The sequence below is a fragment of the Zosterops lateralis genome, assembly GCF_965231275.1.
Source record: "Zosterops lateralis genome assembly, chromosome: 11".
NCBI classification, from domain to species: domain Eukaryota; kingdom Metazoa; phylum Chordata; class Aves; order Passeriformes; family Zosteropidae; genus Zosterops; species Zosterops lateralis.
In genome coordinates, this window is record NC_139771.1 from 18,777,987 (window position 1) to 19,066,344 (window position 288,358).

Genomic DNA, 288,358 nt, shown 5'->3' on the forward strand with positions numbered 1-288,358 from the left:
TCAAACTATTCTTGTCACTAACCAAACTTCTTCCACAACATTTCCTTTCTTTGAGCGTGATGAAAGAATGATGATTTTTTTTTATTTTAAAGATCTGCTAACTAATTTTTGAGTAAATAATTTGATCTTGCAGAATTGCCACGGTTCTAGAGAGATTTTTTCTTGCTGAACATAGAGCAAGCAGTGAGTGCTCAGCAAGGTTCAGCAGGGCTGTTTAATGAGGGGTGAAGACAATACAAATGCAAATCCAGGGAACAGTTGCTTTTTCACAGTTGGTAGGTTGTGTTGCAGGTGCATTTTCTTAATGAAGGTTAATTTGTCTCATATTTTAACCTGACAATACTTGGCATTGTTAGACTTACTTAAAGAGGCAAAGGGAAGCTTTTCTTAGGTGAGATTGGGTATTCAATTTCAAGTGTGCTGAATATTAGCTGGAGTTATGCAGAAAAGCCCTGTTAGGTTTTTATGAGAGAAAAGGGCCTTTTGATTATTTTGGCAGATTGGCACAAGCCCAAAATCAGCTCTTTTCCTTGGATATAAATCCTGGAAAGCTGAGATAAAATGGAATAGATTGGTGCTGATCAAGATTTACTGAGGGAGAACCAGAGGGAGGCTTGGGCACCACAGCAAGCAATAAAAAGGCCTTGGACACCTTCTGTCACATTAAACCCAGAGTAAAAACCACTGGCCTGGCTCAGATTGGTCAAAATCACCTTATAAAGTTTACTGTGTAACTGTGAAAAAAAAAAAAAAAAAAAGAGAAGAATTACCCTGGGCATAGGCAGAAGAAAAAGCTTTTCTGCAGTTGCTTATTAAGCATCATGTGTAAATTATCCATTGTTATCCTACTGTACCTCAAAGCCTTTTAAATCTCTCATGCCTCTTGTATCGACTTGTTTTCATCCAATATGAGCTCTCATGAATGCTGGATGCTGAAGGACTGCCTCAGAAATCAATTCCAGCTTCTGAAATATTACCTCTATGCCAGTGACTTCTGCTTCAGGGAATCTAGTTCAATATCCTATCTCACACCCATATGGATGGCTCCCTCAGCCTCCTTATTTCTGGAACATGCAAAGGGGTATTTCTACCATTGTAAAGGAAATAACAGCAGAAATCAATGTGTGGAAAGGGGCTGTGGTGTCTGTGGCAATGGGGAAAAGGGATTTGGAGCTTTTCCCCCTCTCACCTGAGATGTGATCCCAGTGGATAATAACAGAAAGCACAATTTCCATGGTATTTATACAATAAACCAATGGTTTTAATCTGGTCCTTTATAGATTCTCATGGAAGGAAAAGCAGCATAATCTGGCAGCTGAGCTGGAAGTCTCAGTGAGATGTTGCATCCACTGGCATTTTCATCTCTCTTCTCTGACACAGATACAGAATTGGTGAAAGGATTTCTGTGTCAAACAGATGCTTATCTCATTAAACTGCTGAGCTCACTTTAGGAGTAGGCTTTAATAAGAAATTGCCTGTATAGTAGAATAAAGTCAGATTAGAATCATAGGGGATGCTGTTGAGGGGTACTTTGCTACATGTTGCTCAGGGTGAGGTGCAGTATTTTATCCTTTATGGCAGGATAAAATTGTGGAATATAGAAAAATTTATTTGCCAAGGGTAGTAGTTAATTCATGTGACAGATTTTTTTTTTTTTTTTTTTTTTTTTTTTTTTTTTTTTTTTTTTTTTTTTACTTCTCAGAAGCACTTTTGAAAATGATCTCAGTTATATCAAGAGTTTGGTTTGAGCAGTACCTTTGGCATTTATTCCTGCATCTGCACTGTGTGTGTGTGTTCCATCAGTGGGAATTACAGTCAGCCTTACTCGAGGAATCCTTTGGAAAAGAAGATGTTTAAATGTTTAAATTAACAAGCCAGGGCCTCAGTTATGCAGAAAGAACCAAGACAGTTCCTTGGCAGAGTCAGAGCTTCTATGAAAATTGAGGATAAAGGGAGTTTTGATCAGTTGCAGGGATTAAGGCAAAGGAAGAAGTTTAACAAGGTGAGACTTCAAAAATGTAGATATTTCAGAGCCTCTGTTTTTAAAAGAAATCTCTGCTTTTCCAGAGTTAGAGCTTCTCTCTCACCTCACAGACTCAGTTCCTGCAGCATCCTCACGGCCACACAAAACTGAAGATTTAAAATGTTTTGAGACATTTTACACCACATTGAGTGGAGTACGAAGCCGATTTGCTTTGCAACAACAATTTCTGATCAATCCCAATTTAACTTCAGGAGCAGAATAAAGCAGAGCAGCCAGGGAGCAGCAATGTTTGCAGGGAGGTGAGAACAGTGACTGCAGCTCTGGTGTGCAGGGCTGGGCTCTCAGGGCTGCAGGGGACACAGGGATGGCCAAAGGGTGGCCTCAGAGGGGCACTGGAGCTGGGCTGGACACACAGAAAGGAAGAGAATTCCTCATGTTTACCTGAGGAATCAGCAGCTTTACACAAGCTGGATTTGCACTCCTGAGTGCTGTGTTAGGTTAATTTATTTCTGTCTAGTCAGGGCAATGATAGACACAAATCTCACTTCTGACCGAATCCAAATAAAATCATTAGTTCCCTACAGCAGCTGGGGTGCTGACAATACTTTAAAGAAGCATATCCATCAAGAGTGGAGCTCTAAAATCAGCTTAGGATGAAGTCCTGAGCAGGATGGGGCTGGATTTCCAAATTGAATACAAATACTTCTGATTTTAAACAATTGTGTAACAAGTAGGGTGATTCTTCTTTAAGTTCTGGCTTTGAGAAAAGACATTTGTTTCCTTTTTCCTTTACTTTGCAGGTGGAAAATTTCACTTTGATGTACCATATCTGTGTTCTTGAAAGGTGTGCTCTTACTGTATCTTGTTTTTGGTGCTTCAGGTGCTGCTCACAATCTTAATGATTTGTGTAACACATTAAGCTGCAAATTTCTTTTGATTTTGATTAAATTTCCAATAAACTCACTGGTGAATAGAGATTACTTTTTTTAGAACATATTTGATGTGTGGTTAATAGCACATACTCCACACTAGACTGCCCTACTGCTCATAACCTGGCATATTTTGGTTAAATGCAGAATCAGGATTTCTCATTGAGCAAAGTTCTGTCTGAATGATGCTCTGTGTGGTTTCCTTCTCCTCTCTGTGGGGAGCTCAGGTGTGCCCTGGCAGGCAGTGAGGGTGTTATCTGTGATCAGACACCTGCCTGTGGCTGTTCTCCTGGCTCCAGCCCTTACAGAAACCTCCAAAGCTTCCATTAACCCTTTGGGGGAAGGTTGGATAGCTCAAAATGATGAGCATTGGGAGCTCTCATAAGCATTAGACCACAGAGGAAATTGTGCATCTGGACATGAAAGTTGCATTTAGAAATAAAGGTTGGATGGGGCTTGGAGCACCCTGGGATGGTGGAAGGTGTCCCTGCCCGTGGGATCAGATTTACGGTTCCTTTCCAGAGCATTCCAGGATTCTGTGACTCTGAAGCTCTTGGGAAGCAGACTCTGATTTTATTCTCAGCATGGCAGTTGATGTTTTGGTGGGAAGCTCCTGACCAGCTCTTCTCAGAGTGGTGGCCACTGTAATGTGCTTCTTGTTTGCCTGCTGAACTTACAGAAACCCACAAAAAAACCTTAAAGAATTAGAAATAATATTTCCTTGCACATGTACTTGTGTATGAAGGGAATGTGAGAGCTAGAAGGAAAGCAAACCAGAGGAGTATCTGGCTGATGCTTTTCAGGGTGTGATGCTCTGCATTTTCACACCTTGCAAAAGGACACCCCTGACACAGCTTCACCTCACTGAATGCAGTGGGTGAGACTAAGGCTGTAAATCTCCTGGATGACAAAACATAAAATCTGCATGGATCATCTAATCTCTCCTGTTCTGACTGATAAAAAAAGAAGAGTTGCTGGTGGATGGTAAATCAGGATGCAGCACAAAAGTTTTACCTGGAGGTGCTAAATCATTTCACTGTATCAGACTTGTAGGACTGTCTCTGTTAATAACTACAGAGGGGATTATCTGCATTGGGGTGGGGAGGAACTCAAGGGAAGATCAGCATCTCCCCAGCCTTTCCTGTATAAATAATGACCTCTGCAGATCCCTGTGGATTACTTTTGTCATTTTTGGGATGACACAGTTTTTCATCAGGATATTGGGAAAGAGTTGGGCAGAATTGCACACCTTGAACAACATGTGAGGGGATAAAGAAGGGTTGGTTTCACTGGCTGGGGGAGCAGTGTATTTTTGTTTAGATTTCCTAAATAGACAACTAAAATCATGAGCTGTTTAAATGGATACTTTATTCATACATCTGAGCCTTTGTGATGAAGCTTATTCTGTACATTCTGCTGGATGTCCTTTATATATATAATATATATAATTTAATCTTCTCTAACTCTGGTTGCAGAATTAAGTTGAAATATGCTGGTATCTCTGTTATAACCAGTGCCACAAGTCAAGTCCCTGAGCTCTTGCTGTGCCTGCAAATGCACAGGTGCCTGTACATGCAACACTCTGTTAAAAGTTGCAGACCTGACTCTTGGTAGATTTTGTTTGGAATTCTCCCTCTTGGCTCTAAAATGGAGCTGTAGGAGCTGCCCTTGGAATTGCATGGAAATCCTTGCTGCAGCAGACTGTTCCCTGCTGGGCCCAGGCTGCAGGAGGGAAAGCAAAGCAGGTGGTGAGCGTGCTGGAGGATTTAGCCAAAAGATGGATTATGTATTTCATTGAAATTTTAAGCTCTTCCTCCCTTCTCTTCTTTCAGAAGCTGGAAAGATCAGATGGATGCTAAAACTAAAATCTTGAAGTGTACAGCTGAAAATCTCTGCTTCAGATCCACCAGTGTACTTTTTTTTTGTGTGTGTGTTTTACAAAGGACTCTGTTAAAACCAGAAATTCAGCTTTAGGAGCGCCGAGGAGGAAATGTGTTCTTTGTAAAACAAATAAATGTGTACAGAGGTTTGTTTGTTCAAGACACAGTGTTTTGGTATGCAATTGAGGAGGAGTAACACAAGCATTTTCCAAAATCTGATAGAGATTGACCTGTACAGACTGAAAGAGTTCCTCTGCCTGCTGGGACTTTGTGACTGGGAGAAGCTGCAACAGGTTAATGGTTTTCAAGACCCTTCTGAGTTTGCCACTACTGTGTGAGTTAATTTAGGCCTTGATTATCAAAATTGCATCACAGTGCTGACCTGACTCTGCTCCTGCTGAACTTGGAAGGGTTTGGGGTGAGGGCAGAGCCAGGTGGCTTTTGGAAACACTGCTGGACTCTGGGTGCTCCATCCAGCCTGGGAAAGGGGAATTGTGCTCTCTGAGAGGCAGAAAACTTGGAATTTTTTTGGTAAAGTATTAGAGAACACCATTGCTGAGAAGTGATGGGTAAGTTCTCTTTAGCCATCAGAGCACAGAAAATATTCCTGTTTATTCCAGTGCTGGTGTGCATTGGAGTTCCCAAGATAATTTTTGTGAGTTATTTTAATTGACTCTGGGAGCAGGGGAGTAAATATTATCAGGCCTTTTGATTTGTTTGCTTGCTGAAATAAAGGCAGGCAGAAATTGTGGAAAAAGCTGGGCTTGCTCACAGGTGTTGCCTCTTCCAAACCCCCCAAAAAATGTAAATAACCAGCCTGGGAGTAGAGAATGAGACTCTGGACAGCAATATTGCAACGTAGCAATGGAATTGCAGCCGTGCAGAGCCCCAGGTCTGTGGGTTTGTGAGTGGTTTGTGGTGAGGGATCAGGCAGGCAGAGCCTTCTGACATTTCTTTGTTCCTGCAGAGGGAGAGAAGAAGGGAACTGCTGCCCAGTGAGGGTGAGGGATGCTGGAACTCTGCCTGGGAGGTGTCAAGGATGGAGCAGAAGGGTCATCCCCTGGGAACTGTGGCTTGGGCCACGTCCAGACAGGCTCAGTGAGACAGACAGAGTTTGTCCAAAGTATGGCTGAGGTTCTTGTGCACAAATCTCAGCTCAATTTGGGGTTGGCAGCAGTGTCCCAGCAGGAGGGTTTCACTTGGGATCAGTAGGAAAGGCTCAGATTGCTTTGGGGGCATCTTGCTGCAGAGGAAGTTAAAAGTTGTGTCTGTCAACAAAGCTGCTTGAGAGAATCACAGAAAGTGGGATTTTATATATTCAAAGCAGTGTGTTTGTTCCAATTCTTTCAGGTATTTCTGATACTCATTTTTTAAATAAAAAAATTAATAAAATTTTGAAATTAGAAGTAATCCATATATTTTTTTGCAAGTGTAGATGCTTAGAAAGGAAATGTGAGAGCTTAGAAGAAAAGCAAAATTACTTCAGGCTCCCATATCATATCTCCCCCTTCTGAGTCCCCTTTGTTTTCCCATTAGTTTTGGAATGGGAGATGCCTCATCTCTATTGCTGAATGAGGGGAAATAAATGATCACCTCCAAAATAATCAGTGTCTGGCCAGGATGATCCTGTCACTTCTTGTTGAAATCATCCCTGAAAACGCAGAGCAGTGGAAGTGAGGCTGTCCCTGGCAGATGGGTTTGTCTGTGCCCCCAGCTGAATCCTGACTCTCCTTGCCCAGCAGGCACCAGTCCCACTGCCAGGACAGGGATTGTTCCAGCTGGAGGGTTCTTGACCCTCCTTTGGCACTTGAGTTGCCCCAGGGAGGTTTTAGGGGGCTGCTCTGGGGTGATGTTGCCCCCAGAGTTTTTCTTTCTGCTTTAAATGAAGCTTTGGTGCTGTAGCTGTGCTCTCTGTGCCTCCTGGCGTTATTACCATGGAAGATCTGTCAGCGTTTTCAGGAGAAGGTGTTAATTCCAGGCACTTAAAACTCAGCAATAAAAGTTGCTTCAAGCAGGAATACAAAACACAAGTGCTTAGCAGTGGCGTTAATATTTATGCCCAGGCTTTCAGAGCAGCAGTTTAACAATTTAAAGGAGATTTCAGCTGAACTCTCCTCTCTGACTGCACTTCAGGAGGTGGATTTCCTTATTTCCAGGTATGTTTTACACTGAGGATGACAATTTACCTGCAGAGGACAGTCATTCCTGGGGCAGATGAGAACCCAAAATTCTGGGTGCCAGCAGCAATAACCAAAAAATTCAATGTTAAAACTCCTCACAGCTCCCAGCACCACAGGATCTCCCCTTGTGGCTGAGTGAGGATCCTTTGGGGAAAAAAAAAAAAAACAAACTAAAACCACCAACCAACACATGCTGCATGGAATAAATCCCTTGCTATTCCCTTTTTTAACTCCAGCGAGAGTTTGGCTGAGGCTTCCAACACATTTGCTTTCTTTGGGGGTTTGCCAAAGGTTTCTGTGCTTATCCTTTAGTTTGCATCACATTCTCCAAGTTGTAATGCTGATTGGGTGTCTTTTCATGTCAAAACTCTAGTCTTTTATACTTTAAAAAAAGAAATTTAATTTTTTTAAAAAATCTCTTGCCATTTTGAAACAAATGGCAGCAGTCAATCTCTGAGGCTGGGTTTGCTGGGCAGAAGCTCAGCTGTTCTCCAGCACAGCAATTGAGGTTTAACCCAGCAAAGGAGCTCTGGGTTAAATGAGCTCTGATGAAGAAGCTCTGACACCTTAAAATTTAAGGCATTATTTGGGAGATGCCTTTTCCATCCAAGAGTCTTACAGGCATAAGGGATCTTTCAGCTTGACCATTATTTTGAATTAATAGCAGCAGCTCCTGAATTTCAAACATCGCAAGATTTGGGTGAGCTGATGCTCAGTTACTTCTCACAGTATCACTGTGGTCAAAGCTGAGATTTTGATGCAGAGAAAGTGCTCACAAAGGGTGTCACTGACCCATTCCCTGTGATGGTTCTGGCTTCTTTTTCTCTGCCAAGGTTGGGATTGATACACGGGAATTGTAGTTCATGTTTGGACTGGGATGTTCATTATTTCTCACCTATTTACAGACTCAGGTGAGCTCTAACTAGCAAGTTAGAGAAATGAGGTAAAATGGAGCACCTCTCTATCTCTACAAAGTCTTTTCAAGGACAATCTGTCCAATTATGAAATGCCACCTAATTTTTTTTTACTTTAAACCCAATAACTAACTACTTGAAGCCTGCAATGCTGACTCCATCAACCAGTTACAGAAAACCACCCAAACCCACGAAGAAGAAGGACTCAGAAGACACCCAAAGTTTTCCATCTTGACTCACATGTATTACTATATACTAAAACCTTAGATCTAAGTTTTTCACCCTGGGACATCTCACAGTTCCATTCAAACCCCACACCCACAACCCCAGTGCTGTCACTCAATTTTGGGAGCCTGTTCTAAGACCTCAGATCAAATGTGCTGCTTCCTTGAGTGTCAGTGCCTTTTAGCACAGAAAGCCTGAATTTTTCAGCCTCCAGGATTCCAATAATCCCCAGCCAGAATTCCAGAACCAAGGATGCTCTGGAAGGTTTCCCTTGGGCACTAACTGGATAAGAGCTCCCTGCTCATGTTCTGCTTTGCCTGGACCATCTGGGTGTGTCTTGGCTCTGATTTTCCATTACAGCTTCCAGCTTTGCAGGTGGATATTTGGGATAACCTCAGGACCACACAGGAATGTGTGTCTGTAGTCCCATATCTTGTTTTAGGGTGTGTTCTGGTTTTGGTGGCATCACCTGCACAAAGACCTGTGGGGTGTTTGGGATTTTGGAGCTTGCTCTTACAGCTACATGTCCTCTACCAAAATTTGGGCTGAAAAAACATCCTGCAAGCCTTTCTCTTTCAATATTTTCCTGAACTGCTTGGCACACTCCTTTCTCTTTACCCTTTCCATGCAGTAAATCTTGCTGTTGCTGACAGGCCTGGTAATTGCCTTATGTAGAATGAAAGTCTTCCATTCTCTTTGTTTTTATAGTATGCAGCCTTCCCCAACCAAGTTTAAAAGGACAGAAAAATTCATGGTGTTTGCAGTAAGAGCATGTTTTATGCTTCCCTGCTGCTGCAGCAGAGACAATACTGCCCTGATATGGAGATGTCAGGGGCACAGGCCTGTGTCTAAGGCAGTAAATGTTTCTTTTATTTCTTATTCCCCTTTATTCTGGTTGCTGTTAATTTTAAACTTTTCTTGGTATTTGCAGCGATAAAAAGGATAAAATCTTGAGGCTTTGTTCTTCTGCTCCTGAACCAAGACTTAAAAGAGACTCAAACAGAGTTTGGGCTTATTCTGCTTCCAGAGACAGCTGGGAACCCTTACAAATCCATGTGAGCATTGGAACAGCCCTGCCTTGGGGCTGCAGGCATTATCTGTTCCTGATGAGCTGCACTCAGAACATGTGCAGTGGGGATGGATGGAGACAAATGTCTAAAATCATCATCTCAAACATTAAAATCTATCTTCCAAGCCTTTGTGACTGTGGCCAGCCGTGGTGCTAAGGCTGCTTTGTGGGTTTTAGCTGCACCCTCTGATGTGCAGCAGCTGAAGGATGTGCCTTTGGCTCAGCCCTCAGTGCACAGGAGGTGACCTGGATGTGCCTGGTGCTGTCCCCACCATTCCCCCTCTCTGTGTTCCATGGGATGGAGGGCATGAGGTTCAACTCTTTGTTCTGTAATGATTCATTTAAAACTTGTTCTGGGCACCCAGGGGAAACAATGACACCTTTGCTGCTCCTGTGCATATTCCAAAGGCTTTTACAAGCTGAGCTCAGATGAGGGAATATGATGTGGTGCTTGGCAATGGTGTGCAGGGCTGGAAGATAAACTGAATTGTAGGTAACTGCCAGCTGAATTTCCACAGCTTTTGATTTAATCTCTGGGGTATTGACAGGAGGGTTTGGCTGTGTTATTTGGGTCCTAGACTGGAACAGGTATTGTCATGTTCATGGAAGGCATTTCACAGCAAGCTCTGCCCTGGCTCACAGTCTGAGCAGCCAAGAAATGACAGTTCCTTGCTTGACCCAGACTGGTCATGAAATTGGGCTTGCTGGAACAGGACAGGATCTCTGTTTAGTTTTTGTGGGGATGTGAGAGGCTGTGAGGATCCTACCCTTTGTGGTGTTAATCCCACACCATTGTACTCAGTTCAGCCCTGTAAATAAATATTTGTTATTTAATTATGTAGTGCTGACAAATATGAGCAGCTTGGGCTAGTGGAAGCTTCCCTGCCCATGATGAGATGATCTTTAATGTCCCTTCCAGCCCAAACCATTTGGTGATTCTGTGATTTTACTGTCAAAGTTTTCAGATCTTTAACCAAGATGCTGCTCCATTATGTCAGGGGAAGGAAGATTCCTTCAGAGCATTCCTCCTTAGTGAGATTTCCCTTCCATTCTGTATAAATAAGCAAGGAAATGCTCATCCTTTTTTTTTTTTTTTTTTTTCCTCTGATATTACAACAAAGGGGATTTATATGTGAAATAAATCTTTGTAAATCTTTGCAAGGGTGCCTAAATTATTTATGGGGGTTTTAGTTTGGTTTGCATGCCATATTGCTCTCTTGTGTTAAACACTTTATTCACCACCCAGCTTTTCCCATTAATCACTGCAGGATGTGCTCAGTTATCCCTGCTCAAGAGCCATCTATTACATCCCAGTGGCCACAGCCAAATGGTCTAATTTTTCTGTTAGTTGTTCTATCCAATGGTTCATAAACTCATGGCTGTTATTACAGTGGCAGAGATGTTTTGTTATATCACATTGATTCATTTGTTGTTTTCATGAATTTGTAATCTTCTCTCCTTTTGTGGAAGAAATCATGGTTGAAATGGAGGTTTGTTCATTGAGCTCTGTTCAGCGGATCCTGTCCTGAATTTCTTTGTCTCTTTATGTGTAAATAGGCCCCTGGTATTTCATCTTGGGCTGTTTTCCAAACCAGGTGATGACTGCTTTCTTGGGAGCACATCCAAAACCTTACAGACATTGCAACCTTTCCTCAGTTTGATTGGGAAAAAGAAAAATAACCTTGACAGAGTCACGTCTTTTATGGTGCTCTTGGCACAGAGGGTGAGGCTGATGCAGGTGACCTCAGCTGGCTGGGATGAGCTGCATTAGAATTGGCCCCAGTCCCTAAATGTGGCCTCTGTCACTGTGTCATTGAAATGTTCACTGTCTGTGCAGCTCTCTCAGTTTTAGTGTCTGTAAATGCCTTGTCCAGCATTTAGGTGAGTCCTTCTTTTGGTCTCAGTGCTATGACATGTCCCATTGCTTTGTTACAAACAATAATTAGTGCATTAATTTGTATGTGCACACACAAAATAAGGATTTATTGTGCTTGTGGATATGAATAGGAACTCCTAGAGATGATTAACAGGATGAAGATGTGCAAATGATCAGATTTTAACAGGATGAAGATGTGCAAATGGTCAGGTTTTGGAGCTGTGCTTTCCTCATGTGCAATAATTTGTGTGTGCACACACAAAATAAGGTTTATTGTGCTTGTGGATATGAATGGGAGCTCTTAGAGAAGATTAATAGGATGAAGATGTGCAAATGATCAGATTTTGGAGTTGTGCTTTCCTCATGTGCAGCTGACAATATCTTTGAGTCTATTTTGATAATTCCTTGGGAGATTGAATTCCTGATCTTTGTGACTCTGAGCTGTGGGACCTCAGGGATAACACAGCCTTGTCCTGGTGCTCCTCCTCACCTGCCACACCTGCTTCAGACCTGCTGTAGCAAAGCTCATGTCAGGTCCCCTCCCAGCAGTGCAGGGCCTGTCTGATAACCACAAACACAAATCAAACACAATTTTGGTGGGAACAGCCAAAATGATGCATTAAAAATCCATGAGTACAGATGGCTGTGGAGTAAGACAGCCACAGCTGTTTGCTCTCTTATGATTCTTGGGAACAGGTTTTTTATCCAAGGTGCCTGAACCACCCAAAAACAGGGGAAGGGGAGGCCAGGAAAGCTCCAGCCTTGAGGAGAAAAGCACAACAGGAGCCTTGTTCTGCTGTAATTCATGGGGGTGTTGCTCTAATCCGTAAAGCACAGCCATGTGTTCCCATCCCAAAGGGGCATAATTATTTCATGATAACAGCTCTCCCCAGAGTGGCCTTACTGGTATTTTGAAAAGCAATTATTGTGGAGAAAAACCTATATTTTTAGTGCTGACAGTTTTAAGAATATCGAACAGTAGCTGCAGCTGAGATAGTGGTTCACAGAGATTAATGCAGCTCCTCAGACTTCCCTCTTCCTAAGCCAGGGGGAAGGAAGGAAAGAAAGAAAGAAAGAAAGAAAGAAAGAAAGAAAGAAAGAAAGAAAGAAAGAAAGAAAGAAAGAAAGAAAGAAAGAAAGAAAGAAAGAAAGAAAGAAAGAAAGAAAGAAAGAAAGAAAGAAAGAAAGAAAGAAAGAAAGAAAGAAAGAAAGAAAGAAAGAAAGAAAGAAAGAAAGAAAGAAAGAAAGAAAGAAAGAAAGAAAGAAAGAAAGAAAGAAAGAAAGAAAGAAAGAAAGAAAGAAAGAAAGAATTCTTTACATAAACAGCTGTAAAGGTTTAGAACTTTTAGCAAACACCAGCAGCTGTCAGGTCCAAAAGAAGAATTATTCATATTTTTCTTTTAATAGGCCAAACTGTGGAGTTGTTTGATCCAAATCTCTGCCCTGGTGCTGGCTCAGGTTTTTCCAGGTGCTCTGGGAGGGTCCTGAGCAGAGTGTGAGTGACATTTGCTTTGTGAAGGAGGGCTGGTGCTGCAAGGCTGAATGTTGTGGGAGGAGATCTTGCCACTTCCTAAACACTCCACAAAAAAATTGCGGCTTTGGAGTTTGGCTTTGTTCATCCCCTTCTACAGATCCCCATCCTCAGGTGGTCCCAGTGCCCCACACAGAACTGGTTCAGCTCTTGTTGTGATGCTACAGGAGAGTTTTGCTTTGACAGGCTTTCAGAAGCACATTTCAGAGCTCAGAATTCATTATTTTCCAAAGGTTCCAGTGGAAAAAAAAAAAAAAAAAGAGTGCCCATTTCCTGAGGTTGCTCTATGTTAATTCTCCAGCAATGCACCTTTCTCCAGTGCCAGCAGTGCCCCCAAGAACTGTGTGAGTGAGTGGGATTCTCCTTACCTGGGCACTCTCCACTTTTCCTCTCTCCCAGAGAAGTTGGGATACAAAAGCCCACGGTGAGTTTGGCTGGAATCTCTCCAAAGGACTCCTGAAGCCTGGATGTCTTTCACCACTAAATTTCTGTTCTGTTCTGGGGGAGGTGGAACACAGGGTGGTGCAGCAATTGTTTTTGTTTGTTTTTAATAACAAGCTTTAAGGCAATAACAGGCAGGCAGTGTCAGCCTGATGTATTCTGCTTTGATTTCAGGCATTACACAAGGGACCAAACTATTTTCACATCTCCCCCTAGAGCTCTTTAGCAACAACAGCAGCAATAATAACATCCAGGTTATTAAAAAAAAAAAAAAAAAAAAGAAAAGAAAGGAGAAAGCATCAGCCAGTTCCCTTAAGGAGCAGCACAAAGCCATGGTGAAGGTGCACAGGACTGGGCATCTTTGCTCCCAGGGTGAGAAAAGTGCACATAAATAACAATTTCCAGCAGCGTTGCACACTTTGAGCATTTATGATGTTCAGGAAAAATACCCTTCCTTTCAGCAAAGGAAAAAATATGAGTCTTTTCACAAAAAAATGTTGCCTTTTCAACCTTTGCCTGTGTAGGGAAATGAAATAATTTTAAAAAATCTCTTTAAAACAACCATAGAGAGAACTTATGGGATTGCAATGAGTCAGGGTGATGCCTGGGAATGAGTTTTGTCATGGGGGCTTTGCCTCACCTGGAGTGAGAGAGGCTTGGAGAAAGGGAATGGCAATAGAGGGAAGAGCTGATGCCTTTTTAATGCCCCTGAAGGGTCAGTGGGTTGGCAGGAGGATTGATGAGCTGCCCCCAGAACGTGCTGTGTGTAACACTGAGCTGGTGCCAGGTCTGTATTTTTCCTGTCCCAGGAAATGGCACAGACTCACCTTTGCACTGGGTGAGTCTCAGACTTTCCATCTTCCACAGCTCCAGTTAAGTCTTTCCATTCTCTGCCCTGTTTTTTAATCTAAAATGATTAAAAAAGAGAACCTCTAGGCTCTTCTGTGCCAGAACTCTCCAGAGGATGCAGTTCTGGATTTCCTGTGTGGTTATCAGGTGTGTTTGATGCCAAAGCCAGGAGGTTATGAGAGGAGCTGAGGAGAGGGGGAGCAGTGCTGGAGGGGGAGAATTGTGCAAATGTTTGGGATGAACATTTCATCAGAGCAGGAGCAGCAGAAATGAAACTTCTTTTGTCAGCTTGGAGGAGGTTGGGAGCATTGCAGAAACGTTCAGAGCCTGTGACCTTATTTTTTCCATTCAGAACCATCTGTGGGGATAAACAGAATCCCAGAGCCAGGTGGGGGAACAATACCCTGGATGGAGCCAGGTGCAGAGCCATTGTCTTCTGGGCTGTGCCAGACATGGAAGATTCTTCTAAGTTTTGAGCCATCATCTGCATCCCTGATGTCCTTATGGGCAGAAGTTTTCTTTTGCATCAGTAATTATCAGGATTAATTACATTAATTACAAAGTTCTGGCATTGATTTGGCTGGGCTGACCCTCCTGGAAATCTTTGAGCTGTTGAAGAGTTAAAAGAAATGCTGTTTTGCAGTGAGGGGAGGCTTTGGCTGCCCTGTCAGTGAGAGTTATGCTAATGGAGAGGGCCCAAGAACAAATGGGGAACGTGCACATTAGTGAGCAGCACACTCCTTGTTAATTAGTGCTTTACCATGTGCATTGTGCTGTGATTCAAAGGGCCTGAAAGATGTCTCTGAGTGCATTTCCACTGCAGGGCGTTTTGCCTTCTGTGAAAATGTTTCAGGAATGCAGGTTCACCGAAAATAGCCAATTTTTCAGGTTGAGAGAAGCAAAAAAAAAAAAGAGCTCTCTTTGTTTCTTTCTTGGTTTAACCTTCTCCTTGTTCTTCAAAACAAGGCATTAATCAATGACAATAGAAACTGCTACTCTTAGGGCTGTCAATGTTTATGGCTTTGGGTTTAATAGCGAGGACATAAATATATACTTTTCATTACATTTTTGCTGTTATTTGCTCATCATCCACAGTGTCTGATATTATCATAACTCTTTGGTTGAAGCTATTAAAGTTATGGTTTGTAGCTCACACTGGCGCGAAGCAGACAGAGAGCTATAAAAGCAAAAAAAAAAAAAAAAAAAAAGGAGGACCCCTCATATTCTGAGATCAGCTATTAGGAAGAACTGGTCATTTTCTCCCTGTTCAAATAATAGCAGCTCTAATCTTGGTAGAGAATGTTTCCTCCTTGTCTTGTCTTCCTCCTTGTCTTGTCTTCCTCCTTCTCTTCCTCCTTCTCTTCCTCCTTTTCCTCCCACCCCAGTTCTGACAGTAAAGATCTCCTGGGTCACACACTTAGGATGACAATGGAATTTTTTCTCCAGTGGAAAATCTTTGTAGAGAAGCTTTTTATTTTTCCTCCTCTGTGTTCAGTTTTGCCTGGCAAATTCCCCCAGTGGGAATTTGAGCTTCTCCTCTGCCCTGGGAGGTGCAGATCCCCTTTCCTGTCAATACTTTGGCCAGTTTCCAAGTGAGTGGGCAGCAAGACAATGAACTGATGGAACCAGCTCATTCATTAAAGATGGCCAATAAGCAAATAAAGCCTTGGTTGAGACTTGTCAGGATGGGAATGATTGAGATGGTGACTTCATGGATATAAATCATTCCTCTTCTGGTAGAGGATGTCTGGCTTCCTTCAGTTTGAAACAACCAGCAGGACTTTCTAGATCAAATTCTGGTCTGGTCTGAGCTGATTTCTTGTGGTGTAGCCATGGTGGGAATGATCTTCATTCACAGAGACCCGATCAAAACCTCACTGCCTCTGGTGAGTTTTGAACCAACTTCTGAGGATTCTCAAGCACTTTATACCCTGTAGTAGTTTAAATTTCTGTTTACACACTGTATTTCAGATTATAAATTTACAAAGAGTACCAATGCTCTTTCATATCTCCCCCTTCAGGACCAGTTCAGCTGTTGGCAGAGACTTAATTTTGCTGGGTTTTCCCAGCTTTCTGCAAATCATCCAGGCTAATCCTTAAATAGCATAATTCTGTGGCAGAGAATTTTAGGATTTATTTCAGCCTCTAATATTTCATGTGACTACCAAATAAAATAAAACATCCTTACAAAAAAAAAAAAAAAAAAAAAAAAAAAAAAAGGTCTTTATACAAATCTAATTGTATTTATCTCCTAAGCAGCAGCAGCACATTTAGCAGCTTCAGGACAAGTTTGATTTCTATTTCCAGCAAGACATTATTCTTTGTAAGCTGTTAAATGCTCATAGTAACTCACAGAGAGGAGCCAGGAGTGATTGGCACTTCCCATCTCCCTTTCTGTGTGCATTTGCTGCTTCCTCACCTGGACCAGCACCTGAAGACTCTCTGACTGTGGGGACCTTTAGTGTTTGTCCCCTTTGCAAGTGGACAACACATTCCCTGGTGTGATGACTCAATTCTAGGACAAACCTCAAATCCACAAAACCAGATTTCCTCTAACAATGCAGTTTAGGAGATGCTTCTGGAACCATCTACAAAAGAGTAGCCTGGGCTAACCCTCATGAATTCTGGCAAATAATAATTTAATAGTGAGAGGAGGTCTGTGTGAGTGTTGGAACTCTGGGACTGAGAATTTTAGATTTTCTGTGCTAACAGGCACTGACCCCCAAGAAAACACAGCATTGACCTGAGGCCTTGGATAAGGCTTCCAAAATTGAGTGACAGCACTGGGATTGTGGGTGTGGAGTTTGAATAGAAGTGTGTGATATCACAGGGTGCAAAACTTAGTTTAAGGTTTTAGACTACAGCAATATATATATAAAGCAAGATGGAGGTTTTAGGGTGCAGGCTAGTCATTCTTTCTCACCTACTTCTTCATGGGTTTAGGTGGTATTTTGTAATTGGATAAAAAAATCCACCTTGCAGGCCATGGGTGGTTGGTTATTGGGTTAAAAGTAAAAATAATTTAGGTCTTATTTCTTAATTGGACAGTTTATCCTTAAAAGGCCTTGTAGAGATAGGGCTCCTTTTTTAGTTTATCAGCTTCAAGTGCTGTAGAACTCACAGTTTGTGAGACCGTAATATAGAATTAATAAACGTCTAATTTAAACATCTAATTAATAAACATCTAATAAACAAGAAATACTGTCTCTTCAGCCACATGTGCACAGGGAGGAGCAAACAGTGGCCAGAGCTGCCATCACTGGCTGATGGCACAGCTACAGCTGCTTTATTTAATGCTGGTGTTTTCTCAGCTGGGCACCTCCTGTCCTGCCTGAATTCCTCTCAGTCCTGAGGATTTGCCCTTCTGGGTGGGACCTCCCAGAGGACAAACTCCAAGGCAAGGAAGGTTCACACCCCAAAATCCAGGGCCTGTGAAAGCCTTGCAGTTACTGCTCCTTGCTAGGTCTCTTCTCACTCTGGGTGCTAAATTCCAATTCTCTTTAGCTCTACACTGTGGGGCAGCTTCACTGGGCATGAACTGCTTTAGAGAAGTTTTTCCACCTCTGTAGAGAGGGACAGGGTGCCTCTCCCTGAGAACAGAGCATTCCTTTTACTTTCCTCAACCTTTTATATGTCTGAAGACCTCAGGACCATGAGTTCTACCTGATGTCTGTCTCCAAAGAGAATGGGCTTTGCTAACAAGGAAAAGTGCTGCCTGTGTTTGTTGTTGGAATGAAAATTTATAATTTGATCCAAATAGATTAAAAAAAAAAAAAATAGTACTTTTTCAGACAAGTGATATGCTTGGTCTCTGAGTTGTGACTCTGTTGTTCCTGTTTTTTTAACAAATGGTTGTTGTTACCTGAGCTGATCAGCCAGGACAGGGAGAGAGGAGGAGAGATGTTTGAGGGGCTGCTGCAGAGTTTCAGGGGAATATTCTGAGTTCTTTGCTGGGGTCCATTGCTGCTCTTTGTGGGGTGGCACAAGGTTGGCCTCAGTCAGAAGCAGGTCCCCTCCTCCATCTCTGGAGAAGATAAAAAACCTGAACTGCATTGTTAAGGCACCCTTGGTGCCTCAGATGTTGGTGATGACTTGAGGTTTAGGGCCGTGCTGGGAATACACAATCTCTTTGGCAGGCACTTGTTATTTAGCAGAATTACTGCAGTTTGGGCTCGTGTGCCCCTGCTGATGGCACTAATCTCCATGTTAGGAGACAAAGTACCAGCTGTGCCTGGCCCTATTTGTACTGCTTTAGCCACATGGATGTTCACCCATTTAATCTGGAAATATTTCTCCACGCTCATCAACAGCCACATGCAGGCAAATGAAATTGCCACATTTGTTCTGACTGAGTTTTGCAAACGACAGATGCTGCATTACTGTAAAACAGGGTGAGAGGGTTTGCTGGCTTTGGTTTTGTTCCTTACTTGTGAGTGTTTGATAGATGAGATATTAATGCTGATGAGTGAAGCTACTTTTCTTCAAGGCTGGCTCCTTCTCTCAGAGCATCAAGCAAAGCTCCCACTGCAGGACTGGTGTCATTTATGCTCAGATAAAGGACTTAGAAACTGCCCTGGGACTCAGGAAGGAGAAGAGCTGGCACATATGTGGCTTGCAAACACAGGCAGATGTGTTATGTGGTAGTTATTACTTTTTCTTAATAATGTGACTTTTTCCTCCCAGTCTGAATAATTCAAAGGATGTTGTTGTGCACATGCCTGAAGGATCATAACCTTCTGCATCCTCTGGGTGTGTGTGGAGTGTGTGCTGCTCCCAGTGCAGGGCTTTCAAGGGGGCAAATACAAAACCATCTGATAAATCTGGTGCATCAAGTGTGAGCCTGGTACAGCTGCTTCCCTTCTCACACCTGACCACTTTTAGGGCTGTGTTACAACGACTCTGCAGGGTGAGGTTAGAGCCTTGTCCCCATTGCTGACCCTGTGAAGCAGCTGTGCTTGTGTCACCGGTGGGGACAGGACTGTCACCAAAGGACTCTGCTCATACAGGCACTGCCCTGTCCCACTCAGGTCACTGCCTAAAACCTCAGCCTGTGTCAGCATTCAGGAAAACTGGCACTGCGGGTCCTAAATGAAATCATGCAGAAGCAGGTAATGAAGGACATGCTGTAGTGTCTGGCAGAAAATGCTTGTGGAGGAGAGAGAGCCTGTGCTGAAACTATTAAATCCCCTTTTAGTGTCTGGTTCATTGTCCCTTTGGGATTGGCCTGGAAGCTGCAGCCTGCAGCACCTTGTTTGTTTATACTGTGTTTAGCAATCCTCCCTAATGCCATGTCTGAGTGGGGAATGGGGCCAGAGGATCTCCAGAGGTCCCTCCCAACCTCAATTGCTCTGTAATGCAGATGTGCAGGGATGCCTGCAAAGACTCCTGGAAAGAATAAATGGATCAGAACCTCTCAGCCTCATTGGAAAGCACTGACACAGGAGAAAGCTCTGGGTTTGTAGCTGTAGAAAGGATCAGTATTTCCTCACTTGGGACAGTTCCTCATGATTTTGGAATGGAAATACTAAAAAAGGCTCATCAGTTCATTACCAAACCATCACGCAGTGCTTGAGTTCAGTTTGTGAGTTCAAACACAGCAGAGGTGTTTCTGGAATAGCTTTGTCAGTTTGCTTTTGTGTTTTGTTACATTTTGTATCTGTGTTTGCTGGATCTCACGGTGTAAACAAGTCATATTTCTTGTGGAAATTATTTGGATGTGACCTTACTGCTTTTATTTGGGCTGATACCTTGAGCCTAAGGAATATAAATGTTGGGTGCTTACACAGAACTGGAGCAAAGCAGCAATTTGATCAACCTTCAGTTCCTTCAATTTGCAGCCTTTTCCTTTACTTTTATTCAACAATTATAGCTGGATTTGCCTTTTTGGGTGGGGGGAGCCTTTGTTTATGGCATTCAAAGCTAACAAAGCCCAGCTAAGCCCGAGGATGGATTATGGAAAATCAAAGCCAGCTCTCCCAGTCAGGACAATGGAGCCTCCCCATGACACCTGGGAGGCCCACACTCCAATATGATAAAGTATTTTCTTTGAGAGAAGGTCACCAGAAGTTCACTTTTACAGAGAAGTTCTTACTCTCTGCTAATGGGGCTCCCCGTAGCACGGTCCTGCAGTTGCTTCACATAAAAAGGATGGATTGTCAAAGAAATTACCTTTAAAGCTCCTCCCTGGCAAACTGATTGGAAAGGACAGCCCAAGTGTTGTGTCCTGGCTGGAGGAGCAGTCCCTGCCCCAGCCACACAAGCTGTGCTGCCTCTTTGCCCTTGTGCAGTTCAGGATTTGTCAGCAGTTTGAGCCCAGCCCTTGTTGCTGGGCAAGTGCCATTCTTTAGGCTTGTGCTGTATAATAGAATCTCCTGCCTGGCTTTGCAGAACAAGCCATTTAATCTTTTCATGCTGTGGAAATGAAGACATTTCCAGTCCTTTGGGGATATTATGTGCTTCTCATATGGCGAGTGAGATGGACTAAGTCCTTTTTTGGTCCTGAAGAACTAAACCCAAAATCAAAACACATAAGCAGAGCCAGGCTTGGCACTTGTTCTGTGTGTTATGTATGTAATTTCCTGCACATGTAATTGATCCCCAGTCATAGCTGGGCCCACACCCAACTCTGGAAGACTGTGGGGATTATTCCTTCTGATCCCTTTCTGGCTTAGCTGGCTCAGTTTTCCCAGAAGGGGGAGAGAGATGTGAGTAGGGTGCAAGAAGTGTGACCTAAAGCCAACATCATCTGCTGGAAGAATTACGAATAGGCTGTTTGGGCTTGCTTTAACTTGATTATTCTTAGAGGTGATTGAAGAAGACTTTGGAAAAATGTAGTTATCTTTTTAAAATGACTTTGATTTTGCATTGAAGGGAGAAATAATATCAGCCCAGATGTTTACTTGGGCACTGGCTCCACGGATTTGGCTCCACTGATTTTTTAATGCTATTGGCATTATACTTCTATAAATTAAAACCCTAATTGGAGCATTGTTGCCAAGTCATTATTAATTGATTTGATTAAATCTCCTCTAAGAAACATTCTGCGTCAGAAAGATGAGAGGTTTTTCACAGGAAACTGGTAGAACTTTGTTCTCATTTTGATCAGTAAAAAAACATTGCAATTATGCCTTTAGATCCATGATGCTGATGTAAAAGTCTAAGTAAAAGAAATCAGGTAAAGTTTTCATTCCCAGCATTCAAAACTGGCAGATTGACTCCAGCAGAACAGACGTGTGGCTTTTAAATTAATTTCAGATTTTGCTCTTTACCTAGTTCTCAGAGTAGGCAATGGCATTTCTTATGCTGTAGAAATGAGGATGTTTCCAGTGTTTTGGGGTATCTTAGGATTCCAGCAAGAACCTTTAGATCCAAGCACACTGAGCAGTGCTTGCTGACTGTGAACCTGCTCATGGTCAGTCCTGCAGCAGCTGCACAATTCACTCTGCAGCAGAGCTGGGACACAGATCCCCTGGAGGAGGGCACAGGTTGGGGTGGCAGTGTGTTTGCAGGGCTGCAGGATGGGGTTTGTTAAAGCTGTGACCATTAGGAGGTCCATGGGAGGTGTGGTGAGCAGCAGGAAATGCAGTTGGTGCTGAGATGGCCTGTCCCTTCAGATACTTCACTGCTACAGTGCAGGGTAATTAACTGTGTAAGTTAATAGAGTGCTTTAAATCCTCTGGGGCTGCTTGGAGTCGTTCAGCTCACATAAGTGGGCTTTGTGGCAGGCCTGTGCATTAAAGCCCTCATGCTTCAGCATGAAATCAGCCCAGCTACCCTTTATATGTGACCCCTTATATTCTGTAATGTTAAATACACACCACTGTCTCCACCACCCTCAGGTGCTCCAGCAGCCCATCCTGTGCTCATGCAGGTGTGATCTGATGGTGAGATCTCCCTACAGAACCCTCTGAATCTGGTGCTGCTTTGTGCCCATGGCAGACACCTGGAGAAAAGGGAGGTTAATTCTGCACGTTTGCATTCAAAGACAGAGCACAAAGGCTGCATGGCTGAGGTGCTGCACTCCTGCAGAAACCAGCACTCTCCCAGCTGAGCTCTGCCTGAGCTGCTCTGATGAAACCCCAAGCAGAATCTCTGCTGTTTTGCCACATCAAACAATTTACATCCAATAAAACCGAGGGCCCTGGGATGGAGGTGCAGCATCTGCTGTGTCAGTCTCTTGTCTCACTTTTGGTTTTTTTGAGTTTTCTAATTAGTTTATGTTCCAATAAATCCTTAACACAAAAACTGCTTTAAAACAATTGAAAATAAAACAAAGAGAGGAATTTAAATTGCTTATGGCTTGCTTTGTATGGCTTCCAGGCATTTGAGCAATTTTGCTAACAAGTATCCGGTAACCTATTTCCAAAGGCCACTAGCAGATAATTATATTTGGTTAATTTACATACTTTCAGTTTATAATCCTAATTAGTTCTCCAACCAGTAGTCCCTAGGCAATATGTAGTCTTACCTCATTTTATTTGCCATCCCTACTGTGCAAGTTCTCTTAATTTACAAAAAAATGCTGTTAGGTTTGGTTCAGGGCTTTCCCATCTCAGTGCACATCTAAACCGGGCGATGCCATGCAGCTTTAAACCCTATTTGCAAAGAAGTATTTTACATTTTTATAGGTTTTTTTTTTGGGTTTTTTTACATGTGCAATTCTCAGGGAGGCTGACCTCAGTTTGACACAGGGGAGGGCCTGTTTGCAGTGCAGAGAACCAGCCAAATTCTGCATGGACCTGTATCCAGGGTGTCCCCTTGTCACCTCTGATGGGATGGATGGAGTTGTCAGGGGATGGGACTGAGGTGTTGCCATGGCAGGAGCAGGGGCAGAGTGTGGAGCAGCAGGAATGTGCAAGGGCTGTGGGACAATCTCCAGGAGCTGCACATGCAAATTCTGGTTAAATCTCTCAGCCTGGCAATATCTTGTTCCTTCTTTGTGTATTTAGGGTCACTGCTTGCTTACTATTATTAATAATAATATTTATTATTCTGGGATTGCTTTTGCACCCAAGCTTGAGATTATGCTCTGCAAAATGGCTGAGGAGGAAACTGGATATGAAGTTTTATACTTCCAGGTTTAAATGAACTTCAAAAACCACTTGGAATGAGCATCCCCAGTGGAAGGAGCACATCTCCCAGTGCTGATCCCTGCAGGACTCTGAGGAGCTGAAGGTGTGTCTAGCCAGGAAAAATCCACCACGCTGTCCTACAGGAGTGTGGCTGTGTTGGGTTTTGGGTACAACCTATAGTAACCCAGAGGAGAAAACCTCTGCTGCTCTCTGGAGATTTCCCTTATAGGATGTCCTTTAGATAACAGCACAATTTCCAGTGTTATCTTTTATGTACTACAAGGTCATTTTTAGAAAAACTGTTGGATGAAATATTTCCTCTTAGGTATCCAAGGCTACTTTTAGTTGGATTCATTACTCTGTAATGTCAGGTTTGGATTCATATTATGGTAATTTCCAATGTTTTCTTGCAAGAAATAAAAAGACCCCAAATCTCTCTTTTCAACACCTCATTAAGTACTTTGATAGGGCAATGAGAAGTGGGATGACAACTGAAAAAGGAAAATCTGCAGTTTGCAAAGCTTTTGTTCAGATTTCCAGGATAACTGATGGATTCTGTGAACTGATGCTAATTAATAAATCCTAGTGCTGAAGGAGAGAGGTGATTTTTAACTGTCCAAAATAACAAGTGTTTAGTGAGGAAAAGCTCAAGAGTGTGAGAGTAATTCTTGGCCAATAATTTTATTTCAGCATCTTAATGAATGCAAATTTTATGCTGTGGATGCCTTGTTGTAATTCCTGCACACCACACTGAATTCCCAAACATATTCCTGCTGCTACCCAATGCACAAAATGCTCAGCATTGATATCACTGCTGCCCAAAGGAACCACTGCCTGTGAGGTTATTCCAAAGGAGTCTGTTTTTTATGAGGAGCAGCTTGATAATAATTATTCCTCATTAGAACTTTTCAAATCTTACTCTTAATATTTCCAGGCAGACTAAAGGTGGCTTGGCTGTCTTTTCATGCCTGGTTTGTGAGGATTGTTCCTCCACACTAATCACAGCTCTGATCATCTGAGTGTGTGGGCTTGAGGAGGGGCAGTGCTTTGCTGTGGTTCTCACACCTGCAGCTGGGATGAACAGAACACTGACCTCAGGGTGAGGCAGATTTGAGACAGAGATGGCAAATGTCTTACATTGAAAGCAACGTGTGAAAATCTGATGTTTTTCCCACTGTACCACTGGTGGTGGTAACAGCTGGTGCACGTCAGGTGAAATCCCAGCTCTGACAGAGTCAATAGAGAAACCTTTCACAGACTACAGCAGGACTAGTTCTTTATCCCGAAGGAAAATACAGTTTGAAGATAAATTTGCAGAGGCTTATTGACAAGAGAGTCAGATTACACGGGCTGAAGGGGCATTTCCAGGTATATAGAAGTTCACTGTGGAGTGTGGCAGACACATTCAGTGCTAGTCCACAGGGGGAGCAGAAAAAAACCTGGACAAATCTGTTGTTTGCTTCTCGATGACAGACAAAATAGGCACAAGAAGCTGTTAATCTCTCTCCTTCCAACTCTGCACTTCTGTCACTATGATTGCAATTTTTGCTCACTTGAGTTATGACAGAAAGTCCAGAACAAAACCTTGGAAGACTTGGGAGTGAGCTTTCAAGGAAAATGGGACAGGGGATGGAGAATCTGGGAGCTACTCATAATGAGTCTACATCACTTAATCCAGCAGAATAATCCAATTTATATCTGAATTCTTAATCAGAAATAGAAAGCACAAAAAGGACTGTGATACCTCATTGACACCTCTGTTATTTTTGCACCATCTCCTTTAATTTGTGTATTTATTTGCTTGAGTTTTTATGTCCTTTAATTTATATATTGTCTGGTTTTAATGCAAATCCCTCACTGAAGGCTGTAAGTGAGGTTTATTCATCACTAAGAAACCACAAACCAAAGCAAAGCAGGAGAGCAGAAGTTCTATTTCTTTCTTACAAGTCACCTTAAATACCTTGTGAGCTGAAGATCAGCATTGCTTGATTTTACTCTTGATTTTCCTTGTGCATCTCCCTTGCCTCTTCCCTCAAGAAAACCTCAATCCAAATTCCCCCCCAAAGTGAGGACACCAATTATTCCCTCAGGTTTGGCCCCTGTGGCTGTCCAGGCATTTCTGCAGCACAGGAGCTACACTCCATAAAATTTATATTCTAGGTGGTGAAACCAGAAGGGAATAAAAAGGATTTAAAGGAGTTTGAAATATAAAACAATAATTTATTTTACTTCATTTTACTTGTTAACGTTTGTAGCTAATGATGATTTCATGAAACTGCTTTTATAATTCAATGCATTCAAATCTATAAAGCAAACAGTTACTACCATGGGCTTTTCAAATTCCACAAACTGTCTTATATAAACAAATTAGCTGTACATGCACGTTTCTTCAATAGGTTGCAACATTTGCAAACATGCTTTAAAATCCTTTAAAGCTGCATAATAGTGTACTTTGCCTCAGGCTTTTCAGATGAAACCTCTATACTTTCTTCAGAAACCTTAAAGAGAAAAATGTTTAAACGTTGAGCATAACTCTAAAAACTGCTGTTTGATAAATGTTAAGTATTAGAAGAGAATGATTCTAATTCTGAGTTTAAACCTTGAGCTAAGTATTGATAAACAGCACTCTGTGTAGAAGTGAACGACAGCAAAAATAATATCACAAAATATGGTTTCACAAAAAAAAATACATATATGGAGTTGCTCTTGTGGGTTTCTTGCAAATTTTTTTTTTTAGGTAAACAAAAGCACGGGTACCTTTTAATATGAATATAGTTTAAGCAAATTACCTGTGTAAGTATGGTTAATACATTTCTGATATTTAAACACTTCATGTAAAAGGTAGCAAGTAAAAAAGTACAATCAGTATTCCAAAAAGCACTGCTAATATTGCCTTTGAAGGAGATGGGCAAAACTTCCTCTCCAGTGCAGAACAGAGATCCTGGCACCCACGGCTGTGCAGAGTTCAGTATTTGAACTATAAACTCGGTGACTGTATCTTATATACAAAAACCTTGCCACATTGAACGAGGCATTGATTCCTACCCCACTGGTAGTGTTTTATGTACATAATTTAGCACTGGGGATTGATTATACAGTAGTCACTGACAGGAAGGAATTGTACACCCGCGTGCCGTCCGGTGACTTTGTTCCGTGGGTTAGCAGTTCTTGGATTGTCATCCAATTGTCAAATATTTTTTTATTTCTCTTCTTCATCATCTTTTTGTGGCTCAGTTCGATGATGTTCATCTCCTTCTTCTCCTCGGCGCCTTGCTGCTCCTTTAAACACTCCAACCTGCTCTGCATCATGAACTCCCGCCGCCTCCTCTGCTCCTTGGCTTTCACCAAGTGCTGCTTCCTCTCCTCTTTGCTCCAGTACCGGCCCATCTTCATCTCACTGATGGCATCGTCATCCGTGGTCATCCCACTGCGCTCCTCCTTGATCTTTATGGCCCTTTCCCTCAGCAGCCTGTCCCTCACCGGCCTCTTGGTGATGTAGCGCGTCCCGTCGCTCCTGACCTTGACCTTCCACTCCATCCTGGGCTCGCTCTGGCCCGAGGCCAAGTCCTTGCACATGCTCACCAGGCTCATCTGGCTCTGGGCGTACTCCACGGCGGATTTCTGCTGGATCAGCTGCATGTAGCTCTGGTAGTGCTGGGCGTGGGCAGGGATGTGGGCGTGTTTGTACGGGGAGTGGTGGTAGGGGGACACGTAGGAGCCTGAGGCTTTCTGGCCATGAGTGGGGCTTTTGCTGCCATCGCTGCTGCTGCCTTTCCTCTCCTTGCTCTCCAGCTGCTTGCCAAGGTCAGGATCTTTAGCAGAGGCGTGGCATTTGGCAGAGCTGGATTCATGGCTCTCCGAGCTGGCGCACGGATTCTTTTGGGAGACATTATACGCCACTGCCCCCTCGTTTCCTTGACAGCTAATGCCTTCTGCAGTTCTGCGCAGGGAATTGTCGGGGGAGATCTCCAGCGTGAGGGGAGTGCTCCGGCAGCTCTCGCCCGTGTTGTAGGCACTCGAGCTGTCCTTGTCAGACTTCTCGGGCAGCTCGGTGATGTCCGAGAGCTCGTGCCTGCGGACGTCGATGCTGGTGTTGTAGTTCCTGAAGCCGCTGTTGTGCAGCATCCAGGGCTCCCTGTACTGCTCCTTCAGCTGCTGCATCTTGTGGGCCCTCACGATGTTCAGGCACTCCAGCTCGATGTTGTGCAGCTCCTCGTTGAGCATCTCCAGCTCTCTGTCGACGCTCTCTTGGTCGCTCTTGCTCATCTCCAGGGTGCTGTTGTGGTAATAGAGGCCATAGGGGTTGGCAGACTTCACCTGGCACTTCAGCTCCAGCAGCTCCCGGAACCGCTCGCACTCGTCCACGGGGATGCCGAGGAAGTCGACGTCGGTGCAGTCGGCTGAGATGAAGGACTCGTTGCTGAACTGCATGTCCCCGCTGCCCAGGGTGTCGTGGCTGTAGGTCAGCTTCTTCTGGCTCCCCAAAGTGTTGGAGGAGGTGGTGTGATCGTCCCCGTTGTTCTCCTGCTCGGAGCTCTCGTCGTTGCGAGTGCTGTCGTCCGTGCGCCCCACGCCGCTGTCCTTCTCGTGCTGGTTGGACAAAATAGTGGCTGTGTCTGTGGTGCCTCCATCCTCCTCGTGCTTTTTCTAGCAACAGAAACAGCAAGGCACAAAGGAAAATTATTGTGAGCACAGGAAATATTTCAAGGTGTTTATTTTTAAATAGTTCTCCTGATCCGTCACTTTTCACACTTTCTGCATCTTAGATGGAAAGAGTATTATTAAGAACTCAGAGAAAAGGTGACCAAGCCCACAGCCTGCTGTGGATATTCAGAAGAACCTAAGGTCTGAGTTTTACCTACACAGCAAATAGTTTCACCTATCACATTTTCAAAATGTTTCTTCTCCCATTTAGGTGCACAACGATATCCAATGTTGTCCTGCAGTGCCAAAGTGAGACAATGTCTCCTCACAACAAGGGGATGCCACCGAGGATGCAGAGTTCTAGAAAAGTTTAGAAAAAGAATCTAGGCAAAAAATTGAGAAACCCCTTTAATCATAGCAGAATGATGGAGAATTGGCCTGTGTATGCGGCCCTGCATAAAAATTGTAATGTAAAAACTTTTTCTTTGCCTTTTCCCCCTTGTATAGATCTTATTTCACTCATTTTCCTGAGTTGTCCATTTGGGTTTCCAGGTTTTGGGAGGCTGTTTCCCGTCTGTGCATGCACATCAAATAGGAGACTCTGTGAATCAGCTCTCTGCCTGCTCCATCCACCACACACCCAGTACTCATCTCAGTGACCACAGTGACAGGGGAGTTCCAAGAATTGTGATTATGTTGTTGTAAGGGGCAAAACACAAAAGGTACTATTTTAAAACATCTTGGACCCTGAGACGAAGTTGTGGACAGTCATGTAATACCTTGATTTTACAGAAAGTCCTTTTGCCTTGATCCCAGTGTCACTTGAGACACCAAGTGTATTCAGCCAAGCTCAATATTGAATATTGAGTGCAGTGGGAAGTTTGACAGCCCTGCACCCCACAAGGGCAGTACCTGCTGAAGCATGCTGGCAGTAAATTGCATTGCCTGGTGGTGCTGTTCCTCCAACATGTCCATGTGCAAGTCATCCAGAAAATCGTTTCTGTCATCATCCATCCATCCTTCATCCAGCTGTGTGGAAAGGGAGGGAAAAAACAAACCAATCGTTGTCAAAAGAATGAAGACTGACATAAATTACGGCTTTTCTTTGTGGACAGTGGTTGGGAAGTCTCAGGAGATTCCTTCCTGTGACAGTGCTGCCGTGTCTTGGGAAGGAGCCTGTCCTTGTGCTAAGTGTGGGTATTGACCCTGCTACCTCCTCCCACAGCTGCCTCCTTCTCCAGCAGCAGGGTTTTATCTCCAACAGCCCTCTACAGATGAAAAAACTCAGCCTTTTGATCCATGGAAATACTTGAAAGGGTTGGGGCAGTTTTGGTTTGTGCACAACTTGATTAGAACGTATAAAACACTCCAGACCCCAAAGCTCGAAAACACTTCTTGTGAGGCAGCATCAAACTCCAGAAGGAAAATCTTGCTTGGGGTCTGCAGGACATTTTTACTCCCATTCCCAATTATCCCCACGGGAAAGAGCAGGAATATCCAGGCTAAGAGGACAGTGATGGTCCTGACCCCGTGTCTCCAGGAGCACTGGCAAGGGCTGCTCTCCCAGCATCGGGAGCAGAGACAGATCAAACAATGGTGCTCCCGGCTGTTTGTTCAACACCTTTGTTGTGCTAATCCCTGCTCTACAAAGGGATCTGCTTCAACCTTTTATTACAGCTGAGGAGGCTTCTTGACAGTTTTCAAGTACTTTAAGAGACGGTGTATGAAGGGCTAAATAATAGGTGTTTTAATGAATGAATAATCAATAGCTATAGGAATTAGAGTTCAGCATGTTCTTCAAAACTGTGGCTCAAAACCATTCATAATACCTTGCACTGATGTTTGTAATAGCATTGCAGCACATATAAATCAGCAAATGCCTTAGAAATTGAATTTTAATATAAAATATATATGTTAGTACCACGACTGCTGAATTCTATTATTTTAGATCACATATATATATGTGCAGTCAATGTGTATAGTATGGTTTTAGGTAGATCTGGTAGAAAAGATTTGAAAGAACTGCTTCCTACAAAACAGCAACTGTTTTAATTAAGACTCAAGTGAGCCTTTTTTGTTGCCACTGTACCTGAATTTCTGGTCTTGCCACGAGTAAGGAGATATTCTTGCTCTCCTCACTGGAGAGAAGTGCCACAGCTTCCTCTCGGTTCTGCACCTCGATGCCATTGATCTTTAAAGAAAAAAACAACACCATGAAGTGTTTCCGCAGGGACACCTGGACCCTGTGCCCAGCTCCATGGAAATGCTTGGCTGGATGTATCCACCCGCACATCCCCAGCCTCGTGCAGAGAAGTGCTGGCCAAATGTGATGGTTTGGACGTGTGATGCTGTTCCATCCCCACTGCATGGCAAGTGCAGAGCCCTGTTATGAGGGCAGAAGTGGAATTTTGGGGTTTGGGACACTTGGAGCCCTTCTCACACGTACCTGGATGATGCGATCCCCTTCGCGGAGCCGCCCGTCCTTTGCGGCGATGCTGTTGGGGTCAATCTGCAAAATGAGAGAGCTCTGAGTGCTCTGCAGGTTTGGGAGCTCAGGATTTACTTCTCCTTATTTCCTGAGTGGTGCATTTTAATGGAAAGTCATGGATTTAATGATGAGTTTCTTTCCTCAAACTGGTGTGATTAATTTAAAATGGCTCTGCACAGTGAAAAAATGTTGCTGCATAAAATGCTGCTTTTTTTAATGGAGAGGGACAAAGAGAGGAAAATGGGCCCCAGATGTTTGCAAATAAAAGCTTGTGGGGTTTTTTATAATTTATGTTGTTTCAGGAATAATCAAGAATAAAAATTAAAGGGGGAATATATGAAAATACTCTGAAGGCATCATTGTTAATATAATGAAATTTGAGTTGAGTGGGAGCAGGACTGCACTAAGTTTGGAGAAAAGGAAAATAATTAGATTTCTTCCAATTACTGCATTTTGGCTGTTTATCCAACATGGTACAAACAGAGGATGAATGGTCTTAACTGCCCAATAATGCAGCTGAAAAGACAAATGGTATCTTATGGAAAGCAGCTCAATCTTACCTCACTCACATAAATACCCATGTCATCTTCATCATCCGTTCTATAACAGACAGTGAGGCCAAGCTTGTCCTGGCTGTTCACTCTGTGTAAATCCACTTCCTGAAGTTTAAAAAAAAAAAAAAAAAAAAGGAAAATACATTGTCAGTGAGACACCGGTGACTGATGGAAGCAATTTTTCAAATGCAATGAAAATATTTTGCTTAAGTGATATACTGGATGTCTTTTCATTTCACTTGTAGACGAGGTTAACTTACTGAGCAAAACGTGATTATATACAGACAATCAATACCTGGGACATTTCTGACCCTTCAATCAATAGGAAGTCATTTTGAAAATAGACCTTTTATTGATCTCAAGGAAGAAAAATTACCTATATTTCATGTAGAGGTAAGACTTCAAAGGATAAAATACTTATAAAGTATGATTTCAATATCTGTCACAGCTGATACATATTTCCTAATAAGCAGGGTAATTCTCTGGCTTTTCAGAAAAAAACCCTATAATACCCTATTACTTTAAATAGTATAATTTTCATTAAGTCATCTAATAAATTTCTCAAAATTGTGACTGAAGATCAATATATTGTCAGCAAAGCATTTGGTATTGGTAATAGAAACATAATAAGCATTTCAGTATCTTGCAAGTGTTTGGTTTCAGCAGGTCACGGTGGTCTTGTTAATCTCAGAGACATTTAACCCATCTTAAAAATGTATGTTCTTCCCTTGTGCTTTTTTTTTTCCACGAGGAATTCCTGAGGGTTATTTATTTTTTTTTTTTTTTCTTCTGTGTTTGCCTCTGCTGTGTGACACTGGTTGGTAGGAAGGGCTGTAAAATCCATGGAGATGCCCCCAGGCTGTGGGATGTTCCTGGCTGTGACCATCCCTGTGGCATCTTTCAGTCCTGCCCTTTTTGCCTCTGAGGGATATCCCAGGGGTTTATTTAATGTCTTTAACCAACTTATTGTGACTGCTGTGCTGCTCCTGAGGCTGCTGCCATGGGGAGGGGAAGGGTTTTGCTGCACAGACAAAGGTGTAAAAGCACCTGGAGTTGTGTTTTTACCTCCTCAGGTGAGGGGAGTGAGTGAGGCTTGGCAAAGTCCTGCTTTTCCTCAGGAGAGACACGACAGAGGCAGATCTGGGCTGTGCTGCAAAGGGAAAAGTGGGACCAGGCAAAGGGACACGGTGGGATCCCAGGGCAGACCCTGCACCCTCTAGTTGTGCTTGGACCTGCCACTCCAGAGGAAAAGTCCTGATAACACAGCTCTCTCTTCTGACATCTCTGTTCTGTGCCATTTGGAAGGGGCAAGACAATAAAACAAGCTGATATGAATAATTTATTGGTGTGTCTAGCTGACAGCTGCCAAGATCAGCAATCTCATGTTATTTACTTGTCAACATGTGTAATTTCTTTTTTTTTCCCCCTAAAGAAGCGTAGCTGTAAATGTCAGTGACATTTCAGCTGGTATTTAAGTGGTTTCAATCAATAGTATCCATGGTGAGCTGCTGTGCTTTTCCCCCCCTCTTTTGTTACTTAAAGGTTTGAACACAATGCTTTAATAGAGGGGTTTTCTTCAGATTTCTAAAGCTTTGGGGCTTTCTAGAGAGGAGATGGAGATTCTTCAGAAGAAAGATGAGACAAAGTGGATTCAGTTCTGATCTCAGCTGATCCTCCAGAATGCCACTGCAGGCAATGGGCTCATGCTGCATTTCCCCTGGAGTGAACTGGAGGTGAGGTGGGAATTTGTGGATTGAGCCCAATTCAGGCCTAGAACAATTCCCATATTCCCTGTGTACTTTAACAAAAAAAAAGTTTCATTATCTTCAGGAATGCTTTTATATCCTTTACTGATTTGAAAACGTGGCAGGAAATTTGTGCTGTGGCTCGTTCTACTGCTTGCCATACTGGCAGTGAAAAAAAAAATTAATACATATAATTATAATTTCTTTATATATATATACACATACATATACACACACATATATATATACATATATATACATATATATACACACACACACAAACACACACACGTATATATATATATACACACATATACACACACACACACACACACACACACACATATATATATATATATATATATATATATATATATATGTATAAACCCCCACAAAACCAAACAGAAGTATATGGTGATTTTGGCCATTGCTTAAATAAATCCTGTGTAACTACAAAAACTTGGAGTGGAAGGAAAAGAAGGGAACAAGCTGTTATTTTCATTCTTACTTGCCACAGGTTTTGAGTAACAATAGATGTTTGGCCAACAGTGCACAACTATAAAGGGTATCATAATTAAAAATAAAATATGGGTTTCTATTTAAATTCTACCACCTGAGACATCACCTGTGATATACTGGAAGGTGATAAATCATCTGGTAAATTAAATAATATATATTTTGGAAGGAAAAGGACTATTTGTTGTTTAAAACACTCAGAAATAAAGCAGAGAAAACAAAGCTGGAGCAGAAAAAAAACTTATAGAGCAGGTGTTTAGAACCTGAATTTTTATGAGTAATTAGTTGACAGACTCACTCTTGGGTACAATCCCTCTAGTGTTTGGTAGAAAGAGAGAAAGTGGATTTGATGCTACCCAAATATGATAATTTTATGAACTTAAACATAGGAACAGCTGCTTTCTGTGGGTCTTTGCGTCAGTGAAGTTTTAATATAATCATAAAAGTTTGAAATATTTGAAAGATAAAAGTGTGCAATTCCAGTTGGAGTTGAAGAATCAACACCAGAGTCTTCAAAGCAAAGGTTATTTTCCATATTCAGAGGCAAGTCTGTGTAATGCAGAGCTACATGAAAGGGGAAAATAGAAAACTGATACCTGCAAGTACAGGTATTATGGCAGCTCGAGTAATTGAACCAGGAATTAATTAAACAGAGAAGATTAATATGGACCTGGAGAACTTTAAAGGTGTGAGTTCCTGTGTTTGCAGCGCCATAGGACTTGCCATTCCTTACAGTTTTGTCTCAGGGGCTGCATTCCTGGGCAGTGGAAGGGACACACTGAGGTTATTCCACACCTGCCCTGCATCCACAGAAAACAGCTGGCAGACAGAGGTGCTGCCCACAGAGTGTGGGAATGTTGGGCCTGGGTTAAAATGATAAATGTGCAAATTCCATCGATGAGAATGTTCACACTCGCAGATAACTCCAATCTGCTTCTTCAGATCAGGTAAAAGTGACATTTTGAGAGATGTTCAAAGGAGGATTTGGATGCTCTTTCAAAATAGTCTGTGCAAGAGAAGTGTCTGAAAGATTATTGGCTCCTCGTCAAATGCAGAGCCAAGGAGGGCTCGCAGAGCTGGTTGCTGAAATCCATCTGGCATTTGCAGCAAGACAAGAAGAAATGAACATGCCCTGTGACATTATACCTGCAACCACTCATCATAATGAATTAGGAGGCAAGTGATAATAGTAAATTAACCTCTATAAGCTCAGAAGATCCTTCATTTGCAGAGGATTATTGAATTATTGTACTGCTGATTTAGAATTATGGCCTGCCTGCGAATTTATAAAAAATCAGAGTCCTTTCTCTAACAAGACAGAAATGAGCAGTAGAGATCTGAAATGACAGCCATGGGTAAAAATAGTTCAGTCACTCGGAAAGCCTCATCCACAGCTTGCATGGTAAGTGCTCTGTCCTCCCTCCCTCTGTAAGATGTGGTGGGGATTTTTCTGTGCTGACTTCTGCCATACCTGACCAGCAGGGTCCCCTTTTTTTGCTATTCCATTAATAGGTTTCACGCAGAAAAGAAAGGGAAATAAATACAAAGAACTATTTCCTTTTATACTGTACAGGGCCTTCTTGCTGCTTTTTTGGCAACTGGCCCTGCTATAGCAGGAGGAAAAATCCTGTCCATGCTTTCTTGAACCTCAGAAAGTAATCTTTGTATTTGTATTTTCATATCAAAGTGGTTTTCAGCACAGGTAAATGGAAAAAAAGCCTCACTCCTTCCCTTTTCAAAGGAGAAAATGCTATAAACCAGATTTTCTTACCAAAATTCTTTGCCCTAGAGAAGCAGAAATCTGCTTGGAGGTTTCTGTGGCAGCCCAGTTCAGCGATGGGAATTCTCTGTCTCACCACAGAGGCTGGACCAGCTTTAGTCACCAGTGCTGCTGGGGAAGGCTGAAGAAAAGTGTTTCTCACCCTGATGAAAAGAGGTTTGGGATGCCTCAATGAGATAACTTGGAGGATGCCCAGGCTCTGTGCCAGGCAGATGGGCAGAGCTCCACGATTCAGACCTTTCTCACACAGCACGAGGTGTTGAGGCCAGGCTGAAAAACCTCCAGAGAGCAGAGGGAGGACAACCTTTCAGTGCTGCCTCGTGAGCCAGATGAAACGTTTTACCACTTCTGCGTTTGTTCCAAACAAAGAACATACAAATATTTGTGTTAGAAAGTACAGCTGTGAAGCTTTTTAAACCTTTCCATATTCAATCACTGCCTGAAGCAGCCCTGCTCTGGCTGCAGCTCTTTGTATTCTGAGACACAGCAATGCCTTGAGAGGCTCCTGATCAGTGCAACTCCCTGCAGAGCTGGAGTTTTCATAGAGAAGAAATATATTCACATGAAAGATGCTTTGAAACCCTTTGCAAACCAGGATGGAATAAAAATTGCAGAGTGCCTGTGATGGAGCCTTCCAATTTGCATGTTCAGAGAGTCGCCTCTCGCCTCCCTTGCAAACAGATTATTGGAGAAGGAAAAGAAAAGTTTCTGCAGAAGTAGCAAAGTACAGCAAAGGGGAGAGCTTGAAACCCTGGTACTCAGCTTTTACTCATGGTTTCCTAAAAGCAGTGGAGTATTAATTTCAGATCTTGAAGCACATTTTTTTTTTTTTGTGCTCAGTGTGTTCATCCTTTGCTGATCAGCTGCTGTGGTTTCATGCTGGGAACACTGGGAGCTGTGCACTGGGTGGCCAAAAAACTCTTTGAACAAATTTGGTGTCCTCCTTCAGTCTTTTGACAAGAATGCTTCATTTCTGTCCAAGACTGAGTGAGAGTATCAGAGGGAAATTTCTCAGCAGTAGCAAACATTTCATGCAATTTTCATCTCTGAGCTTCACTGACTCTCAACTAACCATTCAGTTGAGTTCAGTTCTTTTCTTGGAAAGAAAGACCTACATACAAGTTGCATATTGGGAAGGGTGAAGACAGAAAGTCAAATGGGAGGGAACAGGCCCCTTTTTGATGTAGAATGTTCTCCTTTGTAATGTGAGAAAGTTCCACTGAGAGAGCCCTCGCTTGGGCTGTGTCTGACAGCTGGACAGACTTGTTTGAATAAACATATTAATGCATAACACTGCTGGGGAGTCCTGGAGTGACATTATTCTTCCTTTATGAGCCTGAAATGACTTCTAGCTGGGCCTCCGAGAAGAATGAATGTACTTTTAATTTATAATAAAATAGGAGTTCACGATTTAGTTCCTCTTTACTTGTGGCATGGCAACTTCAAAAGGAAAGAAATGGTATTTATTTATTTTTGTAGTAGAGAATATATGGCAGTTACCTCCAAGTCATCAATTTTAAGACAAATGTTGAGATAAAACCGAGAATACAATTTTGGCACCTCAGCAATCCTGCCAGCATAAATTCCTTCCTATGGATATTTACATTGGAGGTTTGTTGCGAACTTGGCTATTTCACCTTTTTTTTGTCTTGTTTGCTTGTTACAAATCACTAACCAGTCAGTTATAGACCATAAAAGTTTAGATGAGGAGCTTCTGATTTAAATTCAAAGCACATTTTATAGACATAGAAACCCAGAAGGCTGACTTGATGGCTTTCTTACTTTCGACATTCCTGCTGCAGTCAATGAAACAGTGCCTTTGTGGTCTTTTAAAACATATCTATCAAAAGGCAAACAAAAAAGCAACCAGCCAGTTGAGTCCCTGTTAGCACTTTGACCTTACCATTGATCATAGTCTTTACAATTTGAACAGGAATCTTTAGTGGTTTTTAAGAAATACTATTAGGCTACAGAGACTTTCCTAATGTTCATCTGCCTGTGTTACTGAGCTGATCACCTTTTGCCATCAAGTACTATATCAATGTCAAAATTATTAATGTTGTGGTTTAAGGCATATTAAGGTTTGGCTACTGGAGTGCGTGTGTTTAAACTGTTTTCAGCTCAACTGGTTGACCTTCTAATGGAAGCATTATAATTTATCCGCAATATTAGATTTCCTAAAAAGTAGATTTTGGAAAGATGCTGGCAGAAAACACTGTTTTGTTCTACATTTTCCTTTGAGACTGAAATCTAGATTGTATTTGTTTTTATTTAAGAGAGAGAAAAAAAAAAAAAAAAGAAAAAAAGGTCCTTGTTTGAAAAGTAAGGCCTTGAAGTCTGCTAAGTAGCATTTGTTTTACTGGCACTTTGAATTTATCCTGCCTTTGATTTACGTTTGTATACAGAGATGAATTGCTACCAGATCCGCAAAATCTGAGAACAGCTTGCAAACTTTTTATGGGGTTTTAGTCCTTGATCCTGCAAACACTTTTATAGAAGGAAACAACCTGGTGCTCACAGAATGACTGAACTCTGCTCCCACTGAAGCTGCTGATAAATCTCCACTGATTTCAGCAGAGCTTCAGGCAGGTCAGCACTGCTTGCTTTGACAAATAGGAGTTAGCAGGACCAGGATCCAAGAAATCAGAAGTGCAAGCCAGATAAGGGTATAAAATATTCTCTTACTGATAATCTTGGATGGAGCAGCTGGGTCAGATATTGCTGGCAGTATTTAGAACTATTGGGATACTTTGCAACTATTTATTACAAATAATTAAAAACACTTTACTGGGTCAGTACTGCTTCAGTATCTTGCAGAACCCCACAGTTTCTGTGCTGCACCTTGAATGGTTGGGAGCAGGTTATTAAAATCAGGAATGAGAAAACTCAATATGAACTTCTGATGGGATATACGAGCACTAAAACGAAAAGATTTCTAAAGATTTGGCAGGGAAAAGGGCTTGCATACCTTCATGACTGGTTCAACTTTTATTATCTGTAATTTTGTATGTATACATATGTCACTTAAGTAATGAAAAAGGGAGGAACAGCTTAGTATAGTGGCAAATCTATCCTGGCCTTGTCTTGTAAAGTTAACATACTTGAAAATTATATGATCAAGAACATCTGTTTCTCAGCCAGGAAATATTTAAGGGAAACTCACACATTTTTACTGTGGTTATGTGGAACAGGTCCTGCCACTCAGCAGAGCCTTTCAGAAAGCCTAAATCAGCACAGCTTACACAGAGTTTAATTAAAGGAATCAATGACTTCACTATTTATGTTAATTCATTACCTGAAGATCATCAGTGCCTGGCTCACAGTTCAATGGAGTGATAAAGGAATCAGCAACTAGTGAACAATGTTATCACAAACATCTGCTCTGAAAAGTCTGTTCACTTCATACAATTCAAAGACCTCGAGGTGCACATGGAAATGAAATAGTTAGTCAGATAAAGTACCTCTAATTCCAACTCATCCCGGTCCATTTCTTGATGAATTCCTCCCATGTAGTCATTTGGGTCATAGTACTCATGCACGGATGGATGGCTGGGAAAAAAAGAAAGGTATTTTTTAGGACAGCACTCAGGACTTCAGCAGAACTTGTTAATGCACTCCAAGCTTGTAGGCGAGATGATGGACAAACCCCCACACCGAGGAGCTGCGTGTGGTTAATTCTATAAGCTACACCACTTACCCCAGTAAGTGTTTTAAATGAAAATTCCATGTATTGTAGGCGGACAGCCTGCTGCTTTTTACTGCTTGAGCTCTCCCACACTTCCACTGCCTTTACACTTTGGAAGTTGTAAGCAGTGTAATGCTCTTGTGATCACTGTTTTCTGTGCTGGATTGTTTTATCTGCAGTGAAAGTAAACTCCCTTTAATTCTCTGTTAACTAGATACATGTCTGAGGCTATTTATGGAACAGCATCTGCTAATTGGCTGGGATAGTCAAGTTGTTAGAGATTAATCTGAATGGGATTGGGAGAAGTGAGAGGAAACACCAGGAAAAAATGACTCTACTTTCACATGCTGGGTGACAGCACACCCAGAGGGTCTTGCACGAGAAGGGCTGTGAGGGAACTCCAACAGCTCCAGCTCAGAGGAAGGGCACTGCTGATCCAGCAGCTGGGATCTGTCTAATGATTAAGGAACAATATGAAGTTGAGAGGGCAAAGCTGGAATAATGCAGGCATGTTGCAACCTAAATTATAGAATGGCAAAATCATGGAATAGTTTGGGGTGGAAGGCACCTTAAGGAAAATCTCATTACACCCCTGCCATGGGCAGGGACACCTTCCACTAGTCCAGGTTGCTCCAACCTGACCTTGGACACTTCCAGGGATCCAGGGGCAGCCACAACTTCTCTGGGCAGCTGTGCCAGGGTCTCACTACTCTCACAGGGAAGAATTTTTTCCTAAATGATTCATCAGGAATTAATCCTTGCCATTTTTTAAGTGTAACTGGTTTTGCAGTTGGCAAGTCAGAGGTACTAAAAGCCCCTGGTGCAGATGAAGTTGGGAGGTGCAGTGTCGAGGCCCCAGGAATAATCATGTCCTCTCCACAGGCTCCAAGCCCTGCTGTCTGTGCACTGCAAGCTCAAAGCTCCAGCCTTTGGTCAAGTATTTCCACTAAATTGTGCTGCTGTGCTTGAATTTTCAATGGGCTGGGAATAGGTGCTGGAATATTGGCTGGAATCATTCCACAAGTATCAGCAGAGAGAGTCATGAGAGGAACAGACACTGCACATGGAATGGTCCTGGCTCACTGTGTGAAAGTTAATGTGCTGTGAAAGTCGCTCAGGGGCAGTGCAGGACCAGTGCCTGTTTGCAGCCAAACCCTGTTTCATTCCCCAGGAGTGCTGGCAGGGATGTCTGAGAGGTGCACAGGGAGGGTGGGTGCACACCAGCCCTGCCTCTCACCAAGTGCAGGATCAAAAAACCAGGAATTGCTGTGCCTTGACCAGATCAGCCTCTCACAAACAGCAACTGAGAGGGTCAGAATCCTTTCCATTCCCTGTGGAGATGCGTGGCAGGATGACAGGCAATCTGCAGGGGCTCCTTGGGGAGCTGTTTTCCTCTCCAACAGCATGTGAGGGCGGGGGGCGTGTGCGCCAGGAGATAACTGTCATTTGTATTTGTAAGTACAAAAGCATCAAATTACCATTAACAATAATTAAAATTTGATTCGAAAACATCCATGACAACACTGGTAAGTAATTTTAGTCCCAGAAAATAACTTATTCGAGTAACAGCGCTGCAGGGTTATAATAAAGTAATTAATACACTGGAACAGAATGCAGCGGCTCTTAGCATTACACAATTTATGGCAGCCATAAAAAATAAAGTTAAAACATAAGCAACCCAAAGAGGCAGTGAGAGGAATTACAAAATGCAATAACTTTATCCATCAAATGCCAGCAAAAAAAATGAGCTTTATGAGGGCACGTTGTGACTCAGTGGCATTACTCATGTGAGTAATGTCTCGCTAATGCGCAGGAAAAACAAAAATGCCGTGAGTTATGGCTCAGTGGTGGATGAGTCCTGGCCACTTCTGGGAGTACATGTTTACCAGCAAGTGAGGTGAGGTTGTGAACCCCTTCTAATACACCACGTTCACACAATCACAGGATCACCAGGTTAGAAGAGACCTAAAAGATCATCGAGTCCAACCCAGCCCCAACAGCTCAACTAAACCCTGGCACCGAGTGCCACATCCAGTCTGTCCTTAAACACATCCAGGGATGGTGACTCCCCTATGGCCTCAGGCAGACTTTATTATCCTTCCAGTGAAAATCTTTTTCCTAATATCCAACCTGTATTTCCCTTGGTGCAGGTTGAGGCTGTGTCCTCTCCTTCTGTCAGTGCTGCCTGGAGAAGGAGACCAACCCCACCTGAGCACAGGCACCTTTCAGGGAGTTGTAGAGAGTGATCAGGTCACCCCTGAGTCTCCTTTTCTCCAGGATAAACACCCCCAGCTCCCTCAGCTGTTCCTCACAGGGTTTGTGTTCCCAGCCCCTCACCAGCCTCGTTCCCTCCTCTGGACGTGCTCAAGTGTCTCAATGTCCTTCCTGAACTGAGGGGCCAGAGCTGGACACAGCACTCAATGTCCATCCTGAACTGGACACAGCCCTCAATGTCCATCCTGGACTGGACACAGCACTCAATGTCCATCCTGAACTGGACACAGCACTCAAGGTGTGGCCTCACCAGTGCCCAGTCCAGGGGCAGAATGACCTCCCTGCTCCTGCTGGCCACACCATTCCTGAACCAGGCCAGGAGCCATTGGCCTTTTTGACCACCAGAGAAAACACAAGTATTTTTTAGGCTCAGAAAAGCAGGGCTTACTCTTCAGGCAGCAGGTAGGGGTCCAGCACAGGGACGGGTGGGCTGGGGGAGCCCATCTTGCTGAGGGCCATGATGTGCTCGAAGGTGATGTCGGTCTGGGTGCCCACATCCACCAGCTGTGGCTCGTGGGCTGCACCAAAGGCTTTGGTGCGCGGGGCCCTCCTCAGCACCTGCACCACGATGGGCTCCTTGGCTGTCTTGAACGCCTCCACCGCCTGCTCGTGGGTGGCTTTGGATAAATCCTTCCCATTGACCTGCGGGGAGAAAGGAGCAAAACCGTCAGATGCAGTGGTGTGGTTTTGGTGTTATCAGTTTTATGTATGTATTTGTTCCTTGTTTTGTGTTATTTTTTATAAGTTGTAATGGTTTTTGCCCCATGTCACCCATGTTTCACTCTTATTGGTTTCACCCCAATCCTAGCTGTATGTCAGTCATAAGTTATACAGCCCCTGGGTCTTGTCTGTCACTTTGGGGTCTCTCCCAAAAGTCTGCAAAGTTCCAGTAAGGACCCCAAGTGATTAGGGTCAGCTGTTTCCCCACCTGAGTTATTGATTTGTTACAATGTGTGTCATTTACCTGGAGAGCCATACTCCCTTAGTCCCTGATTTGTCCCCAGTTAAACCCAAACCTGAGTTCCTCCCCCCAATAAAAGGTGTTGCACTGGGGGGTTTCCCGCTTTTTTCCCTCCCCTTTCTTCCCTTCTTCTGCTTCTGCTGAGGGGTGTCTGCTGGGGCAGATCCCCTGATGAATAAAGCCAGCAGTTAACCCTGAACAGACTCCCTCTTTCTTTCCTCCTGTGGTTGCTTCACTCCTTTGGGCAAACAAGAGCTCACAGGGATGGGTGATGTTCATCCTGCTACCAAACCCTTCACTGTGGAGGTGTCAGGGCTGGCCAAGGCAGAGACAAGACACCTCTTCAGTCAGGGACCCCCAGTTTGGCTTCCAGACACCCCATGGTGTGTGCAGCTAGTGCCAGGAATGATCCCGCAGCCTCGTGCATCTCTCATTTTCCCTTTTCACTACAGTAACTTTACAAATCCTCTCTGCTCTGCCTTTGATTTTGATAGATTTCACTGGGCTCGCTCTTTGAGGTGAAGTACAAACCCACACCCTGTTTATTTCTTGCAGATTAGAAATCTCTCAGCCCTTGTTCGAGTTATTGATTCTCCTGTAGTTTTTCTAGTTTGGGTTTGTTTTTCAGACTCTTCGCCTTATTGCTGAACAAAAGCAAAACTACAAAACTATGTGTTTGTGTCTGATAAACAATTTTTCAGATGAAACATGACGGTAGTGCTCAGTCACTGCAATAAAAAATTCCATTTTAGAGCAGTGGATAGAAATAACAGGAGACACACCAGGCCATGGAACTGGGGAGGCTGAGAAGAGAATTCACACACTGCACTAAGTACACACTGTAATGTTTGATCACATTAAAGTGGGACACCTAAATGAGAACATTACTCAGCAAAATAACTAAATTTACCCCATATTTAACATATTGCCCAGAGCCAAAAGCTGGCTGATATGAAGAGGGTTAACTTGAGTGCAGAATAGATTGAAAAGGTTAAATTCCTGCTGAATTACCTCGTGCAACTAACACTTCTTCCCCCCTCGTGTCATCTTAGGTTTGCCTGAGAGAGGTGATGACTCCAGGATTTTTGTGAAGCCAGCTGAGAGGGGAAGGTGTTAGCATGACATTTACATCACACAAAACACTTGCACTGCACACGATTGCTCCCACTAATGTAAAGTTTGGCCTGGTCAAATTAAATATCATTAACTTGCCCAATTGAGCAGATTACTTTAAAACAGTTTGTACAGCTGTAAAATTAGGTTCGGCGTAATGTTTTCTCTGGAAAAAGGAAATGCTGATTATGGTTTGAGTTTTATTATTTGCTGCAAATTAAACGTTGCACATTTTACTGTGTGCATCCTATTTTTTTTTTATTATTTTCTTGGTACAACTAAACCCAACAAGCAATCAAAAGAAAAGAATCTAAATTGCAGTGTATAATGTTTTTTCAGAAATGTGCTCAGAATAACTCTTGAGCAGGAAACTATTCATGAAGATCCTTTCTCTGTCTTTATAATAAAACCTGGTAAAGGACAGATTTCCAGTCCATCCCCAATTGCTGTAATGAACCTGGATTACAGACAGTTTAGTACAGGCCCACATTTTAATTTAGGTTCCTTAGGACACTTTTATTTCTGCAAATCCATGGACTGGCATCCTCTTTGTGCTCTCCTATGCAATTGTTACATATATAATCATAACTTCAAGGACAGGTTGATGTCACGCAGGGAACAGGCAGTGGTAGCTGGACTGTGTCATAAATTGTTACTACAGGAATCATTTCCAAGTAGTTTCCTGACTATGTTGTCTGCAAGCTGATAATGCCATGAAAAAGAAAAGATGCTGCACAGCCAGGGAGAAGGACATGGCACCAGATTTTAGAACTGGGGGTGATGAGCCAGCTAAATTTTAATCTAAACCCTCTCCTGCTGCAGAGAGACCTTGTGTAATAAAGGTTTGTGACTTTCTGGCATTCAGCTTTCAGCTGGTAAATTGATAACTCTACAAGCAGAACTAGATTTGATGTGTATATGATTTTAAAGTATGGGTTTGATAAGATGGCAATGATTTCAGTGAAATGAAAGCATAAGTCACCACACTGCTGTTATTATGGGGTTCTTAACCCACTTCAAAGATATGGTTGGGGATTTTTGTCTTTAAAAGTTAATATTTTTATGAACTGTGGCAGCACCCATGTCATGTCAGGCAAGCAGTCCTCTGGACAGTGGCTGTCCATGTGATGAATGGTTTTGGGGTCAGCCTGTGGATCCTTTACAAGGGACTGGTTCCTAAACCCCAGCTGAGTGGGATCCTTTCAGCTCTGCAGGTTCCTGCTCTGCTCAGCAGCCTTGGCCACTGTGGTGGATGCTGATCTATGAGACCTGCTCAGAACTGCCCTAACAAATGGTGAAAGAATACACAGTGATGCAAAAATATGCTTAAAAGTGCTTTACAGCAGGGAATTACATTTCTGAATCTGGTTCCTAAAACACCTGCAGTAAGTGCCATAATACGTGGTAAATACTGAGCAGTGAATAGTTTGTAATTACTTTCTTTTAAAGCATTTCCCATCTCAGCACACCAATAACACCATTTTCCATTAAAGGGGAATGAGGATGGCAGTGCTAAATATCTGGATTATAAAAAGCAGTAATTCCCAAGTCTGCTTATGCATAACAGAGATAAATTGCTTTCTAGTCTAGAAAAAAATAGCAGGTATTGATAATTTATTCTTAGTAGCACAAAAATGATGCAGAAGAAAAATATACTGGTATGATCTCAATGGCCTGATTTCTATTGCCTGTGTAGAGTCAGTACTTGCGGCTAATCCTGAGTCTAGCAAATAGATGACACTAATATGCTCAGTTTCTATCTGGAAAAATTGTTACGATTGACAAATAATTATTCTCAGTGCTTAAAAGCCATTAAATACATAGTAAATAAATTAAATAAATAAATCTGTACAGCTTTGCTAAAGAAAAAAAAAAGGGGCTTTATATTCCTAGGCTTTATTCCTAATGCTGCTGAATTGTGCTCAGCAATTTTTCTCCTTATAAACAGTTACATCTGAAATAACACAGGAAAAAGAAATAAAATCCATGCACATGAATGCTTCAGAAGACTGCCAAAAACGACAAATATGCATCATTTCTGAGGAACATCCCATGTGACAGAGACAATGGGATCTTTCATGGCACAAAAGATGGATAAATTAACTTGTCTGAAAGGGTGAGATGCTTAGCTTTTGGGCCTTCTTAGCATTGGAAATACACTGAATATGGAGAAAGCTGTAGATAAAGTGCAGTGACTGGAGTTAAACTGAGCTGAATGGACTTGGGTGAAATTCATGGTGCAGCCAGATAATGGGTTTAGCCACTGCATGAGGCAGGGACACAAATACTCTGTATTAAGACCAGACAGTAAATAAGAAAGGGATGCCTGAATTATTATTTTTTTTTAATAGAAGCTATGCAATGATCATGAAATAGAATAGAATTTACAGTATTTTATTTTAGAGTACGTACTGCATGTTCTTCTGCACTAAAGTAGGCCAGATAGATGACCAAGAATCTCTAAGAGGCAGCAAGAAATCTACAGATAAAGATGGCATAATCCTGTCTGGGAGGTTTGTGTCTCCTGGAAGTTTTAATACATGGAATGAAAATGAAATAGTCACTTGAGCTTGATTTGATGCTCATTGGAGTCAAGAGGTGTTTTGCTCTTGCAGTGCCTCAGCTCAGGCTCTGACTGAGAGAGGACATTAACAGCAAATCAAGAAGTTATGGAGCCCAGTGTGCCATCAGCATTCCATGGCCAAACTGAGATAATGGAAAGGAAAATGCTGCCATGGTCAATTAAGGTAGAAGTGATGTGTATTTGTAATTGGGAAAAAGAGAGATGATGCCCAAAGGCAGAACTGGGGAAGCCATGGCACAAATCCAAAGGGGTGATCCCAGCAAACAAATAGAAGGAAATGATGTCTTAAACTCTCATTTTGATCATGGATTAATTAATCCATTATCACTCTCATTAATTCCTATAGCCAAGAAGTAAATGGTCAGAAAAATAAACAGGAATTAATGAAAAGAAGAATGAAAGAAAATCTAATATGCTGTATCTGGCCCCAAATGGAAGCAGCAGAACTTCACTGAGGAACCCTAAACATCAGCTGGAATTGCTGAGGAACATCCCATGACACCTTAGGAGGTGTGAATACAGCAAATGTGTGGGTACAGTTTGAGATCTGACCCTTAAGAGCCATGAAAAAGGCTGGAAACATTTGACTGCTACCTTGGAGATAAAAGGGTATAAACAGGCAGTAGGATCCTGGGGGCTGAAGGGTTGGTAAGACTCAAGTGCCTTCCTGAGCCTGTTTTCCAATCTCTCTCAATTGGTAGCTACATATGAATTAGAAAAACCAAATAAATCAGTGGTGATTTGTGATCAGTGATGTTCTCAACAAGGGGAAAAGGAAATAAACCCAGGAAAAACTCTCATATCTCTTTAGGCTTGTGAAGAATTTACCTCTCTAGATGGCTTTCCACATAATTTTCCAGTGCTGTGAGTGTGTAAGGGATTGGATATACAATGGCTTCTCTCTGCTGGAGCTGTGCAGGGCATTTGGCATCTCTCCTGCTGAAATCTCCTTCTTCTATTAATTCTGGATATGTCACAGTGAAATACCTTTTGCAGGGACAGATTTTCTCACGTTTTTATATTTATATATGTGCTTTTCCTTTAACAATTATTCTACTGAGAAGTTTGGGATCCTCCAGCAGTTCCTTTGCCAAGTGCCACTGTTTAGATGGTAATTTCCTGAGGTCAGAATTGGCACAGGGTCCAGAGGCTGGAGCCTTCCAGCCTTCCCACTGTGAGGACAAGGCTGCACCTCCTGTACAAGGCAATGGGATTTGCAGCCAAGAATTGTTCTCTGTTACTAGAAAACACATTCTTATTTTTGTTTGAGGTATGAGGCAGGTTTGTGCTGTTACATAAATGTCATTTTATCAATAGCTGCTATTTAATTATTGAGCAAGGTAAGGGATTTACATGCTTTATTCCTCTGGGGTGGGAAGAGAAGGCTAATTAATTGCCACTTTTTAATGGCAGACATAAATTAGAGGCTTTCAGGTGTATCAAAATAAGTCACTTGTTTACAAGTGGACAAAATTTCCTTCTGGTTGCCACCAATTCTGATTTTCCTTTCCTTCTGATCCAGTGCTTATGGAAACCCCAGTAGTGGTGGTTTCTCTTTTCCTGTGAGAGCAGAATCAACACAAATGGGTTCTCCACACAGGGATGTTCCTGGAGCTGATTCCCAGTTTCCCATTTGCAGGAGCACAGGCAGGAGCCCCTGGGAGGGGACACTGGGACAGGGCTGTGACAGGAAAGGGCTGCCAGAAGAGAAATGGGGAGGATGCTCAGGGAATGGAGGAGTTGAGCACTCAGCCATGAGCAAACATCACCTGCAATAGCACAGATGAAGTGACCTTAGGCTCTGGTTGGAAGTAGTTACTGAAAGGTTGAGAAAACCACAAAACCCCTGTGCAGAACAGTTTAGTTATAATTATTTTGTATTTTATTTTTGCAGCAATAGGGTATAACGTTGTTTTCTTGGAGCACACACCATAAACCAGACGGGTTTCTCAGTAAATTATTCGTTTCCATTAATTTAGACTGATTTCTGTGGGTTTAATGCCATGAATGATAAACATTTGTATGCATTGTACAGCTTGTTGGCTCTTCTATGCCTCACAAATGTCACAGAGAGAAAAACTTTTTTTGCCTAAGAATGAGTAAGCAGCTTTTCTTTGTAGAAATTCATGCAAATCCTTGGGAAGTGCACTATAAAAATGCTAGTTCTGTTAGACTACAGACGTCTGTGCTCCATTTAAAATGCTCTTTATGGTCTGATTCACTTCTTTAGCAAGTTCTTAAGGCGTCTGCATACTAAGAAAAAGCAGCACAACTTTAAAGATTTTTACAGAAGCAAGAGCTGCAAAAAGCCTATTTTATAACCCCCCTTTTCCTCAGGAATTGGAGAAAAAAAAAGGTTCAAAATACAGGTTAATTCTTCTTGCAGCTCCATCTAATCCCTCTTTTATTTCCCTCATATGTACAGTCTCCCTCTTTTTCAAAACCCCAGAATTACATTGTTTAGTAATAGACTGTTTCCATGTGTGTGCATTTCCCTTCTGCCTTGTGAGCCATCCATGACAAAACAGTTCAGAGCAAGGAAAAATTCTTTTCCTTAAGAGCACAGAATACATTTTGTTCTCCAAACCGTTAAACTTGCAAATGGAAAATCTTGGGAGAAAGACCCTGGCAATAAAGGAATTTTTATTTTGCTGGTAATTAGCACATTTACGTATTACCAGGGCAGTGCCAGGACTGTCTGTGGCATACTAAGCTGCTCTTGGTTGGGTTCTCAGGCTCTCCTCCTCAAAATAAAACCACAGGGAATTTTATCATTTGCTTCAATGAAAACACAGAGCAATGATGGGGACTTTCACTAGAAGCAAAGTTTACTTGGTTCCTTTTTTTCCTTAAATATGCATTAATCATGTTAAATGACTTTATATCAAGGCAGAAATGCTCTTCCTTATATTTTAAAGTGATCTTTTGTGTATCTTTTCATGGCTTAGTAACCCAGGGCCATCCAGAACACAGCCAGAAGTTTACAGGCCTCCCCTTTTAATGCCCCTCTCTGCCATTTCTGCAGAGTGACCCAGAGGGGGCCAATCAATGGGATCTCTGAGCGAGGTACAAATGAGCCATAAATAACCATGAATTACTAATGACTGGGATTCAGCAAGTGCAATTACCCGTTTTCTCACATCCTCTGCTTTGTCCACCTCCAGCACTGGCACCTCCAGTGTGGCTCCTTGGGAAATGCTCTTGCCCTTCCCACATGGGCTTTTCCCAAGAGGCAAAACTGTTCTCTCTGTGTTCATCTAGTCCAGCAAAGAACAGATTTTTACGAATGACAACTTTCAAAAAGCTGTGTATTCTATATCTATATTTAAAATAACACACCATGAGAGTGAACAGCATGAAAAAATTAAAACCCTTTTAGTTGAGGGTGCATTCAAGCTGAATTTGAGTAGCATAAGGAACATTTTTTTGTACTGAATGAGACCAAAGGTCCCTGTAGAGCAGCACATTTCTCCTACAGAAAAAGGGAATGGTCAAAGACTAAGATTTGGAGTGAGCTTTCCCCTGTTATGGTGTTCCAGCACACTCAGTTTGGTAGGGCAATATTCAACACCATACCTCAATTAAAACCAGAGTTTCTGGTGTACACACCAGCACTTCAAACAACACTGATACCATTTTAGCAGCATATCAGACTATGCAAGTACACAGCAAAATCTGCCTCTGGAGAGCTGCTCCAGGCAAACAGACAAAAGGAATCTCGTAGAGATGCGAAGATGAAACACAGAACAAGTGAGTGATCTGCCTGGGGTCACAGGAGGGTACAGCACAACTGAAACATCCCATCCCATCTCCCAGGCACTGTGTTTAAGATCATTCTAATTCCCAGCACCCTGTTTTCACACTGTTGTTCATTGTTTGTAGCTTTTAAGTTCATCTTCCCACTCTCTCCCTCCTTCCTCAAATGCCTCAGTGCTGCAGGACAGGGAAAGAGCAATTTTGGACAGCTCCGAAGATCAGCTGTGCTGAAGAGGGTTATTGAAGCTGGTTCCAAGAAAAGATGGAAAGAACACCCAGTGCTGCTCTGTGGGAGCCCAGTGAGATCCCAGTGGGATCCCAGTGAGAGGAATTGGTGCTCCAGGAGCTTTGTCCCCTTGGCTCTTTCATAAGCAGAGCTGAAGAAGAACCTCAGAAGGTGCCACCACCAGCACCTCCCTCCATAGCCATGAGTTCTCATAGTGTGACATTGATAAACACCTTCATTTTCCTTTTGTTTTGGCTAAACCTGATGGCAGTCACATCACACATCACACAGATGCACTGGGTCAGACACAAGAACTTCTGCTGAACTCTAAAGCACCTTGCCCAAATTTAATAATTCTTGTCAGCTGTGATCTTCCAACCTATGAATGATTGTTTTCTCTAAAATGCTGCTCAGTTTTCACTTCGCAGGAATGGACAGAATATTGGTTTGAAGCTGCAAAAAAACCTCTTGTTGCACTTCTGTGTTTAGTTTTTTATTTGGGATAATTTTGATATATTAGTGCCCAGCTCCTATGCCAGGGGACAGCATGTCTAATCACCTCTGTGTCCCTACCCAGGATAATCCCTGTATGGACACAAGGAAGAAAACAGTGCCCTGATTCTGACCACTTGTGTTTTGGATGTTGACATCTGGCTTTTTGCTTAAAGATGTTCCATATTAATAGGAAGTTTTTCTTCAGTTGTCACTGCTTAAATTAGCAAGTATTGTAATATTTAATGTTTATGTATATTTGATATTATTTATCTGCCCTTCTCCTGTCAAATCCCTGACTTGTGACCAAGTTCCAGGGGGGCCACTTGGATCTGCTCCCCTTTACCCACCAAATCTCTGAAAGGACCAATCCCAGTGTCCATGTAACTGCAGAGTTGTCCTGTCCCAGTGAAAATGAAGCCTGACCTTTTGTTCCATTATTAACGAACACAACAAAACACATTTATCGAATCTGCACTTTCTCATGACTCCATATGTTTCCTTTTGTCCCAGCCCATGTCTGACATGTGACAGTAAAGCACAGAGTGATTGTCCCTGGTGCCTTCTCCCTTGTGGCTTCTTGCCACCTGCTTCCTAACATTAAACAGATGTGTAAGTGTAAAGCATCACAAAACTCATCCCTTCAATCATTCATCATTTAAAAAAACCCCTAATAAATCCATGTTATGGCTGAGAATTTTATCTGTCCATTGTAAAGATGAAAGGCACTGTAGATTTTAGGAAGATTATGCAGCAGTGAGACATTTCATGAGCAAAGTAGGTCAAATTATGCATTTATATCACAGGTGACCATTAGGCATTTGTTTATTTCGTATCAAATCTTGTTTATGTTCCTTTAATGGCCAAAATATTCCTGTAACTTTACAATATCTTCCAGAGACATCCTAACAGAGGCATTGCATTATTCATCATCAAGTGAAGAGGAAAATTTCAATTGCCAGTTTCTGGTAAATGTCTAATTAGGAAAGGGGACTTGTGAGCCACAGACAGGCGCCACGATCATTAAAGGGCAGTTTTCTGAAGATTATGAGTCTCCAGTCTGTCAGGCAGAGTTTTTCTGCAGCAGAACTAATTCTGCAGTAGAAAACCCCATCTAGAACAAAGCCCTTGGAATTAACATCTTGTTTAAGCAAACACATGCCCACTTTGAAGTAAGTGTGATAGGTTCACAATTGTTATTGAGGTCAAGTTTAATGGTAGTGAAGCGACAGAATCGAACTTCAGCTCTAGTTTTAATTTCAGCTGCAGCACAGGCTGCACATACAGAGCACTCAAAGCCATACACTGTATTGCAAGTAGAGCAGTTCCCTATAATTGGCACCACCACTTTGGTCTTAACATGGAAAACTACTGAAATGTAGAGCAACTAATTCTCTGGCTGCCCAATTAAATTTGAGGGTGTGAAAAGCATATGTACAGAGGCAATTATTTCTGTTTTCCAAATCTTACAGTTTTGATTAGGCTTTTTTTTTTTTTTTTTTTTTTTTTTTTTTTTTTTTTTTGAGCTGAATATTTATTTTGGCAAGCTTCACTCTGGCCCTGCTTTAGGATAACATCATTGCTCAGTAGGTTTAAGTCTAGTTAGACTGTTTCCTTGAATTAGGCTTTCTTACTGATTGATTACTTTGGTCTCATTTTTTTCAAGTCAGAACGTGTGAATGGAATTCTGATGGCAAAGGGCCCTGCACTGGTGATTAGCTCAGTGCAGCAGGTTTGTGTGGGAGTTCTGCTGGAGAACAGTGCCCTGCAAGCAACGCCACTGGAACCTGCCAATGGAAAACAGGGTTGGCTTGTTCCTCATCACTGCCGACCTCTCATTAGCACAGAATTTGTATCTGCCCTTGGTGCTTATATAACCTTGGCCACAGAGCATCTCAGCCTGGTTTAAAACACAAATCCAGCTTGGCCACTATTGTTTTTTACCAATAATATCATTTTTCCATGTCTCAGGGACATGCCAGGCCAGGAGCATGTGAGTGAGGCTTTCAAGTTTCCGACACGCTGGGAGATCATGGCAACAACTGTTTATTTATACATGAACTTTAGTATTTGTGAGGGGTGCCAGCTCAACAATCACGGAGCAGAATCTTCTGACCTCGACTCAGCTGAACCAAGGGCAGTGGCAACATGAGCTTGTTTCCTGCCAGCCTGTCCTTACCCTGCAGGGACAGCCTGGAGGAAGGGGCTGGGCTCTGTCCTCACTCATCTCAGGGTTTCTCAGCTGCAAGGGCCAGTTTTGATGGGCTGTTCTTACGGTATCTTCTCCCTGGGTCAAATCCATCATCTTAAATCCCAGAAAAGAGTTTCGAGCATTGTCCATGTTTAGAGTCCTGTCTGTGATTTAAAATGCTATACTGATATCCTTGGAAATTCTTCCAGTGAAAGGTGTCCCCGCCCATGGCAGTGGAGTTGAATTACAAGATCTTTAGGGTTCCTTCCAATCCAAACCACTCTGTGATGCTGTGAGGATTCTGTAAAGCACTGTGTCCATTTAGGAAATTATTTCACTGTGTGTTTACCTCCCATACTACGGGCAATGTGTGCTCAGTGTGAAGCAGGTACTGAGAAAGTTCCTTAAATTGCAGATTTAAACTCCTTTTACTCTATTTTGCATGCTCAAAAGCCCTATCTCAGATGACTCTTCTGTAACTCTCCTCCAATGGAGTTTACTTTTTGGTCCCTCAGGAATTTTCATACAATGGGAGAAGCTCTTATTTCTGTTATTGTTTATGCAGGAGTTGATGACATTGAGAAAAGCACATAAAAACCTGGCATTAAACACCCTCCCAGTTTTCTGTTATTCTTTCTTCCCCCTTCTCCCTCCATTTTCACAACTTTTAGTATCTTCTGAAGAAGATTTCCATTCAACCCAGACACCCAAAAATCTAACAGTGTATATTACTTCATTTAATGTGCTGTTTTCAGATGGGAAGTAAACTTTGGGCTCCATCTAAGGCTGCCACACTCATCAGTGGTGACACTGCTCTGCATCAAGGCTCCAAGCTGCCACAATCCCCTTTGTACTTGTAGCACAAAGCATTGATATGCACAGCTACAACAGACTCTAATGACGAGGTGTCTTAATTTGGTTTTTATTATGTGATTAAAGGTACAATAAGGTAAGTGCTCAACAAGAGGGAAGACCATTGTTCTGCATCATTAAGCTCACAGCGGCCCAAAAAGAAATTGTAGGCAATGTGCCAAAGCCCTTAATGAAGAGGATCTCTTTGAATTATCTATGGATGAGGAAGGGATAAAGCCTGAGCCCTGGTATATTTGATCCTCTTTGTGCTCACTGTTAGAGGGCTTACAGAGCCAGCCGTACCGGACCTTCTGGAATTGTAATTTATGGAAGCATTAATTTCCCAGCCACACTAAAGCTCTTGGCCTAATAGAGAAAGTGCAGTTATGTACTATTATTAATTCCTTCAAGTGTTTTCTGAATTCCTACATCTCGGAGTCATGAACTTTTAAAAAATGAGGGTAAGGAGATTTATTTGCAACGATGCTCAGTATTCCTTTAAATCAAGTTATGCAAATTTTGTCTAACTCAGATTTCTTGAATAGCAATGCTTCTTATCATATGAAATTAGGGTTACATGGATGACACAAAAAACCACTCTAAGAAACATTTCCTACTGTTGGCAGATTTTGAAACTTTTATCTTCTATATTCTGTAATTTTAAATGGCAGTGATCCTTCATCTCCCTCACCATTAAATTTTAAGTGATTGCTCTTGTGTGTAGGTTACATGAGAACGTATTTTTATAGTTGTGGTGACATACAATTATCTGGATGTGCTCCATAAGCTATAGAATTCCCTCCCTCCTATCTTGCAAAAGAGAGAAATCAAAGTAGACTCCTGTTAAAATAATTTTGCACAGTTATTTATATTCTAGAATAATCAGGGATTATAGTCTTAAATAATTCAGGGTTTATGTTAGAAATCCCAGTTTTACAGGATTACATGCACCTTTCACTTCTGTGGAAACTGAGGGTATTTCCAACAGAGTTTCCCAAAAGACTTCCACACTTACTGAGGAGTATTACTGGGCACTCACACATGGCTGAAGCCAGGCTGCAGCACTCTGCAGCTTGACAGAATTCTAAACCCAAACTCCTGCCAGGGATCTGCACCTGCAGCCAGCACTGGATAGTTCAGTCAGCTCACATATCAGCAGGAACTGTTCCTGGGACTGATTTCAGGACGTGTATTTAAAGAATGTTGTCCTGCATCTGTTGGGAGATGTCAGTAAGTTGCAAAGCTTCTCTGCCATCTTCCCTTCACGACAAATATTGAGCAAACTTCCTGAGCAATCACATAATTTGTGATTGGGTGCTGTCTCAGTCTGTCCTGTTGGTGCACTCTGACTGGGACTCACTGACAGTCCCCAAACCCAGACTGCACAAAAACTTGGCAGGATAAGGAATTATTCCCACAGCCAGTGCTGTATCTGAGTGGGGCATTCACACAAACCACACCTGGCCCCAGGTGAGCTGCTGCTGCAGGCAGCACCTGCTTCTCAGTGCTGAACACTGCCTGAAAAATCTGATTACCCCCCTCTAAAATTCCTCCCCCCATCACATGCACAGCAGCTTAGCAAGTGGAAGTGTGCTGGTATAAATAGAAATGACAGTCAACATGTCTTTCTATTTGCTCCCACAGGTTTTTTTTTATTCCTCAAAGCGTCAGTGTCCTTTGGGTGAGCGAGCGAGAATTAGATCACAACTACGTGGTTAAAATTTAATCACTTCCCTACTAGCATAACATACAGACCACATCTTTTATTCACTTTGTTGTCAGTGACATCAGGATCTGGGATCAGCTGCAGGTGGGAAGGCGGCAGGACACAGGATTGCTGAGCAATTCCCTCTGCTGGCAGCACAGAGCAGCGCTGGGAATGTCACCCAGCAATTGTCACTTGTCCTAAACCACCTCAGGAATGGCAAGGAGGGGGGAAAAGTGCAGCTCGAAGGATCTGGGTACTGTCTGTCCATCCAGAGTTTTTGTACAGACAACACAATCCACCTTTCCAGTACTGACTATGAATATTTCCAGGGAGATCTGCAGGAATACATCCTGAACCCCCTGGCCAGCACTCTGCAGGCTCCATCCCACTGCCCCAGTCCAAACTGTACTCTAACCTGACAGAGTAAGGAATTTCTAAGGCAGGCAGAAGGAAAAGCAGAAACAGGAAATAAAATCTTTGCAATAGAGGTGGATGTGTTAAAACATCCACAGAAAACTTCTCAGAAGGTTCATATGAGTGATTTGGTATCTAAAGATCTGTAGGGCAGTAGTTTTAATCTGCTGTCAAATCTGTTTGTTAGCTGGTGTTTTTACACATCAAGGTGCAACACCTACAACAACAAGATCCAAACTGTCAGTGACAGGCACTCACAGAGCTGACTGAGCACAGTGAACACACTGCACACAAACAAGTGGCTCTAGGAACTTGTAAACAGCTACAAAACCTTCCCCATGCATCTGTTCCACTTGTGCAAGGAGTGTGTGACCAAGCCGTAATCCTTAAAAAGAAATTTAACCTAATACACACCAGATAAATGAGCATTTTGTGATGAAAGTTTTGTGCAAAGTTTGATGTACAATAGCTACATTTAAATATCTGACACTCTGCACATGTGAATGGGAAAATACAGGCTAAAAACATAATCATTATCACACAGATTTCAAACAAGGCAAACCCAAATTCATTTCTAGTTCCTGGTATTCCATCCTCCCTGCCCTTAACAGTGGTCACAAACCCAAAAGAGAACACTTGCTTTTAGAAACAAAACCCAACCCTTTACCTGACAAACTTCATACAGCAACTTGTACTGCTCTTCTGGCTTCTGCAGAGTGCACAAACTGCATCCCATGTTTAAACTGGAGCGGCAGAAAAGATCCTCCTTTTCCCCAGGAGCAGCCAGAGCGATGCCCTTGGCCAGGGCACATCCAGGTGGGGCTGGAGCCGCAGGTGAGGGGCTGGAGGAGGCGGTGGAAGCACAGCAGAGCTCTGCCTGTCCCCAGCACAGATCACAGCTCACTCTGCTCTGCCTCTCCCGGCTCCCAGGCAGGGCTATATACCGCCACTCATGCATATTAATCAGCCTCTCATTGCCTATTCATACCAGACAGCGATACACGGGCTATAATTGCCAGCTATGACAGCTGAAATTTCTCTAATTAACAGGCGAGCGCTTCAGTAGCAGGCGTAATAAAGGACACTAACAATTTTGTAAACCATTTTGTAGCAATTACAAATAAACACGGCTGCGTTTTACTGCGGTCCCCCAGGATAATTCTTGCCACATTTCAGCGGGAAGGGTTTGAATGTGAGGCACAAAGAAATGAATGTGGTGGCACAGAACTCAGCCCTGCTGAAGTTGAATATGCTCAGTGGCGTTTATTTCCCTCCTGGACTGTGGTGCTGTTTGAGAGGCTCAGTTTTTACAGCAGCAGCTGATTGAACTGGGGGTTTAACAAGCACAACAGAGAAAAGCATCTCTGTCCCTGAAAGCCTCCATAGCCCATGCTCCAAAGCAAAAATTATATATATATATATATATATATATATATGTGTGGATTTAGGATTTAAAAACCCCAACAAAAAAAAGAGTACTGTATTAATATAGATTATCTTTAGATTAATATTGTATTCCAAGTGAAAAATGGTCATTTATGCTGCCGACTCCCATTGTGTATTTCAGAGGTGTAAATGGCAGGTTCACATATTATCTGTGATATTAAAAATATAAACTTTATGACATTATAAAAACACCTACAATAAAACCAGCGTGGCATTTATGAGTACTCAGCATTTGAGTGTGTAGATCTGCATTAAACCTGTAGCACAGATGTAAAGGATAAGACAGCAGTGAACTGCCCAATGAGCTAGAAAAGTACTCGTAACTCACAGGCTTTATGGATATTTTCCAGTCTGTGAGAAGCACTACCTTGCGCTGGGAGTGTGGATTGACCATAATTTTCCCAGTTGTTTGAGCATTCAGAAGGGGGTGCCTTTTTATAACCTCACTGCAACTCATCCTGCCATAAAGAGGAGAAGATGACAGAGCAGCCAGGAGAGAGACCAAGGGTGCCATTCCTACAGGCACTGCATGGAGAGCCTGGACAGACCCTGGTTCTCTAACTGGTTTTGAGTGTTTGCTGAGTGAATTTCTGTGGATCACAAGGGAAATGCAGTTTATCTGTCCAAACTCTGTACACAGGTGCTTGCTGTAGGGTTCTTGTAAAATACTCAGCTCTTGCTACAATGGCACTGACTCACAGTCTGCATTAAAATGTTCAGTTACTGCAATGCAGTTCATGCTTTAGTGCAACTTTAGTTAACAGAGGCTGACAAGAAGGGGTCCCTTGACTCTGAGGCTTTATTTTGGTAGCAAAATTTGCCTGCCTACAGAAAGAAACAAAGAACAGAAAGAAAGGAGACCTCGTTTCAGTAGTGTCCAGCAACAGGACAAGGGACAATGGGCACAAATTGAAACACAGGAAGTTCTATCTGAATATGAGAAAAAAAACTTCCTTATTTTGGGGGTGGCAGAGCCCTGGAGCAGCTCTCCAGAGACTCTGTGAAGTCTCCTTCTCTGGGGTTATTCAAAATCCACCTGGACATCATCCTGTGCAGCCTGGTCTGCATGACCCTGCTGTGGCAGGTGGGTTGGACTGGGTGGACTCCAGGGGTCCCTTCAAATCCCACCTGTGACTCAAATCCCTGCCAAACACCCAGAATCAAGTAGGAACTTTATCCCTGAGTTGCTTCCCCATTAAGAGAATTGCTGCCATGGTGGCAGAAGTGTCAAGGTTGGGGCAAGGCAGAGGAAGCCTGGATGTTACTGCTGCTCTCAAGGAATGACTCAGACTATCCCATGTCAGATATATCATTCATATATCACAGCTTTTCCAAAGCTGGTTGACAGCCAGTGACTGTGGATCTTGAACAACTGGAAAACTCTTGCATGATGGTACTAGCATTCCCTAAAAGCAGAAAAAAGATGATGATGATGATAAGTGAATTCAATAAAAAACCCCTCTGACTCTATGGAAATTATAAAAAAGTTTATGGCTTTGATTACACCATTTTTTTGGTTATGTAATTTGATTAGGCAACTCAAGGTGAAGCTTCCAAAAATGTTGTCTGTGATTTTGGTTTTCTTCTTAAATGCAATTAAGTTTCTTCTCAAATACTTGATGCCATGTAAATAAATGCTAGTGTTCTGTTCAGGTGGCTGAGGTCAGTCTGGAATTTTCTTTTTTTAGGAATAGCACGCAGCTGGATCTGCTTAGAAATAAACCAGAAACATGCGGGATATTTAATTTCCAGTTTCAACGGAAACACACCTATTTGTTATTTCCCTATAGCAACGTGATAGACTGCAGGAGATAATGTTTCATCTGATTCAGAGAGATAATCCCTAAGTCAGGCCAGGAGAATAAGCCCAGCAGAAGACTCGTTTTGATGTGGGAGTGGAGGGTCCCATAAATGTGATGTTTGGGATTCTCCAGCTGCCATGGCCCCAGTAGCAAAGAGCTCACCCTGGTAAATGAGCTGCTCCTGGGCCAGGAGATGTTTCCATTATTCAACTATAACTTGTATCTCTCCTATTCACCTCACAGGCAAAAATGGTAGCATTCCCTCGGGTCAATATTGACTGGTTTTTACAGCACTTTGCCAAAGTTTAAACATTTGGGCTGCAAACTTTTGTTCTGGGCTTTGTCTAGTGCTGATTTCTGCCTTTAATGGTGCACTTGAGCTGAAGTTTCTGTCATTTCCAAGAGTAAGATTACAGGGAGAAAAAAAAAAAAAAAAAAAAAAAAGTTTTCCTATATTCTGAAATTCTGGATGCTTCCTTTAAGAGGGTTTTAGTGTCAACATAATTTGAAAGAAGAATCTGAAGTTTGGCACCGGGATGGTTTGCGTTGTCCCTGTGAAATCTGCTAAATTTGGTCAGCTCCTCCTAAGCTGTTGCAATTTGTGTGCTCTCAGCACAAAGTTGCTGCAAGCTTCCAGTTTAATTCCTGTGAGATTTAAACGAGTTCAGTGAGTGATGCCAGGTCTGAGGAGGCCAGTTCTGTTTCCTACAGGCTCTTTGTGAGGATGGAAGAACAAAGGGATGCTCCTCACTGCTGGACCCATCCAGGCAGGGAGAGCTGCTGGCATGGGCTGGATGTTAATTACGTGGTTTGTTTTATAAAATATTATCCAAGGATGCTTGGGGCATTACAGGAACCTCATCACCACCTGCTGTACCTGGGGCAGGTAAATCCCAGCCTTCCCTTGGCTGTCCAGAGCTCGTTATGGGATCTGTCACTGGCCATGTGTGGTCTGGCCAGGGCACAGATAATGAGCTTAACCCAATGGACGGGCAGTGGAGGGCTCACATCCCGTGTAATGGCAATGTCAGAGTGGTCCCAGCTGAGTCTGAGCAATCCAGGCTGAATGGGAAGTCAGCGAGCCAGCTGACTGGGAACAATAGGAAATGGCCTTTGAATACACAAGGTGCCAGCAAGAGCTTTCATTAGCATTTATCTAGATTACTCACTGCCTGCCTGCCTGCCTGTGACCGTGGCTGCAAAACCCCCTTCTCCACAATACCTGGCTCCCGCTTGCAGACATTTCCCTTTGTGTCCAAAAGCTAATTCCCAGGGAACAGGAGAAGGTGGGAAGCAGCCAGACTGTCACCACAAAGGGGAGGGTGGTGCTGGAGGTCCTGGATGGACAAGGAGGGGATGCTGCCACAGACCACAGCCTGGTTTGGCTTTTTGCACTTGTCTTAGTCTCAATTTGCAACCTCTCAGCTCGCAACTACAAACCTAATATAAATTTTGCTGTTTAAATGTTTGATTTATTCCCCGATTAAGCCTGCCAATTGCTGGCAGGTAAGGGGAATCCACAGGAGACTGATGCACTTCAGGTGTCCCGCCTGTCTGCACGGGATGGTGGATCAGGATAAAGAGGGAAATGAAGCACTCATGAGGGACCTGCACCCTGGAGAGGATCATTATTAGGGAACTCAAAGGCTAAAAAGCACCCTCTGCCAGCTTTTCAAGGGTAGGCACTGGCGCTGCCAAGGGTTGGCTCTTGGACAGCAGTTCCCACCAGCAAGAATAGACTGGTGTCCTTTGTGTGAGGAGCAGATGGCACAGAGCTCCTGCACAGAGCTGGCCACACACCAAACCCAGCTCGGGGCTGGGGCTTCCTAATGCTGGAGTGGCTCTGCCTGCCATATCAGTGATGGGTTGGCATTGTTTATTTTGTTTCTTTAAATGCAACTCGGCTTTTCTACTCTGCAGTAACTATTTAACGTTGTATTTCTGTACATTTACTTAGCAAGTTCTGTTTAAACAAGTGATTCCTATTTAAGCAGCGTGATTAGGGAAGCGTTTGCTTAACGTATCAATACTTTAATTACTTTTCTTGTTTTTACAAATATTTAAAGACTTGTGAGAAACAAAAGCTAGGAAAAAGAACAGCTGTGACTTTATAAATAATTCTTGCTTTGGTGTGTTAAATAAACAGAAGTCATGGAAGTGTACAGATGATGGTTACCCAGAGAACTGTGTTACACAACCATGCTTCAAAGTTCAGTATCTGGGATTTTTCAAAGTGTGAGAAGGTGTTTTTTAATTATAACCATTGGGTTACCTTTATTAAAGCTCGAGTGCCTCTGCTGGGAATGTGTTCAGACCGAGTTCTGCTTCCCTGTGTTTATTTGAAAATGTTCAATAACACAACCCACTGATAGCTGTGAAGCGTTGGGTTCTCAATAATACACGTAATTAGTGTGAATCTAATTTAAAAATACCCTTCTTAAAATTTCTTTGTTGAATATGTGAAAGCAAACCAGGATTTTCTATGGCAGCGTGCAGGCACAATAATTAAATACATACTCTAAATATAACAGCAAAAAGATCTCAATTCTGGTGGTTTTTTTTTTTTTTTGCTTTTGGGCATAGCAATCTGCCTATGCATTGGAAGCTTCAAGACTGAGCCAAAATATTTAAACTAAAACATACCACAAGAGAGGATGTGAAAGCAAATGTAAAACTTTGGCTTTATTCCCATCAGTTAATGCTGAAGCCTTGAGATCCTTATTTGCTCCACTTAGCATCTCTGAAAGAGTTCCAATCCTCAGAAGTAACTTAAATGAAATGATACTTATTGTTAAACTGCTGAAGGAACTGTTCTGTCCCCTTGAAGCTCTTTAAAAGTCCAATATCTCTGTAATTTATGCCACTTGAGGAAGGCAGTGATGCTCCAGGAGCATCCCTGTAAGCACTGCAGGGACACAGCAGATAAAACCCTTTTGGGTTAATTCAGCCTTCCATGAAGCAGAACGATGAGGTCAGAATAGGGTAAATAACTGTTTAATATGCCACTGAGACCTTTTGTGATGGGGAGAACCAGGAGAGCTGACCTATGGAGCAAGGAACTCCTCCTCCCCTGGGCTGCCTCTCTGGGTGTTGATTACTGCAGAGCCAAGAGGTCTTGGTCAAAGCTGAAGGCAGAAGGTGATCCCTGAACCTGAGGATGTTCCAGCTGGATTTACAGTGATTACAGTGATGGGAGTGGGTGAAACGGGGTTTGAGCTGCCGAGGCCAGAGAATGAACTCATCAAACAGGGAGTGCTCTTTCACCTAAGCATAACCAGCTCCAAAATCACCATCTGCCACCTGAGACACCTCCAGCCTAGCAATGCCCAGCTGAGGGAAGGACCTGGAGGCAGATCACACTCCTCATCCTCTATCTCAAATCCCTCATCCCTTTTCCATTTGTGACACAATGGAAGCAGCCACTGCAAGCCACAAAACCAAAAGTGCGGAAGGCTGGCAAGGAAATGAGAAAATCTGATTATAGGCTGGATTTGTGTTCTAAAAGCTTCTTCCCTGTTAGCTGAAACCTCAGCTTCCTCACAAAAAAGCATCTTTGATTTCCTGGTTTTGATGCTGCGACAGCCAAACTAATCTCTGTAATTTTTTATGGGTTATTTAACTATTTAAGAAGAATGAAAAATTTAGGCTTGTACAAATTGTCACTTTTTACATGGCGAAAGTGCTCTGGTTATTGTTAGCAGTTGCAACAATATGCAATAGCAAATTAGGAAGATTTGAAGGAAGAAAGTGGATAATGAAAGAACAGGAGTGTGGAGTCAAATGTTAGTTCTACACTTGTGTTTATAAGGTTCACATGCTCTCAAATCTGAAATTACTTACAGAGCATCAATCCTCATTTTGATTTTGCTGTGAAATATCACTTTAGAGAGACGGTATTGGTAAGCACAGGCTGCTCTGAGTGATGGTTATTTCAAAATAAGAACGTTTTCTGTAAAAGTGATAACGCACTTTTAATAATCTCAGAGCATGCAAAATGATTCGGTGGATGTGAATGCTGCATAAAAACTATTGACATAGTACTTCATCTTTAAAACTGATAGACACGTGCCCCAAAAGCTAATAAAGCTCATTCTAATACAAACCAGGAAGTAAAATAGTATATCATAGCCTGTGATAGCTTTGGCTCCTGATCATATAACTGTAGCCCAGGGACAAAGAAAATTGAAGTGATTTAGAAAGGTACCCAGTAGGATATATCTGATATTAGGCAGTTTGCTGAAGCAAAACAGTAATGTCAGAGAGATACAAAGGTGTAAAATCCATTTGACTGTGTCCAAGTGCTTCTACTCTCTGACCTTAATGTCTCCAGATGAACTCCCCTTAGGGTCAGCTGAATAATGCTTAATAACCTATAGCCAGGAACTGCCAAGACCTGCTAAGGATCACAGTCTTCACTTTGGTGTTTTAGCTCCTGTGTTCATATTAAGGATTTTATGCCATTTCTGTTTGAAAAGATATTATCTTTCATTTCTCAGTTTTTACTGCTCCACACTTAATATGAAACAGAGCAAAACAGGAATGCCATCTATGGTTCATTAGGTTTTATATTAACCACCCGATGAAGAGAATATGTGGGAATATTAAGTATTAATGGTAAATGGCAGTCAGAATGAAAAGGACTTGCTTATATGTTTGCCTTTGTTTTCATTTTTAGGTTCAGGTGGACAGTGAGGGGTTTGATTGCTAATTCTCAGCCAGAGCTCCTGTGCAGGGAGGACCCAGGAGATGAGCAGACCTTCAATGAGACAGGATTTGAGTCTTTTAGGAACAAAGGAAATGTAAGTGTTCATTTCTGTCTTTGAAGTTGGGAAAGATGTGTTTTCACTGAAGGAGATTGGCATTAGCTCCAGAGCTGGTGTGTGTGATTAATTCCACTGTGGGCTCTCAGAGGGGACAGCAGGGACTCTGCTGGAGATGTGAGGCAGCAGCAGAGTTGGTGCTGCAGCAAAAGTGGAGCAACAGCAGATAGGTGTGGGGTAAGAGGAGGGGGACAGAGGGAAATGGGGACTCTGGGTGGCTGCAATCCCAGAGCCAGGCTGTGTCTGTGCTGGGAATTCACCTGTGCTCACCCAGCACCACCAATCTTCAAACTACAGGAGGATACAGGAGGTGGCTCAGGTCCTACCCAGTGCAGATTTCCATTGTTTAGCTCTGAAATGCACCAACAATACACAACAGTATTTGCTTCCCATTTATCCTCTTTACAATGTAATCTCACCAGCCCATGGAATTGCAGCGGTGCTGGTTCATGTCTCATTTCATTATAAAATCAATCCTATTGCAAAAATTTTGACTGGATAAAAGACACTCTAAGTATTAATGCCTTCCCTGACATAAGAAGGACACTTTTTATGCTTAACTTGGCTGGTCATGACCAAGGAATTTTGGTTCAATGAGGAAAGTCATAGAAGCATTTAGGCTGGAGAAGACCTCTGAGCTCATCAAGTCCAAGCATTAATCCCTGTTGGATGGCACATAACTCCCAGTTTTGTTCCTTCTCCAGGTCACATCATCTTCAGTGGCAATGGAAGTGATTTCCACCTGTTATTAGCACTGTATTTCTGGGAAGCCCCGTGAATCAATGTTTACCTTAATGAAAGACATAAATTACCCACATTGGCTCTTGTATTGGCCAACTGCATGGAGTTACCCCACAGCTGTACTTCCTCTGCCATTTCTTCCTTTAAAATACACATTCTGATCAGCAGTATTGATCAGGCAGTATTGAAATGAATACACATATATAAATATTTGATAAAAGAAAAGGCAGAGTACACAGGGAATCATAACCCAGAAATTATCATTCCTGATAGAAGACACATTCACCCACTAATCTTGTTATTTCTAGTGAAGCCTCAGAGCTGCTGGTTTTCCCTAATCCAAAAACTGCATTCCAATTTTCCTGCAGACTGGTGTTTCTCTGCATTCCTCTGCAGAAACAGACCAATGTCCTTGATAAGAATTTTACCTACAGAATGGAAGCTAGAACACAAATATTAATTAATGAGATTATCCAGTAACAAACAAAATAAGTGGTTGTATTTCTTTCAAAGTTGTATTATGTGTCCAGAATTTTCATCCTGGTGGCTGAGTGCAGCATGAACCTGGGATGCAGAACTTGAAAGTCTGTGTGATTTATGGTGTGACTGTATTTATTTTAAATATTTTTATGGTTTGGGTTGCAGTCTGACTGGTTTGGGCTATCAGGTATAGATGGGAAATAAGATTTCAATGACATTTCTTATCTCCTGCCTGTCTTTGCTCTCCTCTGTTGTTTCCCCAAACGAAAGGGTTCTGCAGAGTTCTGTGCTTTCTTTTCAAATATTTGTGTCTGTTCTGACCATGACAATGACAGAAAACTCAGACTCTGTTTTGGACACAAATGTACTGGGCTGCACACACATATCTAGAGGCACAATCACAAGGCTGGAAGGGAAGAGACTCCGCATTTCTGAGAAATACACCTATGAAAACATTAATTAAGTGACAGATGAAGCCCAGATGATGGGGCTGCCTACTTAAAACACTACAGTAGTTTCCAGTATGATGATCAACACAATTTTCTGTGCTATTTAATTTTCTTTCCTGTTTCTTGGCTGTAGTTAGGAGGTTATAAGCTGCCAGGCATGTATTCCTAAGTCTTTGAAATCCAAGTTGCTCTCTGCTTTCTTTGAGTTTCATGTTCCTGGCGGAGGAGAGAAATCACAATAATTACAGCTTAAAATAGTCTCATTTCATGGTGTGGCTAACAAGTGAAACTACAAGTAATGATGTAATCTAACATGTCAAAAAAGAAAATGAAAAGAGGAGACAGAAGGCAGGATGGAGCCAAGGGATGCGATGTGCCATGTCATCTTCTAATTAACTAACTGATCCTTTAAACTGTCAAAATCAGCCAGGAACTCCATGGCCCAGTGTCTTATTAATATTCATACTGGGCCACGAGAAGCTCTTGATTCCAGTCCCAGTGGTTATAGTTAAACACTGAAAAAAAAAAATAAAATAAAAAAAGCCTGGCTACCCAGGGCTGCAGGAACTTCACATTGATAGGGAAATGAAGGGAGCCCACCCAGCTCCCCAAGCCTCTGCTGGGGGAACCCTCCCAGGCTGCAAATTGATTCCTGGATTATTAGGGGGGTTGTATAGTAAAAAAAAAAACAAACCCTCAATGATTATTTTTCCTCTTGCTATGAGCTGCCACGTTGTTAATCACATTAAGCTCCACGTTGTCAAAGGAAAGAAAGATGCATGGAATGTTTTGCAATATAAGCCCATTTTTAATTTTGCCCACACCAAAGGAACATGTCGTTAATAAACCCCGGTTGTTTGGAGGAATGGGGGGGATTCATTTTGCCATGTAGGATGCAATTGAGGATTGTTTCTGCAGAAATCTGGGGCCCGCAAGAAAAATAATCTTCCATAATCTTCTTATAATGCAATTATTCTCTTACATTTCAGCCTGCCAGTCTCTTCCTACTCCCACTAAGCAGTTTCCTGAACCTTGAAGTCTAAGGGAGCAGCTGACATTTGGTTTCTCCATTCATTTTCTGTTTAATTCTTCATGGCAGGACAATGCTTTAAAAAAAAATAATAAAAATCCTCTCTGCTCTGAATTACATGGGCTATTTTGGGGCCCAGTCTGCCATAGACAGGGATGTGCCTGTGTGAAGTAGTAGATGGGGATGAGGAGGTAATTCAGCACCTTCTGAAGTCAAAAGGAGTTTTGACATCAGCCTTTTACAATTAATTTCAAGCCCAGACTATTTTGAGGGCAGTTAATCCCGTTTTATACTTGCCATTTCTGGCTGTGCATGGCATAGTAGAAAGCAATATATTATGTGGCCCTTTATAGCAGCATGATCAGTAAAGGAGTAGCTGAGCCATAAATCACATGCTGCACCTCTCAATGAAAAATAATTAAATCGTTGGAATCTCATTAATTGATATCCTTTATTTAATTGATACACTAAAAGAAAAATATCTTGGTTTACCCCCTATTTCTTCTGTTCTTTTCCCTGCCCTTGCCAGTTTCCTCTGATATAACTTTTTGCAGTTTGACATAGCATGTAGAGGAAATAAAGGCCGTATTTCCCAGCCACTGCAGAGCCTGTGTGGGTCCCTGTTCCCAGGAATCAGCTGGTGAGGAGTGACATTCCCTGGGAATTCCTTTCCTGATGCTTTGGTGATGCTCAGCACCTCCTGCATCCCACCAGCCCCATCCCAGGAGATGGATTTGGGGTTCTCACCACGAAGCCCTGGGTCACAGCAGCTCAGTTTTTGACTTTCCCTGGTTTTCCATCAGCTGTGGAGTCTGGAGCAATGTCAGAGTATTCTGGGATAGACACCAGAACTGGTGTTGTGGAGTTCTTGTCTTCTTCCCTGGCCATGAACACACAAACCCTGGGGCAAGATCTGCATCAAAACATCCCCTCTGTGCCTGCAGAGAGCTGGGATTTGTCTGAGAACCCCTCAGTGCTTCCTCACCCCCCAAAAAATATTTATCTTCAAGCAAAGCTATCAACCCAAATATTTAACATCAAATATTTAACTCTGTTGTTTAAGCTCTATTATGGATGAAAGGCAGGCTCCATTAAAGAAAAAAAAAATAAAATTAAATACTCCAAAGTGTCTATCAGCCGGGTTAACATCAGGCACTGAACTGCCAGACCACAAATCTCGAAGATGTTGACGCTAAATGTCTACGAGGAGCGTATGTTATGGATCAAAGAACACACTGATTAATCCAGCAGAGACAAAAGTCTGTCACTTTGGTCATGGTGCCACGATACCACAGAAGACAGGACGAAGGAAGCACATGAATAGAAAACAAATGCCAACGAAAGAAAGGAAGGAGAGAAAAGGAGTTCGCAATCTAAAATAACAATCAAATGGTTTCACCCATGGATGCGGTTTCTTAATGCATTTCCTGCTTTTTAAAAAATAAATTCTCAAGTTTTGGGACAGATATGAATTTCTATTTCCCTGCTATCATTTTATTAATATAATTTTATATCAGTCCAAGCAGTTCCATAATTTTTCTTGTGGAAGTTGTCCACATGAGGCTGCCTATTTACATTGGTACATCAGGATGGAACAGGAACCTGGAATCACAGCAATGCTTTCCCAAGGCAGACTGTTTTTCTCCAGTAGTTTGTTGGTTTATTTTGCATTTCTGCCAAGCAATTTAGCAGAGCAGTGTCTCCTTCACGTGCAGTTTTACAGCAATCCTTCAACTGAGGTGTTAAAGTAGAACACACTCTTCTTAAAATCTACTTGAAAGCAGAGGAAAACTTCTTCTTTTTTAGTATTTTAAAGTAGTTTTGTATTCAGCATCACAGGCATGAGCACATCCCTGTATCTGGTCTTCCTTCAAGAATGCTTCAGAAAACCTTTCCCATAACTTACAAAGGGAACACTTATTTCAAACATTTTCCATTTAGTTTCAGTGTTTGTTTGAAAGTGTTTCAAACATTTGCTTTCTCTGCATTCATATATCTTCTCCCTCACCGCAGCATTTAGTTTTTAATTAGAAAGGGGGAAAAGAAACAACTTAGCAAAATGAGACTTTCCTGAAATTCAAGGAAAATATTTCTTGTGCAGGAGGTTGCAAAGCCAAATGTCTGTGAGAATTCCCAGCTTGTAAACTGGGGGGTTCTGTACATAGATTACATTCATAGGAACCTGATTTTCTTATGAGAATGGGATTTCCAGCACCCTTTTCTGGTTCCAGGAGAGTCTGTGGCTGAGCTCAGCCACAGGGCTCCCAGTCCTGGTGTCATTCAGAGTTGTGTTAATGCTGCTCCTACGTTTTGACAAGGTGGCCACCTCCATCACCATAATATCCTGTCCATGCCTGTGCAGTTGGCTAAATTAATGTATAATGCATGGACTGGGTTCCTCAAAAGTAGTGTGTGAGGGGCTGTATTAACTATAGATGTTTTGTCAATTTTCCATCTCATTTGGGCACAGATAAGTTATCAGCAATCTCAGACGAGAGGTATTTGTGTGTGAGCAGCTGTGCATATTTTATGTTGTCAGGAAGCACAGGCACCCTCAATTTTACCTGATTTTATTGCAGAGTGATGCCAGGGGTTTTCTGAAGGAATAAAATAACCATGATTGTATCCAGGAGATTCCTTTAACAAGCCACTGCTCAGTTGTATTTGTCCTCAGCTCGTTTTTCTGCCTAATTTAAAAGACAGCTGTCACAGCTACCTGCTGTCCTGCCTGAAACCTGGACAGTGTTAAATAAACCTGACACTTGTTCAGTGCTAAAGGAACCCCAGCCCTCTCCCTGATCCCATTCCCAGCAGCCAGGCTGGGATACATGGAAAAACAACAGCGACAACTCATCACATCACGTTACACTGCCACAATGAGCAGCCCTGCCCTCAGAGAAAGAGTTAAAGTTAATTGCACGGTAAAGACCATGAGATCAGAATCCTGGGACTCAAGAACTGATTTATGCACTGCAAATGTGTATATCCTTTGCAGAAAGGGCCATTTCCTGTTTAAAAATGTAAAAAATACTTGATTAAACTCTGCGGTTCCCAAACCAAACACATTACACTCTTTAGTCCATTAAAACTCCGCGAGCCCGTTACTTATCGTGCTGTGATGGATTGATTGTATTTAATCTCTCCTCCTTCTGAAGTTGTTTTCATTTCCTGCAGCCCTGTGCCCTCCCAGCCCCAACACACCAGCGGCGCATTCACTGGCCGCCAGCAGAGCTGATTATAAAAATCTATTGTCACTTGGACAATGTTTATATGAAAACAGCTAGGTTTTATGAGTCATTATTATTATTGTTATTATTGTCACAAACCCAGATGGAAGCTGGAGCGGGATGGCAATAAGGACACCTGAGCAGGCACCACTGACAATTCTTATCTTCTACCATTAAATTAAGTCAGTGTCAGAAGGGGTGATACATTCAAATGATGCTGCCACTACATTACTCTAAAAAAAGCAGTTTTTTAGCTGAACCTAAATACAGAGTAAACATGTTTCTTAAACGGGGGAAAAAGAGTGGATCTTGACCTTTAGTCTAATTATCCAATAATAGTTTGCTATTTACCAAGAAACAAAGGTAAATACTGCCAGCAGACCAACCTTCCCTGCTGTATTAAGAAATGCACAGGGGCAATGGTGCAGTCAGACCTTTTCCTTCTCACACCTACTCAGGGACTTTTGGTACAGCTAAGACTCTCTTAGAAGTGTTAATCAAGGAATTTACCAAATAGAAACTCTCACCAAGTTGGAGCACAGTGCAAAAGCCCTGGTGTACAATATTAGTGTCATAGATAATTAATTTCCTTAAAGATCAAGTTCAGGACCCTTTTGCTGTGGAGTTTCTGAGTCATTGCTCATTTCATGGTTTCTGTTTATCCTGAGATTGGTGAACACATACAAGCTTCTTAAAGCTGTTTTCCAGGTCTGTGCTTCTAAATTATTTCCTTTCTCTCTGCCACTCCACATTTAAACATATAAAGTGTAACATTAAAAAAAAATTGCTAAATTGCAGTATTCATAAGTTCATCTAATTTCAAAATAATGGAGTAATTTTTCAAAACCAATGTGTGTTCTTGAAAAGGTCCAATACAGATCAATTCTACTGCAGACTACTTTATATTGAGAAGAGAAACTGTCTGCTTGGTGTTTGTTTTCACTTAAAGAGCTCTCCTGAGCAGTGTCCACCCCAATTTTCCTCATACCCCTTGTGTATGAATCCTATTGTGAACCTTCTCTAACAAACTCGGGAAAACGGTGATGGAGAGTTGCAGACTTCATCATTCATGGACCACTAAGGTTGGTGCTTTGTCATTTCTCTTAAGCACAGGGATCTAGCTAAAACTCAGGATTTGCATTAGTGCCTTTTCAACTCTGTGTGGTGATCAGGAGGCAGAATTAATGGGAAGGCTTCTGAATTATTGCATGTAATCTGAATATGTGGTTCAGAACAGTAGTAAAGAAGTACAGAAGAACAGCAGTAAAGAAGAAGGGAAGAATTACTGTTCTGCCAACAAACACATGGCTTCTGAGTGGTGGGAGGCAAGAATTGCTGTTATAAAATACAATGCAGCCAGAAATTTCCAAAAGGTGTCACGTTGGGATTTTTAAATGCCTAACATCAATTTAATTCAAAATGATGCCCCAATGGAAAATGGGATTATTTTATCTGTTAACTTATCTCCAGGAATCTAAAAAGCTTTGACTCATCAGTCAGGTAGAGTTAATGTTACACCTTTCAGCTCTTCAATAAGTCATTTTTCAGCTCAGTCTGACTGTGTGGCTTTTAAAATTGACCATTTGCTGGAGAAAGTGAATCAACAGGAAGAAATAATGTGAATTTTTTCCTGCTGCTGTGGATATAGCCTTTTGGTTGCTCTGGTAATTACTTGGATCAGACAACAAGACTTGTGTGATTAGCCTGCAAACTTTGCTCTGACCTGGAAGAGAAAAGATTAATCTTTTAAATCTTTCCAACTGCCACAGCACACCCTGGCATTGTGCTCTTGGTCAGGGGGGTAATTTCTTAAGTCGCGTGTTTGGGGTTAAAGTCATGCTCTTGAGTTGCAATATGTGACTGGGGTTTAAGTAACTGTTATGTGTGATTAAGAGTAATTCTGAGCAATTAAAGAAAACAGTTCATTTGTGGCAGGTGGCAGAGACTTAAAGAAGATAATTACTCTTTGTAGCCATCTGCGTTAAGTGCCATTAGCAGAATTAAACTGGGATTCACCACTTTGAAATTTGAGGCAAAGTTTTTTTTTCCCTTAACTGCATAATATAATATTGTCTGAAGTCTAATTACCAAAAAAGAGTAATTTCACCCTGCTTGCCATGAGGTGCCTATTTGTTAATTTTGTTAAAAATGCTGGCACTCCAAGATATGATAAATTGGACAACTGCTTCTACTAAATGTCTTTGAATGATGTGCTGGCTCTGAAATGCTGTTCAACTTTGAGTGAGTTTATCCTGAAAAGCCCTGAACTGCAGTGACAAACTTCTGCTGAAGAGAATAAACATTTTTACCCTTCTGTCAGGGGTCTGAAATATCCCAGGTGTGCTAAGGGTCTGAGCACTTCCAGCACTGCTGGTGCAGGGATCAGGCAGGGAGCAGTTCCAGGAACATGAGCTGAGATATGGAAAATACACATCACCAAAGCAAAAAAAGCGAGCAGGGGAAACCTTTCCTGGAGGAATGAACACACAGTGTAGGAATTCCAGCCTTCTGGAAGCACTGGGAGCCTGCAGGGAGTACAAACCAGTCCTTTGTCTCTCCAGCTGTGTGATAGCACCAAGCACTGCTGGAAATGAAAAGTACAATTCTGGAAAAGCAGTCGCATCTCTGAAAGTCTGGAATTTTTTCCAATTCCTTTGTTTCCTGGTAATTATAAGGAAGTAGAGTTTCATGGCTATAGGACCTGGCTCATGTTTTACCTTCTGGTATTTATCAGTTGTGTCTGCTCTGTACTTTCACTTTGGGTTTTAAGATTCTGGTAAAATTCAGACACAGTCTCACTCACTGTATTAAGGTTACTGTGGAAAATTTGCAATTTTTTTAAAATGCTAATGGAGCTTTTGATTATAGAAGTACTTGGGCTTGGGATTTCTTACAGTAAACTTTAATCACCAGTAGGAGTTTTCATGTTCACAGGATGATCCCAGCTAATTAATGAATCTTTCTTACTGATTAATACCAACTACTTTTTCATTTAAGAATGGGTGGATTAGGTTAAGGGAATTTTATCAGACTTTAATGACTGTAATGACCAATTATAAATTTAAGGGTATGTTAAAATTCCTCTCATGTGTGAAACACTTTACAATAGCATTTTTCATAACCCGAGTCTGTATTTATTGGCAGTACTTGTGTAATTCTGTGCAAAATTAGTCTTTAGCAAGGACAGGAGCAGGACACCCACAAGGACACACAACAGGGCTGGGTTCAGGAGGTGCTGCTCTCTGAAGGCAGCACAGGACAGGGATCTGAGATGGGCTTTAAATAAGGAAGAGGTTCACAACCTGAACCTCAGTGATGTAACAAATGTATAAGAAATGAAGGACTGAGGAGAGGATCCCTAAACCCTTATTTATCTCCTAAGAGCACTAAGAGAAAGCATCAGGGCCTTCTGATGCTTCTGGAGCAGCATCTCCAGCTCTGCCAGAGGTTTTGATCTTTTCCTTTTTCAGCAGACTTGATATGAAAAGAGTTCTGGGTGATTTATGTTGGCAAACTTGGATTAACAAAGCTGCTTTTTGTTGTCAAGAAATACAACATTTCCCTTAGCATAGTATTAAAATGGAAATGTAAATACAGACACCCAGAGTCAGCCAAGATTCCTGGCAGGTGCGATGCAGGGCTCAGGAGGACCTGCCGTATCTGGAGGCCACTCCTGACATTCCACAGTGCCTAAAATGCCACTAAACTTGGATGTTGAGGCAGCAAAACCCCAGTTCTGGCATGGCATGAATGCTACTGCCAAGCTGATCAGGCTGTTGGAGCAAAGCTGAGTTGTAGCTACATCCAGATGAATTAAACAGACATTTACACAGATTAGATGTTATTCTGTACAAGGTTTCTCACTCTGTTTATTGTGCTTTGGTCTGTAAGACATTGCACTGCTCTTTTAGCTGGTGAGATGTCTTTGTTTGAAATAAAAACAATGTTTGCTATGGAGGCAATGTAAGCATGCTGAATTCTAATGAATAGGTTTATGTTAAATATACAGGACAGTTATTCAAATCTCCTCTGTGAACCAGACATTCTGGGAGTGATGCTGCTAAGCCAGCTCTGCTGTGGAGCTGTGTGTCCTTCCCAGATACTTCTCCCTTCATTATTTCCTTCCTGAGCTGTATTCTGGGACCGGTACAAAAGAAAGGAGTGGGAGGCAGAGATTGTGCAGGAGAACAAAAGCCCTTCAAATAACTCTTTTAGACACTTTTCACACTTTAATTGAATAAATTGTACAGAAAATCCTGTGTCTGTGGTATACAACTCCCCAGGTGCTCTCAGCTACCACATCCACAGCTGCTTATATTCAAACTAGGTAATTTAATACACTTTTATCTGTATATATTGTACAGCGTCTTTTAAAAATCAAATGGCTGCGAGTTTTGACTTGGAACAAAACAAACACCCTGTGAGGGGACACTGCCTCCCTCCTTGGATGTTGCTGCTCATCTCTGAGCGTTTGAGCACCGTTTAAAAAAAGCCCTTTATGCTGATGTACCAACCCTGTTTTCCACCACTGCGTAATGTCACTAACATGACATCCATGCACAAAAAAAGAATGTATGGCTCGTGGCAGTTGGCAAATCAGCTCCTGCCTGGTGCTCCCCAAGGGGAGGGATTCATGCATGAGGCTGCCAAAAGAAGGGTCATGATTCAGTTTGGCAGGGGCATAGCCTGGACACATTTTCCTTTAATTGCTCCTTGTCATGTGAGATGTGGTCCTGGGTGACACCGTGGCTGGAATAATACAGAAAATAAAGGCTCACTATCTCGTCCACGCCAGAGTCTCTAAATGCTCTGTTTATTTGGCCAGTGATCTCTAAAGAAAAAAATAATTAGTGTTTCATTTTCTCCCACCTTTTTTTTCCACACATCTGAGGGATGCAGGAGTGAATATAAAGGAATGGCAGTACCTGAAACCATTTTTCTGGCTGATCTCTAATTTACAGTCAAACTGCTCGTGCCTCGCTTTGTAACTTCATCAGCACAGGGAGAAGAGAGGCTAAAGATACTTCTTAAGTGTCCCTGTAAAGCCTGATGGCCAGGAATGTCCTACAGGTCCTTCACAGCAGGAAATGCTGTAATTGTCAGCTCCATGTCCCTCCCCTGAAGAGCTGCTCTCTGCTGAAGAGAGGGAAAGAAATGTGAACAAGATTTTACAAATCTGGCATATGGCAGAGCAAGTGCAGAGGCTGGAAGTGGCTCAGCAGCTACAAACTACAGGGAAGAACATCACTCTGAACATAATGAGACTCCTCCTGCACCTGGGCACCCTGCACACCAGGCTGGGTTATTGGAGGGGCAGTTTTAGAACTGGGAAAGGAAGGAACTGCCTCTGCTCCAGAGTGAATCTGCTGGAGATGAGGAACATTACAGGGTGGGATGGGAATGTTGTTTTTTTCTATTAACACATGACTGGAGATACCTTCCTTGGTATGACATTGTGCCTCCAGCAGGCAATCTCATGGTCTGCATATTATTTTAAGTAAGTAATTGTAGTAAGTCTTCTTATTATCCCTTTACTGGGCTCAGATCTCACAAAATGATACAAACTGACCATGAGGGACTGCAGAGATTCCACTGTCATCACTGAACCTCCGGGTACAGAAGTGTCCTGGCCTGTTTGATGTGTCCCTGACACAGGGCTGAGCTCTGCCAGGGAACACTGGCCTGGCCTTGGGGCAGCTCCAGCCCAGGGCAGAACTGAGGGTGGCTGAGGGACAGGACCCTGCAGAGGGGAAACTTCAGACAGAGCACGAGCAGTGACCCAAAAACTCATCCAGAAGAGCCAGACCACCCTGGCTTTCCATGCACCAGCAGAAAGGTCTTTGTCTCACTTGTCCCCAGTAAGCTCCTTGTGCAATTATCATTAAGAGTGTGTCGAGTGTTTGAAGGAATCGGCCCTTTAATTGTATGAAAGCAAAGGTTTAACCACAAAAGCTGCCAGGCACTCCCACTATTATCATTTATCAGCCAAACAGAATGTCCTCGGGTTATGTATTCATCAAATGGTTATTGATTTAAGCTTTGGGCATTTTACAAGATTAGAAATTATTACTTGTGATTTAAATAGTGTTTAGAGGAGAGAAATCAAATACAAACCAGTGCGTTTATAAAATGACAGCCTTTTATAAAATTGCACAACAGAAATATTGTAGAACAGGAGACTCCTTCCAGTGCTTTGAAACTAAAGAATGGTCTCCATACACAATTAGCCAAGTATTAAAAATACAGTGGGCTCATTTTTCATGTCAAGGGTGCTCTTCCCTGTGACTCTGTTCTGAGTATTAGAGAACACCAGGTACTCTAAAAATCTCTGGAATTAATGTGAGAACACAGAAACATGAAAGGCTTCTCGTGCTTCTCCCTCTTCTCTTGTTCTAACAGTCCAATTAGTCAGAAACGCCTGAAAATTGCCAAAACTCCTTTGGTTTTCATTTGAAATGCAGACAGCAGTCACAGGTTGGGTGTTTGGACTCTGCTGGAACTGTGGCTGGTCACTCAGGAGAGGTGCTGGCCAGTGGTGGTCACACACAGAAATGCTGAGCTCCTTGGAGGGACAAAGCCAAGGAAAGCTCTGTCCAGGATGGAGATCTAAACAAATTATCTTCTGAACTAGGTCTCTGAAACAGCTCCATCACATCAAAGTAATCACACCCTGAAGGTGGGCAAGGTACAATGAGGACATCCCAGGGGCTGAGGATGAACTCACCCAGCTCAGGGTGTCCCTGCCCCAAACTCCAGCCCAGAGGGGCAGCCTGGGCACATTCCCCGTGTCCCAGCCCTTATGGAAGCTCATTGAAGGCCGTGTTTATATCCACAAAACCCATCACCATTTAATGTTTTCCCCTGGCCTTTGTAGGCTTGGCCTCTCAGTGTGACATTTGTTTACAGGTAAACGTGTTTTAAGTGAAGGACATTTCTCAGAGCCATTTGTCTGTGCCTAAAGAGCCCGGGGCAGGGGGTAGACATTTACTTAAAGAATCTTTAGACTATTTTAACCAGGCCTTTGGGACCTCCCTAGTGACCAGCCTATAACATGGCCTTCTGTAGCATTTCTCTGTGCTATTTCCTTTAATTGACTAACCTCAACTCTGGCTGTTCAAAATCACTTTAACCCAAACATGCCCCCGGTCTGAAGCGCCTAATGACCTTCCCCTGGCCCTAAACACATATGCTGAGACAATGCAAACATCATTTGGAAGATGAGTAAATTCAATAACCCAATTACCACTGCACCAAAATACCATTTATCAAAGCCTGGCCACAGCAGTTCAGATCTTTAGCTCTCTCTGTTTCGATGGCCCGGCATTTGGGTGAAAGTAACTAATCGATTTAGGAATGATTAAATAGAAATTTGTAACACTTGGCATTATTAAACCTTCAATCTTCATTACAACTGCTTAACAATTACATCATGGGCTGTGTAAAATGCATTAACAGTAGCTGGAAACAATCTCCTCATAAATAAAGACAGCAAAGGTATTAGACTAGTGTTCAATAGGAAGTCTAATAAAAATACATATATTGTGGTGTTATTAGTAGGTTGTAAATTCTGAACTTTGGGGGCACTTCAAGACTGAAATTTTAAAATAATTTAAAAAGCCCAATGAGAATCTCCCAGCTGGTATTTAGCATTGAACTCATTTATTTTAAAAGGTCTAATTTAGTGGCAGAGCCAGCAGCCTGAGGGCTAGAGCTGAACAACAGGTCACCCCTCCATCCTCCTCAAACAGGAGAAACAATTCTTCACAGCCAGCCCAAATCCCAGGTTTTCTCATGGGCTCCTCACTCTCATCCTTTGCCTGAAGTTCAGGGAGTTTCTAGTTCCACCTGCTCCTTTAGACATGCAGGAGAGGGTCCCCTTTTTCTCTTTCAGTACCAAAACATTCAATGTTTTATATATTTTTTAAATTTATAAAATAATTTCTAAAGTCCTTTAAAATTCTCTTACTGAATTTTCCTACCACCTTTGTCAAAGCCTGACCTTCCCAGGAACATCCAAACTGGGCAAATTATTTTACTCATTTTGAAAGCTCCACTTCTTGCTAAAAGAAATCACAGCATTTAAAAAAAAGTCACCCAGGCTGGCTGTTACACAGATACATTTGGTCTGTTCACTCATCTAGAATATGTTTATGTCCTAACACTTGGATGTTAATACAGCAGATCTCAAAGTGAAATATTTGCCTCATTGAAATTCAGTATTTACATTAAATTTTGTGTGTACGGAATTAGCCCTAGACCAGCTCCTTCCATCATCTGACAGACATGTTATTCCAGTAAAATGTTTGGATTTAGAATATTTCCAAAGAGTATTTAGAAAAAAAAAAAAAGAAAAAAAACCAGCATATTTTGAGCAGCTAAAGTGAAGTTTTGTATGAATTGTCACTAAATGCATCTCAATCATTGATGTGAAATACATAAAGCACTTTTCCCAGGCAGAGCAACGTGTGTTCCAGGGATGTTTAGTGCACAACAGGGCTGTTATTAAACTTCCACAAATCTGATTTTGGGAAGTCCTGCTCCTCTTACCAGCCAGTTCTGATAATCAGCAGTGAAGTCACACATGTTAACTGTAACAATATTAAACCCTGGATTGATTGTGGGCTGGGAACTGGCAAAGGTGTTTTATCTCAAGGCTACTGTGGTTCGATTTATCCCAGGTCAGTGGCTGCCGAAATTTGTTCCAGCTGAGTGAGCGTCACTGTCCCATGGGAAGGAGCTGGGTGGGCCTGGACCAGGATCTGGGGAATCTCATTAAAATCCTACAACAATCAGTATCCCTAAAACACAGCCAAGATGCTAAAAAATAAAGTATTATCCTATTGCTCCAAATCAACAGGCTTACAAGTCATACTGGAGTGATGGGGGAGGAAGTTTGTTTTGTTTCTGGCTCTCATATCCCACAGTGTTTCTCTAAAAACAGAGCTTGTCCTTAAAAGGGAAGGAAAGCTGATGACACTGATCCAGAGGGATGAAGCACATTTCTACACCCACAGCTTGAGAAGCCAAGTCCCAAAGTGTCTGAAGTCAACAGAAGGAACTCCGTAGACTTCAAACGCCTTCACATCAGGCTCTGGGGACCACACGTGCCCCATGGGAACCTGAATAAAGTATCAAAGAGACTCGAAATTCATATGCTTCCAGTTAAGTTTATTTTATGACCACACCACACTGCATCAGAGATTATCTCTGTGACTGATATAGATGTAATTTGTGTAGGGCAGGGATAACATCACCAGTGCCCCAGCCCAGGCAGATCACGTCCCAGGGCTGGCATCCCAAACTCTGGTGTGACAGTCTGTTTTCATTATTTTTCAAAATAAGATCTAACCAGAAAATGTAAAATATGCCTCAACTTTTGATAGTCTAACGAGGTGTATTTGAATTAACAGACTTGAATATAAATTTAGGAATCTGTTGGTCTGAGCTAATTCCCACATCACTGTCTCTAGTCCAGAGGTTTTGAATCCTGTTGATGCAAACAGGTATTTCTAGGTTAATTATCTAAGACTGATCCTGTATTCCATGCACAAATAAACTATTTAGGTCATACACCTGTGCTCTGCATCAGCTTCATACACGAGGCTTGTATTTGAAATTCTGAATTTTTATTTTGACCATAATATTTAGCAGATGTTATAAATCCCAGAATATCATGGCATCAGTAATTCAGGCACTGAAAACAGCCAGTGAGGAGCAGACAACTCCTTTTAAATTAAGATTACAAAGGTGCTGCAGCCAGGACTGAGGAATTAAAGCTGAGCCCAGTCCCAAACTCTGTGATAACGTGTGTTAATTAACCCCTGACTGAACGTTCTCTAACACTGAGTCTACTCGGACTTTTCCTTCAGTCCCAGGATGTCTGAAGCTTGGACAGACAGCTGAGCTTGGTTAGGAGTGACAATGACTGGGCGTCTTTTCAAATGTTTAACTTTGCTGAGCTTTGTTTAGCTTTTGCAGACAGTTTTAAGAGCCGCTACTGACGTAGATCCCGCCAAGCTCTGCAGGGTAATGGGCAGCAGATGGGGAAATCCTGCACCAAGCATGGCCAGGGTGTTATCAGCTCACAGGACATGGTCCTTCCTGCCTCCTTGCAAGAAAGACACTTTGAAATGGTTCCTAAAACAACCACATATCCCTGGTGGTATGGCTGTAGGGACCAACTGCCAGAGGGCAAAGACCGCGGTCTTGGGGATATTGGAACAGTCAGAACTCAAACAAGTAAAGTTGTTTGAGTTCAGCTCTCTACGTTTCCCCCTGGTAGTTCTTCTGGTTTTGTTTATTTACAGAGAAATAAAGAGTATAATGGGGAACAGTAAAGCTAATCGAAAGCATTTCAGCTGGGTGTGTTTGAGTTGGCAGCACAATAATAACTGTAATAATCTCACAACAGCACTGGGTGTCTCAGAGAGCGAATCCAGCCCTCACTCATAAATGTCCAAATGTTTATGGAAGAGGATAAATCCACTGCCTGAGTTCACCAGCTGCTACTGAGCAAGTTATCAGCACTGTGTTTGAGATTTTCTGGGGGTGTTGCTGGGGGAGCTGTGCCTCGTCAGACACTTCAATCATCCGGGCACAGCGCTGGGAGTAACACCCTGTGCTGGCTGCAAACACCATCCAAGTGTCGCCTGAATACCTGACACTGCTTTTATTTGGTCAAAAAGCACACACCCACTGGTGTAAGCCTGGTGTCTGGGAGATGTTGGCACGGATACCCTGATGATGTTGTCATCAGGTGTCACCTCTGTGCTGCTGTGGTTCTCTGGATCGAGAGGGAGGTTTGAGGATACAGCAGGTGGTGGATTAAGAGACCCACTGCCATGGGATACCCCAATCAGTTCTACAGTAAAATTAACAAACTGATAAGAACATTGGAGAATTAATTGCTTTTCCTTGAATTTCTGCCTTCCCTGTTCTTCCCTTCTGAATTTGTAAAGTTGGCTCTCCAAAGAAACCACAGAGAGAAGGGCATCAGTCTCAATGTCCATCTCATCCATTTGCTAGAGCCATACACTGATTGTCTTTACAGAAAATACAGCTCAAATGCACTCTTTAATTCACACTTAAAGTTCTGAGAACCTCATCTAAAGTTGTAACTAAATGAAGAAAATCCCAGTGTAACCAGGTGATTTTTTTTAAAGAGCAATTTCAGTTCTCAAATGTAATTTTTGTGTTGGTACCTTTGGCATTCTCAAAGAAACTCAAATTTCTAAAGCTGAATTACAACCTATGAAAAATGCAGTTAGTGATGAGGTATCAAACCAGGAATACTTGTATTGGTGCAAATGATACCACTCCAACACAATAATCAAATGAGTTTCTCATAAACTCTCCTGTAATCCAATAAAGTAACAGCCTTTGTTATAAAACCTTTATCAATCTCCATCTGTAATATTTACATACATATCACAGGGCATGAAAGGGACCTGGAAGAACTGACAAGCAAACTGAGATAAATGACAAATAACCATCATTATAAAAAAAAAAAAAAAAACAAACAACAAAACCCAAAAGGCAGCATTATGTAGAAACCTTATCAAGTAATTAATGATCTATCTGGGAATAATTACATGTGACTCACCACTCCCATTTTCTTAAATGAATTTCAGAGCTATTAAATATCCCCTCAACAATAACCAGCACGTGAGACGCAGCTTTGCCTCTTTTGTCCACAAAATTTTATCTTAATCAGGGGATATGGAGAGTCCTGGGGAGGAGTGGGTGAGCGGATACAGCTGTCAGGTAGTGAGGGATGTGTGTGCCTGGAAGGACAGGGCTGGAAAATGGATGGAGATATGGGATGAACTCGTGGGCTGCATCTTTTTATGGCTGGTACAAGATGGGCCCAGTGAAGGCCTGTGGGAACTGAAAAAGCAGAGGACTTTTACAGCATTGCAATGAGCTTACATAGATGGAGGTTTGAAACAGATGAATTTCAGGCCTTTATTTGGAGCACAGAAAATTTCTGAGTTGCAAAACACATAAAACAAGCAACTCTTGTGTGCTGTAAGGTGTACGTGCAGTGTTTATTGGCTTAAGTAGATTCTTGTAAGCTTTTAGCATTAATCTATTAGCTAAAAAACTTTTAAAAGGCCTTGTAACAAAGAGAACTTTGGCTTCTGTTGTTATGGTGTGAGATTTCCCATCTTTTATGGCTCCACCTTCACTGACATTAATAATGAAATAAAAAACTTGTAGAATCCCTCTCAGTTGCCCCGTGCCATTATTACATATTAAATCCAACACAAACTCTCTGGCATTTCTGCAGTGCAAAGCCAGGCTGGGAGCAGGATGTTCCCTGATCAGGGATCCCAGAAAGGTCTGAGGGGGATTTAAGTGCAGAAGATGTTTTATGCACAAGTAGCACTTGCTCCCCTAAAAGTCTCAGTGTCACACTGTGATGCCTTCTTGTTAGGAGAATAAACAGAATTGATGATGAGTGCAACCAAGAGGACCTAAACTGGGGTGAATCAAACCCAGTAAGGGTCACAAGCTCAGCGGGAGAGACATAAAATGTATTTTCAGTCCTTTTCCTTGTGTTACTCAAGGCTGTGGACAGAGTGGGTTTGAGGGCAGCACTGCACAGAGGTTTCTTACCAAGTACCCAGAAGACTCTGAGATTATTATGGAAGTCATTTGCTGCACTATTTTAAAAATAAAGCAATTCAATGACTTTTTTTGCTGTTTTGGGGATAAGGATGGAAAGAGCCTCCCCACCAGACTGAACTGCTCAGGTTGGGTGACTCAGGCAAGGAGTGTTTTGGCTTTCCAGCTTGGCTTAGGGAGAAGGAAAGTGCTGAAATTCTCTTAGTGGTGATGGCTTTGTGAAAAAGGAGAATTTAGGGCTCCTGGGAATTTTTAAACTGATCTAAACAAATGAAGCATTTCTATTGGACCAAATTTTGGATCAAGTCTTGTGTCAGTTTTACTTCTTCACCGTGTTTTAGGATGAGATTATTTTGCCTTTGTATTACAATTTTATCCCATTTATCTACCTAGACTGTAACTTCTCTGGGCAAAGTCTGTGTTGATGAAGGCATGCATGAAAAAGTCAGTGCTTCAGCTGCTCATTCTCTCCTCATGCACAAAGAATGCAGCAAAACTCACATGCACAGACACCAAAGTTTTGCTCCTCACCTAACAAAACACCCTCTTACACTATGCAGCTGTTTCACTTCATGCTAACAGCTGGATTTTCTTCTAAAGCTAAAATTTGCTTTAAAATTGTACAGAAATTTCACTTATGAGTCTACTTTAATGCATTTCACGTACAAAGCTAAATACCCCAGAAAAAAAAAATCATCAAAACCTCAGCAACCTTTAAATCCTATTTCAAAAGACACAGTCTCTGCCATTAAATCTTTTTCTTTTCACCAACAAAAAACTATATTATGCAAACTTGGTATGTATATGAGCTAGTTTATTGTCATTATTGGTGTTCTGTATGAGTGCTAACGACCTTGCATAAAGCAGACATAAATTATTTTCACATATCATCCCTCGAGTAGCTTTATGGAAATGCACAGAGTGATTGTGTACTGAGCTCTTCAATTAAATGCCAGAAGAAAAAGTGACTTTGGTATGGTTTTGCCATTTGATTTCATGGGATGAGCCCATTCCCCAAAGTGACAGTAACCTACTTTTATGCTAAAGGGCAGAGGTTTGAAGGACCATATCAAAAATCTGTGCCTGTTGTAGCCAGCATTTAATTTCAACTCAATTAAATTGCAACTTGACTGGGGAGATATATATTTTAAATATTCAAATGCAAGTATTCCAAGACAACATTTTCATCTGAAAGAAAAACGAATGCTTTTTGTGCAAAATTTTAAAATTCTATATCAAACCACAGGCCACATTCACGTTGGATTTTCACAGCACACAGGATGTGTATGAGATGTGCAGGAAATAGATGTTTAGAAATGTGAGTTGGTTTGATCTGGACAAATGTGGTACACACACACACCTACTCACTTTAGTAGTTATTCCCAAGGCAATGTAGATAATGAAGGAAAGACAGTTTTAACAGGCACTCTGTATGCTACAATTAAAAGAGATAAATTTCTAAATGTGTCTGTTTGTGGAAGGATCAGGTTTTGTTGCAACTTTTGGATCCAGATGTGAATTTCGGAGCTGGAACATCCCCAGCTGCCGTCCTGGCTTTGACCATTTGCTGTCCTCTCACTCGAGTGCTTGATTTAAAGCTGGCTTCAACAGCACACCTGATGTTCCCAGAGAAGCCTTCTGGAACCAACACATGCTGTGCTTAAAGGATTCTCAAACAACTCCACGAAATGCAGCACAATGGAGGAACAATGTGTGTATCCTGTTTGTGTAACTTCAGCTTCTCCAGGTGCTCCTGCATTAAATTCTCCCACCTTCAGCAGTTTTTCTGAAAAAAATGCCAAAAAACAACAACCAAACCCCCTCAGATATTCTATACTGACTAATAAATATGTAACAACTGGATATATAGTATTTTAATTGTTTTATATCTCCGGATCAAAAAGAAACATAAGAAAATAGTTGCATTTTTTGTTTGCAACCGATTTTTTTTTTGGTGCACTAGGCAACATATCCTGGCATCTCCTCACAGGAAAGTCAGTTTTTCTTAAAGAACTCCTCTTTTGTCCTCTTGGTTTGAAGGAGAGCAGCCCTCCTCTGGGAAATAACACCTGAGCTGACAAAAAGGATTGTGCAAGCAGCCTGTGAGCCTCAGCAGCTCAAGCTGCTGCTTGTGACAACACGGAATTAAAGCCAGTGCTCCTCTTGGCCTGGGAATTGGTGCATGGACGGGCTCCAAGCAGGGCAGCACTTCATTCAAACCCCATTTCACAGAGATAGCCGAGCTCCAGAAGACAGACACACCGTGTGGGGTTTGGAGCAATTCCCCCACCCAGCCAAGCCTGGCCAAGGTTTTCCACTCCAGCCTGACACAATGGCTCGCTGTGTTCCCCCTGCCAGCTCCCACCAGCCAAGAAATGCACACTGAATTGCATCATAAGGAAAATAAAAAACTGGGATTATTTAATTTGACATCGATTCCTCCTGAATTCTGGAGCTTGGCAAATTGTACAGTTGTGCAGTGACTGAGCACCTCCTCCAAGCCTGGGCTTTTTGGTTTTTTTTTTCTGTGTATAAGGAATAAAATCACAAGCTTGGAAGAGTTTCTTGTTGCCCAGCACAGAGGGAAAATATGGGGAATTGTTATCTTTGGCCTCCGTATGACGCTATGAAAGTGATGCATATAAAATACGTGTTGACAGAAAGCTGAAGTGCCCTGCTCCTTTCTTTTTGATCATCTCCACTTTAAATAGCTTCGACTCGATGTAATTCTTCCTTTCCATCTAATTTGCGGGTTGAAGAAGTGAAAACAACTGTTTCCAAAGATAAACTCGAGGAATTAAAAATTATATTGTTTTTTAGTTCCTTGCTCCTATGCTGGTAAATTAATTCATAAATGGAAATATTAATACTTATGATGAAAATGCATCCTATAATTGCCCCGCTTAATAGATAAAGAACCATGAGAAAGACAAAGCAAAAAAAAAAAAGAATTAAGGAAAATTAGTGTTTTCATTTTGGGGCACGAAGTTTTGAGTTGCAAATGAAGATAAGAAAATGAACCACATTTCCTGTTTATGTTACTGAGACTCTCATTAAGGTGTCTCCTCTTTGACCTATGTTGTTATGAGGAAGAAGCTAAGGCAAGCAAGCTTATCCTAATGAGAGGCAAGAATATCCCTGCTTTTTCACAATTAGAATAAATGTACTGGGGAGCCAGATGGGGCCTTGAAAATTTTCCACAATTATATGCCTGCTGCAGATAATGGCAAAAACCTCACTGGCTACGTTAAGGCAAAACTTAAATGAACAGATTAGCAAATTTTTTGGTTTTAGCTTCATTTTTCCTCCTTTTGTTGTGTTTTGATGTTTGGTGAGTTCTGGGGAAGAGGGAAGAGGAGGGAAAGAGGTGATTTACTGGAATGTTTTAATTTCAAATGATAAATTTCACAAAGCATAACTAAAACCAGTTTTTTACTTGATAAAAGGCAAGCTGAATGAATTACAAAAAAAAGGCAAGCTTTTGTGCCTATGGTGGCTTTCATAAGCATCAAATAATTCTGTCATTTTTATCTAACTAAAACACCAGTGTCCTTGATACTTCCACAACCTTCAGTGTTGCTTCTCTGCTTATAATCCCCCTGCCCTCCTCAAGTCCCACATCCCTGGCTCTGCCACAGCAGCTCCTCCAAACCAAATCATTCCTGGGTTTCATGTCCTTCTCTGTACTGAGAGCCTTTTGCCTGCCTGTGGTTCTGCAAATCTGTTTCTGGCTGATTTAAAAATACCCTTTTTTCTTCAAAATACACTTTTCCTGGGTTGGTTTAGTTGTGATGTTTCTAAATGTTCTGGGACAGAGTGACAACAGGAGTCAGAGATGTGCTCAAATACAACATTGGGGTTCAGTGGCGTCAGAAGGACCTGTGCACGAGATATTGGTCATCTCCAAAAATCAGATCACTTCATGACACCTGAAACTGGATGTTGTCAATGAAGTGAACAGATTTTTGTGCTGTTTAGTGTATTTCAAACATTTTTTTCCAAACCCTTCAGTTGCCCTTTCCCGGGAAAGCCCCCGGCAAGAACAGGAGTGAATTTGAGTGAGTTTGGATGACCATAAGGAGGAGAAAACTCCACACAAAGAACCTGTCTCAATACAAGTACAGTGAAAGGTAGTGAAAAGCTGCTCCAAAATTTAAACCCAGTTGTGCTTCACTTGATTTAAATAATCAGGAAGCAAATAACCAATACCCGCCTTAAATCTCCCTGTGGTATTGGGACCGTGGGTTTATTTAACTGCACTGACTGCTGAAAACAGTCATTCAGGAAAGTGTATTTTGGCACCATAAACAAAGTCCAATTATTTCATCTTTACCGTGGCACTCAACAAAATTACCAATAAATAAAACAACTGGGAAGGCTTTAAGATCCATGAGAGCATCCAGCAGTGCGACAAACAAAACCATCGAGTTACAACTGTTATAAAGTGGGTAATAGACACAGTGGGCCCAATTTTCCCAACTTTACAATAATTTGAAAAGCCCTGCAGAGCTCTTTTCACTTGTTCATCTTACTTCCTTCACTGGGGCTCATAATTAATTTAAACCGTGCAATTCACGAACAGTTGTTCCATTGTACTGTCAACTTTGTGGAGTTTTAAAATTGCAGGAGCATTTATTGGAAATAATGATGGAAAAAACTGAAAATGCAGTTGCATCTACCTTGGCTGCTTGCATTGAATTAGCATTGCTCAAGGTCTGTCTGAGGGGCTGCCTAGAAAAGAGGCTAGACAGTGTTAAAGGAATAAAATAAGTATTTATTAAAAAGCCTTAAAGGATACACCTTGAGCAGTACAAGAGCCTGGCCGTGGCTCCACCCAAGATGGGCTCTGAGTCACGAGTTTTCACACTTTTATAAGTTTTGGTCCATTTGCATATTTGGGTTAATTGTCCAATTACAGCTTCAGCTTATGAAGTCACATCCTCCCAAATTGCTCCCATCAATTTGCTGTTGTTTGCACTTTCTGGGCTTGAAGCTGTAACGATGTCCGTGGTTCTCAGGCTGGAAAAGGATTGTTTAGTCTACTAAGCTGTGAAGAGAATTTGCTAATACTTTATATGAAATTCACTTATATACTAATGCAGTACAGAATCTGGAAAATATGGAAGTTAAAACTTGAGGCATCATGTCTGCTCTGCACTTGGGGCATTGAGAGATTGCTGGGTCAGTTTTCCACCAACTTTTTTACTCCTGGGCAGGAGCTTCTGGATGAGCACAGAGCACAGCTGGAGCTCAGCCTCTGTGATGCTCAGGATGGTAAATCAGCTCATAGAAATCACCTTGGCTAATTACCTGTATAGGTGCACCCCTGTACCAACCAAATTCTGGCCAAAAATGGCACGAGAGCATGCTGGCTTTCCATGGAGTACTGCAAGGAAATGATCACAATCATTTCAGGATCACAGGATGTCCTGAATTGAAGGGATCCTAAAGATTGTCCAGTTTCAACTTCTCTGCCATGGGCAGGGACACCTTCCACTATCCCAGGTTGCTCCAAACCCCGTCCAACCTGGCCTTGGACACTTCCAGGGATGGGGCAGCCACAGCTGCTCTGGGAACCTGTGTCAGCACCTCATCACCCTCAAAATAAGGAATTTTTTTCTAAAATCTAATCTAACCCTGCCCTCCATCAGTGTCAAACTATTCTCCCTGCCCTGTCAGTCCAGTCCCTTGTGAATAGTCTCTCTCCATGTTTCTCTACTGGAAGGGATAACTGGGTCACCCCAAAGCTTCTCCAGGCTGAATAAAACTGATACAGCCACAGCCCCTTTAGCCTGTAGCCTTGTCCTGTGACACAGACTGTGTGAGCTTCACTCTAAATTGACACAAAAAGAGGTTTTTTCCTTCTCCTGCAAGGGGTGCACTCAAACACAGCTTCCTGTGGTGGGCTTGAATGTTAGAAAAATCTGTTTGCACAAAGTCCACTTTGTGCAATCACTCAACAAATGTCTAAACTTCGAAAGGATGGGAAGATGCAAAGATTACAGCCTGTCATGGCCCTGAGCAGTGCAGGCTGTCAGCCCCTCTCAGGGACAGGGAAACTGGGCTGGATGGGAGTTTATAGACAAGGAGTTATTGACAGTCAGCTGATGAATGGTAACTCATTAAAGCTGGGGGAATATTATTGCTTGCAATGCTCTGTCCATACAGGTAATCAATTTTCTAAGTGAATGAAACTGCATTAGGGTCACTTTAATTTCCAATGAGAATGTCGACACAAGCACTTAGTGGAGTTTGACTAATCTATTTAAAACAAACTTAGATTTGTTTCCCTCAGTAGCTCTATGTAGGCAACTCTTGGACAGGATCAACACAGCTACTTCAAGGATTAACGTGCCAAGGAATTCTGCCATTTCTCATTTCTCAAAGTGTGTTTCACCTCAGCATGTTCCAGATACAGCTTCAAGCACCTGCCTTTCAAGCTGAGGTTGAAGATTTACTTCAATAGGACAAAAGACTTACTTTGTCTTCATGGTAAATGTTTTATTTTTTCATTATAGGGCTATATCAAAGCAACACGAAAGTGAAATTTAAAAAAAAAAAATGGAAAAAGAAGAAGGTTTAATAAAGAGCAGTAGTTGTCATATCAAGCAATCCACAGAAACGTGGGAAAAGCAAAGCATTAGCATGGCACGCCACACAGAAGAAATTTCACACTGAGCCCAGAGAGTTGAAAAGGAACCCTCATCTCCTTGAAGCTGATGGGAATTTGGCCACTGACTCAGTGGAGACGGGTTTACACCCACACTGTCTAAGGGGAATGCTTTGCTGCTGAGCACACCGTGGCAGCCACCCCAGAAAAACAGCAGCCTGCTGCACCACGACAGATGCTGACTCCATCCAAAACCTGTTCTTAGCTCAGTGACTGAGTTCTTGGCACGGCTTTGTACCTGCTCTTGTTTTATTTGCTACAGCCTTATGTGGGGATGGGACAAAGCTCGGAGAATCTTCTAACAAACATGAAATGGAGATCACAGGATCCCAGGATAACCAAGACATTGAACAGGATGGCAGGACAAGATGACTGGAAGCAAATGCTAAAGGAAATCAAGATTTATTTCTTGCCCTGAAATATTCGGAACAAAATTAGATGATTAAACTTTATTTTGTTCCATGAAAAGATAAACGTTTTGAAATGCATCTCCTGTGTTCAAAACATTTTGTACATAAAAGCAATCTTTTCTTTTTTTTTTTCATCTAGTTCCTTTCTATGGAAGCAATTCTGCCACTGCCCTGGATGTTCTGGCAGGCAGAAAACTTGGTCAGTGTTAAAAAAAAGTTCATCATACTGACTGTTAAGGGAGCCTCAAAACATGATGTGGCCACTGTCCTATTTTTGACTTATGCCTCAAATTACCTGTCCTGTTGGTTTAACATGGATTTGTCTAACAAAAGTGTCAGATTATTTTAAATATTAACCAGCCTCCAAGGAGTAATTACAGCAACAAAAGAAGCAATCAGCTGAACACAACTGGCTATCCGTCATCTCTTATGGTCACCCCAAATAAACCACAGCAAAGGCCCTGATTAGCTCTGAGCACTGATGGTTCAGCTCACAATAAAGCCTTTACCCCTCAACAACAGAGTTGGTGAAACACTGTGAAGAATTCTTCATACTTGTTCAAGAAATTCGTGTACCCAGGAACAGCTGAGTGCAGAAAGCTCAGAGTTTTGAAGTGATTCTCAGCCAGTTGCAGACTTTCTGCAATCCAAGAGGGCACTGTCCTGTATGGACTGCGAATCATGGGCACAGGAAGGGTTTTCCTGGGAATTATCCCTTTGCAAAGGGATAGAATGAAACTCTGGTGAGTGCCCTTCCCCTTTTCCTCCAGAGCTGTCTCCATGGAATCCATTTCAACAACCTTGTCATGGCTCAGTGTGAGACAGGCCAAGAGGTGAAGGCTGGGGAACCTCTTCTGTCCAGTGGGATTGTCAACCACGTACAAAGAGTATTCAAATGATCTCATTAGACAACAATCTGACTTCCAAAGATCCTTCCAGATGCCCACAGAAAGACAATTCCTGTTAGCCTGGCATAATTTCCATCTGATATTTTTTTCTTAGAAAGAACTGTGCACAGTTGGCCACAAGCTTTTCATGCTTATCTGGGAGTAAATACCACAAATTTGGGGCTCAGCAATGTTTTTACTTCTATTAATGTTTCTTTTGATTATTACTCACATGATAAAATATATCTAATTCTAGAAAATAGCTGCAATATATTTCATACCGTGCAAGAAATCAGCTCTCACCTAACCCAACACAGACATAAGAGGCAGTCAGATATTAGGGAAGGAAAAAAAAAATTGCTTTTAAAGTACTCCAACTCCATTTCCTTCTTGCTGTTTTGGATGCTGAAGAGCCATCCATCTCTGCATGTCTACAGCCAGAGCTCATCCCTTTCCCAGGGAAGCCAATGCCATTGATTAGGAGGAGAAGTGCCTAGTTAGGCACCTATCCATTCTGGAGAGGGGAGAGACCTGCCCATGTGTTACATCCCAATCTCCAGCCCTTACAGGCAGGCCCTGCTTTGCCTGGAATTGATGGCTGCAGACACATCGATCCCATGGCAGAAAGGTCACTCTCCCCAAAGCCAGACACATAAAAGAGAAAAATGGAGATGAAAAGCCTGAACTCTTCCAAGTGAGTGTTCTGCCTGCAGAGCTGCTCAGCATCTCTCCAGAACTGTCTGTCTGCATCCAGGCCTGGGATGGGGAGCTCAGATCTGCAATATCCCAGTTTACAACAGCCCAGCCTGCAACATCCCAATCCTGTACAAAGATTACAACAAAGCCACGTTTTAATCACAAAGAATGTCACCTTCGTGTTAAAACCATCCAGACAGTTTTCAGTGGATGTGGTTCAGCAGGGTCCTCTGAGGCTGCAGTGTGCCAGTGGTATTATCATTGTTTTATACTGAATGAAGAGAGAAACTAATTCACTGTCCTTTTGTACCAGGGAGAGAATAATGCATGTGATTTTCCACTTTGAAAAGATATTTAATAATCCCATTTAATGTTGAGTTAAACATTTCATTGTTTGCCATGACTAATCCACAGATTTGAAAGGAAAATTCCACTTTAAAGTGTAATGGAGCTTCTCTGCTCCTTCACTTTTGAATTAGTACTAACACAATTTTAAAAATAAGTACCAATTTGTGGAGATATTTTGCAGCACGTGTCCTAACACACTTATCCTAAGTGCAGTTAAATAGAGGGTGCTTTGGATAACAAATGCAAATTCGGTCAGACTGGTAAAACCAGTGCAATCTTCACACAGAGAAACCTTCTAATTAAATGAATAAACTTATTCTGAAAGATGTTCAATGAAGGATGCAGAATAGGATTATTCTACTCCATCAAGCACCCTTTTGATGTTTAATGAAACTACAACACCAGGTAAATTATGGGTTTGTGTTCACTGCACACTTTTTAATGAGATTATAAAGAGAAATCCAATATATTACAAGTGGGTTAAATATATTTTTATATCTCTGTCTGGAGAGCAACCTCCACAATGATCATTTAGAAATATGCAGCTGACTACTGGAAAATATTAAAAGAAACACACTGTTATTAAAACACAGAAACCACAGAACTGTTGCTATTTTCAATCTGTCACGGCCAGTGAATACAATATAAAAATATGTAAATATTTATGGGTGCACAGTAATGACTTATAATAACAAATTCCATTATTTTTAAAGGAATACAACTGCTGTAGCCATTTTTTTTGATATTTCTATATTTATTTCTTTTTAAAAAGCACTGTAGGTGTCAGGATTAAGAGGCAAGAGGCACTGAAGCCTCAGGGGCCATGAGGCATGTGCCACTGCAGCACGGGGTTACAGCCCTGTTAACATTTCTGAGGAAATGAGCCTTATTATTCAAATACTTCAATTATACAAGCTCTCTGCCAATTTGAAGCAATTGAAAATGTCACACCTCAGCGCATGAGGGTGATACTGGTACCAAATGGTTTCTGTGAAACCAGCCCTGCTGCCTGGTGACAGCAGTGATCAAACTCCCTGTGACACACAGGGGCACACAGCCAGGCTGGGGCAGCTCCCACCTGGAGTAACCCATGGCCCTGGACACCAGAGCAGCTCCCACCTGGAGTAACCCATGGCCCTGGACACCAGAGCAGCTCCCACCTGGAGTAACCCATGGCCCTGGACACCAGAGCAGCTCCCACCTGGAGTAACCCATGGCCCTGAACACCAGAGCAGCTCCCAAAAACCCACTGAGCTTCCTCAGAGAGGTTTGTTATCATCACTCCCCTCTCCTGAGCAGAATAACCCATGGCCATGATCACCAGAGTAGCTCCCAAAGCCACCCAAACCCACTGATCTTCCTTAGAGAGGTTTGGTATCATCACTGCCTTCTCCTGAGCAGAATCACCTATGGTCCTGGTCACCAGAGTAGCTCCCCAGGCCACCTAAAAAACCTGCTGAGCTTCCTCAGAGAGGTTTGCTATCATCCCTGCCCTCTCCTGAGCACAATAACCCATGGCCATGATCACCAGAACAGCTCCTAAAACCCACTGAGCTTCCTCTGAGAGTTTTTTTATCATCACTGCTTTCTCTTGAGCAGAATAACCCATGTTCCTGATCACCAGAGCAGCTCCCAAACCCCACTGAGCTTCCTTAGAGAGGTTTGCTATCATCACTGCCCTCTCCTGAGCAGAATAACCTATGGCCATGACCACCAGAGCAGCTCCCAAAACCTGCTGAGCTTTCTCAGAGAGGTTTGCTATCATCACTGCCTTCTCCTGAGCACAATAACCTATGGCTATGATCACCAGAGCAGCTCCCAAACCCCACTGAGCTTCCTTAGAGAGGTTTGCTATCATCACTGCCTTCTCCTGAGCAGAATAACTCATGGTCCTGATCACCAGAGTAGCTCCCAAAACCTGCTGAGCTTCCTCAGAGAGGTTTGCTATCATCACTGCCCTCTCCTGAGCAGAATAACCCATGGCCATGATCACCAGAGCAGCTCCCAAAACCCCACTGAGCTTCCTCAGAGAGGTTTGCTATCATCACTGCCTTCTCCTGAGCACAATAACCTATGGCCCTGAACACCAGAGCAGCTCCCAAAACCCACTGAGCTTCCTCAGAGAGGTCTGCTATCATCCCTGCCTTCTCCTGAGCAGAATAACCCATGGTCCTGACCACCAGAGCAGTTCCCAAACCCCGCTGAGCTTCCTAAGAGAGGTTTGCTATCATCACTCCCCTCTCCTGAGCAGAATAACTCATGGTCCTGATCACCAGAGCAGTTCTCAAAGCCACCTAAACCCACTGAGCTTCTTCAGAGAGGTTTCCTACTGTCAGTCATCTACTGACAGTAGATGCCACTGTAAGTCAGTCATCACCGCCTTCTCCTGAGCAGAATAACCCATAGCCATGATCACCAGAGTAGCTCCCAAAACCTGCTGAGCTTCCTCAGAGAGGTTTGCTATCATCACTGCCTTCTCCTGAGCAAAAGCTACACCAGCCTGTTGTCCCAAGTGGTTCAGCACCCACCTCAGCTCTAAAGCAAACAGGAATATTTCATCAGCCCTCATTCTGCCCACTCCGTGTGTGTGGGAGCAGGACCCATTCATCTGGCACCTCCTGCAAGCCAGGCACTCTGCCTGCGAGACAAAGTCTTTAAATCCTGGCCAAATGGCTAAATCACTCCTCCCCTGCCTGTCAATGCTTGCTTTTTGTGGAAAGACAAGTTGTCTGGGGAAGGCTGGATGCACATCTCAGCAGTCTGGACTGGACACAAACAAATTGGAAACTTCAGGGCAAGATGAACTACTGTCAGCCCTGCTCTGCCAGCAGCTCCAGCAGCTCTGCAGCACCAATCAAAGGAGGGCCAGATGATAAAGAAGGATTTGGACACCACAGAATTCATTCATCTTGCAGTTTCTCCTGAGATTGTGGTGTTTGATGGCTCCAAGGCATCACAGATTCCTGGAGCTGTGACTGGAGACAGACAAATGGACATACTCAGGCACAGATTTGTGAAGTTTGGGGAAAATTTAAGTTCACTTGCTTCTAAAGCCTCCACAGATAAAATCAGTATTTGTCTGATGGCCAGGTGACATAAATTGAGTTCCTGTATTCAGCAGTTACAATTCTGATAAAGCTTTTTCTTTTACTCAGAGACTTTGAGTCACTGCTAACACCAGTTCCAATGCTAAAAGCATCTCATACAATAAAACTCAGACCTCAGGGAGAAGAATAACTCTTTTTCACTAAATTGACAGGAAAGCTGTGGTTACCAGGCTTGGAAATACAGGGAAAGAATATATTTTTTCTAAAAATAACAAGGTTATGCTTCAGCCTCACTCACTGCTCACCCATGGACTTGCTGCTGACTCTGAAGGAGGAGACCCTGCACAAAACAGGTCTAGAGCCTCACCTCGTGTAAAGTACTATTGGAAAATGGAACATGAAACACTAGAATAAAGTCAGAAAACACAAAACTGCAAGTAATTTTAATTTTAATCATGAAATGGAAGCTCCTCACTTTGACTCCTTGCTCAGAACTGACTGGAAGCTGGTGAGTTTTGGTAGGTGGGCTTTGGCTGAGGCATTAACACCTGTGAAGGGGATGAGATGGAGAAGGTGCTCAGTGTTTTGTTGGTAGGGCTGGACTCACACACACACACACACTCACACACACACACACACACACACACACACACACACACACTCACACACACACTGCTGCAGGTCTGGTGACACCTTTGGCTCTCACTGTCACTCTCAGCCTTGGCTGTGGCCGTTGTTCCAGCCCAGCTGCTGGCTGTGTGTCCGTGCCCAGCACAGAGCAGGGTGTGTGTCCATCCCTCAGCCTGGCTCACTGCTGTCTTTCACAGCCCTCACCAGTGCTGCCAGCTCAAACTGGGGCCACTCCAAGTGCTGGGACCTGTCCCACTCTGTCCCCCTCCCCAGAGGAGGCTGATGCTGGCAGGGAGAGGGGCATTAGGGGAACAGCTGGAGGTGCTCATGTCTTAGCCCACTGCAGCTAAACCTGCCAAACCCCAGCAGTCAGAGCACACAGTCCACACATTCAGCTTCACCTGTGTGCAACCTGAGGATCACCAAACTGCTACCTTAGATACAACGCATTAGCCTGGATGAGCTCGATTAAAGAAGAATGCAAGTAACAACCGGAACATCTTCAATAAAAACCACACTGTGAACACCATTTAGGGGAAATACAGGATGCCTAAACTTTGCACGTAATTTAATAACATCCTTCGGGATAAAGAAAAGGAAAAAAAAGATGTTATCTGCTCTCTTGATAAATGCTTCAAACTTACAGAGATCTGATCTTCATCTGGTTTAACTCAGAGTGACTTCACTTAAAATCAGAGAAGCCATGAAAGTCAACAGCAGATGAAGAGCTGGCCCTGGTTTGCTGTTCACTAATCTACAGGGAAATAGTAAGATTGTGGACAGAATACTTTCTTTCTCCAAGATAAGGAAATATAATATCCCTAGAATACCTCTTATCTGCCCTCCAATTCAATCTGGAAAGTCTTTCCTCTTTTCCAAGCTTTCTGCAGAATTTCTGTTCCACGAGCACAGCCCTTCCAAGTTTATTGGCATTTTTAATGTGTTAAAGCTGTCGCTCCATTTTTGGCCACAGCTCTTTCTTTTCCTGAGTCCTGTCAGAAAATGAAAAACCTGTTCTTTTCCTGCTCCGTCCACTCCTCAGAGAAGTTTCTTCTGTTGTTTGTGGACAGAAATATTTGCTCCAGTTACAATCCCCTTGAGCCTCTCTGTTGTGTTCCAGGTTCTGACCCCCTCAGTGCAGAGTGGGGGACAAACCAGTGTGTGTGAGTTGAGATCTCAGCACTGTGTGCTCCATGGAAATTCTCATCATCACCACCACATCTCATTTATGGTATAAAGGCAAACTGGAGTCCAGATAAACTCAGGAACTGAGCGTGTCCTTCCCACGTTCCTGGGGCTGTGGTGCCATCTAGTGAGTTAGTTACAGTACTCTGTGTGTCCATTTTGGCATAAAAAATCAAATTTATTTTTAAATATAATACTAAGTAAATATACTGCTGTCCTCTGGCAAAACTCCACAAACAGAGTAATCAAATCAAATAAAAACTGTTCCCCAAACACTGCCCTGAAGCATTGCATTCCCAAGGCACTGGGGTTGCACATGATTTAACATTCCACTGAAGTATAAAACTCGAATCTTTGATAAAGTCATTCCAAGCAGAAACAAAGGTGCTTCAGTTAGTGGTATCCAGCGTGTAGACTAAACACATCACTTGTATAATCGGCCTTAAAAAGCTGTTTACACTATTTGCCACACTGGCAAAGGGATGTGTAAGGGCCTGTTATCTGCCTCCAGTGTTTTCTTGAAATCTAAAGTCCTGCAGAGATTCTTTGTAGCAGATGCTCAAAACCACCAAGAAAAGCGGCTCAGTTCGAAGCCAGAGGCTTCAAATTGGAAATTTTCCATTTAACCCTTCCTGCACCTCCAGGTGGGACACAGGATTTCAGATGAGTTCACTCTGAGCCACAACTGGTTCCATGGAGGGGACCCCAAGACATTTCTAGAGAGCCCCAAAGAGTTTTTAATGTTACCCTGCAGCCACTGCCCACCCCTCACAGCCCAGCAGCTCCATGTCCAGCTCCTGGCCAGCCCAGCTCTCTGCACTGCACAGAACTGTAAAAACAGCATCCACCTGGTCCTGTCTGATCCTGGATATCTTCAGCCTCCAGCTCAAACAGTTTGGAAGAGTCAGTGACATCACACAGATTGTTCAAAGCTCCATCTTTGTGTCATCTTTGTCTCAAAACTCCCATAAAAAATACCACACAATCCAAAGCTTTTTTTTTTTTTTTTTTTTTTTTTTTTTTTTTTTTTGTCTTATGCTTCCATCTCACCTCTACTATTGCTGCTCTTTGTGACAGTGTAAAAATCAGCCCAGACCTACAAACCAGCTGTCCTGTGTGATGGCTGTGACAGCTGGAGACAGCTTCCACCCAAGAGACTGAAAATCAGTCAATGAATATCTTCTCACCCACCTCAGAGGGCTCTGGAGCAGCCTAACACCAAAGATGTTGTCTATTAAGTTAAATTCTGCTTTGGAACTGTTGGCATAGTTCACATTTCAGTTTCCATTGTCTGCAAACAGATGAGCTTAACACTTTACGACAGTTTTACGTAGAGATTGGAAATCTGATTTAAGTTATTCCTACTTCTGCTTTACTTCATTGAAGGAAATTTGTATTAAATGGTTGGATATATTTATGTGTCCACATTTGTTACTACTTCAGTCTGTCTGAAGTACCTGCAACCTCCAGCACTTCATTCTCACCATTAATTAAAACTTCTCCAAGATTAACACACCCAGGAAGGAGGATTGGAGAGCAAGTGTTGTGTAACAGATGAAATCATATAAAATCTCAATGTGATTTAATTAGTTGATAATGGATCATTAATTACGAAGCCAGCGAAATGAAACACATTGTTGTGGAGACACATAATGGAACAATTGAGAAAGAAGAGATTTGTTTTTACTAAGTACTTGTCTGCTAAGAAAACCACCTGTGCAAATAACCAGCTCAAATCAGATGACAAGCAGATTTTTTATTGCTCAAGAAAGATTTGAGTTTCCACGACAACGCGCCCAGGTCAAAACCAGCAAATTATATATTTTTTCTTCAATAAACATCTCATTGACTCTAAAAGGTTTAACATGAGGGTTTATAATGTGTCTAAAATATATTTATTAGCTAGCAATTATTTAATACAGCAGCTTCTGCCCAGAAATGGCTGTCCAGTGACTGGGGATTCAGCTCCAAGTGTATGGGATCTATCCTAAGCCTTCTGGCATTTTAAACAAATGCTGTAATGCTGTTTGGCTCATAGTAACCTACTGTGAGCTCTGGGGAGAACTAAGCAAACAGTTTAAACGTTCTACAAAAATTTTTATTTAATTGAATTCAAGCATTTATGAAATTATATTAAATTAGGTCATATTCATAGGTTATCCAGCATTTAACATTTTCGCCAGTAATTGCCTATCCATCTAATTTAAAATTTAATGACATTATTTAAGAAAAACGGCAAATATGCTTTATTTATAGGCCCTTTCTTAGAGGGAGAATGGAAAGTAGAAATGTGTTACTCATTAAGGGCACATTGTTATGGGGCTCCATGACTGAATCACTGCACCAAAAACCACTGGAGTCAGCACCAGCAGGAAAAGAAGTGCTCTCATTTCCAGCCTTCTCAGTCGAGAAAATGATGAGTAAATCTCCCAAATAATGAGGGGCTCCATCCAGCAGAGCTGCCTGGAAGTGGCTCTGGACTCAAACCCTGAGATCTCATGGAGTTTTACAAAAAACAGGGGACAGGTCACAAGCTGGAGCCCACCTTTGCTTCAGGTGTGACACTGTGCCTTAGAAATGCTGTTACGATAAATCAGAATACGCCACATCCCACAAGGAGGAGGAGGAGGAGGAACATCCTCAGTGTCCAGCAAATGTCTCCAGGTCCCTTTCAGCCTGACCTGGCAGGAAAATGCAGCTTGGACAAAGGTGCTCTCTGATCTTGCGGTAACTCCTGCCCCAGCTGTCCTGAGAGCTCGTGGGGGCACGAGCCAAGGGGATGAGGAGCACATCTTCCTCTGGGAAATCCACAGCACATCCAAGCACTGCCCAGTGGATGGGTCACAGAGATACGGGGCTGAGGCTCGTGTGGGAGAGGGGAACAAAGGCAAATCCTCGAGGAAAAATGGCTTTAATTTATAGAGAAACTGCTTGATTAGCATTTCTGGGCACAGAACAACTTATTTTCTTTGATGGCATCAGCCCAGGCTACATGGTGGAACACATCTTCTGCTGCCTGGAGTGATCACAGTGACAATATTGAATCCTTAAACAGGATTGATTAATTAATCCAGGATTAATTAAGACCACTTCTTGGGACAGCAACATTTCTTTCAGGAAGATTTTCTTGTTGTTTGAGTCTGATCTGTGAGTGGCATCTGCAGTGGGCAGCTGATCTCTAGTGGCACATCCTGTGTGGAGTGACACAAGGGGCTGTTTCCTGCACAATCCAAGCTGGATCTAAGGCTGGGGTAGCTCAAAGGAGAATTACAGCAGCAGCAGCAGGAAAAGCAGGGACTGGACTCCAGCCACGGCTCTGGAGAGCCTGGGCTGGGCTGGAGCAATATGAAGGTGCTTAACAGTGTTTTATGGTCACTTTGGAAAATAAAGTGCAATAATCACCTTCGAGTCTGGAATTCAAAGGTAGATTGTTGTGTTGTGAGTGAAAATAGGCAGCTGGATCAAACACTTTTTAATGCATGAATTTTTTGTGAAAAGACTCTCTGAAGATAGCCTGGGTCAGCTCTGTTCCTTTTTTCCTAAACTTTCAACTAAAAGAAAGACTTTTTTTCCTGTTTCAGTAAGAGTACATAAATACAAGTCACACCTCCCCCTGAGACTTCTTTAGAACAAAACCCGAATATAAAATTCTTGATAAAAGGAGTTTGCTTTACATAATTCTGCTCCCAATATCCACAGCTCCCAAGTGGCTAAAAAAATAACAAAGCAAAGCTTAAAAGGTGAGACTGAGAAAGAAGCAGTGAAAAACAAGGGCTGGTGGAAGTTGGGAAAATCCCAGCATGTTCAAACATCAGACACGCAGCTTCCCATCCTTTAATGTGAGCAGCCCTTGCAGCAGTGAATGGGAAGTGTGGCAGGAGTTTATGGGATTAGCTGTGCCCTGCCCACACCTCCTGTCCCACCTATAGGAACATTGCACAAACCAAAGCAGGGAGCATTTCCTCACCCTCTTGCCTTTGATTAATATCTGATTATTATATTTTATAATTATCATATTATATGATTAATATCTGTAGCCAATGTGCTAATTACTATTCAAACTAAAGGTTACAGTCTGTGAGCACTGACATGCAAAATAATAAGAACCAAAACTTTTTTATGCATTTGGGCTTCCAGGACTGGACATAAATTATTGGGACAGTGGATTTGACATATTCCCTGTGTCCCTGTGCCTTGATTAGGTTTGGGGTGTGTCTGGGCACTCTGTGGTCACTCTCCCCATGCAGGGACCAGGCAGGCACTAGATGGCTCCCGAGTGACAGGCTTGGTTTGTTTAGAAAAAAAACTTTCTAATGAGATCTTCCCTCTCTGGCTTAGCAATCTGTCCAAAACCTCCGTTCCCTTCTCCTCTCAGAGGGTTTTTTTTGCAATTCAGCTTTGCCTTCCCAGGCACTGTGGAGTTTGTTGTTCCTTGAAGTGGATGGGACAAAACAGGGCTCCACTGCCCTCTCATGTGGACACTGCTGTGCAAGGAGAAGGATTTCCTCATTTCCACCCAAGCTGGGAGCTGAACTGGCACCAACTGCCTTCCCTTGGCTGGTCAAGTCTCTCCAGAAGTGACTTTGATGTTGTTTTTCCTAGAAAAGCACTTCTGGTCCTTCTGAGAATGTGACAATGCTCTCACCCTTTCCCAAGGCAAACAGCTACTGTCAAAAATCAGCTTTTCAAAATGAGATGGGCTCTGTAAACAACAGGATGCTCTTGAAATCTTCTCCCTGTTGTGATGTGGTGACCACACAGGAGTGCAACAGCTTCCAGCAGCTCAGCTCTGAGTTCCACAGAAAATCTGCACCCTCAGAGCTTTAGTAGCCTTTCTCCAGTAAACAGAAATAAACAGAAACCTAATTTCCTCCCTGAAAAGAGACAGAGGAGCACAACTCTCTAAACATGGCACGCACTTATGATCCCAAGGTAAAGCTTTCCACATGGGGAGCCTGTCATGGAAAAGGAGGTCAGTTTGCCTGTCACTGATTTGTACTCAGTGGCTTGGACACAGACACTGCTAATGTGGAAAGGCTGAGCAGCCCAAGCTCAGTAATGATGGGTTTAGATGTCGGTAAAAATTGCCTGAAGATTGTAACACTGAGAACACTGACGTTTCTGGCCCGTTTAATGGTGGCTGAGTGACAAGGGTCAGCCTTGGGAGCTTTTCAGGACACCATTCTCCACTCCTGCTCCTGTTTCTCCTGGAAGGAAAGGTGTGTTTGTGGGCAGAGGGGTCCCAGGCTGGGCTGGCAGCAGGACTGCAGGACACTGCCATGAGCTCTTCTCTTCTGTTCTGCTCTCAGGAATTACCTGCTGTAATTTCACATTGTCTGGGTGAGGAGAAATGCATCACTGCAGTCTCTCCTGCAAGTACAGTCATCACTAAAATTCTTCCTGGATGTGTGAAAAGGGTCTAATTAAGGTCACTTTAATAGTCTTGAAACCCTCTGCTGAGATGGGACCTACTGGGCAGTGCAGTGAGCCCAGCTGGGCTGTTCAGAAAGAACAAAGCCCAAACTCAGACCATCACCAGCAAACACTGGGGAATTACCATCAACACACAGTGAGGCACAATGTAGAAAATATCAATTCCTATTGAGTTCCTCACTTTCCCATTCCCTGGTAGTGAAACAGTTCACAGAACTCCAGCAGAGAAGCTGGAATAAAGAACGGAGGCAGCTCCTTGAGCATATTAAATAGATTTCCTGAGTCCATCCTCCACATTAGATTAGGCAACACCAACGTTTAAAAATTTTTAACCATTTGCATTTTGAAGGATGAGACAGAGTAAAATGTTGCTGTGCTGCACATTAAACTTATAAAAGCATGGCTCAGTATCCCAGCACACGCCAGCAGCCTTCCCAACTCAGACAGGAAACACCTGGACCTCTGTGGTCAAACATCTCTGGGAGTGCACTGTACATTTTGGAACAGAGCATTTCGAATTGTTAATAAATATTCATCTTATTGCAGTAAAACACTGTGTGTCCCCTGCTGTAAACACTGGTGGAGCTAAATTAAATATGTGCAAGGTTAGTCATCTTGACTTTTTTTTTCTCCATTAAAAAAAATAAAAAGTGAATGCTTGACTTCCCCTCCAAGAATATCTGAAGTTTTTAAAACCTTTAAATCCCTGAAGATAATTCTACGGGATATACAATTGAAATATCTCCATTTCTGTTACATTTATTCTTTGTTAACACATTCTCCCATCTTTTCTAAAAGGCTCATTCTAAAGCTCCCTCAAATGAAGCCTTTGTTTCCTTTCCTGGGAAAAGCTTTGCACCTTGGCAAACACAGCCCTGTGGGCTCAGACAGGAGTTCACTGTCGCTCCCCTCATGGTCTCAATTTGAAAAACAAATCTAGAGATGTCTCTAATTATGTGAGAGCCAAAGGGCAAAATGCAAATTGTGTACAAATCCTCAGACCTCTCCTCAAGAAGCTGCACAAAATATGTGTCTCTATTTTTGCTGCATTGCATTAGAGGTAAAGGGCTCCAGAATCATACCCTGAATTGAGTTTTCCCAATTTTTAGGTTTAATCATTTAATTGCTGCAAACCAGCCCTGAACTGAATGAAGCCCTGAACTTTCTGCTGCTGAAAGAGGCAGAACAGATGACCCAGGCTGGACTTGGTTCCAAATCATAACACAGATTTGTTATAGGTCATGATAAACAAATCGTTTTTCCATATCCTTATACGTAAGGCTAATTCTCTATAAATAATTTGCACAGGTTTGGGAGCTGTTTCTATGTTTCTCTTGCCTAACTATCTTTTTTTCTAAAAGCTTGCTTGCTAAAACTGTGTTTCCACATCTTAACAGCCTGCATTGTTTAGATTTAACATAAGCATTCACCAATTTTCTACTAAAATATACTGCCTGTGGAAAATTAATATATTTTTCTCTCTTTTCTCAAAGCATTTTAATACTCAGGAAAACAAGATATCATAAATCTGAGGAAAGAAAAGCTGCTTTCAATTGAGCAGGAAAAAAAAATAAAAGGCAAAGTCTGTTGTGCATGTGTGTCAACAGCTTTCAAAGCTGCGAGTGAAGCACAAAAAGCAATCAGAAAAATCCTACTGCTCATACAAAAAATATTTCCCTTGGTGAGAACTCCACCAGCACTGAGGCAGCCTTAAAACTTGGCTTAGTGTGTCTGTCTGTAGCTCCACAAAGAAGACTACTTGTTTCTATTTTCTGAACGTGTTGAAAAGTAGAACATGGCAGCTGTAATTCTGCTGCAGAGCTCCCCCAAACAAACAGCAAAACAACCCCAGCCACCTGTTTGGAGCAGACTTCAGCTGTGGAAAATGCCTCTCTCCAAAGGGAAAGTGCTGGGGAATATTTATGAGACCCTAAAAGCAAGTGGGTTCTAGCTGAGATTTTTTCTATAGATTGTGTTATTTATGAGATATACGTTGTTTGACCCCTGTGCCCCAGGGAGGTTGTTGATTTGTGCAGTCAGCACTGCTGGGAAGAGCAGTATTTCTGTGCTGGGAGATGCAGGATGGAAGCAGAGCTGAGATCCCAACCTCTCTTGTTATTGCTGTCCTATGGGGGCAGGAGGAGGAGGATGGACCTTCTCCAGACCTCCTCCAGAAATCCTGCAGACCTTCTCCAGACCTTCTCCAGACCTCATCCAGACCTTCTCCAGACGTTCTTCAGACTTTCTCCAGAGTTCTCCCTGGGCTGATGGCTCCTGACAGGCTGAGTGGTGCTGGGAGGGCACAGGATGCTGAGCCACCTAAATTCCAGATTTCACCCATCCCTGAGCACCCTGAGCTCTTCTGGAGCCACCTCAGGTGTGTGAGCCTGGCCCAGGCAGCCAGAGCAGCTTTGCCTCTAGAGGGGACAGGTGAAATCTGGAATTCAGAGCCCTTTGGAGGGACATGGGCACTGCTCACAGGCTCCTTCTCCCTCTGAACACTGCTCAGGCACCCTGTGGAGCATCCCCTGGATCCTACAGCACTCCCAATACCCAATGAAATGAGTAAGTGGAACCAGAGTTGGCACATCTGCTCTGCAAATTGTCTCTGAATTCTCCTCTTTTCTCCCAGCAGTGATTTTTTTTTAAACTGTACCTTCTCAGATAAATAATGCCACAACCCCCCCTGCCCTCCATCCATTGCCTGAGGATATCCATGGAGCTGCTCCTCCCCACTGCTGCTCCCCAGCTATTGCCACACTCAATTTCCTGTCTTCTGTTGACACACATAAGCTTGCAAAATTGCAGACATTCTGGAAGGCCATTGTGTTCCACAGATATTGCTATTTCCATAAGTCATCAGGCAGTCTGGGATTTACGGGACACAGAAAACTGCGTGAGACGCCCAAAGTGTTCAAATAAATAAATAAATTCTGATAATGAGGGGTTCAAGAGCTTGGAAAGGCCCATGCAGAGAATTCTCTGGAAGTTTGTGAAGTTCTGGTTAGCAGCATTGCCTACAAAACAGAAGGGATGAGCAACAAACTCAGACACTCAGCTAAAAGATGGACAGAGAAAGGTGGAAGAGCTTCCTCAGTGGCTGAGCTGCTCTTCCCTAAACCACCTAAACAGAAGCAATTTTCATGTAATAAAGAGATTATGGATCATCTGACATGAAGACTGTCTCAGCTGAGTGGTAGCTAAGGAAAACATCCAGTAGCTTGATTTGGTTTTTTGGCTGATCACGGTCAGTGTGCTCAGAATGGAAAGGAGGAATGGGAGAAGATTAGCTCAACCACCTTGAACAGATTGAACAATCTCTCTCTCTTTTTTTTTTTTAATTTATTTTTATTTTTATTTTTTTATTTTTTTTTATTTACAACTCCCTCCTCTAACTAGCAAAGAAGGAGAAGCTCCCATCAACCCCAGCCCAGCATCATCCCCTGGATATTCCCAGCCCAGCTGCCTGTCCCCACTGCTGGATATTCTCATGTTTCTCATCTGCTGCCAGGCTCGGAGGTGACTTCACCACAGCCACTCATGTGGAGACCAAACGTTTTTTCCCTGCAACCTTCAAAACACTCCCGGCCTTACTTGGTGTATCTAGAGACCTTTCATTTCAGAATTTATTCCAGCTGGACTGCAGAGCTGGGCTGAGATTTCCTTGCCCCACTCTCAGAGGCTGAGGGAAAGCTCAGCCTTGTCCAGCTCTCATGAATGGCTTGTTTGTACGGGTGGTTTTGCCACCAGCCTCGGGACTATGAACACTCTCACTGTTACTGTTTAACTGCAGTAAATCAGTTAAAGACTAACTGTGGTGTTCCGGAGAAATATTTTATTTCATGCAACCAGACTGGCCCTACAGTCATGGATCTGACTCCCAGACTGGAAAGACTATAAAGAACAATGATTTTGGACTTCGCTGCATATTTCTCTCCGTGACTTAAACACACACACACACACACAGAGTAAGGAAGAGAAGGACTTTGTGCCTTAGCAAGCTCACACGTGAATACATCTGCCTTTTCAGGTAGAGAAAATAAGTCTTCTGGGTCTAAAAAAAAATCAGCAAATAGGTATTTTTTTAATGAAAGATTTCATTGTGCATTTCTCTAGCAAACTGAAGAGCTAAAAGCAGGCATTATTATTGTGTGATAACTCCTGAGTGACCAGTTTAAACAGGGCAAACACTGATGGATTTTAGGATAAATGCCTTTCCAAGAAACTCTCCAGATTCTAAACTAAAGCATTTCATTTTTCCAGGAGCCTCTCAAAGTGCGACCATGTGGATTTTCAGTGGCAGAAAAATTCCTGCTCGCAGCTGATGTTTTGGTTTTTTTCCCCAAGCCAAGTCAGGAGAAAACACATAAATATTCTTCCAAACAGGTCACTTATTTCCCAGCTGACATGCATTTTGCATTCCCCTATTTTCACTCTGTTTTCCCTACACACACACAGTCCATATTGTAATAAGGGAAACAGTTTATATGAGAACACTGGCCTGGAACAGCTTAAATTCTCCTAGAAAATTGTGAGTAAAAACCTGTGTGGGGCTCTTTTCACTGGAGATTGGAGCATTTTTATTTCATGTGAAGCTGTTAGGGAAGGATTCAACTAAACTGAAGTTTAGTTTGAAAACTGGAGTTTGGCACCAATTAACTCTGGTTTTTGGTTTGGTTTTTTTTTTCAAAAGAGATTCAGATTATATCATGGAGACTTTTCCATGCAGAGAAACCCTTAAACTCTGTATCATTTTGAGATCCAAGGCTTCCTGCAGCCAAACTGCCCAGCTTTAGGATACAGAGAGCATGCTAAGTCTGTTTTGCATTATTCACCATCTGAATAGGGACTAATCCCACTAGAACATGCAGCCAGAAAGGAGTGAGGGATGAAAATCAACTCAACTGATAGGCAGGATGTCAGAGGAAAAGGAAAAACCCTTGATGCAAAATACTGGAGAAAATGAGTTTTAAATCCCTGCATGAACAGAGCAAACTTCTGACATCTGGAGCATGATTTAATACTCCACCAGGTGCTGCTGTGTTTTGTGCTTTCAGAAGAGCATATGACAATCTTGTATGGGATTTTTGCTTTAATTATCAGTGTGTGAAAACAGCATTAAGGGGGTGATCACAGCAAGTCTGAGGCTTTGCTCTGATTAACAAATTAGCCAGTTCTAAACAGATCAAGTAACAGTCAGAAAAGCTGATGACCCTTGAAAGGAGGCTTAAACTTTCAGTGGGCCACTTATTACAGACCACTTGCTTTGGATGCAAACCATATCAGGTGTGCCCCCTTGGACCAGAAAATCTCTTTATTAAAAAATGAAAGAGCCTTCGGTCTTCACTGGATGCTTTGAAGTAACAGCAGTTATTCCAAGTAAGAGGGATTTTCAGCGACCAAAGAGTCTGTATTTAAAAAGAGATTGCTTACACTGGCATACTCCAATTTAATTAACTCAGATTTATAAGAAGAAAGTCTGTGTTAGTTAGTTAGTTATAATAGGAAAAAAAATAAAAAGAGTTTGTAATGAAATAGAATTTATAGAAAGGGAAACAGTATTTTTAAAGTTAGCATATCAGAAATATGATGTTGCTGAATGCTGAAGAATTCCTTTTTTTATATTGGGGGAGACTCTTTGCAAAGTCTTCGCCAAATGCTGAATGACTCCAAAGTGACATTCATGGAGCATTTTCCTGGACTCCAGCAGGTGCTGAGCTGGGCAGAGGCACATGGAATAACAAAGCTTTTTACTTTTACCTCTGTGGTTTCTCAAATTTGAAAATACTAAATCCTTCAGCTTCTCCTCAGCCTTCACAGGTGCTATTTGTCAGGAAGAGAAATGATTTCTGTGCTGGAGTAACTCAGTGTAGCTGAGGACCTGTCTGCAGGATTTACTTGCTCAAAGATAATGTTCTCCTACACGAAATTTAAACAGGTACAGATTAGGTGGGGATCTCACAGACTGTGTCAATGCATTGCCTCACAGTGCAGCATCAATACAGGATCTAACAAACCATTCCGGTGATTCTATTTGTGGCAAATTCTATTTGTGAATTATTCATTTTTGGCACAGAGTGAGAGTAGGACAGTGTGCAGCAAACAGTGCTGAGCTTACAGCAGTCACAGTGCAAATCATCTGTTCATTAATTATATCATTGATTACAGATTCCCTGTGGGAATGGCATTCCTACCATCATTTGCTGTAGCATTAAGTCGTGAGTGGTTTCACCATTAACATGCAGCTCATAATTGCTGCTGGGAGAAAATGTAGGTCCTGACCTTGCAGGTACTTCTGCATGAGTAACTTTATGCACAAATGTAGTGCACAAAGAGCTCTGTCTGGAAAAGCAGAATGCCTTTCTCCAGGAATTAGAGAGTGGTGTGTCAGTAAAGATCTTTGCCAGGGGAGGGTGACGTGTGACAGAGGCACCAGATTAAAGCTGAAAGCACATCCAGAGCTCCTCTCTGTAGGACACACAGTGCAGAATGCACCCTGGGAGGGGCAAACAGCTCAGGGGCGTCTCACTTGATTCAGGGGGATATTTTTTCAGAGTCCAGAACATATTTTCTCAATCTCCAGGTTTCAATCTGCTACAGGATTTCAGTTCCAAAGTATGATCTAGTCTAGTTGGGGAGTTTTTCATGTGAAGGCTGTTCGTGCATCTGGTTTGACTTGTTTCTAATCAACCACTGTGGACTTTTAAAATGTATTCCCTTGGAAAGTTTAGCTGATATTTTCAAGGAAAACAATAAAGCAAATTCAGCTTTGACATGCACATTTTTTTTGCTTACACAACAAAAACTTTTGCTTTTAAGTCTGTGGTGTTCCAGAGACGCTGGGGAACAGAACTATTTTTTCATGCCAAAGTATGCATTTCTGTTGTAAGTAGATTATTTAAAGAAACCTATCCTATTAAATGAAAACCCTCAGTGCATCAGTTCATAAATGAACACTGCCAGTATCAAATTTAAAAAAAAAACAAAACAGAATATTCAACAGCAAAAAAATTATTGCAGATCTTTGTATTTTTATCAGCTACTGAAATTACCTGTTGGGAATGTTAATTTTCTGTGAGTCAGAGCCCTGCCCCAGCAGGTACAAGACCCAAGGAGGCACCAGGGAACAGTTTTCCAAATCCAGCTTCAGCAGGCACTGCTTACACTTCATCCTAACTCTGTGTCCCTGTGCTGGGCTCTGATTCTCTGCTGCCTTCTCCTCGTGTTTTCACTTGGCTCCAGCCTCAGTCTCTTGGTTTCCTGCTCTGTGTCATGTCCCAGTTCCCTTGTTTTGCCTGGATATTTATCTTTCTCCTGGTTGCCCTCCAGCCTCAGTTGACTGCTGTAATAAATGGCTTTGATATCTGCTTTATTTCATCCCTACCACTTTCTGGATCACTGAAATCCAGCCCTTTGGAGTATTTACCCACTTCCCCAGCCTCAGGTGGACGCCTGGCTGCAGAACACACATTGCTCTGCTCAGCAGAACCTTTCCATCACAATATGGAATAACTAGGGAGGTTTCCAAAACAAAGAGTTTTTCACAGCACTCTTTTATTTATTTTACATTTGAGATTGGTAAAGATACCTGCAATTAGTCATCCTGGCCACCTTTTCAGGCCGTTTTTAAGTTACTCACACTCTACCAGCTTCATCCAGGAGGTTGAAATTACCCACACTGGGTATCTGCTTCACATTTAGTTTTGTGGAAAATTTTTCAAGAAGAAGAAGAAGAAGAAAAAAAGAGGCTCATCTGTTTCTGAGAATGAATATAGGGGGAAAATATGCTGGTTTGCAGGCAGGGAGTATTAGGACATCAGGTTTGTAGTGGCAGATTTTGCCTGCACAAACAGGGACTGGCTGGGGCAGGAGATTTAAATTATGGGGAAGGGAACCAGAGGGACACAGAGAATCATTAAGGTTGGAGAAGACCCTGATGGAAGAGTTTTAGGGGAAATATGGTTTTTGAAACACTCAAGTATTGCTGCCCATCACTGAAAATGGGATTTTTGCAGGTGGCCACAAGCTGGACACTGCCCATTGTGTCAGTGCCCAGCGTGAGGCCCCTCATCAGGCTGAGCCTCACAATACAGTCCTGTCCCTCCTCTAAACATTCAGAGTTATGATGGAACTCCAAACACTCCAAGAAATCCCATCTAGGGCTCACAACATGCCAAATCTCCTGTCACCCACCACAGAATCACATTTTCCCCCTGTGTTTCAGGTTCCTATTTAATGTCTCGCTGTGTAGTTGGGGAGATTAATTAATGTTTGTGGGAAAACGCCACAAAAGGGAAAAAAATTAGCAATTCTATCCTGGCAGCACTGTGTCAGGGAGTCAGCCATGTGAAACAGCCCCTGAACAATTTGGGGGAACACAAAAGTCCTGCAAAGCTGCTCATCCCTTGTGTGCCCTGGAGGGAGCTTGGGGGGACAGTGTGTGATCACAGGAATAAAGGGAAGGACACAGAGCTTCCCTGGCTGTTGGTCCTTCCCATTTACCAATTTAACAACCTTTTAATGCAGGCTGGGTGTGTAAAGGAGCACACACAGTGCAGCTTCTTGCTGTTTGCTTTAGGAATTCCAGCCTGCCCAGCTGCTGCTGCTGCCCTGCACACACAATAACCACCGACAAATTGCTCTCCTTGCTAATCAAGGTGGCAAGGGCCAAGGTCAGAGTTCAGCTCTCTCTGATGTCAAGGGCCTTCCCTGGAGCCCGTGGGATGCAGGGCTGCTCTTTAATGCCAGCCCCATTAAGGGCTGCAGCGTTCACGCTCCGCTGGAACCTGCCCGGGACATTTGCTGACACCAAGGGCTGGGTGAAGGCTCCTGGTGGTTAATCCCTCCAAGGGTCCACTGCCTGCTTTCATGAGCTACACCGGTGAGATTAAAGCTGCCTGATTTTCTTTTTTTCTCCCTGAAGTTCAGAAGAAACTGCCAGTGTAATTCTTAAAACTTGCAAGAGCGTCCAAAACCACGTTAGCAACAGGTCTGTGGAGGATGTGGATACTGAGTTTCCTGGGTTTCAGACCAGCTTCAAGTGATTATTGAACATATATTATTCAAAGCATTAGGAAAATATAGATTATATCTCTATTATAGTCTGAGACTCAAAGCTTTTCTTCTCCACAGCCAAAGCTTTTTATGTTCCCTAAAGAAAGCTGGCATGCCTAAACAGATTATAGGGAATATCTGACACTTTTATTATTGCCTTTTCAGGGAGAAGCTAATGTTCAACACGAAGCAACGCTTTGCCCTTGAAACCTTAAAAACCTGAGTGTTAAGTGTGACATTTATAATTCTCACCTCAGCAGTGAAAGTCCTGCTGACATGTGTGAAAAGGTGAAATCACAGGAGCTGCAAGGCAGGAGTGTCAAGCTGGGTTTGGCTCTTCTGAATGTTTAGGTGCTTTTTCTCTTTTTATTGGATTGAAAAGTAGTTGGGTACCTGACTTGGAGATCTGGGTTTCATTAGGCAGCAGGGATCTTCACTGGGGGCTATGGAGCTCAGGTTTGCATCAGTCCACCTTTATTTTTGGCTCTAAAATGGGATTTGGCTGTGGCTCTGGTATTATTCCTTCCCATCTGAAAAGCACCCCAAGGTTTTCTGTGCTGTCTCCTCCTCTGGGGCTGCATTCCACATGAACTGGGGGTTCTCTGCTTTAAGCAGATGTCATTTTGGATAGTGCTTTGTCTGTGCAGATAAGCATGTTCCTTGTGTCACCATTTCTTACGAGGACACAACTAATTCTCATATTTCAATTCCCTAGAAAATCCAAACTCTTTTTCCTTCTAAACTTGAAGTTAAAAGTAAGCACAGGAACAACAAGTTGCTGTACCTTTCATTCTTTCAAATCCTCTCTCTGCTTTCTTATTTCTTCAGCCAGTGGGAGAGGGCACAGAGTAAGTGCAGTACAAACCAGGATATGTGACGAACCTGTTAAAATTCAAAATAACAGCCTCTCTACTTTCTAGCTGATGTTTCTTAGTCCTTACAGAGTGTCTCTTCTACTCTGGGGGGCACTGGGAACACTCTTGGAATCTGCATCCCAGACTGTTGCTGCTGTTTTACAACTTGCTTTTTCATCCTTATTTGTAAATGGTCCAGAGAAATCAGCCAACTCCTTACCCACACGTTGGCCATTCTTCTGAAAGTGTGAAAACATGACAGCATTTTTTCCATCTTAATAGAAAACGTCTTTCTCAATGTAAATATTTGTGGATGGAGCTCCCTCCTCATTTTCTACACCAGCAGCTTTTTTTTCTTCTTCAAAGGGCAACTTGAAGTATTTATAACTTGAGCTGATTAGAAATAGCCCATTATTTTAGTTCTAGGAAATTTTCTCACCAGTCAACTGCTTTTACCACTTTGTACTTCACTAACACACTTACTCATGGTATAAATAACTAGGAATGAAGAACTCATAGGTATGCAGAACAGATTCATGCAATTAGAGGACAAATGCTCCTTTTCATACATACATCCCTAATTAATTCTCCTAACACAATCATGTGGGAAGGCAATCTGATCCACATCTTGCCTGTTCAAAACTGTTTATGGTACATGATTAGCCTTCAATAAGACAAAAACGTGAATTTATATTTTCTTTTGCGCCCAGCCAAGGCTACAAGTAAATATTATAGGACTTCAGAGGAATTTGGTATATAATAAAGCCAATCAAAAATCCGGCCAATTGACAGGGAGAATAAATATCCTCCATAAGTGTATAGATTTTTAATTGGAATAAGAAGGTGAATCACTGTGGTGGGTTGATCCTGGATGGATTCCAGGTGCCACCAGAGCTGCTGCATCACAGCTGGGCAGGGGAGAGACAAGGAAGGGCTTTGGAGGGGGATAAAGGCAAGGACATCCCTCATCAGTGACTTTCACAGGCAGAACAGACTCCACTGGGCGGACTGGTTTCATTTATTACCCATCAAATCAGAGAAGGATAATCAGAATTCAAAACTAAACCTTAAGACACCTTCCCCTGCTCCAACACAACTCTTTCCAAGGAATGCAGCCTTTCCCCTTCTCAAATTTGTTATCCCAGAGGTGCCAGCACTGTTGCTGATGGGCTGTGCCTGGCACTGGCTCCACTGGGGATGGGGGAAGCTTCTGGCAGCTCCTCCCAGCAGCCAGCCCGGAGCCCTGGCTACCAAAACCTGCCCAAAAACCCAAAACAACGGTCAGGCAGCTCTCAAACAGCCAAGTCATGGCAGAGATGAGAAACATCTCCAAGTTTAGTTCTAACAGAAAGGAAAACATGAATATAAAATTAAATTGTAGGGCACATCTCCTGGTGTTCTTTTTCCGCTAAGCACAAAAAGCAGCACTTTATATTAGCTAAAAACCCAACCTATCATTTCTGTAACTGACCATATTTTTTCCAGCACACTCATGAGCTGATGACAGCTGCTCAAGGCTTTCCCATAAATGACATTCCTCAGCATTTTGCTAACACAGGCCTGAGCTGCTCCAGTATTTCATCTGCATGAATTAATCTCCCTGAATTAATGTTATGGCTGGGCCGTGCTCATTTACCATTACTTACATGCACATATATATTCCATGACTACTTGTAAAGGAATAAGGTTCACATTTTCTACATAAATACACACTCTTTATGTCTCTCCTGACTTGCTCTCATTAGCCCTGCACTAAATGATGTTAGACATGAGGCTGAGCTAGTGTTGACTCTGGAATGCAGCAGTTACACGTGGTTGACTGGCCCCTTTGCTAAGGTTTATGGTGTAGTTCTGTAGTTCATAATGCAGCCAATCTTTACAATGTAACACCCTTCCTAATAAAAATAAAATTGTTATGTAAGGCCACTGCTAAATAATGGAACCACTACTATGTTTAATTTACCTATTAATTTCTGTGTGGCAGTAAATGCTGTTATAGAGTTTGTTATTAATGTGAGTAACCTCAAGGTTGCTGCCAACACTTCAAACATAAAAAATCTCTGTAAAGATGTTGAAAACAAATGATACAATGCTCTGTAACTTAGTCCTTATTCCAAAATCAGGGGCAGGCTCCCAGTGATTAAATGAGAGTCCCAGTAACATTACAGGGTGCACTGGAATGGAGAAAAGGAGAGGATGTTGAGGTCACCTGCTACACCATCTCAGGTGCCTCTTCCCTGGGATTTCAGCACAGTTCTATTGTCAGTTGTTTCTGGACTGACTCAGTAAAGGATTCATGTTCACCCTTTGAGCAGGATCAGGGAGTGATGGAGCAGTTTGGGTTGGAAGGGATGTTAAAGATCATCTCAGTCCAAACGCACCTGCCCTGGGCAGGGGGGCTGTTCACTCCATCAGCCTTGAGGATGGAGCCCCATCAGCCTCATCCAACCTGGCCCCGAACACTTCCAGGGATGGGGCAACCACAAACTCGTGAGTGTGCATGAAATGCAAGGAACTCTCATGATAGTGAAGGTTTATTTTCAAACTTCCATTTATTTCCATTAAGGACAGTGCAGGACCTCCAAAAAAAGCTGCCAGTTCAGCCCCACTGAACACCAAAATGTTGTGACAGGCTGGAGACAACCTTCTCTCAGAACACAACCCTTTTCCTTTTCCCAGACTCCTTGGACCATAGTAACAAATAGCTCTTTGTTATAACTAAAGCATACATAACTGTAAAATACAATTATTATCTACCTTCATAATGAGGGAACTCTGAAATAAAACTCCATAAATAACTAAAAGAAAACACAGCAGCTTTAACAAAGTTCTGCCTCAACAAATCTTCACCGTGACCTCAGGATTCAATTTTAACAAGTTGGTTTTAATCCTGTTAGTTTAAGATCAAAGGAAAAGATTCATTGGCAAGGTTAAATGAAGCAACATTGAAGGATTTGGAAAAATAAGGCCAATACCCACACCAGCCCTTCTGTCCTAATTAAGTTTGTATTTTTTCTAAGTATTGCTGGCAGGAATTAATACTCAGAGACCTAAGCCAAAGTAGCTCACTTTAACCCGAGGACATTTTTTCACTTGCTCTGACTGTAGTTCAACTTTTCCATTTTGAAGTATTTAGCTTAACTTCCTACTTGAGAAAGTAAAGCCCTTCTCAGCAACTCTTCAAGTAACAACTATTTTCCTTTTACATGACTGAGTCCACACTGCTGGGCTTGACATTAACCTATTCTGGTCTCTCTGATCACTTCCCTCTGGTAAAGGTGCTGACCAAACTTCCTCCTCAAAGGTGCAACTTTCTCCTCAAAAGAGTATTTATTTCTCTTCCTGCAGCTGCTTTATCAGTGCGAAAAATGGTGATAAAATTAATCCTAAATATCAATGATCTTTGTAATTATGGACAAGTAAATTCTGACATGCAACAATACACATTTACTGCTCCCTGCTCAGAAATGAGCCCGTGGTGGTCCAGTTCTCAGTGGAAATTGTGCCCACTCTGAACATCTGGCAGCACTCAGAACATCTGGCACCTGGAGGCAGGTGGGCTCTGCCTCCTCTGACAGTTCAACTGCTGCTCAGATTATCTCCAGCTGAAAACATTTGAGCTACTGGAGCTGGTAAAACCTCAGAGCTTTGCAGAGAGAAATGAATTCCTGAAAACACTCCCCGAGAATGGGTCACCTGTGGACCTTCCCTTGTTCCAGAGACATTGTAAGGGGGAGGGGGAGGTTGGAGGGCGACCAGTCTGCACTCAGCCTACATGGAGAGCAGAAACAAAGCCAGAATTAGAAACCTCAGAAAGGGAAGTGAGCATATAAAACTACCACCTCTAATAATTTTATTTATGCTCTACTCCATCCAGCTTTACCCTGCCTGTCCCTAAAAAAAAAAAAAAAAAAGAGCTTTTGAGTTCCCAAGACAAACACTTCAGTGCAAGTTAAGTACTTGTTACATCCCCATCCTGTTTCTCCTTTTGTCTGTACAAAATCTTTCATTAACTTTCACTGATCTCATTCTATACTGTGGTCTGGAGAAATGCTGGAGGAGTTGCAATTTTGGCTGCCTCTTTGATCTCCGTAAGATGAAGGATAATTTCCGTTTTTAAGTGGTTTTGCTTGGCTCTTATACAGCCTTGCACATGGTGTAAGATTGTCCTGAGACAAAATGGAGAGGCTGAGAGGTGGTGGTAAAATATCCAGAGTTGTGATGTCAGTTCTTTGTGTTCCTCCTGAAAACCAGGAGACCAACAGTTAACTCAGGCCATCCATTCCTGCATCTGTGTGTGTGCATGTCATGCACAAACCTAATTAAAACCAATTGTAACTGCTCAAGTGTAACATTACTGAGCATAACATGTATTTTGTCATGACTTCAAAATGAAAATGTGCCTTTTGACTTGTTATGGAAGTCCTGCCTGCCAGACATTTCTAAATAAAGCCCAGGAGACTGAATTTACATCTTCCCTCTCTTAACCCTTCTCTTAATCACTTCCCTCTAATTCCACTTTTTTTTTTTTTTTTTTTAATTTTTTTTTTTTTTTTTTGTCAATGTGTGTGGCTCTTCTCTGCAAAGCCTCTTCTCTGTAATTGTCTTCTAAATTGGCAAAAGGACAGTGCAGGGTGTGACCCTCCTGCAGTTTTTGTGCACAGTTGTATCCTCCTGGGCCCCATTCTCCAACCAGCTCTCCCACATCTCTGTTAAGTAGCCAAGATTATACAAAGCACTCAGATTCCTGTTACACATCTGTGCCTTCCTGCAGCAACTGGAGCCACAAAACGAGTTGTCATTGTGATATCTGATAATATTCTGAGCCAGAGGTAGTGTCTGTTCACATCTGGGACTGAGTGGGTTCCCTTCTTTTACCCCTATTTCATCCCTACCACTTTCTGGATCCCTGAAATCCAGCCCTTTGGAATATTTACCCACTTCCCTACCCTCAGGTGGATGCCTGGCTGCAGAACAGGCACTGCTCAGTAGAACCTTTCCATCACAATATGGAATAACTAGGAATAACTACCTCTTTTAGGTGCAGAGGATAGTGCTTGTCACTTGCCACAAAAGTGGCAAGAGATGCAGCCAAGGATTTCAGAGGAAAAGAAGGGAAATGTTCCTTTTTGTCAGGGATTCATGTTGAGCTGTTTCCTTTATTGTGTATTTCGCAGCTGGTACTTAGTTTTCCCTGAGTGAAGGTTCTCTCAGCTCCTTATGAGCACTGAAAATGCTTTTTTTTTTTGCCTTGGGACTGCACAGGCACATCCCATTCCCTGCTGACTACAGAGGGTCACACACCAGAGTGCAGTCCCAGCCAAAGAGGGCTTGAACACAGTCAATATTGTGTTCTGCAGGACCCATTTTAGAGAAAAAACATACATTGTATGTTAGTCTAACATTATTGCTTTTGCCTTAATTCTCTTCTGTTTGCTAAACCCAATGTTTTCAGCAGCTGATACTCAGCAGTGAGCTGGGCTGACAGCTTCTGGCGTGCACTGGTTTTTTAATGACTACCATCCCCTGGCACACACTGCCTCCTTTAATAACTACCAGCCACAGGCACACATACCAGGGATGTAAAACACTTTTATTAAATTAAGCAGAGGCACAAATGATCACCATTATTTTCTTACTAATAAAGAGAAATGTTTGCATTTATTTACACTCTACTGAGCTCAAACTGAACACACCATTGGCTGTTTTGCAATACCTCCCCACACGAGGTTTTGATGGGTTTTTAGAATTGGGGTTTCTCACCAAACACAGTATTTCCCAACATTTTTAAGGGCCTTGTCCTAAGGAGATGCAGCAGCAGTTTCTCATCCTTGGCTCCAGCCCTGCCCTGGGGTGAGGTGTTGGTGTCACCTCCATGTCCTGAGCAGGGGCTGGGCTCACCTCAGTACAAACCCAGCAGTGCTGGGAGCTCAAGCTGCTCCATCACCTGCACAGTGCCCGATTCCCTCTCCTGAGAATCCAATTTATCACCTCAGTGACTGAAATTAAGTGCCAACAGAAGGGAGCCAGCACGAGCTGTGCCCTGTGGCTGATCCAAAGCACTCAGCAGTTTCTCTGACCCACCAACAAATACTCATCACTCTCCCCCAAAGTTTCTAAGGACAATCTTTTATTCCTCTTCTACAAGCCCCAGCCAAGGGGCCAGCACTGGGTTTCACTGCTGTTTAACTGGGTGAGGTTTATGTGCCAGACTAACACAACTCCACTGATGTGGGCTCTGTAAATCTGCACAGGTGGCATCAACGTCAATCTAAATTATGATGAAAAGTTTAATCTCGGCCATTAAATTTTCTTCATGGCATCACCAGTGCAGCAAGAAAAGCTTACTGTCTTCAGGATGCATAATGCAACTTGGTTTTATTTCTGTTCTTTGAGAGAAGTTTACAGGAAAAGGAGAAATGGATTTTTATTCACTATGCACTGCACACTGCAATAAAAACTCAATTTGCTTTACATGGAAATTAGCATTGTGAGCTACTGCACACTTTTCCAGCAGAAAAAGCTCTTCAAAACAACTAGGCATGAAAATATTCTTTCTACCTAAATACTTAGTGTATTATGTGAAACAACAATAGTATGTTATGTGAAATGCATCATGTAATATTTAGAAACTGCTATTGATAAAAAAAGCATTCACGAAAATTTGATTTTCCAACTGGTGTATTGTACTATGTAGTACAATATTGTACTAGGAGTAAGGGCTGGTAAAACTGTTGTTACTTGAAACCTGTAAAAAGGGCACTTTTGAACAGTTTCCACCTGCAAATACGAGTATTTTGGAATCATCTCTGATCAATCAACAGCCAAACCTAATTCCTCCCTTTTTCCTCCTTTTCTCCTTGTAGGATTTCTGAACAACCAGGCAGGAATGGGGCCAGCAGATCTCCCAGCACCACCGACAAAACAATTTTCACGCTCCAGTATCAGGGCAGTGAGAGTGTCATAAAACACACCCTGAGCTCTCATGGCACATCCCAACACCTTCCTGCTGTGAACAGCACTTGGCTCTGAACCTCTTGGGCTCCCTGTGGATGCTGCTGCTCTAGGGATACAAATCTATGAAACACTTTGCTACCTCCTGCTGCATTTTTTTTTTCTATAGTTCTGTTTCTCTCAGGTAACGTGATATCAGGCTAGTATCTCTATCATGCTGCTTATCTCCAACAAAATGCCCTTACTGAAGTCATAAAACCACAAGATTTATCTGTAGGTATTTGTACAGTCTCAGGATTGTATCAGCATTTTATAGGGTGTATCTGGAAGTGCCTCTGATTTCTCAGATGTCTTTAATTTTCTGCAGTAACGTAGGTAGAGATTAAATGCAAATCTTGGCAAACAAACCTCTGGCATTGCAACAACAGAGAGATATGGAATTTTTTTTTTTTTTTTCCTTTATTATCCTGCTAGAAAAACTTGGAAAATGCAGGTTTATTTTCTCCCTGAATTCTTGCAGACCTACCCTTACATTTTGTGCAGGATGTTTATGTACTAGAAATTCCAGTTCTATGGTGAGAGTGGCCTGGTTGTGCCAAATGATGTACACACACACAGCCCCAGGTATGTCCCACTACCTGCAGGATCTCCTGCAGCTGATTTCACCACAGAGGGAATGGGAAAAGGAGCAGAAATGGTTCCTGCTGGTGTGAGCAATGGGTTCACATGGCTGGTGTGAGCTCAGGGAAAAGCTGGGGTGAATTCCCAGCTGGAGCCAGTCCCACAGCCCTTGATGTCAGCGGATCCGCGCCGAAGAATTGCAAACTTGAGCATATTTGGATCACACGCTGCTTCTTTATGGCTCCATAGATGTGACAGATTTCCTGTCGAGTCCCAGCTGCTCTCACTTTCCCGTTTCACGGAGCAGATCCCCCCAGTGAGGGGAAAATCCTGGAAGATGGGCCAAACCACGGCTCTGCCCCTCGCACAGAGCAACAGCTGAACTCCCCGGGACAAACCCCATTGCAGCAGAGAGGCAAAAACCCAGCAAATATTCCAGCCTTGGAAATGTCTGGAATGAGCCACAGAGCCTGGATGGCCGGAGGAGGCTGTGCAGGCTGTGATTTATGTTTGCTTCCAGGTGCATGTAAATTTTCCATCCCCCATATAGACCCCAGCTCTGTGCTACAGCCACAAGAGATTAAAATTCCTGTGTATTCTCTGGAACTCTCAGCCCTGCTGAGAAAGGAGCATGGGAAGCACTGCTTGTTTGGTGCTTACAGGAATCCTTCACAGATACATCTATTTGTTTGGTGCTTACAGAAATCCTTCACAGATACATCTATTTGTTTGGTGCTTACAGAAATCCTTCACAGATACATATATTTTCTTAGCATTTCATATGAACATGAATTAAAATATCCCGTTTGGGTGAGATGTTGTTTTAGCTGATTTCCTGCAGACTCTCCTCAGCCCGTTCCTCGGTGAATGGTGAATAAACTCTTCAGTGGAGCCCAGCACTCTCAGCCCCTGCTGCTCAGAATAGCTCCCTGCTTCTCAAGTATTAATTGTATATCTGGTTATGTTTAAATGTCATTAAAATATGCAGCAAGTGATCTACAGGGATTCATGTTTCTACCCAAAATCGAGCCTGCACCTTAAACTTCCCTCTGCAGGAATCTGGGATGGGTTTTTCCCCGCTGTGCCTGCTGCAAACATCTGCCACTTCTGAACGCTGAATAGAGCCCTTGCAATCCAAATTTTAACCCAAGGCTTTTAAGAGAGAATTGTAACCCAAGGCTTTTAAGAGAGAATATTGCGATTTTATTCATAAGCCGTTTCGAGAAAGGAAAAGGGGGAGCAGAGGCGAGGAAGGAAGCCAAGAGAGCTTTGAGCTGCTTTCTGTTTTCAAGTGTCTTGGGGAGCGCGGTGCCAAGAAAAACAGAGTCCAGAGCAGTGAGCAGTGGGGAGATCCTGTTACAGCAGCCCAGCACCTCGGGAGACGGGGCTGCCTCCGGCAAGGAGGAGGGAAGAAGAGGAGGAACAGGGGTCTGGCTGCCTCTGCACCCCAACAGCTGCCTCTGCACCCCAACAGCTGCCTTTTGTGGGGGGGTCAGTGACAGGGACCCCGTTCTTTGCGCGACAGCAGCTCAGCGGGTTGTTCCTGCAGGCAGGACAAGCAAAATCTGGCCCTGGCTGGAGCAGAGCTTTCAGAAACGGGGGACTGGGGAAAGGGAGAGGGATTATTATTATTATTATCAGAACAATAAGCAAAAGTAGGAAAAGTGTAAGTGAACTTACACATGGGACTGAGAACTGCTACACAGCCGGTGTGGTCAGCTCTGGGGTTCAGAGCTTCACCAGTGAGCTCACAATAAGGGAAGGAAAAGAAAGACACCCTTTCCCCAGCACAGATGTGTATTTTCTCTGAGTGTATTTGTTAGTCTTGCAGGAGAAAATGAGTATTTTTGTCTAGTTAGGGTACAGACTGTGGAAAATTGCTTAGGACAAGTCAGCAACTCACTCACCCTATACATTTGTACAGGGAGTTTGGACAAGCCTACAAAGCTCCTATTTATCCCCCCTTTTAAAAAGAAAGCAGGGCTGCAAGTCCTTCCAGGCAGGCAGAGAGGGAATGGGAAAAATGCAGAGCACATTCCAGTGAGCCTAAAGATGGAGTCTGGTCAATGCCAGACTGTCCCCCACTTACACATGCAGCCTGTGGCTTTCAGAGGGATGATAAAACACAAGGAGTTTCATTAAAAAGTGAAATTGTGAAGCTGTAACAAGCACTGACACCAGGCTGGCCATTGCCTCGAGCTGTCACTGAGAGGGGCAGAGCTGGTGAGCCCAAGGAGCCAGGCCAGAGCCTGTGTGTTTTTGAAGGCTCATTATTTTCAGAGGGGTCAGGGCTGGAGCAGGTGGTGTGTGAACTTTCCCAGAGGGCAGTGACCTGCAGCAACCCTGCTATTCCTGTCCCCTGTGTCTCCAAGGGAACTGCCACTCTGCTGGTGACAAGGACTGCACAGGTTGGAGTGCCAGGGATGGCACAGGACACCTGTGCTCTGTGAGACAGGGGAGAACGTGGAAAGCAAAGCTGTGCTGCTTCTTCTCAGCAAAGATGTGGCTCTTCAAGGGTCTTACAAGCACAATAAACTCTCTACAGATTTAGACTGGGACAAAATGGCCCTGACTGGGACCCTAAAGCCATCCTGCCTAATGAAGAGAAGGTTTTTGGGAGAAACAAGGACTGCTGAGATCACTCAGAGCCCCTGCAAGCCTCACATGGGCTCTCTGCCCACGCATGTCCAGAATCCACTTAAGCTCTGCTTTGGGGCTCTCTCCCCTTCCTGAGCCGTGCTGGGGCTGTCCTGCTGCCTGTCCCTCTCCCTGAGGTGTTGGGGCTCCTTGGCTTGACCATGGTGCTGCCTCAGTGCCCTGGAGATCATCAGCCATGGGTGGGACATCTCGTTATTGCTGCTTTATCAGCACTGGCTCTGTGTTTAATGAGGTGTTTTACACTGATATCAAAACTGCAGTTGTATCAGGTCAAGATTTGCTGTCTGTTGCTGGTTGAATCTTGCTGGGGTTTGGCACTTTGCCTGTTACGCTGGTTGTGTCCTAATGAGCCTCTTTGCTATGGAAAGGACAAGGAAAGGGCACCAAACTGATCTGGGAAAGTTTGTGTTCCATGGTGGGTGGAAGTGCCCATTGCTGTGGTGCAGTTCCAGGCCCACAGTTAAATCCTGGTCCAAGCCCTTCTGGGGGGACATTGCAATCTCTTAGAAATGAGGATTTCTCCTGGAAGGGGAGGCTGCACCAGCCCTTTCACATCCTTTGGCTGGGGGGAGTGTTTTGAGCTCTTGGCAAAACTTGGAGCAGTTCAGGTTTGCTCCCATTTGTGTCCACAGTCCCATCAATCTCTGCTAGGGATTACTGGGGAAGAATAAATGATAATTTGCTTTAGGCATTTCCATGAGGTTTCAGTCTATGAACTGAAACTCCTCCAACCATCCCGTTCCTCCCTTCCACTTGAATTAGGGGAACCATCCTGTGGCCCTGGCCACTGGTTTACAGATGAACCACTTTGTGGATGATAAAATCACTGACAGCATTGCCAAATGCTCCCCAGAGCATTGAACCAGCACTGTCTGAACTCACAAGGATCTTTATTGTGGTTTCCCTGCCATGAAATCGTTGGATGTTGCTGCTTATTTCTGAACTCAGCAAAAACAGCCAGAGCAACTTGAATGTATTTCGTAAAACTGACTTAGCTTACAACTAATCCTTTAAATCTATATGGAGACAGGAGAATCCAGTGGTTGGAGCACAGAAATGAGATCCAATAAACTGGATTTTAGCATTGCATTTCTCCCCTTGCATCACCCTCCCCACCAATGGAGCTCCATCTGTAAAAACACTGCCAGCATCACTCAGCCACCTTCCTACATGGCTGGGATGTTCTGATGAAAAGGGATCTTAACATGTGAAAGACATTAATGAAACTGCAGAGAGAGTAAAAGGCATCAGCCAAAATCCAGCCAGAAACACATTAACTGTAGTTGCTCACTGCTGGCCCTCTCTCTCACAGAGCACTTTGCAAGATAAGGTACAAAACATTGCAAGCAAGCAGTCCAGAAACCTAAATCTGAACTCTGATTATCAAGGGAGAGTCAATTATTTGGGATTACAGAAGTTAATGCACTTCAGGATTGATTAAGTGAAAGATTGCTCTGAAAAAAAACCCCTGTAATTAAAAATACATGTATTTTTAAGGAGCTTTTCTTACTCTGAAAGCCTTGTATACAGTAGTGGGAGGAAAGCTTATGTTATATACGTGTGTGTGTGTACATACACTGCCCAAATTCTGCTCTCAATTACAGATACAAACCTGGAACAACTCCAGGGCTATTTGCATGGGCCTAAATTAGAACAGACTGGGGTTTGTTAACGAGGTGTGTGAGTTCAGAGCTCTCTGCTGTTCTCTGAAGGCACAGACTGGTGGAAATCAGCTTTTTGTATTTACTGGTGGCATCAGTGTTGAGTTATCTCTTCTGCTCTATAGCACTGAGTGCAGTTGTGGCACACCCACTTCCCAAAATTTAAAATTATCACCTATGAAAACTCTGTAGTTGCTTGAATATGATATGATGACAAATATTTTGTGTGTAAGAACATCACTTGCTGGTCAATCTCAATACTTTTATTAATTTTATTCTGATGTCCCCACATGTATTGGATTATTCATCCTGTTTCTTCGCCAACATTTAAAGTCTTGATTGTTTTCCAAGGTAAAACTTTGCCTTACACTGGGTTTGTCCCTGAATCACTGTGTAGCTTTTAGCTTAAATATGGCTCAATAAGGTAATTGGAATAATATGCAATTGGAAACATGACCTGTATTTTCAGAATCCTAATTACTGAACCAAGAAATACTAACCACTGATAGATGTTTGCACAAGAAGGTTTGAGACACATATCAAGTGCCTGAAAATTAATTTCTTTTTAAAAAAATAATATCAGTGCTGTTTCTACTTTAATTCCTTACATGCAGCCAGTGCCAGCTGTGCTTTACTACATTCAGATGGCACTTCACATACCACAAAAATATAGTTTGTGACCAAATTACAGTGTAGTAACACTAAGATTATGCAGCCATTTAGGTCAGGAAACATAAAATAACATCTTATAAATAACTCCTTACATCAGCTCCTAGAGGTAAGGAGAAAGGCAGTAATAAAGGATTTAAGCATTACTCATTTTTCATTTTATTCTTGCTATAAAAATCTATCAAATTTTCAACTATTTGCTTGAAAAGGTGGAAAGACAGGGTGGGTTAAGCTCTTGGAAAAGGAGCTGCATTTCAATCATCCATCCATCCAATGGTGAAATAAATTTCTCCAGTTCTTAAAACTCAAGATTTTGAACAGGATGAGAAATTAGAACAGGAAGTTGACAAAGCATGTTCAGCTTAATAAACAAAATGCCATTTTCTATCAGGCCAAGCTTTGTGTGGCTGACACAGTGCAAGGAAAATAACCTGACCTGGTAAAGAAGTGTGAGCTGAGTCTCTCAAACACACACAACTACACACAAACCACTGAGGACAGTGTCACTCAATACATTAAAGTGACTTTTGAAGTGTCATTTCAATTTTTATTCAAGCCTGAAGCTGCAGTGGTTGTTAAATACAGAGTTCCCTACAGATAAGTGATGGTTGATTCAAAACTGACAACACAAACTCGTCCTTCAGTGTGCTCAGCTTTTTTGGCCCATTTCTGAAAGAAAACAATTCTGCTGGTTTAAGGAAAGCAGCTGGTTTGTGTTTATAGAATTTGCATTATCTTCACTTGGAACTGGATCACCGGCCTTGGGTTAGAAAATCTGGAAATATTTCACTGGCCCTTTCTGAAATGATTTCTCTCAGCTTGTTTCCTCACCCCGAATGCAGGAGGGACCATGTGGTCACAATTTATCCTTCATTTCCACCAGCACAGGTGAATACTGAGAGCAGGACTGCAGGAAAGTGTCAGGGTGTAGTTCTCCAATTCTAACTATGGCAGAAGTGTTCAAATCCTCCTAATTGTTACAGGATGAAAGGATTAGCTTTATTTATTCACTTGTGATTTTGCTGGAATTTTTTTAACCTTTTACTTTACTAATTTCTGCTAATAAAGTGCCCTTCCTCTCTTTATTCCTATTATGAAGTAATGAATCAAGTCCTAATTGCCATTAAGTCAAAATCAAAACAAAGGCAACACAAAAACCCTTCATAAAACAAAATAACCAGAAATCAGGAAATCAGTTAAAAACTGCAAAGATACATTTGCCTATGATTGTTGCATCAATATGAGTGTGGTTTGCTCTCCTGGACCAGGGACTGAGGGGGATTTTGTACGAACACAAGAGACCCCAGAAACCCAAACCTGGCTCTGTGTTTTTTTGCAATGACAAACACGTTTCAGTCACCATCAACACTAAATTGCCAAAATATGGTTTATGACAGCTGAAGGTTTTGCTGATGCAAATTGTGTTTACATGCCTCCAAATCAGCAATAACAACAGCTGTAGGGGAGTTTGTTTAGGCATCAGGAGAGTGGAAGGGGTGTTTAGAGCCAGGATGAAACCACAGTACCTTGGGCACTTAATGTCAGGCAAGGCTGAAATGTCATTTCATGGCAGAATAAACCAGCTCCCTGGGATATTTAGCTGTACACTTGGTGAAAATTGTTCCTCCAGCTGGTAACTCCTCTTGTTTAACAGCACCAGCAATTGTTCCATGACCCAGGCAGCACCACGCAGAGCCCAGCCCAGCCCAGCTAAAGAGATGACAGCCTGGCCAGTTACTTCCACAGGAGCTGGACAAAAGCCATAACTTTTATTTCTGAAAGCATTCTGGCTGTGGGTCTTGATTGAGTCAAACGGAATGTTCTTACAGCAACAAATGCCCTTAAATATTTCAGCACAATTGGATTACAATTATTTCGGTGTGCTCAGCCCTGGGGACACTCGTGTATCCATAACAGGGCTGACTGCAATAAGATCCCACAATAGGAAGGAGTTTTTCTCAAAAATGTGGCATGATTATATGTACTTTTTTTTTTAAAGCTCCTAAGGGTGAGATGTTTCAAGCCTGCAGATGTATGCAGCTATTTTGGGAAAGCACTAAATGATAAAAACATTGCCCCAAAAGTTGTGTTCAAGATGTGTGTACATATGTATCTTTGTGTGTGTGTGCTGTTTAACAGTTAATGTTAAACATTGCATCTAAAAACTACCACATCTGCTAGTCAAGAGCTGCTTTATCCAAGGACAATTGCTCAGGTATTTTGAGGGACTTTGGAGTTTGATGGTAACCAGGCTGATATTTGATAATGCAGACCTAAACTTGCTTGATGTTGTTTCCATGAGAGACAGGAGTGTGAGCATTGGAAAGGTTATTGCTGTGCAGGTCACACTGCCATGGAGCATTTTGGATGCACAATATTTTTGTCTTGGGGATATTTCTCCAACTGGCTCCTTCTAAAGAGTGAAACATTGAATAGCTCTGCCTAAAGAGAAGGAAAATTATCTCCATTTGACATTTGCCAGCAGAGGTTTGAGTAATTTTGCCATACACCTGCCTGGCTTAAATTTGTTTCCTGACATAGTTACTATATTGGCTTAGTCATTGAGTATTTTCAGGTTTTGATACTCATAAATATTGCCATGATTTGCAGCATGTAACAATAGGAAGAAAAAGGGAAGGTTTTGATAAATTCGTCCTGCCCCAAAGAACTTGTTAGGTCTCCCTATTAGAGGTGCAGGAATAGAGAAATACGGATTCTTTGGTCAGTACAGTTCTAAAATCTTCTGTACCTGAGCATCAACAAAAAAAAAAAAAAAAAAAAAAAAAAAAAAAAAAAAAAAAAAAAAAAAATCATTTTAAAAGCACTGTCCTGAAATGCTCTGAAATCCTTCTGTGTGTTCAGCCTGACAGGTTGGTACCACCTGCCTGGGGCCTCAGCCAAACACAGATTTCACATGCAAGTGTGATTTTCATGAATCACTGAACTGTTGGCAACCAAATGTTTTCTGGATCATGCTGCTGAGAGCACAGAGCTGTTTTCATGCTTCAACTTTGTTCCTGACACTTTCTTGTAACTTCTGCTTATTTTAATAATTGAGATGTACAAGGGAGATGAAATAATTAAAACAGGCTGCAAATGTTCTGGATCATTAACAAAAGTATTCGTGGCATTAGTCTAAGATATCCTCAAGAAAATGTGGTGTTATTCATTCACTACAACGCACTGCAGCCAGCAAATGGATGGAGAGAGTGACTGCAGATCACTGTGAGGATCAGACTGGGCTGGCACACAAAGTCTCACTGACTTCAGCTGAGAATCATTTCAGTCCCTGGTTGTAGAGATCTGCATTTTCCCTTTCAGTGCATCTTCTGTAAGTAATAAATATTAATGTTCACACAGGACTCAAAAAGAACTCCCTACACTTGAGAGTAGCACTTCCTCCATGGATTTGCTCATGGATCCTCTCCCTTCTTCCTTTGACTCTGTTACCTCTGTGTATAAACTTTCCTTGAGTTCTGTGAATATGAAATCATGCAGATATTTGAGTCAGACCTAAAAGTCTCAAGGCAAAGATTCACAGCCATCAGTTCTGTCTCTGATCCTTCATTTTTGGTGCCTGTAGGAAAATCCTGAGCTGCCTTGCAGCCTGCAGCCCTTGGTGGCTGGCAGCCAAAGGATGACTGTGACAGCCTGCTGTCCCCTGTGACAGTGACAGCTTTTCCTGTGAAGTTCCTACATCACTGTTTGATATATTCCTGTGTCTAGGAAACCTTTATTGACTTGCTGGGCAATCAGGACTTTTCAAAGGCCAGAAACCTTAATAAATGGTCACTGGCTGCATCAATGGATCCATTTTCTGTCTTATGAATACTTTTATTTCATTCTGTAAGGGCACTCTGTGTTTGTACACATCTCCCTGCTGGAGCAAGTCCCTTCCATCCTGCCCTGTTCTGTGTTTCTTTTGTGATTTAAGTACAGACATGCATCCTTTGTGCTGGGATTGGTTCTGTTCTACTGCAGGACTCTCTGAGACACTTCTTTGCACAAACCCCAAGTAGAATAATTATAGAGGCTCCAACATGTGAATAACAAAACACAATTCTTCTCCTTTTGCATTATCCTGCCATAGATTTCCTGAAGTGTACTAGGAGAAACTTTTGCAATTAATACAAAATCATCACCAAATACTTGTAATCAAGTACTATCTAGTGTTGGGAACTATTGCCGCAATCACAGTCGTGCTCTGGAAGCCTTCAAGCAGTGATTTACACTAAATTTGCCTGGAAAGGGCTGTGGAGATGCCTCGGTGCCTTTTGAGGAGAGCAAAGAACAATAATAAATCAGGCTACTTTGGATTGGATTTTACAACTGGAAAATATTACACTGATCTTGACAAAACAAGAGAGGCCAGTGCTCTGATGCAAAGAATTTGATGGTTACCACTCATTTTTGTCATGGAGAAGAAAGGAGCAAATTGTCCATATGCTTTTAAATAGTACTGTCAACATACTGTATTTCTAAATCAGCCTAATCCCCTTTGCTATAAATGGAAACCATGCTTTCAGTATTTCTGGTGGGAATTAGTTAACTAAGTGCTAAAACTTGCCAAACTGCATTTTATATTAAAAAAAAGGAGCTTCATGAATCAAAAGCTGTGTTCAGCTGCACATAAATAGGCTCCCAGAAAAACGTATGCCTTGTAATCACATCTTGCTAGTCTAATACCTTGTATAAAATCCAGAAACTATTTTTTGCATCTGACAGTGTTTACAACACGGAGCCTGAATTCTGCCCTCCTATAGTCACTGCTGAATGCAACTTTATTTATGGCAAAGGACTGAACAGGCTTCCTGTTTACAGGAAGGATATTGATCTGTCAGGTGAGCACCAAGTGTCCAATTCCAGTCCCCCTTTCTGTGGGAAATAAGGATGTGAGAAAAAATGTAGAATGTAAATTGTCTGTGAACTTGCCTGAAGCTCAGCATCCAGTGAGGATTGTCTCTCAGAGTTTAGACCTTCTATGCAAGGATAAAACTTTGTTTTATCCCAGTGTTGCCTTGTTTTATGGCTGGGGAGGCAGAGACTGCTTGAAACCAGAGAGAAATCTCAGCTGCACACACAGAGCAGGTGCTGGATCAGTATTTTACTGCATTACCTGGAGCAAGGAGGCAAAAGAAATGGCAAAGGGGGGGGTTGTGTGGAATTTGTGGAATTAGGTTTTAGGAGTCTGGGCAAACTGTCCCCATTTGAGGCAAAACAAGAGGGATGTTCCTGTGAACTGGACTAGGCTGGACTGGGCATCCTGGTATTCAGCCTTCAGACTCCCTCTGGTTATTCTGGTCTAATACACTGCGGGTACATTTATATCCCACAGGGTTTCCTGTGGATTATCAGGTGCTTGTTTTGCTTTCAGCTGGAGAGGCCCTTTAGGGGGCAGGTACCTTTTACTATCCACTTGACAGCAGATTTGATGGATGTGATTTACAGAGAGGGGGAAAAAATGGAGTAAGTGCTCGGAGCTGATTGACAGCTGCAGTAAATCCAACCCAGGCTTTGAGGAGAAATAACGAGTGGTGGAGGCAGCCCCATCCCTCTCTGTGGAGGCATTTCAGCTCATGAACAGTGCCCTGGCTTTTTCATGTGCTGCTGAAAATCAAACATGTGGTTCTGCTCAATGGAAACAAGTGGGAATCACTGTCAGCTGGACCAAGATTAAAAGCAGAGCAGAGATGTGACCCATTGGGGTGCTGGGGCACTGCTGCCCTCCCACCCAGCTGAGAGCACCCTGTGCCTCCTTCCTTCTCCCAGGCTCTGCTGGGAGTAGCCTGGCAGCAGGACAGCAGGAAATTAAGACTGATTAAATACTGGAATAGTCTGCCTGGGGAGGTGGTGGAGTCACCATCTCTGGATGTGTTTAACAGGAAACTGGATGTGGCACTTGATACCATGATCTAGTTGAGGTGTCAGGGCTGGGTTGGACTCTTGAAGGTCTCCTCCAACCTATACATTCTGTGATTCTGTGAAATGTTCCTGCTCAGGGTGATGTACGACCTCCAAACCCTTTGCACAGGAAGAAGTTGGTATTGATGGATTATTTGCCTTTGTAAGGGAGACACAGTCCTGGCACAGCCCCTGCTCTCCTCCTCAGAAACCAGGAGCTGAGGCTGTGCAGATCCTCTGACAAACAAGTAAACCTGATGTAATGCAGCTTGTCTCTTTTTCCACTGCTTGTCTTCCCAGGACTGTTATCCCTCCTTCTCCAGGGGCTCAGCTCACCTTCCCTGCAGGTCAGAGCTCCTCCTGCCAAACACATCAGGTGGGGAAGCTGATTCTTCTGCAATATTCATATTCCAGTTTATTCTCTGTTTTACCAAATCCTGCAGGGAGTGAGCCCCTGGAAACCTACAAAACCCCCTCTCAGCATGGACCATTTAAAGCAGCAGAATAGAGGGATCCTATTTATAAAATCAGGTGTTGTCCAGCCCAATGGCTGCAGCTTCTCCTTGGGTGCAAAGCTTTGTGAGACACATCTTGAATTCACTGGAACAGCTGCAGCTCTTAAATCCCACAGGAAGCTGCTTTGGGTTTCAGGATAGGGTGAGACCAGCCTCTAACAGGCTGCTGACCCTGTGAGAACAGCCCCTCACAAAATTAAGTTTTTTTGTAATAAAACCACATAAGGAGATGACTGCATTGCAGTCATAAAGGGTGCAGTGCTTGAAATGCTGTTTTAAACTCTTCAGAAATACATTGCTTTGTACAGGTGCAGTTTATACAGATCCTAAAATAATTTATAATCGTGCATTTAGGTAGTGACCAAGATGATCAGTGTGCCAGTCCAGTGCCAGTTTGGGGGTTGATGTCACATCTGATACATTTCCTATCTGATTTCCCTGAGTCTGTGATATGTAATATCCATCCTGTGTTAGATCACATCTTACAGATCTGCTGCAACATTTGTCAGCTTCTTTACAGAGCAAAAAGAAACCCAAGGAAATGTCCTGGTGCACTTCCTGCATTTCCTGGTGATGTTTATCCAAACATGCAAAGCTGATAATATTTAACAAATGCTGCTCCAAAACCCTGATGGAGCTGGTAACAAACCTGATCTGAGAAATCAGAGAAACTGCAATTCCCATCTATGAAACCCAAATCTTAGTCTTCACGAATTTACTCATAGATTTACAGTTTATTTTTTGGAAGAATAATTGTATCATCTAAAAAAGTAATGAGATAACAGGCTTGAACAGCCAAAGGAAGGAATGTCGCTGTTTTAAGAGAAAAAAATCCCAGGAAGAGTTGCAGAATTTTTTTTTTTTCCATACAACTTTGCTCAGAAAGAGCTGAAATGCTTTGAGTCCAAGTCTGTGGTGCTGCTCTGTGCAGCACTGCTAAAGGTTAAGTTGCTGGCTGTCAGGGCTCAGTTATCCATCACATTTCTGCTGGGGGAAGGGAGCACCAACTGCTCCTTTCCCAGACTCTCAGAACAATTTCCTGCGCTGGGCTCGTGTAAGAGACTAAACTGTTTCTAATACAAGGAATGTAGTTAACTCCAACTGATAGACAAATACCTTTTCTTATCACTAATGGATTACAACACTTGACTGCAAAAGCAATTTAAACCTTACAAATGGCACATTCAAACCCCCAACAGCAGCTACGCAGGGAGAATTGTTGTTACAGCAGCTTTTCATTACATCTTTGAATGTTTGCACTGAAAGCTGATTGTGTTTTTGCTGCAAAAATCAACAATATAGCTTTTTATCCCCTGTATCTCTGGAAATGATAGTTTCATGAGAATAGTCTGTAGCTGTGGATAATATTTCATGTTTAGCAGTTCATACTGACACTCAGCAGCAAAGCAATGATGGCTCAGGAACAGCTTAATGAAAAAAAAAAATCACTATATTTATTAAAACATCTGAACTTAATGTCCCAACATGATGGTAAATGTTGTGGGTAAAAGCTGCAAATGGGGATGCACATAACTAATCCCCAAAGACATGAAAGTAGCTCAGGGAAAATGGGATTTGTCTGACATTCGGAAATGGGGAATGGAAATAGGAGGGAAAACTTTCTCCTGTCATGGTCAGGCAGCAGAACTGCTCCTTCCTCCTCTTCCTCTGGAACTGTCACTTGTATTCCAGTGAATATTCAGTGTTTGTGGAGGGAATGACTCATGATGAGCAACCTGGACAAATCTCTGTGTGTCCCCTGCAGTGACAGGACCTACAGGGGTTCCCTGCAGGCTCTGGGCATTCCAGGGGCATCACTGGATTTAAGGACCTGTTCATGCTCTGGAAATTTCCTGCTATCAATGAAGTCCTGGGTTTGTGTTGTTCTATACTTACCCTACTCAAAATCCCAATTACTGACAGGTTATCTCAGCCACATCAGCTTTATAATAAATCTGCAACTGTGTCTAACAAATCAATCACTCTGTAACATAAAGCACAGACATTTCTTGTCCATGTTATGAATATGGAATATGAATTCTTTTCCATGAATTATGAATAATATCTCCTAATCTACAAAGGTGTATTTGGCACAAATCTTGTTCCTAAATTGAAATGTGTTATTCCAATATATTGAGCCAAAATAATCCTGGAAGTTCAGGGGTTTCAGCACTCTGGGGAAGTAGGAACAAAGATTTAATCTGAATTTGGTACCTCAGCTGCCTATTCAATGACTCCTTAATAGTTCTGGGTGAAATTAATTGGAAAGGTGCATCCTTTTCTAGCTAGTGGCACAAGTCAAAACTATTTATCAACTCTTCCTCAGCTGCAAAATGTCATGGATGGGAATCCTGGGGGTTTGGGGAGAGGCAAGAACATGGAGTGAGCAAAACATCCAGGGACAGGAAGAGAAAATCAATGAGCAGCTTTTTCTGCACAGAATTTTACCTGCACTGGGTCTCCTTCCTTTCTACTTTAAAATTACACTGAGTGTGAAACACCATCACTGAGAATAACGGTGGTTTATACCTTTTGTACATTAAATAAAACAAGCACCCAAAGGACAAGACAACAGAGAATATGGCCCATGGAAAAATTTATCTGAAATAAGGAAAATTGATCTGAAATAGGGAAAATTTATCTGAAATAATGGTTTATTCTGAGTGTGACAATCCCCCTGAGATTGTCTGAGAGTTCTTACTTTGATTCAGTGACTCCTGGATTTCTGGGGAGTGTCTGGTCTGGATCTTAATATTTCTGCTCCCCAGAATTAGTGTCCCAGCATGTGGGGGAGTGACTGTGAGTGCAGGTCTCAGCCTCCTGTGCCTTTCAGGCAGCATTCCATCCCTCCTCAAGCCATCTTCCCCACTATAAATACCAGCAGCTCTGCTACAGGCTGAACTATCTTTGGTGGAAACAGCAGTGACGTGTCAGGGCACAGATGATGAACATCAGCAGATCCTTGCTGGGTAAGGGGTCAGTGTTCAGCATCCCCCCCAAACAAATTCCCTGGAAACACCTCCTTGTTCTGGCATTTCCCACTGTAAAAAGGTTTCAGCACCAATGTCAGGCATGACACTGAACCCAGGCAGCTTTAGGGGGGTTAGGTCAGTTTGGAGCCCATTTTTTGGGAGTGGGGGCCATTTGTTGGAGGCTGCCCTGAGCTGTCACATACCTTCCCCATCACAGAACAGCTGCCAGACTGATATAGTCCTGCCCCACAGCCCTGCAGAGCTCCTGTGCCCCCTCTTATCTCCCCAGGGGCTGGAGCTGCTGATACCAAATCACTAAAAATGGCAGCAGAAACAGCAATTCGGGGCTGACCCGACAGCCAGGGCTGAAGGGAAGCCACAGCCCACCCCACCCTGCATTCCTCGGACACCCAAATCTCCCTCTGGGACTCTGAGGTAGACACAGAATAAATGCTTTCTCCAGCTGTAACAGATGCACATTGTGCTTTTTTATTTAAAGGAGTAGTATTAATTGTTGTTAGAAATAATCAACTGTAATCAACTATAGCTTGCTACATACATAATTCATGGACAAACCAAACTTTAATGCAATTGGAATTTTAAGCAGCTGTTTATCCATATCATGGAGGCTTCCCATGGAAATGCAGGTATAGCTTCTTTATAGGGTATAGAACTGGCTCAAGAATTTTAACAATCTAATTTTTTTTTCAAGATTTTTCTGAAAATATTCCTATTTTGTCTCAGACTTCTTACTGTTGTCTTAGTCTCAAAGTAACTGATTTATATTTTAAGGATGAGTAAAATTCTAAAAAGCATTCTGTTATTAATGAGGGGATATTTTCCCTAATTTTCTCCCTGTTCATTTTTCAGTCACTTTATGCTGTGCCCTAGTTCTGCTTCTGTTAGAACTGTTTTTCTGTTAGAAATTCCAATTCTGTTAGAACTGGTTAGCTAGTCTGGTTTAGCATAAGCAAAAAAAACCCCAAAACAGTGTAGGTGTGATGTACACTTTAATATAAGCTCAGAGAGTCACACTGAAAGTGATGCCTCCCTAATCCTTCCCCTGACTAGCTCAGCACTCAGGAGTTTATGTTACATGTGTCATATATTGAATTTTTAGAATTATCTATCTAAATCTTCGTCTAGACAAAGGCACTGTGAAACTACCACAGGCTCCCATCTGTACCCAGGAGCAGCACTAAAACAACCTGGAGAGGATTACAATTGTGGATTTATTCCCCCCTCCAAGGGAAGCTGCTGCCTTTGTGGTTGAGTCAGTGCCTGGACTCAAAGCTTGGGCTCCCAGCCCTGCCTTAGCCATGAAAATGGGTAAACTGAGCTCCTGGGAGTCACTTCTGACAATGATTGGGACATAACCCCCTCCTGGCTGTGCCCTGCTGTGCATTTTGGAATATTTCTATTTGACTTCTATTTGACTGACACAGAGCCGCCTCTCAGCACCTCCTCCATCCTCAGCTGCTCTGAGGATGTGGGAAAGCCAGAAATGGAAAGAGCAAAGGCTCTTTATCCCAAAGCAACAGTTGTCAGGAATAACAAGCTGGCTGTAAAACTGTCAAGTATTTGATGCTTGTGTAAAATACTCTTATTTACCTTCTGTTGCTCAAGTCTGTTCTGCTCCATTCACCCCACTCAGCTCATTTCTCCACTTTGCACTGGCAGTAGTAACACAATTGATTATAGCAGGCTCTTGTTGTTACCAGTATTTGATCATTTTCCTTTCCCACCTCCTCCCCTGGAAAAAGCAGAGTCACTACTCTCTTTTTGATAAAAATTTCAGACGTGGACTGTGTGGGACTGACAGTGGGCACTGCAAGGAAGAAAACCATGAAACCTTCACACGTGACAATTTCTGATGTGGATTTGTTAAAGTATATTCTTGTATTCCTGTAAGAAATAGGAATGGAGATGTTTCAAACCCCTCTGACCCTGCAGGGCTGAGGGCAGCCTTAGTTCAGTTTTTAGGCAATAGTTCTGTTCTTGCTGGGACCAAATCTGGTCCCATCCAGAGGAACAAGAAAAACAACACAGCAAACCTTAGAAAATTTTAAAGCCCCTCCTCAGGCCATGAAAGGAATTGATATAAAAGCTTGTGCAAGAAAGACTTGGAGAAGAGTGTGCATCTTGCTGGCTCGCCCAGCTCTGTCATCAGGAGTCCTTTAACTGCCCAAGTTCAAGCTGAACATTTTTTAAGTGGAAAGAATTTCATCTATGGACTGGAACAAAAATATTTTAAAGTATAAACAAGACATCTGGTCATTGTGCTGCTGCTGCTGCATATGAGATGAGATGTTTGTTTGCTCACACACATTTTGAGGCAGAAAGAACAGAAGTCACCCTTGCCCTGACTGTTTATTGGAAAAAACAAATAGAAATGATGTGCACAACTTGCTGAAAGTCCTGTCTCACTAAATGAGAAATAATTCATGTGGCTAAACTGAAAAACCTTGGAAAGACCACAAGTTTTACATACTGCACTTTGACTCTAACCACCTGTTGCAAGGATTCAAAACAGTTTCCAGTGTCTTTCCACATCCCAGGGCTCAGTGAAAGGAGTCTCTTAAAAGAGGTGTTTGAAACAAGCCCACCTGGAAAGGAAAGTGAGTGTGAACCCTCCCAGCAGCCTGGCAGCTGCTCCTGTGGAATTCTTCCTCTACTGACAGGGGAGAAATGGCCATTTTGATTTATAACTGAAATCTTTCCTTGGTTTCAGTGTGTGAAGTGAGGAATGTGCCCTGGTGCCTCTTAAAATGGATTGGGCATCACTTTCCTTCATTGAACCTACTGGCTTTTAACTGATAACTGATTCTATCAGCACAGAACAGCCACTGCACGAACATCTGCTTCACCAGAAAACTTGCCGTTCCATCATCTTGAAGAAAAATCAGCTTTTCCTTCCTCCCGCAAAACTCCCCTGGTGTCCCCTGCAGCTGTTCTCCCGTGAAACAATGGATGGATTCAGGCTCACCCCAAAAGAGGAGATCACAACCCAAATTCCATCCCCTCAGGGTCCCCACAAGGCAGGAACACTCTCATTCCTTGCTGGTTTGCAGCACAGGGGAGCTGCCTGTCCCACCAGCCAGGATGTGTCCACTTGGCCTCTACACTTGTGCTCTTGGATCCCCGAGTGGCTCAGATGGAGAGAAAAGTGTTTGGGAATAAAAGGTTCCAGCCCCTTTCTAAATTCCTGCACAATGTTCTCATGGAAGCTGAGCAGGCAGACAAACAGCACTGAGGTGTAGCTGTTGTCTCTGGAAAATATTCTCAGTGAACTTCAAACTTCACTTTTAATTTCTTTGTTATTTCAAGTTTTTCATGCACTTGACTAAATGCCCTAAACTGATTGTGGTGATGCTCTGCCTTGAGTTTCAGTGGTCCACAAAAATCTGTGGTTTTGCAGTCACATTCTCTTATTTTGGGAAAATCTGTGAGTTGTAGGTGAGCATAAACTCACACGGACAGAGCTGTCCCTTAATCAGAGTGTGCAGAATGTACTGTACACAATGCCCCAAAGCAAACCAGACTATTTAGGGGAGAGTGTGAATAAAGTTAGGTAAATATTTCATCCAGAAGTGAATTTTAAGTTCAGATACATCTATTTGTCACTAACTGAGACTCTATAAAAGTAGTTTATGAATAGTTTCTAGATAAATTGCTTGTTGAGGTCCCAAAAGAATTTAAAACATCTTGCCTTGTGCTTTCTTCCCTAAAAAAAGCCTCTTCTGGACAGATGCACACTTTATTTTCTTTCCCTTCCTTATCTAGTTATTTATTTTCCCTTATTTTATCTGTAAAGTGAAGGAATTATGTAAGACAACATCTGAATATACAGAGATTTTGTAACAAGTTAAGTGTATAAAATTCTATTAGGTCTGTCTAGAAAGTCTCTAAAAATGTCTGTCTAAAGGCTTTCCCTTAAGTGCCTCCTTTTGCTTTCTATTTTCTCCCCTGTAAAGCTACTCCAAGTACCAAAGTGTTACCAAAATGGAATCATATTTTATTGTTCCACTAAGCTTTCCCTAATTTGTTTGTTGCTGGGCTATGGCTTTTCTCTTCTTCAGAATTTCAATTCCTCCCCTCTCAGGGTAGGTGGTCTGTAACCCTAAACCACCAGGCAATCAGTTTTATGCTTTCCTTTCCAGCTCCAGCTTTTCTTTCCCCAAACAACGGTAGGAAATCCTCTGTCTGACACAGCACAGGATAAAGAGAAAACAAAAATCAGGCTTGTGTGTGATTCAGAGATATGCTCAGCGCTCTTAATGCCTAAAATGCTCCGTGTTTCCACATAACAAAATACTTTAATCCAAAGGCAATTTAAGTGATGGACAAAGTAATGGCTGGGAGAGAACAACAACAATAAACTGGAGCTTTAGATCTGACCTTGATCTAGAATTTGTTGAATTTGTTGAATCCAACTTTTAACTGTGGAGCTGAACCATAAACTTGAATAGAATAAATCTAGTTAGATCGTGACATGCACAAAAAATTTACATTCAGAGAGAAATAATTTTAAATAACTTGGATGGTTGACAATAACACAAGTCTGATCTCTCTCTAAATCACAATGAGTGGTAGAAGTCAGAGTCATTACTCCAGGTTCCAAACCTACTCTGCAGTTTAATTACAGAAATTGAAATTTAAAATCAGGACTGTAACAAAATAACAGGAATATTCTGAAATGAAAAAAAAAAAAAAAAATAAAAAGAGCAACCCAATGTTTTTAATTTTCAAACATCAAGATAATGTTGCATTTAACTTGCTTAAAAAGGAAATATGTAATATTTAGGCAGCAACGTAATACGTTGTGGTTCATTTTCTCCTGTCAAAAATCTGGTTTATTGGGAGAATAAAAGCAGTTGCAAATGTGGGTATTAGGGACTGAAGGAAGCAGAAATTGAGCTGTTTACAACAACTGTGTTATTATTGAGTGGGAGACCAAACTAAAAGTTGTTTTCCATACAATTCTCCTCTAGTGTCAAATACCACAATTCGGATTCTCCAATGATGAGTTAATGTTCTAACTATCCAAAGGAGATGGAAAATACATTTGTGCCTCGTAGATCAGTGAATTTGTCATTTGGAGATGGTTTTCCCATGTTTATGGACTCTGACACTGAGCAGGGCTCAGACCCCAGCTGTTGTTTATCCAATGCACATCCTTTAATTTGGGCAAAGAAGTAGCAACTTTGGCTGCAGTAAAACAAATCCCCCACTCAGCCTGAACACACAAAACTGTGACAGACAACTCATGGGGCAGCTTCTGCTCACCTACAGATCCTACAGGCTTGCACAGAACCTCCAGTAATAATTCCAATTAATAGCTGTAAATTGACTTTTTATCCCCAGGTTAGAACAGACTTTATGAACGTGGCCATCACTCCCAATAAACTCCCTCAGTAAAATCTTCATTGCTCGACAGATATCAAATTAAACAAACATTGTCATCGTTACTCCAGCATTTCAAGTTACTTCTTTCAATTTTTAGCAACTTTTAAACTACTGTCCTTGTCTCCCCGGCCACCCAGTCAAATTTCCTTGGAGAAAGGAAAGGCTTGAAATGTTGTGGTGTGTTGTGGTCTGCAGCTACCAAGTGATTAACACATGAAGGAGAGGTACAAACAAAGGCATTTTTATTCTTTCAGCGTTTCACTCACGCATTTCATCTCCCAGTCCTTTAGATGATGTACATCACCCCATTGCCTCACAATATGAATGACTGGGGGTGATAACCAGGCTGGTGGAAAAAGTGGTCAGGACCTTTCCCAAGACCTCCATTTATAGCTTTAATTTGCATTTTCCTACGAGGAAAAGTAAATTCTGCCATGGTTTATCGCTTCAGTGACAAGCCCCTTGAAGCAGCCATGATAATTGCATTTTTTTTTCCTTGAAAAACACTTCCTAAGCAGTTAAAAGCTTTTGGGTTTAGTTGTTCTCCAAAGGTTTTCTAAAGGAGGGGAATTTAGTCCTTTGCAATGAGACAGAAACTAGAGCTAAGCACCATCTCTGCATCTTGTTCCTACTGAACAGCACCTCAGGCAAGGGGGTAAACAAAGAGAATGCAAGTTATTTTTAGTTATTTGGGACAAAAGGGACAGAGTCAGTGACAAGTGTATCATCCTAGTTCTGGCTGTGGGGTTCTGGTCCCTTTGTTCTGTAAATCTATTTGAATTGTAACACAGCATCCAAACCAAGCAGAAAATCTCAATAGAATCTGGAGGGCTTTTTCTCTTCAATTATGCACAAAATTAATTTCATCTCCAAAAAAAACTTCACAGCATCTTCTCAGCCTCCCAACTCCCATTTCTGCCTGAGATACCGAAGTGTTTCACATTAATTCAGTTAATTTGGGTGGTTAATTTGAGTTTGGGTGTCTAACAAGAACCACAGCAGGGTCTGGGGAAGGAACTGGAGTGTCAGAGCAAAGAAAGTGGGATTTACAGCCCCTCAATGGGCTGGGAATCCTGGAGATGTGGCTGAAATCTCATTTTTGCCACCCTTGGCTCCATCCTGGGTTTGTAACTCACTTTAACATCATCTCCTCAGCCAGTCTGCAATGCCTCCTCCACTGAGGCAGCCAAAAATGGGGTAAAATCTTGTTTTTGGGTCAACTTAGAGGCACAGAAAGACAGAGGGTATTTGAATTAGCAGCAGGACATAAAACTGGCTAAAACTGAAGGAGAAGGTTCTCATTGCTAGAGAAAAGTTTGTAATAGAAACAACTCAACAATTCCCCTGCTGCAGAGGAAACTTTGCCTACAAAGGTTTTAAGGAGACCAAAATGAAGGGAAAACAATGAAAGGTTGTATTAAAAAGAAGTGGCTCAGTATGTATTGGCTTCTTCACAGACGGGAAGGAATCACAGGGCTGGCTGTGTGAAAATTAAGATGTGCTTTAATTGAAATTAAAACAAGAGTTGCTACAGGACCCTCCTGAGCTGTGAGAGCAGCTGAAGGCAGCTCAGGGCATCTCTCCATCCCCAGCATCCAAGGGGCCAGACTTTCACTCCAAAATGAGAGTTAGGATTCCTGACAAGCCAATGGGAAAAGGGAAATGCCACCAGCAGAGAAAATACAAAAGTGAGAATTACATAAATTCATATTTTATTCCAATTTAAGAGAACTGGCTCAAGTCAATATGGGACAATAAGTGGGTGCAAGGCAGTGACAGTGGCTCTAAGGGTGCAGATTCCAGAGCTCCCCTGGCTGCCAACAGGCCTGGCTTTTCAGCAGCATTTCATATTCCATGATATTATCACCAGCTGGCTTTGTTTGTTTGGATTTAGGATGAACCAAGCTTTAAAGAGTCTGACACACTTTTTTTTTTTTTTTTTTTTTATTCCATCATTTAAGAATTCTTTGTACCAGGAGATTTCTTCCAGACTTACAAAATAGGAATGAATTCTGAATGAACTACAAGGGAGAGATAAATAAATACACAGCCAGTGGACTGTCCTGACAAAACAAATATTTTCTTTCTTTGCAAGAAATTTGCTTGGGAAAAAAGTGCTGTACAGAAAAGGGGTTATTTGTTCTCAGGTTTTGATGAGGATGATACACAAGGGGGTTTTGCTAAAGGGAAACAAAATTAGGTAGAAAGTAAAGGTTCATCTCCACATGTCACACATCCAGAAGAGGCTGATAATTCTCAATTTGTAATTTCCATCCCCTCTGTCTGCAGATCAGGTTGGGCACTCGGGGATTTCCAAACCGGACCCGGCCTGAGCCAACAGTCTGTGTCCAGTTCACATCTGGAGTGGCCACAGAACCTTGTCCTTCCCACCATGACCTTGTCCTTGGCAAACCACAATGTTTCTCCATCCAAACCCATGAAACCCAGAAATACAGGCCCTAAAATCCCCACAATTTCAGCCACAAAATATTTTCATTTTGTCCATGACATGGCTTCTTATTTCTGAGCAGTAATAGAGCTTGAAGTAGCAAAAATACAAATAATCACCTTATTCACTTAACTCATGAAAGCTCTGCCCAGATCCCCCTTCACCATTTGCTGTCAGATTTTGGGCTGGAGAAAAGAGGTTTGTTTAAAAGAAAGGAGGAAAAGATTTCTGTTTAGAAATCAAGTCAGAGAAAAACACTTTGGAGAAGGCTGTGAGGGTGGAGATCAGATAATCTCTGTGTGTTTCTTTAGGAGGAAAAAGGAGTTATGCAATTCCAAGCAGCCATGTGGTATGGCAGCTGCTAAAGTTACTGCTCATTTTTATTAGAGCTGGCCAGAGCCAGAAAAAGGTCTGCTTTATAAGCAAGACCTTTTAAGAAGTAAACTAAATCTTCCTGAGCTGGGAGGCCTGCAGAACTGAGAGAAGAAAAAAATAGCATTAAAAAGTTTTGGGTTTTTTTTTTTTTTTCCTCCTCCCACCTTCAAATGATTCCGGAAACATTTTCACTCTCCCTTCCTGTCGCTGGTTTCTTTCTCATATCCATCCAATCAATCAAGCAGATGGAGAATATTTACAGCTCTCAGCCCAAAGGACTATTCAGGTTCAGAGTGTGTGTGAGCCTTTATTCACCCAAGGCAGACACCTGGCCCTGGGTCCAGCTCTGACCCTGCTGGGACCAAGGGGATGCATTTGCTGCTCTCCAAAGGTCCTCTCCAACCTCATCCTTGGAAACATCCAGTGATTTTACTGATAAAATTAGAGATGGGATTCCAGTACTCACAACAGTCTTGTGGTGCATCCCAGGACTGAGCACCTGTGGCTCCTGTCTTTGAAAATCTGTGCAGGAATTAAACTGGATCCTGAGCCAGGCTCCAGCCCCAAACCTGCTCCTTTGCTTTCAGCTTTGCACACTCTGTGCCCTTCAGAGTCATGTGGATGATGGCAAAAAATAATGAAGATTAAATGCAAATACCACCAGATAAAATTCACCACACCAAAGAGACCAGACACAGCTCTTCATGTGCCATCTAATCTCTGTCCAAACAGGATTAATTTTGTATTGCTGTTAAATGGAGCATGTAATGAAGCTGTGGATACCCCTCTGGGGCTGGGGCTGATAACTGTGCCAGGGGGAAAGGGCAGAGAGGAAAGGCTGCTGTAGGAATGCTGCTCTGAGAGCCACAGCTCCAGTCCTACAGTGAGGGATCTAGAAATTATTAAATTGTTGGGGGGTTTTTTTATGACTATTTTTAGCACCAGGCTCAATTAGACTGTGGAAAAGAGCTTGCACTAACAAATGATACTGTGCCTCTTTGTCCACCTACAGCTGAAAACATATTTAATGCATAATTTAAACTGGGATAAGAGACTTGCACCACTTCCACTCTTTGGGAGTAGGAATCCATTGGTCTTTCACAGAAGAGATGTCCCTTGTCATGAACATAGGGATGGGATGTGCTCAGCCCACTCCTTCTGTCCACCTTTCCACTCTGGATCTAATATTCCCCCACACAGCCTTTAAAACCCAAATTCCCCTTTCAGAGTTAAATTCTCTTTAGAGATACAAGATTTTACAAACAAACCTCTTTGAAGATGGCACACCTTTATATGAAAGCTAACACAACACAAATTTACTTTGGATACTAAAAATGCATAATAAAAGCCTTAAAAGGAAAACACTGTTCTCATTTAAAAGCCTCAGTGGTGAAGCAAAAATTTTTCAAGTGCTATTATTTGTCAGCCCAGTCCCATCTGTATTTATGAGAGCCTAAAAAAACTTTACAAGTCCTGCAGTTGCACTCTGCAGTGGAACATAAAGCAGTCAGGTCACATTGGTTTGAAATTTATCAAAACATGCAGAAAAGTCAAGCAGCAGTCAACAATGTTCGAACTAAATTCCCAATGTTAAGTTGTCACCTCTCAATATTTAAAGCACAGAACTGCAGTTAATTGTGAATAATTTTTCATAGTGTAAGGAATTCATTAATTCAGCAAAGGAAAAAGCTTCATGTAGGAAGGAGAGTGTGAATCTAAAGCCATAATTGCCATACAATTTGCTGGAGTACCTTTGATAAACTTCTGTTGAGCACTCTCATTTTCCAGGTTTTCCTGTCTGGAATGTTTCTTGTCCTATCATACCCTCATATTTGGCAAACAAACAAAAAAACCCCCCATACCCAGTACTGGAATAGATTTTGTTTGCTATTAAACACTTTATTTGTCATTAAAACTACAAAGACCACTAGGCAGGAGAGACTTTGTTTTTGCATTTCTCACTAGAACAGCATCATGCTCTTTCCCTCCACCAAAATTATCCAGGGTCGAGCTGCAGGATCAGGATTTGGGATCCCACACTTGGAATTTTTCACATTTGCTGAACAAATCCCGTTTTTAATTCCAAACGAAGAGTTTATGCAAATGTGACTCAAGTGCCTTTTGATAGCGCTGGTCTGAGCTTGCTCCTTTTGTCAGTTAATTTGCACTTACTTCATGCATCTCTTTAACCCAATTGCCATGGTAATGTGCCACATATGCACTAAATTAAGGATGATTGTGCCTGATTGCCCAATTATGACACCAAATGTGTGAAAATAGTTGATAGGACATTCTGTGTGTTTTCTCTTTAAAAAAACTCCATGCATTTAAAAAAAAAAATCTAAAAATAAAACCTAGCAGTTAATCATAATGGTTTGGCTTGAAATGTGGAAAACTGACAAGAGATGATTTAAAATGAAAGGAATTGCAGCAGCACAAATGAAAAGATTAAATTGGCCCATTGTTATTTAAAATTTGTTGGAGTCTGCCACGTTGCTCTCTGATGATGAGTTATTTTTCACTTCTTTCAGAGAGTAATAATCCCTAACCCCAAATTCTAGCTTTACCAGGTGGTTTGTATTTTGAATTCATCACAATCTGTCCCAGGTCCCAAGCAAGAGCTGAGCTGCAGCACCAGGACTGTGTCTGCAGCCACCAGGTGCCACACCAGGCTTGGAACAACCTCCCTCCCCACCAGTGCTGGGAGAAGGGAAGGATTTCTCTCTGCTGGATTATCCAGGCAATTAGCAAGGATTGGTTTAGCAGAAAATGGTAAACACAGCTGAGGGAGGATGGATGAGGGAATTCATGAGTGAGTCCCTGACTTCATGTGAGATTTGACTGGAAATCATCAATGCAGTTTGTGTTTCCTCTCCCAAAATCTTGTTCCTTGTGGTCCCAAACAAGTTATCCACAAGTTATTATTTATTGGTAAATAATCTGTGACTTTCACTGTGTTTTAAAGCATTGCATCAGCAGGACTTTTCTCCCAATTTTTTCCAGCCTTACAGTAATGAAAGGTTTGAGGCAAAAGGATCCAACCTGGAAAGCAAGTTCCTCATAATTCATTCTCCTTTTTCTCAAGAGCAATTTCCTGTTTAACTGCAATTCCAACACAAACATGAGCAACATTATTTAACTCTTCTGCAAGGACCGTGGGTGCTCCATCCCAGAAAAGTCATTTCTCCCCATTCCAGCAGTGGCAATTCTTTTCCTGATTTGTGCACAGTTGTCATGGTCCCCATCTCAGAACACTGAGGGTTTTATGGGAGAGATTTCATGCTGAAATGGTTGTTTTCAAGCAGACTGTGTGAGCAAGGGAAGCAAGAGTGGAAATGCAGGGGAGAGAGGATTCCACACCATAATCCCATTAATTTGTGTTACACATAAGGGATCTATTCCTGAGTTTAACAGAGCTTTCTGTTTGATAATTTAATCACCTCTTATTCATTCAACACACCCTTGAGAACAATATTCTAAGTTTCCACAGATTCAAAATGCCCACATTACGCTCAGGGTCAGCATGATGTGGACTTCTATTAAAAAGAAGAAAGAATATGAAACGGTGTGGAAATTTGAGAGGAACCCACACAGGACCTTTTCAAAAGTTGCAGCATGAAATGTGCTTATAACCTGAGCTCTGCAGCCTGCAGGTCAGAGAGTGCTGGTCCATAAGATTTGAAACAACATTGCTTTTTTTTTTCTTTTAATCTGCAACACTTATCTTTTTCATTCCATCCAATTTCTTTTTTTTTTTTTTTTTTTTTTTTTTTTTGTGTGTGTGTGTTTTTTGGTGGTTTTTTTTTTTTTTTCTTTTTTTTTTTTCTTTTTTTTTTTTTTTCTTTTTGTGGGAAGAACAATATTGCACAATTTAGTGTAGAAATCGTCTTTGGTTCATTTTTGTACCTCTTTGGTTCATTCCCTGGCTCATCCCCCTGCTTCCCTGCCACAGCTCAGCCTCTAGTGCTGGTAAGAAATCAGGGAAATAAATTTATGAGAGGACAAAAATGCAGCGATAACCGAGGCCGCCTGTTTTCATTTACATTTTCCTCTTCTGGGTTGTTATTATTGCTCCCTTTCCACCACAGAGAGCTGTGGGATCTCTGCTGCAGCACAGGCACGATGCTGCTCTGTGAGACACCATTAATAGAGATGGACAAAGGCCTTGGAAAGTTTTTCTGGGAGCACAAACTCCAAAAAGAGCTGACTCTGCTGTAGCTGCACTCGCTCCCCACAAACGCTCTTGCATGTCCTGGCAGGAACTGCAGCAGCCAATTTTAAGTCACTGTCTGAAAACGTTTTCTTCTAGAAAATTAATTCCTGAGCATACAGAGCTGCCCAGTAAATCTTGTTTGCAGAACTGAATTTTCTGTTCAGGACAATTCTGTTTAATTTCTGTTCTTGTCAGAGTTCAGCTGGCACTGAGTGTCTGGCAAGGAGCTGCAGGTTCAGGATTATCCTGCTAAAGCTGGTGTTGTTTTAAACAGTGCACAGCAGCAAATCTGAATTTGGTGTTCAGATAGTGATTTTATTGCCTGGTTGTCTGTGGAAGCTGCGTGTAAGGGGTGGTAGGTGAGCAGGGCACCCAGGGCAGCACTGACAGTGCAGACAGGGCAGGACACTGAGTCCTTTCAGGAACAGGCTCAGTCTGCTGGAAAAACGAGACCCATCACGCACCGCCAGACCACAAGGAATGTTTCTTCTTTTATTCATTCACTCAGTTTTAATGCCATCCTCGCCTCACTTTGTGTCACTGGCAGGGAAAGGTTCACCCTGCTGCTGCCACAGTGTCCTCTCCTGCCATCCCTCTGTGGCTGAGGGATTTCTCTGTGCTGATGTGGCTTTTCCAGAGGCTGTGCTGTGAGAACACAGCTACCAAATTAATCTCCCTGAAATCCACCTCAACCCCCTCCTGTGAGCAGCAAGTGGCTCTGCCAAAACACCACACTCCACTCACTCCAGAGTGAACAGGGAGCCTGCAGCAAACTGCAAATTCTGTTTGTACATCCACGAGATTTGCTTAAAAAGTCTCATTGTTCTGGTGTGTAATCTTGTGAAGAAATGCACGTCCTGGAAAAAAAAGCAGCCTGTAATTTGTAGCACATGAGTGTGCTTTGGGGAAAATCAATCAAATGAACTAAGACGTGTTCTCAACTCCTAAACTAATGATCCTTCCTGTGAGCAGCATGAAACACCAGGAGAGTCCCAGATGGCATAAATCCTCCAGGTTTCAGCAAAAAGCTGTGACAGTTTATGCTGCCTCAACAGTGCCCTAATTGTGCTGCAAACTTTTTAAGGTGGCGAGCAGTCAGCCTGCTCAAAAGCCTCCTTCTTCCCCAGCAGTCCCAGGGCTAAACAAACAAGTTTACCAGTCAGTGAGAAGAGAATGCCAGATTTAATTAATAATCTTTCAGGGCTGATGTGCTTAAAAATAAAATAATAAAAAAAAAACTCTTGGAAATCTGATTTTTGTCTTAAGAAATGCCAAGCAGCTGCATAAAGGCATTCAGGGCTGGGACCTGAACCAACTTCTGTTGAGAGAGGAAATTAGGACCATTTTGTTACCCTGACAAAAATGAAATCTATGAGAACAGTAATGTCTTTGCAGGAAAAAAAAAATCAATAGTTTCAGCATGTTTTTAATGTGGCAATTTGCTATGGAACATCTTAACAATACCTCAGTAAATCACCAGCTGAAATCAGCTGCTGGCTTTGAATGTGCAGAATGAACTGTATGAAAAATGTGTAGTCAAAGCAGAGGAAATCTCCCAGAATTGTGACTTCCTCACTCCTAAAGTCATTGTGAAAGATCTGAGAGCAGATACAGGTAAGAAGCTTTGGTTTACATAGAGAAGTCATAAAAACACCAAAATCCAAATCTTTAGTCTGGCAAGAACTCTTAGAGCTTCTTTCCCTCTGTGCCTCAGATCACCCATGTAGAGAGTAAGGCCATTATTAAACAGTGAGGGGAAATTATTAAGCAATAAATAGCCACAACACGATCTTCACAGTTCTATGTAAGCACTAGATATCATTATTCTACAGATTCTGTAAAACAAAATACAAGAAAAAGGCTATTTCTCTGTATTTGTTACATGCTGCTCTGATGACTGAGTGCTACAGACCGTGCAACATTCATCTTGATTTTTGTCATATGGACCTCACAGTGCCATTACTTATTTCAGTGCTACGAAAAGGGCCAAAAACCTGTTTTTAAGGAAAATTCAAGTCAATTCTTAAACCAGATTAACTCTGCATTTAACCTCCTGAAAAACGTAGAAGAGGAAATCCAAATTACATAAGGAAAATATGTTTAAAAACGATCTCTGACATAATTTCAAGGTTATCTCTGGATCAAATTGTCAGGGGACAGAATTTGCAAGCAAACAGCAATAAGGCAATGCTTCTGCTATCAGCCCTGAACAGTATCCTGATGTGTCTGTACTCCACTCTGCCTAATCCCTGCTCAGTAATTAGAAATGTTGTGGCAGCTCTGAAAACGAGAAGTGACGCTCTTATTTAATATGTGCTCCAAAACACATCCATCAGAAGATCTGCGGCAAAGAAACATTTTCCAAAAAGGAAATCAAATGATTCATGTTTTACTTCATTGCAAATTCTCCGTGATGGATGCTGGAATTAATTAGGGAGATGTTATATGCTCAGCATCTTACACTGAATTCTTTGTGGAAGAGTCTATTTAGAATCATGTTGGTGATACATAAAACCTTAATATTGAATGAAACAAGTTAAAGAAGTTCTAGATAACGAAATTCAGTTCTAGAGAAGTAAGTTGCCATCTTTCCTCACCATTTTTTATGCCTTTGAAAGCAAATGTGACCTGCTAGGATGCTCTGCTCTGTGCCAAGTCCTCCAGCTGTGCTCTGCTGGTTACAGCTCCATCTGTAAATCATTCGTGAGTCAAACTCCCAAATCAAAACTTTGACAGTGTGAAGGTTATTAAAAAACTTGCCTCTAGAAGGACACCACCACTGGCCATTAGTAATTCCCACATAGACAGTTTACAGGTATTTCAATTATCTAAGATAATTAAACATTAGGATGATGAAGCTCACTGAGATGCCTTGGTGCAGGAGATATCCCCTTTTTCCTTATCCAGTGTAAGGTTAGATAAAATGTGCTAAATATAAACTGCAGAGAACACAGGATGAAACAGCTGCTTCAGGAGCTGGTGTCCACAGTATCTGCATTTGGAGGACCCTCTTTGAGAGCACTCCAGTCTAGTGCTGTGAACTCGATGCCTGTAGTGGCTGGGCTGCATGAAATGAATGGATTTATCTATAAAAAGAATTCAATTAGCACTCTTGGAGACTGCTCCACCCACAACAGGAATCAAACCACATTAGCTGGGCACCCCTCAAGGCTTGCTTCCACAGGACACTCCTGATCCAGAGTGAGATGCTGGAGGCACCCAAAGCCAACCCTTGGGAAACAATGTGCTCCACTTCCATCAGCATTTTGTGTATATTTAGAGGTGAGAAGAGCGAATATGACAATGAGTTTGTGGGCAGCACAACGAGAGCTGTCAGCACATGTCAGCCCCATGTCAACACATGGGTTCCTGCTACCCTTGGCGTGTTATTAATCCAGCAAATCTCTCTAATGTCTTTGTGCTGGGCTTTTCTCTTCTCTGAAAATGCAGCTTGAACTGTGCAAAAGGCTCTGCACAAACACTGGCACAGGCATGGGAGGGACAGGGCAGGAAAGCTCACCCAGCCTGTCCCCTGGTGTCTCTCCCAGCTCCACACACACAGTGGGACTTGTTCCTCAGCCTGGACCAACACCCAGCTTGGGGAGCAGTAAGGAAGGAACAAAAACAAAATCAGAAGGAAAGAGGTCCTTTGCCAGAGAGCAGATGTGCAGAGCCCATGGGGGATGGCTGTCCTTGTCCCCTGCACTGTGAGCCCACAGGGGATGGCTGTCCTTGTCCCCTGCACTGTGAGCCCAGGGAGGATGGCCGTCCTTGTCCCCTGCACTGATCCCACAGAGGATGGCTGTCCTTGTCCCCTGCACTGTGAGCCCACAGGGGATGGCTGTCCTTGTCCCCTGCACTGTGAGCCCAGGGAGGATGGCCGTCCTTGTCCCCTGCACTGATCCCACAGAGGATGGCTGTCCTTGTCCCCTGCACTGTGAGCCCACAGAGGATGGCTGTCCTTGTCCCCTGCACTGTGAGCCCATGGGGGATGGCTGTCCTTGTCCCCTGCACTGTGAGCCCACAGAGGATGGCTGTCCTTGTCCCCTGCACTGTGAGCCCACAGAGGATGGCTGTCCTTGTCCCCTGCACTGTGAGCCCATGGGGGATGGCTGTCCTTGTCCCCTGCACTGTGAGCCCATGGGGGATGGCTGTCCTTGTCCCCTGCACTGTGAGCCCAGGGAGGATGTCCTTGTCCCCTGCACTGTGAGCCCATGGGGGATGGCTGTCCTTGTCCCCTGCCCTGTGAGCCCAGGGAGGATGTCCTTGTCCCCTGCACTGTGAGCCCACAGGGGATGGCTGTCCTTGTCCCCTGCACTGTGAGCCAGGGTCACTCCACAACTCTGATAGAGCTTATGCTCACGGAGCCTGAACCAGAGACCAGGACATTTCCTAACTCTGGGGTACTTGATCTCCCAGAGTTTTGGTTTTCTTAGGGTTGTTTGGTTTATGTGACTGTGCACTACTTCAGAAACGGATGTCAGCTTTCCAAGGAGGCTGTAGGGAAATTCAGGCTTATGGGAAACCTTTCAGTTCAAACAAAAATCACAGAGTTCTCACAAAACTGTCCAGACCTTTTCGCAATTTTGTTACATCACACACAGAGTTTGAGCAACTCTGGATCATTTCACAGCTCAGCTTCTTATCTTTTTATAGTTCTGCTACTGTGGCTCCATTCTTTCCCATATGAAGAAACTTAATTAATATTTTATACCCTTACTGAATTGTGAATACGATTTGCCATAAGAGTACAGAAAAAGGCAAATACACTTTGTCCCCTGCCAACAGAAAATCCTTAACAGCTGTTTATTGCTCATTTGCAAAACATAAGAGCAATGGAATTCCATTACTTAGAGAAACTGGCTGTTCCATGATATCCTTGGCAACAAACACCAGACTTATCTTTTTGAACAATAGACTCTCAAAGTTTCTCCAGCCTACAAAAATAAGACAGTGAGGAAGACTTTTTCTCAACTGCAAAATGCCAAACAATGGGAACTGACTCACCGTCAGCTGCATTTTGTTTCATGAAAATGAACCTTTTTCTCACTCTCTCTCTCCTCCCCCAAAAAAGAAATTGGCTCGCTGCAAATTTAGGGAAAAGTTTCATGCAACCATCTCCTTCACAGGAAGAGCTTTTTATTGAGGTCAAGACTTTGGCAAAATGAGAAGAAATTCAGACTGCAATCTAAGTCATGTAAGAACTCACAAACAACATTAAAGGAGTTACTGTGGTTCATGATAAACCATAGAGAGAAATCGCAGAGCAGAATTTTCCCTGAGTTCAAAACTTCTTAAGTTCAAACCATTTTCCCCAAGTTCAAAACTTAAATACCAAGAAAAAAAAATAAGTTTGTGCTTTACACCACAGATACTTCACATATGGTTTTAACTACATAACTTCCAAGTTTCCAACAGCTTAAAAAAGAACTATCTATGGCATACCAGAGAGATGCGAGCTCCTCAGAAAGTCAGGACATGCACATACCATCCATAATCTGGTTTCTATATTTAGGGAAGGACAATACCTAAAGCCCTGGAGGTCAGCACTGAATCAAGCTCAGCATATTTTCACAGACACATCTCCTAGACAGTGTTTACCACGGTCCACCACTTCTCCCAAACCCACCACAGCAAAAGTGCCACGTGAAGACCTGAGCTGGAGCTTGCACTGTGAAAAGGCAGAGTGTTCTCATACCTCAATAATCCTGTCGTGGATTTGCAGCCCTCCTTCCTTAGCAGCAGGCCCAGAGTCAACTATTTTCGACACAAAAATTCCTTCGCTCGAGGACCCGTCCTGATTGTCCTTCAAGGATGAAAAGGAAAACACATTATTGTCCCTCTTGCCTGCCCTCAGCTGAGGCTTGGCCATGTCACAACAGTGCATGTAATTTGAGAGAAATATTCTTCCTGATGTCTTAATAAGGAGTTACTTTGTGCTAATGAGAACACCTGATACTCCGAGTTTGAAAAGATTAAGCAACCAGGGATGGACTTCCATTAGTTGGAAGGATTTAAGTCCATTAGGACTTAAATCAGTTGCTTGATAATCATTTCCCTCTGACTTGGGCCAGCTCAGGAGTAATTGTCATTGCAATTATTCTCACAGCAAAATCCAGTGAGACACAGCCTACTTGCACATCAAACATAAGACAATGGTGCAATTTTCATTTTTAGTTGCACAGCTTTTCCTCTGGAGCCTTGAAAATAAACCCATGAAAACACCTTACACCTAACAAGGCATTTTCATATCCCTGTGTATTGTGCTTCTACTAGTACAGAAAAATGTCTCAGAAAGTTGAAAAACTCTAAAGAAAGAATAACTTTCAAGTGAATTCACCAGGAAAAAATCGTGATTAATGTCAGATTTCTGAGCAGCCAAGAAGTAGTTCTGAATGCTTTCTAGATTACCAGGACAAGGTATAATCCACTCCTTGATGTAATTAAAGTCATATGCAGCAGCTCCAGCCAACAAGCATCCCGAAAAAATACATTAGTGAGTGTGCAGTGCAGGAAACATCTGCTGAAATCACAGAATTCAAACCCAGGCTGTGCAAGTTCCATCCCTTCACCTGCACAGAGGGATCTCTGGGTGGAAAGGAGAGTCAATAATTTTTTTTTTTTTTTTTTTAATGAAAGGGGATAAAGTTGTGGCTCTCAATCCATGAATTTCACAGGGGTATGGTCTGAAAGACACCGTGGGTCTGATCATTTTGGGAGTGGCACTGCCCCAGGATCAGTGGTGCTGGCTGTGATGATATGCAAGAATAAACAGGCAGCGAGACAAAAGGCAGCACAGTTAATAGACATCCATACACTCTCAATGGAAGAACTGCTCTGAAAGAATCCCAAGAGGCCCAAATGCTTGTCAGCAACATTTTTCCTCTAAGTGTTGACCTACATGCTTTTCCCAACTGCAGAGGGCAAACATATTTTAACAATTAACATACCACGCACGGCCGGCCACCAATAATATTAAATCCAAGAGATCCAGAGTCCCGATGGAGGACCAGAGTCAGTGCTTTAGTTTCTTCACCCTACAAAGAACAGATAAACACATTCAAAACTTTGTGTGTGTGGAGAAGAGTAAAACAGGACAGGTAATACTTCTACACAGGTTTTTTTGTTAGGTTGGTTTCTCTTTTTTTTAGTTTTTTATTATTTAAATCCTCTTGTAGTTTAGAGACAAATGTTTGGAGTAACTTTGCAGGAGCAGAGTCAGCAGCTCCCAGTGGCTGCTCCAGCCACCCCACTGAGCTCCAGCAGCAGAACCTCCCCTAAGATTTATGTGTCTTTTTTATTGAGATTTACAGTGAGACACTTAACAACAACAGAAGGGGTTTATATGCAATGCTGGTTCCTGCAACTACTTGACCCAGTCATATGTGATGTGTTATGTAAAATACTCCACGTTTCCAGTAGTCAAACTCTTTGACTTTTCCAGTGCTTGGGGGTGACTGAACCTCAGGACTGAGTCCTTGCATTGCCTCTCTCCTCCTGCTGACTACCTGACATTGTTTTCAGTGACATTGTCTTCAATGTATCAAACACAAAATTCTCAGCAGAGTTTTAGTAAACAGCATTAAACAAAACTGCTACAAATTTTGCCACAGGCCCAGAATGGCAATTGCTATTCACAGCACCTGCTGTGCATAATTTTGTTTTCTCTGGCATTTTAAGACTAACAAAACAGAAATCTCCCATCACAGAAAATCATTATGTAAATCCCCTAAAATATGAAAAAGTGCAGTGAATAGTTTTCTGGACAAACAGCACACAACAAAGATACACTGGAAAGACATGGAAGATTTGAGGGGGCTGTGTGAACAGGCTCTGCTATCCTGGTCTCTCATCCCAGCTTGTTCCTAACTAGAAACTCCTACAAAATGTCCTTTATGACACAGGGATGCTACTTAGGCCTATTAACTCTAATAAAGACAAAACTAAGTGTGTGAAATGTTAAAGACAACTTTGTTCACTGTTACAGACAAATGTTCACAATGTTCTCCCTTCAGTCTCAATCTAGTGTTGTTATTTACAGCACAACAAACAACAGCAGAGCACTGCAAAAAGCCCTGAATATGAATAACAACATCATTAGCCCTGAATATGAATAACAACATCATTGCAACAGGATCAGTATGTGCATCCAGAGATACAGATGAACTTTTCCACCTCCAAAACCATTTTCTTTGTTTTATCCAAAGGGTGAAAAAGTTATGAACACAAAAAAAAAAAAAAAAAAGTTTGAGGAAGTTATCTTACAAGTCTGGTTTTCATAACCAATTAATGACAGAAATTGCAACAGTTACACTGTAATTCGACGCAGATGGTTTTAGTTCGTGCATTTTTCTTTCTAACATGTCAATTTGAAGTTGTCAATCAAATATTAATGTTTATTAAAGTCATAAAAAATGTCAAAGTAATCGTGGATTACTGAATTAGCCCCACAGATTGGGGGATGATAAGGAAGCCCAAATTCCCTGGCAGGGTGAACTGGCAGAGCTCCACTCCAAGCTCCTCCACGGGGGAACTGCACCTGAAAATGTGCTTTACAGCTCCTACGTCAGTGTCTGATCATTATCTCCCCTAATGATCGAGTAATAAATAGGCTTGGACCTGATACAGAGCAATGTGAACAAACTCTGATTTTATTTGGATCTGCCTGCACTTGGTAGCAGTGAGAAGCAGGTGCCCAGAAGAGGACTGAAAAATGAAGTAAATGAAGTAAAATCTATTTCCCTGCAAGTCTACAGACCCAGAGCTCAGACAGGATTTCAAGGAACAAATTTCCAGCCCTGTGAGACCACTTTGAAGGACTGATAATTCTGGATTTGAAAGACAAGCACACGCTGGCACGACTGCTTCCTTCTATTATCCCTATTTAAGAAGGCAAATCAATTAGAACAATCAAAAAACAATTACAGCATTGCTCTCAGGACACTTTCAGTAATTAGAGCTGCCTGTTTTCATTAAACCCTCCTTATGTGGCTTTGATTTGACACTTTTATACCTGGCTGAACAAGCATTAAAGCAGGTGGGATTGAATCAGCCGGGTTGAGAGGGGAAAGAAACAACTAATGCAACTTTCTGTAGGTACTTCTGAAAAAATACTTCTGTCTATGAGGGTTTTAAAGACATTTCCAGGTTTTCCTGGTGGCTTTGTGCAGTGTCTCCATGGCAGCTGTCATATTCCAGAGCACCAATCCCACCCTGGGGAGGCAGCAGCACCTCACTCTGATACTCAACCACTTGTGCACATTGACATCTCAGCTCCTCACCACCCCTCCAACAACCTTCTCCTTCTCTCCAGGAGGAAGCCACGATGCAAATGATTTTTCCAGGGCCCTGCCTTTCTCTCCCCCCTCCAAGACCTGGTGTTCCAGAGGAGCAGTCATTAAACAGTGAGGTAACTGTGGAAATGTGGTGGCCAGGGGCCAGCCCTGCTCCAGCAGCAGACCTGATGGTTCCTGGCATGTTGTATTCCCACAGCTGAACAGAACTCTTAAATGTAATTCTTGAAATTACTCAACTTCCCAGCTGAGTAATGTGCAGCTAATAGACTGCCTTTCCCTTTAGATAGTGAAGACTAATTTCTTGAGTAGTGCTGTGGCTAAAAAAGCTCTGTGTTCACCAGAGGAGGAACCTCAGCTCCTTGTTCACTGGTGAAAGGGCTGCCAGGACCAGCCTGGCCCATCCTGCTTGGGGACAGGCTGGGAAAAAAAACATCATCTTGTTTTAGAGGACTTCAGCTGATTTGAATCCTTCAAATCTGCGTCACCACCACCACAGAGGTCCTGAATGTCCTGAATGTTTGATTCTGAATGTCACATTCTGAGTGCCTGGTTCTTGCCTGGCTGATCCATTTGCAGTCAGCCCTTGTCTCTGTTGCCAGGAGAGCAGAAGGGTTTCCACCCTGGGCTGCAGCCAGCACTGTCAACTGCTTCCCTCTCCCCTTGTTCCTTCCCAGAGGATTTGTTGGCTGTGTAAATGAGGGATTGGCCAGATCAGCTTATCAAGAGGTGTGCACAGTGCTGTGTTTCACCAAGGATTAAGCTTTGTTTGAATTGTACAAGTCAAGTTTTTTTCTCAATTGTTTAGACTTTGATATTTCAGGATTGACACATCTGATAGAAGGAAATACTAATTTTGAGTCCCGCTCCCTCCTCAAGCTCATCCTCAACAAGCTTCTCCTCTTTCCACCAAGGAACAGAGTCATTTTCTGGATAAACCTTTGAACTGTACACAGTAAAATTACAGTGTTCCCTCAGTGATAATGCACATGGACAACACAACTAGGGTCACTTAAGGCACATCTACCTGCCTAAAGGGTTTATAAAAGTGTGAAATGCTTACAGATGAGTGTGTGTATAAAATATCTATTTATTTATGTCTTCTCTCAGGATGGTTATGGTGGTGTTATAGAACTCACCTCAGAAATGACAGATGAAAGCACAGCAAAGCTGTGACTCATCCAGCATCACAAACAAAGTCTGTGCTAAGGTGAATCCTGACTTGGGTCTCTAAAGCTGCCAGAAGACCATGAATTTGGGTCTTTAAAGAATGGTCTAATGTCACTCAGTATCTATTTCTCCTTTGACTAAGCATTTAAACACAACTGTACGTGGGTTTTTGTTTTGTTTCAACTACAGGATGTGCCATCTGATTTATCCTGGATTGTTCTACATCTGCAGCAACAAGCAGCCATCAGGCAGGAAAGTCAGAAAATCCTTTTTTTCCTCCATCTACTGAGGAGCCAGAACATCCCATAGTGAATTCTGCAATCACAACTTGTAACCCAGAGTGTTGGTGCTCAGCCTACTTGTGTTCAGCACAGACCAAACTACTACACCTGAGAATGTACGAAATAATGGTCATAATTTAAATAATGACAGCAAATTGGGTATTTCACACTGCCATACCTCTAATCCCTGCATTCAGGGACATAATCCTTAGTCAAATTTATACATCCTGCTGAGTGTTCCTGCACACTCTGTGCTGCTGTCTCTGAGAAAATAATCCCAAATTTGGAAGGCTGCCACAGCCCCAAAGTGGGAACAGCATCCTCTGTACCAGGTGATCACCACGGGTCTTTTACTAAACTCTGCGGGTCACAAAGATGCAAGTTTGCTGTCTGTGCCTGCCTGGGAGCTGGGCAGTGCAGAGCTGAGAGCTGTTAGCCCTGGCCAGCTGCCCAAAAGGCTGTGAGAGACACAGAACTGACTGACCACTGGGCCAGCCTGCGGTGACTTGACACCTCCCAGCTTTTCCTCAGACTGGGGGCTGCTCCAGAGAACTGCATAACAGCCCTTTGTACCAGGGCTGGACCCAGCACAGGGGTCTGGGCCAGCTGTGCCCATAAATCTGACAGAAAGTACAGCTGAAAATACGTGTCAGGAACATTTGCAGCTCAGAAGGAGCAGCTCCCTGCACTGTCCAGAGCTAAAGGATGCAAACCCAACAGTGTCAGCACTCAGCCATGAAGAAAGGGAGGTGTGAGAATAAAGGAGATCAAAGCTGAGAAGCAGGGATGGGGTGAGATGGTTTCTGACAGCAGGACTGTGTGCAGGGCTCTCCTGCCATCAGCCATGGAGCTGGAGCTGTGTGCCAGGCTGGGGGAGCAGAAATCCTCCAGAATAACATGGAAAAGTGCTGCAGGAAAAGGGGGAACAGAACTGTCCTGGATCTTGACAGGACTGTGAACCCCCAAGTTATTCTAAGACTTTGACCAGCACCCACCCAGTATTGCTTTAAGTTAGAACAGTTCATTTAATATTGAAATATTTTCTGATTTAAGTTAGGAAAACAGGACGGGTTCTGTCCTGGGTTGCTAAGAAGGTTAAAAAAAATTCCTCTAACATGAAGTTTTATTTCCTTTACACAGGTTTTAGAGCCTGGACATTACCAAAGGTGTGAACACAGATGTTTGACAGTTTTGACCAGTTTAATTCTGCTGTGTCTGTGCTGGCACATTCCAGGTCACTGGGAGGACTCTGAATGTCTTCATTTAAAAGATAATTGGCTTCCAGGGCTTCCCTTGCAGGGGAGCCTCATTCCAATTAAAACTTGGGGATTGGTGCAGCTCTGGCTTTTGATTCTGGTCAGTTTATAAATGGTATAATTTTTGAAGGGCTGAAATCAAGTTAATTTTTCCTTTCCTAATTAAAGAACCTGTGTGACTCTGGGAAATAAATCACAAGCACACAGCAGATGTCTTGATGTTACAAAGATGATGGCTGCACATCCTGAACTATCTGGTGAGATCCGAGCTGGGTCACAGTTAACCCCAAAGGCTGAATTTTGCAGGAACCCCTGTTGTGGGATGCTGGGTGAGCTCAGGCTCTGGAAAGCATCGCCTCACAGCCTCTTCTTCCACCCCACTCTGCTTTGTGCGCCTCCTGGGAGTCAATTTCTGCTGCCTTAATACCATTCCCAGCCCTGGAAATTCCACTTTTTAAAGTTTTCTTCGGGGGAGAAGAGAACCAAGGGGAAAAAAAACCACAAAAACAAAACAAAACAAAACAAACAAACAAACAAACAAACAAAAAAACCAACAAAAAACCAAAAACATAACAAAAAAACCCCAAACCAAACCAAAAAATCCCAAAAAACCCCAAACAAAACCAAACAAAAAACAAAAACAAAACAACCCCAAAACACCCAAAAACCCCAAAAAATAAAAAACCAAACAAAAAACCCCCCAAAAAACCCCCAAAAAACCAAACCAAACAAAAAAAACCCCCAAACAAACACACACACAAAAAACAACAAAAAACAAAAACAAAAACAACTAAAAAAACCCCAAACAAACAAAAAAAACCCCCAAAAAACCCCAACCAACCAAAAAAAAACCCAACCAAACAAAAAAAAAACCCCAAAAAACAAAAAATCCCCCCAAAAACCCCAAAAAACACCACCACGACCTTGCTACTTTTCTGTGCTGTTTAACTTACAGCGTCCAGCAAGAAGCGATAATCACACTTAAAAATACCTACCTATAGAATATTAAATTAACCCCAAAATCTGAAGTGTTTGAAGGGATTTACAGCCAGATGGGGCTGTCCAGGACAAACCCCTCACCCGGCCGGGCGGAGTCACATCCCAGTCCCGCATCCCGCCCTTACCTTCCCCGGTGAGCCGGGCCTGGCCCGGGCCAGCGCCTCCAGCCGCGCGCTGTACTGCGTGAACCTCTTCTGGTACCTGAGCGCCGTCACCTGCAGCTCCAGCTGCGCCGCGGCCAGCCTGGACAGCAGCGACTGCTCCCTTTTCCCGGCTCTCAGCGCCTCTTTCTTCAGCGCCTTCTCCAGCGCGGCCGCCCTGGCCTGCAGCGCCGCTCCGTGAGCGCGCAGGGCCCTCAGGCAGCCGTGCCCGCCCGCCCGGCGCTCGCCGTGGGTCAGCACCAGCCCGCAGCCCTGCTCGCACAGCCCGGCCGGCCTGGCCTCGCAGCGCTCCCTCATGTGGGACTCCACGTCGCGCAGGTTGAGCACCTGGCGGCACCCGCGGTTGCGGCATTTGGCCGGGGAGAAGTCGCAGGTCTCGGCGTGCTCGCCCAGCTGCTGCAGGGGCACCACGGCCTCGCAGCCCCGCGCGTGGTTGTCGCACTTGATGTCCAGCTTGAGGATGAGGCTCTTGAGGGGCAGGACGTGGTTGAGCTCCTTGGTGGAGATGCGCTGGCAGTTGACGGGGCAGCTGCCCTGCTGCACCACCCAGGGCAGCACGCAGCCCGCGCAGAACACGTGCCCGCACGGCGTGGTCAGCGGGTCCTCCAGCACTTTGTTGCACAGGTTGCACTTGAAGTCGGGGTCGACCTCGCCGCTGAAGCGATCCAGCTCGAACCCCATCCTCCCGCCGCTCCGCCGCCAATAACAGAGGAAAAAAAAAACACAAAAAAGCCCAGAAAAAGTAGCCGGAGTGCGGAGAAGAGCCGTGGGGAGAGGAGGAGGACGGGGATCAATAAGTAGGAGCCGCCCCAGAGGCAGCTGAGCCCCCGGCCCGGCCCGCGGCCGTGACCCGTCCGTCCCCACCGCTCCCGCAGCCCCGGGAACAGCCGCGCCCCGCCCGAGACTGGGACCGCCCCGGCACCGGGACCGCCCTGGGACCTCCCCTGTACCTCCCCGGCACCGCCCCGGGACCGCCCCGACACAGCCCCCACACCGCCCCAGTACAGCCCTGGTACCACCCACCGGGCCCCCGCTACAGCCCCACTACCACCCCACTACAGCTCCGATACTGCCCCGGCACCGCCCCGACACCGCCCTGGTACAGCCCCTGTACAACCCTGGTACAGCCCACCGGAGCCCCAGTACAGCCCCCGTACCGCCCCGACACTGCCCCGACACCGCCCTGGTACCACCCACCGGGCCCCCGCTACAGCCCCGGTACCGCCCTGGTACAGCCCCGGTACAGCCCCGGTACCGCCCCACTACCACCCCTCTATAGCTCCGACACCGCCCCGGTACCGCCCAGCGGAGCCCCGGGGGTCCCCCGCCGGACAAGGGGGCTTTGTCTGGGGACAGGCGGGGCCGGGCTGTGCCCCTTCCCCCGGGAGGGGCAGGTAACGGGCCCGAGAGCAGCCCGGGCACGGAGCGGGATGGGAAAGGGGCCGCGGATGGGGGAGCGGGGAGAGCCAGGGATGGAGGGGAGGAGAGCGCAGGGAGCGTGGGGGGAATGGGGACAGGGAGCGATGGAGGGGAGGAAAACACAGGGAGGGTGTGACAAGGTGAGACCCCGCAGGGAAGGAGCAGCCCCGGCCGCCGGCAGCGATGACAGACTGGATCATTGCTCGGAGCCATCTGGGACACAGGCACAGGGCAGGGATGGCCAGGCCAGCCTGGAGCTGCAGTGGAAGGTGTCTTTGCTTTCAAAAGTTTGGGACCAAGGTGGTCTTTAGGGTTCCGCCCGACCCAAATCGTCCCGTGGCTCTGTGATGAGTTTTGGAAAGGGCAATCATGGAGTAACCCCTGGGGTCAGGTCCTGGGCCAGCTGCTTAGAAATTTCCCTCCTCAGGTGAGAATTCCTGCATTACATACGATAAAAAGCGCAAACAGAGCATATGAGGGACTGAAACGTTAAGGGTTAATGGTTTGCAGGAGCAGCGGGGTGCTTTGCTGGGGCCAGGTTTGCACCCCACAGCCAAAGGGGGAGAGAAGAGATTTGGGGTGTGTGGGGGCAGAACCTCTGATCTGCCTAAGGACAGCCCAGATAAAGGGGGGATGGACACCCACCACCAGAGGATACCATGACAAATCAACCTTTGGTAAGAAACAGACCCCGTGGAGGTGAGATAATGCTTTTTGTCATGCCCATGTCCCCCCTTACGCTCCTGGCTCAGGTGTAAACACTCTCCTGGGGGAGGTATCAGGACATTCACTCAGACCTGAGTGTTTTCATCCCTTCTGAGAAGGCACAACTGGCTCAGCTGTGCAGTGAGAAGGGTCCACAAACCATCAAAGATTCCCAAAGTGCCCCAGAGTCATGATTCACAGTGCAGCCCATGATCCACAGTGATGTAACAGAGAAAACTCCCCCTCCAGGGGACGTCCCTGGGCACCAGCACCTGAATCTGAACGTGTGTTATCCCACCAAACTTTGTGTTCCATGGATTTCCTCCACTTCTGATGGAGAAAGACAGACAATAATTTTGACAAAAGGGCATCAAAACTGCAGCAGCCAAGTCTTGTTTCTGGATCCACAGGTGGTGATACCTTTCCTCTCCGCTGTCTATTCTTATCTTCCTTTCCTTTCCTTTCCTTTCCTTTCCTTTCCTTTCCTTTCCTTTCCTTTCCTTTCCTTTCCTTTCCTTTCCTTTCCTTTCCTTTCCTTTCCTTTCCTTTCCTTTCCTTTCCTTTCCTTTCCTTTCCTTTCCTTTCCTTTCCTTTCCTTCCCTTCCCTTCCCTTCCCTTCCCTTCCCTTCCCTTCCCTTCCCTTCCCTTCCCTTCCCTTCCCTTCCCTTCCCTTCCCTTCCCTTCCCTTCCCTTCCCTTCCCTTCCCTTCCCTTCCCTTCCCTTCCCTTCCCTTCCCTTCCCTTCCCTTCCCTTCCCTTCCCTTCCCTTCCCTTCCCTTCCCTTCCCTTCCCTTCCCTTCCCTTCCCTTCCCTTCCCTTCCCTTCCCTTCCCTTCCCTTCCCTTCCCTTCCCTTCCCTTCCCTTCCCTTCCCTTCCCTTCCCTTCCCTTCCTTTCCCTTCCCTTCCCCTCCCCTCCCCTCCCCTCCATTATTTTTTAAGTGATCTCTTTATGCTTTCATGTTCATCTATTACTACAGATAATACCCAGAACAGCTATGTACCTCCTTTCCATTGCAACCAAATTGTTCCAAAATAAACTTGCCACACATTTTTATATGAATAAAAATACTTCACTCAGTGTCATTTCACTCTAATTCCCCCCAAGGGATCTATGAACAAAAAGCTCAGCCACCAGGAGCAGAGCACAGTGCTGTCCATACCCTCCTGGAAAAGGGATAAGATTTTCCTGTATTTGCACAGGCTGCTGATGCCCCTTTGCTGCCACTTGGATGTTGGTGATGTAGCTCATTAAAATCCCCACTTTTGATACCCCTTTCTGCCCAGGGATGATTTAAAAGCACTCCTGAATATGCTGTAAAAAACCAGCCAGACCACACCTGAAGCACCAGACACAGCATTAGGCAAAAGCAATTTCTCCTACAAGGCAGATATTCAAGTACTGAAAAAAAAAAGCAATAAAAGAGACCAGCTTTGTTCATTGTGGATAGTGATGCAGAATTCTCCCGTGCACCAGAGCCCCAGAGCAGCTCAATTGTTCTTTTAATGTGCTTTGCTTTATGGCAAAGCAGAAGCCAGCGAGAAACTTCAGCTTCAAGTGACCTTTAGTCTGTAATGTCCCAGTAAAATGACTTTCTGAATGCCTGGGATGATTTTTTGTGTGCTGGTGACCTCTAGAAAGTAACAAGACTCGTGGTTACACAACTGTGTTCTCATTTCAGTCTCAGGCAAGTATTTTTTAGTGCTAAGGCTTTTTTTCCCTTTTCAAATCTGAATTCCATCTGTAGTGCTCATTCTAATTATTAATGTTCCATAAAGCTTGAGGTTGCTTTTGGCTGCATGCATTGCCCTGCTGAAGGGAGCATGCATCAGTATTTAGGGTGATATACCTAACTAAGGAATTTTTAACAGATTTCTTCCTTTTTTTTTTTTTAAAAAAAAAAAAAAGGCAGATGATGTAATAGAGAACTGTGGCTCTAGGTTTCTGTTAACTCCATCTAAAGGTTGTGTGCAGTGCAGGGTGATAAAGCTTAATTAATCCACGTATATTGCTGACTTTGGGATTATTCTATTTAAACCGTAGTAGTGATTCTCATGCTTCTTGTGCTTCACTGCCTTTTGCATCTCCCTTCTCTTTGCCATCTGTTTCTCCTGAGGATATCTCTGCTCAATGTCCCTCCTGCCATTTCCCTTCCTGCAGTGCCACTTGTCCTGCCTCCATCCCCTGGGGCAGCACTGCTGAGTCCCCACCCTCCACTCCAGTGTCAGCTCACACTTCCCTGGCAGGACTCTCTTGTCTTGCACTTTGCCACAAAACTTGGGATTGCTGTTATTAACAGCAGGATCTGCTTTTTCCAAGGGCATTTTATAATAAATAAAACTTCACACTGCACATGGTCCAGCTTAAGGGGGTTGAGTGTTCATTGCTGAAGCTGCCGCATCCTCTGATGGGAAAATCTGTCTCAAGAGGACATGAAAAAAACCACACTCACCTGTCAGGATGTGAGATGAGAAAAGAAGAAGAACTTTATTTTTGGATTTAGGGTTTAAATAGAGTTTGGACTTTGACCAGCATTTGGGGGGACAAGGTTGAACCCCTCAGACTCCACTGGTCAAACCAGCAGTCCATCAATTTGTCCTTCCCCCTGAAAGAAATGTATTATTTACAAAATCTCAGTCTTTGTTTTTGTTACAATGCGTGAGAAGGCTCCAGTAGAAATGAAGAACAATCAGAAGGCTGAAAAATTAGGACAGAAACCCATCATTGCACCTGGTTCTGAACAGGCTGGTTTGATGTAGCTGCCCCAAATCAGCCACCATCACCTCACAGCCTTCCTTACCCCAGTTCATAAACCGCCCCGTGTGCTCAGGATGGTTGTAAATAGAAAGAAATTAATTCCTTCGACCATTGCTGCAGAGGTTTGGGTTTAGGATTTCAAAGTTGTCGCTACAGGATGCTCGAGGCCACTGCCTGGAGGTAGAGGCAGAGCTTTTATTGATTTCCACCAGGGTGACGTCAGGACCAGGTTCCTTGGGCTATTTGAAACTACACAAATATTTGGATGGAAAATACAGGCAAGAACTGGAATAACATTTTCACTTGGAGCCGTGGCAGATGCTGTGCTGAGTTCTGTGATACACTTTAATGTGACATTTATGAAGGAATAGATACTTTATTTACAAATTAAAGCTTTTGAAGGCCACTGCAGCCTTGCACTGGGACTACAGCTTGGAGTGCTGACAGGGAATTGAAGTTCCCCTCTCCCTGCTGCCTCTGTCCATGGGAGAAGGCAGAAATGGAGCTTTCCCTACTGGAGACACATTTCTATTCTCCCTTGGAAAAAAAAAAAAAAGCAGCCTCTCCACATGAGCCTTTAATGTTCTTTTCAAAGCCTGAGGTTTGTAACTGAGGAGAGGTTTGGCTTCCAGGGCTGAAATTACACTGCCCCAGCTAAGGAAGGTCGTTTTTATTTAGTAACTTCTCTCATTCTTAGAGGTGGTGCTGTGGTGGGACCACTGCTGGGCCATTAAGGCTCTCCCATTTAGCTTTGCTCCCCTGTCAAAGGAAGGGTGAGGGTTTGTCACTTTGGGATGGAGCACAGGCAGAAATTCCAGTTCTCAAAGGGCTGCAAAAATGAGAGGTTTGCTGCAGGTTTCACTCGGATTGTGGAATTTTTCCTGCTGCTGTGAAGTTTCCAGTCCCGCAGAAAATCAAATGCAATTCATATTCACCTGCCTTTTGTCCATAAAGGTTGGCACAATTTTACCCTGGATTATGAAGTCTTTGTAAGGAACCTGATTTTTTTTTTAATTTTTATTTTTTTTAAGTCAGTTTGCCTTTCAAAAGGGAAAAGGATGAGATAATGCAGGGAAAGAGTCAAATCCCTCTCCATGTCAATCATCTGGGTCATTCTGACAAATCCCCTGTGGTTAACAGGACGTGTCCAATGTAACTCCTGCACTTAATTAATGAGCTGAACCACTCCCAGTGGTCCTGAGCATATTTCAAATATATTTAATGTATCTAGAATTTGTACAGTATCTTAAAATGTACCTAAAATGTTAAGATCTTCTCAACATTCTGTTCATTGCCAAGCACAGTAGAGAGTTATAAAGTTGAAAGATTCTGTCTTCTTTGGCATTTTATGACCTTTTTTGTACTATGTTTGTCTTACACGGGTTCCTTTATCTATCTCTGTAGCTCCTATCATTAAATTTCAAGTGAAATTGCCTCGATCCTTTATTTTTACTGCTGGCAGAAATCTAAGTTTGCATTAATAGAAGGTGCACAGAAGGGCTGGGGAACATGGGCCAGATAAAATGTCATCGTGTGATGGTGGAGCCATCAAGCCCAGTAGAGATGGTTCATGATGATAATGGTTTATATGACATTTATAGGCAGTATTTTGTGAAAGGTCAGGCTCTGACTTGGCAGCTGAGCGACATTTCAGGGTTTTACATGTGCAAGGTGGGTATGAAATAAAAATGTGTTCTTAGAGATAAATGGTACCTTTACAGACTGAGCTGAGTGAAAAGTCCACACCAAACCCCTCTGCTTGAGAAGCATCATCTGAGCAAGAAGACAACACTTGAGCATCCTTTCCTCACATTCCATATGAATTTTGGTAGAGTTGCTTAAGAGCTACTTCACTGACTCAGAAACATTTTTCTCCTCAGGGTTTTATGTGTGCAAGTGGAAGGTGGATATGAAATAAAAATGTGTTCTTAGAGATAAATGGTACCTTAACAGACCAAGCTGAGTGAAAAAATCCACACCAAACTTTCTGTTTCAGAAGAAACATCTAAGCAAGAAGTGAAAGACAACACTTGAGCATCCTTTCCTCACATTCCAAACGTATTTTGGTGTTGCTTAAGAGCCACTCCAGTGCCTCGGAAACATTTTTTCAGGGTTTTATATGTTTTATATGTGCAAGGAGAAGGTGGATATGAAATAAAAACAGGTTCTTAGAGATAAATGGTACCTCAACAGACTGAGCTGTGTGAAAAATCCACACCAAACCTTCTGTTTCAGGAGAAACATCTAAGCAAGAAGTTAAGACAGCACTTGAGCATCTTTTCCTCACATTCCAAATGTATTTTGGTGTTGCTGCTTAAGAGCCACTCCAGTGCCGCAGAAACATTTTTCTCCTCAGGGTTTTACATGTGCAAGGAGAAGGTGGATATGAAATAAAAATGGATTCTTAGAGGTAAATGATACCTTAACAGACTGAGCTGAGTGAAAAATCCACACCAAACCTTCTGTTTCAGAAGAAACATCTAAGCAAGAAGTGAAAGACAACACTTGAGCATCCTTTCCTCCCATTCCAAACGTATTTTGGTGTTGTTGCTTAAGAGCCACTCCATTGCCTCAGAAATGTTGCTGTCTGCAGATGAACTTGAAGGACTGGCAACATCCAACCCTGTTTCATAACTTCCTTCTCCTCTTCTCTGCACACAGCTCATGAAATAGAAGAGTTTATGTTTTATTTAGGAATAGCTGAGAGGAGAGAGCCACAAGAATTTTGGCTCTAAGTAGACATTCCTGTATTAATATGGATAGAGAAAAATATGAAATAATACTCTTCTTTCTGGGGCTTTTTAGGAAATTTGATCAGCCAGCCATGTTGATTTTTGCTGTTCTTTGAGTAGTTACGTTATTGACCTGATCTGAGTCTTAAAAGTTATTTATTGTACATTTTATTATCAACAATCCACTTTGTGATGTGGGAGAGTTAGCCATGTTTGAAGACTGGGCTTAATGTAATAGAAGTGCTTGTTGTAATTCAGCAAATCTTTATCTGAAGTGTTGGAAATTGAATTCTGCTTTTCCTCCTCTGGATACTGGAGCCAGTTTTGGTGAGCTGTTGCTTATTTCTGGGATTTGAGAACAAGGCTGAGACCCAGACCTGACCACTGCTGGAAACTACACTAAGGAATTCCAAATCCCTCCAAATTCCAAATTTCAGTGGCGGTTTCATCCCAAAAAGTTGTTGGTTTATAGGGCCACAAATGCTGCATCTTTGATTTTCCCCAGCACCACAAACCCTTGCATAGGTATCAAATTCTGATGCAGACACCACATTTTGCACTATATAATTTCTTGTCTTTTCCTCCCTTATTTAAACAATTTCCAGCAGGACAACTGACATCATACACGCCTCCTCCCCTTTAACACATCTTGCATGTTTCGAGTAATGATAATGTTTAAATCCAGACTGTAATTAACTCACTAATGACGGGTGGGACATGAAGCACAAGCCATAATTTAGGGGCACGTTCTGGGGGGGTTTGGAGGGTGAGTTCAGCCCATGGTGGGGGCCAGCCCAAATCTCAGGGAGTGGAGAGTGCTGAGTGAACACAAACTGCTCAGCATCCTCTCCCAATTCCCAGTTCTCCATCCATGTGGATGCTGCAGAGCTGTCACTTGTACAGGCAGTGTAGGTGTGTTTGGGATCATATTGAGCTGGCAAATCTGATTGCCCTCAATTGACAGTCTGGCCCCAAGAAAAAAGAGGTGAAGCTCTATTTATCCCTGACTGTCTGCACACACATGAGCATTTCCTCGAGTCCTTTTAAGTCCAAGCTTCCTCTGTTGAAACATGAAAAAAAAAAAAATGAAAGAAAAAAATCCTGTTTTCAAGAACAGGAATGGAAACTGCTTCACTTTTCATACTGGCAGGATGATTGTGAATGATGTGGAACGTTCTGGTTTTTCCACATCAGCGACGCTGCTTTATCTCAGGATGCTTTTGTTCCCTTTCCAAAATAAACAGCCCCTAATACTCGCACGAGGTGTATTTGACAAGGAGGCTTTGGGGATCATCCACCATTCCTTAGGTAAGCAGTCTCCCTGCTTATGTATTTACAGCTTCTATAAACTAAGGGAAAAATCCCTTTTTAAAACATGTCAGTTCAAAACCGGAAGCCTTAGGCTGTTCAGTACGAATTCTGATTTTTTTGGGTCAGGTTCTGAATTTTTTGAGCCCAAAGAGAAAAGAATAAAAGATCAGTGTGGTCTGTTTTTTTTTTTTTCCTGATGAGTGTTACAGTGGGATGATGCAGAGCCCAGTGGGTTCAGGTAGGACATGGAGCATCTTGGGGCAATAAATCCTGCTCTTGGTACTCACCTCTGTCCCCAGAAGTTTCTAAATCACTGTTTGGCATGAGCTGGGAGAGAATCTCTGCAAAAAGCCCCTGCCATTGTCTGTGCAAGATGAGGATCCCCAGCTGACTGCTCTTAGAGAGGATTCTGGGCTCAAACACTTCTAGTTTGATCCTAATGGAGCTTTTGGCTGAAAATATATTTTTTTTCTTTGTCTGATAGTTGTTTTGGAAAATGGTGGTGGCTTCAAGCAGCCTTTTAGTTCTTGGATCTTCTCTGCAGTTTATATTGCTTTAAAACAGAAGTCTTTAAAAAGGAAGTTCCAGTGCTTGGAGAGTGCTGATTTTGAATAGTTTTTTTCTTTATTTCTTGTAGTTAAGGGGGTTGGGATAAACTGAAGCTGTGGATTCAGAGGTGAGACAGGGCTTTGTGAAGTTGTGAGGTTACACCAGGTCAGGCCATTGTTTTCCTCATTTTTATGCACCAATATTTACTCTGAATTCAACAAGGTGGGAGTTGTGTGTGTTTGGAGCCCCAGACACTCAGTTTAGAGCATAAAAAAAAGGTATTATTAAATCTATTAAACTATTAAAAGTCCTCAGGTTTGCTATTCAGAGACAAAAAGTACTTTTTTTTAAGATGAGGAAGTTTTGTGGGTTTTTTTTTTTTTTCTCTTTAAAACAAAACCCAACCACACTTGGAGGTACAAAGGCTCTTCCTCTTTGCATGAGCAGAGTCCTGGGAAACTCTGACTCTCTTTAGGGTCATGGCTGGGTGAGTTCAGAGACCCCCAAGCCCTTTCCTCAAGTGCTGGTTTCTGTAACTTCCATTTCCCTCTAAGGAAAAACATTTTGTGTAACTCTCCTAACTATTATATTTTAGCTTTTTTTTTTTTTTTTTTTTTTTTTTTTTTTTTTTTTTTTTTTTTTCTGTGTGTGTGTGTGTGTTTCAAATGTCTTAATCTAAGCAGCTTCCAGCTCATTTCTTCTTCTTTTTCTCTTATTTTTTTTCCCCTCTTTGTGGTTTTGCAATATTAAGGATGCCCTGAAATCTCATTAACATTTTAGACATTTGCTTTAAAGGAGATCTTTATAAAATCTCTTTTGCACTTTGACAAAAAGTTCCAAAAGGAAGGAAAGTTGTATCTTTCTCTTTTGGCAGGCTCTGCTCCATTTGTCAGTGACAGAATGGGAGCCTCTTGGCAAAACAAGTTTTTAATAGAAATACTAGATCTGACTGAAAAAAAAGAATAGCTGAATTTTTCTGAGAACTCCCTGAAATGTCAAGTTTGTTGTCATTGTAACAAATTAGAACCAGAGTATTATGAGGAAATATTCTACATGAGATTTTTTTTGGTTTTTTTTAGAATTTCTAAGTGTAGAATGTAAATTTTCTGTACATATTTTCCCTTAAAGTTTCATTGAAGTAGAAAAAAAAAACCCTAAAGTTTCATTGAAATAGATTTTGACCTTTTTTTTGTAAATGAAATAAGCAGTTTTGAAGAAGAAATTAATTTTTTAGCCAGGATAGCACATAAAAATGCCAGGAAAATATAGTTTGAAAAATCAGCAAAGTAAAGATAATGATATAGTTAATATTTTATATTGTTAATATATTAACACACATATATATAATTTTATATTTTTGATAGAATAATACATTGTTTATATAATGAATTATTATATTAATATATATTATTTTATATTGTTAATATAATAATACATTGTTTATATAATGCATCATTCTATTAACACATATCTATTATTTTATATTGTTAATATAATAATACATAATTTATATAATGTATTATTATATTAACTATATTTTTTATTATTAACTGTATTATTATATTTAACTGTATTATTATATTTTAAGTGGAAAAGTGTTGGGAGGGAGACAGGAATTTTTTTTTTCCCTAAAAATCGTGTTTGATATGGCTGAGTGTAAAATGAATCAGAACTGCTCTAGTTTGATACCTCCCTGTGAAAATTTCCATTGCAATGGGAATAAAACCTTGAAAATGGCCTGAACAGCAACTCCATGGGATTATTTCTCTTTCACTGCAGCTCTTTATTTTTTTTTTTAAGGGCTGTAAATATATCCATTAAATGAGGATGGAGGCTGCCAAGTGCAGGGAATCCTGTGCACATCAGGAGCAGCTCAGAGCAGGAGCCAGTCCGGGGTGTCAATGTTTGGGAGCTGATCCCTTTCCCAGCTCTTGCTGCTGCTTCGGGCTGTTTTGGGATTGTTTTCAGGATAATGGTGTTTGTGTATTGCTCCAGCACAGGGAGGAGATTGCTCCCATATCTACCCCTCCTTCATTTTCCATCAGCCAGCCTTTGTCAAGGCTACTTTTTTTCCATTCTCCAGTTAAAAGAAATGCTCTTTGTGAAGGGAATTTATGCCATGGAGCTTTTCCAGCTGTGCCAGCTGTGCCAGCACCCTGCACTAAACACACAAAACTGCTGCAGGGACCTTGCTGACATCCAATAGCTGACATTTGCTATTTAAACAGCTGCTTTTTGGGGCTGGGAGGTGCATTTCCTGCCCACTCTGCTGTCCCAGCACTGGGATATAAATCCCTGCTGGCTGTACCTTGGTTGTTTGCAGGCAGAGTGGAGATGCACCTCCCAGGAACTCAAACTCCAAAGCCTGTCCCTTGAAACACAAGACTAAATTATTTCATTCTGAAGGTAGGTATTACCTAAAAAAAAAAAAAAAAAAAAAAAAATAATAATAAAATATATATATATATAGAGAGAGTTATTATTCTGCAGTAACTTCATGCCTTCCAACTTTTTTTTTTGGTTTTGTTGGATTTTTTGTTTCTTTTTTTTTTTTTAACCCATGGTGGACTTCTCCCCCCCTTAATGTAAAGCGAAATTCAATAAAGTTTGTAAAAAAACCTGGGCTGACTGGTGAAAAATCATCAAAAAAAAAAAACCCCATGGTAAAAATAGTTGTTTTATAGATTATTGAAGCTTGATGGGGCAGGCTCTAGTGAGTGATTTAAGTCATTGAATAACAAGATAGAAAATAATGGAAAAAGCCAAAGGTAACGACCTTGATGGTGGAGTTCAATGATTTATCTGACTACAGCTATTCTAAAGGCAAAGGTTAGTGTACTGAGCTGGTGTTGGGAATTATGACAGGAGGCAGGCAAAGCCCTTTCAAGTTGCTGAGATTTGTTTTTGTTGTACATTTGCCATTCCCTTTAGCATCAGCCTCAGTTATTTTATAAAAGCACCGCATTGACCTCTGCTGTGTGAAGTTTGCACATGTGCGAGTACCAGGAGTTTATTGAGGCAAAGAGATGGGGAAAGGAGGGCAATGGCAAAAGTAGGGCTAAAACTGCAAATAATAATGGTGAAACTGCAAATAGTGATGGTAAAACTGCAAATGATGATGGTGAAACCGCAAATGGGAATGGTGAAAGTGCAAATAATAATGGTAAAACTGCAAATAATGATGGTGAAACTGCAAATAGTGATGGTAAAACTGCAAATAGTGATGGAGAAACTGCAAATAATGATGGTAAAATGGCAAATAATGGTAGTAAAACTGCCAATGGTGACAGTAAAACTGCAAATAGTGATGGTAGAACTGCAAATAGTGATGGCGAAACTGCAAATAGGAATGGGGAAACTGGAAATAATAATGGCAAAACTGAAATGGTGATGGTAAAACTGCAAATAGTTTGTGTATTTGTAGTAGTTCACAAGGTCATAGGTGGATTTTTATACACAGTAAAATACCATGACTCATAATTTCATGCTTTGCCAAACACCCTGCCCATGTCAGCTCTCCCAGTCACTCTTCTTCTCTTTCTTCTTCCATTTCTCCTCTCATTTCCCTGTCTCCTCCCTTTCTGCTCATCCCATGCTGCCAACCAGTGCAACTCCCACCCTGTGCCTTTCCAAGCCACCGCATCTGGTTTTACTTGGCTGTCCTTGGCAGGGCTGTTCTATTGCTCAAGGGGTTGGCTCCTTCCTGGAATATCCACCCTTCTGGGGCCTTGGCTGGTGAATGTCAGTGCTCAGTCTGTGTCTGCACACTGCCGGTGGCATTTTGCAGTTGTTCTGGCTCTCGGGAGGGGAGTCTGTCACAAGGGCAGGGACTCTGTCTACTCCCAAGGCCTGAGGTTTCTGCACAGCAGGGCACCAGCAAAGTGACCTGGAAAAAAAAAAAAATGTAGAGCAGAGTTGCTGCTGTGAGGTGTGGTGAAAGTACCTCTCGAAGTCATGAAACTACAGAGGAAGTTTCGGAACAGAACAGCAAAAAAAGCTGGAGGCGGGTGCTGTGGTGAGAAAGCTGCTTCTCTTTGGATGGAAAGTTCCACAGCAGGCAGGACAAAGGGAGAGGGGCATAATCCTTAAAATAATGGTGAAGAAGAAATAGATTTAAGGAGGGAATTACAGCCTGAGTGCATATAAGTTGCTGAAGTGACACTCAGAATCCAGAGCAGGCTGTTTCTGTTAAAACAGTGCCTGCCTTCTTGAAAATTGACAAAAGCTGGATAAAATTAATGATAAGCCAAGGAGGAGGAAGGTGTGAGACTGTCAGATTTCTCGAAATGTGTGGAGAGACTTTGGTGTGTCTCTCATCTTGGTGGAAGTAGCACTGAGGAGAACTGAATATAGAAACAACACAACTTGCCCTGTGTGCACAGTGTATTTCTGCCCTAGCATTGATTCATCTGGGGGATAAATCAGCTTCTTTCTTTATTATTTGTGGTTGATTTTTTTCATATGGCTCTCCTACTTGACTGTTATTTTCCCATAGCATTTTCCCAGCAGGCCTTGAGAAATATCAGAAAATGCCTCACAAATGCTCCAGAAAAGTGCCAGCTGAATATTCCACAGAGTGCTTGTGCAGAGCTTGTGCAATGTTTCCCCTGGTCCTCCCCAGCTGTTTCTGAGCATTGATCTAATATTTCCCCCATGAGCAGTTAGCGTTTTTGTGACATTAAACACAGTGGGGAGGTTGTGTTGCCATGTGTGAATAAAAAAGTGACTGACCCCATTTTTCAGATGGAAATAAGTGCTCGGTGCTCCTCCTCACCAAAAATTGCTGCTCCAGGTTTGCTGCCTGAGAATTTGGGTTCTCCTGCTCTTTTGGGGTTGTCTGTGGCTTCTCCAGAGGAAATAAAGTACTTTGAGTGTTACAATTCAGGCTACTCCAAATGCATAGAATGTGACATTTTGATTTTCTACTGGCTTTGGATCAGCTCTTAATGGTCTCCACAATATTTCAGCAGATTACCTGAGGTATTTTTCAATATTCTTAAAGAGGAGGTGGCTATTCCAGCTGTCTGCAGCAGGAGGAATTTAGGTTTTATGGGTGTAAATAGAAGTAAAACAAGTCCTATCCCCCTCATGAAACACTTTGCATTCAGTTCTTTCCTCATTTCTTCCCTACAAATTGTGTCTAAACAACATGACCTAAAGAAAGGCTGAAAAAACCAAACAAGCACAAATTTTGTGCTGTTTGTTCAGTGGTAATTGGTTCATGACAGGTCAAATCCTGAATTGTAGCACTGCAGTTGTGAAACCCTGAACCTGTTCATGCAAAACATGTGGCTTTGGGAAGCACAATAATCATTATAAAGCATCAAGCCTCTAATTAGACTGATAAAATGCCAGTAATTCAGCAGGACAGGTGAAAGCCACATTCCAATTTGCAAAACTTGCTGTCTTTTGAGGAAAAACATTTTTATACACCGTTGCAAAGTATTCAAATCCATTTCTCTGTGGTTATAATCAGCATAAATCAACTTGTTCCGTTTTTATAGAGCTGATGGATGTCTTGAAAATGTTCCAGGTAGATCTCAATATGCTCTTAATGCAACAAATTCTCTGTTTAGTAGAATACATTGGTGAAGCCCCAGATTGCTTGTCTGTTATTTTACTTTAGCCATTTATCAATTTACCCCTAATTTCATTGAGAAAATGTTCACCCAGAATGTGTTACAGGCAGGAATTGTAGTGTAGGCAGCACTTTTCTGGGTATCTTCTGCAGCAAAGCCCCAGAAACACTCAATTTCAACAAGTAGCACTAAAATCTGTCATTAATGTTTTCAACACAAGTGAACACAGAAGTTGGGTCTCCTCTGAGACCTTTCCTGCATCATGTGCCTCTGGAACAGGACCTGGATGGTCATTGTGGGTGACAGCAACACCTGGAAGAGTTTCTGTGCTGGTAAGAATATGTGTGGAGATGTTAGAAGAAAAGTTCATACTATAAAAAGTCTGTGCTTGTAAAGCAGAACAGTAAGAGAAAGGAGAACAGTTGATTTTTAGGGACTGGAAAATTACTCACTGTTGTAGCTGTATTGCAGCACTTACACCAAGTGTGAGCAAACCCTGGCTGTAAGTGCTGTCTGCAGTCTCACACAAAATCTGTATGGAGGAGAATTTCTGTTGACTTTAGGAATGACTGTTAGCAATTCCTTTTTCCTGGTGGTTCGTTTATTTTTTCTCAATGCTGATTAATTAGAGAGGAACCAAACCAAGACATGCTCCAAGGTTTTTTCTGAGCTCCTTAAATCAATCTAGAGAGCCCACTGCTCCAAAATAAAACTGGGTGTGTAAACACTCCACTGTATAAATGTTTGAGAGATGCTGTTGGACTGGAACACTCTCCCAGACATCACTCCTAAGATTTATTGTCTGGGAATCTGAGTAATATTCTGTAGAATCTCCATTATCAATCAGGCCACGGTCCACTTTAATTGACTGGCAGCACAGAGTGCAGCTTGTCATTTCTGCTATCTCCTCAATCCTAGCAAGAATAAACCAGGCTAAGAACCAGCAGGGTTTGTATAAACCAGACTTGGGGTTCAGAGCCAGGGGAGCCGTGTCCTCTCTGGCCTCAGGAGTTGTTGCATGAACAACCCACAGGGAACCTTTGTGTCCTTGCTCTGTGATGAGTTGAAGGGACTCATCCAAACTCCTTTATCTCCTGCTGAGCCCAGTGCAAGGCAAGGAGCACCTTTTGTGCTGCTTGGATGGCCCTGGGCTTTAGGGAGCAGGATGCTCTCTGCAGCACTCCCTGTGAATTTCTGCTCCAGAGCTGATTTAGTCCAGTTTAGTTGGATGTTTGCACGTTTGACTTTTAATTTAGTCCTTGCAAACAGAGAGCTGAGAGAGGGATCCAGGCTGCAGATGACACTGGGGTGCCTAAATAAGAAGACAAAGCGTTCCGAGCTGCCGCAGGGGGATGGAGACTGTGTGAGTTCACAGTTAGTTTTCACATTTCACAGGAGGGAGTTTACATTCAGACCCTTCCTCAGGCAGCTGTTTGGCATCCTTGTGTAAACAGCGAGGCCTTCCTTGCCCAGAACAGGCTCCTGTCCAGATCTCAGCAGGAATCCCAACACAATCCTCAGGAGTCAGAGCCCTCGGGGAGCTCTGCCTGCCTTGCCTGCAGCAGCACAACCCGAAATGTTTCCTCCAGGAGTGTTCCCAGGCAGAATCCCACCTGGAAATCCCTCTCAGATCCTCGCTGCCAGCACCAGGGCTTGGCATTCCCTCCTGTGCCATCCCTTTGGGAAGAGCTGTGGCTGTGTCTGCTCACTCTTGTAGCAATGTGTCTGTCTAACACAGGACACTCTGATGCACCAGCCAGACTGGTTGTGACTAATATCATCAAACCACCTGCAGTTTTGTTGTTAGAGCTCTCAGGAATTCACCAAAGTTACTGAGAAAACAACAGGAGCAAAGAAAAGAAGAGAGCCTGAGAACATGTCTGCAAAAAATGTAAACTCTAAATAAAGGAAGCACAAGGTGAGGATGGATGCTTGACCAAATTGGATGTCCTGAAGGATGTGTGCCTGCCTCATGGAGAAGCAGCTTGACCAACCCAGAGGTGTGTGTCCAACTGGACAGCAGACCTATAAAATCTATGGATCTATTTCTATATAGAATGTATATCTGCCATGTAATGTCAACAATAAACGGCTTCTGTTGGAATCATGTTGGTTCTATCATTCCATAGCCCATTCCCCCCCCTGCAGCTGCTCCTTAGGTACCCATTGCAAACCAAAGGATGACTGAGGGGATGCCTCAGCCCTCCCCTAACTAGTTAATCAATTTAGTTACTTAATAATTAACTGGCGGGACTTGCCCTAAGGGAAAAAAGAAACAACCCTACAACATTAAAAAAGAAATTATCTTTTTTTAATGGAGAAAAGCACCGTTGCCAGGGAGCAACGGCAGCAGTGGGATGGGGGTTGCCCTCAGCTGGGGTATTTCAGGTGGGTTGGAAAGGAAAAAAGCAGAAACCTCGTGGATTGTGGTTATCTGTGGCTGTATCTGGTTATCAGCAGTCCTGTGGGACTCGTGTAAATACACACATACTCCTTCCTGAGCTCTTTGCAGTGGGGGAGTTACTTGTAATTGGGTTGAACGTCGTATCTTTGGCCAAATAAGCCATTTGTTTGGAGTGGAAAATCTCTTAAGGCAGAGCAGTTTTCCATCTATTATTAGATCAATTGATCTCATTAAAAAGAACACAAAGTTTTCTGGCACTCTGGCCATCTTTTAAAGGATCTTGTGGGATTCTTTAGGGCTCTTCAGTGACATGAAGAATGAATTATCTGCTCCAAATCTGAGGGTTTTTTTTCACCGTATCATTCAATCTACTAAACATTATTACATCTTGGAGGCCTTGCCTGCCTTCTCCTCTTGGAAGAATTGCAATTTGAACTCATAAACCTTCACTTGGGAATTGCAAAACCTCACATTACGTGTCTTATTCATTGAGGAGTTTTAAAGGAGCCCCTGGAGTCCCCACTTGCCACGTTTTCATAATACTTAAATCTGATTTGTTGTAACATTCCCCAAAGCTTAATCAGAGCAGTTTTCAACTGGGTGGAGGGAAGATCCAGGAATTAATCTTAAAAATATCTTGCAAGTTACTTAATCTCCTTAAAAGAAAGACAAAATTGTGGTTGGACATGAGCCTGAGCTTTCAAATGTGGTGCCTCTCAACTGGGTCTGATGACAAGCTCCAGAGCTGGTGTTCAGTGATGGTCAGAGGTAGAATAAAACATCAATTTGAATTTTTTCCAGTAATTTTTAAAATTCCCTCTCTGATGCTTAAAAATCTCTCTCTCTTTTTTTTTTTTTTTTTTTTTTTTTTTTTTTTTTTTTTTTTTTTTTAATCCTTCCAAGCATTTTTCAGCAATTTGAAGCTTTTTTGGACTCATGGCTACTCTGAAGGTGTCTGGGATAACACAGGTTCATTCTAATGCTTAAACTCTAATCTGAATCTCAAAGAAAATGTTCTCGTAGCTTTTATTTCCCTTTTTAATCTGAGACAAATCACTGCTCTGATCACTCCAGTCACAGAAAGCTGCCAGCATTTCCCAAGCCAATAATGTTAGAGAAAAGCTGGATATTTAAAGATATTTAAGGATATTTAAGGATATTTAAGGATATATAAGGATATTTAAGGATATTTAGGGACATTATTTTAAATAATAGTAAGATGCTGAATAGAATTGATCTGCAGAAGTAACTCACTGAGTGAACTTTCTTCACAGGGGAAAATTAAATATGTGTAGACACAGATGTGTGCTCAGCTCTAGTCAGGATGGTTTTTGTTCTCATCAGTACAATAAATATGGTTATATATGTTATCTATATTCCATTATATGTGTTCTGCTGATTTCCTCTTAAGCTATGTCTAATAGCAGGAGCTTAACTGAGATCTGAAAAATGTAAAAGTGATTTCTAAATCCTTCCCATTTTCCTTTTCTTTGTTGCTTGGTAGCAATAGTTTCAGCTCAAATAAAACTTCCAAACTGAAAGGAGTGTGGTTTTTACTTTAAATCAGAAAATAAAAATGATCAGACTAGAAATCATCCAAACCTCTCTGCAGAACTGTTTTCAGAATCAGTTTTCCCCAAATGCTGCAGGGGAAAAAGTCAGTCCTTGGCTCCTTCCAGTGGAAAATGTTTGTGGAGTTTGCGAGGGATGTAAATTAAAGCGAGAGAAAGTCGTGGGGAAGCTGACAGCGACTGGGGCTGCTTGAGAGAAAACAAAGTGAAAGTCAGAGGGAGCCTGGCTGCCCTGGAATGCCTGCCCCAGTTGTGAACTGTGTGATCCAGATGGTTTTCCTCCTGGAACAGGGAGCTCAGCACAGCCAGGACACATCTCCCAGGGCTGCCTCTACCTGTGCAGGGAGAGTTTGCCCCAAATCCTGCTCCTGGATGGCTCCAGGATGTGGGGAACCCCTAGAGCTTGCCCCAAATCCCTGGGGATGGCTCCAGGCTGTGAGAAGCCCCCAGGGTTTGCCCCAAATCCTGCTCCTGGATGGCTCCAGGATCTGGGGAGCCCCCAGGGTTGCCTCAAAGCCCTGGGGATGGCTCCAAATTTTGGGAAGCCCCAAATCCCTGGGGATGGCTCCAGGCTTTGGGAGCCCCCAAGGTTTGCTCCAAATCCCTGGGGATGGCTCCAGGCCTTGGGGAGCCCCCAGGATTTGCCCCAGATCTCTGGGGATGGCTCCAAGCTTTGGGAGGGATTGCCCCAAATCCCTGGGGATGACTCCAGACTTTGGGAGCCCCAAATCCCTGGGGATGGCTCCAAGCTTTGGGGTGCCCCAGGATTTGCCCCAAATCCCTGCTTCCTGTTGGCTCCAGGCTTTGGGGAGCCCACGAGAGGTTTGTCAGCAGGAGGAGAAGCAGAGGTGCCCCAGCTCTCTGGACAGAGAGGAAGAGGAGGAATGTGGCAGGGACAGCACGATGCAGTGTGTGCCCCAGACAGGGGTAGTTTAAATGTAAAAGGAGCTGTGCTGAAATATTCCAGATATTTCCCGACTGAAAATGCCCTGTGTTCTGCAGAAGACTGCTCCTATTCACAGGCAACATAAATTTTCCAGGTTTGCCAGTGGGATGAAGCTTATGTGGAATTAACAGCCCAAAGGAGATGATTCAGGCTTCTCCAGGACCAGGAACTGGGTGATAACCACCTCGTTGGCTTTGGGCCACCTAAGGCAGCCTCACTGTGAGTGCCAAATGTCCTTGTGGGAACCATGGGAGGATGAGGGGCAGGAGCTGCCTGGGGTGTGGACAGGGAGCTCTGATCCTTGGTGGCAGACTGTTCATGGGAAATAAATATGTCATTGTTTTCAGACTCATGTCAAATCCAATGTGGGTCCTCCCCACTGACAGGAAGAGGAGAAATCTCCCTAATTTTAGAGCCCTCTAAAATGTCAATAGTGCTTGTGTTGTCACTGGACATTAAGGAACACTCTTAGAGAACTCTCTGCCTTCTGCAGTTGCCACAGAGCTGCAAGGTCATGTCTGATGCTGGAGATTCTCTGTTATTTTTCTTGGGGAGTTGGTGTTAATCAGCTCTCAAGGGCAGGCTGGCATGTTTAATGCTAATGGAAGTGTCTAATGCTCCTGCTTTTCCTGGTTATCTCTTGCCTGCCTTCCTTCTCCCCATCCATCAAGATGAACAAGAATTTATAATGTTCAGCTTCCTTTCAAGAGGTGTCATTAGAGGCACATAACCATTTATAAGATTTATTTATTCACCCCGAGGATGCTGGAAATATGCGAAAACTCGAGGAATGCACACATAACTTGATATGGAATGGGGGAAAAGCTTCATCTTATCAGAATTGTTCCTTAATGAGGAATAAATATCAGCCCAGGGCATCATTCTGCCCAACATCAGTCTCCCTCTGAGGCAGATGCTCTCTGGTCCTGATGTGGCTGTGTTTATACAACTTTTACAGCAAGTTTGGCAGCCTCCAGGAGGCTCAGAATACCCCCAGTGCTGCCTGTGGCACATCTTGGACTCCTCAGTGATGGATCTCATCTCAAAACTTGCTCCACCACTTCCCTGACCTGACTGATTTGATGCCTTGGGAAGGCTGAGCTGGAACAGAGACTGGACAGAGCTGGAGAATAAAGTAGAGATTTATCCAAAGGCCTCCAGGATCCACCTTGGGCAGGACAAGAGCCTGGCCAGGGCTACACCCAAGGTGGACCCAAAATGGTCACAAAATGGACAAACAGTCACCAGGTCTCACATTTTGATAAGTTTTGGTCCATTTGCACCTTGGGGTTGAATTGTCCAATCCCAGCTCCAGGCTGGGAGGTCCCATCCTTCTTGTTCCTCCCTCCAGCCCAGCCTTGTTTGTGCTTTTGGGGCTGAGAGTTGTCCTTGGTGTGCAGCAGGAAAAGGATTTGTTTTGTGTCCCTGCTGTGTGCAGAGCTGAGTGACACTGACTGTGAGCTCAGAGCTGCTGCCCTGGGCACCACAGAACCTGCAAATATGAAAGCTAAAACTTAGGGCATCAGATTCACACCCTGGGGGTTAATGCAGAATCCCAGGAATTCTCTGGTTCATTTCAGGACTGAACAGAGGGCAGAAGTTCTGCTCCTGTAGATGTTGGAGCTGTGATATACAACGTGCTGTGGGGATGATTTGCACAGGCTCCATAAATCCATCAGGATCCATTTACCCCTCACATCCATCACGGGCTGCCAGCCCCAGGGGCACTGCTCTCCCTGCAGGTGCATGGCAGAGCTGATCCATATGTGCTCCAGGCAGGGCTGCTCAACATCTGGGAGTGCCAGACAAACTTACAAAATCCTCCTCTTTTTTAAATTTTTTTTTTTTTTTTATTAGCCTCAGCAACGTTTGTGGGTGGGAAGGATGGACTTCCCTCATTCATTTGTTGATTCATATCGTCCTACTCTTGTGAGCAAGCCCAAGGAGGAGAATGCATGAAAATAACACAGATTTTAGCTGTAAGTTCTGGAAATTCCTTTGAAGGGAATTAAGGAAATGGAATATTAGTAGCCGCTTGCTTGTGTCCAAAACTTTATAGAGGAGTAAAATTAATACAAGATATCGAGTTCCTCTGCTAAGGAACTGTGCAAATAAAGTGTGGGGAGCTCATGGAGTGTTTCCTCTCTCCATGAGTGATTGGAACATTCTCCTGTAACCCTAAAGTTCTTCAAAGCAGATCATGGCAGGGGGAAAACTAACTCAGGCCCTTAGTGATACCATTGATACTCCTGAATTTGAAAATCCATGTACCTGAATAAAAAATTTGGAAAGCTTAAATGGAGTTTAAATTAATTAAATTAATTAACTTTAACTTAACTCAAAACTTGGATTGTCTACAATCGAGACGTCAAGAAGGTCGCCTGGAGCCCATATGTGAATTATTAAATGCTACATGTAATGGAACCCAATATTCTTGGAACATGAAGCAGCAGCTAAATGGAAACTTTGGCTATTACCATATTCATGTTTCATGCAAAGATATTTTCAAGATCAAAGTTCTGTTATTAAAACAATGGGCACGAAAATAACAAAATTGCTTTTCATAAAGCAAACATATTCTTTGTATCTGAGAGGCTTTTCACAGAAATCTGTATTTTGAAACAGTAATACATTACAGATTTCTTTGCTGCTCTACTTTGATTCATTCATTAGAATAGTTTTGATTTTGGCATGTTGCAAAGGTCTAAATAAAAGCATTTCAGTTGCATAAATACAGACTCTGTGGGCTCAACAGTAATATAGTACGTTTGGAAAAGTGTCATTTATTCTGAAAATACACAAAGACCAAACCACAGACAGAATTTTCTGAGCATTGTAAACATTCTCACAGTATGGGTATAAATATCCCTATTTTGATTCATTGCATGCCAGGTCGTCAAGCAAAGAGATAGAAAAAGGAGCTAAAGAAAAGGGATTATAAATTTACTAAGACGCGTAAAGGCAGCGAAAGCCAAACAACAAAAGAGCTTACAAAGTTTGAAGTCACTGTATAGAGACAGGGCCATAAAATTACAATAACAATGCCAGATAATATAATCTCATATTTACATCACTTTCATCCACAAGATCCCCACAAGCTGTGGCGTGTCGAGGGATTTGTGGTGGGTGTTTGGTGTCTGGTGGGTCCTGGGCAGGGCTGGGCTCTTGTCCCATCCCAAGGGATGTTTAGGGAAGGTTAAAGGGGGTCAGTGAAGATCCTTCCCCAGTTTGCTGCATTTTCAGGGTGAACTGTTTTGAGCCCAGGTTACAAATCCTTCTCCTTCCTTCCCTAGAAAAGGTTTTCCCTCTTTCCTTGAGAACTCTTCACTGCACCGATTTCTTCTTTGCTTTATTTTATCCCATATCCTTCTTCTGGCAGCTCAGAGTGTTACTTCTTTTCCAGGAATGGGAATCCCCCAGTTGACCATCAGACCCTGCACTTCCAGACATGAACTCACCCCTCATTTTGTTCCTGCAGGACCCAGCAGAAGGCAGGAGCATTTTTGACATGATTGCCTCAGACCTGTCCAAGCAGCAGCAGATGCTCTGACTGTCCACACCCACACCCAGCTGGATTTGGCATTGCATTAATATCCCTCATTCTGCTGTGTCTTGTATTTATCTGGTGTTTGGTGTCCAGCAGCACCTCATTGTCTTGGCCGAGGGGTGACAAGCATAGGCAGATTCCTTTTCTTATGAAACCAACACTTTTTATGGGAAGGGGCAGAGATTTGGGCTGTTCCCCTGACCAACCACCCAGGAGAAATGATGATCCCAACTGGAGCAGCCTGTGCTGGGAATGAAGAGGGGGAAGGTCCCTGGAATGTGGGGAGGGAGCAGCTGAGGGTCCCCTCTCCCTGCTGGGCTGCCAGGCAGAGGAGCTGAATAAAGCCTCATTTTACATGTAAATATATGTAAATTTTGGTGGGTCTAAAGCAAATTGAGACTTCGGAAACGAATTTTTTTTTTTTTTTTTTTTTTTTTTTTTTTTTTTTTTTTATCTATTCACTGTATTTTAAATATGCATTTAAAAATGCACCAGTTTGTGCCCAATAGAGCAAATCCTGAAGCCTTTCTCCAGCTGAATTCTTCTTTAGCAGCCTTGTTTGCTCTTTTCCTGGCAGAGCTCCCAATGCTTTGATAGCAGTTTTATCTGAGTAAAGCCCTCTGTATTTGCATGACACTGAAGAGCTAAAATTATCTCTAAATGGAGCAAAAAAAAAAAAAAAGATTGTCAATATATATTGTTCTGAGAAAGACTGCTCTTTGGTGGGCCCAGAGGGGACATATTGTAAATATGATTTAAAAATGTCTCTGCTACTACTGTCTGATCTTATCATCAGTTGTTGCCGTGGAATTTGTCTACACAGACCCCAGAAAGGAAAAACAGATTGAGAACATTAACTTGTGCTGTGAGAAAATATCTCCAATTCACTTTGTCTGGCAAAAAAAAAAAAAAAAAAACCAAAAAACAAACCAACCAAAAAACAAACCCACCAACCCAACAAACTCAGCATTAGAAATGTGCTCTAAAAATGGAAACAAACATTAAAAATGCTGCCTGCCTGCTTTGATCGCCCTGAACTGAAAATGTAAGTGCTGCTTATGGATTCTTTGATGTCGGGGAAGTGACATTTTTTCCCTTGGTTCTGTCTGAGTGTTGTGATGAACTTGAGGTTTTCATCAGTCTTGCTGACACCGAGGGCACAACTCGGCTCTGGGCAGGATCCCTGCCTGGAGTCTGATCACAACAAACTCTTCTCAGCCTTCTTTATGTTAAAAATCTCCTCTATGGCCAATAAATCATTACTTATCTCACAGGCTGGCCTAGAGAGAGGATGGTTGTTTGTCAGTGGAGCTTTTTTCAGCTTTGGTCAGCAGCGTTTCATACTGTAAAAAATAGGTTTTTTTTTTTTTTTTTTTTTTTTTTGAGGAGATGCTCAGTAATGCAGTGCTGGGCAGTGAAGATGACAAGGCATATAAATGTCTGAAGTTAAATGCAGTTTAAGAACTAGAATTAAGAACATTATCAAGAACTAAGATAAGTTCAACATTATTAAGAACTAAGAACATTATCAGACAGGCATCACAATTAGTTTTCCAGACCCAAAAGCTTTTATATTTTGTTGTTTTCTAAAAAAAACACACCGTAGTCCTGGAAATAATGGAGAGGCTGTTATTGAGAATAATATTTAGATTTTAGGGTTGTTTTAAATGAACGTAGGAAAGAGAGAGGAATTCTTAGGCGTGAAGGAATATGTGCAATAATCTGGCAAGATTTCCAGCACATCTTCCGTGTAATTCACACCTTGGGGTCTGTCTTTAACCTACCAAAGATGGGATTTCATGGGTAAAAGTCAATGTCATTTCTGAGGGTGGCAGCAGTGTCCAAGGCAGGATGGAGAAAATTCCAGTGCACACTCCAGTGAGGGTCTGTGGGGAGGCTCAGAGAGCTGAGACCCAGCCAAGGCCACTCAAGAATTCCTGTCTCATGGCCCAGCTGTGTATCAGCACCAATGTGAATTCACCTGCAATTTCCTGCCCTCAGACCTTCAGATGGGATGGAGCTGTCCTATGGTGGAAGCAAGCTGAGACCAGTTATAATTAAACATCTAATGAAGATAAATGGGAAAAAAAAAAAAAAAAAAAAAAAAAAAAAAAAAAAAAAAAAAGGGAAGAAAAAAAAAAAAGGATATTTTTCTAGTTCCTTTTGCACTGTAGGGTACTTGGTGAATGGTGATCCATGGCCCATGTATTGTGCAGAAATCTGTAGTGAAAAGCCTCCTCTTCAAAGAATGATGATCAGGCAAATACTCTGCTTAGGGTGGGGACTACTAGCCCTGGAGAAATAAGTCTTGGCCTCAGGACTTGGCTATATTTGCCACTTCAGATTGCAGATTGAGTGGGATTAACTAGGCTGGGTCTAGGTGTTCCCCAAGCTCCTTTCCAGGCTCAAGCACAAACACACACAAACACACAGAGAAATATCCTGGCCTTGTCTCCTTGTCTTGTACCAAACATCCCAGCTCAGTGAAAAGTGAGCTCTCCATGCCATCCTTCTCAATATCACCCAAACCAACCTGATCAATCCTCAATGAACAATAATCTGGGAGCTGAGCTCTGTGCACAGATCTTGGGTTGGCTTTCACACCCAAGATTCAGGTTATTAAAAGTCCTTGGCCCTCTAAAAACCCCAAGTGGCGTTTCAAGACAAAAGCAGAGTCTTCAAGGTTCTGTTTTCAGGTTTCTCCTGTTGTTTATTATTTGATAACTCAGAATTTTCTGTGCTCCCAGCCGAGGTCTGAACAGCAGCTGGGACACGAGGGGACTGCCCCTGATGGGGCATCACCTTTCATTTATACAGGTAACTATGTGTAGGTTATTTACAATTTCATACCAATGCCCAGTGCCTATACTAAGGGGGTCATTTCTACTTTGACCCAATCCTCTCAATCTACTTTGTGTCATCACCACCTCAGGAGATGGAGGACAAGGGAGAAGGAGAGGAACTCAAGGCACCACCCTAATTCCTCTATTTTGTCCCCCCACTTACCTCTATTCTATGAACCCCAAAACTACTAAATTTTTCATCTTGTGCTGTGCTAAACTGCTGTTCTCACACCTTTGTGGTTTGCAATTCCTCTCTCAGTGTCAGAAGCCTCTCCCATGGACTAAAATCAAACCCAGTGTTGTCCTGGTCTCTGTGCCAAGGTCTCCAAGCCCCTGGACCAGCTCCACACCCCCTGCCCAGGGCTCAAACTCCCTTCCTGGGGTCCCAGATCATCCAAGGGGATGCTCTGGGCTCACAGACACAGCTGGGGCTGGGGGGGATCTGCACACACATCTGGGGCTGCAGGCAGATGTGGGAATGGACAAACACTCAGAACACAACGTGGTCCAGACTTTACACTCCCAGCTGTGCAGCAGGAGAGCTGCTCACAAGGAGCTTCTTTCTGTGCCCAGGGCTGGGGGATCCAAGAGGATGCTTGGGAGGAACTGGTGTGGTTAGAGAAAAAAATAAATGTTACCTCCAGGAGCTCAGGGTGAGAGTGTCATCAGATGTAGATCTGAAGGTACAGGGCTGTGTGAAGAATAAATGAACAAATGATGAGTCCTACAGTCTCTGTGAAGTCCTTATATTTTTATAAAAAAGTATTTATGGTCGGAGGAGTTGTGCACTTGTGTAAATAGAAGCTTCCACATGGTAACAATGCCTGATAAAGAGTGAGGTTTGTCTATTTTTTATTATCTCAGCTGCTTTTTTGGCTTCTATAGTTGCTGCTAATGCATTCTGAGGCTTGTCTTCTTTTCTGACTGAATTTAGAGACAACTGGGGCATCATGAGGAGGAAAATGTTTCTGGAGTTCTTCCCAAGAGTACAATCATTTTGAGAAAAAATTGATTTCCAAATCAAATATTTGGAAAAAATCCTAAAATATTTCACATTTAGGTGATGTGAATACTCTGCTCTTTTCTCATTTTCATTGTTTTATTTCAGGAAAAGGGCAGAAATCAGGGAAGTTGTTACTATTTCCTCCCACAGAATAATCAGACAAAATGCCAATGGCAAGAAAATTTCTTATACAGCAGCAGCCAGTGTAAGGACATCTAAAATAACCTGTCTTCCCTAAATTCTGATTTGGAGTTGTTTGTTTCTATTAAGGTTGTTTAAGGAAGAATAGAAATAAGCTTGTTGAAGTTTATGCCCAGTGCAAATAGTTTTGAAGTCATAGTCAGTGTACACCTACTTTTCTGGTCTGATTATTTTGGGTATTTAAAAAAATTAAATTTTTAAATATAATAAATATAATATTTATAATAAAATAAATAGAAATAATTTAAAATGCTTTGTATTTAATATCCCAATAAATACCATTGGAAATGTCCTTCCTTTTCCCCTGGTGCCTGTGTTGGAGCAGGCTGGAGGATCCCAGTGATGGCAACGTGTCATTTTGCCTTTTGTTTTTCTGGCTATTTGGATTCCAAATGGAACATGACAAGGGCAAACTACACTTTTGAACTCTGACCTCGGCTTTAAATTGAATGTGAAGTCTAAATATCTCCCTCTTTGACTGTATCCAAAGAGAGGCTTGTCAGAGACATCCTATAACCTTGTGGCTGCAAGGGTATCCTCTATTAATTAAAAAAAGTTTCCTGAAGAAGTTCTGACTCAGGAGAACAGACAGGGGGCAAACGTGGGGAAGAAAGGCACATTGTTCCCGGGGACAAAGACAGGGGATCAATTTTCATAAATCTGCATTCCCAAGACAACTGTTCAAATCTGGTAAAAAGGTCCATTTCTTTGAACTTACATACCAGAAAGCTTTTATTCCCCTGCTCCGCACCAGACAGGAGTGCAGGTTAACTGTGTCTCATCAATGTCAGCCTTTAGATGTTCCAGCGAGAAATTCTTTTTAGTTTAATGATGGAAGGTACCACCTACCTCAAGAAAAAAAAACCAACAAAAAAAGAGAATGAAAGGGTTACCTGTGGTGCCAGACTGTGTTTTAGAAGATCTAGTTTCTCCATGTTTTCAAAGCCCAGCTTTTAAGCTTCATGGTTTAAAATTGCTGGATGTTATAATTAAAGATTTAACGTCTCTAAAAAAATTGCTTTTTTTATTTTTGGAATAACACATATCAAAATTCTAACCACAAATGTCCTGCCTAATCCAACATCTTTTGGTTTGGAGTTCTTATTGCTATTTATTCGCTCTTTGGGGATTAAATGATAGTAAAAAATGAACTTTATTTAACCACAGTTCACTGCTAACACAAAACCCACACCACTTTGCAAGTCCTCAGCAGCGTGGCACTGGAATGATGTGCTTGGCCACTCATGCAGAAGAAGCATATTTTTATTTCCAGAGCTTGTGAAGCAGAAACATTTGCCTTAGTATTTTCTCCAATAATATTAATATGCATTGAATATTTTTGTTAGAGGAGTTTCTGCACATCCTGAGTGCAAAGAGACCTTAGGTACTTATATTTATATATGACAAGCAGTGCTTAGTCTAAAAATAATCCCAATCTCCAAAAAATTAAAATAACAAAAGCAAGGAGAAAAGATTTATTTGAGTTATTTCCTAGACTGAAATTCTTTCTGTCCTTTCCCCCTTTTGCTTCTCTTCACTTTCTTGGTTTTGGTCCTTTTTTTGAGATATTTTCAAACTTTTTCCCACCACCAGGAGGGCCAAGAATAGAATTTCCTAAAAATGATGAGTCCTGGCACCATCACAGCACTTCCACAACTGGGCCTAAAGGACAGGAAATCCAGGAGGATTTGGGCCATAATTGGGATCTCTAGATCAAGTTTGTCTGTGCCAGGACAGAAAATTCTGCAACAGGAGATGCTCTCAGGGTCACAGGGTGAAGAGGCAGAGCTTAGCTGGAAGTTCAAACACCAAGAACTTCATCTGAGCACCAAAATTTCATTGATAAATTTCCTGATCTCAGTTTACAGACTGCAGAAATAAAGGGGATGCAACAAATCCAGGGAGTGCAACGTGTAAAAAAACACCAGCTGAGGTGTAAAAATACTTTTTTTCCCCCTGTTTTCTTTCTTTTCCTCTTAGTTTCCCTGACTATTTACCCCTCATGATCTTTTCCTCATCTCTTCAGATGAAGGTTCAGCCAGGCTTTAATGCAGAAGCTTTTACTGCATCACCTTTGGATCTGCACAGGTGTGTTACACCCATCTAAAAATGTCCTTTTCTCCTCTAGCTACAAGCAGACACACCAAATAAATTGGTTTGTGCTTTTAGACATTTTTAATATCAAGACAAAATCACATCCATGAAATGAATGAGGAAAAAAACCTCAGAGGAAAAAAAGAAAACTTGCTACTGAGTTTTAATGACAGCATCTGTTTGTAGGGATATATATATATATAAAAATATATATTTGCAATTACAATTTAAAGACAATTTGATAGTTAAAGCATCTGATCAGTATCTTTACTCTTTTAAACAGAAGCTTCTTTGAACTGGTGAAATTTGGATCAGTTATGGAATCAACTAATTAAACTCAGTGTCCACAAAATAATTTGTTGTAAGGAAGAGTTATACTGTGAATGTGAATTCCTGTGTGCCTCTCCCACAGTGTTGATAATTGCAAATGCTATTTTTTCCCAGAAATAAAGGCACAGGAGTGTGGTGCAACCAAAATTTCACTTCTCACCACTTTGGCCATCTGTGCTTTGATCCTTGTTCTTTCACAGACAATTCTCAGGAATTATTTTGGGCACCTATTCTACGGCTTTTTCTTATACATCTTAAACTTCCTTTCCTCATCTCCTCTCAGTGTCTTACAGCCTCTGCTTGTTTGGAAAATCCACAGAGATTTTGAGGAATAAATTCTGCTCTCTGTGGTGGAATCTGCCTTGTGCTCTTGCTCTTCTTGGCTTTGGTGAGAACTGAACTATTGCAGCTCCTGCACAGGATCCTCAGCAATTACCAGAACCTAAACAGACTGTCACTTCAAAAGGATCAGCATTTCCCTGGGAAGAATTTGACTTTAAAAAAAAAAATCATCAGGAAGGCCGAGGATGACAGAAAATATTTGGAATATTCCACAGGAAAGGAGCAACTCCAAAGCAGAGGATTTATGTGGTTGAACTCCACTGTTTGTGTGTGGAATTATTATAAATGGTTTTCATCTATGGGAAGAGTTGAAACATGGAATTAACTCCTAATGAATTGGAGATGGGCATGATGGAGAATGTAACCGAAGATACAGTGGCCCTTTAATCTTCAGGTTCACAAAATAAGTGATGTATTCCAAGGCTCTCCATGCTGGGTCATCTGGCAGGCAGTGACCATTATGGTTTTCATTAGGAAAGGCTGAGGGAGATAAAGACTGAGCGAGATAAAGGAGATTCACAGGCCCTGAAGGCTTTAAACAAACACAGAAGTGATTTGTTAAAGGGGATTTCTTTTTGCTTTCTGGACAAAGCAATCAAACTGCAGTTAGGGGAGAGGAGGTGCTGGGCCCTGGAAGGGTGAGATGTGTGAAATGGGAAGGTTTTCACTATTGGGAGGTGAAAGATTGGGGTGTACATGGCTGCCAGTAATTTAATGTGCTGTGCCATATTTAATGGGCACTGATGGGTTATTAACAGAGCAGGAGCTGGCTGGCAGCTCTGGGCTGGATTTATGGTGTGGCTCTCATGGAGAAGGCACTGGATAAGGTGCAGTAAATAACACATAAATTAGATTGCAAATCCAGGAAGGTCATTCCTGTATTGTGGCCCAAGGACTTTGAATGGCTGCGCAGGGCTCTCACAGCTGGGTGGGAGCTGCAGGAGCTCCAGGCTGCTCCAGGAGTGTGGGATAAACCAGTGGGACACAGAAAGGAGCTGGAAATATCCCAGAAGTTGTTCCTGTCTTGTTTGAAATTGTTTGTTCTCTCTCTGTGTGCTGAGGGTTGGGACAGGCAGAGCTGTCACAGGTCTGTCCTTCACCCCCTTCACTCCTTCAAGATTTGCTGGCCAGAAACCCCAGGCCTTCCTCAAAAATTTGTGTTGTTGTTTTTTGTCCTTTTCCCAGCCTTATCAAAGCTGTGGCAGGTGTGAGTGGCTGTCATTTCTCAGGCTGAGCAACCAATTAAAATCCATGGTGAAGGCAGAGAGCTCTGACCCCTGAAGGCTCAACAGCATTGCTGGTAGAAAGCACAAAAAATAACTGTGGATGAAAGAGATTTCCCAGAGAAGGGTTAATGTGTGGGTAGAGAAACTGTGAGGTGGTGTAGAAATGACTATTTAAATATTGATATTAAATTAAATCTTGATATTAGTGCCCAGACTCCCAGTCTGGTGGTGGATTCACCAGTTTTGATGGTTCAAAATTGATGGTCTGGTCATGCAGGTCACTGCCAGCAGTGGAGTTCTTGTTCCAGCAGAGTGAACCACAGCTGAGTCTGCTGTACCCAACCCATTCCAAATGATCCTTTCTAATTCCATGATCTTAACCTGCTTATTTATCATTCACATTTATGGAATTGATTTATGCAAAATATTTATAACAGAAGATTGAGGTGGTCAAACCCTCCTTGAAAAACCTGACTTGATTGACCTGCCACAGTTATCAGTATTTGCAGAGTGAAAGAATCATGAAAATCCCAGTGTTTTCAAGTGAGGTTTCCTCAGCTGGAAGATTCACTGTCTATGTTTAGAGAAAACTGAAGTTTTAGAAAGTGATTTTGTAATTCCCAAGGAGAACAACAACATCACGCTTCTGTCCAAGGGGAAATGGATCAAAAGGGGTTTGTTTAGACAGCAGTCACATTTCTCCACATCACTCCCACTTGTTGCAGGGCTGCTGTTGCCACATCATCACTCCTGGAAGTGCATCAGCCTTGGAATGCCATTAAACTTTCTGTTGTGGCTCACAAGAAAACGGGTTCTGCTTTCTGCTCCGTGCCCAGGGGAAGGGGGCATTTCTCATATTGTTATGTGAGTTTTGTGAGGAGGTTTTGGAGCTGGAATGTTTGTGCAGAGGTGAGAAGGAGCAGCCTGAGTGGCTTCTCTGTGTCTGGGGGGGTCAGAGCCAGCCTTGCTGCAGTGTGAGACCCACCCCACCTCAGCCTTGTGCAGATGCTCTCCCTGCAGAGGTGTCAGAGAAACCCTGAAGGAAATTCGTGGTTTGTCCCTCCTCCTGCTCTGCCCCATTGCTCACAGCATTGAATGCAGCTTCCAAAGGGCTTGGAGGGGCTGGATGTGCACAGCCACAGCCTCTGCTGCCTGTGGCTTTTCTCTCTCCTTGTTTGTGCCAGCCTGGAGTCCCAGCTGATGCCTCAGGATTTCAGCTTTTATGTTTTTCTTGTAATCCTTCAATTCTTTAGTGTAGAACTCCAAACTCCACACACAGTGTGAGCTGCTGCTTCCCCATTTTGGGCAGACACAACAATTCCTCTCCAGGCCTGGCAATCAAGGACCCCTCACTGCCTCAGGCCCCAGAGATGGAAACAAAAGTGACTTGGGGGCAGCAAACTTGGGGTCAATGACTTCATTACCTGCAGCTGGAATTGGGAGATGAACCCCCAAAATGCAAATGGACCAAACGGATCAAAGTGTGCAAACCCCTGACCCGGGGTCCATTTTTGGGTGTAGCCCTTGGGGGGCTTCATCTGCCCTAAATGTACCTGAAGGACCTTCAATAAATAGAACAGCTTTTTATTCCCTTAATTCTGTCTGGGGTCTGTTTTTAGGCAGCCCCAAAAGGTATCACAGCTGTAGGATGTGGGACTCTCCTTCCACCAGCCCCGCTGGGCTCCAGGCTTTGGAGGGTTTTGGATCAGGCTGGGATGGGAAATTGGTTCTGAAGACCAGAACATTTGTTCTTGGCAGAGTGGGAGTGCCTGGTGCTCTGTCCAAACTTCACAGCAGCAGCAGCAGCATTTGTTTTTCCCCAAAAAAACCCACTTTACAAGGCTGTTTCTCCAATCCCAAGGGATTGTGGCTTGTAGGTGAGCTGTAGGTGTGGGGAGAGAGCTGATGCTCCACTGGATGCACCCAAACAGCCACAGCAAAACTGATTTTTATTTACTGACCAGGCTGTGAGTAAATTTGTGATTTACTGGAAGGCTGTGAGTAAATTTAGTGACAGCTACAAGCAGCATTCAGATTATGTGAACCAGGATAACCCTGGCCTGAGTTTTGCTATAAAGAACACATTTTAAAAAAATTAATCAATGAGGATTTCTACTTTTATCATCAGTGGAAAAAAAAATCTTTTAAAAGTTGGAAAACAGTGTGTTTTGTTTGCTGCTTGTTTCACAAAAGTTGGGACTATTTTGAGAGGCCAATAAAGATTCACTGACGTCAAAATGGAATATTAAAGGCAGATGTTCCTGGTTTGCTTATATATCCCAAACCACTTTTCCTGATTTCTTTTTTTTTTTTGAGAGATAAGTCTAGACTAACCCGAGCACATTTCTGAAATGCACTTTTTAACTGGTTAGTTGGTTATTCAGTGATTTTTAGAATGAGACTAATTTTTATTTCCTCTATCTAGTTTCATTATTAATTAGTTGGTGATGTTTTGATAAACCAACAATATTACTGAGCTTTTTCCAGAGGGGAAAAAAAAGTCTCAGCAGTGTTATTAGAGACAGATGAAATGTGCCATTGCTTTGAAAAATCAAACATCTGGAGAAGATGGATGTTTAGGTGAATGGTATAAAAGAGCTTTAAGATGTAGAAAGAGTAACAAGATTAATACATATGAAGAATGTTGCTTCAGTGAATTATTTTCGCCTCATTCCCTGCCATAACCTCAAATATATTGTACCCAGATTAGTTTCTCTGAGGAGGCAAAGTCAGGGTTGGAAGTTGCCTCAGATGAGGGTGAGGAAAGCACCCAGACCCACAGCACCCCGTGCTGATCAGAGAGGAAATATTGCTCTATTAGCTCTGGTGGTAAATGTGCAATAAATATAAATACAGAGAAGGCTGCTGGAACCAGTCTGGCCCATTTGCAAAAGCACCCAAAGCTGCTTCCAGTTATGCCACCACATTTCAGGCAGCTGGTACAGCCCTGTCCACATTCCTTTTCCAGCAGAAAATGGATGTTGCCTCTGACAGAGGTTCCAAGGGATTAAGGCAGCAGACGGGGGGATGACGGGCTGCAGACTCTGCCTGTGCCTGAGGAGGTGAGGGTCAGTTGTTACAGACCATAATCTGTGTCTCTGGCTGTGCTCTCCTCCTGCTCAGCCTTTCCCTTTCCCTGGGCTGCCCTGGGGTGGCTCCTGGTGCCACCCAGGGATGGGGTGGGGAGTGACGTGCAGCATGGAAAGGGACAAACAGGACAGGAGCCCCCCTGTGCTCATCCCCAGCCTTCCTGAAACACCTCAGTGCCCTCCTGCCCTTCTTCCTCCTCATCCTCATTCCCTTCCTCCTCATCCTCATTGCACCTCCAGTGCCTCTGTTGGAACCCTGGAGGCTGAAAATTTTGGGCTTTCTGATCTGGGGGTAGCTGACCCTCAGGCAGGCACCACATTTGACTTGAGGCCTTGGAAAAGGCTCTGAAATTGAGTGACAGCACTGGGGTTGTGGGTGTGCAGTTGGAATGGTGCTGTGTGATCTCACAGGGTGAAAACTTGGGTTTGGGGTTTTGGTAAACAGTGATGGGTGTGGGCCAAGATGGAGGATTCAGGGCGTTGTCTGAGTTCTTCTTCTTCACCTTCTTCTTCCTTCTTCTTCATGGATTTGGGTGATTTTCTCTAAATGGGTGAAAGAATCTGCTTTGCAAACCTTGAATGGTCATTATTGGGTCCAAAGCATAAATAATATGGGTGTCACTTTGGTATTGGGTGATTATCTCTTAAATAGCCCTGGTAAGAGTTAGAAGCTGCTCCATTTTGTCTCATTTCTTTAACTGGCAAGTTGGAGCTCACACTTTGTGAGACTGTAAATACTGTAAATAGATGAGATACAACAAACAACCAAGACAAAACTTAACTCTAAATTTCCCCTTGTCTTTCACCCCGACCTGGGCTGAGATAAAGCAGGACTGTAACATGCCTCCACCTACTTCACATCTCACTGGCCTCTCCTTCATGCTCAGTTCATCTCCTCCAGGAAAACCACAGTGGTAGCCAGGCTGGCCCCTCAAACCTCCTGTGCCCATCTCCCAGCCCTGAATTTTGGCTGGATTCTGCCTGTGATGCTCCTCTCCCAACCTCCTGGCACTTCCCAGTGCTCAGCTGCTCCTGCCCATCCTCCTGCTGCCTCTGAACTGTCCCCACACCTACTCTGGGACTAAATTAAACTTAGCCCGGTGTTTCTGGGCAGCCTTTACTCAGCTCTGGTGTCAGTCTTGGAGCAGCCAAGGATCCTCGTGCTCCTCTTGCCAGGATGCTGCAGCAGCACCCTGGATTTGGCTGAGGCTGTGCCTTGGTCATGAGGCTTTTTGACCTTTTTTCCTGCCTGATTTAATGCTATTTTTAAAACTCAGCCAGGATTTCTTTTTCCCCTTGACAGCTGGATTTGGCTCAGTGTTTCTCTATGATTCCATAACATCTTTTTACAGTATTATCGTATTACTTATTTTCATTTTTAGCCCAGGGCTTCATTTGAGGGCGCTGAAGGAGTTATTGTAATAACTAACATTCCGCCAGATGCGTAGAACAACAGCCAATGGCTTCAGACAAATCTTTTTATGGTTTTTCTATAATAATAAAACAATAAACTTTGAGTTTATGTGAAGACACGTTAATGTAACTTTCCACATGTAATTCAGCTTATAGGAACCTTAAACCTTCCAGAAAATAATGCTTAAGTAGATTACCATGGGCCTTACTGGACATTTAAGGGAATATATTTATTAAAATGTACTTTGGTCATGAGAATGTGCTTGACTTTAAACAAGTAATTGAAACCATTTCAGACTGGACCCTGCCAGCTTGTGCTGTTGGGCTGTGTCTCATTCCAGCTGAAATCAAGAGGTGACTGCTGGAAGGATTCAGGATTATTTTACCTGAACTGAAGTGCCAGAGCTGGGGCTGTTATTTAGACACCTTCTCACTAACAATGAGTTGATGATGTGGAACATAAGCAGGTGTGTCTAGACGTGACCTGCACAATGCAGGTGTTGTGATGTTCTCACAGGACTGACTCAGGGCTTTGCCACGAGCTCATTGCCTCCCCATGAACAAACTGGGGCTCTCAGTCACAAGTTTTGCCCAATTTTCCCTTGTTCAAGGGAGCATTTGCAGTTCTGGGAGCGGGCAACACACCCTCTCCCCCTTCCCATCCCTTGGTGCATTTTGCTTCTTAAACACCAGGACATTTCCCCTCCAAACCTGCTCCTTTACAGCCCTGCTCACCCTCTGCTCCTCCCTCAGTTCCTCTGCTCCACTGCCGAGTTCTCACACCTGTATCACTTTTCCTTCTCCAAATCCCCTAAAGAGACTCTCCCTCCTCTCTTCCTTCCCAGGGCTGCTCCAATTCCGCTGCTCTTTATTGTCATTTTAGGAGTGCCAAAATCTGGAAACAGTCTACTGCTAACTGGAGCAACAAAGGAGCTTTGATTGCAGTAAAGCCTGAGCAAAATATATAGCATGAAATTATGGGATGATCCAAATAAGTGGGAATGTTGCCATTGGCTCCGACAGAGCAAAGATTTCATGCTTGCTTAAATTCAAAAGCTGAAAAGCTGAAGGAAGTGAAAATGTCATAAAAGATGCTAGGAGAAAAAAAAGAGCCCCAAACCACTTTAAAAGGGTTGATTTTCTTTGAAGCTCATTTCTTGATAGCTGAACTGAGCCTGGATGAGCATCAGGGTCTCCAAATAAGTAGAAGTTGGGTTTGGTGGGGGAAGAATCTTCCAACAAACATAAAAGAGCTTGGGCAGCAGAACATGGGCATTTCTGTTGATTATTTATGATTCCAGTTGATTCCCTCACCTCATTTTCTTACCTTGAGCCCTTTTAAAAGAAACAAATGTGAAAGGTTGGTGCCTGTGAAACAATAATGTCAGTGCACAGTTGCTCCATTGAAATCCAATACACTCCCTCCCATTTTGGGTGATTTCCTTGAGAGCAGAGTTTTTACTTTCTAATCTGTCATGTCAAATTCTTTGGCACTCACACATAAATAATCACTCCCAGGCAGTTGTTAAAAGTGGCACTGCACGAAACACTCACTTATCCAATACTTCCACAGAGCCCTCCATTCAGCTGTGAATTATTAGGGAAGAAGAAGGGATGTGATTAGCTCTGATAGCCATTTCTGCTCAGTTGCTGCTGTTATTTCACACAAAAAATCTAAAGGCCCTTCAGCAGCCTGGCAGCTTTGCAGCTTGTCCTTGTGATTTTTCATCCATCTCTTTTACTGCTGGTTTCCCACATTGGGAAACCACTTGTTTCTTTTCCTGTTACCTGCAGGAAGTTCCACCAGCCCTGAAGCTCTTTAGGAAAGGTCTGGCAGCTTGTGTTGAGTTGTTTAACCTGGAGTCTGCCAGGTGTGGAAGCTGAGGCTCAGTCCAGGGAAAGCTCAGTGCTGGCTCTCAGGAACTGGTTCATTAAAGCAATTCTGTTCCAGCCTGGGGCTTTGCTCAGGCTCAGCTTTTCAGGCAGAGCTGCTCAACAGGAGCTGCAGGATGGGGGGTATTTCCTGTATTTCTCTGCCCTGACCATCTCATTCCCATGTGAGGATAAACAGCTCTGCTGCTGCCTCTGATTCCTCCTGTGCAAACCAGTTTTGGTGGTAGTTTTCACCCTGGCCAGCCTGAAAACAGGAGAGATTTTACATTTCCCTTTTCCACCTTGAATTATCCAAGTTTAAAGGGAAAGTTCAGGGTCTGTTTTCTGGATAACTGTAAAAAATCTTCTTTCCTATGTTCCTTCCCTTTGCAGTGTGAGTATCCCTTAGATTTATCCAGAAAAATGATTTGGTCTGTTGAGGTGGGTAAAACTTTATCCCAGGTTGTTGTGTTTGAGTGCTGCTTGTTCAAATCAGTCAGATTCTCTCTTCTTTCTCAGTTTCCCAGATTCCTGTGGAATATCTGGGTGATTTCAAGGACAAGGCATTTGTTTTTTGGGATAACTGGTGCTCTCCAGTTCTCCCAGCTCAGAGCCAGCAGAGCACGAGGAGCAGAAATGGGATAGAAATGTCTCAAGATCATCCCAGACCTCCAGGATCTTAATGCAGCATTAGAATATTTCCTACAATTAACCCCCTAGCATTGTCATCTATTTATCACAGCCATAAAACTACACTTTCATAAGGATTTCAGACCAGCTGGACTCTCTTCTCCTCTGTACATTTTGCTCCAGTCGTGAATTTAAGCAAAGCCACACAGTGCTGGAACAGAGGGCTCCATTTCACAGGAGTTCACTGTGCTGGCAGATCACTCTCTGTTCCAAAAAATGAGAGTGTAGCACAGTTTGGGATTCTTGTGGCACGAGATTTTGGGGGTAGGTATTATTTTAATACAGCAGCAACTTTTCAGCTTAATAGAATTTTGGTCTGAAATGGATTTTTTTTAATGTTTTATATTGTGTAACATGAGATTAAAAGGATTGAAAAAGTGCATTTCAAAGCAGAAAAGTTCCACTCAAAGGAAGTCTGAGTGCTCAATCTCAACCTAAGCCCTATTCCAGCATTTTTCAAAACACGGTGTCACTGAAACTGACACATTTCTGCAAACATTTTGGATTCAAGGAAACCAAATTTCCTCCTGGAAGAATGTCCTGCTGGAAAACTTCTCCCCATCTCCATCTCATATTACTTGGCAGGTTTCACATTAAGGCACTGCTTGTTTCCTTAGCCTTATTTAATACTTTTCTTGGAAGTATTGCCAATTTTTCAACCCAAATGTGGGGAACCTTAATATGTGAGGAAATTCACATCAATAAAAGCCTCCTGCCTTCAGTCAGTTTGCCTGTGGCAAGGCACAGCTGAGGGATTGGAGCCCTGGATGGAGAGAGCTGAAGGAGCTTTGCCTCCACCCAAGGTGTGAGCTCCTGGCACTGCAGTGGGTGCCTCAGTTTATTTGGTGTCTGCTCATTGGGGAAGTAGTTCTTTCCAATCTCTGAGTGCAAGGACTTTTACAGGACATTTAGGGTGGCATTAAACTCCGGGAAGCACTTAGAGAAGGTTTTATTAATGTGGCTACTTCAACTCAGGGATGGGGAAGGCAGGGGCTAAAATGTGGATGTGGTCACCCTGCAAGAGCAGCAGGGAGTTGGTTGTTCCCTTCAACTGGGTTTTTTTCCCCATTTCCCTTCTATCACACAGCAATTCCCTGTTGCCCCTGACTTTCTTGCTTTCGAGTGTTTGAGTCTTTGCAGCATCATTCTCACGCTGCTTCATGTAAACAATGTGTATTCTTAGAATTTATCTGTATGTTTTGCATAGTTGTTCTCTGAGAGAGAACTTGATTGAAAGTAAGAGTGACCAATCAGGTCAGGAGGTTGTGACCTCCTCCAAGGTTTGCCCTCTGTACAAAATGTAGATAAATTATTGGAGTCAGATAATAAAGAGCCTTCCATGTTTGACCTGCTGCTGCCTGCTGTCCTCTGTGAGAGTCCACATCCACGTCACAATGTGTTGCCCCTCTAAGTGCAGGGGTAAAAATTCCCCTTCTGCCTTTCCAGTCAGGCACAGCAGAGGCTGATCCCCATCCCTGCAGGGGAGACTTTTCTCTGCAGAGACACCCCTGCTCAATCCAGAAATCCTCTCTCCCCATTCCTGGCCAGCTGGAGATGTGGAATGAGCAGAGGTGACCAGGGAAGCCTCTCCCTGCTCTGGGACAAACCCGTCTTGTTCAACCTGCAGAAGAGATCATTCCACTTTTGTGATGGTGTCAGGACCATCCACAGCCCCCTGGTCACCTCTGCCCCAGCTCCTGGGGCTCACAAGGATGGATCTTTGACTTTGGTGGTCCCTGCCTGTCCCTTGCAGAAATCAAATCAGCTGGCAGGCTTCAAGCTGGATGTTAACACACACAGGGCCATGGGAGATAAAAGGGCACTCAGTTCCTCCTCTCCACGTGAAAATGGTTTGTAAACTCTTTCACCGGCTATTTTTTTAAAATATACTTTTTTGGTAAGGAAATAAAGCTGAGTCAAATAATTTTGCAAGATCTCTGACAGAGGGCTCAGGGTTATTTTGCATCCTGCCCTGGGTTACAGAGCTAATAACTCTGATTTCACAATGCACGGGGTTGTGAGAGTGAGAGGCACAGAGAGCTGTTGTCAGGGAAGTGCAAAGAAATGCAGGAGACTTCAAGAGGCACCTCAGAGCAGAGCTGTGAGCTTCTCAGCTGCTTCTGAGCTGGGCTGGAAGTGAAATTCCCCTCTGAGTGTTAATGTCATCACCTCCACAGACTTTGGGATTGTAAAGTGACACTTCCTGCAGCACTGGAGGAAGTTTTCTGCCTCCATTTGGGCTTTTAGATGTTTGCTTGTTCTTTTTTCTTCAGCTTTGAAGTCGTGGTTTTGAAAGCTGGTACATTTTGGGGGTGTTTGAGGGAGCAGGACCAAGCAAGGAGAACAGACCTTGTAAAAGCTCTGCAAACCACTGGATATAAAAGAGACTGTCCAGTGAGGGATGTGATGGGTTTGGATGAACATCTCTGGGGCAGACAGGCAGCAGCATCCTCTGTGCTGTGCTGGGTGCTGGATGCTCCACAGCCCTGCCCAGTGAGCTCTGCCCTCCAAATCAATGTGCTGCTTGTGAGCCCTGAGCAGCAAATGCCACTCTGGGAGTCTACAAACACCCAGAGGACTTTGGGGCGTGCCAAAAACCCAAAAGTCACAATAACCTTGTGCTCATTCACTGTGATTTTCCCCATGGGCCATTTTCCCCAAGGATTTGTGGCTGAAGGGTCTCTGCTGTAAATCCTCCTCCTCACAAGCTGAGGTGGGGATGTGCTCCCCAAAACTCTCTTTAGATTCCAGCTGGAGCAAAAAAATCTGACTTCAAAGCTAAATGTGCTGGGTCTTGTCTAAAGGAAATTTTCAAGCTTTTCCACTTTTCATTAGGCAAAAATTAATCCCCCCACTCTGCCTTTCTGTGAGCTGAAACCAAAGGCTCTTGCAGCAAAATGGCTGCAGCTTTTAATCTCTCCTTAGCAAAGTAACTCTTTCAGGCCAAATAAACAAACAAAGAAAGAGGAAATGTAAGATGATTAAACAGGATTCCTCTCTGTTCCCCCACGTTCAGCCTTTGCTGTTTCTCTGAGGTCATCAGCCACCATGAAACCAACATTTCAGTCACAGACTGATTGCAGCAGCTGCCTGAAGCCCCTGCTCATAACCTCAAAAACCAAACCCCCCCAAAAATATCCAGATGAGCTCAGTTTAATTTGCTCAATACATTTGCAACGGAACAGGGTTTTGCAGATTGGCATTGAAGTTCAAAACTTCATCTGCGTTAGATAAGGGAGGAGAGAGCTACTTTATACAACAGAAACTGCTCTGGGTTTAATTCAATAAATTGTAATCATGTGCAGTGTACTCGTGTTCACAACAAATGTCCCAGATATCCTGGAGAGCAAGACATGAAAGGCTCCATGTCTTTTAGCTTTGGAGTTGTTAATCTTTTTGAATTCATTTGTTTGGTTTCCCTTGGTGGAGCACTTTAGTGCATGTAGAGCATGACAGTGGTTCAGTGAGCATGACTGGTGGGTCAGAGCAAACAGTGTTTTTCTAGTTTTAAGAACATTCCCATCTGTCTGTGGAATACAGGTTCTGCCTGGTGGAGAAGGGAAAAAAAATCCCTTTTCTTCCAGTTTGTGTTGCAAGTCTCCTACATCACTCTGTGTGTCTGCAGTTGAGTCGTTTTTTATTGCAGTTCTGAGCACCTCTGTGTTTGTTTTAACAGAACAAATGAAAACACTGATTGAAGCAGGCAGTGGAGGGGGATGTTGCAGGAGGTGTGAGTGACCCACTGAGGATGTAAATCAGCCTGAGCTGCTGCTCAGACTGCTGGGCCATTCTGTCTCTTGTGGTTGGGCAAAAATCAGGTGGTGATGGGCTGTTACTCATCTTGGAAGGGGAAGGAGACAGATGGGAAATTTTCTCTGTATTATTCCAGGAGAATAAAAATATCCAGGCTCTGGGTGCTAGCTGTTGGGTAGGACCAAAAAAGTCTTTAAAATGTGTCCCCATTTTCCCAGGATCTGGTGAAATTAACCTTTGCCACTCATCCTTGCGAATCACAGAATCCTTAAGATTGGAAAAGCCCTCGAAGATCAAGTCCAACCATAACTTAGCACCACCACCATGTTCACCATTAAACCATGCCCCAAAGTGCCACATCTACTTATTTTTTAACACTTCCAGAAATGGCCACTCCTCCACTTCCCTGTTCTATTCCTTTACAACCCTATTTGTGATTTTTTTTACTAATATCCAATCTAAACTTCTCCTCATGCAACCATTTCCTCTCATCCTGTCAAACCATGATGTGGTTGATGTTGCTGTCAGTCTGGTGATGCTGCAGTCAGTCTGATGATGCTGCAGTCAGCCTGCAAGTGGGATTTGGGAGCTGGGCAGTGTTTTGGAGGTTTTCTAAAGCCAGGAATGTCCCTCTGGGGTGTTGGGCAGCATCCTGAGCTGCCCCTGCCCTCAGAGCTGGTCCCCACTGAGGGCAAACAGAGGGTGCTGTGATGGGGATCAGAGTCCAGGGGAAGAGATCCCCAAGCTCTGCTACCGAGGCTCAGCCTCCAGCAGCTGCTGGAAGAGCTGCTCACTGTGAACACCCCAGTCTCTGGCAGAGAGGTGTAAGAGCTCTAAGCTGCTTTGGAAATCTCCTCCTAAGAACTTCCTGCCCTGGCTCTGCTACAGGCTGAGGTCATTGCTGGGCTGCTGGACTCTCTGGCTCTTTCCATCTTCCATAGGGAAGATTTCTGCATTTAGGACGATTCCAAATATTTCTGTTTGCCTCATGTGCTTTCCATTATTTGTTGTTTATTTTCCCGCATGAAATCGTTAAGCTGCTCATGGCAGGAAACATTTGCATGAACAAATATTTTGCTAGTTGTGCTCGGAGCAGGCAACCCCCCCAGCAGGGATATTGCCTTTAGTTGCTCTCACTCTCTCTTTAAAAAAAAAAACCTAATTCAGAGCCCCATTACCCAGCATGGGGCACCAGTCATTGGCATTTCAGTGAGAAATTTCTAATGATAACCGAGGAGCAGTTGGCTCTTTATTGAAAGTCATTGAAACGCCCCACCTGTCACAGCAAATTTACACATTCATGTGCTAAATAAAAAGGCCCCGAATCAGCTGGCTGCTGTGTTCCCTTTCTGAGACAGATTGTTTGCCTGTCACCCAGGAGCAGATATTTCCTGCAGGATTTCCACTGAGGCTGGAGAGCAGTGGGGGAACCAGCGCTCACAAGCTGCTGCTGCTGCTTTGGTGTGTCTGATTCAAATTCCCCACCTGGACGTGCTGTCCTGGGCTGGAAGGGAAAATTCTCAGGGTTTTGTGTGGATGTTGGATGCTGTGTGAGTTTTGAGACTGGTTGTTCCAAGTGGTGAGATCTCTAGGGCTCGGGGTTTTGGGAATACCTAAACACGGCTCAATTTGCAGCCACAAGGTTTAATTCACTAATTTATCTCATTTTCTAAAGATGTCCCTGAATCTGCTGCACCTTCCACCTGGTGAGGAGGTATCTGGAGTGGCTAGGGCAGGTAGATTTTAGGTTGTGGCCAAAATAATGCATTTTCTCTCTCTGCAGGGCTAATTCCCCACAGTGAGGCACTTTTCAGTGCACTCACAAACTTCCCAGGCTGGAGCTGGTGCATGGGCAGGGCACACACACATATCTGTCTGCACCCTGTAACCAAAACTGCCCTGAGCCCTTGAGAGGCTGCAGCACTTTTGCTGGGGCTGAAATTCTCCATATCTGTGAGCACATCAACCTTTCTTCTGGTGGTGGCACTCACAGGGTCAGTGCCTGTCCAACACTCATCTCCCATTTCTCAGGACGTGTCCAAGGGCTGAAAATGCTGAAAATGTCCCACTGGTGGTGGCACTTACAGGGTCAGTACCTGTCCAACAAGGCATCTCCCATTTCCCATGACGTGTCCAAGGGCTGAAAATGCTGAAAATGCTCCACTGGAGGTGGCAGCACTCACAGGGTCAGTGCCTGTCCAACACAGCATCTCCCATTTCCCACAAAGTGTCCAAGGGCTGAAAGTGCTGAAAATGTCCCACTGGACACAGTCTGGTGTTGTTGCCCTGTAATTCATCAGATTTATGCTGGGAAACCTCCATCAGCCCAGCAGAGATCCCAATGCCCAGGAGATGTATTTTGTCACAAACTGTCCCTGTGTCCCCAGTGCTGCGATTTGGGTGTTTCTAACAAAGCAAATATTTCACTGCAAAGGATTTTTTTGGCCGCAGGCACCTGCCGGGGGCCGGCTCCCGACATGAATGATGACTAATTGAGCGGCGGATGTGTAATTTGTCATTATTAAAGCTGCGTTTTGTGCCGGCAGCTGCTGCTCGGGGAGGCTGTGCCGGAGCTGGAGGCGATGCTGGATCCAACACCGCCACCTTCTGCTAAACCAAAGGAAAGTGGGAGAGGTGAGGATGGGTCCGGGTCTTTTGGGGAATGAATCCTCCCCCTGGGTCAAATCTACACAGCTCCAGGAGTGCTCAGAAAAATCTTCAGAGAAACTAAAATACATAAATCCATACAAATATGAACTAAAAATGCAAGTTTAGTTTTAAATAAATAGATGATTTTTAAGTGCCTTAGCAAATAACGGACTTAGTCAAGTAAGAAAAAGACCTAAAGCCTAGTTTAAAGTTCGATGGCATTGCCTTTTGCAAAGTTAGTTAAATTCTAGTCATGACAAGAATAGTGTAGCCTTGCCAGACAGAATAGATAGAGCTACATGTGTGGAATTTGTGCAAGAAATTACCAATATTGTTGCACATCAATCTTAGCTTAGGAAAGGCCCAACAAGGCAATGCTGGACGAGTGTTTCTACTTGATTGGCTAAAAATAGAATAAAATGCACTGCTTTGAGAATGCTAGGATGCTCACAAAAAATACCAATGCTGCTGTTGGCGTTACTCTTGCAACTGCTACTGATAAAAGCTCAGGGGACACAGAGCACAGGTGCTGTCACTGCTGTTGCTGCTTCTGCTTGGGACTTAGAAATTCCAGAAGGCGACCTGAACATTGGCACAGACTGTAACACCAAAGCCTTCATGGGACTGATTTAGCCATGCAATAAAGGACTTTGCTTTTACAACTGCCCATGGCCATGGTCTTCAATGAAGACACCCCAAAAACCTGACACAGGTGTGCCCTGCCAGAGCCTGCAGATCCATCCCACAGTGGGATGTGCAGGGTCATCTATCGCTGTTCATGGCACACAAGGAATGAGGCAGGCAGCAGAAAGTCAGGCAAGGAAAGCTCTGTCTTTATTTTCTGACTCCATCTTTTATACATTTTGGTCAGAAGGCCAAGGATTGGCTGTACAGGTTTCTACCTCTGTGACCTTGTTGGTGAACATCACCATCAATCATATTTCTCCTCCCAGAGAAGAAATATGTAAACACAATAGATAAATTCTGAAAATATACATCCTTTACGTCAAGCTGCGTGAGAATCTTTACTGCAAAGATTCAAAGACTCAAAATGAAGAAAGTTTAGGGTGACAGTCACCCTCCAGTGCTGCAGTCATTAGGGGAGAGCTGCAGTCCTCCTGCAGCTCCTCAGCTCATATACCATCCTGTAGGATGTCAGTATATGCAGGCATTTGGTGTTAACCCGTAAGGAAAAATATTCCATTTAAGCTCTGATGTGGTAGGAATGGGTCTAACTTGTAATGTTGCTGCTGATGAATTGTATCAGGAGATATTGCTGATGAACAAAAGTTGGTTCCACATACTCATGATTTTCTTTTGCATGGGGAGGTCACTGAATAAAGTAGAACAGCTCTAATGTAAAATAGTTTGAAGTGGGGAAATTTTCATCACCTAAACCACTGTTGAGATAAATTGCTCTGTTGTTCTAGGACAGACTGGGCAATGGCTGATAATCCTTAGGGGTAAATTTTAGCATCAAATTAAAAGACCAGCTGAGAAATATTTGTGCCCTGATAAATAATATGGCCTGGAAAGTGTTCTTGTGGCATCCAAGGTGATCTACCCTGATAAAGGGAAGAATGTTGTACTCAGGGCTGACAGGAGGAATTGTCTCTGAGGAACTCTGATGGGGTGGAGTAGAGAGATTCTGATTTGAGCCTGGCCTGGGTAACACTGGCCTCAGAAGTGTTAACCTGCACTGCCTTCTAGGAGCTGTTTGCACAAATGTGCTTTTGCACAGGGACCCACTGCTCTAAAGATCCCAGTGCAAGCATAAACACTTGTGTGAATTCATGACATTCCTCAGAGGATTTGAGTTCTATAAATTTAAAATCCTGGCAGGCTGGGACAAATGCAATTCTACTTCCATATGTTTCCTGCTACATACAAAAGAAAATAAGCATATTTACTTCATGCTCACACAATGGAAACTCAAATCATTAGAACATTTATTTTCCATTTGAGGACCAGCAGTTTGTTGGATGCCTTCTGTTACCACCAGGCTGCTGGGATGAGCAGAGCCAGTGCAGCATTAATTAATCCTTAAGATTACAAGCAAGACGAGACCAGTGTGTGGCACAGGAGAGAAGGGGGTGATTATCTCTGTGTTGCACTGATATCTGTCCAGATTTCTCCTTGCTATAATCAAAGGATGATGCTTCCTTTCTTCCTGAGGGGAGTCCTCTTCCATGGAGTCCTGTCTCTGATTCCTCCCCTCCCTCCCTGCTCTGTGTCAGCTCCAGACCTGCTCTCACTGCACAAGGAATTGCTCCAGTCTTTTCCGCTGTTGTTTGTTGAGTCTAATATCCAAAGATTACACTGAGGCACAGCTTGGCTGGATGATCAGAGTTACCTTGACTGCCCTGCCGGTTTTCCTGTGTCCCTACATTGTCTCTCATCTTGGTTTAATTGCAGCCTGCCTCGGGCTGGGTTGTGTCTTCATGTCTTTGCACAGTAGATCAAAGCACTTGACCAGAGCTCACAGGTCCTGCAGTAGCAGGATTAATGAGAACATTCTGGAGGTCTGACACATTCAAAAGGGTCTCTTGGACACAAAACATCTCTAAAAACATCTCTTCAGAGTGGCAGCATTTTGTCCGTCGTGTTTGCTTTTGTATCATTCAATCCTGTGGAAATATTTACTGTGTTTGGGAGTGATTAAGAGAGAAGGCTTTTGTTGAAGTCTGTGCAATTAAGGGCAGTGCCAGGCCCAGTTAGCCCAGCAGAGCCCTTACACATCACACCTCCTCCCTGAGCTGCTCTGCAGCTGAACTTGGAGCTGAAGAGCTGCTCTTGTCTTTGAGTTTTAATAAAAAAAACACTGGTTCATCCTCATAGTTCCAAAAGGGTTCAGCTCCTTTTCCCCCACCCAGCAAAGCCTGGCTGCAGTTCCTTCCCATAAATGCAGCCTGCAAAGTCTGCCCAGCATGAGGCAATATTAGCAAAGCCAACGTGATGTCAACACTGTAATCTTGTCAGGGTTTAATTTCTCATATTGTCTGGTGTGCTGCTGATCAGAAATAGGCACTTAACGACTCTGTGGGTGTGTTGGGAGGGCTGTGGGAGCAAGAGGATGAAATATCTATTCAAAGCTGATTATTTGATGGTTTCTCTGCCATGAATTGTCCAAGCACAGGGGAGTGCTCTGGTCTATACCCAGTGACCTCAGAAATCCAGGGCTCTGCTGCTTTTGGCTCAGGGTTCAGGCACATCACAGGGGAACTGGCGACTGGGAAAGCATCCCTGGTGTAGCCTGTGTCTCCTTCTCCTGCCATCAGTGCTCTGAAAAGCTCCCAGGAGGTTCCAGGTATCTGAGGATATCTATGAGAGTCAGATACACACAGTCCTTATGAATGATTATTCCATATTTACACAACACTTACTTTTTCCCCCTCTCTTCTAAGCCAAACATTTGTTTTCTTCACTTGGAATTTTTAAGGGCTCAGTGAAGGTGCAGCCTGCTGTAATCTGCTTTGCTGAGCAAGACTCCTCTGCTGCCCAGGAAATGCAGGGAACACCACACAATATTTTCAGCACAGGCAGCTCTGCCCAACCACCCTCCAAGGGCTGCCCTCCAGCTCCTCCATGGATTTGGAATTCAAACCTCTTGGAAGGTCCTTACTGCTGTTATTCATCCCCAAACCTCAAAACCCCCAGTCCACATCCATCCATCATTGAAATGATGAAGGGTCTCTGGGTGTGGGAAGGGGACAGAAACACCCTGAAATAGAAGTGAAAGGAGCTGCTACGTGCAGTGGGCAGAGCCAGGATTTTTGCTGCTCCCCCTCTGTCCTCAGCTCACCTCCCACCCAGGGCTCTGGTCCATCACTCACAGGCAGAGGCAGCATAGTTTTGAAATTATTGGGTTTTGCTGCATTGCATTTCCTAGGCCTGGTTCCTGCTGCTCATCAGATGAGCTGCTGTGGAGAGGCACAGCTCTCTTATAAAAAATTTAAGAAGTTTGTGTAGCTACAGCCCAATGCACTTGCTGGCCTAAGCCAAATGCAAAAGGAGATTTAAAGGCACGAGACTTAAGTGCTGAAATAGGGCCTAAATGTTGCTTTGGGCCTTTGAAAATTTGACTTAATTTCTAAGGCACTTGGGAATTGTTGAAGACATTCCCTTGGAGCTGTGTGAATCCTGTTTCTGGCCAGCTTTGTATTTAATTTTCTGATGGTGGTTGGAACATGTATTACCGTGACCTGGAAAAAAGAGAATTGCATTAAATAATGATGGGGGCACTGGGGCTATTTTTCTTGCTGTACGCCAGGAGGTGTTTGAATAAATTGACAGTGTATTTCCTTTTTGTTCTTCATCTTGATTTATTTCCATTCTTGAACTTTCCCCCTTTGGAGAATCCAGTTATAGGTTTTCCTCCTGAGCTGTACACAGAGCCAGCCTTCTATGAGCAGTCTCTAAACATATGTCAAGAGATTGAATCACTGCTTTTTTCCATTTGTGTGGAACAGATAAGACAAATAGAGGTTACTCTGAAACACTAGATTTTGGAAAAAGAAGGGAAATGAATTCAGAACGAAGACCACCCAAAATATTTTCAAGCTCAAGACTGCAGTGAAAACAAACACAACAAAAATAATGTGCTTCTGATTAGCTCCATAAATTAGCTGGTATTGTTCTTCTTCCCAGGGCAAATGATTTACTGGTTTATCCCACCCAGCGTTAAATGCGAATTGGAAATGTGTAAAATTACATTTGACTGTGGAGCACACAGTGTGCACACACAGTTGGTGAGCACAGCCAGCCCCACATGTTCTGTACATTGCAGGGACACAGAGTTGTGGCATGAGCTGCCAGCTGCTGGGCCATGGCAGGGATGATCTGCACCAATGTGATCAAATGTATCAGTCTGGGACAACAGAATAATGGACATATTGAAAACAGGGTGAAACTCCTGGACCAGCTGTGGGGGGCCCAATGCTCGGTTTTTCCCATTTGTTGCATCACAAAATAAGTTGTATTTTTGAATTCAGAAAGAGAAGGTTAAGTAGGAAAGAAAACCTCTGGAGTTTAGGTATTGGCCATTGATGGAGAGATGGGGAGACTGACTATGCTCAGAATTTGATTTTACTCAGGTTTTTTAAGAACTTATATACTATTTTAGTAAAGTTAATAATTTCTACTACAATAATTAGCTTAAAAGATCATACAAACAACTCATACATTTTTCAACATCTTCATTGTAAAGGGTTAATTAGTTTTTCTTCTGTAAGCAAGTTTCTAATCTTATCTTCTTATAAGCTCAAAGTTTTGTTTCTCTTCACTAAAGCATCCTAGTCACCAAACTAAATATGTTAATTAAGTTTGTTTCACTCTTGTGAATCCCCACATTTAGGGACCAAAATCCAAAGTGAGACACACAGGTGTCCATGGGCAGAGCCTCCTGCTCACCTGAACAGCCCCCGCCTTGGCAGCTTCTCCTGGTTAAAGGATGATCAATGCCAGCTCCCTCTCCACTCTGGGTCTGCTGGGATGGGGTGAGAGAACAGCTCTGAGAGCTGCTTGGCCAGGATAAGCTTTTTGCTGCTTGTCTTGTGCATCCAGACTGGCCTGAGGATGCAGGGAGCTTTGCCTTCAGGAGTCAGGACATAGCCCAGTTCAGGAGTTTGTTGTCCCTCCCCATGTGCACCCTTTAAGGTCCCTTCCTGCCCCAGCCATTGTCTGATCTTGGGAGAGGCTTCAGCCAGTTCCCACTAGTGTGAAACAGGCCCTAGTGTATAAAAGAGACCTTCACACACTGCTTGAAATTAATCAAAGAGGCAGAGGGCTTCTAGAAAAGTGATAGTCATGGCTCAGCATGAGCCATCCTGTCACACCCTTTTGGTTCAAGCTCGTGTTCCTTTCATATTTTAACACAAAACACTGCCACTGTGCTGGAGGAGTGTTTTTACTCAATTAGTTTGGCACAGAGCAGACAGAGTTTGTGGTGTCACTGTGTGTGTGTCAATGTGCATATTCACACCTGTGTCTGTGGGTATGTACATCAGTCAGGGGGAGCTGGACAAGCCCTGCTTTTGTACACTCCTCCCTTTATGCAGGACGTTTATTGATTGATGGCGGTGTTCAAAACATTCCTCTCTCCCAAATGTATTGAATTTGTGCTGCATTTATTTATTTCTTGTTCCATCTGTGCCTCTTCTGATTCCCCCTGCCTGGCGTTGTCCTTATCGGTGTCAGTTGGAGTCAATTACTCGGCGTGAAAAGATTGAGGACCTAATTTATGGCATGATGACACACAGTAGATACACTCTTCCCATTAGAACCTGATGAAACCTCTCTATTAATTTTCTCAGTGTGCCAAGTCGAGTCACAGAGGGTAGAGCTTTGATGAATAAAGCATATTTTCTTATTTAGCTCCATCTCTAACTAGCTCAGCTCCTAGGAATAATATCGGTTGGCCAATGAAAACATTTCTTTGATAGTGGCAGGAATTTAAGATAAAAAACAGCTGGGTGAGTTTTTTTTTTTTTTTTTTAGAGGAAAGGAAACAACTTTGAACTCTGCAGACAATGTAGTTTAAACCCAAACAGATGTGGTTTAATCTTGTTTTTGATCCTCTCATAGATTTTCTTTTCAAATGCATGCATGTGCACAGAAATGATGACTTTCAGATGGCTGGACATAATTTGTTAGAGTATCACCTTGGTGCATAAATCTTCTCTGCCAAAGGCTCCATGTCTTTGAACATGGGCCCGAAAGGTACCCGAGGGAATTGATGTTGTTCTTTTGGTGCTATCCTGCAACTGTGTAAAAGGAAGGTAAAGTCTGTAAAATGAGAAACTCAGATGTGTTTCTGTGGTTCCCAATAAATCTTTTAACCGCCAGGGCCTGAAGTAACTCCAAGACAGAGGAGACAATATGAGACTTACTCCAAATCAGCAGAGCCCTTTGATCTGAGCCCAGCCCCAGCTCACTTTGAGAGCTGTTAGTCACATCTGGCATTTTCATATGCTAATTCCCCTCTCCTTTCCCTGTGTATTAACACGAGTGGAAGTAAACATATAAACAGACTTCCCTTCAATAGATAATCAGCTTTTTTATATAAATGTGGTGGTGGCACTGTCTTTCAGCACGTGTTCCAATCACCAGCAAAACTTCAAAGCTCTGTGCAATCAGGACCTGCTTCTTCCCCACAGCCAAATCAGAGGGTTGAATGCAGGAGGGCTGGATACAGATGTGCCTCTGCACAGATTTGAGCAGTTCTTTCTCCCCATCCTTTGCTAAAATCAGGGAGGTGAGATGAAAACCAGCATAAAGAACAACATCTTTTCTTCTTGGCAGAGGTAAAGAGCATTCTGGAAAAAAAAAAAAAAAAAAAAGAAAAGAAAAGATGGTACATTGCTACCTTAAACTGAGGTTTGGGAGCTGCAGCAAATATCAAGGGGAGCTGGGAAGTAGAGAAACTCACAAAGAGTTTTGAAAAGGGGTGAATATTTTTAGTGAATCTCATATTTGGCCCCAGCTCTCAAATGTATTTAGGCCTTTCATACACTTTGAAACCAAGGGGAATTAGTAATTTGAATAATTTTTGGATGTCTGAGCCTTGCCACAGTTTTTCTAAAGTCTCTGTTTCTCAGATGAATATATTACATGAGACTCAGTAATGGAAAAAATTGTTTTTGTAAACTTCAGAGTGGAAGGAAAAATACTGAAGATGTCTCAAAAAAACCCCAAAATAAACCAGAAAAAAAAATCAAGTTCATTACCTTAAAACAAACAAACAAATATGTTTTCTGATTTCTAGTCATTGTTTTTGGGTGGTTGATTTGTGATTTCAGAGCAGAAATGCAAATGCTGCTGGCTGGGATGTGTTGGTGCTGTTGGTGCTGTCCTGCCAGCCCAGCCTGAAATGAGCCAGGCTTTTCCTGCCTCTCCTCCTCTGGCACTCCCAGGCAGGGACCTGGAAGTTGATTTTTTTTAAGCTAAAGATAAAACCATCACATGATTTCTTACAAGATTAAAACCAGAGTTTCCAGCAGAATAAATAGAGCAGATATCCTGCCTTTTCGCCATGACCTAAGCAGTCGTTGTTGTTTTAGCAGATAGCAGGAAATTATTAGGAACCCATTCTCAGAGCCTGGTGGAAATAAGGGCAAAACTGCTGTAGATCTGACTCTTAAAACCTCCTCTGGACTCATCTAGACCTTGCCAGAGGAGACACCTGCTACTTCTCCTTTTCCTTCCAAATCTTCAGGGTGGTGTTGCATTTTATCTGTATTTTCTTTTTCTTCTTTGTTTTTTCTTCCATCATCAATAAAGGGATTTTTTTACACAAATGTATTAATTTTACATAACCTTTTAATGAGTCACCTGCCATGGGCAGGGACACCTTCCACTGTCCCAGGCTGCTCCAAGCCCCAATGTCCAACCTGGCCTTGGGATCCAGGGGCAGCCACAGCTGCTCTGGGCACCCTGTGCCAGGGCCTCAACACCCTCACAGGGAGGAATTTCTTCCCAATATCCCATCTAACCCTTCTCTCTGTCAGTCTGAAACCATTTTCCCTTGTCCCATCACTCCATCCCTTGCCAATTGTCTCTCTCCATGTTTCCTGTAGTTCTTTCAGGTACTATAAGGTCACAGTGAGGTCACCCCAAAAACTTCTCTGGGCTGAACATCCCCAGCTGTGCCAGCCTTTCCTCCCAGCAGAGCTGCTCCATCCCTCTGCTCATCCTGGAGCCTCCTCTGGACTCTCTCCAGCAGCTCCAGCTCCTCCCTGTGCTGGGATTCATTCTTCTTTCTGTCCCTGTTTGTCCTGCACAGCAGTTTCAAGTTGTGCTGCACTTTCTTCACAGCATCTCCCAAAAGTCCCCCAGCCCAGGGATGATCTCACACCCCAAAAGTCAACATCTCCCTCCCTGAGCAACCCCAGGGCACCTTGTGGGGATGCTCTGCTGCCCTTGGGGCTGCAAAGGGCACAGCACTGAAAGGAGAGCTTGGATCACCCAGCAGAGCTGACAGACAGGCAGGTGGGGAAAGGAGACAGCCCTGACTGGCAGGAGCACTCATTTGCACAGATGCCTCCAGCAAACCTGTAATCAATTAATGATTTGCATGTTCAGGAGGGAGAGGAGCCGAGCAGTAAATTATTAACTGCAGTCTAATAGCTCCAGCTCGATGATAGAGGATAATTTGCTGTGCTTACATTAGTGAATAACTGAGGCAGGCAGGATACAGCAAAACCCAAAGCTGTGGAGTGGAATCAGAAATGCAGCTTGAACAGAATTTCTCTGTTGGCATGTCTTTTGAAGAAAAAGGGGTTTTTTTCCCATTAAAGAAAGTTTTAACTGGTTATTTATCTTTTACAAAATGTTATTTTTTCTTTTTAGAAAAAGGAAAAGAAGCTGGAAACCTTCAGGTTTCCTCTCACATCTCCACTCCCTTCAAAGTCAAAGCAAGAAAAATAATTAATATTTGAATTTTGATAACCCCCCTGAAATTTTATGAATAAATTCTATAAATCTGCATTTATGTGCTTCATGCAGATGGACATGTACAGTAAAGTGCCACTCCACTCACAGCTGCATCTCTGAAACATCCTGCTGTGTCCACCTGAAAGTCTGGAATAAATCTGGAGTGGACACCAGTGAGGCCATGCCCAGACCTCTCATTTGCTCAGAGGTGGCCAAGTTTTCAATGATCTGCACCAAATATTGTCTAGTAACACAAACACAGCCTATGTTTATTTGGTGTTTTTTTAAAATTTAAACCCATGTATAAATTGCAGAACATCAAATTTCATGGCAAGTATGAAAATCAATTAAAAATACTTCAGTTAAGTAAGGAATGGGATTTCAAGTCACGGATTTTCTCTTTTTATTTTACATTTTCAGGACCATTTCCCTCATTCTGCTGGTTTGGGGGTAATTCAGTTTTCTTAAAGCACACTGTAAAAGCATAAAAACTGGGATTCATGAAATAATGTGAAATATTTAACCATTAAACAGCTGACTCTGTGTAGCTGCATTAAGCACATGAAGGGAGCCTCTTGGTCAGTATTATGACTAAAATATTTGCTTATGGCTTATAATTCATGCATCACTTCCACTTAAAATTGGTATTTTAAGACTTGGCCCCTGCACTGCTGGCAGCCCTTACCTTGTCCTAAACCTTTTTAATGGTTACACAAAGTTATGTCAGTGATACCAAGAGACTCTGGAATATTTGAGCAGCCAAATGGTGAATAAAACCCTGGGACTGAGATGCAATGAGTTTTTCTGATAACCTGGATTTATCCTGCTTCTTTTTATTTTAATTCAGCTCTTCCTTGCCAGGGAATCAGAGCCAGCAGAACATGATTTCTCAGGTATAGGGGGCATCAGGAATTGCATTTCATGGGTGAAAATTTCTCTAGAGGACTTTCTAGTCCCTGCCATGCCCTCAGGAGCTTTGCTGCTGCAGCACATTGTCCATACATCCTGTTTTAGTCACCTTAGGATAATTCTTGGCTCCAGGCAGAACTGAGCAGATCTTGCTGGTTAAAAAGTGTTTGTGTGTATATCTGCATCCTCATTTTCAGATGGGTGATTGTGTTACAGAGCTCATCCTTGCCTGCTTTCAATCTTTTTGAAAGACAGGAACTTTAGCCCACCTCATTATCCATCACCTCCAGACTTCCAGCCTGATCCACTCCACAATTTTCCCTCCTGTCCTGCGATGCTTTCAGGACAATGTTGGCACGGATCAATTTGCTGCAGTCTGGAGAGTACAGCCCATATCATCCAGCTGACTTCACAGGAAGCTCCTTACCCTTTGTGCACGAATGGAGAGGGGACAGGAGTCCTGTAATTTCATGGAATTACCCTTGATTGGATCACCGCTGGCTGGAGGAGCCAGCTCGCTGTCTGTCACCGCCTTGCCTCGCTGCTGTCACGGCTCACACTGCCTTGGATCACATTCCTGGCCTGGGCAGCATCCCTGCTGCTGCTGCTGCTGCTGAGAGCAGGGAGCATCTGGGATCCCTGTGAGCAGGGGCTGGCACAGGGACACCCCAGTGACACAGTGCTGGCACCACGGTTGGCACAAGGACATCCTGGTGTCACAGCATTGCCAGCTCCCAGCGTGAGGAAACCAAGGAGAGCACCCTGCAGGCTGCAGGGATTGATGAACATCTGTCCCTGCAGGGACCTGGCTGGGCTGGTGTCATTGTCCCCAGGAATCTGGGCTGGTGTCATTGTCCCCAGGAATCTGGGCTGCTCCAAGGCTCCTGTGCTGGCTGCAGTTGTGTGTGGAGTGTTCACAAATGGGGGAGTATGAACAGCATTCCAGTAACTGCCTTCCCTGTGTTTAACAATCCAGCTGCAGGGATGGTTAAACTCAGAGGATTTTGGGGATAAAGGTCTTGGGATGAAGATCAGTCTGGGATACCTCTTTGGTCATGGCAGGGGTTTGGTGTGTGTGTCTCTGCAGGGCAGTTTATGCTGGTTTAAACATTTCTCTCCTTCATTCCCTAATTAGTGAGAAATTTTTGATGGGAAATGTTAAAATCTTCTGGATGCACAATTTGGTTTTAGCTCAAAACCAACTCAGACAAATTTGGAACTGGGATAGAATTTTAGTAAGCTCCTAAGTGACCTAGGAGACAAAAGGGTGTTGGGATAGTTTCTGTGGCTTTTTGGGGCCATGCTCATCAGTGTGAAACAGCTTCATATGTGTTTGCATGAGAGATATTTCCCTGCTCTCTTCTTTTCCTAATTAGAAAATAAAGCCTTTCTTTTTCTATGCTCTTTGCCTTCTGAAATATTTGGAGTCTTTCTTTTGCGACATCCCTGTGCATGGAGGAACAACAAATCATGATCATTGGACTGCAGCAGAGACACTCCTGTCCCAAAAACCTCCTGCCACTGCTGGGATTAGGGGGGGTCATTAGAAAGTCTGTATTCACTGGGAGGAAACTGCTTTGGATTAAACAGAAAACCAAACTGTTGTCGTGTTTTGACTGATTGCTGTTGAAACTTTTCAGCCAAATGTCAAAATGTGAGGTGAGGCCACATCAGAAAATTAAAATGAAGTACGCACATGGCTGTTATATATATATATATATATATATATATATAATAAAATAAAATAAAACTGAGTGGATAGATCTAAGGGAAAAGAAATTAAAAGAAATTAACAGACAGTTGCTTGGGGTCTATAAAATGAAATTCAAGTTCAGTATATTAAAAAACATGTGCACTGTATTTGAAAACGTTTTATACCAATGCCTGAGAGGCAGAATGGGAAAGATGTGGCTGCAGGTAAGTTTCATGTTCAGAAGAGAGCAGAGATCAGGGATCAGGCATGAAAAAGGAGAGCTAAAGGCAGGGTCAGTGTCTGATGGATTTCAGTAGGGAATTCATGGAGTATCTGCTCACAAACTTGGTGAAGGAAGGGCTCCTGTCAGCCTTCGTGAACTTTAATCCAGGATTGCACTGAACAAGATTTATGGGAGAGATGGTTTTAATTCCCAGATTCTGCTCATTCAGGGAGATTTGATGCTAGTACTGGTGAGGTTCTGGGTTTGATCCCAGTACGGGCCATTCACTTGAGAGCTGGACTTGATAATTCTTGTGGGACCTTCCCAGTTCAAAATATTCTGTGATCAAATATTGGAAATTTCAGAGTTGACTGTCAGCAAAATGTACCTCAGCATAATTTGCTGGTTACATCAGTGAGACAGTCAGCTCAAACTCCAGAGTTTTGATTGCAGCTCCAGTGGAGACACAATCCTTGCTCCACCTCACTGCTCTGTGTAGCTGCTATGGACTGGATTGGTGGGACAGAGCCTGAAACAAAGATTCTGGTCGGTCTCTCTGCAGATCAAGTTTCCAAAGCTACTCAGGAGCCTGAAAATGAAGGCACAAACTTGGTGTTTCAAAACTGCACATCACGTTTTGGCCCCAAACTTCATCGTGGGCAGTTTTCTTGTAACTCATTATTGACTAATGAAGGCCAGCTCTGTGGATGACAGTAAATGTGGAACTGTTGGAGGGAACTGTGCAGTGATTGACTCTGCTGGAGGCAGGGGAGGGTGTTCCAGGCTTTTCTGCCAAAGTCCAGCCTCCAGGGAGAGCCCTTTGTTCACAGCCCTCGTCTCCAATATCTCACTGGTATTTTTTATTCCTTTGCTTCACACCTGGTTTGTGTTAACAACCAGCACAAGCTGAGGAATAACAGAGGGGATTTGTCCTATTTCTGTGGCTGTGGGTGCTGATCACCCTGCAGGGGTGGTAGCCTCCTCACACAGCCTCAGCATACCCCTGGGGCTGCTGAAAACACCACAAACCACATCTGCTCACAGCTGGGTGAAGGGAGGGGATGGCATTTCTGCTGAAAGCTACACAGTGACCCCTGAGCTAACCTGGGCAAATGGGTCAGGGGGATGCTCTCAATGTTCCTGTTCCTTTTGCTTTGAGGGTATTTCAGATCCCACCTGGAGTTTTGCTCAGTTTAGGTCAGGAAGTTCGCACCAGCATAAAACCAGTTTGGGAACCAGGTGGGAACGAGCTGTAAATGCTCACATTTGTTACAGAACAGAAAGTTCTGAGCTGTCAGTGCCTCAGGAGAACCAACAGCTCCATGGTGTGGGATCACTGTGCCATGGATGAGGCTGCTGGGGTGCATTGAGGTTTCCATGAGATGCTTCCTACCAGGAGATTCCCTGATTTGGGTGCCCTGGGAGTGGGAAGGGTGTGATGGGGTCCAGGTGGGCACAGGGGGGATGATGGGGCTCCTACAACTTCAGAGGATGATGAGGAACTCCACAGGAGGAGGAGGATGAAGAGGTGACCAGGCAGCACTTGGGGCTCCTCTTGGGCTGAGCTGCTCAGAGGTTTCTGTGTCCTGCTGGTGAGTCCTCTAGAAGTTTAACACTCATTTCTGCCTCCAGTGTGGAAGGAATTCCTTTTTCTCTGGATGTTGGTGTCCTTCTTGTCCTCCTGGCTGGGTGAGTACAAGGCTGGGCAGGTGTGGGTGTGACATGAGCTGCGGTTTGTTTTAGGAGAAACAAAAAGCCCTCAAAAGGCTACAAGTGCTAATTCTCCTGGAAGCCCAGCTTTGATTCTGGTTGCACAGAATAAATTTTTGTGGATCTGGAAGTGAGAGAGAAGCTCAGTGATCAGAGTTTCAATGCCTTCCTCCACAAGTAGCATGAAATTGCTCTTTCAGCACAGAGTAACTGAGTAATTCCAGGATTTGATATCTGAAGGTCTCTCAGCTCTAGGACTAATACTAAAAGGATCTCTTTCCTACTCAGAGGCTTTTAAAGGGGGAAATGCCTGAGTTTAGTGCTGAGAATCTCTTATTGCTACAGGCCTGAGATCTGCTGTTGTTGGTCCTAAGCCAAGGCATTTTTTTGGGGGGGAAATACCTTTTCAGTGCAATATAAGCCACCATTTTTCTCTGGGGAAAGTAGGAATAATTTCCTTTCTGTGCTGAGGTGAGCTGGAGTATTTGAGCACTAAATAAAATCAGAAAGCCTTTAAAAAAATCTAATTTCTGTAAAAATACAATGGTCAGCCTTATAGTGGTACTTTGTCTTGGGCAGGTGGATGGGCATGGAAGTGGAAAGGACTGGTCTAGAAGAAGGGTAGATTTACTTAAGATGGTTTTAGAGATTGATGTGATTTTGCATGATTTCATAAGCTGTTCTGTCACTTAAAGACTGAGTGTGGGGCTGGGATCCTGCTGCTGCAGAAACAAAGGGTGTCCTACACAGAAAAACCATGAGCTGTGATTTCTGGGGGCAACATCCATGTAAATATGGAAGGCAAAGGAGAAAGAACCTTTTGTTCACCCAGAATGGCACAAGACTTGTAACTGTTAGCTGTGTCCAGCTCAGGAGGAGGCTGCTTTGCCTGTTTTAACCTGAGGCTGAGCTTTCCAGGTGTTCCCTGGCCAGCAGAGGAGGTGTTGGGCTGCAGGAGGCTCTTGCAGAGGGCAGTGTCTGCTGTGGGTGACATCCACAGGACAGCAGGTGGCTGGTGGGTGTCCCTGTGGAATTCAGGGCTCTGGAGCAGTTTGGGAGAGGACTCCTGGCTCGTGTTTCCAGCTTGGTGTGAGGAGCTGTTACAGCTGAGAACAGAGCAGCGACATCTCTCACTCTGGCTGGAGAGTTGCTGCTCTTCAGGGCTTTTCAGCTTTGTTGCTGTGATTCCATTATCTCCTCCCTGTGGCTCAGAGGCAGCACTTTAGTCCTCCAGCCCTTCAGTGTGGGAGCCTGTTCCTGCCAGGGCACTGGGAGGGATGAGCTCAGCAGGGTTTGCTCTTTGCCTGAGCTCCCTCCAAAGCACTGCTGAAACGTGCTAAGAGATTATAAAAAGCTTTTAAAGGTGGAGAGGAGCTTTCCCCTTCCTTCAGGAGCACCTGAGCTAGGCTGGCTCCCTGGTAGCTCCTGTACAAGCTGTGGTTTTTCTTCCAGAGAGAGAAGGTCTCCCCTTTTCCTGGCACTTCAAGCTGCTGACTCTCCCCACTTTCTGTGCTGCTCTTTTCTTGCTTCTCTTTTTTTTTTCAGCACAAGGATCCTGCCAGTGTGGAGGAGTTAACAGCAGCACAGCTGCCAGGAGGTTTGGGTTTTTGAGTCCTGGTTAAAGTGGAGACAGTGCCTTGTAATGTTCCACTCTGAGCTATGATTATGCCTTAGACCAGAGGCTGCAGACATCTTCCTACAATATATTTTGGCAGGGCTGGGTTGATTAATGAAGCTTGAAGCATGAGAAGGCACACTCTGGGAAACTCCTCTGCTGCACTTAAAATATCTCATGTAAATTAATATTTGTGAAACATGTTGTCTGCTTTAAACTCAGGCCCAGGGGAGCAAAAGTGCTGATATGTACAACTAGTCTGATTTCCTTCCCAAGCTCAACAAGAGTCTGTGCCAGTAAAGGGCAGCAAGGAGCTCAGAGCAGGGAAAATAGAAGTTTAATGTTTGTAGCTGTTGACTGAAAGAACTGGGCCATTATGGAGATGACTGAAGGCTGGAATAGCAGCATCTGAAAAGCCCTTCAGCCTTGTCTGCTGCTGTCCCTTTAAAAAGTGCTCTATTGATGTAATGGGTACTTGAGGTAATGACTTTTTAATGTATTTAAGGGAAACAAGACCACCCTGATTAACTGGAGTTTTATTTTCAAAAGAGTTGTGATTACTGCAGTGCTGTCATGCCATGAATCACTTGGTTCTGTGGCTGAGGAACCTCAGGCTTGCTGCAAAACTATCAATTTTAGTGCTTGGGCCCCAAAGTTTCTTTCCCATGTGGTTTTTTCCTACTGCAATCAATGTCCTGACAGCTTGAATGTAAAGACAGTGAGATTTTTGTGCTGGGTAGTGACAGTAGGGCTGGGAAAGGGGATGCTGTGAGCACTGTGGAGTGTAAAATATCTGTGAGGAAACTAATGGAGCATCTCTGCCTCAACAGAGGTAGAATTCTCTCGAGCAAACCTGGCTAAGTTTGGACAAAAAAGATTTTACCACTGGATGTGGATGTTCCAGTTCCTGGTGAACTTCACTGCTGGTGGAAATCCTTTATGGCTGAGCTGGGGCCTTTCAAGGCTTAAAGACAAGTTTTCTTTTCTGTTTTGTCCTGTTTTTTATGTCCATACACACAGGCAGAGCATGGGGGTCAGCTGAGTGTGTGTCAGTGTGTGTAAAGGTAAAAGCAGCTGGGGAAGAGTCAGTGATGCACTCACTGCACCTGGGGCTGAATGTTTTTAAGTCACCGGTACCTGCAGGAGGCCATGAGACAAGTTCTGATTTTTTTCAATGTGTAGAAATTATTTTAAAAGGTGTTTCAAGCTGAACAAACTCAATACAAAGCCCCTGAAATACTAATTTTCAGTTTGTTCCACCTGGAGGGGGTGACAAAAGTGACTGTACCTGCACTGTGTGGCAGCCTGGCATAGGGGACAAAACACCCTGTTAGGAGTTAAAAGATTATTCACTGCAAAAACTTGTCAGTGGTTAAAAGATTATTCACTGCAAAAACTTGCCAGTGAAAGGCTATCAAGCTAAAATTGCTGCCTGGACTTTAATTCCCAGGATGGGCACAGCTTTGTTATTTTCAGATGTTTGCTGCTGCTGTGATCAATATGAGTTGTACTTTTCATGAGTCTTCATATTCTGCTGTTCCGAGCTCAGTGCTGGTTGTGTATTTCATTGTCAGTCTCCTGTAACTCATTTTATGTTCTCCAGCATTAATCTTGCCTTGTCAATGTTTTCTAAATCTAATCCAGCACAGCCTCAGGAAAATAAAGCAATTGTTGAAATTGATGACTTTGAACAAAATAAATCATAAATCAGTCTATGATCTTTGAAAACTCTCTTCATATAGAAAGTGTGTGTGGGGTTTTTTGGTTTGGTTTTTTTGGGGGGGTTTTGTTTCCTCCTGGAATGTGATTATGGAGCTTGGGTTAGAGATGTGCAGGAGGGCCGTGCCACCTGCAGGTGCTGGGGAGAGGGTGCAGCTCTCAGCAGTGTCCAGGGCTGGCTGAGCTGCCCCTGCAGGGGAGAGGGTGCAGCTCTCAGCAGTGTCCAGGGCTGGCTGAGCTGCCCCTGCAGGGCTCTGCAGCTGATCAAAATAACCCCACTCCCTTTTCCTTCCTACTCCTGCAAGCAGAAAACATGGAATATAACAGAAACTGTTGTTCCACAACCCCCACATTGACTAAATGTGAGTGAAAAGGGATGAGACAGGATTGGTAAGGGATGATTTTCCTTTCTGTTGCATTCCCAGGGAAAAGCTTGTGCAGCCCAAGGGGGTCTCCACGGGCCAGAGCTCTGATGCTTTGGTTTATTGGCTGCTTTATTAACTGATGTTCCTCTCTAATGAGAGCCTGATGTCTGGCAGGGAGCTCCCAGGATGGGGCTGTGCTCCTGCTGGGGATGAACTCTGCAGCACAGTCAGGTTCAGGTTTCTGACTGCTCAGTGTCAGATTTTGGCTGTTGGGGACACATCCAGTGTGACCACCAGCACAGCAGCACTGCTGGGAGGGAGCCAAACTCCTTTGCCTCCAGAAAACCCCTGAAAACAGTGAGAGGGAGCCCGGGTGGTTTAAGGAGGACAAAACCAAGAGATGGGAGGCAGCCTGTGTTGCTAATGACCTGCCATTCTCATTTCTGGGGTGATTTTTCAGCCGTGAGCTGTGCAGTCACACCCAGCAGTGATCCAGGAGTTCAGTTCTGGTTTGTGGGCAGGTGAAACACTGGGATTGACGTTGTGTCACTGCTGCTCCTGGTTTTCCATTTAGGATGGTGCTGGAGCTGGGTAGTTCATCACAAATCCTAATTGCACAAAGATGATCTGCAGTAGCTCCCCAGACTGGATTTCTACTTGTAATTGGCAGATGGGAGAAGACTCAGAACAATTTTCTGATATTAATTATGCTAAAGACTTTTGTACTTTTGGATTTTCCTCATCTTTAAAGTCTCGTTTCTCAATGTGAGCAGGGAGAGGGGCAGAGAGATGGTAACTCCTTCAGCAGCTCTGTCAGAAGTTGACTTGGGCACCTTCTCAGGGATGATGCACATGGGACTGGTGGATTTCTCACTTTCCCAAGGCATCCTCTGAACCTGAAGAACTGGACATCTTGGGTTCTGTAAACATAATTTTCTGTGCCAAGTTTAACTACACAGAGAAGGATCAATCTTTAGTGAAGGATGTTTCCCCCTACCACACTACAGACAATTGGTGTAATCATATTTCTTTAATTCAGTCTGCATTTAATGATTTCTCTTATTAGCACATGGACATGGATGTGAACATTTTGAAGGGATGTGTTGTATGAATTTATCTGATCACTCAGAATCTATTCATAAGACCATACAATGAACTTAAAGAGAGTGTGTCAAAATTTAGAATTAATGATGGGATTTGGATATTAGACAGATGGAATTTAATATCATGGATGAAAGAGCTTTTAAGAAACATCCCTCAGCAGCATCAGGTCTGGAATTCTCACCATCTCCAGATATCCCATGGGTGAATTATGTCAGCAGCATCTGGTCTGGACTTCCCTGGAGCACTTTGATGGACTTTGTGGAGGAGGAAGCCCAGAGCTCAGAGCTGAGCCTGTAGTGCCCTGCTGGGCCTCCAGTGCAGTCCTGCCTACTTAGGCCAGGCAGGAAATTTTAATATTGATGCATAGAGGGCTGAAAACTAAACAGGTGCTGAAAACAACCCCTGAAACAAAATACTGCCTATTCCTGTCTCAGTGGAAGAGGAGCTTTCCACAACTACAACTTTTATTGGTAATTTATGCTGTGAGGTAAAGAAGGGAGATGAGGATTTAGAGGACACCTCTAGTGCACCAAGAACTTTGAGTTTTAATTTGGCAGAAGTATCTAAAGTACAAAGTTGTATAAAGAAGTATGAAGTTGTAGCTTCTCTTGCAGGTAAAACTGGATGATATTCCCAGCCTTATTTTGATCTGGTGTGGGAATGTTTAGGGGGAGAAATTCTAACCCAGCTGTGCCCTGACAAGACACCTCCTCTCAGCCCCACTCTCTGCAGTCATTGACTCCTGTCCACTCAAGGAGAGCTCCATTAATTCCAGAAAAACCCTGCAAAAAAAGCTCCGTGCTGGAGATAATCTGTGTTATACACAGATGATCTTCCGAGTTTGTATAGACTGCTTTTGGACACTGATAGTTTGGGGTTTTTATTTGTTTGCTTTCCTTTGCCTCTCTGTTGTCTGGTCTTGTGGCAGCTGTTGTGGGATGGCAAAGGAAAATGAGAATTAATGGTCCCTGCTCTAAGGAGGTCACCTGCAATCTGTGAGACTGAGGAATGCTTTATCTTCTTCCAGAGGGTGAAAACCCACTGGGTGTCAGCTCTTTGTGAGGCTGCAGTGAGCCTGAAACAAAAATGGACTTAAACAGAACTCACATCATGGCTTGAAGTTACAAGATTGAGTTTTTCCCATCTCTGTTTGTCCTTCAGGTTTGTTATTGGATATAAACTTGTTTTCCTAGGAATCCAGGCAGGGAAGGTGGAAGTACTCAAATACAAATGCATCCTTCTCCTGCTCCTGTTTGATCAGTGTCTGTGGGACTGTGGAGAGGACCTGTCTGCTGAGGGAACCATGAAAAATGGCCCTCACCCCCTTTTAAATCAGGGCAATAATATTCAATATTTATTGTATATGTTGAATGCTCAAAAATTATATTTTGGCTGAGATTTATCCCCCGCCAGGCCCCTGGAGGGCACCAACAACCAACGTTAGGATTTTTCACTCCCTTTTAGCTCTTAACCGCTGACATGCAGCGCCGTGAGAACTGCAAATACATCCCCACGTATAGATTAAAGTCAGCTCGCTTTGCTTCGCATAATTTGAAAATTCAAAAGACCAATTTCTTGGTGTAATTGAAAACCGCTACATTTCAGCCTTATTCATTGAGTCGGTATTTCCAGGCAGAATTCAAATTAATCTCCCTATCTTTTAAACAAGATAACGAGGGTGTAGTTATATTTACTCAGCCTTTCTAACAACCAGGTTCAGTGTAGTTCTGTGTGATTAAGTGCACACACACAATTGCGGGAGGTGAGAGCAGGAAGGGCTCGAGGCAGGAGGAGAATTCATCTCTCAAGGCTGAAAATCTGAACTGACAGTTCAACACTCAGCCTCGTGCCTGGGTCCCTCTGGAAGGGAAAAGTAAAGAGCAAAAAAGGAAGGTGAAATGACCAGCCCAACAGAAGAGCAGTGTCAGCTGCTCTAGGAACCTGTCCAGGATTCCCCATGGACTTTTTCTGTTTTTAAATTTAGCCCAGAGGCCTCTTGTTTTAAACTTGTGTCCTGGTGTGCAGTGTAGGATGCACACAAAGTATTTATTCCATCCCCACCTCCACGAGCTGCTGGAACCAGGTGGGGCAGTGTTTTCCCAGGCCCCTCCTTTGGGCTCTTCTGCTCATGGCCCATCAATGCCTTGCCCAGGACTCACAGGGAACTCCCTCCAGGAGCTCTCTCTGTTTAATGGGCCATCAAGGAGCCACTGCACGACTCCTCATCCCATTGGGAGATGCTCCCAATGCCCAGGGGGAGGAGCCAAGCATTCCCACCTGGAGAGAATCTGGGATTTGGGACAGGACAAGCAGCCCTGAGCCACTGGATTCCCAGAGGAGCAGAGCTCCCAGACCTTTCTGTGGGATCACTGCTTCAGGAAGAGCCCCTCACCTGGACTGCTCCCACCACCCTGCTCAGGGTGTGTTCTGACTCTGGCAGTGCTCTTTTGTGTTATTGCATTGATTTTATTTTATTTTTATCTTTTTACCTTTCTTCTTATTAAATTGTATTTCTGACTTGGAGCCTCTCACTCATTTTGCTTTCAAACCACGACAACTTGCCTTAATGCAACTTTGCTGAATTACTTCCAGCCCCTGTCAGAGGGATGTGACATCCAGGAGAGCTCGTGGAGCACATCTGGGGGTGGGTCAGCTGGAAACACCAGTCTGAGGTTTGGTTTGTGCAGGGAGGTTTTTATCTGGAGCACCCCCTGCTCTGCACCACAGGCGTCTGATGTGGGGAGTAAATTGGGGGATAAAAATCCTTAATTCCTTGAAATAACAGCCAGATGGGTTTTAAGAGCTCAGCTCACTGCAGAGAAGCCTAAGGGATAATTTGACCAGTCTCATCCTGAGACTTTGGGGACCCATTTGGTTTTTGAAGGGGCTTGGACCAGGGATTTGGTATTTGCAACAACATCATTACTCTGCTGTGTGGTGATGTCTTGGCATCTTCACTGCAGGCCATGAGTCCATCAAGGGAAATCTGAGTTTTGGACATGAAAATATGGGGATTGAGTTTGTTTGGGCACTCCCACAAGCAGTCCCTGTGCTACTTTTAACTTGTAGAGACAAAGTAGAGAGTCCCCTGTCCATGATCTTTCCCCTGGACTGCCCAGCATAAACTGCAAAGAGAAGTTGTGTCCCAATCCATTATTTTTGAAAGGCTGGATGTTGAGCTTGCTGTGTGAAATCCTCACTTGAGCTACCAGGGGGGTTTTATTCCGGATGGCACCTTGCATATGTTTTTCAGTCACAGACTGGAATAATTCCAGGGAAGCTGCTCTGTTCTGTTGCCTAATTAATAATACATCCTTTTAAAGAATAAATAATAATAATAATAAAATCAATGCATATTTAACTGATCTGCTAGAGTAACTTCAAAAGCACCAGTTTGAGCCACAAGCTGTATTAAACAATGCTGTGCTACTCTGAAAACCCTGACTAGAACAAAACTTGGGATGTGTGAGTTTGCATTATGCTTCTAAAGTATTTGGATGGTTTAATGTGTTGACTTTCATGAGTTTTCTCTTTCCTCACTTAGAGAGAAAGGATAGAAAATAGAGTTTAGTGAGCTAAGTGAGGTAGTGGAGGCAAAATTGTTGCTTTTCCAAAAGGGATTTGTAGCTAGGATGAAATCTGCAGCCCAAGGTGAAGTTGTAAAGCTGCTGCCCAGCATCACCTTATCCCCAACCAGCTGTTAGTCAACAAGCTCTGGAGAGCAGCTTAGTGACCATTCCCTTCTGGTGAGGAGTGCAGGGTAAAATCTGGTGTAAAATGGGCTTGGGAGAGGATTTTTACCTGCTGCTGTCACTGTCCCTGTACAAGGCTGACCAGCATTTCTCATTGTGCAGTTTCTCATAACAATGTAAGAACTGAGCTCTTTGCATGAACTTTTGCCACTGTCACTTCTGCTGATTCTTGTGACAGCTGCTGACACTGGGGTTTGTGATAGCTGTACTGGAGGAGAAAGAAAAGTTGATTTGGAAAAAATTCATATAATTGTGAAGAAACAGGTTAATTTTTTTAATTCTTTGATGGCAGCTACTCCTCACCAACACAGACTGTTGGCACGGGGAGAGGAAATGAGGAGGGTGTGGAGTCCCAATGGGAACTTCCCCAACAGACCAAATTTGCTTGTATAAAAACCTTTAGGTTTGTTTTCCTCTGGAGGGATGTTTCCATATTCAGAGGTTTCCCTGGTTTCTAGAAGAGTCTTTGGCAGAGGTGGTGGGCAAACAAGTAGAACCTCTCCATCTGTGCTGTGCCTTCCTGCACCTCCCTCTCTGTGTGCATCCCCCAAACTCCTTTTCCACACCTTTATTCCAAAATTCCCAGGGCACAGGGCACCTCCTACTCTGTCTGTCTTCCAAATGATTCAAGGACTAACAACCAGGACCAAAAAAACCTGCAATAATTGTCTTTAGTGATGCTTAGGGTGAGCCACACCAGGTACTGCCCATGGCACAGTGCCATTAGGGATTGAGGGCTGGAGCTACCACAGGATCAAAACTGCACATCCTGCAACACAAACCAGGATTGCTTTGATGAAAGCTGAGGCTGTAATTTCATTTGCATGGGCTCCAGATGAACGGCCAGTGTGATCAGCAGGGATGTGCTGTAAACAGGTTCAGAGAGGGATGAGGCACTGCCGAGGGAAGGAGCTCAGTCCGAGGGCTGGAGGCAGGACCTCACCCTGACCTGAGCAGGGGTGATGCTGCTGGCAGCTCCTCATCTCCTCCTCATCACCCAAGAGCTCTGAAAGCCTGCAGACAGCTCAGCCCTATTAGATTGCTGCCTGAGGACACCTCAGGTAACCTCATCTTACAGGATGCAGGAGTCTGTCCTGTGGTGCCTCTGGAGCCTGAGCGCTGCTTCCCTTTACAGCTCTGAAAGTCAATTTTAGCCCAAATTAACAACCAAAACTCAATCATCTCGGTGGTGCACAAAATGGAATGTATTAACAGTCACAGAGGTCACTGATTTAGGAAACTCAAAACCCCCATTTCTTTCCAGTGTCTGAAAGATTTACTGAGGGAGTTCAGGTTGGAGATGTTCAGGACTCAGGTGGTCTCAGCTCTGTACAGGAATCATTAGAGAATAGATTCTTTAAAGTCATCACCAGCATTTTGTAAAGTATTTTTCTTTGACAAATGACTCCTACAAGTGGAGATCATCTTTATTTAAAAGATATTACGTTGTCTTGTAGCTCTGAAATTGATCTCAGAAAGGCCAAAGATTCCATTTTTCAGTCATCTGGTTCCTGGGAACCATCTGGCTGCATTAAAGGTGAGAATTAACTTACTTAGCAAGTGAGTTAATTGATCCTAATGGGTCCCTTCCAACTTGAGATATTCTATATTAAGCAAGAATGATTTGGGAGCCTTGCCAGTGAATGACTTGGAGGAGATCTTGCATTTTAATTCTCAAAAATGGTGTTTAAACTCTTTATTTGTTTCCCCAATATCTCCCAGGCTGGATATCAAGCTGTGTTAGTTAAACCTTTATCACTTCTGCAAAAATGAAGGCTTTCAAAGGGACAGCTTTAAAGATTTAAAGGTCTCTGCCTTTCAAGGGTGCTTTTAACAGATGTATTTTTGCTGAAATGTTCCTCAGCACAATTGCAGCAGCAGTTAATTTACCACCCTTTGGAACTGACTTCTGAACTGGATAATGGAAATTTCCCCAACTTCTGTCTGTGTTCCCAGCTGCTTAAAGATGGTGATTGCAACAGCAGGGAAACAAACAGCCCTGTGCTCCCTGCAAATGAGATTTATCTTGTACCACTCCTGAGGAATCCTGGAAATTGCTTTCAGTTCTCAAATCCAGCTCCTGATTTTGTGAGCAACTGCTACAAGAGAAACTCAGTGGAATAACCTGGGAGGATGTTGGAGAGGTCATGTAACTCATCCATCAGCCCCAAGGCAGGATCAGCTCTATATTAATCCTGACAGATATTTATTCAATGTGTTCTGAAAGATCTCCAATGGAAGAGAGATGCTCAGCTAATCTATTCTGTCTCCTCATCCCTGCTGTTAGAAAGGTTTTCTTGACATTTACCCTGGATGTTTCTTCTTGTAATTAGTCAGGAAAAAGGAGTGACTTGTCTTATCTGTCCTAGGTATGGAAAAAGATGATATTCTGCTCTGTGTGTGTGAAGACTTTGAGGTCCCCCGTGAGTTGTCTGTTCTTCAGGGCACACAGAGTATAATGTTTTTAATCTTCCATCGTGTCATACTTGCAGATCTCTGATGAGCCTTGTTGCACTCCTGGTGCTCTCTGCAGTCAGGCTGTATCTCTCCTGATCTAGAATATCTTTCTCAAGTGCCTGAAATCGCCTCCATCACCCATTTTTGATTCAGCAGCAGTGCTTGGAATACGTTTGCTATCAATATTAAAGTCTTATTATTTTAATATTATTTCCTCCAACTGGATCAGTCTTCCATAGTAACAGTAGCCCTGGTAAAATGGAACATAATACTAAATATTAGTTTGGAACAAAATGTGCATTTTTAAGGTGAAATTGGAGTTCTAAAGCAGGATTTAGCAATGGCAAAGCTCAGTATTTTTGCCTGGTGGTTTGGACCCAAACAGCTTCTGTCTTGATCTTTCCAAACTGATGTTTCCCTCTCCTCTTTAACTGTTTGCTCAGCTCTCAATACTCAGGGTTTCACTCACTTTTGTGTGTATTTCTATTCCTTATATCACGTTCTAGATCTTTCTTGTTACTCCTCATTTGCACACGTTCCACGATGTGACAACTCACTTAATAGCAGATGACACTTGTTGCTGATTCTGTCACATGAAACTTCTTCAGAGCCCTTTTTTCCTCCCGCAATTAAATCCTGCATCTTAGTTGCTGCCTTTTGTTTCCTTTGAACTCATCAGGGGAGGAATATAATCAGATATTTGAAATTACAATCTTGGCTAAGAGGCAACATGAAGGCTCCACGTCTTTGTTTAGCATTCCAAAGCTGGGAAGGAGACAGGCCAAATAATCTGCACTCATTTCTGAGCAGCCATTTAGGATTCTGGGGAGTTGGATGCTGCCCTAAGCAGCTTTGAGGAAATAAGATTCGGTTGATCGAGGTGGGGGAATAAAGCTGCAAGAGCAGAAGCTGGAAAGATTTAATAGTCACTCCCAGCTGAGGGGTGCACATATTACAGAATCACAGAATCACAGAATGTGTAGGTTGGAAGAGACCGTCAAGATCATCGAGTCCAACCCAGCCCTGACACCTCAACAAGTGCCACATCCAGTTTCCTGTTAAACACATCCAGGGATGGTGACTCCACCACCACCCCGGGCAGATTATTCCAATATTTAATCACTCTTTCTGTGAAAAACTTCTTCCTAATATCCAACCTGTATTTCCCTTGGTGCAGCTTAAGGCTGTGTCCTCTCCTTCTGTCAGTTGCTTCATTCTGCTTCAAGTTACGGCTGTGCAGAGGTAGAGATGGCAAGGGCAAAAAATTTGGGATCAAAAGAGTCAATTTGATCCCTTTAAACCAGCCCAGGAGTCTCCACAGAACTTCTGACTCTCCCCAGTGAGTCTCACCACATCCCCATGTGGGCTCAGCAATGAACTCCAGACCCTCAGCACAAAAGTGGAAAAAATCATGGTGTGCCAAGGGGAAATCAAGAAACAGGAGACTCTCACTGATGCCTTGAACTACTGAATTAGCAGCAAATTAGCTAGCTAAAAAAAGTCCAGCTGGTGTTGAGAAATGAGTTGCTTTCCCAACTTCAAAGCCTCCAGCAGGCTGTCCAGGGAGGATAATTCCTTCTATGAACAGTTCATTTAACTCCTGAGTGCATGAGCTAAGTGAGCTCCTGATAGAGGTTTCCTTTTTTTTTTTTTATGTCTTGGAAAGAAGTGTTGAGCAGTTTGGGCTTAAGGTGAGAGAACACTTCTTTTGAAAGGTTTTTATGGAAATTGCTTCTGTAGCAGAGTCAGGGAGAAACCTTTCTGCACCACGATTGCAGGAGAAAAGGAGGCGTCTGAGCTACAGCTCAGGGAAATTTGATTTATTTTTGAAGCCGTGGTGATTTCTTTAGAAATTTTGTTCTTCAGGATGTGTGCCAGGGGCTTCTAGGAGAGGTTTTAGCTCTGGGTGCTGCTTGGATTATCTTTGATGAGCTTTTCTGTCCTGGGTCTGTTGTGAGGAGGGAGTGAGTGGGGTTTAAGTGGGTGATGAAACTGTTGGTCAGTTTGGATGCTCCAGAGCAGGCAAGGAGGGGACAGTTTATAGGGAGACTTTGAGCTCAGTCTGGTGTTTATTCCCCTTTTTGGAGGTGCTGCAGATGGTAAAATTTTGGTTAATTTTTGTAACAGTGAAATTTGCAGAATTGTTTTATCCTTCTGTGAGCTGGCTTTGTGAAGCCTTGGCTTCCCCTGACGTTCTGCACACTGTGCTGAATTCAGAAGGGCTTTTTTTCTGCTGAAGTGGAGCTACAATAATTTCTGAGCTCTGTGCCTTGTTTCAATTATTTACCTCTGCAAAAGAGATTTTTATAAATCCTCCCTTCTCTTTCATATTATTAACTTTCTTGTCAAACTTTTATTTAAACCGCAGAGACAAAGACGGATCTTTTCTTTACAGCTCTGCAAAGTTAGATTTACTTCTCTGACCTGCTTCAGCATGATTGAAAGCTAATCTGTCTCCTTTTTATTGGCTTTTGGTAAAGCATGTATTTCTTTGTTTCCCTTTTTCATTCTCTATTGTCTTGTGAAAATATGTAACTTCGCTTCAGGCTGTAAAAAATTATCCTCCTACGGGAAAGGGGAAAAAAAAAAAATGACAACCCTTAATCCAATCCAAGAGAAGCTTTATGTCTTTAATTAGCTTGTTGGATTGCATTCATGGGTGATTCAAGTCAAATGAACTCTGAGCCATAATAAAGGTCCTGTGGCCACCTCTGACCTCACAAAGAGGAGCTCTAAAGCCAGAAAGCTTTTTTGGCTCAACGTCAGTGACAACTACTTGAGTTTCTCTTTTTTTGAGGGGAGTTAATTTTGCCCTAAAAGCCTGTGGAGTGCTCTCACTGCAGTTAACTCGCTTGGCCAAGGGCATGATGTGGCTTGTGGGCTGCTGACTCTGAAGGCTGATATTTCAAATTCTGCTGCTCTCCCCTTTATAATTAGTCCACTTCATAATCAGTCCTTTTGGTGCTCTAATCCTACAATATCTGTTTCAGGAGTTATTTACCTTATTTTTTATAATGCACTTGAGGCTATAAGATGACTTCTGTGTTATGCTAGAGTTTTAAAGCTTATATTTACACTTTACAGAGGCTGTTCATGTTTTGCCTCGCCCAGGTGGATTAAATTGTGACCATACACAGCACAGAAAAGACTCTGCCCCATAAATTTGTAATTCTTTTTGTGTTTAAAGAGCTGAATGAGCACCAGGGTAACACCCAGGGATATTGATCCTGGGACTTATTTTGGTAGAAGGTGCTGACTCACAGCAGCAACCCCAAATTGATCAGTTTTCCTCCTGTCCAGGGTGAAGCATCTCTGTGGGGTTTCCAGCACGCTCCTGACCCTCTGCAGCAGGGCCAGCCCTTCAAAGTCATCCTGTCAGACCTAAAATCCTGCTATTTGCAAGGCGTCTGCAGAACTGGGAACACCAATAAAACCTGCACTCTCACTACATGCAGTAGTTTAAATTTATCAAAGCATTTTATCTCTCCATCTATTCAGTGGCTTCCACTGTCAGTGTGTAAATAAGTACTGTGTAAGTGCAAATAATGCTATGGATGTGCAAATAAGTGCTGCATTGAAGTGTAAATAAGTGCTATGGCTGCTTTTCTCTTATTTTTTGGGAGATGAAATAGCATTTTACTGGCGTTCAAGGGCAGGTTCAGGTGTGTGAGAGCAGAGGAAATATCCTATGGATACACTGGCATAGTACATAGATAAATTTGTGTAGCTACTGTTCACTACTGCTCTGTTGCTGAACGTGTGAAAGCACATTAAACCCAATAAAACTGCAAACAAAGTAGAATAAACACTGGTAAAATTAATCTGCCAGTTACTGATACAAAAATCTTCAAAAGATTGTGAAGATGTGCTGTGAACATGGTTAACAAGTTCTGTGGTTGGTGTTTTTGGGCTGAAAGAGAGTGGATACAGGTTTGCATTGATGTTCCTGTTCATTCTTCAGGCTTTTTTTTTTTGTTCTGGTGTCCCTGAGGTATTTAATAATGCATCCTGACATTCATTAAATATGCGCTTTTTTTATATGGACTTTAAAAAATAGTTGTAAAAAGCAAGTTAATATTGTTTATTTAGTACTTTCAGCTTTTTAATGAACTTTATTTATGTTGGTACATTTGTCACGGTGCTGTTTAACTGTAGATCTGTATTTCAGTCCCCAATTCAAATATCCTACCAACAAAAAAAACCCCAAACCCCCTGTTTAAACCAAATATATTGACATAGAGGGCATCTAAATGCTACAGGAACCTCCTTCCTAAAATCAAATGGCTGGATAATATAACCTGGAAGAGCTGAGAAATGGCTCTGTGCACATTCCTGAGTGAAAACTTGGGTCCAAAGAAGCAGCTTTGACAAAGTTCAGCATCCAAGGTTAATTCATGAATTTGAGGCAATTGTGGGGGAAGTGGAAGCTTCAGCTTTGTGGAGTAGAAGGCTCAGGAAATAAAGAGGAGAAGGGAACTGCTCAGAATTGGATGACAGAGGAACATAAGTATTAAAAACTGAAAAAGAAGGTGCATGGGTTAGAGTGCTGCAAAGAGAATTCAGTATTTTACTGGCTAAAAAACCCAGCAGAGAATTATTTTCTACAGTCCTTGTGTAGCTCTGGAATAATGATCATCCCTATTTAAGTCCAGTTGTTAATTTAGGATCTGCCTTTCCTCAGATTACCTCTAAAAGGAAAATACCTATGGAAAAAATTCCATGCTTAGAAATCTGGAGAAGAAACACCAGGGCTGAGGAAATTTCAGCATCTGAACATCACCTGCCCTGGCAGAAGAGTTTTGAGGAGGGATTTGAGTTCAGGGGTTGTGTGGGGGAAGCTCTGCCCAAGCATTAAAGGCAGAAGGAAATCCAAATAAAGGACATCACCAATGTGACTCAGTGTGGCCTTGGCTTTCTGATTTGATGGCTTTTTCTGGTAGCAAAACTAAATAGAAATAAAAATGGCTCACTAGGAAGGGGAGAGAAAGGAAATGAATGCAGCCAGATAGAGCAAGTCTTTGATCATAGATTACAAAGATTATTTCAGTGCATATCAATGCAAAGAGTAATGATGTCTTTGAAGAATTTGTAATACAAAAGTCCATGTACATTGCAAAGTATAAAGGATGGAGAGGGGCAAAGGATAAAGAAGGGAAAAGAATTTGTGCATCACTAATAACTAATGAGGAACAGAAAGACAAATGAAAAATTCCACTGCACAGAATGACAGCTTTGATTCCTTTTTCTCAGCTACTTGATTAACACAAGGATTTAAAGAAGTAAAAGAGGAAAAAAGGGACAAAACTCCTGGCTGTGTATCACACCGTGTGAGGAAATGGTGGTAACCATTTCCAACAGGAAAAGGAGCCAAGAACCAAATGAAAATGTGATGCTCTGAAGAGAGCTCCTGCGGAACCAATGGAAATGTGATGTGACTCCAATGGAACCAATGGAAATGTGATATGACTCCAATGAAACCAATGGAAAAGTGATGTTCTAGAGAGCTATGACTTCAATGGAACCAATGGAAATGTGATATTCCAAAGAGCTGACTCCAGTGAAACCAATGGAAATATGATGATCCAAAGAGAGCTGTGACTCCAGGGAAACCAATGGAAAAGTGATGTTCCAAGGAGAGATGTGACTCAAATGGAACCAACGGAAATGTGATGTGACTCCAATGGAACCAAAGGAAATGTGATGTTCTAGAGAGGTGTGACTCCAATGAAACCAATGGAAATGTGATATTCTAGAGAGCTGTGTCTCCAATGAAACCAATGGAAATGTGATGTGACTCCAGTGAAACCAATGGAAAAGTGATGTTCCAAAGAGAGCTGTGGCTGCAATGGAAATGTGATGCTCCAGAGAGAGCTGTGGCTCCAGTGAAACCAATGGAAATGTGATGTGACTCCAATGGAACCAATGGAAATATGATGTGACTCCAGCAAAACCAATGGAAATGTGACGTGACTCCAAAGGAACCACTGGAAATGTGAGGTTCCAAAGAGAGTTGTGACTCCCAGCTGCAAGTGGACAAGCAGCTGGAGAACAGGGCCTCTCTTAGAGGGCAGATCTCCCAGGGGAGGCCAGTTTGGGGTATCTGCTGGCACAGCTGGGGTGGTACCAGGTTGTGTTTTTGCTGGGAAGAGGATTGCTGGCAGTGTGTGGGAGAGGGGCAGCTCCTGCTCCTGGTTTCTAGAACAATCCAATGAGTGGAGCTGGGCTGGGGCTGCTGCCAGGAGCTGGTCCTGCTCACCTGGACTCACCTGGTTTTGCTCCAAGGACAGCTTTTCCCTGTTCCCATGGTGCTGCATTCCCTGCCAGGAGGTTTCTAGGCAGAGTTATCTATCCTTGTTTTCCTGCTTGACTGTCAAAAATAACAACAACAACAAAAAAAATCAAACACATGAGGTCTGCCTATTGCTTTTATTAATTCAGGATATTCCCATCACACAGTTCCAGCTCTCCTGGATGTCTCTACCTTGTCTTGCTGGTTACTTAGCTGTGCCAGCAGGATCTTCTACCATACATGATGTGCTACCTTAGAAATAGAGTTACTTTCCAGTTGTCTCAGCAGGTGTTTTCCCCTCTCTGGGGCAACTTTGAAAACCAAGATTTGATTAATTTACTGCCTGTTTTGTGGCCCCCTTTCATCTCTTCTCTGTGGAGCTTTACTGTTCCTGTTGGAGCCTGGGAATGGGAGAAGCCTTTTTTTAATCTGTAGACTGTGAATCATTGGTGGGATCAATAGTGTGTAACCCCAAACTTCTGCTGAAGGTTTTAAGGAGTTTTTAAGGAGGTTTTGAGGCACCAGAACCTCTCTGGCTGCCTGAGAGAAGAGTGGGGATGGGCTGGAAGCTCCATAAGAGGTAGAGGCTGGTGCAGAATGGAGCTGAGATGGATTTTGGTTCCTCCTCCAGCTGTCCTGGAGCAGAGGGAGCCCCAGCAGGGTTGAGGAGCACGGCAGGGGCTGTGTGAGTAACTCTGCACCAATTAATGCCTCTGCTCCTGACAGCAGATGGGCAGTGGGTAAGGCAGTGATGAGCACACAGCCTGTTCTGGGCTGGTGGGAGTTTTTCTCTGCTGGGAGCTGGGGGTGACCAGCAGAGAGCTGGAATTTCCACAGCGTGGGGTTCACAGCAGAACAAAGGATAACTTTAATAACTGCTTGCTGCTGTGGGTATCCAGCACCCAGAAATAGCAATATGAGCTTTCTGTAGAGCTCTCAGTGAAGTTTAGGAGTGTGAGTGGTTTGTCTGTGGGCACTGAGATAAAGGAGTTATGAAATGCCATCTGCCTGTTTGTGCATCCTGAAACAGCAAAGAACTCAGTTTTTCTCACATTTATTTCCTTGTTTTGGGGGGTCTTTTTTCTTCCAATATGTTTTTAAACTCCATTTTCCAGCTTTGCTCCTGGTTGTACCTAAAGGCAAACAGTGAATGTTTATGGACAAGACACAGCCTTTTATTCACTCAATATTCTTCAGGGTACACAGTGTGAGGTTACCTTTAAATACAAAATGTTAACAAGTGTTTTGCTGTGAAACGTGACCAAAAATTAGTCACCTTTGTACAGAAACTTTTTTTTTCTAAGTTGCACAAAAACCTCACAACTGTGCTGCACTGCATCAGCACATATGTTTTGGTAATTAAAAAGTATTCTTTCTGTGATGATCTCCCATCTGCTGCTACCTCTGATGAATTTAATGCTGTTTTTGAACACTGAAACACAGGGATGCTTTGTTCTGGCATGTGCTGGGCGAGGAGATCTTGGATCTCCAGGCTGCTCCTCTTGTGGGTGGTTCCTGATGAAATATATAAACAATTTGGGGTTTGGTGAAGTTAAACAAGAAAAAGGAATCGTGGTTTATTTATAGTTTAAAAAAATCAAGCCCATATAAACAACCCAACCCTTTTTCTGCTGGTCTGTGTCTCTCCCGTGTGAATTTGTTTTAAAGCAATTTTTCAGCAGATGATGAAGTTTATACCGAGTGAAGAGACCTGGCTTTTCCATTTGCCTTTAAATCGCTGCAGAGCCTTCACCTACGAGTGCAAAACCCAACTGATGAGGAAAATCTGCTCTCTGCTCCTTTCTGGGTGTCTGTTCCAGCTCCTGGTGCTGGGCTGAGAGGAGGGAAGGATGAACTGGCAGATCCCTGGAGTGGGGGGTGAACCCAGTGTCTCCCAGTACAGGCAAAAATAATAGTAATAATCCAAATCCCCCCAAAAATCAGTTGCTATTTTGAATATATAGCTTTACAATGGTTTTGTTTTGGTTTTCCTCATTCTTCTCCTTAAAACTGTTAGATTTGATTCCCTGAGCTAATCCCAATGTGGAAACCCCATTGCCTCCCTCATTTTGTCTTACAGAATCTGCAATAATCCCACATATGTGCAAATTCAATCTCGTTCTGGCTTTGGATCATTAAGTGGCTTCTGCTTTGGGTTTTGGTTTATCTGAAGTCACAAAATAAAAAATGTGAAGCATTTTGCTGGTGGCAGGGGAGCTGCTCTGGTATTTCTCTCCCTGAGATTGGAGTGCTCTGGGGAGATTGGTGCTTCCAATCTGGGCAATGCTTCAGCCAAGAGCAGCAACTGTCCTGAAATGTCTCTGATGATCTACGAGGCCAGAAAAAAAACCAAAAAAAACCAACCCAGTGATGTTTTTCAATTTCTGAAAGCTGAGCCTTTCATTCCTGGGTGGAAAATGATGGTGCTCAGGACACAGCTGGATCAAGGAGATGATTTTGCCCTGCCTCTGTTTCCTTGTTTCTCCACTGTCGTGCACTTTTGCAGCCATTTAATACCTCGTAGGCTGATTGTGAAGTGATTGCAGAATAAGAACAAGCAGGTGGTTTTGGAGCTCGTTTTGAACTCTCTTCTTGCAGCAGCAAATGAACCCAAAGCAGAGCTGAATCAGAGCCCCAAATAGGTTTTATTTGAAGAGTTTATTTTTAATCTGCATCAGAAGAAAAGTAATATTTTTGTATTATTGTATTACTGAAAAAAATCTGTGAGGAACAGCTCAGTGATTTATTCAGGAAGGTTCAAGGCATTTGAAACATCCCTGTTATTGTGCTGTGGCATCTTTTCTCCTCAAAGTGCTCCACAAAAATACATCCACAGGGCCTGTGCTGGCACTGACCTACAAGTCAGGGCAAAAATGAATGAAATGTAAAGATAGTGACAAAAAACATGAGAAAAAAGAAATTTTCTCCTCAAATATTCCACTTGATGTTCCCGGAAGAGGTGAAGCAGGACCTTGAGGACAAGTGTGGCTCATCAGCACAAACACATGGTTCTTCTCCTGCTGCCTGGAGATGGTGGTTGGAAAAATGTACTTGGGCAAGGCCTTTAAAATTTACTAAAACATCCAGTGATCTTAGTGTGGTTTTGTTTTAGAAGTCATTATGGTTATTTGACAGGACTAAGCAAAGAATAAAAAGGTTCCCTTTAATCTTTCAACTGTTATTAACTGGAAATCGTCAAGGTAAGGAAATTCCTATGAACAAGTGATGTCCTGCCTATGCCAATATCTCCAGCCCATAACCATTTGATTGGAGATTCCTTTACCTTCAGCAGCTCTAAAACCAGTGAACAGAAAATGTTAATTTGGGAACTACAGGTAAGGTGAAAATATTGAACACGTGTGGCAAATAATTTCTGGTGGAACTGAACACCAGGAAAACTCTAAAGTGCCTTCCTCTCCTGAAAATTGTGATTAGCTGAGGGCAAGTGTAGAGCTTGAGGGAAATTCATCTGAATGAAGCTGTAATCCTTGGCAGCCACCAATAAAATCAGGAATTTAATGTGCTTTAATGGAGTTTCTTTAAAAAAGAAATCCTCTTAATAAGTGGGATGCAGTGGGCAGAGGAGACCAAGGCTGTACCTCGGGCAGGGTGGGAATGCACATCTTTGCCTTGCAGGAGATTCAGGCTGGGGAGTTTCTGCTGCTGCATCTCCCTGCTGCAGGTCCAATGTGCTGCCACAGCCACCTGCTTGTCACAGCTCCCAGAGCCCAGGCCAGGCTGCCTGAAAAGATGACAAAGAAACCAAGTGCAGCCCTGGTTTCCTGCCTGAGATGTTTTGGTTTTCTGAAATTCTTTTCTCTGGGAATTTTCTATAAACAGGAGAAGTGTTTTTGTAACTGTAACTTTGTTTTCATTCCTTTCCCTGGGAGGGACTTCTCCTTGCTGTCCCTCTGCTCTGACCAATGGGAGTGAAGAGGTTTGTCTTTGTGTCACCAATCCAATTGATCTGTGTAAAATAATATAAAAGGGAGACACATCCCAAAAATAAAGGAGGAATTTTCAGCCTTCTGAATCTCAGAGTCTGTGTCGTTGTGGTGTAAAACAGCATCAACCAAGAAATGATGTTTTCACCCAGCTGTGACTGTGCCAGGGGTGGTGACAATGAGCTGGTGCTTAGGGCTGTCTGGGTTTTGTCCAGGAGCAGCCTGGGGTTAATTGTCCTGCTCTGTGTGCAGAACTGAAGAAGCAGAGGGGGGAGAAGTATTTAAGAACCTGATGCAGATGATTTAAGTGGTAGCACTGTGCCCGTGCCTTTGTCTCGTACTATTTACAAACTACAAACTTCTCTTATTAGTCAAAGGGGAACAATCAATTTTGCAGGAATCTTTATCTGGGGAGCTCAATCCCAGTGATCCCCATTTGGGTCAGTGCAATAAACACATCTGGGACAGATAATTCTCTATTCCCTGCCTACAGAACGTTTCTGTGTCTTCAGTTCCTAAATAAACTCAAAATCTGGTGACAATTACCCAATCTTAGCATGTGAAAATGCCCCAAATGAATTCTGGATGCTCAGGAGCACTGCTGGAGATGAGCTAAAAACACCTTACAGATTGGACTTTGAATAAAACAAAAACTAAAAGTGCTATTAGGAAAAAAAAAGGTGATTCTGGGTAACCCCAAGGATCATCCACTGTGGCTGCCTCACACCTGGCTGGTGTGACTGCCAGACATGAGGACACTGGGAGAGCTGGGAACAGGACAATTATTTTAATTGAAAGGGCTTAGAAAGACCTCTTTACTCAGGGGGTACCATTAGTATTGCCTTTCACCACCCAAACACATCTGGTTTCACACATTTCACCATTCCCTTTTCTTCCAGCCAAAGTGAAATCCGTTTTAGAAAGGCAGCTGGGAGAACTGGATGCTGCTGATGCTAAAATGTTCTGTTACAATTTGGGTTTTTTTCAACTGCTGCAGCACCTACAAGAGGCTTTTAAAGGAGAGCAAAAAAAAAAAGGAGAAAACCCCTCTGATAATTTTACTGCAAAATGGATACTTCATCTCTATAGAGAATAAAAGTGTCATTGATCTCTATGATAAATTGTATCTTGGTGTCTGAAAATATAGAACTTGTTTTTTTTTTTTTTTCATTATAAGGATAACCTTGCCTCTATTGTAAATCAAAAGTAACCAGGGATTTGTGGCTCTTACAAGATCTACAGGGTGAAGTGGGGGAGAAAAAAAATGACTCTGAAGCTGCAGCACATTTTGGAGCTGAAGGAAGGTGAGGGCAGAGCTCCCAGTTTGCAGCAGGATGGATTTCACTCCCTGCTGGAGGGATGCTGAGAGCTGCCTGCCTTCCAAAGCCTGGGATGAAAGCAGCAGCAGCAGCACGGGAGAGTTTGGTCTCTGGCCAGGAGAGGGTAGAGAAGTGCTGATTCTCCTTTAATCAGAAGAATTTCCAGAAACTTTTTCATGCTGAGGTTCCTGTGCCAGCTGTGCCCCGCTAAGGGACTCTCTCTGTTTTTTCATAAATACTGCAGTGGTGCTGAAAACTCCAAAATTTAAGGTATTTCTCACAGTGTTATTTTTAAAGTTTGAATTAAAAAACTGAACAGTAGCACCTATTTTTGTTTTATAAATGGTAGGGGAAAAAAACCAGTTAAATATTAAATGGTTTTAAATTGTAGCAAATTTCAGAGCATAACCTGCATTGCAGGACCCCAGAACTGATACAGGAGAGGGTCATAGAAACGACCTTCAAAACTGGAACTCTAAGTGGAAAATCAGCCTGTTATTGCTTAATTGAAATTACCTTTTTTACTAATCACTTTCCAATTTATTTCAGATCTCAACCAAAAATGTTTTGCTTGTCCTAGAGGTGGACAAGAATTGGAGCTGGGATTAAAGGCCAGTCAGTGCTGGGATGGGTTACAGATCAATCAGACCTCCTGGTTGGGGTGTGGGCTCCATAGACATTTTAAGCCCGGCTTTGAAAAAGTTGTCCAAGGCACAGTGAGGAGTAAAAAACTTGGAAATAATTTGCATCATTGGAAAAATTCCTCTGGTCTCAGAAAACACTGGCCTGAGGGTCAAATCTTCCACAGTGTAAACCAGAATGTCACCCACATGAAACTGTGATAATTTCCAAATGGATCAGACTTGGGGCTTTGTTAGAGCTTGACCTTGGCATTAAAACGTTGCTGTGGGGAGGTTGGGAAATGCAGATGCACGTTTTTTGTCAGGGGTACCAGGGAAATGTCTGTTCTGTGAGCCTCATGATTATGGAGGGAGCAGTGGAGGTGAAAAAGGCTGGAATTCTTCCTTTAATTCCCTTCTCAGGTTATGGAGCACCTTTGATACAAGCAGATAATCCATTTTCCTGCTTTAATGTTGCCTGGTTTATAATCCCACAGACCTCACTCCTCCAGCCCTGGGCTGATTGAGGCAGGATCTTAAAACTGGAGATCATGTTCAGCTAATTAAAGCCCACATCATTATGCACAGGCACGAGGGGGCAAATTGAGGTTGCACAGCCAGTCTCAATTCTGACATTTCCAGCTTGGAAGTGGTTGACTTTGCATCTCCAGCAGAGGCAGAGGATGTGATTGCTGCTTCTCCCTCACCTCAGGCAGAGGAAAAGTTGGATTTCTTTAATACACACTGAGATGGGACCATTTTTTACAGAAGTTGTGTGGTAACTTTGCAATGTAATATTCATTGAAAATAATGAATTTTCTGTTTATTTTGGGAGTTCAGCTCCAGACAGCTGGAACTGTCCCATGGAGGGACACATGCAGTTAGTTTACAAATCTTGCCTTTCAAACAACACCAGCTACTTTGGTTCAATTGTTTAAAACATTCTTCTAGTGCCAGCACTGCTTCCCTGGAAGTTATTTTTGTGTTTCAGTGTTCTTCACAGCTACCAAAAATACTTCTGTGTAGTTTGAGTCAGAGAAGAGTGAAGATGCAGTGAACCTTGATTTATGTAACTCTCAATCAGGAACTGACAAAATGCTTCAGTTAAAGGACAGAAATACCTCCCAAGCTCCCCTGGAAAGCACAGAGAGCTCTGCAGGCAATTTAAGTGGTGATACTGTGCCCACTAAGATTGTTCTGATATTGATTCAGAGCCTGCACTGTCCCCACAAAGGAAATGGGCTTTGCTCATTCTGGTGGTGACAGCAGAGGGGACAAGGTGCATTTGGACATTGCTCTGTCCACATGGACAGGGACAGGTCACCAATCCTGCTCACCAATCCTGCTCCAGGCACATCCTGGATTTGCTCATGGGCACAGACCTGGAATGCAGGATGTCCAAAGAGAGAGAAAAATAAATAAATAAAGAATCTACTTGGTACTCAATAGGTGGTTTTATTTCTTTTTCAATTTGTTTCTGAGCTGGAGGGCTGGGCTGTACCAAAAACCTTGGGGAAGACCTAAAGGCAGGAATGGCTCCTTGTTTTATGGAGCCTGAGAGCAGCAGGGCTGGGAGAGAAGTGCTGTTAGAGGAGCTCCAATCAATAACTCTATTTACAAAGAAGGCTAAATCACTGTTCTTTGAGAGTGGCATCATGTATCATAATAAAGAGAATAACAGTCCAACACGAAGTCCCTTTCTAGACAGTTAATGGTGCATTCTGGGAGACTGGACGTGCTCATCCCTGGATTCCACTGGAGAGGCTGGATTTTTCCTGCAGGAGCTGGTCTGTTATTGAGCTGGGTGATGTTAACAAGACATTCAGACACAGGTCACAAACTCTTGTGTTGAACGAGGAGACAATCAGCCAATTCTCCTCTGTTCTCCTCCTATTTCAAGGACCCTTGGCTCCTCAGGAATGATCCAGGTTCTTTCACCCAGCAGTTAACTCTGAGCAGAGTGACTTCCCTGCTCCCAGTCAGGATGCAGCACTGGGAGGGGAATTGACTGATTTTTTTTTTTTTTTTTGTTCAGTGTTTTTGAGGCGCAGAAATTGGTGGAAAATGCAAAGCCCTTTGAAGTTTCTCTCTGAACCCGTTCTGACAGAGCATCCAGACATGGAGGGGTGTTTCCCTGACATCCTCGTGGCTGCCTCTGGAAATGAGTCTTGTTCAGGGCTTGAGCACTGAAGAAATGTCAGGAGGCCAACACAGATAAAACACTTTAAGAAAATAATTCCAGCAGTTCAGTGCTAGTTTGCATTTATGATGGCATCATGTCAAAATCTACTTTGAAAATTTATTAACTCAAGGCTAAACAAATGAATATTTTACAAGGCTTGCGTTTAACACTTTATTTTTTAGAGGAGGATTTGTTGTTGTTGAATAGCAAGGTTTCTTCTGGTTCGTTCCTGAAATGTTGGTGGCTTAAACCATTTCTTAAAAAAATGCAGCAAACAAACTCAGAGTTTATCTTCTTACTGGGAAAAACACCCCAATGAGCGTTGGAAAATTTATCTGTATAACCTAATCAGTTAGGCATTGTAAATTTGGTTGATGATTATGGCAGCTTCATCATAATATAATTTTATTGCCTTTTTTTTTTTTATTTGAGGGATTATATGCTTGAGTAGCTGTCTTTGAAATACCTGTCACACAGAGCAGCCACTGCACCTGTGACAGTTTGTTGTTCAGAGCCTTTGAGGAGTATCAGCATGGATTTTTAGAAGCCAATTGAATAGCCAACCCCCAGAGTACAGTGAAATAACTTTATTAGGCAGCCTAAGTAGTGCCATTGAGTTTGTTTTGTGTCTCTTATTAAATCAGCTCAGTTAGCTGTTGCTTTTGAATCCCTGTAACTATTAAGTCCTCATTGCAGAGCAGAACCAATCGTGGATTAGCAGGACTGAAGTACAAATGGAGTTTCAGAGGTGCAGAGCAGAGGTCTGTTGGCTGAGCTAAGGGATGGGCAGGTTTGTTTTCCTGGAGGGACACAGGGAATTCCTGTTCCAGCCCTGACTCTCCTGGCACAGCAACCATTGACTGCAATGGGCTGAGGGGGCAGCAAGAGATTTCTGGAATTATCCATCACCAGGAGTGATGTCCTTCAGAGGAGGGATATACCCTTGTAAACTCCAGAGATTTCCATCAGGTGGGCAGCCTGGGGTCTCTCTGTGGGTGGATCTTCACCTTCTGAGGACTCCTGGATGTGACTTGGAATCCAAATTTTCAACATCTCAGCAGAGAACTCTGGTTGTTGGGCCTCCCTGTGCTTTGCCATGGTTGAGGTCAGTGATGAGAAATGTGGGAAGGGGGCAGGCTGGGAATCCCAGCTCCCATCAATCAAGGCTCAGAGCTCCCTCCATCCCCTCCTCTGCATTGCAGCTGGTTCCACAGGTGGGATGTTTGTGCAGTGGGGATGCTGAGGGGGTTCTTGATGGGTTTTGAATATTCAGAACATCCCTTTAACGAGGCAGGAGTGTTAGGAAGCTTGGACTAGTTATTTCTTCTATTTTTCAGAGTAACTTGAAATTCCGTGTTTTTTAGGGAAGGATTATAGAGCGAATTGAATTTCCTTTATTGAATGAAATAATTTTTTCCCTTGAAAACTAAATGTAACAAGAATTTAATAATTCATGAATTGAGCTTCAACATCTTTTAAATAATGGATGGACTGTCATGCCAAGTTCAGCTGAAAACTTACAGAGCATACGTTTTTATGTTTTTATTTGACGTTTCGAGGAATTACAGAACTGCAAACATTTATTTTGTATTTTTGCTCATTGCAATATTTTATTCCTTTCAGGTTGATTTAGGAAATAAAAACAACACTTTTAAAAAAAGTAACTAGCTTCAGGTTCTGATGGGAAAAGAGAATAGAAGGGAAAGAAGCTCTAGGTACACATTCATAAATGATTCACTGAACTTTTACCTGACAGATAGAGAGCTTTCATAATAACTTTGTTTATTATTTTTCTTATCAGTGAAATCAAATGTTAAATAGCTCTACTGGAAAGTGCTGTAAGGTTGACTAACAATTACACCTCTGTCACCTCTGCTGTCTTTGTCCTTTTCAAAATAATCAGACTGGATTTATTTTATTGGTTATTTCTCCCCCCTCCACGAGACAGAAATGATTTTCAGATGTGGCGAGCTGCAGCAGCAATCTGTCTTTTTGTGGTATTTTTGGAGATGAGGAGGATGGGGAAGCCTTTTGCTTAAAGCAATAGGAACCCAAAAGTTGCCCTTGCTGCTGCTGCCTTGGTGACTTTTAGCTCTGCTGTGTCCCAGCCCTGGGTGTGAGGTGTCCCAGGAGGGGTTGGGGTGGCCCTGTCCCTCTGCCCTGTGTCCCAGATCTCTGAATCCCTGTTTTAAGGGATTCAGCCCAGGTTGGCTTTTTGGGGGTGCAGCACTGTTTCCTCAGTGTTGCTTCACGTATCTGTCTCTCAGGCCAGCCCAGCGTTCGGCTGGACCACCCTGCTAGCTCTGATACGCCTCAACAGGACCTTTGTGTGGGTCTTGGCTCCGCAGCACCTTTACCTTCGCTGTCTCGGCCGTGGTTCGAAAGAGGGGACACTCTCAAGGCTCAGGGAGAAAGGTTTTATACGGGGAACACAGGGGCAGTCCCTGGTCCCAGGCCTGTGCCTCAGGAGAGTGACCCAGGGCCTGGTCTGCAGGGGGTTTTTGCTCACCAGAAATCTCAGGGGTGGGTACAAGTTACAAACCAATAGAACAAAGCAAGGTGGCTAATGCCAAATGCAATACACAAACTTCAACAAATCAGGTAAATTGGGGTGGGGTCTCTGGGGGATTCACCAACCACTGTCCGACACCTCTCAGAAGGACTCAGGCCTGGAAGATTGATGGACGGGGGGGGGGGGGAGAATATACATTGGGATGGGGGGAAAGACAATGGGATGACCAAACTCCAGGCAGAGGATTAGGTTGTCTTGGAAACTCTTATCAACTTCTGATAAGAACCATTCTAAGACAGGAGCTTTACCTAGCTAGGGTTAAAGTCCAAACCATACCAAACTTACAACTAAAAACCTAAAAAACAATTCCAGCACCCCCACACCTCAGGACATGGACAATGTTTGAATGTTTATGTCCATTGTGGGGTGGCCAGCTCTGAGTCCATGGGCCAGCTCTGGCAGCAGGAGCAGGGCATGGAGCTCTCAGACAACACAAGTTCCCATATGGTTTAATGATCTGTTTGGTTGGTTGAGCCTCACACCATTGTGTAAGAGAGAACTTTTGAAAATAGTCACGTATGTATTGATGGTCATCAAAGTTATCATGATGTTTGTGCCTTGTCTTCCTCAATGGATCTGACAGAGGTTTGGCAGAGCTGCCAAAGCAGTTTTCATGGTTCAAACAAGATGGGGAAATGTTGGAACCCTGGGAATGAGAATTTTAGGCTTTCTGTGCTGACAGGCACAACCCTCAACACTACATTTGACCTGAGGTGTGGAAAAGGCTTCTAAAATTGAGTGACAGCACTGGGATTGTGGGTGTGGAGTTTGAATAGAAGTGTGTGATATCACATGGTAGAACACTTAGAGTTTAAGATTTTAGAATATTATATATAAAGCAAAATGGATGATTTAGGGATAGGCTAACTCCTTTTTTTCACCTTCTTCATGGGTCTGGATGGTATTTTGTAATTGGGTAGAAAAATCCTCATTGAGGGCCATGGGTGGTTGGTTATTGGGTTAAAAGTAAAAATAATTTTGGTGTAATTTCATAATGGGACAGTTTGTGCTTAAAAGACCTTGGAAAGAAATAGAGACAAAGCCAGTTTTCACTTTTTTAGCCAGAACTCACAACTTGTAAGACTGTACTATGGATAAGAATTAATAAAGATCTGAGTCTGAACACAAAAATCCATCTCTCAAGCATTTAATCTTGGCTCTAACAGAAAAGAAGATAACCCCCCCCACATTTTAATATCCAGGGTTCTAAAAAATTAGGATTTTAAGTTGTTAATGTTTAAGGCTTCCCTGCTCCCCCCATCCCAATCAGGCAGAACCCTGACTCAGCCTATTAAACAACAGATAATCCACAGCTGAGGGAGATGCTGGAAATATCCCAGGAGCTGCAAGAAAAACCCAGCCCAGATCACAGCCCTTGGAGCACCCAACACCACGGCACAGACCCACTGCTGCTCCTGGGATTCCTCACCTGGTTTGTCATATCAATTCCAGAGAGCAGCACCTGCCCCTGAGGTGATGGATTGGATTGCCTCATCTGTCCTGGCAAGACCTCTCTGAAATCCATGGAAAACTCCAGCAGGTTTCATCAATAGGTTGCCTGTTCTCTGTTGGTTTGGAAAGTTCTTCAAGTGCCAGAAGTGAAAAGAATATTTTCTTCTTTTATTCCCATGGAAGTGCATCTTTCTTTCCAACTCCTCCTTCTTCTGTGCAACGAAACTTGAGGCTGGAGTTGATGAAAATGAAGAAATGTTATTTTCACAGGTATTTTTTAGTGTGTTCCTTTGTGAGCAGGGCCCAGTTAGAGGTTTGAAGATTTGAAATGAATGGTGTTGCTCTGTCCCCTTGCACCAATTGAGGAAATCAGGCAATGGGAGTTTGTTTGAACAGATGCAGTTGCTTTTCTGTAGAGCTGTTTATAAGAGACTTTAGATCTCTCTAGTAACACTTTGGGTTGATTATTTCAGCATTACTCTTTTAATTGTCCTGCTCCGTGTGCAGAACTGAAGAAGCAGAGGGGGGAGAAGTATTTAAGAACCTGATGCAGATGATTTAAGTGGTAGCACTGTGCCCGTGCCTTTGTCTCGTACTATTTACAAACTACAAACTTCTCTTATTAGTCAAAGGGGAACAATCAATTTTTGCAGGAATCATTATCTTTCCACCAGATATTGCAAAGCCTTGAAAGAGAACATTGGCACTTACAGGGTATTAACAGGCGAAAATAATTCACAACTTTGCTGTGATAAATGTTCCCACTTGTGAAATTACAGGGAATCTGTATTCAGTTCCAGCTTGTTCCACCCCAAGGAAAAGCTTTGGTAATTTGGGTGGTTACTTACAATAACTCATCAAGCTGATAATAGTGTTTATTGCACCATATGTTATCACTTAAGACTCGAACTGTAACTTTTACAATTCCACTGAAGGGGAACTAGGTGAATATGGAAATCAGAAGGGCTTGGGGTTCCTTTCTTTTCTTTTAGAATCCTGAGCCTGTTTCTTGGAGGCTCCAAAAATGTAAAAGGATTAGGAGAAATCCTATTAGCTGCTTTTTTTGCACCAAGCTGAGCTGGTCTCACATGGGTCTTTTTTTAGAGAAAGGACAGAAAAAGTGATTTTTAATATAGTTTTTTTATTTGGAGCTAATAAATAAGGCTTTTCTCTGCATTTCTCACAGGCTGGAGTCCTGAGAGGAGAGACAACAAAGTTTAATTTCCAGTTCCATCCCAGGTTGGGCTGTTATTCCCTGGAAAACCTCACAGTTAGAGGGAAGAAGGCACAATTTGCCCTGGCTGGGTATTTTTAGAACAGATTCACCCAAATGTTCAGGTTTTCATCAACAGCCTTGTGGCATGATTATGCCCAGGAGGATAATTTCCAGCAAAGATTCCTTGGACAAAAAGCTATAAAAGTTTCTTATTAAAAAGTGGTTCCCATCCCAAAACATTTTTAGCATATGCAGTTTGAGATGCAAATTGTATTATCTGCCATGAAACCATTTTATTCTCCTTTGTGATATCATTTAAAGCTGTGCCTCAGTGTTCACTTCTAATTAAGTTTGGGGGTTTTTTGGTAAAAAAAAAAAAAAAAAAGTGTTAAAATGAAAGCTTTTCCTCACTCCATTTTTCACCAAGCACCTTTTCACCCAGAACGTTTCCTTTTCTCTTTGGGAACATTGCGAGCAACTCAATCCCAAGGGGAAGAGAGCGCTGATATTCAGTGAGGGGGGAAGAAAATATTTGAGTGTGGTATCACAATGGCAGGAACATTTTTGATTAAAAATGCAAGAATATTCAATCATCCTACCTGGCAGACCATATGTACATGAAAAGCCCATCTTCATTCTGATCATTTGGGTGCTCGTCCTCAACAGGATGATTGATTGGCAAGATTCCCATTTCTACACCTTCCATCTATCTTCAGTACTTTCATAAATGTTGAATTAAGCAGTTTTTATGAAACTTATCATAAAATGGAGTGTTCATTGAAAGTGACTGTGACAAAGTGGATTCCCTTACTCTTGAACTTCAGCAGCGATATTGCACAATACATTTATTTCTGGCTGCTTAAAAGCACTGGGTGAGGTGGTTTTTATTTTTTTTTTTTTTCCATCTTTCACCCTGAGGAAATTATAGAGAGGGGAAGACTGAAGGGCTTTTGAGAAGATCAGCAGTGTCTTGGAATGAAAATTTTGCTCTTTTTGCAGGTGCTTGGAAAGCCAGGCTGTTGACTTTATGAGGTTGACTTCTCTCTTTTGTTCTTAACAATGTTTTGTTTTGGTCTGTGATTGCCTTTTCGTGGAGGTAACACCTTTGTCTGTCTTGGATTATTTCATGTCCTTGGACGTGGTACAACCTTCTGATTCATGCAGATTTGCTCTGATTAAAAGTAAATCATGTAATATTAACTCTTGCCTGGCAGGTATCGTTATCAACACAAAACTGTTGCTGAATAAAGTTAAATTTTTTGTTACTGGCATCAGATTTTTGTGCTTTAGGAAGGGAAGATGCTCTCTGAGGAGATTTGGAGTTGAACAGATCTGCTGACAGCTTATTGCAGCTGACAAATTTCCTCTTGGGTGACCCTCATGAGCCTTCCCAAGGTAGAACTGGAGAGGGATAAATTTCCCACTTCCCCTACAACGATGCAAATCCAGTCATGTTCAAATGCTCAGTGGTTTTGGGCTTTTCTTTTTTTTTTTTTTTTTTTCCTCTGGAGGTGTTGAAGCCACACCACATCTGCTGGTGCTTCTGCTACTGTGATGTTCCATTAAGTACCTTCCAAACTGGGTTTATGGTTTTCCCATTAAAAAAAAAAAAAAAAAAAAAAAAAAGAAAAGAAGAGATATAAATGTTTGATTTATGGGAACACATGGCATTTGCAGATGTGTCAGTGTCACTGCTTCCCCCAGTAACTGAATTAAATGGCTGGGAAAGGACAGTCAAGGTGGCTGTCACATGCCATTGCAGGGAAGTCAGCACAACATCTGCTTTCCCTGCTGTTCCAGAGCCACTGGTGCATGGCACAATCGGGAGGAGAATCTCGAGCGCTTTTTTTTACCTTTTTTTTTTTCTTGTGGCTGCAGCCCATGCATGGGAAACACTTTAAGTTCTGCTGAGAGGAGCCTTTTGTGAGTTTATGGCAGCAGGTTGATATTTTTTTTTTTACCCTGTTCAGCACTAAAGTTACGAGAAACTCAGAAAAAGGGCATTTCTTTCTCTCTTTTATCTTTCCATCTCCTTCCCTTTTATCTTTCCCTTCAAGATGTGCAGAGCCCCTAATGCTCTCCACATCCTGCCCCTGGGAGTGCCCCCACTCATGTCCCAATGAGGATTTTTTATCCATACAGCAAATTAATTGTAGCTCTAATCACTGGCAGCGGTTGATGTTTCGCTGTTGCAGTTTGGTGTTTTCCCCCAGAACCATTAGAGGAGGATGTGATATAAACTGCTGGTTAAAAGCCCTGTGATTCATGGCCTTTCTGGGGGCAGGAGGGAAAACGAGCTGTTGGTAGCAGAACCTCCAGTTAGAAACATTTATGGGGCTTCCCTGGGGGACTATGATGGGAGAGTAAAACTTTTATACTCTCAGATGCTTGTAAGCAATTCTCCATCTGGGACTTTGGATTGGAATAGCTCCATTATTCATTTGTACCCCAGAACTCCTTGGGTAATAATCTGCATCATCTTCTAGCTGTGAGTGGCCACAGCCACATGTGCTGCTGGGGGAAGCACAAATGAAAAGCTGCTCGCTGGCCTTGGAAACCACAGACTGTATTTCTTGCACTACCAGATGCTTCCTGCATCATCTGGGGTAGTCTCTTGCTGATAAAATCATTTTGGATGCAATTAACTCTCTGCACACATCAAAAAATATGTAAGTGACTTGTTATGGAGATGATTTTCTGTGCCTGGCTCTGCACCTGTGGTTTGGGACGTGACTCCAGGAGTGTGGCTGAGGTGGAGGGAAGGTGTCAAACCTCACTGTCCCTGCCTTGCAAGCACAATTCTGGAATTAAATGGTGGTGCTAAAGCAGGAGCACAATTCCCACCTCCTTCTCCCATGGCTGTGCACGAGCTGCTTTGTGAAGGCACCTGGTGTGTGCATTTTCCAGCCTGCCCTGCTTTCAGTGGGGTTTAGCACCAGGAGAGGAGGTTCAGGGAGGGCTTTAGGGCCAAGTCAAGCTGCACAAGAGGGATAAACTCCCCTTCAAGGCTGTTTTTATCACATTGTGTACCATAGTTAGGACAGCAATGCAGTGAAGGAATCAGTGCTGAGCATTTTTGGCTCCAGGAGCACCAGAAATGCTGGTTAGTGACTGTAACTATTTACCAGCACAGCTGGGCACAGGGTCACTGACTGTTTACCTGCTGGCTTTGCCCTGCTGCAGCCTGGCTGCTCATCACCTCAAATTGGATTAATAGATCAATGAGCAGCAACTGGTAAAAGCAGAATTTGTCTTGTGTTGGGTTTGGCAGCTCTGATGACCCCAAGGCTGCAGCCACAAGGTCCCCAGATTGTCACTCAGGCCAAGGGGACCTCAAAGAGCCACATCCAGTCCTGGTGGGGAAGAGCTGGTGACTACAACAAACCAGCCACTGAGGAGCCCAGGGGTTTGAGCAAAAGGAGTTTTTGGAGAATTGAGTTTGCTGGGCTTATCAGCGCCACAATTTCTCATTTTCTGAGGGTGCTGCCAGTGCCTGCACACAAAGTCTGTCACAGCAAGAGCCTCTGAATTATTCATGGGTGACTCGATTTTGCAGTCCTGGAATATGAGTGTTTTCCCACCTAAAACCAGGCTGCTGCTGCCTCTCATGGAGCCTGTCCTGGTTATTAGAAGTTGTTGCTGATCACCAGTCTCAAGGTGTTATCCAGAATTGCTAAAGCTTCTCCAGCTCCCCCAAACATGGCACATTGTGCTGCAGGCTCCCAAATTCCATCCAATTTTCTGTTCCCTGCCCATGGCATGAGATGATCTTTAAAGTCCCTTCCAACCCAAGCCATTCTGGGATTCTATTCACTGCCTTGTTGGGTTGCACTGGGCTGGAGAGGATCCTTGGCTGCACCAAAAAAAAAAAAAAAAAAAAAGAAAAAAATTCAGGTGTTAAACAGTTGCTTTACTCCACAAATACAGAATCAATTAAAATTTTTCCTCACCTCGTGGTGGAGGAGGCATCTCTGAACCTGTTAGCGCAGGAACTGAAATTAATTTGTGAGTTTATCTTTTAATGAGTTTAGCGCGGCAACATCAAATAATTTTTCTCACAATTTAGCTCAACATTGATTCCTCATTTAGTTAAAAATTCCAAATCTTACAGGCTACACAAGAAATTAGCTCCTTAATGACTGTTTTATTCAATTATTATAGAGATACTCGTCCTATCACGGTTAATGTTCCATTGTGGAATTGGTTTGAGAGGGGCTGTAAAATGTTACTTTTTCTCCCCAATATCCTCATGAGTAATATCCTCGTGTGACAATTTAATGAAGTTTTCAACCACAGTGGATCTCCTTTGTGTGGTTCTGTTTCAGAATTTTAACCAAGGTGTTATTAAAATGCAGTTAAAATTGCATTTTAAAAGCCTTTTTTTCCCTCAACAACAATTGTTTTTTACCAAGATTTTAACACTTTTTCCAAAAATTCATTAAAAAAAACACCTCTTCAGTGCTGCCTGTCTTAGGATAAAATCCTCTAAATTCTTTATTTCTTAGAGTAACATGGACAGAAATTTAACGGTTCTCATAGTCCTATTTGTTGATAGATAAAATTCTTTAACAGCAATGGATTTATAGAAAACACTCAGGTAAATCTGACAGGAGATACAATCTAGGAAAAAAATTTTCCAAGGGGTGGAGGCTTTTTAGGATAATTTTTACACATTATTCATCATGACTGACAGCTGGTGGTGTGTAGTTAAAGAGATAACAACTCTGGACTTTCCAATTTTCTGTATTTAATAAAAAAAATCCAGGTAGTACTTGAAATATGGCATCAAGTGTTACTGTGGGCAAAATAAGCAAGAAATGGCAGTTTTGGGGTATAAAAATGGAGGCTGGAAGGAGATCAGAGGTGAACTGGAGGAAAAGTTCTTTCTTCTGCATTCTTTTGTCCTTGCTGAATCAGGACTGATCCTTCTTGGCTGTCCAGGTTGAACTCTTTGCTGTGTTTCAGTCTGATGTGAACGAGTTTATTCATTCTGGAGCTTCACAGGAAATATTTAACATTTTGTCACTTGGCTGCACGGCTTTTAATTTTTGAATGGGAAGAAATGGTGGAGTTTCTGTTTGGTTTTTGTTTGTTCTTTTTTAAATTATATTTCTGGTTGTTCTCTTCCCCCTCCTGTTGAACATCCTGTGCAACTCACTGCACTCTGGAGCAGCCTCTATTTCCATGCTGTGTGCTGGAAACCTCCTGGACACCTGGAGCTGTGTCCTGTGGGTTTCTAACCCATCTGACACCTCCAGCACAGCCAGTCTGCAGTTAAAAATCCACAGGGCCCTTGATTAGGCAAATTAGGGTCAGATGGATGTCTCCAAATGACAGCATCTTCCCACCTGGTGAAGGGCAGGGCAGCAATCCTTGGTTTGCTGCAGCAGGAGGGTTTGTGTGGTGGGATTAGAGCCAGCAGAGCTGTGTGTGCACAGAGGGTGTGGGGCAGGGCAGGAGCTGGAGGCAGGATCCTGCAGGGCTGCACTGCAGAGTCATCACTGAGCCACTCCAGGAGCTGTTTCTGCATCCAACATCTGTAGCTGTTGGTGGGGTCTCATTCTCTCAGTCCTCCTCTTTGAATTTTGCCCTTACACTGTTTTACACCACAATGAACTTCTGAACTTCAGAAGGCCGAAAATGAGTCTTATTTTTGGGATGTGTCTCCCTTTTATACTATTTTACTCAGATTAATTTGATTGGTGACACAAAGACAAACCTCTTCACTCCCATTGGTCAGACCAGAGGGACATCAAGAGGAAATCCCTCTCAGGAAAAGGAATGAATAACAAAGGTACAGTTACAAAAACATTTCTCCTGTTTACAGAAAATTCCCTGGGAAAAGGATTCAGAAAACCAAAACACCTCAGTCATGAACCAGAGCTGCATTCCCCTGTATCCCCTTCCCCTCTGGTCTCCAGTGCCGTGTCTGCAGCTCCCACCCTTAGAGTCAGTTCTGAATCTCTGATGGGTGAAGCATCTTTGCACTGGTTTTGTCCTGTAGTTCTTGTCTCAGAGGCTGTATCTGGTGCTGAAGAGAACATCACTTGATTTCCATTTAATTAGGACAACAGCCAACCTTTTCTATTCGTGTACAAAGGCTCTGCAGGTCGTCCCTTCCATCCACAGGATTCTGGCTCCAGCTCCAGCTGTGCCACCCAATGAAATGCTTTGAGGAGAGAGAATTACCAAGATAATGTGGTAGTTAGCACCAATTAAGATAAAAAAAAAAAACAAAACAAAAACAACAAAAAAAAAACCCAAACCAAAACAAAACAAACGCAACCAAAAACCAAACAAAGACAAATTATGTCCTTTTTCCTGATTCCTGACAGTAAAATTCTAGGAACTACTTTGTGTTCTAGACTGGTCAAATATCTTAGAGAATGCAACCTTTTGATATATGTGCCTTAATCTGCCCAAATCTGCTGTTTCAGAACAATTGTTTCTGAGCTTTCATTGGTTATAAAATTGAACTTGAAAACTGGTTGGGTTTTGTTTATTCTCCAGCACATTTTTTCTGTCTTCTAAAATTTAGGAAGAATTATCCAGATGGGGTTGCTAAAGAAACTCGAGTGGCTGCTGCATTGACTTGAGTGCTCTCCCAGGGTTTTTAAAAGCTCCCACAATTGCAGGTAGCAGTGTTAGCTCATTGTGCTCTCACCCCATGCCACGAGCCAGGCTTTTAACCTAGAGAGCTCACTGCTGGCCCACTGGTTTCATACATTTTTTACTGGGGAGTGTTACCTTGGCCACCAAGGGGGCTTTGACTAGGCCAACCTGTGTGGGAGTGGGGATAACAAACCTTTTTAGAACAGCTGATGTGGCAAATTAATATTAAAAACTGCATGAAATTATCCCATCCCTATTTCAGAAGAAAATTTTAATACTCGTTGTTGAAAAGCTTTTAGGAATAGAAAGGTTAAAAAATGTCTTTTTTTTATATATATATTTTTTTTATTTTTTTATTTTATTTTATTTTATTTTATTTTATTTTATTTTATTTTATTTTTTTTTTTCTGTACTGTGTGAAGATTTTGGTTCATGCATTGCTTTCTTTTTCTTACCTGTTTTTATTTCGGATGAAAGTTGAATGATTCTGTCCATCTCTCCCTCTGTTATCTCTTTGCTGTGCATCATATGAATCCCTTTGAAGGGAGAGATAATGCAGGAGTTGGAAATACCCAGCAGAAATGCACATACATATTTGATTATGTATTTCTTCCCACCTCTACAGGGCAAAATAAAAGTAATAAATGCCAGGTCTGCAGGCAAGCAATGTTCTTTTTTAAGAAGAGGTGTTGGGTGAGATGTGGCACAGGGAAAAGGTGGAGAAGTGCTGGGAATGGCTGTGGAAGTGAAAAAACATCTCCAGAGTAACCACGGGACATCTGACAGATGTGACCATCAGTGACAACGATTCTTGGTGGCTTTTTATGGTGATTTCCCAAATCTTAACACAGAAACAACACCTGCATTTTGTGGACTGTGGGGCTGTTCTCTCTGAGCTCCTTGCACTTTGCTTTGGGTGACCTGGCAGAGCACTGGTGAAGTTCTTTGTTTGGATTTTCGTGTGGTTTCTCTGAGTAAATCAGCTTAGTGGGAGTTTTCTCTTTTATACCCAGGGCTCTCAGGCTGGCAGAAGAGTTTAAATATGAGGCCTGAAATTAATCTGAGTGCTCTGCTCTGTATCCTGTGAAGAGTAATAAGATGTGTATAGATTTGCCAGCACCAAACATGGTACACAAGAATACAATAATCAATATGTGCTGTAGGAATACCAACTCTTTAATTTACTGCTTATTACATTGAATTGGATTACAGTCTGCTTTGTCTTTTCCTTTGCTTTAGTGCAATAACCTTTAAACCCTGGCTTATTTGTTCAAAATAAACCCAAATCTCCCTTTTTCTATTTTTTTTTCCCCCTCAGTAACCCGCTTTATTTAACAGACGCTTCCCATTTCTAGTCTCTCTGCTGGCATTTATCTGCTTGCAAATGGATTTATCATGGAGTAATCCCAGTTTTGAACAAAATGTGTTTTGCTATCTCCAAACCCCAGGCTCTGCTCTGTTTGCTGTGCTCCCAATTAAGTCGAGTGAGTCAATGAAAGGCTTTTTCAGAGCCTCATCCAAGGAGGTTGTGGAGAAGGAAATCCTCCTCATGGCTGCTCTGGAGCTGGAGCAGGTGCTGCACAAGGGCTTGGGAGAAGCAGGGAGGGTGGAGAGTTCTGGCAGTAAATTCCTTTAGTATTCCTGCCTCTTTTCCAAGGAGCCATTCCATGTCTGGAATGCTGCAGTGAAAGATTTCTGAAAATAAGGGGGAAATTTAATAGTCAGCTGAAGCAGACCCAGATGATGCCATCACCACTGTGGCAGCACAAAAAAAAATTGGTGTTTGCTTGCTGTGTTCTCATTCAGAAAGGGGGAAATGCTTTAAATACAGTAGTAAAACAGCAATGAATGAAGTTCTGTAGTAAGTCTGCTCTGGCAAAGGAAAGGGGATGGGGAGTGCCAGAACTGCCCTTTCCAGCAGTAACCTCATCTTCATTTAGCTTAGCCCAAGAAAATTGCTGTGATGAATTTGCATTTTTGTCAGTGGCTCTGCTCCATCTGCAGGTCCTGCCTTATCTTTCTGTGCTGGAAAGTGTCTCAGGTCCCTGGGATTAGGTCAGGGTTTGGACCTGGTCCCTGCTTTGGTGGGAAGAAGTTCTGCTGACTTCACTGCATGGTGCATTGAGCAAAAATAAGACTGTAGGGACTTTAATTCTGCCTTTGACATTTAACTGTGACCTTCTCCAGCCTCAGGATCCATCGCTACTCACAGGGATGAAAGTGTCCCACCTCCACAACATCCTTCCCCACGTAGGAGTTGTTGATATTTACACTTTAAATTGCTGGAACAACTGAATTATTGTAAACAGGAGGAAGCAGATAAGGAAGCTGCCAGCCATTTATTCAGACACTGGTCAAAGGAACTGCATTTTATCCCAGGATAATTATAAAAGGGATCCCAGCCTGATAACTCTGATACTGAAGATCTTTCTGTTTGAGGGTCTGGAGCGAGGGACAGAAGATAAACTTAACTGTAATCTTCAAATTAAAAAACAAACAAACAAAAAAAAAAAAAAAAAAAAAGAGAAAACCCCCCAAACAAACAAACAAAAAAACCCACAAAAAAAAAGAAAAAAAGAAAAAAAGATAAAAACCCCAAAAAACACCCAAAAAACAACAACAAAAAAACCCCACCCAAAACAAACAAACAAACAAAAAAACAACCCAAAACAAACAAATGAAAAAAAAAAAAACCCAACCAAAAAACAACACCCCCAGGATAATCTCTACTTATTTTTTGTTTTTAGCAAATCTGGACTAATATTTGTCTTCCTTTTATACATGCAGGATGAACTCCATGCCTCTGTTTTAGTTTCAATGGTATTTTTGGGATGCAGGTGGTACCTGTTGGGGTGTGTGAGGATGTCCCAAAACTCTCTTTGGGAGATGGAGTGAATTCGTAGCAAACTCCAGCACACAGCAAACTTACTCAGCTCTGCTGAATTTAGCATTCAGAGAGGTATCAAGCATTTAAGACTTTGAAAAGTGTAGGATAAATTGCTGAGGCTTCATTTTTCACACTGTCTTGGCTGTGATGGTGAGAGGACTTTCACCAAATGAAAGACACTGCAGAGAAATTTGAAACCAATGGAAGAACCCCACGCTAATCTGGGGCCAGAAGCTGCAAGATCACACCAGGTTTAAGAGAAAGACAAATGTGCAATAACCACAGCTGGATTTGGGTCTGTTCATTGGGAATGAAGGGGGGTAAAACTCAATTTATGTCTGACTCTGCCCTGGAGAACTGTGGATTATGGTGCCTGAGCACACCCATTTCCCAACACACTCACTTTCCATAGGATGGGAACCCCTTGTGATGTGGAGGGATGGAAGGAGGGCATGGCCAGGAGGGGTTTGGGCTCCTGCAGAGCAGGGATCAATAAATTGGAGCTCTTGTGCCTCGTGCCAGAATCTGCTGCTGCTGTTGGATGGGTATTGCAGCTCCCAGGCAGTGCAGGTGGTTCAGGGTGGGTTTGGAACAGTTGTGGGTGACCCTGGCTTGGAAGGGTTTGTTTTTAGTGGGGTCTGGGGGCTGACCAAACCCTCAGTGAGGGGTGCTGTCCATCAAGGAGCTCTGTGGCTCTGGGAAGGGGCCCAGTGGCAGATATTTCGCAGGGCAGCTGTTGGTGCTGTGCACATCTGCAGGGAACCCTTCACTCCTCTGCTCCTTGCCCAGGCTGGGCTGTGCCCCTGCACTGTCCCAGAGCTTTCCAACAGTCAGTCAAAAACCCTGAACAAATCCCAGCCTGATAAGATCACATCATGAGCTGTAAGATTTGATGACTTGGATGACATTGTGCTCCTGAAGTCAGAGGAGGGATGGGAAGGAGAGGGAGCTTCTGGCATCTCCTCACAGAAACCATCCCTGCAACACAGGCAGACCCAATCCGGCAGCACTTAAACAGTTCTGAAAAATCTCCCTGCTCTGCAGTGCAGGAGGAGAAGTCAGATGAGGGGATGGCAGGCTGGAAGGAGCTGCCAATAAAGTGGCAGGTGGGGCAATAAAGAAGAGGGGATGAGGTCAGAGTGCTGGTCCAGAGCCTGGAGAATTACCTGATGGGGAGAGCAATGAATATTTTATCCCTATTCATCACCATTATGGCAGCATGAAAAGGCAAAGGAAGAAGTGGGGAGCAGCAGGCTGGGACACAAAATGTTCCTTTAGTGGTGCTGTGGCTTTGCTCTGATGAGTCTGCCTTGTGTCTCACCCAGAGAAAAGGAGTTGGCTAACGATGTGCTCTGCAGATGGAGCCGTGCTGGCACCGAAACCCTTCCAGAGCCTGTGCACAGGTGTTTGATTTTGTTTTTGTTAACGAGCCAGTGGCAGGCAGATTCGGGGAAAATGGACCACAGTGACTGTGGAGAGACAGAGTTTCTCTGCCTGCTTGGAATCCAACTCCACCATATGTTCAGTGTGAGCCCAAAGCCACGTCCTCAGTCACTCACTGAGCCCTCAACTGCTGGGAGGGAAGGATGGAGCTGCACCTCCCTGTGCTCCTCAGCCCTGCATCCCTCTCAGGGTCCTGTTGACTTATGCCAGAGCCTCTGACAACTCTCCTGATTGTTTGTCTTGTCACAGACTCCTGTGGCTTTTGTTGTTGCTTGTATCCCTTCCAGAAAACACTCTCCACAGCAGATGTTGGCTAATGCAGGAAGCGTTGGAGAAATACTTGTGAAAGTAGATTTCAATGTTTTTTTAAATATACGTGTACACCAGGTGCAATTATTCAATGTGAGTAAAGAAGTTTATAGAATTGGGAAAGTCTTCAAGTCTATTTAAAATTAACTGTGATTATTTTTTCTGAGAAAAGGAGGAAAGTGACACAGCCTGCCCACAAGCCTAACACAGGAAATGCAAGGCATGTCCTGATGGACAACTGAGGAAACGTGTAGGTGCTCCACTTGATTAAGTATTTAAACTCAGAAATCTTTGCTGAAACTATTCATGAGACTCTAGGGAGGGTATTGGTGAAAACTCTTGACGTCAGTTTGTGAAGAGAATGGGAAAACCAAGTGAAAAATATAATATGGAATGAGTAGTAGGTAAAATGTCCTCTCCCATACCTATGGATGTCTGCAGGCAGACTTGGTTAAAATAATCATTGGTGATACAGTGGCAGTGAGTTTTCCCAAACATTATCCAGATCATTCTGAACTGCATGTTCTCTTTACAGAAACTTTTTTATCACAGCATCTTATGTACAGCTGGAGAGAAGACAGGGAGTTGTCCTTGTTACTCACTCTGCTCTTCTCAGGTTATCTTTTATTTTTTAAAAAAAAAACCTCCCCCCTTTTTTTCCCCTTTCTTTTTAAATTTCAGTTCTCTGCCCTTTAGAAGGAAAGGCTCTTTCTCGGTCAGTTTGTCACAACTGGAAATGAAACCATGGCAATACCCTTTATCTGCAGTGTTACAGAGACAGTTTCAGAGTTGATGGGAGTTACTCCTTGCTTCTCTCGTTATCTTCCATCCCTGACTGATTTCGAATGCAGCGACTGCCTCTCCCCAGGCTGCTGACTCACTATTAAGGAACATGCTAAACCCCACACAGGCAGCTTGAGCCACGAGGGAATATATTGTCAGAAAATAGTGCTTTGATTCTTCCCTTTGCTGGTGTAAACAGGGTGAACAAATAAATCTGGGTATTTGAAGTCACACAGTGCTCCAGGGAGAGTGGAGAGGGGATGCAGTAACAAGTCTGGGTAAACTCTTTTAAGAATGACCAAAATAACATGCTCTAAGAAATTCAGAATTCAACTGTTCTTCAACTCAGACTTTTAACTCGCTACTGTCATTTTATCTTGGATCATCACAGTTTATTGTGAAAATATTGTAGTGTGGCAGTCAAGGGACGTGTGGTCTGTATTAATCACATTTATGATCGTGTTGTGAACTAATACCTTAAATTTTTATGGCACAAAGTGGCATTTATGAATAATTCATTGATGATATGGTAAATGGAACTGTAGCAATTCCTTCACATGGCTTATCTGGAGGAGCTATTGACAAGGAAGGAAAACAGGCACTTGAAATCCTTTTGAAAACTCTTTGGAAGTATTGGAATGGGATGTGCAGGTTGTGCCTGGGCTGACCTGGAGCTGGGAGAGCTGCCTGTGGATCTGGGAATAGGGAAAGGGCTTTTCCAGGCCCTGGTGCAACTCAGGACTGGGGAGAAAAATGACTCTATTTCCTCTCTTTTCTCTATAAACACAAATTCACATTATTTTTAGTGACCCTGCTGGAGGAGCTTGCTTTGTCCACTCTGCAATGTCTGGGTGCAAACCTGCTGCAAACCAGACACGGGCAGGGGAAGGAAGCACTGCTGGAAATCCCAATTTTCCTGCATGGGAGCGGAGCCAGGCTCCTGCCAGCCTGGTAAATAAGCCCTGTGAGGCAGAGCAGGGGCTGTCACCCCACATTTCCCTGTCACAGCTCCCCAGGGTGGCTCCAGTGAAGGCTGGAGACCTGGAGCTGGGAGAGCTGCCTGTGGATGCAGCCAACAACAGGTGGAATAGGGAAAGAGGGCCCTGGTGCCACTCAGGATTGGGGGAAAAATGTCTCTATTTCCTCTCTTTCCCCTATAAACACAAGTTCACATTATTTTTAGTGACCCTGCTGGAGGAGCTTGCTTTGTCCACTCTGCAATGTCTGGATGCAAACCTGCTGCAAACCAGGCATGGGCAGGGGAAGGAAGCACTGCTGGAAATCCCAATTTTCCTGCGTGGGATCAGAGCCAGGCTCCTGCCAGCCTGGTAAATAACCCCTGTGAGGCAGAGCAGGGGCTGTCACCCCACATTCCCTGTCACAGCTCCCCAGGGTGACTCCAGTGAAGGCACCTGTGTTGCACCACCCGATTTCCCTGATGCTGAACACGCTCCAAATCCTGTCCTGGTGTTTTCCCTCTGCTCGACAGTTGTTTCCTTTATTGTGTCCTGCTCACGAGGGAGCTGTTTCACAGGGGTTTCAAATGCCTTCCTTGTAAAACCTGCAACTTCTCCTCCGTCAGGCAGATCGGGTGTTTTATTCCTCTCGGTTCGTTTTTTTCCTAAACGAAGCACTTTGCTTCGGAGGGGTGTCCTTGTAAATCTTTGTCCTTTTAAATTCAAAGGTCAATGATACTTTCTATATGCAAATTCAGTTGTTAAACGTATTGCACATTACTACTCCTGGCAGATGGGGGAAAACTGCAAATTTATCATGGTGATGGCTTCAGGAACAAAGTAAGTAATTATAGACACAGTATGACAACCAAAAACAGTATCTTTTATTCTCTAGTGTTCTCAGTAGCCTCTCAAATTGAAGAAGAGAATTGGAAGGTTACCTTAGCTGTGTGTCTGAATATGGGACTGTATTACCAGAAACTGCAGTGTATTGCCTTTATTATTACCTATTAGAATGCAATTTAACTTCTGGCCCCTTAATAAAACCCTTCCCATAGATGCATTAATAAACAGAAGTTTTATTTGCTGTTCAATTTAGCTTTTGTTTCTTGTGCAGCACAAGGAATTCTAGGCAGTTGGATGGAGGATATTCTGCTGGGAGTTTTTTTTTTTTCCCAGTTATATTTTATATTTGGATAATCCAGGTTTAATATTCAAAAACATGAAGTGTTTTGTAAAGAAAGTGGTTTGATTTTTGTGTTGGTGACAGTGGCCACGAGTTCTGTGTGGTCTCAGCCCAGGTGTCCCCAAAATCCAAACACAGAGGTGGCTGTAGAGGAAGGGAAATGGAGGCTTGGGATGCTCTTGGTGCAGGTGGGATTTTGGAAGAGCTGCTCCTCATTTCTGGGGGGACAGAAAGGGACCAGCAGAGCCAAAGTGCCCCTTGGGACTGTTTAGTTCCTGCCTGGCCGGGCTGGACCCCCAGCACCCCTGGGCTGGGCTGGGTGCTCTGCTGTGCCACTGAGAGATGGGACTTCAAAAGAGGGGCTGCAAAAATAATCCAAGCAGGGAGCCTTAAGCCAAAGCTCGAGCAAAAATAGGTCAAAATTTGAACTGAAATTAAAGTTTATTGAAGGCTAAGCTGAAGTCAGAGTGAAAAGGAGTAGAAGTCAGGGTTGCGATCATTGAAGTCTGATATTATTCTCATGGTGTTCAGTGTTCTGTACCTGCTACAGCTCAAACAGGCCACAGCCTTAAGCAAGAATTTCCCCACAAACTACAGATTTATTGTTGGCATGATTTGGCAGCCTCTACAAAACTACATCATTTCAAAGATCCAGATATCTGCACATGCTGTTCTTTCCCAGCTCTTCCCCTGCCTGTATCCCACCAGGGCTGGGGGATCTGCATCTATAGGTTTTCCTGTGCTTTCTGTTCTGTCTCTCATCTGTTTTCCTTTGGTGCCTCACCTCGAGCCAGCAGCAGATGCCTGGGGGCAGCTCATGTTCCCATGTCTCCCATCTGCACCCTCTCAGCTCAGATTTAGGCTTTGTCTATCCTGATAAACTCAACCATATTTCCTTACCAGCTTGCTGTCAGTTGCTATATATTGATCCTCGGCGAATGCAGTGATCTGCACTCCAAATGACTAATTAAATATGCCATAAATCTGCAAGAGAATGAGTGCTTCAAGTACCAGAACTCCTTTTTTTTGTGTAATAAAAAAAAAAAATCTCGTTAAAAAATCATGTTCTAACCACAAGTGATTAAAAACCTAGTTTGAAGTTATTTTACCAGTGACAGAACTGTATAAACAATTGCACAGTGATGTTTACAGAGCTGCAGGCAGGACACAGAAATTCAGGGGTCAAAACTCCAGTGGATAACATTCATTAGGGGTAAAAAGGGAAATATGTAATCAGGCTTGTGTACCTCAGATGTCACTTCTCTGGTGTTTTAGGGAAATCAAATTAATTCCCTTGGCAGTGATGCTTTTGGAGAAGACACCAGTTTGTGATTTCTTGGATGTAGATGAACAACCCAATCCAAACAGGATTTTTTGGCCATAAACACCTGTGTGTGCTGTGTTACCTTCTGCTGACAAGTGCAGCACACAGAGGGAAATATCAGTGTGCTGTGGCCTGTCCTGGCACAGGGAATTCAGGTGTTTCCCTTCCTCCCCTGGAAGGAGGCTCTGATAACAGAAGATTGACCTGCACCAGTTAAATTATCACTGGAAAGCAAAATGCCTTGTCCCTCCCCAGACAGAGGGAAGGGTTTTCAGGGGAATAAACTGATATTTGATGGCTTCAAGCTGCCAAAATCCACTGGAGTGGCCAGAGACTCCTTTAGCACTGATCCAGGACTGATTTATTGCTGAGGTGAGGAACATGGTCTGTGTCTTGTGTCTGCAGTGAGAGTTTTCTCAAAAAAAACCCCAAATACTGCTCTCCTCCCATGGAGTTTGCTTGGGTTCTCCTTCTCCTCCTCCTGACCTCTGGCAGCAGAGAAATGTTTGTCTTGACTGAAACAAAATTCAATTCTTGTACTTAAACAGATGCTCTTACAGGGCTGAGTGACTCCCTGTCCCTTCCATTTGCATATCCATCTATAAAATGATACTGATTGTTCTAAAACTCTTTAAACATTGCTGTAAAACAGAAGAAACATTTAGGTAGATAAAATGTGTATTTATAAGGAAAAAATTAATAACCTTTATGCAGCTTTGTTGATAAGAAAATGGTTAAAAATTGAAATTCACTGGTTCTATGGTAGTGCAGGCCTGGAAGAACTTGTATATAGAAAAAAAAATTATTAAAGTTTTATTACAGCAATGTAACAATAAGTGCAGCAGAATTTTAGTCAAAACCATTTGGCTTCAGTTTGCAGTGGGTGTTGTGGGCTCTGCAGGCAACCCTCAGCAAAATGCATTCAGAAATGTATTTAAATAGTGCAGGTAAATGAATTCTAACAAATGTAATAAATTTACAGGAAATAATATAAATTATGCAAAATACGCATTTGTAAGTATGTGGCAAACACAGATTTATGAGATAAATAATTAAAGCAGTTATGAATACGTATTTCTCTTCCTTTTTTTATTTTTATTTTTTTTTTAATAGTTGAGAAAATCCCTGAAATTCTAATGAAGTTTTGGCTGTTACATTCTCTTCACTACACTGTGGGGATTTTATCCAGTTTAAAGGGCAGAGTACAGTCGAGACCAGAATATTTCTGCTGCGATATCAATTGTTGAGATCTGTGATCTTTTTGCTCTCCTGTTTTGGCTTGGGACATTTCTGTCTTCTCAGTGACATTTCAGGGCCCATTTCAGCTGATGCAAAGACGTGGAATTCCCAGTGAGTGATGCCTTTTTTGTCACAAAATGCCACAGCTTCAGTGGGAGTTTGCAGAGCATCGATCCCAGGATCAGGTTATCTAAAGCCAAACAGCATTCCCAGAAATATTTACTGCACCACGGAGACTCCTGGGGTGCAGGATGAGGATTTCAGCACTGCCTCTTGAATAAATAGAAGTGTCATGGAATGGAAAACGCCCTAAAAATACAGAATTATAGAACCCCACAGAGTTAAGGTTGGAAAAGATCTCCAAGATATTATCGAGTCCAATCATGACTCCATCACCACTGTGCCCACCACTAAACCACATCCCCAGGTGCCACATCCACACATTTTTTGGATATTTCCAGGAATTGTGACTCCACAACTGCCCTGGGCAGCTGCTCCAATGCTTGACCATCCTTTCAGTGAAGGAATTATCCCCAATATCCAACCTAAACCTCCCTGGCACAACCTGAGGCCACTTTCTCTCATCCTGTCAGTTTTTAATTGGGAATAGAGCCCAACCCCCAGAATTTTAAGTCTTTTTCTCTAAAGTTTTTTTGAGGCTGTTTTGGGGGTTTAGAGGTTGCAGAGCTGTGAACAGGCACTCTCTTCCTGTTTGGAAATAAAGTAATTGTGGAAGGAAGTGTCACGTTTTCAGAAGTAAAATCCAGACGCCGCACGGGCAACAGCGGCTTTGATTTGAATCACAAAGATCCTCAAATGAAAACAGAGCTTTGAAGTTTTCGGGGAAATGTTAAAAATTTGCTCTCCTGTTTCTCCAGCAGCGTTGACTTTGTCTGGACGTCCAGACTCAAAGGCTGTTATTGACACACGCAAATCTCCTTTCAAGTGGGTGATCAGCACTGGGGCTGTGCTCCTCTGCTGAGCAGATTGGGATGGAGCTTTTAAAAAATGACCACACATGAAAGGCTCTTTCCCCGCTCCAAACCCATCCTGAACAAAGCGAATGCTGTTCCATCTCATAAAGACAGATGATTGACGTTATATAGTGCATGAAATTTTCCCTTTTCAGACTCATGACATTCTTTAATAAAAAGTGGAGATAATGCTGGGAGCTAATAATTACACTATATCCACCCCCAACAAAAAAAAGAAATAAAAAAGATCCATCTGGGGGAAGGAATAAAACAATGTGTCTTTACAGGGAATGCAATTAAGTAAAGCCAGATTAGAGGAAGCACTGAGGGTAAGCGACATGCCTTATTATCTCCAATGTGTAAATTTAATTTTCTTTCTTTTTTTTTTTTTTCCTCATAACTCTTCTTTCCCCAGCAATTTTTTCTCCTCACTCTGCGGAGATCAACTTGCAACAGCTTCATTTTCCTATTGATCTATTTAATATTTTTTCCGTCGTGCATAATAACACACCAAACAGAATTTGCTATCAATGCACCAGCAGCCTTTCTGTCTCGGAAAAGAAAGAGATAATATTGTTACAAAAATGTTCTCCCTGGGGTAGTTGATGACATTAACATTTTTGTTAGGGGAAGGAGTGGCTCGAAATTAAATCTTGAAATTACCAGTATTTATCAGAGCCACTCACAGAAGTGGAGGGGAAAGGTGAAATGGCTGAGTAAATATCATCTTCTCTGCATCTCTAAAGGAGATGCTAAAAAGGCATTAAAATCAGGATAGAAGGACTCCCATCAAGAATATTTATCAGAGGTGCTTCATCTTGATGACAAATCTGAGACAAGACACGCATGGCAATATCTGTTGATGTGAAGAGTTTGTTAATAGAGGGTTTGGTTTTCTAAAAACGAGATTTCTGTCCCCAGGACAAAAAATAACTGGTTTTGTAGAGGGAAGGATGCGTTGTAGATTAGTTCTGCACAAGTGGACAAGGAAAGGAGTGGCACCATCTGCTAAACAAACCACTTTGAGGTCAGAATTCTGTGAGTGCCTTTTCCTTGGTAAAAAGGAATTTGTGTGCAAATAGGGTTGGCGTAAGTGGGGATGTGTAAGGAATTATGTGTAAGGAATTATGGTGACACGTATTTCAGGTTGTAGGAAGGTTAGAAGACTCTGTCCCATTGTATTCAAAGATCTGTGTTATCATTTCTGAGCTCTTGCAAACACTAATCAGACCTTGACTAAGAGCATTTGTAGTCTAAAAATTATCAAAACTCACTGTTGCTGAAATAATGAAATATTTTGAGTGATGATTCCCACTGAGACCGTGGCAACCTGAGCGTGGGCAATGTGTGAACAGGAAGGCGGAAATTGCTGGTTCTGAGTTCATCCCTGATTGGTATTTGATATTATTGTCCTTGGAGAAGGTCCTGCCCTGAAGAGGCGATGATGGAAGGTGATGACTCCTTGCCATTAATGTCCTCGTATCATAAAAATGTCTGGGTTTATTGCCATGGGGTCGATAACAGCAGCAAAACCAACACCGATTTCATTCCTGATGTGTGCTCCAATTGCACAAGGTGCATTTCCCTGGTTTGTGTAGGAATTGTTTGGGTGTAGGGAGTCGTGCTAATTATGGATGCTGCACACTGAGGCGTGTTAGTCATGAATCTTGGCTTGGAGAGGAGAAGACAAGACTTTATAAATGAGATTCGTTTAGGCAGCATGTCATCAAATGACCTGATAAGTAGGGCCTCATCTGGGTAATGATTAGGTTTTATGTACTATTACAAGGATTGATTTCCTAGAAAGGCAATGAGTAAAAAAAAAAAACCCTGTATCTACAGCAGATTTTATCTGGCTGAGCAAATTACCTGACAAGACCCAAACCAGACTTTTAATTTCTGAAAGGGCAAGATTTTGACTCCTTATCCAGAATACTCTGTGTTCTGTGTTGTGGATCACTACACTTATTCTGAATGAGTTGTTTTGAGAGGAAAATATATATCAGTTTCCAGAGAAGTGTCTGAGTGCCTTCAGTGCCCAGCTCAAGGGATTCCATAAACACTGGGACAGGCCCAGGTCTGGAAATGGTCTTGGAGTGGCTTTATTGAATGATTTTAAAATTCAGTCCTATGCTTGTGGAAGTCAAAAATTTCACTGACAGTAATTCTTTATGGTGTGGGTCTTCATTTACAACCTCAACAAGGTTTCCATGAAGGGAAGAATTGAGTGTTATGACATCACAGGTATTTTGGATGTAAAAATTTGTTTTGCTGGAGCCACAGAGTCATTACTAAGCACCTTTCACTTTCTTCAACTCCCTAACAGAGTAGACATAAATTCCCCTGGTTTTTTGTTTTTTTTTTTTTTTTTTTTTTTTTTTTTTTTTTTTTTTTTAAATTTTTATTTTTATTTTTATTTTTTTTTAGGTGGGTTTTAGTCTTTGTTCCAGAGCCAGAGATAAACAGGCACTCTTTCCTTTAAATTGACTTTGACAAAGTTTATCAATCTTTTTTCTTTTGGGTTGGTCCCTTCATTACCCCAAAAATACTAAAATATTAGTGTAAAAAAGAGCTGAGTGAGAATTAACTACTCTCTGCACTTGGGATTGGTAAAAGTGAAGGAGAACACCCACAATTTTTCATTCAGCTCAAATTAGAGCAAAATGGCACATCCTTCAGACCTCACTCTTTAATGGGTGTTAATGAAAGGCTGGACCTTGGTTTTGTCTTCAGTTGGAAATAAATGTGAACAAAACCATATTACTCCTACAAATATTTAACTGATTGCTACATGGCTAATCTCTGATCCAAAAATGAGGAGTGTTTTATTGAACCAGCTCCTGGAAGTTCACATTTTCTTTTTTACATTGTTTTATTTTGGAAGATATGGATCCACGAGCTCTGGGGTTTGTAGGTTTATGGTTGAGCTTGGCAGAATTACACAAGGAATTATATCAGCAGTGGAGGTGTTGGGATGAATCATATTCCTGCAAACTTCTGGGGAGTCTCTTTAAAAGAAAAGGCAGATCTGAGGCTGGAGGAGTGTCTTTCCATGCATCCATGTAAATTGGGGTTTTGGAAATGAAATCTTACCTCTGAATTATTCATGTAGGGCAGGGGACTTTCATTTCCACTGCTGCTGACCTCTCCATCTTGCTCTCCCTCTTTCATTCCCCTGCTTTTCTCCTTAAATTTACCCAAATAACAGGACTATTTGTAAGCAGGGTGATTTCCTGCCCATTTCCCACACCAGGTCGTTCCCCCTGTAAATTGGAGTTTATCCCACCCAGCTGAGTTGTGTGACACATTTTATGGTGCTGAGCATCCACCCCTGGAGGCAGAGGGATTTCCCATCACACACACAGAGGGATTTCTGAGCAGTTTTATGAGATTTCTCTGGCTGCTGAGGCTGCAGAATGTGCTGACACAGAGGGAAGCTCCCTGTTGTGAGTGCTTTCCCTCGACTCCAGTGTTGACTTCAATCCTCCCAGCAGGAAGGGAACACTGAGGGATGAAAACAGGATTGTGCTCCCTGAGCTGCACAGGTGGGGTGAAGGTTTAAACTCAGTGGCTGGGACTGCAGGAAAAGGGGGAGCAAAATTTTAGGCTTGAAAATTCTCATGGTATTTATTTATTTATTTATTTATTTTTTTTTTTAAAATTCTAACCCACAATTTGATCCAAACTCCTTTATGGTAGTTAAAGCCATTTCTGTTAAAATTCAGTAACATTTTATTCACGTTAAAAGCCTTAATTCAATCAATACAGATTGAAAACCTTGATAACAAAGTTTTTCAAAAGCTCCAGAAGAGGAACTTGGTGCCTGAGTTTCTCTTTCTGCTGGATTCAGTATTGATTTGCCATCTCATTTACCTCAGTTCAACTTGAATTCTGGAAAAGCTGCCTGGTGTTACGATAGTGTTCTTTTGTCTTTTTTTATTTTTTTTTCCCCTTGCAAAAAGCTGAAACAAGAATGATTAATTTGAAAGGATGAGATTTATTTCAACTTAGCAGATGTATTTGAGACCACTTGTAAAACAACTTCGAGGCCTTGAACATAAATGGCTATTACAAAGATTCTTTGTATTTAAAATAGAAGCCTAGGCAGATATTAATAATGAAAAAGGCCAATAAATGACCTTTTCTTCACTTTTATGGAGTAAATGCAGTATTGAATTTTTCATCTGTTGTTTTCTTTTGAAATGTGAAAGATCACAAGAATGAAAGCAGGTGAATTAGATTGTATTCTCCACAGACACCACCTTGATGCTGTAGCAGTGTTTAGATAGAAGAGAATTAGTTTTTCATTTATTCTGTATATTTTTTTGATCTCCATGCAGTATTGCTGCTCCACGTTTTCATGATCTAATTTTATTCATTTTTACAAATGTAATAACATTTCTTTTTGTTGTTTTCTCTGAGCTTTTTTATTATTTTTTTTTTTTTTTTGCCCTGTCACGCTTCAACTCTGAGGAAGTTCATTTCTCTGGCAGTCAATGGGGCACCATTCTCTGAAATAAATCAGGACAACCCTGAGCAACCCTAGAAGAGAAATAAGTTTATGGCTAGCAAAGAATGGCTTCTATTATGCTATCACCTTATAATTAAAAATCATCAATCTGTGCCTTAGGAGTGGCTGCCAGGTGAGATGTCAGCACTGGGGAGGTGGAGGGGTGGGATCCTGAGCAGGCAGAAGGGACAAGGATTGGGCTGGGTCAGATCTCAGACTGGTTTGGGTTGGAAAAGACCTTAAATCCCACCCAGTGCCACCTCCACCATGGACAGAGACACCTCCCACTGTCCCAGGGTGCCCCAAACCCAGTGTCCAACCTGGCCTTGGGCACTGCCAGGGATCCAGGGGCAGCCACAGCTTGGACTCTTGGACATTTCTAGGGACGAATCCCAGACTGGTTTGGGTTGAAAGACACCTTAAATCCCATCCAGTGCCACCCCTGCCATGGCAGGGACACCTCCCATTGTCCCAGGCTGCTCCAAGCCCCAATGTCCAACCTGGTCTTGGACAATCCAAGGATCCAGGGGCAGCCAGAGCTGCTCTGGGCATCCTGTGCCAGGGCCTGCCCACCCTCATTCTGAGCAACTTCTCCCTTAAACCTCATCCAAATCTCCCTTCTTAGAGATACCCAGGGGGCTCCTTTTGGTCAGACAGTTTTACACCTCCCTGAGCTGTAAAATTGGCGATTTAAATTGCCTTGGCGATTTAAAGTTGTGTTATTGTTGTTGTTGACAAGCCCTCAGTGCTGGTTTGGAGCTGCCCCTGCCAGAAGCAGCTCATCCCTGCAGCTCCTGCTGGGGGAGGAATGAATGCAGAGGAGGAGCAGCAGGGCCCGTGGTGCTTTGGCTAATGAAAGCATTTGTATTCTTGCAGAGCAGGCTGCAGTAAGAAACAGAGGTCGGAGGGAACAAACCCTTGCCAGAGGATGGGGCTGTGGCCCTGCAGACCCTGGGGTGCTGCAGGCTGCAAACAGAGCCCTGGGGTGTCTGACATGTGCCCCCACATTACATTTGCTGCAGATTTCAGCCTGTTTTGCTGCACAGGGGGTACTGAGCCCAAGCCAGGGAGCTGAGGGGACTTGTATCAGCCAGGGTGAGAAATCAAAGCATTTTCAGTGCTGGTTTCTTGTTGGCACAGACTGAGTTGATCAAATCCTAAATTTGTTCTCTCTCTCTGGGGCAACGCAGGGGATGGAGCTGTCTTAAAAATGCCCCCTCCCTGCAGAAATAAACCCTCACTGCTGGTGGGGCCCCTTTGAGCTGGTGGGACATGACCTGAGCCCAGCCAGTTCTGCTTTCCAGGACTGAGAGGCTCAAACATTAATGTGATTTCCCCCAGTACACAGCAGAGTATTTTGCCCTGCTCTAACTCTTCCCATAGAGCTTCACTTGGCTTTCAGCCCTTTTCATGGCTTTGTTCATTCCTGAGACATTAAAATGCTTTTTTTTTTTTTTTTGACACATCTGAGCTTGGCCATTCCTGTGGGTGACCCAGGAGTGAGGGCAGGAGCTGGGGATGCTCTTGCTGAGAGGTGTTGGAGAGAAACAGACACCCAGAGAGTGACTGTGCATGAAACCTGGTGCTTACTGAGGGCAAAGAAAGATCCTCCTGGAAAAGGACACACAGAGCCTGCCCATGCCTAAAACCTTCTGAAAGACAAGGAATTAACCACAGGCTTAAAGCTCGTGCTGTGCTGTGCTGAAGGGCTGAACCAGGAGCTGATGCTGATTTCCCTGCCCCTCCTGCAAGCCAACAGTGCAAATCCCTGCCAGTTCTATTAGTTAACACATTGATTGATTGATTTTAAAAGTTCTCCTGAACAACAGGAGCCTGGTGGTCCATGTTTAGAGGTACAATGCAATGCACAATCATCCTTTGCTGGCCCCAGCAGCAAGAGCTCAGCCTGGTGAGTTCCTTTGGGCAGAGCACTGTTGGTGCAGGAGGCATCAGCATCACTGCAGGAATGTGGAATAACATGAGGAGACAATTTCTTGGTTTTTTTAAATTTAAACTTTATGTCTTAAATGGTGTCTGGACTGGGGAAGTGGAACAAGGCAGAGAAATTTAACAGGAAAAATGGCAGAGAGAAGCAACAGAGCCTTCAGGTCTCGTGGTTGTCTCAGCATCCTCCAGGACTTGCTTGGCTCTCAGTGAGGGATTCTGCACTGGATTTATTCTGCACTCAAAGGAAAAAAGCCTCCAGTCGTGGCTGAGAAAAGCTTTAGAAAGATATACAACCTAAATAACAGGATGCAAAGTACTTATTGCAGTTGAATATGCATGTTCATGGCTCCAAACCCAAATGAAGCCAATGAAATTATTCCCTAAGTTTTGGGGCTTTTTAAAAATTATTTTTGGAGGTTTTTTCCCATACCTAACACTGCAGAGTAGCTTCCTGAATTTTAATGGATGAATTCCAGTATCTCTGTTTACACCAGCTGATTACATTCCCTGCTGTAAGCTCCACTGTCAGGGAAAAGTCTGCAGAGACCAGTATTTGCAAATTTATTGCCTCTCTATTTATTTGTAGGTAAAATATTCTCCAGTGATTCATCTCATCACTGGAGAATGCTTTTCCAAACAAATTGCATTGCTTCCTAAAATTTAATTCCTATTTCATATTCCTATTGTTTGCTTAGTTTATATCCTTTATGAAATGGCTTTGGGCAGGTTTCTTACAGCTTTATAACCATCATGGCTCTGATATCAGTCATGTATTTCCATCAGAGTGAGTGTGGTTTGTATTTCCTGTGCTTCTCTGTGGGTTTGTCCTGGGTTGCAGTGTAGGATGTGCACACAGTATTTATTCCATCCCCATACCCATGAGCTGTTGGAACCAGGTGGGGCAGTGTTTTCCCAGGCCCCTCCTTTGGGCTCTTCTGCTCATGGCCCATCAATGCCTTGCCCAGGACTCACAGGGAACTCCCTCCAGGAGCTCTCTCTGTTTAATGGGCCATCAAGGAGCCACTGCACGACTCCTCATCCCATTGGGAGATGCTCCCAATGCCCAGGGGGAGGAGCCAAGCATTCCCACCTGGAGAGAATCTGGGATTTGGGACAGGACAAGCAGCCCTGAGCCACTGGATTCCCAGAGGAGCAGAGCTCCCAGACCTTTCTGTGGGATCACTGCTTCAGGAAGAGCCCCTCACCTGGACTGCTCCCCCCACCCTGCTCAGGGTGTGTTCTGACTCTGGCAGTGCTCCTTTGTGTTATTGCATTGATTTTATTTTAACCTTTTTTCCTTTTTTCTTATTAAATTGTATTTCTGACTTGGAGCCTCTCACTCATTTTGCTTTCAAACCACGACAGGGTTGAAACCCAAGGATAGGGTTCCATGTGCTGTCACACACACACGGCATTTGTTGGAAGGTGCTCTCAGAAAGCCAAGACTTGAGCATTTCAAGTGGCATTGAGATAGAAGCAGAGTGGATATTTCTGGGTTTGTGTTAAACCTTGCTCCCAGCACAACTTGAACTTGTTGAAATTCAGCTGATTCAGCTCATTTGCAGCATCTGGGAGATGCTGGAAGACAAGAGGTTTCCTTTGAAGAGTTGTGGTTTTATTTATATCACTGTGGTGTTTGGAGCTCCAGTCGCAGACCTTGCGCTCTGAGGCGCTTCAGAGAGAGGCCAAAAAAGACCTTCTTGCTTCAGAAAGTTTAAGGATTTTTATCAGAAGACAGGAGATTGTACAGATCACAGTGCACAAGAGGCCCTATGAAGTAATTCCAGTCAGCATGAGCTCTGCAGCTTCACAGCTGTGAAGTATCTTAATGAAAGCTTTGCATGGACACAGATATGCTGTGCTTAGAGAGTGGCTTTTGTTTCTTTACAACTTAAACCAGACTCCTTCCTTGGAAAGGAGGTAGATTTAAAAACAAAAAATCATTAATTTTGGGTGTATCAGTTTGAAAGCAAAGCTCATTTCTTATGGCTGCACTTAAAATCTCTCTAGTCAAGAGAGGAAGCGTTTCTATTGCATTATGCTCTATTAAACCTCTGTTTTACGTGATTACAAATGCTGTGCATGGTTCTGAATATCATCAAAGTCCTGTTTGTGATATTTATCCTGGGGTCAGAGCCCAAACCTGCTGCTGGAGTGTGACCCGGAGCTGGGGCAGGCTCAGCCCTGCAGCAGCCTCAGCTCTGTGCTGGGAGTAACTCCAAGAGTTCTCCATGTTCCGGGTGAAGCCTTCCTGCCCCTGCCTTCAGAAATAAATTGCCAGACCCCACAGAACCCTTCTAACACCTCATTGAAAATACAAAGCTCTCCATTCTCCATTAGCTCATACTGCTTTGAACTTTAAAAAAGATGTAAGCAAACCCATCCTGGTGATAAACGGCCCCGTGCAGGGTTTTATGGTGGCTGAATTATTGGAGGAGAACAAAGTGGTGGGAGGATTCCCAGCAGACCTTGTCCAAACCACTGCCCTTCAGTTTTCCTGTGCTATTTGCATGGGTGGGAACTGCCCCTTCTAATTAAAAATTCTAGTAGAAGCGCTGCTATTATTTCAGAATATGGGAAGTGGTTTTTTTTCATGAAGCCAAGACCTCTTTTTAATTAAAGGGATTGGATAACGATTTGCAAAAAATATTCAAAAACTCATTGAGAATACATTGCCCAGGCCTTGTGGAAAGGTCAGTGCACATAAAACACATTAATGCCCTCTGTGTTTATTTGTATTAGTATTAGTCCCATTTGCTCTGGTGAGGTAAGTGGGGAAGCATATGGAGAATTGGTGTCTCAGCTGGAATCAAATGAGTTTATGAGGGTTCACAGTCTCAGCCATGGGACTTGACTTTCGGTTTTACTGTGCCTTATTTACACTGTCCCATCTGCAAAGAGAAGGCAAAGAGAGGGAGGGAACCTCTGCCTGTCTCTGGTACAGGTGCTGTGAGTTCCCAGAGCTCCCAGGTGCTGTCCCCTGCACCCCGAGTTTGGGTTGTCTGGTGGGAATATTTGTGGTGAGTTACAAACTTCCATGACTGTGACCAAAAGAAAAAAATAGGGAACTTAAAGCTCACAGCAGCCAATTCTGTCATTCTTTCCTCCATTCACTTAATGCTGCAAGATGAAAGTCTGCTTTAACAGCAGCATTAGCATACTCCTCCACGCTCTGTTATCTCATACATAATCAATCCACTTAGGCACCAATAGCCGAAATGAAAAAGCAAAAGCTTTGAGTGCAGTGAACGCCAGCCCCAGCTGTAATCACATCAAGGCAGTGATTTGTGCCAGTAATGGTATTCCCCACCTTGCCCAGAGCAAACTCCCTTCGCTTGGGATCGTGTTCTCCCTCCTACACCAGCAGTAATTGAGTGTCCAAATGTTTTGTCAGCATTACAGCTGCAAAGAGACCCACTGGAAAGGGCTGTGAGTGCTTCCCCTCCTGATGGAGCTTCATCAGCCATCAGAAAAATGAGGATAAACCAAATACCCACCCTCCTGAACGTGCAACTGCTGTGTCACAGACACAAAAAAAGGCTTGGGGGGGATGTTGTGCCTCTTGGCAGGACGTCACTGGGAGGACACAACTGTTTGGGGAACACCAGCCAACATTATGACATTTCCTTTTGCTGGGAGCATCTGCTCTCGAGGTGGTACCCAGCCTGCCTGTGCTGTTTTCTGTGTCACTTGGAGTGGCTCAGCAGATTCTTGGGATCTCAGCCAAATTTTTCAAAGTTTAAATCAGATAAGTTAAGAGTCCGAGGCTAAAATGTTGACATCAATTTCTGACACAACACCTTGGAGATTATTTTGCTTGCTGGAGTATGGGGTGGCAGTGTGAGAAAAGGACTCTCTGTATTTTTGTTGTTATTGGAGTTAAGCTGAACAGAGAGGGTCCAAAGTGCCTTTTTTGGGGATTATTTCTAAGAAGAACAGACTGAAATGAACAAAATTGGTAGCTGTTTACAGCTTTCCACGTTAGTATGGTCATTTTGGTGCCTAAGAAAATGGTGATGTTGTTTATTCACAGCATTTGTCTTGGAGTATTCATGTTTTTTGATGAGATATCCCAATGGGGAACTAATGCTCTTATGAGGAACAATTTAAAACCTCAAGAATATCTAAAAGTTGAGCCCCACAGTGCAGATGTGTTGCTCCACTTCAGTGGAAATAGGAAATAGCTCTGAGGATCTTTATTGTGATCTGGCTGGAATCAAGCCCCTGACTTGTGTGCAGGGTAATTGAAGCTGCCAGTCACAGCATCCAAACCAGGGTGCCTGACCCAAATGCAGCTTCTCTTCTCTCAGTGGGGCAGAGAAGGTTCTGTATTCTGAGGAGTTTTTGAGCTAATGAAGCCTTTACCTAAGTATTTTGATTTGCAGCTCTCCTTTTGTGAGGGAAATGCATTTCTCAAAAGTTACACTGCAGCATCAATGCTCCGGGATCCGTTGGGGATGAAAAGATGGTGGGATTTGTGTGGTTCCAGGTGCAGGAGCTCTTTGCTGTCTGACAAGGGGCTGGGGAAATGGGGGAACAGAAGGAGGCTGATAACACCCTGCTATTCGTTCATTCTGGGCTCCCCTGAGACTTCTCCAAGGAGGAAGGAACTGCAGCAAGGCCAAAGGACTGATTTGTTGCTGCCCTCCTCTCACTGCCATCTGTTGCTGTCTTTTTCCAGCGTGGAAGGGAAGCATTCACAGTTATTTTTCCATCTAAAAACTGCACCTCACCTACCAGGAGAATAATTCAAGTGTCTGGATATGCTCCCTCCTGACAAAACAGGCAGGTCTCTCTTGCTTGGGGTGCAAGATGAAACCACTCCCAGGGCTTGTGTTGGAAGGAACATTTAGATAAGAACTAACAGCTACTGCTAATTCTTGATACTTTCTTAATAATTTATTGTGGAGAGAGCCATGGAGCAAAGGGCATTTTACAAACAGGAGAATTGAGCCTGTGTCTCATTCCTGATGCTGTCAAAGCTGCTCTGGTTTCTCTGAGTCCCTGTGATGCTCCTGCTTGTCCTGGCACAGGAGTCACTTGGTGTTGTTGCTTATCTCACCTGGAGGAGTGTCCTGAGTCCTAACAGCCAACAATCCTCTGTGGCACAAACCTGTCTGCCCTGGCCTCATTGCAGGCAGAGCTGCTAATTGCAGAGAAGTCCTTCAGGGCTTGGTTGGTTTCTGCTGTGCTCACCCCAGCCTTTCTCAATTTTTCAATGCAAACAAAGAACAAGGGCTGATAATATTTTACGTTTATCCCTTACACTTGTTTATCTAAATGGCATTAGGGGAAGTGCTTTATCTGATGTTGTTCTCCTTCTGCTGGAGCAGCTTCCATGTGTGCTTTTGGCAAGCAAAGCTGCTCCAGCTATCAGGAAAACTGCAGGTGCTATCAGAGAAGGCTTTTATCCAACTGTTGACTGATATCTGGGGGTTTAATGCAGAGATCCTTCCCTGTGGGCTGTGGGGTTGTGGCTGTGGTGGAGAGAACACTCCAGGGGTGAGAGGCTGAAGGGAGAAGGTTCTGTGTTTATTGTCCACCCTCATCCTCATTTCAGCATTCAGCAGGGCTACAGAGAGGGCACTGGCCTGAAGAAAGTCTTCAGAATATTCATTAAATTGTGAATTAGGTGTTCTCTCCAGCCTGCATCTCCTTATGACTTAGCAACAGCCTTTTCCAAGGATCTCCTCTTACCCCTGGTGCTGATTTTGTGGAAAATGAACAACATTTTTTGTGCAGCAATAAAGCCAAGTGTAGGACTGAACAACAGCATTGGCAAATAGCACTGCTGGACATGAAACTGCTGAAAAAAGCCTCACATGTTATCCTGGGGATGGAAAACATGCTGGTCTTTGTCCTTCCCAAGCAAAATGGGATTTTCCTGGACAGGGATGCAGCATCCAGGCAGCCTGGGCACGAGGAGAAGCTGCAAAAGCTGCAGGTGCCTCTGGCCCCAGCACCCAAAGACACAGTAGCTGCTCCTGTGTGCTTTAATTCAGTTTGTTAATAATTGAACAAGGTTTTGTGGTAGCTCCAAACACTTCAAATCTCTCCATTGTGTGAGATGTGGAAGTTCCCTGAGCTGGGATTGAAATTGGTGGCATGGGGAGAGCACAGCTGTAGTTAGGGCTGCTCTCTTGGTAGAATCCAGCTGCAGGTGCTTGGAAAATCAGCTTTCAGAACAACCTGTGGCTGTGAGACGGCTCGGGTTTTACCAACCAGGCTGTGCTGGAGCTGGGTGTGTGTGGTCAGGGCAGGGAGGAGACCCCTCTGCCTTCCCTGCTGAGATCCTGGTCCTGGGACACCCCTGGCCCTGCTGCTTTTGACAGATAGGTTGGATATTAGGAAAAAGTTTTTTACAGAAAGAGTGATAAAGTACTGGAATGATCTGCCCGGGGAGGTGGTGGAGTCACCATCCCTGGATGTGTTTAAGGACAGACTGGATGTGGCACTCAGTGCTGTGGTTTAGTTGAGGTGTTGGGGCTGGGTTGGACTCCATGATCTCGGAGGTCTCTTCCAACCCAATAATTCTGTGAGATGAGGAGGTTTCCAGAATGATCCTACACGAGTCCAGGTTGGACAGGGCTTGGAGGAACCTGGGATGGGGGAAGGTGTCCTGCCCATGGCAGGAGTTTGGAACTGTAGCTCCTCAATGTCCTTTTTAACCCAGCCCATTCTGGGATTCTATGGCTGCTTTTTATCAACCTGTGCCAAACAGACAGAACAAGAATTACATAATGAATGTGATGGCAACAGCTCCATAGACAAGTGATTATTACCTGATCTGCCCTTAACTTCTTTACAACACTTATACCCTGGGTTTTGCATAAATTTTGTAATCAGATAATAATTCGCGCTCTACAAAGCTGATTCTGATACACCTGAAGGCTCTGGCAGTTCGTGATTTCCTACAGCACTAAACCACAGAAACAAATTGGTGTTTAATGTAGATTTTAGTTTTATTAGCTTCCTTCCACACTTCAAGAAACAAGTGTATTGACTGACATAAATCAGGGCTTTGAGACCTAAAATGTATCTGTTCTTTAAGCCTTCTCTAGTGAGGGGAATGAAATAAAAGATGTTTTCTTGCAAAGTAGAGCTGGTAGGAAATGAAGGAAATAAAAGTGAGGATCTCCAAGTCTGTGGGAAAGATTCACAGCATTAATGATGCTGTTCCTGCTGGAGACACCCTGGTGGTGCCTCCACTGCAGTTGTTAAATATTGTGTGTTCTCCACCCCAAAAGGGTTTCCAGGGGTGGAGCTCTCTGTGCCAATGATAACATCATTAATCTTCCTGATTTTTGGGAAAAGTTGAGCAAAAAAAAAAACCCCTTTGTGCAACAGCCCCAGACTGGTATCATTAATCAGTGATCCTTTCAAGGTATTAATTAAAGCACTGGGCTTTTTGCCTAGAAAACACACGTCAAGGCAGGTTTTTGCACCAGTCAAGTGAGTGGTTTCCATTGAAGGGCAATTAGCAGAGGCACAAAAGCAGGGAAGTGCTTCATCTGATTCATCAACCCCATAAACAAGGTGCTGCCACCAGTTCTTCAGCCTTAAATGAAGAAAAAAAAGGCTCATGAATGCCTCTATTATCTGTGTCACCTGTTATGGCAATCTGGAGATGCTTTTCCTGTTGTAATTTGGATATTTGCTCGTTTTTTCTGCATTCCAGTTGCATGCAATAAAAAAAAAAAAAAAAGCCCTTTGTGTTGTTTATTCAGAGTTTCTAAAAACACTTTAATGATGTGAATAGAGAGGGGATTTTAAGGAAATGCAGAGTTCAGAGTCAAACAATCCCACTGAAGTCTCCTTGGTGCTATTAGAGAGGAGCTGCTGTTCATTTTAATGGTGTTCACCAAACTAACAAACCTGGCTTTTCTTCTAAAGCAAGTGGTGGCAGCACTTTTTGTCAGCCAAGCCTCCAAAGGCCTTTAGAGATCCTTTGAATTCAATTATTTTCTCCTGGATTAGGAGGAACTAACACCCAGCAGCTCAGAGGTTGTTTCAAACAGAATTTTATTTGGTTTCTAAGTGCTTGTCCAGTTCTCCTGGATAAAATAGATGCTCCAGCTTAAAGAAAAAAAAAAAAATAAAAAAACAAACAAACAAAAAAACCCCAACAACAACAACAACAACAAAAAAAAAAAAAACCAAAAAAACAAAAAAACCCCAAACCAAACAAACAAAAAAACCAAAACAACAACAAAAAAAAAAACCAGAAACTTGAGAGATGGGGAAAACCAGGGGTGAGGGTGATGTTTTTGTTCTCCCACCCTGTTCCTTGCTGCTAAGGGTACATCTCCATCCCCCATGGATGCCTAGGGACAGCACTGGATTGCAGAAATATGTTACCCAGTCTGTTTTATCCAGGTTTCAGGCAGCTGAATGAAGGTGTTCATTTGAGCCTTACATTTCCTCAGGTAACTCTCCCCTCAAGGCTGACTCAATGTGTCTTTAGGTAAACATTGAGCTGCACTAAGAGCTAAAAAAGCCAGGCAGGCAGGGAGGGTGGTGTGGGTTGTTTTTTACCTTTGGGAAGCTCTATGCATAACCTACTCTGTGATAATTTCTATTTAAAAGCAAATTAGATGTGCTGAGAAGGGATCCTCAGCCTGGGCTGGAGCTCAGCATTCCCTCCAAGGACAGCACAAGGGGCAGGTCTGGAGCAGGAGGAGGAACTCAGACTCCTCAGCACTGGGATTTAACTGGATTTATCTCTGGTGCACAGGAGCAGCCAAATTCCACAGGTGCCCTGGTTCTGAGCTTTCATCTCCTGCCTTCCTCCTTGGACACCAGCTTCTCTGCATGTGTTGGAAGTGCTTCCACCTAGACAGGGCTGAATTGGCCAGTGCTGGCTCCGTGACACTCCTAATTAGATCTAAATTAGCGTGGCTGTGATTTAGCACTCTGCTCCCTCTCAGTGGCTCAGTATTGATTTACTGGATTTCCTTCTGCAGCTCCTGATTCAGGCCCCTGCAGTGGGTGAGGAGCCTGGCTGTGTAACAGCTCTGGAATCACCACCTGGAAACCAAGAAGTGTCCAAGGAGTATTTTTTGGCTGTTCAAGTTTTGCCTTGGTCCAAAAGGGAGCAGGAAGGTCCTTGTGAAGATTTTAGGATAGTCCCCACTATCCAAATAGTGCCCATCCTTTGGCTCAGGTTGCACAGCTCTCTGCAAAAGCTCTGGGTTCCTTGAAACAAACCCAGAACTCTGAGCAGGCCCTGGGGCTGTGGAATGAATAATTCTTGAGGTGTTCTGTTAGGATTTTATCAATTGTAAAGAAAACTTCTTTAATTATGAAAATTTCAATAGAGGAATGTGCTAACTGAGAAATGGAGCTGTAGATGGAATGAGTAATCCTTGACGTGTCCTGACTAAATTCACCTTGTTTCTCGCCTTGTTTATTAATTCTTATCTTACAAGTTCTTTGTGCCTGGCCAAGGTGTTCACAGCAGCTGGACATGATGTGACTCCCCCCGTGATGGGAGGTCACTCTACCTTTATACAGATAACTATGTGGTTGTTATTTACCATTTATCTCTACTTTGACCCAATCCTATCAAACTACCTTGTGCCCATGTCACTGCAGAAAATAGATGCCAAGGGAGAAGGACTCAGGGTACCACCCTAAATCTTCCATCTTGTCCCCTTTGCATCGACATTCTAAAATCCCAAAACTACAAAACTTTCTACCTGGTGATAACTACACTACTCTCTGTTACACATTTGTGACTTGTAATTCTTCTCTCAATGTTGGAAGTTTTTCTCATGGATTGAAATTAAAGACTGTGTCTTTCTGGACTCTGTGCCAGGCAAACCCCCCTACACAGACCCCAGACCCTCTTTCTTGGGTCCCAGGCCTCCCTACTGAGGTCTGTGACCTTCCCAGAGCACCCAGAGGGATGCCCTGGACTCTGACAGCAACGTGTATAGCCAATCCTTGGACCCCTGACAGAAATATATAAAGATGGAGTCAGAAAATAAAATTGGAGCTTTCCTTGTTTGACCTGCTGCTGTCCTCTGTGTGTCTGAAATAGCCACAGACTCAAATCCTTTATTTGGTAACCCAAGTGCCATTCTGGTAACACCTCCCAGCAAACCACAGGTGTGGCTTCAACAGCACAGTCACAACCCCTCCCAGCCCTCTGCAGCCCCAGTGAACTGCAGCAGCATCAGAGGCCCATGGTGCACATCCTAAAGGGATCATTTTTCTTCCAACAAGATTTACTTCCCCCCAAATGAAGCTGGATATTTCCCATTATTGGGAAACGACTGCTGTGCCGGGGATGGATCATCTCGGCTGTTATCTGACAGGTGCCAGTCATTTATTTGTCCTTGTTCCCATGAAGTGGAGAGGGAGCCAGGGCAGTGATTTGTCTCTTTCAAAAGAGGAAACATCTGCCCGAGGCTCATTTCCCTCAGACACAGGGGCTGCTGGGGGAGAGTTTTGGGTTCTTCTTCCCCAAACTTGTGCAACACAAAGCAATTTTCATCCCTCATCTATTTTACTCCATTTTACATGTTCAAATCTCAGCCCACAGGACTCAGAGAAGGAAGGGCAGGTTACAGGTGTGGCAGACTCTGAATGGGCTGAATGATGCATTAGAATTTGAGGACTTTCCTTAATTTATCTCATTAGGTTTGCTCAGGGTGATTAAGGTTGCGATTATTCCGTCAGTCCCGTGGCAGATTTCTTCTTTTGCAGAATAAAATTGATGGGAGGGTTTTCTTGTCTTCAGGAGAAAATAAAAAAAACCCCAGCATGGTTGGATACATCATGTCATATTGATTCCATGATGCATGGTTTGCCTCATAGTCATTTTTTTCCCCCCTCTTGGTCTCCTGTACACGCTGCAAGGATCTGGTGTCAGTAAAATTGGCTGCCTGTCACACAAGAGTTATTAGAGGGGGGTAAAAAAATGTAATTTTCTGATGATAAGATTAAATTTTAATGGAGAAAAAGAAAATTAAGTAATGGGTAACAATATAGGACATTTTTGGAAAAAAACCCCACTGTTCAAAAATATTTAATAATAAATAATAATATAAATAGATATATAGGCTACTTTTCAGAGTGAGCACTGAAATTATGCTTGGCAGGAGGGAAAGGGGATTGCACCTGAGCATCACCCAATGAATCGAATTTTATCTTACATCCCACTCCATTGACATTTCTGGAAGTGCCTTTCCAACAGCCAGAGAAGTTTTATCCAGCAGGAAACCTCGGGGTGTTTAATGGAAGCAAAACCAGAGCTGTGAGTTCTGTACTGACAGAACTGGTCAGGGCTTTGACAAACATCAGCTTTATTTATAAACGCTTCTCTGGGACAGAAATGATGGCCCCTGCTTGGAAAAGTGTCTGAAATTAGGGAGCTGTGTGGTGGTGAGCAATGCAGAGCACAGCGTTTTCTGAGAGATCCTGCTCCAGATAAAGCCACAGCAGACAATGGATCTCTGCAGCTCTTCCCCAGAGAGCCCCAGGTTTGCTCTCTAATCTCTTCCTCCAGGACTATTTTCCAGATGCTTCTTCCTTTACAAAACAGATTAATAAGTCCAACAGCAGAGCCGCCTTTTGTGCCTCTGTCCCGTATTCAAAATACATTCGCTGACGCTGGCGAGAAAATTGAAGTTAAATCATCCCTGTGCCACCATTCAGATTCTTGCTGCATTTTTTGGGCATTTTTAAACCATCTCTCCTGTTCTTCCCTCCTCATCCCTGCTGGAAGGGGGTAGGTTTTTTGGTGTTTTTTTTTTGTTAAACTAAGGTTTTGCAATCTGTCTCTGAGCTTTAGAAAGCTGCAGATTATTTGCTGTCAGGATGTGAAGGCTGTGGCTGCAGAAGGAATTGGGTTTTTTTTTAGGAGAACACAAATACCAGCTCTCTGTTCTGTTCCTTGTAAGAACTGTGTACGATAGACAGGAGCAGGGTGTCAGCAAGGTGACAGCCAAGGCAGCCAAAATGCAAATGGGAGGGAAGAAATGGGAGAAAGATGCCCGAGAAATCACACTGAGAGATCAGAGGCTGAGGCAGGCAGGGGAAAGTGAAGTTTAGAACAAACAAAGTGATCAGCACCAAGGAATTTCTCAGAAACACGAAGGAAATAACCCGGCCAAGAGCAGCGAGAGGCTGTTGAGGGATGCTTTGTGCATGAATGAGAGGGGAGGTTGTGAAGGGGCTGCGTGGGTGGCTGGGGCTGTGGTGTGAAATGGTCCCTGTTGGCTGGAGCAGAGAGAGGAAATTATTGATGTTGTTTTGGTCTGCCGAGCTGGCAGGGATTCTTTTCCCCGGGAGATGCATCTCTGCAGAGTGAGAGGTGATCTCTGTCTCCGTGGCAGCGCTCTGGGTGCTTTGTGGGGTGGATGGAGGGGCTGGCTTTGCACAGGGGTCGTGTAAATACAGAGTCTGGGTGAGATCCAGGCATCCATCACCCAGCTCCACGTGCTGCAGAGTGTTCCCGGAGCCCAGGAGAATCCAAACACACTCCTAAGGTGTGTGTGCAAGTGGACATGGGATGGACATGCTGCTGCTGTCTTGACTGAGATGTGATTTCAACTGACATTTGGAATGGAAACTAATTCCTTATCTCCCCCCACTAACCCCTTACAGAATTCCCAATCCACCCCCCTGGATTAGTGTGGGTATGAGAGTGTGGTGCTGTTTTACACCACAACAACACAGACTGAGCTTCAGAAGGCTGAAAATGACTCCTTTATTTTTGGGGTGTGTCTCCCTTTTATACTATTTCACAAAGACCAATGTGATTGGTGACACAAAGACAAACCTCTTCACTCCCATTGGTCAGAGCAGAAGGACATTGAGAAGTCCCTCCTGGGGAAAGGAAAGAATAACAAAGGTACAGTTACAAAAACATTTCTCCTGTTTACAGAAAATTCCTTGGGAAAAGGATTTCAGAAAACCAAAACACCTCGGGCACAAACCAGGGCTACAGGTGTGGGTACCACCAGAGAAGTGTTTGCACACAAGGAGAAGACTTCTTTTTGAGTAAATATCTTTGCTTGGAGTTGTGTTTGCCTCTTTAGTTGGGAAGGTTGAGCCTCTTCCTCAGCACTCCCCAACCTGTGCTTCTTCCCTGTCTGCCAAAAGTGTCTGAAGCTGTAAGAAATGCAAAATGAAGTAAATCTGAGGCAAACAAAATAACAAAATTTGGTGTTACCCACATCATGTTATCTTTCATTCAGAGGAGGCTGAAGAATGATGTGGAAGTAGTTAATTTTAAAAATAATTAAAAAGTCCTGAGGGAGGAAAAAGTGAGATTAACTCCTTTCCTTTAAAGAAGGAGGGGAGCTGCATAATCATTCTTTAAATGTAGGTCCCTTTTTATACTCTTGCTTACTGTGAACTTTCTTCTGAAGGTTGTCTTTGGGCTAAAAAGAGAAACTTTGCTTCTGTGCTACTTCCCTCCACAGATTCTGAAAGACATTTATAGTTTCCTTGAGCACAAAATATCAGAAGTTTTTTATTAATAGAAACATTTGGGAGCATCCAGCAAACAGAGATCTTGTTTCGAGACACTTTTAAAATTATGTCTTTACTATTTCTACACCTGGTAACGAAATTCCAAATGGAATTAAGCACTTCAAAGCTTGCAGTGCATCCCCCTGGATGCTGCAATTTTGCTCAGAGATGTCTCTAAATCCAGTGGCCTCCACGGTGATTTTGGTTCTTTGGTGATGAGCTCCAGCAATATAAAAAAAAACTCTCCAGAAAATCCCTGAAGGACTTGGCTCCTGTGCAAGTCTTCAGTGCATCATCAACTCTTTTTGTGTCAGCATTTAAATGGCCCAAAATTCCTGGTCATTCTTAAAGGCAGGAGTGATCTGCTTGGCTTCCCTGCAATGCTCAGTATTTCTGTAGCTCTCTGTCAGTTCTGCCAGAAGTATTTATAAAGCAAATCACATCTGCTTTGGCGGCTCTCAATCAATAGATGATGAGAGAGAGATCATTGCACCTATTTATGAAGAACTAAGTGCAGGGCAATTAGGATTTCTCGGATTTTTCACCTGTGCTTGTGCTGTCTGCAGTTAAAAAAAAATAAAAATTACTCTGCCTCTTAATTTTTAGCACACAGGGGAAGAAAAGGCTTAGGAAAAAGAGATGAGCAACCCATGGGGCTTCCTGCTGCGTTTTGTTTCCTGTTTTGCTACGTTCTATTTGTGTTATCACACCCCTCCTGGGTGCTCCAGTTGTGGTGTTCCAGGGAAAATGCCATTTAGGTGGCCCAAAGGAGCAGTGACTGAAAAGCTGGGCTGTGACTGTCCCCCAGGGCTGGGACAGCTGAGGCAGAAAGAGAAGGATGAGCTGAGCCACACTGGGGCTCTCTGTGGGTTCCTCAGGTGATTTCTCAGTGCTGCACTAAGATGAGCCCTGATTTAGGGCCTCCCAGCAGCTCCATGTGCACACCTGGGCGAGTGAATTCAGCTCCTGGCACAGTGTGGAGCTTTCCCAGCTGGGCTGCTCCTCCTCAGCCTCCCAGATGTTTGTCTGGTGCAGCCTGGGTTGTGCTGGGGCACAGCTGGCTCCTCTCTCTGTGGGCTGGTGGTGCCTTTTTGTCCCCTGCAGGTCCAGCAGGTGCTCAGCTCTGATCCCACTGGGGAGCACTTCAGGCTGACCCTAAAACTGAGACCAACCCTAAAACTGACCCCAAAACACACACACACACCTCCCTGCTGGTGTAAATCCAGCTGGAGCTCTGGAAATTCAGAGGGACCTGGTTCACACCAGCTCCAAAACTGGTCCTTAGCCAGGCACAGTGGGCTATGCTGGTTTAGGTAAGGGGAGAACAAATATTTTAACTCTTTGTGCTGGCTGAAACACCCATTAGCACATCTGATGTCTTCATTCACATAAAAAAACCTATTTAATCTCCAGGATTCTGCTTGCTCTCCATGGGCTTGCCTGCTACAGGAGCTGTTTCCATTGACGTCAGCTGTCTCCAGATCAGCCCCAAAGTGCCTTTTTCCAGGTATTCCAGAGTCTCAAGCTGGCACTGAGGCTGTGATTAGCCACACCTCTTGCACGCTGGTTTTCCCTGCCTTGTAATCGGATTAGTGCAATATTAGCAAATAAAAGCAGGAGCTGAACAACAATGGAGCTCTGACACAAAACGAACAGAGAGGGAAGGGAACATCAGCAGGCAAGAGATTTAAAAAAAATATAAAAATGCTGAAGTGATTTGTTTTCTTCCTTCCAGCTGGAGCACTGTGTAAACCCACGTTGACACATCACAGGTCTCATGGCACAGCTTCTGTGTGAGCGAGGCAGGGAAGCAGAAACTCAGGAACCAGGGAAAGTCAGACTTGGTGGGCTGTGATTTCAGCTTCATGCACAAAGAGGGAAGATTTCTATCTTTTTTCCCTTAATGCCTTGACATTTTTGTAAGCACACGTTCTTGATTTATCCAGAAGATATAATTTGCAAGTTTCATTTGTGGCTTTAAACTGAAAAAGGGTAGGTTTGGTTAGGAAAAAATTCTTCTATGTGAGGGTGGGGAGGCCCTGGCACAGGGTGCTCAGAGCAGCTGTGGCTGACCCTGAATCCCTGAAATTGTCCCAGGCCAGGTTGGACATCGGGGCTTGGAGCAGCCTGGGACAGTGGAAGGTGTCCTTGCCCATGGCAGGGGTGGCGCTGGGTGGAATTTAAGTTTCTTTCCCAAATAATTCTGTGGTTCTGTGAAAATTCACTTGATTAACCTGCCCTGGATACCCACCCTTTGAGAGAAAAGGCTCGACAGGCCTTGATTTTCCACCTCTGCAGTTGTTCATGCTCAGACAAACATCCTTGAAAATGGATAAAAGAACCCTCAGAAGTGAATGAAAGTATTTTGTGAGAAGAAGCAGCTTATGTGATGGGATTTAATGTTTGACAACAGTTTTTGGCTGTTCTTCCCTCTGTGGGATCGACCCAGGCTGGTACAGGGGGAGTCACCAACATTTTTCAAGGCACCAAAATGATCATGGAGCCCCCAAATCTGGCAGTCTAAAGGGAGTGGACCTGAAACCTCTTGCTTTAAGTGTGGCTGACACTTTACTGCTCATAAATTGACAATTTCAGAGCAAATCATGGTTTTGGTGGGATTTTTATCTCCTCCCAAGGAACCTGCTCTTTCCACCATGGGAATGAACGATGGTGCTGGGAAATTGCTCCCATTTTTATGGGTGAACTCCCAATTCAGCAATTCCTGAATTAACCTGAGATTATTTGAGCCTTGAAAACAATGAGCATATGCTCCAAAATGAGGAAATCTCTCT

General features: G+C 43.1%; 1 protein-coding gene across 2 annotated transcripts; it reads right to left on the reverse strand.

Moving 5' to 3' along the window:
* Positions 1-24,807: 24,807 nt before the first annotated feature.
* On the reverse strand, positions 24,808-159,355 carry PDZRN3 (PDZ domain containing ring finger 3). 2 transcript variants are annotated; one of them, XM_083869486.1, is made up of 10 exons: positions 158,287-159,355; positions 152,113-152,199; positions 150,861-150,968; positions 41,024-41,277; positions 38,138-38,225; positions 30,642-30,740; positions 30,040-30,102; positions 29,683-29,784; positions 28,506-28,622; positions 24,808-27,596 (listed from the first exon to the last, which is right to left on the reverse strand). In XM_083869486.1, exons 1-10 carry the CDS (start codon positions 159,001-159,003, stop codon positions 26,040-26,042), a joined length of 3,192 nt encoding a protein of 1,063 aa, XP_083725612.1. In that variant the 5' UTR covers positions 159,004-159,355; the 3' UTR covers positions 24,808-26,039. The 2 variants fall into 2 exon arrangements, with proteins under 2 accessions (XP_083725612.1, XP_083725613.1); XM_083869487.1 differs by lacking the exons at positions 150,861-150,968; positions 152,113-152,199; positions 158,287-159,355 and adding an exon at positions 55,600-55,800.
* Positions 159,356-288,358: the final 129,003 nt, after the last annotated feature.

Coding starts and splice junctions, on each gene's coding strand:
- PDZRN3 (XM_083869486.1), bottom strand. CDS start 159,003: ATGGGGTTCGAGCTGGATCGCTTCAGCGGCGAGGTCGACCCCGACTTC. Junction 150,969..152,112: donor TTGGTGGCCGGCCGTGCGTG/GTATGTTAATTG, acceptor TCATCCTTGAAG/GACAATCAGGACGGGTCCTC. Junction 30,103..30,641: donor TGGGTATTTATGTGAGTGAG/GTAAGATTGAGC, acceptor CTCATTTTGCAG/ATTGACCCCAACAGCATCGC.